This window comes from Papio anubis, chromosome 11, assembly GCF_008728515.1.
Source record: "Papio anubis isolate 15944 chromosome 11, Panubis1.0, whole genome shotgun sequence".
In the NCBI taxonomy this organism is placed as follows: domain Eukaryota; kingdom Metazoa; phylum Chordata; class Mammalia; order Primates; family Cercopithecidae; genus Papio; species Papio anubis.
This window is the reverse complement of record NC_044986.1, coordinates 11,642,830-11,931,187: the sequence shown is the minus strand read 5'-3', so window position 1 is coordinate 11,931,187 and position 288,358 is coordinate 11,642,830. Positions and strand designations below refer to the sequence as shown.

At 45.0% G+C, this 288,358-nt stretch overlaps 1 protein-coding gene and 1 long non-coding RNA gene across 13 annotated transcripts; both read right to left on the bottom strand.

Annotated features, from left to right (window-relative positions):
• Positions 1-132,645: 132,645 nt before the first annotated feature.
• Positions 132,646-253,136, bottom strand: FGFR2 (fibroblast growth factor receptor 2). 12 transcript variants are annotated; one of them, XM_009215494.2, is made up of 18 exons: positions 252,639-253,122; positions 248,392-248,668; positions 220,085-220,351; positions 219,139-219,216; positions 205,953-206,122; positions 193,555-193,678; positions 175,055-175,245; positions 172,412-172,556; positions 170,169-170,365; positions 158,491-158,642; positions 155,502-155,623; positions 153,187-153,297; positions 151,216-151,406; positions 142,716-142,838; positions 141,759-141,829; positions 139,803-139,940; positions 138,085-138,190; positions 132,646-134,338 (listed from the first exon to the last, which is right to left on the bottom strand). In XM_009215494.2, exons 2-18 carry the CDS (start codon positions 248,555-248,557, stop codon positions 134,174-134,176), a joined length of 2,517 nt encoding a protein of 838 aa, XP_009213758.1. In that variant the 5' UTR covers positions 248,558-248,668; positions 252,639-253,122; the 3' UTR covers positions 132,646-134,173. The 12 variants fall into 12 exon arrangements, with proteins under 12 accessions (XP_009213758.1, XP_009213755.1, XP_009213757.1 ...); XM_009215491.2 differs by lacking the exon at positions 172,412-172,556 and adding an exon at positions 173,778-173,925 and having other exon boundaries at positions 170,163-170,365; positions 252,639-252,764; XM_009215493.2 differs by lacking the exon at positions 172,412-172,556 and adding an exon at positions 173,778-173,925 and having other exon boundaries at positions 252,639-252,764.
• Positions 253,137-268,966: 15,830 nt separating this feature from the next.
• LOC103887777 lies at positions 268,967-270,129 on the bottom strand. The gene is made up of 3 exons (XR_652013.4): positions 269,840-270,129; positions 269,320-269,385; positions 268,967-269,216 (listed from the first exon to the last, which is right to left on the bottom strand). It is a non-coding gene; the product is annotated as an uncharacterized LOC103887777 (long non-coding RNA).
• Between the last annotated feature and the right edge of the window lie 18,229 nt (positions 270,130-288,358).

Sequence of the window (288,358 nt, the reverse complement as noted above, 5' to 3'; positions counted from 1 at the left end):
TATTCAACCAAAGAACCAGTTAGGTTTCCAAACTTGCCCCCAAAACACAACTACCCTTTTCAGAAAATGTAACTGAAATTATTAATCAAATTGTAATTAAGAGAACTAAAGAATCAGAACAGAAAGAAATCAAAAATAGATTTTAAAAAATCAGTGATCGGAGGGGACAAAATGTATTGTGTGGTTTATTTTCAACGTGATTTATCTTCTAAATCCCACTTGGTTTAGGCTATCAGAAAGAAATTTCTGTCTCAAGTCTCAGAGCATGTACTCACAGACACATGCCGCCCAGAAGCAGAAAATCCACGTCAACTGGGATTAAACAGTTTGCTATCAGTCACCGCAATCAGTATAATCACCATGGAGAGCTCTGAAATAAACTTGTATATTCATGAGAAGTAGCAAAACCCTCAAAGATAAGAACTTCATCATCCCCAAGCAAATTTTGGGCAGACCTGAATCAAAATATCCTTTTGAGGTTGGAAAATGTGGGCATTTCTCTAGCTTGGAAAAAACTGAAAAGTGAAAGTATATGTCCTCAAAAAGACAGCTCTAGATTTTTTGTTCAATTCAAACCCCACAGCTATGGAAAGACATCAGAAGCAAAGCTATAGGTTTCATCCCAATTTCCACTGCGGTTGGGTACTTTTATGCAGGCAGAAACATTTAAAGTCTCAGGGTCTACTCCAAATGAAGTTAGACTTCTGCAGCTCTTCCATCACTAACCATTATAATGCATGAATGGAATTCATCTGAAACTTCAGTTCTCTGTATTTCTTCAATCAGAAATTGATGTGAAGAGAGTAAAGCTAAACTCACTGAAAATCCAAACACTGATAACCAAGTAGGATCCCCCCCATCCCCCACACTCCCAAATACTTTGTCTGGCTGGGAGAAGTTTAAGTGTCAGCTCTTTAATAAGACTGATTTAGGGGCTATCCAGCACTCCTTAATTTTGCCAATATTGAATGATGACTGAAAGCATTTTTGATCTGCAGACTTAAGTCTGCTTCAAAGCAATGTCTTTCCTAGCCTGTTATGGAATCAGGAATAGGCAGTGATCTCAAAAGACTAAAAGAAAAATCAGAAACTCTTAGGATCATGACCACCACTTGCTGACAGAGCCATCACCCCATTTCTTGTGGCGTAACATGGATTACCCTACACGAAGACCCCCTCCCTTCATTGATTTTCTTCCATCTGGAAACAAGACTTCAAGCAGAAATGCAAAAACCCTGGCAAAGCTGCTTAGATTCTGGCATTCCCACAATTCCATTGTTTGCTCTAATTTGGGGAGGTCAGAGGAGGAGAGTTCCGAGGGGCACAGGATTCTGAGTTACAAAGCCCCCAGCCCCATTGTTCCCAGAGCCGGCTCACTCCCTCCCCTTCCTCTGAAGTGGCAAATCCCCCAGCCCCCCTCAGTGGCCTCTCAGTCTCTGAAAGGCTCAGGCATCCGCTTCACATAATGCTGGAGGAGGAATATTTAGGTTCACTGAGACAATGCTGTAAACAGCTCAACACCCTCTCTCCAGGACTGAGCATCAGACAAGAAAAGGGCCAGCCTGTTCCAAAGCCCCTGTCTCAGTGGTAGACTTTTAAATAAAGTCCTCTGGTGTCTTCATCCCATTGCACTTGTTTAATCAAACGGGTTAAACATTAGTGGTGTCTTTATTATCGCATTATGCTCTCCTGTGCAGCAGCTTGGAGGTGGGAGGAGGGGACACAAAACGCTACTGCACTTTACCTCCCCTCTTGCCCAGAGCTGCAAATCCTGACAGTGGAAAAAGACGAGTGGAGGAGGGGGCCGAAGTCCACTTTGTCTCCCATTGTCATTCAGCGGATGTATAAAGGTGGGGCGAGAAGCATTTGAATGGGGTGAGACCAGCCTATGGGAAAGGGAGACAAATCACTGCAAAGCCAGAAGACTGAGGGTACGAGTCATAAAATGATCCCTTTTAGAGGTCTTACTGGGAGAGGCTTTTTGAAGATTAATGTTAGGTTCAAGACAGATGCTGGTGGGGTTGATTTTTACAAATTTTAGGGTTGGAAATAGTCAATAGGGTCTGAAAGCATTCTAAATCCCATTGTTAACCAGGAATCAATGCATTACTGATTTTCTCAAGAGTTTCTCTGCTGGCAAAGATGTTTTTAAAAGAGAGGGAAAAAATAGATATACATCTATACATACATGAATGACATATAGACATATAGTACATATAGATACATGTATATACATACATGTGTGTATCTTGACAGGTTACAAAATTCCTGCTAATTCTAAAAGAAAACTAGTCAATTTGCTTTTTCTGGTTATCCAGAAAAATTGAGGGCCAAGGGGAGAGCTCATTGCGGGACTGATCTATTCTTCAAGTATTGCCAACTTTTTTCCTGTTATTTGGGACAGATCCCAAGACAGTGACTCTAGGTGGACTCTGGGGGCTTCCTCGGGTGATGACACAAAGCAAACTTGATGGTGAAGGGAAAGCCCCTACTGGATCTCAAACTCTGGGCTCTGCTGGCCACAACGTGGCGCAGCTGAAATTGAACAAGGAGGCCTGTAAATTGGTTACAGAAACACAGTTGAGAAGGAGAAAACCAATCAAAATGATAAACACAGAAGGGCTTAATACCAACGGACACCTCAGCAAAACAGCAGTAACACTTGAGCCACTGCCAGGAGCACAAAGATATGCGAGGAACTACACCGATACCCGAAGCTGGAATCTGAAGAGTGGGCCGTAGAGATGGGCTTGCTTTTTGTTTGGTTTTTGGTTTTTTATTTTTTGAGATGGAGTCTCACTCTGTCACCCAGACTGGAGTGCAGTGGCATAATTTCAGCTCACTACAACCTTCGTCTCCCAAGCAATTCTCCTGCCTCAGTCTCCCAAATAGCTGGGATTATAGGCACACGGCACCACGCCCAGATATTTTTTGTATTTTTAGTAGAGACGGGGTTTCACCATGTTGGTCAGGATGGTCTCAAAATCCTGACCTCGGGATCCACCCACCTTGGTCTCCCAAAGTGCTGGGATTACAGGCATGAGCCGTTGTGCCCGGCCTATTGTTTTCAATCTGCCAATGACAAATTTTTTAACCTCTAGATTGACTCATCTCTTTTAAACTTGGGGAAATCATCCCCAAAATATGATTTCTTGAAGTTTCTCCAGATTCTTAACATCAGCTCCACATTTTTAATAAATAACATTATGGTGTATCAGGTATTTCGATTATGGAAGATGAGCACATGAAACATTTAATTATCTTACTATTTGGTGTTCTCTAGAGGGGAAGAGGCAGGAAGGGGGAGTATCTGTTGCTGCCCAGAGCCCTCACCCCCAGTGACAGTTGGGTCTGACCCTGTTCTGAGCCTGGGCAGGCACTTCCTGGGAATGAGTCGCTCAACCATGTGAGATGAATTAAGTGTTTAAGGCAAAGAAACCTGATACTGTTAGTTTCTTCTCACACCAAAGTGGGGCTGTCAAATTGGAGTTAAGGGCAAGGCAATGACCCACATAATTTTGAGATGGAAGAGGGGGAGATTGTTTGGATATATATTTTATGGTTATATACCCAACAAAGACTACTGTCCAAGGCAGAATGGAACAACCAGAAATTAATGAGTTAAGAATGTTTTGTGCATTCTTCTTTTCTGAAAGATAATGATTTAAGGAAAATCTCATCTGTTGATTGCAGGCATCAACACTTGAGAATGTTGACTCAGCCTGCTAATTTTAAGATCATAATCCATTTCTGGGAAGACAAACAGGTCTTCCCCTTCCCCGTGATCACTACTGTCCTTAAAAAGAAGTCCAGTGGCAAAGTCAGTCATTTCTTGGAAGACACCACCATGGAAACAGAATGTTAGGTATGTAGGGAACAGGCATCTTGTTTTTCATGTTCAGGTACACTAGGCTGGTAGGGCCGCTCCTTCCTTAATGTCTACATATTTCACTGATTTATTTTTTTTTTTTTTTTAAGACAGTCTCCCTCTGTTGCCCAGGCTGGAGCGCAGTGGCACAATCTCGGCTCACTGCAAGCTCTGCCTCCTTGGTTCACACATTTCTCCTGCCTCAGCCTCCCAAGTAGCTGGGACTACAGGCGCCCGCCACCACACTTGGCTAATTTTTTGTATTTTTAGTAGAGAAGGGGTTTCACCGTGTTAGCCAGGATGGTCTCGATCTCCTGACCTCGTGATCCACCTGCCTCAGCCTCCCGATTGTCCTTTTTGAAATTGGTATTTCTCTTGTGTGCATCTCTGCTGGAATGAAGAGCCAGGGAGTCTCCTCCTCCATCTCCTCTGGGTGCCATCTTCCTTCTCTTTCAAGTCTCAGTGCAATTGTTACCTCCTATGAAAGAAGTTTTTCCTTGACTAGTTCTATATCCTTTTCTCCAGTATAATGAACCACACCATCTTCTGTATTATTACATTGCTTTTTGTTAACAATGGAGATATCACTTTATCTCTCTGAGCCTCAGTTTCTTCACCTATAGAATGGAGATCATGCCTTACAAGAGTGGTACAAGAAAAATACGACACATGGAAGACAACGAACACAGTATCTAGTGGATAGGGGTACTTAATAAATGTGATTTCTTCTTTCCTTCTATCTATATCGTTATCATTGAAAATATGTTACTGTTAGTTTCTTGAGTGCAAAAGACATCACATTCATTTGTGCATGCCCAGAATTTAACTTAAAGCCCAGAACATAGTGGTATATGTTTTGTGAATGACTTACAAAATGATAATGAGTTATTCATAGTAACTTATTTGAGGAATATTTATTTAGCATCTACTGTGTGCCAGGCTGTTTCCTAGGTATTGAGGATGCAGGGGTGAATACGACAGATAGGACCTGAACTCTCATGGAAGTTATCATCTAAGGCACACGTGGGAGAGTAAGGACAATAAATAAGCAAGCATACAATGACACTTCCATTTGGAGAGAGCATTTTATCTACAGTGTTCAGAGACAGAGGGGTAGAGAGATAGGTGGGTAGATGGATGAATGGATTAATGGGTGGCTGGCAAATGAGAATTTTTGAGTGTGGTTAAAACCAGACCTACCAGGAATCCCACCGTGGACCAAGGAAAAACTAAACTGCAAATCTAAATCTTCACTAGCCACTCACTGGCAATTACTGACACAATTGACACAATTTACACTGCCACCTTTGTAGACTCCTGGTTCATACAGAGGCCTTTCTGGAAACAAAGGAAAGTCCTCCAGTCTTGGTGGCACCTGCTTTGCTGCTCTTCTTGCTGCCACCTCTGGGGCCAGTTGTCCTCCCTGCCCAGGCTTGACTGGCCTTTGGCATATCTTCTGGGTGCTTCTCTCTGCCCCCCTTGCTCAAGCCTCCGTCTTCCTCTTATGCCAGGACCCTCTCTGAGACCCAGTGTGCATCTTCACCACCAGTCCAGTTGGAGTAATACGTATAACACGACCCGGCTCCAAAAAACAAAGGTGCTTGAGTTGAAATGTTCCCGGTGTCCGTGTAGCCCTCCCTTGTTTGGCTTTAAATCATCAGATGCTGGAGGGGAATTCACTGCCAGAGAATAGTTTACTTCTTTCAGCTCACCACAGAATCACAGCCCCAAATAACATGAGAAGTGCTTTGTTTTATTTTTAAATAAAAGTAGTGCCTTTTAAGTCCAAGACTTCCAAGTGCTCTTCGCACATGTCATTTATTCCTCCATGTAAGGGGATTTTTGTCAGAGGGGAAGGAGAAGCAAGTACAGCAAAGTGGCTTGACCAAGGGAATAGTGAGTGTCCTTAGCAGACCCCACGGGACGAAGCAACATCCAGAAGCCAATCTGATGAGCCCCTCCCAAAACAATGCCTGGAGCTTGATTTCTGCCTCATGACCCAGAGCCAACCCTGCTTTCCGTTTTGTGCCCCATTTTGCCCTTACCTATGTGGTTTCATATTCCACTCTGCCCTTTCAGGAGCTCCATGTCAGTCAGATGGCAATAGTCATCATGTCAAGCAGACCAGAATATCTGCCACTTATGTCATTACTTACATACATTGCTACTTTCCCCACATAAAATACTCTCTCATCTTTGCCTACTAAAGGACCAACTACCCTTCAAGGGACAACTCCATGGTCATTTTCTCTAAGAAGTTCTTCTCCCATTTCCCCAACCAGTAAGCACATTTGCCCTTTATGAAGGATTTCTTATGCTAATGATAGGGCGCATTCCTATCTGCTGTGTGTCACTACTACTAATCTATGTCCCTTGAATTCTCAGTAAGAACCATGATGTTAAAACTCTCTGTCTTTGGATCATTGGAACTTGGAATGATGTAAGGCAGATGAACGCTGCGCACAAAATGTGTATTGAATAAATGAAGGTGCAAAGGAATGACTCAGTCCTTGTTTGAGGAGGGCTCATCTTTCACACAGGTTCTCCTCCATCACAAGTCTAGTAACTATAAAGATGAGGGAGTTAATTTTTTTCATCTTTAGGGTTTAATTGTCAGTCTCTCGAGCTAGATTTTTCTATTAAAACACCTTTCAGAAGTCCCCTAGGTTTTGTTAATAAGACTAATGGAAATTTCATTTCCACCATCACTACCTTCTAATGGAATTTTTTAGAGGTATTTTTCTTTATTCACTTTTTCAGACAAAATACTATTATTTTATGTCAATAATTGTAAACATTCAGAAACACTAATTCCAATGCATAACCAAAGCCAAAACTGTCATAAAAAATGTTAGATCTCAGAGATAGTGAAAGAAAAAGATTTAATGCCATTTCCCTATAATTAGGAGATTTCCAATGAGCAAGCTCTTTGGCAACTCTTACAGAGATGTGCGAACATATTTTGCTTCTGAAAATTGAGGCCAGGTGAGCTAATTATTAATTTACATTCAGGTTTTAATTCCCAGAGACTCTCTCTAGCCAAGTTTATAGTCAATAACTCATTCCCTTATGAAAAAGGCCATTAAAGAACCAGGGAGAGGTTTTGTGAAGACGAACTTCTATGAGCAAGTCAGTAACACGGACTCTGGGGGCATCTTTACATCAACAGCACCCTACCACCATATTGAAATGTTGGTACTTCTGGCTGCCTTTAAAAATTATTTTGAGAAAATTAGATTTGTCCTATTAGAAAATCTCTTTGAAGACAAATTAAATGCTACGAGAAATGTACCAGCTTTAAATTTACCTGGAGAATTACTAGACAAATAATTACCCTCTACTGGAAGAAAAGTATCGATCCAGTTTCTTCTGTTTCCAAAAGGAATGTATTTTTCTTCTCCATGGCTCTGGACTGGACATGGTAGTAGCCAGATAAAGAGGGCCTTTGTGATCGATCCTTCGTATGTTCCCTGTTGTGGTTCCCTGAGCAATCACGCACACCAGATTTTTCATGGAGATAAAATTCACATCACATAAAATTTTTACCATCAGAACCATTTCGAAGCACAGAACTTGGTGGCATTTAGCACATTCCCAATGCTGTGCCATCATCACCCTTACCTAGCCCCTAAACATTTTCCTCACCAAAAGAAGAAACAATACTCATCAAGCAGTCTCTCACTCCTCGTTCCCTCTACCCAGGGGGCCCTCCCTGCAGCCCCTGGCAATCACTAATCTACTTTCTGTCTCTATAGATTTGCCTATTCTGGATATATTTTCTATAAACAGAATCATATATGATCTTCGTGTCCAGTTTCTTTCACTTAGCATAAAGTTTTCAAGTTTATCCACATAGTAGCACATCAGAACATCATCCCTTTTTATGGATGAATAATATTCTCTTGTGTGGTTGTACCACATTTTGTGTGTCCATCACACCAGGTAGATTTATTCTATGATCTGTTAAAAGTGCAAAGATAGCCACACTTTCAAGCATTGGAATTCATTCCTGGTTTGGGAAATTGGGAGAAGGGTGTAAAAACAGTATCCCTATGGTAGAAGTAAGCTTAGCAAATGAGGAAATTTTTACTCCCATCTAAGAACAGGTCAACAGTCGGGCCCTAACAATTTATTAGAGTGCACCAAAAGCCTGGAACATGTTTATACTGGTAGTAATTACACATCCAGAAATTCATTCTAAGGAAACAGGGAGGGATTATGTTCCAGGGCATTTATCTCATGATTATGCATATTAGCAAAAGTTTGAAGGAAACATATATACCTAACAAAATGAGAATGAATAAAGAAATTGTGGCACGTCCTTTTGATAGAACACTCTGCAGCTATTAAAATATTATCAGAGACCATTTCAGATTATGAAACAATTCTTATGATATGTAATTAAGCATAAAACACAACAAAGTTTTAGTACTATGAACTCACTTTTTCTTAAAAATGATGTACATGACTACGTGTCAATACACGCATGCACGTGTCAATAAGTATACTCAAATGCAGTGTCCACAGATGTCATCCCAGAACAGAAGGATTTTGAGCTATTCTTCCTCTTCATAATTTTCTGTATTTTCCCTATTCCCATATTGCATATGCATGACTTTTAGGATTAGGAAAAAGCCCGCTGATTAGCGTAAAAATCAACAAAGACACAACCCCTTAGGCACCCATCCTTCCTTCCCCATCCAGAGTCTGCAAGTTTCTCATCCACAACTGTCTGCTAATTGTATCTGTAGTAGTCAATCCCTCATTCTCAAAAAGTCATTTTCCAAATAAGATATGGGGTCAGATGACCCTCATGAAATAAGACCATGGTTTCCCCCACGCATGACCCCCCACCATGCTGTGTTCCTATCTCCACCATGGTCTTTTTCTTCTCCTCCCTCCTCCATGACTGCCCACGAACCCTCACTTGACATTCCTTCCGGCCGATCCTTCCTCCCCTCTTCCCCCTTGCCCCACCATTTCCCCTTGCCCCACCATTTCCCCTTGCCCACTGCATCTCTGCTGCTCATCTCTACATCTGAGCCCATATTTTATTTGGAAAATGACTTTCTGAGAGTGAGGGATTGACTACTACAGATACAATGAACAGACTGTTGTGGATGAGAAACTTGCAGACTGGATGGGGAAGGAGGGATAGGTGCCTTAGGGGTTGTATCTTTGTTGGTTTTACATTCACCTACAGGCTTTTTCCTAATCCTAAAAGTCATGCATATGCAATATGGGAATATGCAAACTCTGGTTCTTTTCTGTCTGAACTATCAATGTGATGCTTACCTAATCCAACTTTTGGGTGGAGGAACTTGAGTTTTATGTCTTCATTTGATTTTAAGCTCTGTAGACACAGAGTAGAATCTTTTATCGGGGGAGTGAAGGAGAGGTCCCTTAGAAAAGGACATTGTGGCACATCCTTTCAATAGAACACTCTGCATCTATTAAAATGATATTCTCAGTGACCATTTCAGGCTGTGGAAACAGTGTTTACAATATGCAATTATGCATAAAACATAAAAAAGTTTTGGCCGGGCACGGTGGCTCACGTCAGTAATCCTAGCACTTTAGGAGGTCAAGGCAGATGGATTGCCTGAGATCAGGAGTTTGAGACCACCCTGGGCAACATGGTGAAACCCTGTCTTTACTAAAAATAGAAAAAATTAGCCAGACATGGTGGCACATGCCTGTAATCCCAGCTATTAGGGAGGCTGAGGCAGGAGAATTACTTGAGCCCAGGAGGTGGAAGTTGCGGTGAGCCAAAATCACACCACCGCACTCCAGCCTGGGCAACAGAGCAAGATGCCGTCTTGGGAAAAAATAAATAAATAAAAGTTTTGTAGTACTATGAACTCATTTTTTCTTAAAAACTATGTATGTGGCACATGGCAAAGTTCACTACATACCTGTTGAATAGACAAATGGAAAGGAGTTCTTCACAGCAAATGTTGTGCCCTTTTAAAGAGCATTTTGGTAGGACATTTGGCAGAGTAAAATTTTCTTTTATCCCTTCACATAGTAGACAACTCAGAGAATCAAGGTCAGATTGCTGCTTTACTCATAATCTCCCAGTTATTTCTTCTTCCAAGGTGATCTGGCCAAGCTCCCAGAGGAGCTGACCACAATGGTGGAAGAGAGACGTGTGGAGCTGCATTTTATTCCTGTTTTCTTACTTGGAATGTCTTTGGTAATGGTCTCCAGGAAAGCCTGTGTCTGAAAAGTCTGAGAATGGCATTGGCCCGTAGGATATGAGCAAAAAAAATTTTTCTGAAATCTGCGTATTTCAAAATAACTGAAGGAATTTTTATATTTTATTGACATGAAAAAATCTAAACAAAACTGAATGAGGTCCGTTGCAAATTTTCCCCCAAGATCAACTCCCAACATGAGCCTTGTTTCTTCTTGGGCTATTCTAGTACAGTCAACAGCAGACATAGAAAAACTGCAACAATAAGTCAGAAGTCCCCACACACACACTGCAAAGTGATTTCTACCAGCAGTGGGTTGGGTATTCCTAGGCAGTTTCAGTAGAGAAAGATCTTTTTATTAAATTAAGGGCATTTGATTTTCCAAAACTGGGTGAGAAGCTTCACAGAAACTGAAAGGAGGTCCCATCCTCCTCCTTGCAGCAGGTGGGAAATGCCTCTGCTTGGGACAGACTCGTTGCTCACAGCCAATCTCCTGTGATCTTGGCCCAGCCCCTCACTCTCTGCATCTTTCACTCTGGGATCCAGCTAAGACCTTCAACAGGTCTAGTTTATCCCTACAACCATGGCCTGTGCACGTGGCCCTTCTCTTGGCCTAAAAAGGTCTTCCCTCTCTTCCTCAGCACTAACGCAGTCCAGTCTTAATTTAAATGCCGCTTTTGGAAGGATGGTTCTTAAATTCACCCCAATCCTGAGAATCTAAGTAAGGTTCCATCGTTTGCTCTTATGGAGCATCCTGTACTTAATTTTAATAGCAGTTATCACAGTTTAGAGTTATACATTTGCCTGATTATTTATTTAAAGTCTGTCACCCCTACTAGAATAAAATGTTGGCGAAATCTGGGAGTCTGCCGATTTTGTTCATCCCAGGAGTAGGCGCACAGGAATTTGATATGCTTTAGCTGTGTCCCCACCAAAATCTCATCTTGAATTCCCATGTGTTGTGGGAGGGACCCAGTGGGAGGTTACTGAATCACGGGGACAGGTTTTTCCTGTGCTGTTCTCATGACAGTAAAGAAGTCTCACGAGATCTGATGGCTTTAAAAATGGCAGTTTCCCTGCACAAGCTCTCTTTCTCTTGTCTGCTACCATGTGATACGTGCCTTTCACCTTCCACCATGATTGTGAGGCTTTGCTAACCACATGGAACTGTAAGCCCATTAAACCTCGTTTTCTTCCCAGTCTCAGGCATGTCTTTAGCAGCAGTGTAAAAATGGACCAATACAGAGGTACTCAGTGAACATCTGTAGAATGGAAGAATCAATGACAGCCTCCGAAAGCTGCACTCAGGCACTCAGACCCTGCTCTTTGCTCTAACCTTCTCCCACTTTATCAAACAGGTAGTTTCTGACCATTTCAATTTCCTACCCTGCACATTTAAAAGGAGGACAAACTTAGCCCACCTTCTGTAGGCACAGAACAGACTTGTGCTTGTTTACTGGGAAACTCTGAGACATGCGGAAGAACTAAGTTATTATTAATGTGCTTTCCAAAGTTCCAAAAGAAAAATATGGTCAGACAGATGTGGTGTCATACACATGTGTATGTTGGAGCAGAAATACTCTCCGTAGTGTCTGTTTACTTCCTGAATTTTATGGTTCTTTTGGAAACTCAAATGAATAGTGAATTGAATGTGGAAATGGCTGCTCCATTGGCATCTCCCAGAGGAAACGCATGCAACTGCGCCATGAAAGAGACAAATCAATGCCCTAATTGTAACTATAAATCCAAGATGGTGGCTGCAAGGAAGGCCAGACTGAAGCTATTAGAAGTTTAGAAGCTGGTTTTACGGATGATTGTATTTTTCGCTCCTCATAATTCACTGGGTCTCCAGTAAATAATTCCTTTACATCTGCTGCTGACAGTTCAATATTCCCTCTGATAATGTTCTCAGGTGTCAACAGATAGAGCATCGAAGCTTTGATCTCAATGCAGTGATTTGTCGTCAGTTGCCACACTTTGAAGACATTCCCCCTGGAAACCCATCCAACAAATTGGAACGTGTACCGGGTGAGTGTTTCAATTGTGGTCAGACTCTAAGGCCCCTGCCTAAAAATGGGCCTGAATGGCTTCCACTGAATAATGCCAGATTCCTGACAAAAAATAATAACCCGTACCCCCACCCCCACCTGTTTGCTTCTCTCCCTCCCTAATCTGTACCCCCACTCCTCCAGAAAAAAAAAAAAGAAAAAGTTTGCAGCACTGCCAAAGTCTTTTAAGAACCATTCCAAGGAGCCTCGAACAACCCTGGCTCTCTAAAAGGATACCATTGTAAAGGCAAGTACTCATATTTCAATGACATACGTATATGTCTCACAGAAACCAAGGTTTATGTGTCTCAGGATTTCTCCGTAGTTAACCACAATTGCAGGGAAATGGTACCACGTTCCTAGAGTTAAATGTGGTAGCAATTACTTTGCTGGCAAAGGAGAAGGAGGGTCTTGATGGCCTCAGTCCTACGAGTCAGGATTAAATAAACGTGTCTTTTAGAGTTATGCTGATAACTTGGAACACTCCCTCTGTGCTGACTTTGATGCCACAACTGCTGCGGAACCAGCATTTCTCATAGACAAGCCCATTCTGACCTGGCTAGAAGGCACGTGGGACAAGTTCAGGAAAAAAATCAGTTTAAAGAAAAAGTAATACATATGTGTGCGTATATGCATACACAAACATACACACACACACAGAGAGAAAACTACAAAATAATCTTGAACTTGTAGATTATTAAATACTTTTAGATATCAGGAAATAACTTGAAAATTGCTTTCCTGTATCATATTTACTAAAATGGTGCTATCAAATACTTTAGGAAAGGAAAGATATGGGTCAGGTAACCTGAGCATTGTTTAATGGTCACTGATTTTACTAATGGCCAGCCAGTCTTTTGGCTTTCATTAGAACACAAGAATGCGATAAGATTCCTGTGAGCATGATAAAACTCGAGGGGCCATTTTTAAGTGCAATATGGTTTATGTTTAAGATCCCAGTTCCAGTTGGAATGGAAAATAATTCCCTCTATCTTTTCCCTGGTGGCTAGAATACCACATACAAATAATTTAAACAAAGAGCTTCACAAGTCAAAAAAATATAAACAGAAATATAGATCCCATCACTTCCACCACTAAAATGTGTCAACTCCTGGACTAGAAGGAACACAGAGTCTATATATAACAGGACACAGTAAATGATCAAGTCAGGAAGGAAGCATTTTTCCAGCATACAAAATGGTGGAGAAGTCAGAATTTTTCTTCTAATTGGGAATGGCAGAGATACTGAGTTCGTAAATCCAATAATCCCACAGTTACCAATGTGCCTAATGGCTTTGGCTGGCCAGCCCAACACTAAAAGGTAATCCCTAAGAAGAATGCCCTGAAGGAAATAGATGAGGTGGCTATAAGGGAAATAAAAAATATGTATACAGCAGAGAAAATTTCTTAGAAGAAAAAATTGTCCTAAAAGAGAAAGGTATGTTTAAATAGATAGGTAGGTGGGTGAATAGATAGGTGGATGGAATGGACAGATAAACAACTAGCTATGTAGACAGATACAGACAGAGCTAAAGACAAAAATGCAAGCTTGATTCATTTCCATTTTCTCCCAGATTCTGAGAAGCAGAAATGTGTTTCTTACCTGGAAACTGACTAGATCCAGTTTCAAAGAACTATTTACTACAAATCCCTTTGACACCAAGTGGCTGTGACCAACAATAACATTGATAGGGCTCAGAACAAGAGTAAAATTGAGGTACAAATTCCAGAATTCTAAACACTTAAAAGTCATAAATGATGGTAACAAATTGTTAAATAAAATTCATTCTGTCTTCCCTTGACAACTATACCAAGATAATGAATTAGAAGGCCCAGTTTGAATTCAGAATTCTGAGTTTCAGCCAGGCACGGTGGCTCACACTTGTAACCCCAGCACTTTGGGAGGCCAAGGCGGGTGGATCAAGAGGTCAAGAGATCAAAGCCATCTTCGCCAACATAGTGAAACCCCATCTCTACTAAAAATACAAAAGTTAGCCAGGCATGGTGGTGTGAGCCTGTAGTCGCAGTTACTCGGGAGGCTGAGGCAGGAGAATTGCTTGAACCTGGGAGGCAGAGGTTGCAGTGAGCCAAGATCGCACCACTGCACTCCAGTCTGGCAACAGAACAAGACTCTGTCAAAGAAAGAAAGAAAGAAAGGGAGGGAGGGAGGGAGAAAAGAATTCAGAGTGCAGAAGAACCAGACCTGAAGCCTGCCCTCTTCTCTCCTCCCTGCATCACCAGTCCACACCATGGATGCCCTAGCTCACACATCCCAGATCTGCCCACATCCACAGGAACAGTCATCCGTTACCACCCACAGACCTGGGTTTGCCACCAGTAGCATAGTTCATCCTCAGAAGGTCAAGCCAAGAGATGACACCACTAGGTCCAGGAAGCAGGTTTGGCTGCCTTTGGGCAAAGAATCCAGGTACCTGGATGGCTAGCAGGTGGGGGTACATCAGGCAGAACAGGTTGCAGTCCTCTTTGCCCTGTAGATTCTCAGTCCCTGGAAAGAGGCATGGTAGCAGAAAGGTCAGAGTAGGGCTCACAAAAGCCTGGGCCCTGGGACCAGACTTCTCTCGCCCAAATTCAAGGCCAATACTTTAAGCAACCAAATACCTGATTAGCCACTACAGACTTTAGAAAGTAGGAACAAGAAAGTTAATGACAATAAGAGAAGGTAGACTTTATATTCATTATCTATTGCTATATTGCAAATTATCCCAAATTTTATCAAATTAAAACAATCAACATTTATTATATCAGATTTCTCTCAGTCAAGAATCTGGGAGCAGCTGAGCAAGGTGGTTCTGGTCAAGAGTTATCGTGAGATTTCAGTTAAGCTGATGGCTGGGGCTGTAGTCTCAACTAAAGGCCCAAAAAGGGAAGAGAAGAAGATTCCACCTCCAGGTTCACTCATGGGCTTATTGGCAGGCCTCAGCTCCTCACGAGATTTTGACAGGAAATCTTCATTTCTTGCATGTGGACCATTGCAGAGACTGCCTGAATGTTCTCTTGACATAGCAGCTGCCTCCCCTCCAGAGCCAGTGATTTGAGAGGAAAAGCACACCCAAGATGGAACTGCAGTCTTTTTAGAACCTAACATCAGAGTTGACATTCTATGATCTGTCATGTGGTATTGGTCCCACAGACCAGCCTTGGCACAGTGTGAGAGGAGACCACACATTGTGGTGAACACAGGAGGAGAGGCACTGGGGGCCAACTGCTCCACCCTGTGAGATGAGGATTTGGCCTACAGCTGTGGCCCACAGCAGCCCTCAATAAATACTTCTGTAAGAAAGGAGGGGAAGAGACCGGGTACAGTGACTCATGCCTGTAATCCCAGCACTTTGGGAGGCCGGGGCAGGCGGATCACTTGAGGTCAGGAGTTTGATACCAGACTGGCCAACATGATGAAACCCCATCTCTACTAAACATGCAAAATTAGCAGAATGTGGTGGCAGGCATCCGTAATCCCAGCTACTTGGAAGGCTGAGGCGGATGAATCGCTTAAACCCAGGAGATGGAGGTTGCAGTGAGCAGAGATTGCACCACTGCACTCCAGCCTGGGCAACAAGAGTGAAACTCATCTCAATAAAACAAAAATAAAGGAAGGAGGAGAAAGAGGGAATGATAAAGGAACAAGGATAATTGGGAAATCATGAAATTTCCTTCATCCGACTCCATTTCCCATGTCCAAAAGTTACCTGAAGGATCAAATGGCCCTTTCCCTCACTTCTTTACAAAGAAGCCCTTGGGGCTTAGACTTGAAGGTGGGATGCCTTTCACTAACTATCCCGGTCACTCTTCAAACCACTGCACAACCCTCATGTCCACCTCAAATGTTCCTCCCCCAATGAACAATTTCCTGGGTCACCAAATCCTGGTTGACCATGACCCTCCTGGTTATTATACTCCTGTGTGGCACTTTTCATATTCTGTTATAATCTTTTTTTTTTTTTAAATTTTTAGCCTCATTACTGAATATCTGGCCCCAAGGCTCAGCTCTTGAGTGGCTGTGGAGCACCTCCCCTTTGGATGGTAATATCGTCACAAATCCTGCTCTCCACATGGGAACCTCTGTCCACACACCATCCCCTGCACATCCATAAACTGTCTAGTCTGTTCCATGTAGGTCAACCCTGCAAGGCAGGGATCTCCAACTGGTCCTGGTTCATGGCCTGTTAGGAATGGGGCTGCATAGTAGGAGGTGAGTGGTGGGTGAGCAAGGGAAGCTTCATCTGTATTTACAGCCGCTCCCTACTGCTCACATTACCACCAGAGTTCTGCCTCCCAGCACATCAGCAGCAGCATGAAATTCTCATAAGAGCGCAAACCCTATTGTGATATGCATATGCAAGGGATCTAGGTTGCATGTTCCTTATGAGAATTAGGTCCAGGAAGCAGGTTCAGCTGCCTTTGGGCAAAGAATCCAGGTACCTGGATGGCTAGCAAGTGGGGTATGCCTGGTGATCTGTCACTGTCTCCCATCATCCCCAGATGGGACCATCTAGTTGTAGGAAAACAAGCTCAGGGCTCCCACTGATTCTACATGATGGTGAGTTGTAGAATTATTTCATTATATATTACAATGTCATAATAATAGAAATAAAGTATACCTTAAATGTAATGCGCTTGAATCATCCCAAAACCATCCCCCACTCCCCACTGCTGGTCTGTGAAAAAACTGTCTTCCATGAAACCGGTCCTTGGCACCAAAAAGGCTGGGGACCGCCGCTGCAGGGCACCTTCCCATCTGCTACCTCCGAGCCCAGGCTCCTTGAGCCACATTGAGACTCTGTAGAATCCCAAGTGCCACTTGACAGATTCCTGTAGAAATGGGCCCAGCGCAACACCAGTGCCACGGAGGAGATTGCAGCCTAAAGAGAAAATGTTAAATTTCTCTTTTCCTCAAATTCCCTTATATGTAGCCCCGCAACCCTCTTCCCTAAGTTACGCTGGAGCTTAACTTCAGACTTTCTGGGAGTCACACAGAAAACGGTACAATGCTTGTCTAGGCTAAAAACCTTTCTCTGGGTAACTCTGTACTGAAGCAACATCACAAAAATGTGAATATGTAGAAGTCATTTTAAGGCATATTTCTTTTCATTACAGCCTTTAGAAACATAGTCACTTGAAAGCTTTTTGTGCCTCTTAAAAGGATACTCTTTCCCCCTCCCATAAGTAAGGCACCTGACTGTAACAATATAAGTGATCCCTTACGTAGGAAAAATGGCTGAGACATTTATTGATTCTCTACTTAGTCTCTGTTTCATTATATTCATAAAATCTGTTGTAATTTTAAATAAAATCTCAGACAGCTTATGACTACAACGGACTACTTAGCAGTTAGTAAATCATTCCTTATTTCTCAGGGTTGCTCAATGTAGCAGTCTAATAGAAGCATAACCGTGGTAAGCTGCAGTTCAGATACAGTCTAACTTGCTGTCTCTCCCATCCCTGCTGACAGACAATGGAATGCAGACCTTCTGTTTCTAAGAGCCGTGTCACATCTGGTTCAGGTTGCTCGTGGTCCACAGTGGCCCACGTTCATTACCATCTAATAGCTGCTTGGCCTTTGTCAGACGCTGTCTCAAGTCAAGCCTGAGGCCTGACACCCACATCCGCTGCATTTCTCTGCATCTTTGAATCTCTCCCCTCGTGACCTTCTCACTGGTTGCCACAGAGTCAAATGCACAGTAAGACAAGCAGCCAGTCATTTGAATTAAGTGTCACAGACGTCAGTGCTGATTGGGACCTTGGAGATCACAGCGTAGAGCTGACTCCTGTGGCAAACGGGATGGATGAAGCCATTTGTCCCAGGACAGCCCAGGAAGGTCTGACCTGGGGGACCATCATGACATCTGGGGGGTGAAGTACAGACTCAGCCAGACAGGGTGAGGGTCAGCTCAGTCACAAACCAGAGCTCTGTTTCCTTTCTTACCTCAGTTTCCTCATTGGCAAAATGGAGATAACAGGACTATCTACCTCTTGGGATGTTTGTGAAGATTAAATGAGTTTATATGTGTGACACCCTTAGAGCCCAGCTACAGCTGTTTGTTAAATGAATGAATAAAAAGTAACTAGATTAATAAATATCCCTTTTAAATATAACAGTGATTTTGAATTTTTCAGTTAAAACTGAGGGATTCTTTCTTTAAATAAAATCTCACTCAGAAGCCATATATCTGTACTTTAAAAATGTGCGCATATATACATATACAATGAATATCTTTACAATGATTAAAATCAGAATTATTATAAATACACACACAGCATTTCGTCTGAGACTTCAGTCTCCTTTGCCACGTGAAGGCAAAGCTCCTCCAGTTCCGGCCACTGCTCAGGCAGCTCTGGACTGAGGCTCTCTGAGGAAACCCTGGACCACTGTCCACCAAGCCTGAGAGCTTTGAGGTCACAGCGCCAACGCCAGGGGTCAGGGTCGCAGTGCATGGGCGATGGTCTGGCCAGGTCAGGAATGTTTCGAGGGGAATGACCACGTTGCCTGATGCCTTTGACTGGCTCTGGATTTCCCACAGATGCCATGAGAAGGATGTGGCTTCTGTTCTGGAAGCTGATGGGCCAATATGGCTGCTTGAGAGGGTGAGAATTTTCCCCATTTCTAAAACCTCGCCATGGAGGTCACAACTGACCACAGTGGGCATCTGAGTAGAACCTAGGATCAGCCTGTCACCCACAGTGACGGGACAGTTTCAGGGTCAGGCAGTGGTCACATAGGTGTCTCAGGAATGTCCCGGCAGGCTTCGAAAAATGGGTCTGAGACATTGGGAGGAGGGGACTTTGATCTCAGAAGCAGACAGCACAGCACCTTCAGGAAGCCATATATTCCTTTTTTCTTATCATTTTATAAATGTCATGTAAACAGAAAAATATAAATAAAATTTTAAATTTATAAAAAGTTTTTAATTTTAAGTTCCAGGATACATGTGCAGAACGTGCAGGTTTGTTACATAAACGTGTGCCATGGTGGTTTGCTGCACCTATCGACCCATCACTTACGTATTAAGCCCTGCATGCATTAGCTATTTATCCTGATGCTCTCCCTCTCCCCGCACCCTCAACAGACCCTGGTAAATTAAAAGTTAAAATCCAAAAACAAAGAGGAACTTTTTTCCTCCTTTTAAAGGTCATTTTTTTCTTCCTCCTCCCTTGACTGTCAATTTTATCTGTTTTGCATATGGTAAAATGTCATTACTTCAAATCCTGCTTACTAAGAACCAGGATAATTCAAACAGAAATGGGACTGAAATTAACATGAGCCTCCTTCATTGAAAAGGGAACATGCAAAGCCAAGGCAGGAATCGCTTCTAGGTTCATAATTCACACCACTGCTGAGGCGTTCGTTGATTTCATTGGTGGGGCTTTATGGATTGTGGTGATCCGTGTTGCAGACCACCCAATATGAAAATAAACTCAACCACTAATTCTTTCAGCACACAGCCAAACTGAATGAAACCAAGAGTAACAGCGGGCAGACCACCCTCCATTGCAAGAGGCAGTGCGTGTGTTGGATATGTGTGTTGGATGTGTGTGTCAAGTCTCAGAACTGCTGGTCTGCTGCCTTGCCAGACCCAGCAGGGCTGTGGACCCAGGCACTCCCCAGAGGCAGCCGAAGCACCTGTCCCAGTGTGAGCCTTCGTCCTCTTACTTGTTAAGAGCATCCTTCATTGTAAGAGATGACCATCGATTTATTCAATGCCTGTTTGGAAGATCATTCAACATTCATTCAATAAACGTATCCTGAGTACCCAAGAAGTACAACATGAAAACCAAGAAGAAAAAAACAAAGAGGAGGAGGAATAGGAGGCGGAGGAGGAGGAGGAGGCAGCAGCAGCAGCAGAAGAGAAAAGACAAACTTCCTGCTCTAAAGGTCCCCAGCCCTAGGGAACAACAGAAACACCAAACTAACAAGAAGCCTGCAGGCACTAGAACCTGGGGTGCAAATGGTTCTCAAAGACACACACAATCAAGAAAGGGATGTGTGGCACTAGAACTCAGCCTTAAGAGACAGGAAGAACAGGCTAGGTGCGGTGGCTCACATCTAGAATCCCAGCACTTCAGGAGGCCTGAGGCAGATGGATTACTTGAGGTCAGGAATTCGAGACAAGCCTGGCCAACATGGTAAAACTCCATCTCTACTGAAAATACAAAAATTAGCTGGGCGTGGTGGTGCATGCCTGTAGTCCCAGCTACTCAGGAAGCTGAGGCAGGAGAATGGCTTGAACCCGGAGGTGGAGGTTGCAGTGAGATCTCACCACTGCATTCCAGCTTGGGCAACAGACTGAGACTTTGTCTCAGAAAAAAAAAAAAAAAAGATAAAAAGAAATTCATTTAATGCAGAAGTTGGAAGAAAACATTCTCAATAAAGAGAATAAGCAATCTTCCTAGTACACAGTAGGTGCTCAACACACTCGTGGCAAGTAAATATCAAAAGGCGCATTCTTCTCTTATCACCAGAGGAAGCCCCCAGTGTTCTAATCCTTGGAAATCCAGAACATTCATTGAAAAGGATAAATCAATATTTAAAAGAATTCATTTAAACTTTATCGAAAAAGCTTTTGAAAGTGGTATATACAGGGAGAAGAAACCTAATTTAGACTCCACTTTCTCATTGTTTCATTAAATACTTTTTTAAAGTTGAATATATCTGTGAAAGCACGTCTTCAGACTCCAGAAAACATTTCATAACTGTTATATCTGACAAACTTAGATAAGGCCCCCAGAATAAAACATGATTATCTTTAGATTTCCAACAAAAGTTTCCTTCAGATAAACTTGATTAGGAGAATTGGTAGATGGAATTTTGTTTTTAAAAAGGTATCAGGTCGGGCGTGGTGGCTCATGCCTCTAATCCCAGCACTTTGGGAGGCAGAGGCAGGCAGATCACTTGAGGGTAGGAGTTTGAGACCAGCCTGGCCAACATGGTGAAGCCCTGTCTCTAAAAATACAAAAATTAGCCAGGCATGGTGGTAGATGCCTATAATTCCAGCTACTCAGGAGGATGAGGCAAGATAATCACTTGAACCTGGGAAGCAGAGGTTGCAGTAAGCTGAGCTGAGGTGGGTGGATTACTTGAGGTCAGGAATTCGAGACTAGCCTGGCCAACATGGTAAAACCCCATCTCTACTGAAAACACAAAAATTAGCTGGGCGTGGTGGTGCATGCCTGTAATCCTAGCTACGTAGGAGGCTGAGGCAGGAGAATTGCTTGAACCCAGAGGCAGTTCAGGCACTCCAGACTGAGCGACAGTGTGAGACTCTGTCTCAAAAATGAAAAAATAAAAAGGTATCAGAGGATAGTTATCCTATCAGGAATAATGTTAGAACATTCCAGGGAGAAATCAAAGAACAAAGTCACTCTTTGCTTCACTCTAAAGGAAATAAAGCTTGTTTCGTCCAACTGATTTCATTTAAAAATATTAATAACTCACTGGACCTAAAGGTCAGCACCTGTCCCTAGTTCATGCTAGCCCAACTGGGCTCTCTATGAAGGGTAAGTATATCATATGAGTCAGTCACTTCCTAAGACCAAAATTACACCTGCATTCAGTGAACACAGGTCTCCTTGAAAACCCTCATTGGAAATCCTAAGAGGGTTGGGAAATACAGGAAACTAATTGGTACTCAGGATTTTATTTTGGGGGGTGCAGATAAAGACAGAGAAAGAAAACGATATTGAAATACCCATTGCATGAAAGAGTATACTTAACATGTGAAGGAGAGGATTGTGTAACTATAATGCCCCACAATTAATTCTCCCTCCATGCAGAAGCATAACCATTTATTTGACCAAAATTTGAAATGAACCCAAACAAAAAAATTTGAGATTCCGAAAGTATCACTTCACTCTTTCGATATTATTCTTGAGTTCTGCATGTCGCCCTGTTTCCCTGTTCCGGCCAACCCCTGCCAAAATACACAGGGAGGCCTGTTCTCACGCTGCTGCCCAGACCAGGAGCAGGAAGCTCCAGAAAGCCTTCTTGTGAAATCAAAGCTCCATTTGCATACCCAAGAGTTTAGATAAAAGCCATGTGACGTGCTCAAGTGTGAGGTGCTCCTGGGAGCCCAGTTTTGCAGAATGGAGATTTATCTGACATTGTCAGGGCCATCTCCAGAGGCCTTCTTCAAGCTCAGCCTTGACTTCTCTCCTCCCTTCTCTTCTAAGGGCATCAAGAGGGCTTTAATAAGGTCCTCACCACCATGTTGATTCCCTAGAACCCAACAACCCAAATTCTTGATTTACATAATTTCTTACCTGTACACTGCCTTCATTTAAAAGCGAGGATTGGCCAGGCGCAGTGGCTCATGGCTGTAATCCCAGCACTTTGGGAGGCCGAGGCAGGTGGATCACTTGAGGTCAGGAGTTCAAGACCATCCTGGCCAACATGGTGGAACCTCAACTCTACTAAAAATACAAAAATTAGCCAGGTGTGATGATGTGCACTTGTAATCCCAGCTACTCCAGAGGCTGAGTCAGGAGAATCGCTTGAACCTGGGAGGCGGAGGTTGCAGTGAACTGAGATTGTACCACTGCACTCCAGCCTGGTGATAGGGTGAGACTCCATCTCAAAAGAGTTTTAAAAAGGCAGGGGGAAACTGAGGATGACCAACGGCAGCAGGCCGATAATGAAATCATGAATGTTTGTGAGCACTGAACCTTCACCTAACACTGTACCAGGTGCCCAATTAAGTCCTCACATCACTCTGAGGCCGGTAGAATTATTAGTACCATTTTACAGATGAGGAAACTGAAGCTGAAAGAGCTTACACGTAATTTGCCAAAGAAATGTAGTTTGTAAGTCGAGGAGCCAGGATTCAGAACCATTTATCCAGAGATTGCCCACTTAGCTCCACGCTGGAGTGGTGGCAAGGTTTCATTCAAAAAAGCCATGCCCAGGTCTGTTCAGTTCATGTCCTGAGCACTGTTCACCGTCAAGGACAACAGAAACTGATGCCCAAGAGGTTCTAGGAGGAACACACTTTTTAAAGTTTCATCGTGTTCATTACACAGCACTGTACCATCAGGAAAGATTCGACAATCGTAGAACAGTTTTCCAACAAGAATTACAATTTTGAAGGCTTCCTGGCTGACCCCTAGAAGGCTAGATCACTGGGAGCCCCCTTACCCCAAGACCTTCACAGCAATCACTTCACAATGCATTGGGCATGTTCACGTGACTTCACACATCAGCCAGTGAGGTCTGGCCTCTGTCACCAAACAAGGACTTTTACTTTAACCATCAGCATGCCAGGAGAAGCATCTGAATGTGATTATCCAGAACACAAATACAAAGGATTTCTGTTTTTTTGAACCTGAGATGTGAGACCCAAGTGTCTCAGCTACCATGCTATGATCAAGGGTACAATGTCTTGCCATTTTGAGAACTGTGTTGCACAGCCAAAGAAACCTGGCTCTACATCCCAGCCAGGAGCATGAATTTCTTCCCAAGGGAACCCTAAAATGGGTACAGAGTATCAGGAGACACAAAACATATCGGGAGCTAATAGGATGTAGGGTGGGAAAAGATTTGGAAGAGGTACAACCTCTCTCTTCCCTTCCCAAACGGTTCCCACCATGGACCAGACAGCATAAGATGGAATGGGGCTGATATGGGGAGAGAAAGGACCATAAATCTAGAACAATTAAACAGAAAGGAGGTTTTTCTAGTTTATCTGAAATTTCCAGGCGTCTGACTTTTTCAGCATTTGTTTTTGTTGCTGTTTATGTTGTGGGCAGACTGACATGGTCTGGCTGTATCCCCACCCAAATCTCACCTTGAACTGTAGCTCCCATAATTCCTATGCGTTGTGAGAGCAACCCAATGGGAGATAGTTGAATCATGGGGGCAGTTTCGCTCATACTGTTCTCCTGGTAGTGAATAAGTCTCACAAGATCCAATGACTTTACAAGGGAAAATCCCTTTCGCTAATTCTCAACTCTGTCTTGCCCACTGCCATGTAAGATGTGTCTTTCACCTTCCGCCATGATCGTGAGGCCTCCCCAGCCACGTGGAACTGTGAGTCCATTAAACCTCTTTGTCTTTATAAATTACCCAGTCTTAGATATGTCTTTACCAGCAGTGTGAAAACAGACTAATACAGGGGCTTATTGAGGGCCCTTCGTTACAGAAGTTCCTAATACTTGTCAGCCTTTAAACATATGGAGAGTTCTAGAACTCCTAGCGGGGTAAGGGGGTATCTTCCTGTCCCTATAGCTTTCTTGAAGCACCCTCCGTGTTAAAAAAAAAAAAAAAAAAAAGTTTCTAACATCCTTAACAACAGATCTTTACCTGGTGCTTGAAGCACCACACACATTCCCAAAAGGTGACTTCCACCATCAGAGGCTGCTGCGGGGAGGCCTCTCATTCCTTACTAAGTTGAACACGGTCTCCCTGTAGCTTCCACCCACTTCTTCTGGTTTTGTCCGTTGGCACTGCAGCCAATAAAGAAGTCTAGCCCTTCTGCCAGAGTGATGGCTTTTGGTCCCTGTCTTTCATGATGAAGTCAGCCCAGCTGGATTTGGAAGACATCTGTGGTTCAAATCAAATGCAAGGGACAGTTTTACAAATAAACTATGGAGGAAGGAAAACCACTCACTTATCTACCACAAGTCATTCACTCTCTTCTCCTGTAGAAATAAAAATACCAAAACACTTGATAAAGTTTCTTGTCTTCTCTTATTTCTAACTTCTTCTATAGCCCATCCATGTATTCCTTCGAAGGTCAGAATGTGAGAGCTGAAAGGAGAGATCATAGGGCTTATTTTACAGGGAGAGGAGACTGAGACCCAGACACGAAACGTCCTGCTTATGTACGTAGGATGACTGATTTCCTGAACCAAAAGCAGGGACACACTGTCTGGCAAGCATGGATGAGCCTGGGGAGGCAGTGGAGAATATTTGACACCGGAACTCTTCCAAATAAATTGGGATGTGGGCTAATGCTGCAGGAATAAGACAATAAACTATGCCTTCCCTTACATACCTCAAAGGACTGAGATAAAAAGAACAAGAGATAATAAGTATAACTTAATGTGAGATAAAGTACAAAGCAAGAAACATTCCCTATACCTGACTCCCCAGTTGCTTTTCTCACTCTGTCCTTGCCCCTGGAACACCCTCCACCCCTCCATCCGTTTTCACACGTTCAGATCGTAGGATTTAGGTCAGATGACAGAGCAGGAGTTCTAGAGTCAATCTGACCTGGATTCAAATCTTATCTCTGAATTTTGTAGTTCTATGACCTAGAGCAAATTCCCTCTCTGAGATTTGGTTCCCTCATTTATAAAATGACAATAATTACTATTAAGAATTGAGGCCAGGCACAGTGGCTCACATCTGTAATCTCAGCACTTTGGGGGGCTGAAGCAGGCAGATCACGTGAGATCAGGAGTTCAAAACCAGCTTGGCCAACATGGTGAAATCCCATCTCTACTAAAAATACAAAAAAATTAGCTGAGCATGGAGGTGGGCACCTGTAATCCCATCTACTCGGGAGGCTGAGGCAGGAGAATTGCTTCAACCCGGGAAGCAGAGGTTGCAGTGAGCCAAGATCACGCCACTGCACTCCAGCCTGGGAGACAGAACAAGACTCCATCTCCAAAGAACAAAAAAGAAAGAAAGAAAAAAGAATTGAACCAGAAAATCCAAAATGGGTTTAGAATACATTGCAATTCCCTTCAATGGATTATGTTCTTAGTTAGCTAACCGTACATATACAAATCACCCTAGAATGTTGACGGTTGCTTTTATTTTCTCAGCTATTTATTTGTAATTTTGGCTCAGGCCCTGCTTTCAGACATTCTCCCTCCCAGACAGGTAGCATTAGCTGAGTCAGTATAGTAAGGATATCGGGAAGACAGGGGTGAAATAAAAGAAAAATGCATGAGTGAGGAAATGAATGAAGAAAATAACACCTCTGAACCCCCAGTACCCAGCACATAGTAGTAAAGTTTTATGTTAATTTTTTAAATGACAACTAAGTGTATAATGAAAAAGGGAAGCATAGGGCTGGGGGCGACAGATCCAGAGAAAAAGGGCAATTTGACCGAGTCCTGAAGGCTAAATGAGCCAACACCAGCAGGGTGGCTGAGAAAGGATGGGGCAGGGGTGGGTCCTGGAAGCTTCTTCCTAGAGGAGTAAGGGTGGAAAATGAACAAATACACAGGGCGGGTGTCATGAATGTGTGGTGTACGCAGTCACACAGAGTTCTGTGCTCAGAAGGTACCATGATTGGCTTCATTTTCTGCTGTCGCCATCTTGAAATGCTTAATATTTTTTGAACAAGAGGCCCTTCATTTGTATTTTATACTGGGCACTGCAAATCACGTAGATGGTTCTGAATATACGATGGTGCTTTTTCCCCTTATGCCTGAAAAGCATATTAATTCAAATGTTTGAGATACTTACACAGCCTCATCACCCCCTAGATTGGGTAAATTGAAGCAATGCTTAAAAACGAAAAAATAACTATGAAGTGGGGAGGGCCTAAAGATATAGAAAGAGAAAGCAATTTGAATCTGATTTTCCTGGAGATGCCCCTCTGTGCAGAAAAACTGTTTGTACCAGGCGACAACTGGGCTATTATAAGCCAGAGTTAAGCAAAAATCCCTGTCACGGAATATAAGCTTAGGGTTTGGTGACATTCCAAGAGACATTAAAAGGAAGGTCATTCAAGTGGCCAGGATCCAAGGGGTTAACTTTTTTCCATGTAGAACAGTAGGGTCTCCAAGAAGTTTTACATTGAACAAAATATATATATACAATATGACAGCAGGGGGCTGGCCTTCAAGTCTCTGTGTAAACATCACGACCGACTTTGGAGTTCTGGAACTCTTACCCCTGAAAACCTTATATTTTCAAATGGCATCCCAACCCCCCACCAAGAAGTTACATTTTTTCCCTTCTTTAAACAACCAGCAAGAGTAATGGCATGATGAACAAATTTCATTTCTTCTGTTCAGCTTTTTCCATCCCGAACACGGCCTCCCTGAGGCCAGATGGCACCAAAGCAATTGCTAGTAAGTCAATACATCTGGCGACATTCCTGAAATGACAAATCTGATGGAGCAACGTCCAGCTCCTACACAAAGCCTCTTTTCAGAGCATTTTCACTGGTACTTGTCTGCTATAAGCAGAACCTAATGTGTGAAAACAAAATAAAATCCAACTCTTTCACCTCCCCATGCTGCAGTTTCATTTTTGCTGCTTTCATTAACATGACTCTCTTTCCCACTTCTGCACCTCAACCTGAAACTGATGAGCATTCTGACAAGAGCCTGCACCACAGCCTCTAAATGCTGACTGTGTTGGAACTGCTAAGAGCTCAGCAGACAACAACAACTCTGCTGTTCTTTACATGACAAGCTCTAAGCTCATTTAGGGAATTACCTGCAGAAAAGAATCAGTGAGAACGGTAAGCTTAGGGGGAAGGAATTGGAACCTGCCCCCCACACGAATCTTTCACCAGTGGAGATTACGAGTTGGGCTTCATGATTGACCTCTTGCTCCAAGAAGGACTACAATATGTTAGAGATCTGCTGGTATGGTCACAAAAACTGATGAGCTATGGCGCCACACACAACACACATACACACACACACACGAGGTGTGTTGGAATTTTGGGCTTTGTAAAACTTCAAGTCACTACCTAAAAATCATCCAGGTGAGTCTGCCCCATTCAACCAGTAGTCTATTTTGAGCACCGTCCTTCAGTGAAGTCTCAACCTGGTGTAAGATGCAGTCACGTGGCCTACTTTAGCCAACTTTTTTTTCATAATTCCATTCAACTGAAATGTATTGAGTGCCAATAAGATGTAAGACTTCAGATATAGTAACAAGCAAAATAGACATGGTTTCTATTCTTAGAAGCTTACTCCCATATGGTAAATTACTTAAATTTAGTGTAAAGACAGAAAGTAAATAAGAAAATAAAGGAATACACTAGATTATTCTAGTAAGAATAAGCATGATAAAGGAAATAAATAAGAGGACCCAGAAAGAAAGAAAAGAAAAGGAGAGAGAGACTGTAGTAGTAAGGTAGGTGGCTTTAGATAGCAAGAGCAGGGAAGGTCTTTGGCATGAGCCTAAAGGATAAGGAGGAGACCATCAGCCATGCAAAGATCTGAGCAAAGGGCCTTCCAGACTGAGCTGTTTGCCTTGAGCAGAAACACTAAGAAGGGAATGAGCTTGGCTCAAAGAACAGAGGGATGTAATGAACCAGGAAAGACAGCTGGAAGAAAAGTCAAAGAGGAAGCTAAGGGCTTTGTTGGCCGTGAAAAGGACTACAGAAATTACTCTTAAGTCAGTGGTTCTCACTGGGGAGTAATTTTGCCCCCCAGGAGTCATTTGGCAATGTCTGGAGACATTTTCTATTATAATAACTGAGGGGTGTTGGTTCCACTGGCATCTAGTTGGGTAGAGACCAGGGATGCTGCTAAACACCCTACAATGTGCAGGACAGCCCCCTGCCCCGGCAAAGAATTCTCTGGCTGAAAACGTCAAATAGTGCTGACGCTTTACAAGTATTGGAAAAACAATGAAGAGATTCAACTGCAGAAATGGCATGATGTAGCAAAAATACTGGAAAGCAAAATATGATGTGAAACTCATCACTTATGACCCTGAAACATTAACTTGCCGGCAAGAACATTTGTTCTCCTTCTGGAATAAAGCCTGTAAACATCTTAGGGCCACAGTTCCACCCCCAAAACGTCCCTGAGTATAGGCACCACCAAAGCCCAAACTTCTGCGCCACAGACCACTTGGCTTCCCTTTATTTCTTGGCCCATTGGCCATCTTCCTCTGGCAAAGGTGGCTTTGCTTCCCAATTCTAAGTGACATTTGAGCTCCACATGGGTTGCCTAAGACTGCTGAAAACATAAGCAGCAGAATATGCTTTCAGGTTTGCACATGGTCTTGGTGATGGGCTCAGATGCCCCAGGAGTAACTCACTAGCAGGAAGTTTGGTCCCCAGGGTGGAAAGGGGAGTTAAAAGTTCTGGCTATAGGCCAGGCACAGTGGCTCACACCTGTAATCCCAGCACTTTGGGAGGCCGAGGCAGGCGAATCACGAGGTCAGAAGATCAAGACCATCCTGGCTAACACAGTGAAACCCCATCTCTACTAAAAATACAAAAACAAAGAAAAAAATTAGCTGGACATCATGGCGGATGCCTGTAGTCCCAGCTACTGGGGAGGCTGAGGCTGGAGAATCGCTTGAACCTGGGAGTCGGAGGTTGCAGTGAGCCGAGACCGCACCACTGCACTCCAGCCTGGGCAACAGAGCGAGGCTGTCTCAAAAAAAAAGTTCTGGTTATAGCCAGCGCATTGGTTCCACTAAGTGAAAGAAGGTAAGAGTCACCCTGAAATGTAGTCAACACCAGCAATGCTCTATTTCCTTCCTTCAAGAATGTACAGGTTTAGAATCATTCAACATCACCAGAACCTATTAATCAATGAAGGTGAAGATAATAAATGGCATTTCCTATTACACTATGTGAGTTTCCTTCTATGGCTATTAATTTCCCACAAGATCCTTTCAAGCTAACTCTACTCTGCTCTACCTTTCTTATTTCTTATTTCCTCTATCATAAAATATAGAAATCATGCCCCTCATGTACTTGTTAATACATTGCTATGAAGCTGTTGCCTAATCATTTTATGTCAAATAGTCTATTACCCACAAATAGATTATAAGTTCCTGAAGAGGAAAAACAATATCTGGCCATCTTTGAAATGTCTTCCACCTAGCTGGGCTCTGTATACAATTCCCGTTCCTCCAGTTTTGCTGTAAAAGATTAAACTCTTTGTAGTAGTCCAGATTCGTTTTATTAATATGAAGCACTTCTCTCTTTGAAGTCAAACACTGGAGGAATTTAATAAAGTATGTGGGGTATTTAGCATTTTAGCAAGAAATGAAAAACACATTCAAAAACTCATACTAATTTGGAGATTTCTATTATAGGCCCAGCAAAATTAAAGCTGTGGTATAAAACTATGGGCATACATTACATTTGGCAGTAAGTTCAGATGTTATTTGAAATTCAAAAATGTGAGATTTGTAATGTTTCTGTTCAAATTTTTGCTAAATGCTTGTTTCACCAACTCATTTCACAAAAATATTTAAAGTTGTTTTTGGTTTCTGACATAGGGTCTCGCTCTGTCACCCAGGCTGGAGTGCAGTAGTGTGATCATGGCTCACTGCAGCCTTTACCTCCCAGGCTCAGGCGATTCTCCTGCCTCAGCCTCCCAAGTAGCTGGAACTACAGGCATTATAGGCATGCACTACTTAAACCTGGCTAACTTTTTATTTTTTTTCTCTTTTATTATTTTTAGAGACAGGGTCTCACTATACTGCCCAGGTTGTAAGGTTGTTTTTGAATGCCACCATGCTCTTGGTCTAAAGGCGGAAACATGGCAAAACTACTTTAAAGGACAACTTGTCAATACCTAATAAAGTTGAAGATGTTCTCCCTTGCACATCCCACACTCCAAGTATCCTGCCTTTATAGACAGTTTCACACACATGCACCACCACGTGCAGTGTACGAAGCTGCTCATCACAGCTCTGAGCAAAGGAAAACAAAACCGAGCTGTGCCTCAAACACTGGAAGAATTTAACAAAGCATGTGGTGGTATTTAGCATCTTAGCAATAAATAAGAAAATATTCAAAAGTCATACCAATTGGATTTTGGATTATGGGGCTTAGGAGGTATATGGGTAAATATGCGCTATATTTTAGTCATATCATAGAATTCCATTCAGCAAGTAAAATGAACAAACTAAACTTATATATAGCAACATCATTCATGTAAAGTTTAAAAGCACATGAATACTTATTGCTTATGGATACATAGACACATACAGTTAGAAACATACAGAAGAATGATGTATATCAAGTCCAAGAGGTAGAACTATGGCCTGGAGACGAATAATAGTGATAGTATTAATAGTTAAAGAACTACCTGGTATCGACACAGCATGTTGACCGTGAAAGGGTAGATAAGGGATTGAACTTCAGCTATATCTGTAGCATGTTGTTTATTTCCTTTAATGGGATCAGAAACTATTTTCATGATGATTATTTTTTTTCCTTTTTTTTTTTTTTTCTTTTTTTGAGACGGAGTCTCACTCTGTCGCCCAGGCTGGAGTGCAGTGGTGCAATCTCAGCGCACCACAACCTCTGCCTCCCTGGTTCAAGCAATTCTCCTGCCTCAGCCTCCCAAGTAGCTGGGACTACAGGCGCCTGCCACCACACCCAGCTAATTTTTTGTATTTTTAGTAGAGATGGGGTTTCACTGTTAGCCAGGATGGTCTCGACCTCCTGACTTCATGATCTGCCCTCCTTGGCCTCCCAAAGTGCTGGGATTACCGGCGTGAGCCACCACGCCTGGCCTTTTTCTTCTTCTTTTTTGAGATAGAGTTTCACTCTTGTTTTCCAGGCTGCAGTGTGGTGACGCGACCTCAGCAATCTTGGCTCACTGCACCCTCCACCTCCTGGGCTCAAGTGATTCTCCTGCCTCAGCCCCCTAAGTAGCTGCGATTACAGGCACCCGCCACCATGCCCGGCTAATTTTTTTATTATTATTTTTAGTTAAGACAGGCTTTCCTCATGTTGGCCAGGCGGTCTGGAACTCCTAACCTCAGGTGATCCACCCGCCTCTGCCTCCCAAAGTTATCATGATTACTTTTGATGTTGGTATGTAAGTGACTGTTTTGTTGTTTTCTGTGCTGTTATTTCTGTTGAAAAGAATAATAAAGTTTGAGTGTTTTAAAGCCTAAACTAAAGCCCAGTTTTCAAAGTTAAATGCTGCTGTCTTACATTCTAAAGCAAAAGGAATAGCTCTACTGATTATAATTTCTACTTTCCTAGTCACCTCAGCCCCAAATTTCACAATTATCCTATTTACCCCAGCCTATCCCCTCTACCTCGAAACTAATCTAAAAAGCCCTATCATCAATTCTGAAGACGCTCAGCCCACAAAATAAGTGGCTCATGGGAAAGGCATTTGAGAAAACATAAAACCTCGATGTCCTTTTGGTTTCACTTTTAAAACCAAAGTAAAGAAATCCTCCCTCCAAAGATGCCAAGATCTCCATGGTCCCGACGCCTGGACAAATAATCATGGTAAGAGCAATATTAACACCATTCACTGGCAGATGGAGAGCCCTTGCTATGTGCCAGGCCTCAGCCTAGTGCTTTTTACCTTGATTAACCATGCAAGCCACATATCAGATGGGGAAGATCCTATAATTTTCCCTCTCTCAGGGATGGGAAAACTGAGGTACAGAGAAGTTAAATCATTTGTCCAGGTGGCACGGCTGGTAATGCTGGCAATATCTCATTGATCTTCTGAGGATGTTAACTACAAAATCACTCATCCCTTCCATCCACCCTGAGCTATAACTAAATAGGTTAAAGTGTTGACTAGAACTTTAGTATTTTACCCATGAGGATACTATAGAAAGTTGGCCAAAACTGAGGATTTGAGTTTTAGCATACTGACACTGACCTGTACCTTCCTGCCTGTACCTTAGAGTACATGTTCTTTGTGTGTGTGTGTGTGTGTGTGTGTGTGTGTGCACGTGTGACCATCTCCAGACTTGGGTCTAGACCAGCACAAGCCTCAGACACTGCTGTGGCTGAGGACAGAGCAGGGTCAAGGTCAACTCCACCTCTAAGACACCAGAAGGGACAGCAATAACAGAGAGGGAAGGAGTCTCCTCATTCCGGTGACATGAAGCAGTTCCATCTTATAACCTACTGGACACACCGAAATCGTAGCCATATCAAGTCAAAACACGGTACCTTCATGTGAGGACAGAGAAGACCAAACCCCGGCTGCCCCACACTGTATCTGGCCTTGAAAACAGTAAGACTAGCTACCGTTTATTGGGCGCTCTTATGTCCCAGGCAGTATACTAGGCGCATGCTTTACCTCATCTTCCTTAATCATACAAAAACCTATAGGTTCAGCCTCATATCTTCAAGTCACAGATGAAAACATGGTAGCTGGGAAGGGTAAATAATTCTCAGAGCCTCACAGTGGCAGAGCTAGGATTCAGATCGATTGCTGTAATTCCAAATCCATGCTCCTTGCCCCACACTTTACTGCTTCTTCTTTGTGGGGTGCTTAGAGTGGGTTCAATAGTGTCCCCCTCACCCTGCCAAAACAGGTTCAAGACCTAACCCCTAGTAACCCCTAGTAACCCCTGGTACCTACGAATATGACCTTATTTGGAAATCAGTCTTTGCAGCTCTAATTAAGGATCTCTAGATAAGATCATCCTGGATTTAGGTGAGTCCTAAATCCAGACACTAGTGTCCCTATAAGCAAAAGGAGAGGGAGATTGTCCCACACAGACACGGACACAGGGGAGAAGGCCATGTAAAGAATGACACGGTGGTGGACGCAGAGGTTGGAGTTAAGTTGCCACAAGCCAAAAAACACCAGGATCCACCAGAATCCAGGAGGGAGGCCAGGAATGGATTCTCCCTCAGATCCTCCAGAAAGAACCAACCCTGCCAACACCTTAATTTCAGACTTCTGGTCTTTTCCAAAACCGTAAGACATAAAATTCTGTTCTGTTAAGCCACCAAGTTTGTGGAAATTTGTTGCAGCCACTTCAGGAAGCAAATACTCAACTATCTCAGGGCACAGGAACTTTGTAAGTTTCATCACGAAATCCCGCAGACAACCACTGAAAGCAGCATCCAGCTCAACAATTTAGGTCCCAGCTGGTTCTTAACAAGAATGCCAGTAATTCTGCTCTTTAGACTCTCAAAGGCGAGGGAGAACACAATAGAAAGGGTGCGGTTCACAAAGAACTTGCAATTTCTGCACAAGACAGTTACAATTTGGTATCGTTTGGGGCTCTGTTTTCAAGAGCTAGACAACAGCCATAGGAAGAGTCTGATTTATGAGGCTGTCTGCTAAGACGCAGCACCAGCGCATACAGATCTTTCATGCCATCTCCTCTCCAGACCAAAAGGGGGTAAATACAATTATTTGTAAGCACCGTGACACATTTTCCTAACACTACATTCTGAAATCTTTAGTCATAGTCGCAATACTTTCAGATAGCCTTTGAATTCCAGCAAATTCACGTTTAAATATCACTACCTTGTGCTGAGCTTCAAGCCGTCAGAAATAAAAGTAAAATGAGTCTGATTTCATGTCCCAACCATGTGGCCCACTTGCAATTCTCTCCTAAGAAAACAGTTAAAGTCGCCCCAAGCTCTACTTTGCTTGGTGCCTAGGTTATCAAGGAAATGACCATCATCATTCTCACTTGGAATGAGGCCTCATAGGACCATCCTGTGTGGGAAAGTCAACAGAAAAGGGCTCCGGTGACCACTGTCGCCTGTCATAACAGCAGAGATTACAGTTTTATAGTCTAAACACTTTTAAAAGTAGTGTCTTCTTGACATATTCTCATATCCTTAATGAAGTGCCAGGTTATCAAGCGGGAGAAACTTTAACTACATTCAAGCTGTGGACAATGTTTTTTCACCAAAATAGACTGTGGGTGAGGTTTCTAAATGAGAACATTGTCATCGAAAGATATTTCAATTACATCTCAAAAATCCAGAGATGCAACGCTTCACCGATACTGTTTCTCCATAGCAAACGTTATGAGAAGCCTTATCATAAATGCATATGCCTTACAGCATACTTTATGTGCATGAGGGCATACCTACACATCTTCTTGTCCCACTGCCATGAGGGCCTATGCAGTTGCCATGAGTTGCCTCAACTCTAATTCCTTTCATTTGTTACCTAGAGCTTTCTCCCTCAGGTCCTCCCCTCATTCCCACACAGACTTCTGCTGAATCCATCTTGCCACGATTTGTAATGAGCCAGAAGAGTCTAAGTACTGTTCTTGATTTATCGGAGTAATGCCGTCAGCAGGGATGATTGACCACTCTGCTTTTCTGTCCCTGTTCCCAACCTCCAAAGTCTAGGAAAAGGCATGGGCTGGCTAAGGGATTCCAGGGGATCTTAACCTGAGTTCACAGAATTCAGAGGGTCCATGAACTTGGATGACAAAAATATTACATCTGTATCTTCCCTAATGCCTAATAGAAATTTGGCATCTCCTGCATTATGAAAATAAGCAGCAAACCACAATATTAGTAAGATTAGCTATCTAAATGATTTCATATCACATGATAGTTGTTGCAAATATCCACATTTCATTTGTACTCATCACTATTCCAAAATTACATGAATGAGTTGACCTGCCTCTAGCTCTTATTTAATGTCTTCATTAAAATGACATATCTTGTGCTATTGTGTTTTTTTGGTTTTTTTTGAGATGAAGTCTCGCTCTGCCGCCTAGGCTGGAATGCAGAGTGGCGCAATCTTAGCTCACTGCAACCTTGGCCTCCCGGGTTCAAGTGATTCTTCTGCCTTGGCATCCCGAGAAGCTGGAATTACAGGCACCCGCCACCACACCCGGCTAATTTTTTAATATATTTTTAGTAGAAACAAAGTTTCACCTTGTTGGCCAGGCTGGTCTTGAACTCCTGACCTCAGGCAACCTGCCCACCTCAGCCTCCCAAAGTGCTGGGATTACAGGCGTGAGCCACCGTGCCCGGCCCCATACATTTTGCTTTTAAGTTTTTTTGGTAATGCTGTTTGGATATAATCAGTTTCTCATGTCACCTTATGCACTTTATTTCACGCACTTAAGAACATTATTCGGAAGCCGTTAAGGGGGCCCATGACACAAATACAGGTTAAGAACTCTCCACCAAACAGACCTAGGGTGCAACCTCAGCTGCACAGGCATAAGCCATCTCTCTGCATTCTTCAGCCCCCCTGGAGTCTCTGGTACAGCCACACAGCATTTCTCTCTGGTCTTCCCTCTGATCTCAAACTTAGCCCCCTTCCCTCAGCAGAGCCCCTTCGCCCAGCCAGGAGGACATGCTCCTCCCCCTTTCCCTCTCCCAACCCCAAAAGGGCATAAGCATTTTACTTCCTATTGTTCGTATCATTAAAACAATCTATTGTGGGGGGAGGTTTCCAAATATCAAATGATAAAATATTGAAGACACTGCTTTAAACACTCATGGTATCCATTCTATTCTACTGTGCACCACAGCAGCCTCACAACTCATAGCCCACCTCATCTCTATCGCTCCATCAGAATCCCATCATTCTGTGTCCTCACTCTAATATGGCCTCTGGAATAAAGTGGAGACTGTCCAAGATGGCAGGAAGGCCTTTGGAAAGTCACACGGTGTCATCTTCTGCATGCACCCATACTTTCTGCGTCCACTCCCAGAGCCTAGGTTTAGTACCCTTAGTGCTCCCCTTCTTAAGCTGTTCCACCTGGGTCTCAAGTTCTCCACATACTACCTGTCCAAGCCACACTTGTCCTCCAAGGCCCAATCCCCATGCTCACTGTCTCAAAAAGACTTTCCCCAACCCCTTACTGGTGGGGCTGAATCTCTCCTCCTCCTTCCCTAAATTCTCCTAACCCTTTGGGTATACCTTTCTTTGTTTATCTGTAAAGCCTGTCTGGTTTTGCAGCAGAATCACAACAGAAGTCAGATAACTTACGGCTCCCTCTGGGCAACAAACAAAATGTACCTATACTCACTCAGGAGAAAAAGAACAATTTAATATTGCAGGAAATTCCTCCTGCCAATTCAATTGCTGCAAACAGGCCTCAGAGGGAGCATTAAGGGAGATGCACACATCTGCCACTCCCATACCCTTGTCCTGTGGGCACCTTCCCTCTCTGGGAATAATTCTAGAGTTCAAACACAGGTACCTTTAGAACAGCATAGCCCCAAACACAAGACAACTTCTCTAGCTGGAGTGTAAATAAATGGAAGACAGGCCATGTATTCTGGTGCCGGAGTCATGGACTGGGCAGGTCCTCCTGCAAAGACGTTGAGCTCTGTCGTGTTTTGATTTTATGCAGCTGCCTGTGATCTAACCTTAGAACCTCCCCCCAGTTCTGACACGTGGCTTCCTTTCCTAACTAGGTGGCTCCTGCCCTACACCTTGAGTCCCCAGAACCCACGGACCTCTCATTCACCCTTCTGTCCGCTCCCAGCACATTCAAGGTGCATAAGTAGTAACAGTGGGTACCTCAAAGCGAGCAAAGGGATCAAAGGTATGAACAGTATCCATTGAACAAACTATGACATTACTTACCTCATCTTGTCTGAACATAAATACAGACCTCCTAAAAATACTTTGGATTATATACATTCCTATCAACAAAATTATCATTCACCTGATTGGTTACATCAACTTTCTAAAGTTCTCAAATCTGACATTTCTTCTTTTTTCTCCTGTGTTTCCATATCAAGAATGACAACTTCTTGGTAAATATACTGGTTGAGCCTGATACTGATATCTTATCAAGAAGTTTTGAACTTATTTTCTAACTAAGTTCTCATCTATCTGCCACCTGCCTTTAAAATGACATGTCCTCATTTATTTCAGGCCTCTGGCCTAAGAGAAAAGCAAACCGAATAACAACAATGAAATACACCCTGCATTAATTGCAAAAGGAAATGAGTTTTAAACAAAGTGAACGCTGCAGGCGATGCGTTGCCAGGCTGTGTTCTGAGCATTTCAAAGGATAAAATAGAAAATTGGAAAAGATCGATATCAAGACAACAGTGATCTGCAACAGTAATAAAGAAAGATGTCTTTCAGGGCCCATTAACCACTAATCACCCCTTGGATCAAAACTAGCAGAACAGCTCCCAGGCTGTTTGAAGGGGCTGGCATTCGGTTATCCTGAAAAATCAAACAGGGCAGGCCCAGGTTTGTTTCATGCTGAAACCTCCATTGTTTTTGTTGCCGATGAGGGGGATGGAGGGCGTTGCAGAGGGTCTAAGCGTGTGCTCTGTTCTGTGGGCTGGATAACTTAAGGTACCTTTCAACCTGCAATTACATGGCTCATCATAGGGCACATTCTGCAGAGAGAGACAAACACAAGGGGAACGGGGTATCTATCATTCCTGAAAAGCGGGTGCTGAGGCACCAGTGTGGATTACACAGTTGAGCTACACCTTGCTATGGAGTTGGATTTCAAGGATTTGTGTCATAGCCCCAGACCTCATGGGCAAGGCCTTCCTCAGCTTTTGAAATACAAAATAAAATAAAACACAGGGAAAGGCTGGGCGTGGTGGCTCACGCCTGTAATCCAAGCACTTTGGGAGGCAGAGGTAGTGGCGGGTGGATCACGAGGTCAGGAGTTCAAGATCAGCCTAGCCAACATGGTGAAACCCCATCTCTATTAAAGACACACAAAAAATTAGCCAGGTGTGGTGGTGCACGCCTGTAATCCCAGCTACTGAGGAGGCTGAGGCAGGAGAATCGCTTGAACCCAGGAGGCAAAGTTTGCAGTGAGCCGAGATCACACCACTGCACTCCAGCCTGGGTGACAAGGCGAGACCCCGTCTTAAAACACACACACACACACCCACACACACGCGCGCACACACACATACAGTGAAAAAGGCATGGCTCCAGGAAACGAGCCCTCTCACCTCAGGTCAACCACTCTGTCAGTCCTAACAACTGAAGCCATTCAACAAACACATCCCGAACCTGCTTTGCAATATGGTCTAAGTCTAGCCTTGCTACTCAAAGTGCAGTACATGGACCAGCAGCACCCGCCTCCATTGAAAGCCTCTTAAGAAGAACCTCAGGCCTTCCCCGAGACTCACCAAGGTTTAATCTGCATGTTGGCAGGATCTCTGTGTGATCTCTAGACACGTTCGAATCTGGGAACGTGAGAATCACCTGGGAAGTTTTGGTGGCGGTTGTTTAATATTGATAGTGGGGCTCCATCCCTAGAGATTTTTACTGGATGTGAATGAGGTGCAGGCATCAGTTTAAAACAAAATTGTCTGCAAGATAGTGAGTCCTGATAAGCATGGCTGAATGAACTGCACAAATGACCTAATGCACTCAATATAATCACTGAAACTCTGCTTGGGTTTCCTAATTTGATGAAGGAGGAAGCAGAAAATGGTTAGAGGATTGAAACGGGCTTTAAAGAATCCTGGCTTTCAAGTGCCAAGATCAAACTCCTTTTTTTTTTTTTTTTTTTTTTTAAAGGAAAGCCCAACCTATATTCTTAGAGTTATAAACCCAGACTTAAAGACTAAAAGGTTTAAAAAAAAATCCTTGTATTCTCCCTGTTTCAAGTCAGCTAATCTTCCCTTTGCCTCAGTTTCTCATCTGCATGGAAGGGAACACATTTATCCACTCTCTAGGAACATGTCCTAACATCAAAATCCGAAGGTGCTTTTTAATTCAAGCAGTTGTGCTCCCGTGGGGCTTCATGCAATGTGTTGGAGCCTCTTGAGTGAGCATTTGTGGATCATAGGCAGTTGTGCACTGGGTATGCAAATAGGAGATTGTCATAAAATTTGGTTATGAACAACTGGGTGTGTGCTTCACCTGGCTGGCCAGACTACTGCATGAATCCCATGAAACAGTGAGAGCTACAATCCATTTCCTAATCAATGGCCTAATCCAGACTGTTGATGGCCTACCTGGAAATCTAAACCAAGGTTAAACAGGGCTAGTCTTGGTATGGGGAAAAGCTTTCTACCTATGATTCTAATCAAGAGGCAATAAAAGAAAAGCTTCACAGAGTTGGATACATAAAAATTTAAAAAATTGTTTAGGGTATATCTGTTATGTAAAGTCAACGGACAAACCAGGAGAAAATATTCGCAAAATATACCATGGACAAAGGACTAATATCCCTAATATATGAAGACCTCTTTGAATTTGTGGGCAAAGGTCTAGAATCCAACAGGAAAAAAAAAAAAAAAAAAAAGGGAACGAAAAACCGTGGACAATTCAGGCACACACAGTTCTAACATTGACCCTTGAACAAATTTTTAAAATGTTCAAACTCACCCGTAATTAGAAAAATTCAAGTTAAAACATTCTTAGGCACCATTTCTCACCTATCAGATTAACAAAAATTTCAAATGATGACAACATATCCTTTTGGTCAGGCTGTGGGGAAAGAGGCCTCCTCATACATTTCTGGTGGGAGTACAAATCCGTACAACCCATCTGGAGAGAAATTTGGCAATTCGTAATAAAACAACATAGACATTTACCTTTCTACCCAGCAATCCTACTTCTAGAAAGCTACCTTGAAGATACACTTTCAACAATCTGAAAGTACATATGCATGAGATCATTTATTGCAGCATGTTTCGTCATTGCAAAATATTGGGAACAACCTAAATGTTTATATACAAAAGAGCAGCTGGATAAACTATGGTACATCCATACAGTAGAGTACTATGCAGCTATTTTTTTAAGACCTCTATACAGAATGATTTCCAGGACACACTGTCAAGTAGAAAAAAGCAAAAAGCGAAAAAGTACCCATAACATGTTACCCATCATACCAAAAAAAAAGAGAGAGAGAGAAAGTGGGTATCATTTGTGCTATGACTACCATAAAATATCGCAAACTGGGTGGTTTAAACCAGCAGTCCACAACCTTTTTGACACCAGGGACCAATTCTGTGGAAGACCATTTTTCTACAGACCAGGGACAGGGAAGATGGTTTCAGGATGATTCAAGCACATTACATTTATTGTGTATTTTATTTCTATTATTATTGCATTCCAATATATAATGAATTAATTATACAATTCACCATAATGTAGAATCAGTGGGAGCCCTGAGATCATTTCCCTGCAACTACACAGTCCCATCTAGGGATGATGGGAGACAGTGACAGATCATCAGGCATTAGATTCTCATAAGGAACATACAACCTACATCCCTTGCATGCAAAATTCACAATAAGGTTTGCACTCCTATGAGAATCTAATGCTACTTTGAGAATTGTATTTGCAAACAAAAATCACAAATAAATAATCTAATGCCACCACTGATCTGACAGGGAGCAGAGCTCAAGCAGTAATGCGAGGGATGGGGAGTGGTTGTAAAATATAAATGAAGCTTTGCTGGCTCACTGTTTGGGAGGCCAGAAGTCAGAGATCAAGGTGTTGGTTCCTTCTGAGGGCTGTGAGGGAGAACCTGTTCCATGCCTTTCTCCTGACTTGTGGTGGCATACTGGCAATCTGTGGCACTCCTTGGCTTGCAGAGGTGTCACTCTGATCTTGTTACCCAAGTATCAGGGGTTCAACCTAGGTCCTGCACAGAAAGCCAGTGACCAAGACAGTGACTTTTGCCAAAGAAGAAGGCTTTTTCAGTTGTTGCAGCCAAAGAGATGGGAGATTTGTCTCAAATCCATTTCCCTGACAGGCTAAAATGTGGGGTTTATAGCAGGGAAGAAATGCAACAATGTGTGGGAAAACAGGAACTTGGGAGGGGTGAGAGACAAAAATGTCTCTCAGACAGTCTAGATGCAGTAAACTGGTGAGTTTCAGTTGTTTGATACTTTTTGAGAGACCTGAGGGTCCTTTCCTAAGGAAGGAACTCAAATAAAACAAGTATAAGTTTCGAGCTTTAAAAACAGAAGGGTCGATTTTTATGTTTAGCTCCAAGTACTGTCTATAAGACAATTGGGTCAGTTTCAAGCTCAAAACCAGGGTAACCAGGGATGAGAGAGGGGTAGGAAAAAAGAGGTCAAGGGGATCGTTTGCCAGGAGTGAGGAATGAGGAAGAAGTGAAATTTCTGGATTTTGCCTTCATCTTCACATGGTGTTCTTCCTGTGTGCGTGTCTCTGTGTCCAAATTTCCCCGCCCCCACCTTTTTTTTTTTTTTTTTTTTTGAGACAGAGTCTCATTCTTGTCGTCCAGGCTGAAATGCAAAGAAATGCAAAGGCATGATCTCAGCTCACTGCAACCTCTGCCTCCCAGGTTCAAGCGATTCTCCTGCCTTAGCCTCCAGAGTTACTGAGATTAAGACGTCTGCTACCACGCCCAGCTATGTTTTTGTATTTTTAGTAGAGACGGGGTTTCACCACGTTGGTCAGGCTGGTCTCAAACTCCTGACCTCAGGTGATCCGCCCACCTCGGCCTCCCAAAGTGCTGGGACTACAGTCATGAGCCACCACACCCGGCCCCAAATTTCCCCTTTTTTTAATGAGGACACCAGTCATATTAGATTAAGGCCTACGCTAGTGTCTTATCTTAACTAATTACATCTGCAATAACCCTACTTCCAAATAAGATCATATTCTGAGATACTAGGGACTAGGAGCTCAAAATATGAATGGAGAGGGAGACAATTCAACCCATAAATGAGACTTAGAAAATAGTTGCTCATGTATCTGCTCATTTGTTTAAAAAAAAAAAAAAAGTAATAGTAATCAAGAGGGGTTTAAACGAAAAGCCAAAGAGCCTGGTAACCAGCGATTAGAGAGGGGTAGGGAAAAAGAGGTCAAGGGCATGGTTTGCCAGGAATGAGGGAGAAGTAAAATTTCTGGATTTTTTGGTTTTGTTTTGATATAGCACTTAATCTGAGAACCACAGTAATATTTCAAATGCCCTTCTGCTGAAAAAATAAACAATTAAAACCAGCCAAGATGTACAAGGAATCCAAAACTGAATATAAACAGTAACAAATGAGCCTAGCTATATTACAAATACATGGTGTTACATAACCATGCTGATAGGCAAGAAAATAAGTACCCTGAATAACTTTGGAAAACAGTATCTTGATTAGAAACTATAAGGCTAGTCTGGGCGCGGTGGCTCATGCCTGTAATCCCAGTACCTTGGGAGGCCGAGGCGGGCGGATCAAGAGGTCAGGAGACTGAGACCACCCTGGCTAACACGGTGAAAACCCGTCTCTACTAAAAATGCAAAACATTAGTCAGGTGTGGTGGCGGGCACCTGTAGTCCCAGATACTCAGGAGGCTGAGGCAGGAGAATGGCATGAACCCGGGAGGCAGAGCTTGCAGTGAGCCGAGATCACACCACTGCACTCCAGCCTGGGTGACAGAGCGAGACTCCATTTAAAAAAAAAAAAAAAAAAAAAGGAACTATAAGGCTAAAGACAAAACTGTACAGAAATGCTACAATCTAGTTGGTGAATGTGTTTCTCAGAGAGGTATGGGTTAGCAATTTCAAATTGTTTTATGTGTATGTGAGAATTGAGCAAATAAATAAGCATATAGTCGATGAAAGGCAGGTTTATCATTGTTGGAGAAAAAATTACAAATAAGGAAAAAGCAAAAGTTAGAATAAACTCATGTTGTTAGATTGGTATCAGAGGTATTAGTAAACTGAGACAATTTTATGTATACAAAGACACAGATAAATACAGAAGAACAGATGCATGTGTATGCATAGGTTAGCACACATATACTTCCCAGCTCTGTTTAGAGGCCCAGAAGCAAAGACACTCTAGTAGCAATGAGCACACTTAGCACCCAGATATTGGTTTCTAAACGTCATTTTCCAGTGAAATAAACCAGGGCTCCTTAGAGAAGTAACTGATTCCAGGACTGAGGGAAGAGATGTATGAGATAAGCTTGGAATATCTTATGATATCAGAAAATAAGAATGTACTCAAAGAAAAAGACGATGGCTAGTCAAAAAAAAAAAAAAAAAAAAAACAGAGAGACAACCTGAATCTAGAGGGCCTAATGTTCAAAGCTGGAAAAATTTGAGCAAAATAAAAAATATAGTATTAGATTTTAACCCATAAGATAATACATGTGCCTATAGTGATAGTAGTAATCAAATAAATGAAGGAGAAGGGACAGCTCTTCCTTACAGAATAATTCTAATACATACAGAAGAAAAGAGGGAAACAGAAAATTGCCATTAGACAAACATCACAGCAAAAATTGTGACAGGTAAGATGCACTTATGAATGCTAAAATTAGTAAGTGAAAGTTTAAGGAGAAACTATATTTGCATCATCTCAAAGAATCGCTCCAAGACACTTACCAACTACAAAAAGGATGGTAACTTTAAAGTGGAACAACCTGACAGACACCACCTTCACCACGTGATCAAAGTCAGTATGACCAGTAACAACACATTGACACCAGGATGCGCTGACAGGATGTGCTTAGAAGAACACAGCAGCATCTTTGTGGTATTTGCTCCAAAAATGCATAGCTTGGTAACCATTAGAAAATATCAGACAAATCCATATTAAGGGACCTTGTACAAAATAACTGACCAGTACTCTTCAAAAGTATCAAAGTCATGGCAGAAAGGAAAGAGTGAGACACTGTCATGGATTGGAGGAGATTAAGAGAAATAACAACTGGATAAAACACAGGATCGTCCCTTGAGAATGAGAACAATATAAGGGTGCGTACTCTCACCACTCCTATTCAACATAGTACTGGAAATCCTAGCCACAGCAATCAGGCAAGAGGAAGAAGTAAAAGGCATTCAAATAGGAAGAGAGGAAGTCAAACTAATTCTTTTCATAGATTATATAATTCTGTGTAGAAAACCCCATAGTCTCTGCCCCAAAGCACCTTGATCTGATAAACAACTAGCAAAGTTTCAGGCTACAAAAATCAATCTACAAAAATAACACTTGTAGAACCAGTAATGTCCAAGATGAGAGCTAAATCAAAGATGCAATCCCTTTTGCAACAAAAAGAATAAAATCCCTAGGAATACAGCGAACTAGGGAGATTAAAGATCTCTACAATTAGAATTACAAAACACTGCTGAAAGAAATAAAAGATGACACAAACAAATGGAAAAACATTCCATGCTCACCGATAGGAAGAATCAGTGTTCTTAAAATAGCTGTACGGCCCAAAGAAATTTATAAATTCAATGCTATTCCTAAGTTTATTAATGTCATTTTTCACAGAATTGAAAAAAAAAAAAACCATTCTAAAATTCATATGGAACCAAAAAGCCTGAATAGCCAAAGCATTGCTAAGCAAAAAGAACAAAGCCGAAGGCATCACACTACTCAACTTAAAACTATACTACAAGGTTGTAGTAGCCAAAACACATGGTACTGGTACCAAAACAGACACATAGACAAATGGAACAGGTTAGAGAACTCAGAAATAAAGCTACAAGCCTACAACCATCTGATCTTCAACAAAGTCAACAATAACAAGCAATGGGAAAACTATTCTTTATTCAATAAATGGTGCTAGGATGACTGGCTAGCCATATGCAGATTGAAAGTAGAACCCTTCCTTTTACCATATGCAAATATCAACTCAAGATGGATTAAAGATTTAAACATAAACTCCAAAACTATAAACACCGTAGAAGAAAACCTAGGAAATACTATTATGGGCATGGCCTTTGGCAAAGATTTCATGATGAAGATTTCAAAAGCAATTGCAACAACAATAAAAACTGACAAGAGAGACCTAATTAAACTAAAGAGCTTCTGCACAGCAAAAGAAACTATCAACAGAGTAAACCTTCAGAATGGGAGAAAATATTTGCAAACTATGCATCTAATCAAAGTCTAATATCCAGAATCTATAAGGAACTAAAACAAATCAACAAGCAAAAAACAAACAACTCCATTTAAAAAATAAGCAAAGAACACAAATAGACATTTCTCAAAAGAAGACAAATACGTGGCCAACAAGCATATGAAAAAATGCTCAACATCACTAAACACTAGAGAAATGCATGTCAAAACCACAATAAGATACCATCTTATACCAGTCAGAATGGCTGTCATTAAAAAATAAAACAAATAGGCCAGGCGCGGTGGCTCAAGCCTGTAATCCCAGCACTTTGGGAGGCCGAGACGGACGGATCACGAGGTCAGGAGATCGAGACCATCCTGGCTAACACGGTGAAACCCCGTCTCTACTAAAAAATACAAAAAACTAGCCAGGCGAGGTGGTGGGCACCTGTAGTCCCAGCTACTCAGGAGGCTGAGGCAGGAGAATGGCGTAAACCCGGGAGGCGGAGCTTGCAGTGAGCTGAGATCCAGCCACTGCGCTCCAGCCTGGGCGACAGAGCTAGACTCCGTCTTAAAAAAAAATAAAAAATATAAAATATAAAATAAAATAAAACAAACAATAATAATAACAGATGTTGCCAAGGTTGCAGAGCAAAGGGAACATTTATATACTGCTGGTGGGAATGTAAATTAGTTCGGCCTCTGTGGAAAGCAACTTGGGAAATTTCTCAAAGAACTTAGAACTACTACCACCATTCAACCCAGCAATCCCATTACTGGGAATCAACCCAAAGAAATACAAATCATTCTACCATAAAGATATATGCACATGTATGTTCACTGCAGCACTTTTCACATTAGAAAAGACGTGGAATCGACCTAGATGCCCATCAGTGGTGGACTGGGGTGCACATAGTCCATGAAATACTATGCAACAATAAAAAATAATGAAACATGTCCTTTACAGCAACATGAATGCAGCTAGAGACCATTATCCTAAGTGAATTAATGCAGGAACAGAAAACCAAATACCACCTGTTCTCACTTTTAAGCAAGAACTAAACATTGAGTACACACCGACACAAAGAGGGAAACAATAGACACTGGGGCTTACTTGAAGGTGGGCAGAAAATGAGGATAGAAAAACTACCTATTGGGTACTATGCTCACTACCTGGATGACAGAATAATTTGTACACCAAAGTCCAGCAACACACAATTTACCCATATAACATACCTGCACATATACTCCCTAAACCTAAAACAAAAGTTGGAAGAAAAAAAAATAAGAACGTGGGATCCTGACTAGGATCCTGGCACAGAAAAAGATATTAGTGGAAAAATGTAAAATTCCGATAAGGGCTACAGTTCTGTTTATTGCATTGTTCCTATGTTAATTTCCTGGTTTCGTTCATTGCACTGTGGTTATATAAGATGTTAACAATAGCAAAAACTGAGTGAGAGGTATATGAGAACTCTCCGTACTATTTTTGCAACTTTGCTGAAAGCCTAAAATTAATTCAACAGCTTAAAATTTAACAACAACAACAACAAAAAAAAAAACCCTACATTAAGAATGAATAGGGCTTTTGGTATGGTGATTCCTCAAAAAACTAAAAATAGAATTACCATATAATCCAGCAATTCCACTTCTGAGTATATAACCAAAGCAGGGACTTGACCAGATATGTGTACAGCCATGTTCGTGGCAGCATATTCACAACAGCCAAAAAGTAGAAGCAACCCAAGTCTTCATCAGTGAATGAATGGATAAACGAAATGTGGTATATATAGAAAATGGAATATAATTCAGGCTCAAAGTGGAGGGAATTCCTGCCCCATGCTACATGGATGAATTTGAAGGCATTATGCTAAATAAAGTAAGCCAGCCACAAAAGGATAAATACAGTATTATTCCACCTATAAGATGCTATGATCTGAATGTTTGTGCCCCCCTCCACCCCTCACCAAATTCATACATTGGAACCTAACCCTTAAGCTGATATTAGAAGGTGGGGCCTTGGGGAAGTGATTAGGTCATGAGGTCTGTTCCCTCATGAAAGGGATTAGGGCCCTTATAAAAGAGACCCCAGAGAACTATGTGACCCCATTCCACAATATGAGCAGACAACATAAAGATGCCATCTGTGAGGAATGAGCCCTCGCCAGACACTGCCAACACCCTGATCTTGGACTTCCCAGCCTCCAGAACTATGAGAAATACATTTCTATTGTTTATAAGTTACCCAGTCTAAGGTATGTTGGTATTGCAGCTCAAGCAGTCCATGGTGGCATAGTTCCAGCTACTTGGGTGAATTGCTTGAGCCTAGGAGTTTGCACTTGCACCACTGCACTCCCTGCACTTTAATTTTTATAATTAGAAATTGTTCACATCAAAGGTTTTTAATAATACTGTGTGCTGGTCAAGATGCTTCCAACATGAGTTTTCTGTACAATGTTTTATTGCTTAAATTCATCCTCCTCATGGTCTCCCATAGAGTAGGAAAAGACACAAATTTCTAAATCAATATAGTCAATAAAAGAGCTATAACCTTTCACCCCAGGAAATTCAGCCCATCCATAGTCAAAGCCGGCTGTTCCTAAACTTGCTCCTCATTCTTCCTGTGTTGATCTAAAATATCTTTTCCTTCACCTGCTCTCTTTGGTTCTTTCAATTCCTGGAATATTTTCCCCATGAAAACCTCTCCCAGCAGCCTCTAGGCAGAGTTAGCCTTATCTTTTCCTGGTCTCCCACCACTTTCCAAATGTAGTTGGCAATGATGCTCTAGCACTTTTTACCATGTTGCATTCTGAATGTCTGTTTACACTGCTGGCTGCCCAAATAGACTACTAAGCTTCACGGAGAACAAGAGTCTCATCAAACCAAACCTGAGTTGTGACAAAAAGTACCTTTGTTTTCGAGTCAGTCATGCACAAGGACTTGCATTGGGGTCATGCTTCCCATTAGGCCAATCCAGGATATGGACTCCAGTTCTGATGCTTGGGCTTCCAATGTCTCTGTCCCCAACCTCTCCACAGCTTCTTCATTCTAATCACAGAGCCTTGACTTTGCTCCTTAGCCCAAGCTTCTCCACTTTTCTAAGCCATATTTTATTAATACAAGGAATCTGGCTTGCAATGCTCCATCCACTGCCCAGGGACTAGAATCCAGGCCTCGCACCTCAGGTGGAAGCTGCACCCTGTTTTGTAGGCAAGGATTTGAGACGTTGGGCACCCCCGCCTCTCTGGATTGGCTCCCTGCTGCGGAGCAGCTCTCACTTCTCCCCACTGCCTCCCACTCTAGCCATGCAACCCCCGACCTGGTAGATAAACACTCTCTAGGAATCAGGCTCTGTTATCAATGCTACCTGGTTCACTGTTTTCACAGAGTAGTAAAGAGCTCTTGGATTAATAAATTGTAATTATTAACACAATTATGTAATAATGTAAACCATAGCCATCTTTCAATATTAACTTATATGATTATAAGCAATCATTGTGATTCTTCCCCACTCCAATAAGGGAGTCCTGGACTTTCACAAGCAAATTATCTTATTAAAAAATCAGCTAGTGTCAACAACCTACAGCTTTTCTCTTCTTCCTCTGCCCTCCCTGATTTGTGAGCTACATACTGTGAAAACTATGTACTGTGAACAATATTGGCACCTGTGAAAACTTACAGCGTTTTGAAGTGCAAGAAGAGAGGGAGTCGGGGTGAGGGGGTGAACCAAGGAGGAGAATATAAATGTCACTGTCACTCCTGGATTTGCATAACTTAATTAAATCAGATTGCATTCCTCTAAGCCCTAGCTAATTGAGATTGTTTGCACTAAGGACATAGGAGTTTTAATATGAGACGATAAATGAGTGTAATAATTTTGGTTCAGAGATCATTGGATGAACTGAAGCAGGCTGGATATAATCCTACAGGCAGGGAATTAGGAGATTATGAAAGTAATGAGTGGAGCATTGAGCACAGAAATACCCAAAGAGGGTTCAAAAATGGCATGAGAACTTCAACAAAGACCAGCTGTGAGCTTCAAGAAAGCTCCTCTGCTTACGATCCATGGACATACTCTTCTCAAAATATAAAAATCAACAAACAGATTTTTACACGAGATAGATTCCTTAGCACTGAAAACATGAAAAGCCCAGGACATACAGTTGCCTTACCCAAAAGTCACAGAATCATGAGAATTCAGGCAGGAAGCAAAGCTAGATGATATCGTCCAGTGGTTCTCAACTCTAAGTAGAGGACCCATGTTAATGTCAGAAAACCTCACAAATGCCCTTTATGGTAGGTTTTTTTTTTTTTTTTTTTTTTTTTTTTTGAGATGGAGTCTTGCTGTTGCCCAGGCTGGAGTGCAATGGTGTGATCTCGGCTCACTGCAACCTCCGCCTCCTGGCTTCAAGTGAATCTCCCACCTCAGCCTCCCGAGTAGCTGGGATTACAGGCGCACATCACCATGCCCAGCTAATTTTTGTATTTTTAGTAAAGACAGGGTTTCACCATGTTGGTCAGGCTGGTCTTGAACTCCTGACCTCAAGTGATCTACCAGCATCGGTCTCCTGAAGTGCTGGGATCATAGGCGTGAGCCACCATGCCCAGCCTATAATAGCATTTTATCTCTTAATTGAAAAAAAAATTTATATATATATATATATATATATAATACTTACTAATGCAGAAACTGTGTTGATTCACGTTTTCAATCCTTAAAGCACCTACACATACTGAACAACTAGTGGTATTGTATATGCAGGGTTTTGGTGAGCGTATGAATTCAAAGATTCTTTTTACCCCAAGACTCTCCACCATTTCCAGGATGGTGCAGCAACTGCACATAGGTAGAGAATTCACCTGGTGAGTTTGGGAAAAGGGTGACATCCTCATACTAACACACCTGTAGCTCTGCTTATGATGCCTGCAGGTAACTTTCTTTGGAGAGAAAGATAAAGCATGCCAACATTCCCTTCTGTGGGCAAGGTGGCAGTCAAGGACAGTTTCGCTTTTGACTATAACACTGGAATGAAGTGCCTGATGCAATTCCAAAACAGTTTCTGATTTTTGGTCTAGAAACTGAGTTCTTGCTACCATGAGACTGTAACATATGCTCCATTCTTCCCGAAGAGATACTTCCATTTTTATTAACTATGCATCTTGCAATGTGACAGCCAGAAGTGCCCCCCTTCTTCTGCAAACAGTTCAATGATTCCTCTGAGAGCATCTGGTCCCTGGAATATGTGAGGTAGCATGCCCTGTTCACAAGGGGCCTTGATCTCCAAACCTTATCCAATGAAACATTTTGGAGAGCTTGCTCAGAATAAAGATGAGAAAAACTGGGGGCCTGGGATGGTGTGGTTTGAGGTCTGTGCACTGAATCAAAGCACCTCAGTCTCGATCTTACCTGAAATGGCTGTAAAAAGGCATTCAACTCTTTCGTAAGCTGGCTAGTGGGTACACAGTCTTTATTTCCCACACGAGCAACAAATGTTCTTTTGTTTGTGTTTACTATTTGATTTTTAAATTTTTCTTTAAAAGCACTGAAACAACAAAAATATCATAATCAAGAAAGGCAAAGTTACCCCTAAATGCTAAAGTAATCGCACAAGGACAGAGTTAGTAAAACCCAGCAAATTATTATAATGAATAAAAATAATTCTGAAAGCAGCTGCCTTCTTTGTTCAAATATCAGAGAGTGAGGGCTTTGCAGATGGGTGATATTTTGGACACTTCAGCAGGGCTTAAAAAAAACTGGCCCAAGGTAACTAAAGGCTAGCTTTGTTTTGGTTGTTTTCTGTATCCTCTGTCTCCGTTCTCTCTTCTGTGATGTGCTGATAAGAATAGCTTGACCAATGATTTGTTACAAAAATTAAATTACACAAACCATGTAAAATAGCTAGCACAGGGCATGCTGCATGGGAAATGTCTAATAAGTAATAACAATTATTATCATGCTGTACTCAGAGTTCTTAGTTGCTGTGGCAGAGGAGTCTGGCCAGCGCATAAGAATCACCAATGCTAGTTACTGTTATGATTTTTTGTTTTTTAAACTCAGAAACCTGGGTGTATTCACCACTCACCTCAGAGGTAATAGTGAATCAGAATCCGTGTGTGTGTGTGTGTGTGTGTGTATTAAAGTTCTATGGATTTTACAATCAAGCTAGAGTAACAGGAGTGGATTTACTCTCGCATCTGAAACAAACACCCAGGCAAAATATAGGAAACAACAGTTTTCATGACACCAGGCATGAGGCAATAGAAAACCATGATCCCCCGAGAGACAGGAAACAAGGAGAGCCCTGCAATTGCCTTGAGAGAATCCGCAGGATGTGGCACTAAGAAGGGAAACTGAGGCAGAGCTTCACAGACTCCCTGAGTTGAGGATACACTCAGCAGACTGTCAGAGGAGTGAGGGCACAGAGGAGCACTCTCATCTACCCTTTCTGCTGGGCTCTGAGTTCCTCACGGTCAATCCCAGCCTGATTTTTGCTGCTTTGTTTTTCTGCGTACCCCAGCTTCTCCACATGAATGCTATGGCAGGTCCTGGTTCTCCTCCCTCCATTTTCCTCTCAAAATTTGGCCATTCACCAGTAACTTTGATCTTCCTTCTGAGGCAAACTGACACGTAATATCCCTAGTCAGCCATCATGAAGTTGAAATCCTGAGCTGAGGATACAAGGCTGAGAGCCCAGGAAGACCAAGGCAGCTAGAGTTCACAGGACAGAGAGAAGTGAGTTGCACAGAAAGAAAAGCCCAGAGAGCTGTGGAGGGTCCTCAAGGATTCGGCAGAGGACTAATCAGCGCATGGGTGTAAGCAAACTACTCAAGGCAAGGGAAAGCACAATAAAAAGAATTAGAGAAAACAATGCCTGGTACTCATATAGGACTAAGGATAGTGCTAGTTCCTTCCAGTCAGACTGAAAAAAACTCGTAATTCCAGAGGCATTGTGCAGAGTACTCTGGAAAGCCTTGCCTCAGTAGTGAGGAATAATTAGCCCCGGAATGAGTCATGCTCTGGACCAACCTAACAAATCATAAACCTAAGACTCGGCCAGGCTCTTATTACAGGTGGTTCACGCCTGTAATCCCAGCACTTTGGGAGGCCGAGGAGGGCTGATCACAAGGTCAGGAGATCGAGACCACCCAGGCTAACACGTTGAAACCCCGTCTCTACTAAAAACATAAAAAAATTAGCCGGGCGTGGTGGCGGGCGCCTGTAGTCCCAGCTACTCGGGAGGCTGAGGCAGGAGAATGGCGTAAACCCAGGAGGCAAAGCTTAAAGTGAGCCAAGATCACACCACTGCATTCCAGCCTGGGCAACAGAGTGAGACTCCACCTCAAAAATAAATAAATAGATAAATTTTTTAAAAGACTCAAACAAGTGAAACGTGTTCCAAGTAAATTAACTGCATTCTAGAACAAAACTCAATAATATTTATAGTAACATAAAAATAGTACCCAACAAGGTAAAATTACAATGTCTAGCATCCAAAGATTACCAAAGATTACCACACATGCAGAGAGGCAGGAAAACATGATCCATAATGAAGAGAATAATCAATCAATTGAAACTGACCCAAAACTGACACTGATGTTAGAATTATCAGAGAAGCACATTAAATCAGTTATTACAACGTTTTAAGCATATGAAATAAAATGGGGACATACAAGATTTTTTAATGTCCCAAATTGAGCATTTAAAGGTGAAAATTACACTGGGTGGGATTAATGGTAGATTAGATACAGCAGAGGAAAAATTAATAAACTTGAAGGCATAACAACAGAAATCATCCAAAATGAAACACTGTTGTTAAAAAAAGAATTTTTTTTTTTTAAAAAAAGCACATCAGTATGCTCTGGGGCAATTTCATACCACATAAGTCCTTAAAGGAGATGATACAGAGTAACAGAAAAATATTTGAGGTAATAACTGAAACTTTTCAAACTTAATAAACATTATAAACCCACAATCCAAGAAGCTCAATAAATCTCAAACATGAAGAAAACTACCCTAAGATGCATCACAATCAAATTGATTAAAACCAAAAAGAGAAAAAGCTTAAAAACAACCAAAGACAAAGACATGTTACGTACAGAGGAACAAAAAATAAAATGGCATAAGACTTACCATTTGAAACAGTGCAAGCCAGAGGATGGTAGAGCAACATCTTTAAAGTACTAAAAGAAAATGTGAATACAGAATTCTATATTTGGCAAAAAGTCTTTCAAAATGAAGGTGGCAACAAAATAACATAGAACTGGGGTACAAATCAAAGCATAAAATAAATATCCAGCTGGGTATGGTGGTTCATGCCTGTAATCCCAGCACTTTGGGAGGTCGAGGTACGCGGATCACGAGGTCAGGAGATCGAGACCATCCTGGCTAACACGGCAAAACTCAGTCTCTACTAAAAATACAAAAAATTAAGGCAGGAGAATCGCTTGAACCCGGGAGGCAGAGGTTGCAGTGAGCTGAGATTGTGCCATTGCACTCCAGTCTGGGTAACAGAGTAAGACTCCATCTCAATCAATCAATCAATCCATGAATCTATACTGATATAAATAATTGAATAAATGAGGGATAATAGACAAATCTCCCAAACAGAAGAATTCCAAATAATTTGTGTAAAGACTGCTCCCTCGAGGAGATGAAACATAAATTTCCACCCCTTAGGTGTGAACTTCACGAACCAGTTTCCTTTCAAAGATACAGTATGGAAGGAAACGGTAGAGGGGAGCAACTTTACAATGGAGAAACCTGAAACTATCTCAGGCAGGTGATTGAGGTCAGTTATCAGTAGTAATAAGTCATGTGGATAGTATGCAACTGTTAGTCTGTTCTTGCACTGCTGTAAAGAAATGGCTGAGACTGGGTAATTTATCAAGAAAAGTGGTTTAATTGGATCAATGTTCCACAGGCTGTATAGGAGGCATGGGTGGGGAGGCCTCAGGAAGCTTGCAATCATCACGGAAGGCAAAGGAGAAGCAGCTATGACTTACATGGCAGGAGCAGGAGCAAGGGAAAGGTAGAAGTGCTACACACTTTTAAATGACCAGATCTCACAAGAATTTACTATCACAAAAACAGCGCCAAGGGGATGGTGCTAACCCACTCATGAGAAACCCACCCGTATGATCCAAATACCTCCCACCAGACCCTGCCTTCAACACTCGGGATTACAGTTCAACTTGAGATTTGGGTGGGGACACAGATTGAAACCATATCAGAAACTTTCATATAATGTGATAAAAGTGACACTTAACTGGTGTGATTTTCCTCTCTAAAACCCCATAACTCTTTGCACATTTCCTGAAAGACTAAAATTATTCTAAAATTAAAAATAAAATAATTGCAAAATAAAGACATGGTCAGATCTACAAAAGCTGAAAGAACTTATTACTGACAGCTCCACAAAATAAACTAAAAGATGTCTTAGGCAGAAGGAATTTGGGTGATCATAAATGGGTATTACATGTATAAATATGTAAGATTTTATTATTATTTAAATCTGTTGAAAAGACAACTGACTTTTGGTTCCACCAAGATAGAACATACCCATTCCTCCTAGATCCTCTTTCTTACAAGTAAAACATCCTTTTCAAAACTCCTACTAGAAAGAAAAAGAGCAAACCAAGCATGAAGCAATCATTAGGAAGAAAAGAACAAAGTACAGAAATCAATAAGATTGAAAATAAGAAAACCAAATAGAAAGCCAATGGAACAAAAAGCTAGTTCTTAAAAATATAGTCAATAAAAGGTGATTAACCTCTAGCAAGACTGACAAAGATTAAAAGCCAGAAAATACAAATGATCATATCTGAAACAAAACAGGTGATATCACTGCAGATTCATTAAAAGGAAAATAAGAAAAACTACAGACAAACTTTATGAATTTGACAACTTAGAAGAGATGGAGCAATTCCGTGAAAATCACAAACTACAAGTTAATCAAGATGAATGAAATAGACAACCTGAACAGTTTCACAATCTTTTTTTTTTTTTTTTTTTTTTTTTCTGAGATGGAGTGTCGCACTGTCACCCAGGCTGGAGTGCAATGGCATGATCTCGGCGGCTCACTGCAACCTCCGTCTCCCGGGGGTTCGTGCAATTCTCCTGCCTCAGCCTCCCGAGGAGCTGGGATTACAGGCGCACACCACCGCACCCAGCTAATTTTTTGTATTTTTAGTAGAGAGTATTTTAGTAGAGCTTTTCACTATGTTGGCCAGACTGCTCTCGAACTCTTGACCTTGGGATCCGGCCACCTCTGCCTCCCAAAGTGCTGGGATGACAGGCATGAGCCACCACGCCCAGTCCATACAACCCTTTTTAAAATTGAATTTGTAATTTACAAAGCTCCGAAAAAAAATCTACAAGCCCAGATGATTTCACGCGAGAGTAATTCTACCAAGCATTTTTCTAAAATTAATAACAATTTAACTCTTCCAAGAAAAAGAGGAAGGAATACACACCTCATTTTAGGAGACCTCATTATTTCCCTGATACCAAAACCAGACAGACAGTACAAAAAAAAGAAAATTATAGACTAATCTCTCTCATAAACTTAGATGCAAAAATCCTCAACAAAATGTTAACAAATCAAATGTAGCAACATATAAAAAGAATTATACACTAGGACTGAATGGGATTTATTTTAAGTATGCAAGACCAGTTAAGCATTCAAAAAAACAACAACAAAAATCAATATATTCCACCCTATCAGTGAGCTAAAAGAAAAACCATATATCTATTGATACAATTTAAAAATTTGATAAAATCCAACACCCATTTATGATAAAAAACTCTCAGCAAACTAGAAATAGAGGGAAACTTGCTCAACTTCATAAGATAATTTACAAAAATAACTTACAGCTAATATCATACTTAATGGTGAAAGGTGCTTTCTCTCTAAAATTGGAAACAACGCAAGGATGTAAGCTCTTACCACATTTACTCAACATGGTACTAGTCATAGCAGTAAGTCAAGAAAAGGAAATAAAAGGCATATGGGTTGGAAAGGAAGAAATAAAACTGTCCCTTTGTACATGTTATTATCTACAGAGACAATCCAAAAGAATCTACAAAAAAGACTACTAGAACTAATACATGAGTTCAGCAAGATTGTAGGATACAAATCAACGCATAAAAATCAACTGCATTTTTCTATGTAACAATGAACATGTAGACACCAAAATTTAAAACAATACCACTTACAATCACTCCAAAGAAAATGTAATACTAAGTATAAACTTAACAAAACATGTATAGGATCTGTGTGCAGGAAAGTCTAAAATGACTGACAAAAGAAATCAAATCAACACATGAAGAGATGTATCATGTGTTCATGGATTGGAAGACTCTACATAGTAAAGATGACAATTTTCTCCAAGTTGATTAATACGTTTAGTATAGTTCCTATTAAAATCCTAGCAAGTATTTTGTAGATATAAACTTTTTTCTATTAAGTTCTAGGGTACATGTGCACAACGTGCAGGGTTTTTTACATATGTATACATGTGCCATGTTGGTGTGCTGCACCCATTAACTCATCATTTACATTAGGTGTATCTCCTAATGCTATCCCTCCCCCAACCCCATGACAGGCCCCAGTGCGTGATGTTCCCCACCCTGTGTCCAAGTGTTCTCATTGTTCAGTTCCCACGTATGAGTGAGAATATGCAGTATTTGGTTTTCTGTCCTTTCAATAGTTTGCTCAGAATGATGGTTTCCAGCTTCATCCATGTCTCTACGAAGGACATGAACTCGTCCTTTTTTATGGCTGCATAGTATTCCATGGTGTATATGTGCCACATTTTCTTAATCCAGTCTATCATTGATGGACTTTTGGGTTGGTTCCAAGTCTTTGCTATTATGAATAGTGCTGCAATAAACATACGTGTGCATGTGTCTTTATAGTAGCATGTCTTATAATCCTTTGAGTATATATTCAGTAATGGGATGGCTGGATCAAATGGTATTTCTAGTTCTAGATCTATGAGGAATCGCCACACTGTCTTCCACAATGGTTGAACTAGTTTACAGTCTCACCAACAGTGTAAAAGTGTTCCTATTTCTCCAAATCCTCTCCAGCACCTGTTGTTTCCTGACTTTTTAAGGATTGCCATTCTAACTGGTATGAGACGGTATCTCATTGTAGTTTTGATTTGCATTTCTCTGATGGCCAGTGATGAGCATTTTTTCATGTGTCTGTCAGACAAACTTATTTTAAAATTTATATGAAGAGTAACAGATCCTAAATTTGCTAAAAATGGTCTTGAAAAAGAAAAGTGGAAAGAAGCACTTTATTATACTATACAGCTACAATAATCAAGACAGTGTAGGCGATAGACATGTAGATCAATGGAACAGAACAGAAAAATCCAAAAATAAACCATACAAATATGTTCGCCTGATTTTTGACCAAAGTCAAAAGTAATTCAGTGGAGGAAGAATAACCTTTACAACAAATGATGCTGGAGCAATTGGACATACATAGGCAAAAAAAATGAACCGTGAATAACCTAAACTTCACATCTCATCCAAAAATTAATACAAAACGGATCAGGAAGTTCAAGATAAAACAAAACTATAAAACTTTTAGAAAACAACATAGGGAAAAAACATCCTTAGGCTCTTTGACAAATTAAAATAGAATGAGATATCACTACACACCTACCAGAATGGCTAAAATACTGACAGCAGCAAATGCTGGCAAGGACATGGAGAGACTGGATCATACATACATTGCTGGCAGGAAAACAAAAGGGTAGAGCCACTGTGAAAAGCAGTTTTCAGTTTTTATAAAACTAAACATGCAACTGCCATGTGGCCTAGCAATTACACTCTTGGGCATTTATCCCAGGAAAACAAAAAGTCACATTCACACAAAAACCTACATCCAAATAAATGTTCATAGCAGCATTATTTATAACATTTTTTCACAAAAACTGGAATGACCCAGATATCCTTCAGCAGATGAACAGTGATCCATTCATCCCGTGGAATATCACTCAGCAAGAAAAAGGGACTAATTATTGATATACACTACAGAATGACTTAAATGAATTTCTAGGGAATTATGCTATGTAACAAAATTCCAGCTCCTGAAGGTTATATACAGCATAAGTCCATTTATGTAACATACTTGCAATGACAAAATTGTACCAATGAAGAACACATTCGTGGTAGGAGGCAGAGAGATGGAGATGGGTGTGGCTGTAAAAGGGAACAGGACAAATGCTGGTGGTGATGGAAGTGTCCTGTGTGCTGAATGAAGTTTATCCTAAAGCTGCCTCCTTACATATTTTAAGTCCAGCCTAAAGGTTTCTCTGTACATGGTAAACTATAACCTAAATGGAGTTGTAAACAGACTGTAGCCTACTCTTGTGCCAATTACCAAGTTTTGGCCAATCAAAGGTGGCCAACTGTTCAAACCATGTTCAAATAAGGCAAACACCAAACTGTAACCAGTCTAGCCCTTTCTGTACCTCACTTCCATTTTCTGTACCTTTCTTCTTTCTGACTATAAATCTTCTTGCACCACGTGGCTTCAGTGGAGTCTGAGTCTACTCTGGCTCTGGAGGCTGCCCAATTTGCAAATTTTCTTTGCTCAGTTAAACTGTTAAATTTAATTCACCTAAAGTTTTTCTTTTAACATGTGTTTTGATTGTATCAATGTCAATATCTTTGATGTGATACTTTTTTTTTTTTTTTTTTTTGGAGACAGAGTCTCGCTCTGTTGCCAGGCTGGAGTGCAGTGGCACAATCTCGGCTCACTGCAACCTCCCTCCTGAGTTCAAGCGATTCCTCTGCCTTGGCCTCCCAAGTAGCTGGGACTACAGGCATATGCCATCACACCCAGCTAATTTTTGTATTTTTAGTAGAGACAGGGTTTCACCATGTTGGCCAGGATGGTCTCGATCTCTTGACCTCATGATCCACCCGCCTCAACCTCCCAAAGTGCTGGGATTACAGGCATGAGCCACCACACCTGGCCAGTATTCTTAGTTCTGCAAGATGTTACCATTGAGGAAAATTGGGTAAATGGTGTAAGGAATCTCTCCGCATTATTTCTTACAATTTTATATGAACCTACAATTATCTCAAAATAAAAAGTTTAACTTAAAAACTTAAATAAAAATAGATCATAGGCCTAAATGTAAAACCTAAAACGATACAACTTCCAAAAGAAAAAAGAAAATCTTGTCATCTTGTCTCTTAGTCTACTCAGTATAACAAAATACCATAAAATGAGTGACTTATAAATAGCAGAAATTTATTTCTCACAGTTCTGGAGCCTGAAAAGTCCTAGATCAAGGTGCTGGCACAGTCAGTGTCTGATGAGGACCCTCTTCCTAAATAACCGTCTTCTCACTGTGACCTCACAAGTAGGAAGGGCTGAGGGATCTCTCTGGGGTTTCTTTTACGAGGGCATTAATCCCATTTATGAGGGCTCCACCCCATGGTCTAATCACCTCCCAAAGGCCCCGCCTCCTACCACCATCACTTTAACAGTTAGGATTTTCAACACGTGAATTCAGAATAAACAAACATTCAGTCCACTGCACCTCGAATTAGGAAAACATTTGTAAACTTGGACAGCAAAAAGCACAATCCAAAAAATAACAAAACGTATACATTGGACTTCATCAAAAATAAAACTTCAGCTTCAAGACACTATTAATAGAATGAAAGACAAGCCACAAACTGGGAGAAAAACTGTACAAAACATATGTGATCAAGGACTTGTATCCAGAAAACGTGTGTGTGTGTGTGTTTTATGTATATACATATATATACACACTTAAAAACCCCAAAACTCTCAAAACTCAGTAAGAAAACAAGCAGCCAAATTTTTTCAAACGAGCAAAAGACTTAGACACTTTAAAGATGATATACATGAAATCTACATAAAACATGCATAATATTATTAGAGAAGTGCAACTTATACTCACAATGAGAAACAACTACCTATTAGAATGGCTGGGACATACCACCACGGACCATCCCAAGTATTCGCAAGCACAGGCGAGAACTAGAACTCACACATTCTACTGATGGAAATGCAAAATGGTACAACTACTTTGGAAAACAGTTTGACAGTTTCCTAAAAAGTTAAACATATGTCTACTGTGTGATCAACTATTCCGCTCCTAGATTTTTACCAAAAAGAAAAGTTTATATCTGTACAAAGACTCGTAATGAATATTTACAGCAACTTTGTTTGTAAACCCCCAAATTGGGAACAGCCTAAGTGTTTGTCAGCACATAAATGAATACACAAATCCTGGTGTATCCATAGAAGGGAAGACTACTCAGCAGTAGAACCAAATGAATTACTGATATACACAAAAACACTAGTGAATCTTAAAATAATGAGAGAGAAAGAAAGCAAAATGTCACCATGCTACAAGGTTCCATTTATATAAAACCCTATAAAATACAAACTAATATATAGCAACAGAAAGTAGATCCATGGTTATTGGTGGGGGTATGGGAGCAGGGAGGCACTGAAGGAAGGGGTTCAAAGGGGTATTAGGAAACTTCTTGAAGCAGTGGATTTGTTGTGATGATTTTAAGGGTACACATATATACTAGACATCAAATTATATATATTTTTTTTTTTTTTTTTTGGAGACAGTCTCACTCTGTCACCCAGGCTGGAGTGCAGTGGTACAATCTTGGCTCACTGCAACCTCCACCTCCCTGGTTCAAGCAATTTTCCTGCCTCAGCCTCTGGAGTAGCTGGGACTACAGATGCATGCTGCCATGCCTGGCTAATTTTTTTGTATTTTAGTAGAGATGGGGTTTCACCATATTGCCCAAGCTGGTCTCGAACTCCTGAGCTCAGGCAACCTACCAGCCTTGGCCTCCCAAAGTGAAATTATATACTTTTAATGTGGACAATGTGTTATATCAATTATAACACAATAAAGCTACTTAGAAAGAAAAAAAGTGGTAAACATTTCCCAGTTCTTATTTCTAAAGTGATAAATCCTGATAAATACCCTCAAATGAAAGTGCTTAGGAGTCCTCAATTTTAAGAGTAAAAGGTCTTCAAACTAAAAAGTTTGAGAACTGCTGCCCTGGGGGATAGAGATCCTGACTTTTCATCTTCCTCGGCATCAGCAGCACCCAACCCAACACTGAGCGCACAGCAGGTCTGCAGTGGGCATCTGCAGAGTGACTGGATGGAAACACACAGCAGTTCGATCATTATGTCTGCTTCACTGGTTGGGGACGTGTTTTTGAAGAGGGGAGAACACTCTTCTCTTAAAGAAGGTACACTCTATGAAGCTATTTCCCCTGAGTTCCAGCCCTCCTGGAGGATAAAATGTGGGCCTGGTTTTGGGAAAGTTATCCTCACTGCTTCTTCAGGACAGATGGACTCTGCTACAGCAAAGCCAGATCCCCTGGGCAGGCCAACACAAGGGTGCCATATGCTGGTTGTGGAGGCTTTAAGGGATACCAAGACCCCAAAAGAAAAGATACCTGAGCAAACCATCCCATGATCTGGGAGCCTTGAGACATTCCAAATGTCCTCTCCGACCTCTTTGGGAGAGCAGCTCATCTTGGCATCCCCTCAAACAGGGCCCAACTCCTGAACAGAGGGTTCCAGGGCTGAGGCTTGCCTGGCCCAAGAAAAACAGGCAGGAGCAGTGGGCGTGTTGCCTCAGATTGTAAAGTGCTCCCAGATAAGCCGGCACCTAACAAAGAGGGCCTTATGCTCCACCAGGAGTACAGCCTTTGACATTCACTGCTTTTGTACAGGCTAAAAGTAGGTTGGACACTAGAAGCCTCTATGATTACTACAAGATCATGTCCTTTAAACTAACTGGCTTCTGGGCCACAGATTTGGATGGCAAATCGTCTGCCCTGAGTGAACTCATAACCCTGGGAGGAGAGAGACAGAGAGCCCTTCTCCATGTCCCCTTCTCTTTTCTAGATTATATCACCGTGTGTCTCTCTTAAAACCTGGAGAACATCCACAAGTGGTAGGCCCCTGTGCTCCTGATTTCCTGGACTATGCAGCCCAGAGCACTCCGACCTACCCCAGCTCCCCAGCAGTCAGCACCCCACAGCTGTCTAGGCTCAGTGAGTGCTTCCTGGCACATGTCCACATTGGACCTCTGAGCTGTGCTAACAGTACCTTCACTGGGGCCCAGGGGCTTAGGGCAGCCCCATCCAGACTTCTCCAGGAGAAAGGAGGGGTCCATAGGAAGGGGAGAGTTGGCTCCATGGAAACTCATCGTACCCATACCCAGGGTGATAGTCAGAAAAAGAAAACCAAAGCAAGTCAAGCTGTGAACACAGGTCTCTCTTCTCCTGCAGATCCAGCTACACGTCCCCTTGATTCAGATGCCAGCTGGCGGCAGAGAGGTTAGTAGACAAACCCTTGCCAAGGGGACTGAGAAGAAATGCCAGGGTCCCGGGTTCAGGAGGAAGGACTGAGGTGAAGGGAGAGGGTGGCGAGAGTAAAAGAATAGACAAAGAAAACAAGAGCTGCAAGTTACTAGGGGAAAGCCACTCTGCTGACGGGCCATGGATCCCAAAGTGTGCTCTTGGACAAGCAGCAGCAGCATGTGGACACTTGTTAGAAATGTACGTCTTCAGACCTCAATGCAGACCTGCTGAATCAGAGTCGGGCTGAGCCAGGACATGGGCAGTGGTCTGCCGCCCTTTACTCACTGGTTTTGCCTGCGGAGATTTAAAACCCAAACAGTAACACCTGAGTCTCGTCCCAGAGATTCTGATTTAATTGATTGATTGATTGGATTGATCTGGGGTACAGCCTGGGCATCAGAATTTCAAGCCTGCTAAAGTGTCAGGTACTTGGGAAGCTTCTGAAAAGGACCATTGCTGGGCCCTCCCCCGAGACTTGAGGAATCAGAAGCTTCAGGAGGCACTGAGCATTTCCAGTTCTAGAAAGTATCTTCCACCCATGTGATTCCAAGGTACTCACTGCTTTTGCAAACCTTCGGAATTTGTTTCCAAGATTGGTTCTTCCCAGCCTTGCCAAACAGGCCCAAGTTTCTAACATAGCCCTTGAACCCATTCAACCAACAAGACATTCACTCAGTGATCAACAAATGTCACCTTCCCTGCCTACTGTGTCCCGTGCAGACTTCTCTAAAAATACAAAAATAAGCCGTATAAATCTGTGAGTTGGCCACATTCTATAATGAAAGTGTGTGGGGATGCAGAAAATAAGAAAGAGAAGAAAGGGAGATGGATAAGGAAGAATTAGAGAGGTAAGTTCTTTTTCAATACATGGGGAAAATAAAATAAGGTGAGTCAGTCAGGAATCTCTTTGGAAATACCCAAGAAGGTCTGCCTACAAGAATAATAAGTGTGTTTCCCTTCCCACGCCATCCCTACCCCACTTATTCCTGGGGAGGTTAAACAAACAATTTGTTTTGTCTTTTGAAAAGGGGTGTAGAAATCTATCACCAGGGAAAAAAAAATTAAGTAGCAGTAAGCCAGCTGAGATGCTTCCAATAAAGATAGAGGCCAGAAACAGAGGAGACAAGAATCGAGATGAGGGTGATGATAGAGATTAACCTGTGAGTAACCTGCCAACTCTGGCTGCCGAGGCCAGCAGGGTGAGGCCCGAGAAGCAAGAGCCACTGCCAGGGCAGGACTGGCTCCTTGAACCACGCTGGAAGCACTGTTCTGGATGGAGTCCTGGGCGCACACCAGCCTAATAAATAGGGGTATTGTAATTAAACTTGTTTACGTGTCACTCTCCTCCATTAGACCAGGGTCTCCTGTGGAACTGGGACTACTGTCATCTAGCCCCTGGCTCCTAGCATCTGGCACAGATCACCTGGCAGGAACCACCTGGCAAGGGAGTCTCCAAGACATTTTCTGAGGCCCTGAGTAAATAGCCTATTCTTTAGAGGGGATCGAGACGATTACATAAAATCCTGGCTAAGTTAACATGCACCCGGATGGCAGAGGTGGCACAGGGAACTTCATTATCTGAAAGACCAGCATAGCACTATGACCTGTGTGGTCCATCCAGAAACTCAGAATGTGACCTTATTTGGAAGTAGGGTCTTTGCAGAGGTAATTAAGGATCAAGATGAGATCCTACTGGATTATGGTACTTCCTAAAGCCGATGAGCCTGCGCTTATAAGAGACAAAAGAGGACACCAGAGACTCAGAGAGAAGCCATGCAAAGTCAGAGTCACTGGAACTAGGGCTGCCACAAGCCAAGGAACACCTGGAGCCTGCGGAAGCTAGAAGAGGCAAGGAAACATTCTTCCCTAGAGCCTTCAGAGGAGCATGACTCTGCTGACACCTTGACTTTAGACTTCTAGCCTCTGGAATTGCGAGAGAATATATGTTTGTTGTTCAAAGCCAAGTTTGTAGCAATCTGTTCTGGAGGCCCCTGGAAATGAATGCAAGCTGGACATGCATTTGGAGTTCAGGCCCCACAACCACCCTGAGAGGTAGGTAGTAATACACATGACTTACAGATGACGACAGGCGGGCTGAGAATAGCCAAGAATGTCACTCAAGTTGACACCACCAGGAACAGAAACCAAAGAGTCATTGCTTTCTGGCCCTAGTAGAAAACAATTCCAAACAAAGGAAAAAGACACACTGCAATACAGCAGGGATGGATGGATGGGCCACAGCCTGAAGGTGAGAGCGCTGGAGGCACCTGCCCTGATGCCACAGCACTGACCACTCTAAGCCAGGCAGTGTCACAGACACACTTCTGGGGGAATGCCTTCCAAGCCATTTCTGCGGGACTCCAGTATTTATAAGCCTCACCTTTTCAACTGCTAAGACCTGGAGAGACAGGACACATAATCAAAAGGAGCACATAAAAGGGAGAGACACATGTGCTAACCATAATGTGTTATTTCTACTTAGAGAAAAAGAAAAAGAAAAAAGAGTCCACATTTTTCTAGAGTAAATGTCTCAGGATTCTCTTTCAAGATGATACTAAAAAGCTTCTTGGATCTGACACAAGCACGTTAAGATCTTAAGAAGGCAAGAACATAATAAAAGAGCCTTAAAAAAAAAAAACTATTCATTCTTGTTCTTGTTGGCACATCTTTGAAGGGTATTTAAAGTGGCTAGAGCACTGGAGAATACAATCTTCCGTATTTGGAATTCCTCTTTATCTCCCAAACCATAGAAAATATTTAAAAGTATAAGTGACATCCCCATTTGCCCCCAAAGTTGTCTTGAAAGATTTTAAAGCTCCTGAAACATAATGAATGAGAAAAGACAAAATAATCCCAGTTGTCAAAGAATCTACTTCTTTGCCTCCCCATTTGTGTGTGAAACTGGAGAATCCTCCACTTGGTGTTCGAGAGGCAATGGGTGGTGCAGCAATAGCACCGGTCATGTTAAATCCCATCTCATTGACATAGGCAACCATGAAAGACTTATTTTTTAATATCTATTAAAATTGCAACTCTGCGTATTCTGGACATTCCTTTCCCCCTCATCTCTCAGTTTGTGCCAGACTTCACCTCTTCTGTGAAGCCTTCCTGGGATGGAGAGCATCAGGACCATTGTGGGACAGAAGAAAAAGCAAAAGGCTTTAAAAGACGGGTTACCGGATTTAACAAACACACAGGATCCCCAGTTAAATTCGAATTTTATATATGCAACAAATAATATTCTTTTCTTTTCAGACATAGGGTCTCACTGTCACCCAGGCTGGAGTGCAGTGGTACAATCATAGCTCACTGCAGCCTTGAACTCCTGGTCTTAAGTGATCCTTCCAATCCAGCTTCCTAAGTAGCTAGGATTACAACAGATAATTTTCTAAAGTATAAGTATGTCTCAAACAATGCTTGGTATATACTTATGCTTAAAATACATATATTTGTTGTTTGACTGAAATTCACATTTAAGTGGGTATTCTGTATTTTTATTTGCTAAATCTGGCAATCCTGGTTGGGAGGCAGCCAGGCCTGGACTTGCATGCCAATCCTACTACTAATTAGCTACGCATACTTGGGCAGGTTAGCAAACCTCTCTGAGAGTCAGTCTCCCTTCCCATATAATGTGGACAACTCCCTACCACCTACAGAGCAATGCCCTAACCAACAAAACAGAGCTGCAAGGGTCTCCATAATCTGTCCTTCCAGCAGCATTAGTTGCCACCAAATTCCTTCTCAGACAGTAGTTACAAAATGCTTATCGATTCCTTCATGCACCATGCTTCCTTACATCTATGCTTCTATTCACATGGTTACACTTGCCTAGAATATTATCCCTACCCACAGCATATGCACACCAACACACACACACCCTGACACACAGAGTCACCTGCATTACTACTCTTTGCTGGGCTAACTTCTGTCAGTCCTTTAAGACCTGGTTCTGGCATCAACTCCTCCAGAAGTCCCCACTAACTTCACTCTTCTACCTCCTTCACTAGATGGTTGGACATCACCTCTGCACTACCCCGTAACTCCTGTGCTCGACACATTGCTTTGTTTCGTTTGGGGACCGAGTTTTGCTCTTGTTGCCCAGGTTGGAGCATAATGGCACGATCTCGGCTCACTGCAACCTCTGCTTCCTGGGTTCTCCTGCCTCAGCTTCCCCAGTAGCTGGGACTACAGGCATGCACCACCATGCCCGGCTAATTTTGTATTTTTGGTAGAGATAGGCTTTCTCCATGTTGGTCAGGCTGGTCTCAAACTCCTGACCTCAGGTGATCTGCCCGCCTTGGTCTCCCAAAGTGCTGGGATTACAGGTGTGAGCCACTGCACCCAGCCAAACACATTGCTTTATATTATACTCTTCTCTTTAGGAGTCTGCATTTACCACTGGGCCACGGACTTCTTGGTCCTACTCATCTATTTATCCTCAGCACAATGTTTGGTACATAGCGAGTTCCCTTTGCTTCACCCACAATTAGCCGTCCTGGGCAGGAAACCTCAATGATGAGTCCCCAAACCCATGAAACCACTCCAGGAGTCTCTGCCGTCATAGACAGGTGCTCCACTTTCAGGTGATAAAAACGCTTATCCTACTTTACACATTTCCTCACTTTTCTCATGGCCCCAGGCAGCTGCACAGGTCACAGGCCTGCGACGCCACCAGATTCCACACTTTCCATTCTGCCCAGTGTGCTGCTTGAAGTGCCATTCGCCTGACATCTGCATAATTTGATCTCCTGCTTCTACCCCAAGAGTTTTTACCGAAAAATCTCTGGACCTGCCTCTTTCAACATCCTCTGGGCTATTCTTGAGATCAAACATTTTGATCTACAGTTTCCAGTTCAAGAAAAGGCTCAAGGGATGTGAGGGTGATCTGGCTGCAACATCTGTCACCCCGTTGATCGCCAGGGTTGATTCAACCAATCTAACTGGACAGGAAGGTGTCGCCTTCCTCCCTCACTGCTCCATGTGCATCTCTCCTGAAGCTGTGTGCTCGAAGAGGACAACCATCCCCGATAGAGGAGGACCAATCTTCGGTCAAGGGTATACGAGTAGCTACGCTCCCCTGCTAGAACCTCCAAACAAGCTCTCAAGAAAAGGCTCAGGTATAAATGCAGTGGCTAAAGGCCAAGGGGCAGAGAGCTTTTGCCTGCCAGCTGCTGCTGCTCAATCAGAAGCCCCACTTCCAGAGGCAGCAAACAAGCAAAAACAAACCTCATGTTTAAGGACGAGGAGAGGAAAGCAATAGGAAAAAAACTTTAGGGTGTAAGATAAAGAGTACAATTAATTGGGCACAGTCAACAGGGAGTCAGAGTAAACCTCTGACCACAAACCAGCTCTGCCCTAACCATCCTGACCTGAGCGCTTAAGAGGCAACCCACAGCCCACACGCCAATGGGAAGCACTTGTTTCTGTTCTCACCCTGCTAATAAAGACATACCCGAGACTGGGTAATTTATAAAGGAAAGAGGTTTAATGGACTCACAGTTCCACATGGCTGGGGAGGCCTCACAATCACGTTGGAAGACGAAGGAAGAGCAAAGAGACTTCTTACATGGCAGCGGGCAAGAGAGCTTGTGCAGAGGAACTCCCCTTTAAGAAATCATCAGATCTCGTGAGACTTATTCCCTATCAGGAGAACAGCACAGGAAAAACTCGCCCCCGTGATTCAATTATCTCCACCTGGCCCTGCCCTTGACATGTGGGGATTATTACAATTCAAGGTGAGATGTGGTGGGGGACACAGCCAGACTACATCACTTGTCTTGCACACAGATTTGCACATATGTCACAACCAGCCACAGAACCACATGTACTCAAGCCACAAAGTCCCACGCACTGCAGACTCTCTGCTCTCAGGCATTCTACGTTCTACTAACCAGGACTCACCCTCATCTCCCACCAATGACCTCCTGCCTCCACCTTTAGCAAAAGAGACTATAAGATGCTGAAGAACTTTCTGAACCTAAGATGAAATGATAACTCGTAGCTGTATGAAGGGTGTTAGTTAAGTGTACAGCATGGATTCTACTGCTTAAAAGATCTAAAATATCCTAACCCCATTGGAGAAGAGGAAGCGAGGACTGACATTCAGCGAGTACATATAATGCAGCTGACAATACCTGGTCAGCTGGGTTCCCTGCCTCATCAAATCTTAAAAACCACCACCTTTGGGCAGGTAAAGAAGCAGAGGCTCAACAAGGTAACTAAGGTTACCAAGGTTACCAAGACATTAGCAAGTAACAGAACTGGAATTTGAATTCTGATCATTCTGGCATTAGTAACTTTTCTCCTTCCAGGCACCCCCACCGGCTATCTGGTGTGCCCAAACTTCAAGCTCCAAATGCCCCAGAGTGGCAAGTGCCCAGCTGGGCTTCCCTTTGGGGCCAAGTAAACAAGAGGGGTCTGTGCATCTCTCTCTTGCTTGGATTTAAAATGTCATCAAGAAATGAGCTGGGGACAGGTGTGGTGGCTCACGCCTGTAATCCCAGCACTTTGGGAGGCCGACGTGGGCAGATCACAAGGTCAGGAGATCGAGACCATCCTGGCTAACACGGTGAAACCCCGTCTCTACTAAAAATACAAAAAATTAGCCGGGTGTGGTGGTGGGCGCCTGTCGTCCCAGCTACTCAGGAGGCTGAGGCAGGAGCATGGCGTGAACCCAGGAGGCGGAGCTTGCAGTGAACTGAGATCGCACCACTGCACTCCAGTCTGGGCAACAGAGCAAGACTCCGTCTCAAAAAAAAAAAAAAGAAAAGAAAGAAAAGAAAAATGAACTGGAGCACTCTACTGACAAACACCAGGGAGGAGACAGCAGGGAGCCCGGGGTGAAGGGACATAATCAGAGGCCCGGTCCCCAGGCTCAGTAGGCCCCTGCCAGCCCAGGCAGGAACCACAGGAAGTAAGCTGTGTCCCTCCCTCCACTCACCCCCACTGTTCCCAGCCAAGATGACTGGGGGCCACCCTCCTCTACCACCTCTTCTCCCCTACCTTGGCCCAAAGCCAATGCCACCATTCTGGTCACAACCATATACCTTTCCAAAGAATTAACATTTTCAAATTTGAACTGGCATCAATATATGAGTTGTGTATTTTAAATTCTCCAAATGGACTTTGTCTCACTTTATCATGCACAAATTATGACTTGGAGAGGTAGAAAACTAGGAAAGTGATGAACTGCATTTTCCTTCAGGCCTCTCTCCTGACCTCTCTCCCCATCAAACTACCACCTCCTCTAAAAGCCAGCTGCGTGGCAGAGCCATGAGGACACTCACCGGGGCCCCTGCCCACCAGCATCTCTACCTGTACCCAGACCAGCCTCTTCTCATGCAGCTCTCATGCTTTGAGACAGACAACAGACATTTTTCTCAAGCAATGCTCTTCTTATGCATGTGCTACATAAAACTGCTTTGGGTATACATCAAGACTAGTCCCCATGGTCCTTTCACTGAGACCGCCACCCTGAGGCCCTCCTGCATTGACATACTGGAGGTGTCTGCCAGCTGAAACCCCAACCTTCCCACCATAACCTCAACAGAAAGTTACCTCCAGCACCCAGTTCTCCACATACACTATGGGCACACAGCCCATCCATAGCACACATCAACTGCTGCCCTGCATGTTAGCCATAGTAAGGTGCTTGGGGGACAGCACTGAGAGTTGACTCATCCTCTTTGTTTCAGACCCTGTGTGGAGGGCCCAGCACACAAACCTCACTTGGGCACTATCTTCCGATTGAATGTAAACTTCATAAATGTAGGAACTAGGTCTCTGTTATCACTACTGCATATCTAGTACTTAGCATGGTGTATGGCATATGCAACACTAAAGGGATATTTGATGAATGAACAAAAGGAAGAGGAGAGTATTAGGGTTCTCCAGAGAAACAGAATAGGATGTGTGCATGGTAAGTGTGTGTGTGTGTGCGCGCGCGCACGCGTATGGTGTGTGTGTGCATGGTGCATGTGTGTGCGTGTGTTGTGTGTGTGTAGGTAGATATAGATAAAGAAATTTATTGTAAGGAATTGACTCTTGTGATTCAGAGGCTGACAAGTCCAGACCCAGGAGAGCTGATGGTATAGTTCCAGTTCAAGTTCAAACACAGGAAAAGACTCAAGCTGATGCCTTAGCTTGAAGACAGGCGGGTAGACAGAGGGAATCCTTTCCTAGTCAACATTTTATTCTATTCGGGCTCTCAACAGATAGGATGAGGCCCATCTATACATTCAGGAGGGCAATCTGCTTACTCAGTCTACCAATTCTAATCTCATCCAGAGAGCTTCACAGACATACTCAGACATAATGTTTAACTAAATATCTGGGCAGCCCATGGTCCAGTCAAGTTGGCATATAAAATTAACTATCACAGGGAGAAATTAAATGCTGCAGTAGACAAAGTTCCAAGATGGCTCCAGATTCCTACCCCCCGGCATACATCCCCTGCATAGCCCTGTCCCTTGAGTGTGAGAAAAGTGAATGTAATGAGAGAGTTACTCTCTTGATTAGCTTACACTACATAGTAAGAAGGATGGGATAGTCACTCCTACTATTACGTTGGTCTATTTAAGATTCATCTTAGCAGACTGGAGGGAAACTCCTTTGCTGGCCTTGAAGAAATTAGCTGCCATGTTAGAAAGGGGACCTCTGCAGGGGCCACATGTCAAGCACTGTGGGTGGCCTTTGGGATCTGGGAATAGCCCCCAGCTGACAGCCAGCAAGAAAGCAGCGACCTCAGCCCTACAACCACAAGGAGCTGAATTCTGCCAATAACCACATGAGCACGGAAGAGGATGATGAGCTCAGGAAGAGGATGAGCCTGCTCAGCTGGTCAGCACCGGGACTGCAGCCTTGTGAGAGCCTGATCACAGGACTTGCAAAGCCAGGTCTAGTTCCTAACCCACAGAAAAATGGTGAGAGAACAAAAGTATATTGTTTCAAGCTACCAAAGTTGTAGTCATTTGTTATGCAATGGCAGAAAACTAATAGAAAGGCAAACAACGTTTTTAATGTGAAAGCATTTTGAAGAGTCATGTTTCCCAAACTTCTGCCTTTTGCAGCCTTTCTTTGTAACTTCCACTGTGTCTACCTTCTACCTGGGCACTGCACCATTGATTAATGAGGTCTGCATAAGACAGACACCAGAAAGCTATTTGCTTCAGCCTTGCCTTCAGCAACAACAGCACTAAAACCAGAGTGTGGGGTGCTAGCCATGTGGAGTTCCTATAAATCTAAACAAAGGAATACTTGAATAGCTCTTCAAGTGAAGAAGTGCTTATCTGTATTGTCCCTAATGCCATAAAGTATTTCTCCCCTGGTGTGAGTCCCACATTTTGGAAGACACTGCAGTATGTAATGACACTACTGCCTTTAGTACTTCGTGGGAGGGTCTTTAGTCGCCCCTACCAGAGGACAAATGTGTGTGGGGAGTGGCCCCTCCCAGACACACCCTATGCCTTGTTACAGCTCTCAAGGGAACAGGCATTCCTTGCTTTCTGCAATGAATGAGTGGCAAATGAAGTCACAAACGGGGTCAGGCCACCAGCTTTCTTCTCTGCTGAGGCCCTTTGTCACTCTTGATAAAATGTTCATCACTGTAGTTCTTTGCCAGGTCACCAACTTGTCCTTCCAGCCACTTGAGAGTAAAACCAGAAGCTGTATGCCCTGCACCAATTTGTAAGTTTGCAAGACATGAATTTAAATCATGTACACTATGAGTCTGGCAAGGGTCTCGGCAGACATCTCGGCATTAATAACTATGTGGCTTGTGTTCTCTGTGCATCTTATGTAAAAACTCCTAGAAAAATGATTCTGAAAAGGCAGCTGATTGCTAATGCTTGTGATGGAAGTTAAAAAACGTGGGTGTGTGCATGGATGTTGAATGTTGAATAAAGGCCAGGCACAGCGGCTCATGCTTGAAATCCCAGAGCTTTGGGAGGCCAAGACGGGAGGTTCTCTTGAGCCCAGGAGTTTGAGACCAGCATGGATAACACAGTAAGACCTTGTCTCTACTAAAAATCAAAAAATTAGCATGGTGTGGTGGTGTGTGCCTACAGTCTCAGCCACTGGAGGGGATGTGGGGAGTGGTAATGGCAGAGGCGGGAAGTCATCAGATTGGAGGCAGGAGGATCGCTTGAGCCCAGGAGTTTGAGGCTGTGATCAGCTATAATCACGCCACTGCAGCTATAATCATGCCACTGCAGCTATAATCATGCCACTGCAGCTATAATCACGCCACTGTGCTCCAGCCTGGGAAACAGAACAAGACCCTGTCTCTATCAAAAAGAAAAAAAACATTCATCCACTTTCCAATAACAGTCCCTGATTTCTTCTGGAAAAGAAGTTCTTTCCCTATCCTCAGTCTATGAACTTTCAGGTGAAGTTGACTCTACCATGTGCCAAGGCAAGGCAGGTGACTAAGGTCTGAATCAAAGCATCACATTCCCCTGGGGACATGGAGCCCAAGCACAGCTATGGAAATAATGAGTCTTGCTGGGACCTTTAGGGGAACTTGCTCTTTTACTGCTGGACTTGATAATAAAGGCTATGGCCCCAAAGCTGGTGGCAGCCTTTTGCTACCACTCAGAGCTGGAACATGAAGTCAACTCAAAGAAGATCAGAACTAAGTGATGCAGAGGGACCAAGACTTAATAACAAAATCTGAGTCCTGGATCAAGCTGTATCTGAAGCTTATGTTTCCACCTTTCACTTACTAGGCTAATACTTTCATTCCTTTTGTTAATTTTTCACTCACAACCAAAATATCCCTGATTAGGACAAAAAGTGTCTTCCCATTTTTTTTTTTAGTAACACTTTCTTGCATTTTATGGGCTTATCATTGATTTATGACTATGGGATTAATCAAGGTCTCAGGATACACGTTTCTTGAACATCAGAGTGGATTCTTTTTTCAGAGAGTTAGCCACTCTTCCCTTGTTTTGTTCTTTACTAATTAACACTTATTTGGTTAGGAATGCTTTCAGTTACAAGTAATGGAATGCCCAACTGAAGGTAGCTTATGCTGTTAGTCTCCCATAAGAGTGGAGCTGGAAGTTGGCCATCCAGAGGTTGGTTAGGCAGCTCAACAATGCCACCAAAGACCTCGGCTCTTTTTGTCCTTCTGCTCTGCCACCCTCACGTGTTGGTGAGTCTGCCTTCTTGGTCACAAGATGACTACTGCAGAACTGGAACTGGACATTGAGTCCTCTCATGACAGTGTCCCACCCGAGCAGAAAAGAAGAGGGTGGGAGCAAAATGGGGCTTCTCCTCGTAATGCCCTCTACCTTTTATCAGAAGGAAAGTCATGTCCGAAATTGCTCACTTACTCCCCATCATTGGCCAGGACTGGGCTATAGGGTCCCTCATAAACCACTCACCAGCACAGAAGGATGGACTTTCCATGATTGGCTTAGACCAAACTTAAGTGTTTGAAACCTTATCAAGGAAGAAGAGAGAATAGCTCTGGGAAGGCATCTCCCACAGAGGTCTCGTTAACCTACCTTCTTGGAAGCAGGACTTCTGTAAGAAGAAAAAGTACCAGGCAGGTGAATTCCAATTTTGCTCAAGCCAAGCTCAGCGTTCTTTGCCCTTAAAATAAGATCAGAATGAGCCAGAGGGAAAGGCACCGATGTTAAAAACTATATTTGGATCCCCTAGAGCTAGAAGAGACAAGCAAAAGCCAGAAGGCTGGGCCTGGCCTATGCACAACTTTATCTGCCCCTGGCAATGAATTCTAAAAATACAGACCTCTGACAGTCATCTATTTTAAATAGCAAACTTCACATATATAATCTCCACTTCTTCCTTGCTGCAAATTAATTTTTCATGATGAGGAAAGAATGACAGCTACATTTTGCTTTAGCAGAACAAGTAAAGGTGACATTTTGAATCTTGGAGCTAGCATTTCCTAGCTGTGTGGCCTTGGGTAGACCGTCTTCTTCCCTGTGCCTCAGTTTTCTCATCTGTAATATGAAGGTATTAATAATGTTCACCTCCTATGTGAGAGTTGGAGCCTGACACAAGTCAATTTGGTTATTTTCAATTAGTATGTCCTTTTGAGTAAATATTGGTAGTCTCCAACAATTAGTCGTACTTGGGGCTATCGTCTCTTCCCCACAACCTCCCTTCTAGATAGATTCCACCCCAGATATACACATTATTAACAAGCTAGCAGAAAAACACAACCTATTCAATAAACCTGACAAACTCTTAGCTGTCCTTTTAGATGCTTCAATTGCACTTGCATGAAAAGGTCACTCAAGGTCAATGTCAAAATATTCAAGCTTTGGACACAGGCAGCAAAAACCCTCCAAAACATTAGCTAGATTGAGTCAGTTCAGAATCAGGCCTGGGGCATCATTCCAAAGAGTAGAACTATTGGGCTCCCTGTAGATTCTTCTACCTGCTCATGCAGCAGGAAGATGTCTGTATGATATCACAGGCCAACCCACACACATTAAACATATAATTTATCAATAGAAAGAAATTTTTCTCATCTGTTACGCCATTAACAAAAATCTCCGGTTTTGGTTATAAAAACAGTTAATGCCTTGCAGTAGCTACCTCTCAAGAGTGCCCTTTGGAATAGTCTTTCAAACATGAGCTGATCACCCCTGGGTGAGTCATTGGAGCCTCATATGAGATAATACATAGGCAATGCTTAGGACAGTCACTGGCAAGCAGTAAGAGCTCAGTGCATGTTGACTATTACTCAAAAGTGAAATGTTAATTCCTATACATGTTCACGTGCAGGCATTGTCATTGCTGGCCTGTATTCCTGACCTCAGTTTCATGAATGTTAGAAGACACAAGACCCGTGGGTCAGAGATCAAAGATTTCATTGCTCTCAGCACAGCAGGCAGCATGAGCTTCCTTTTTATAGTGGGCTCCAAATAAACCTGTGTGACCTTTGAGATATTACATTTATTTTATGGGACAACAAGCAAACTTACTTTCTAGCCCAGGGAAAAACACTATCATAAAGGGTGTTCACTAGACAAACATCCTTGAAAAAGTAAGCTACAACAAAGTCTACCTGTGCCTCTGCTCACAAGATGTGCAGCAACACCATTGACCCATGGAGAATATATCAATTTCTTCCTGTCTCCTTTCAAGCCTAAGAGTTCAAATGGGCTCACCATCTGGCCCTTAAAACAGTTTCTCTTAATGTTTGTGTTTCTCTTCCTGAAACTAGTGACCTCTCACCCATCTCCTCTTCCCTTCCCACTATCTCTACCTGCATGGACCATGTTACATTCCTCACGATCTCTCTTCCCAACCCTCCTTTCCCACACTGCCTTCTAAAAACACAGCTCTGACTGGATCCCGCCCTGGTCACAAGCTGACCATGGCTTCCCACACCCTCCCGAATGAGGCTCTAACTCCCACAAGTCACTGCGTTCCTTATTAAATAACGAGCGTCTTCAGTAGAGGGAAACCAGGTCTCACTTATTTCTCCAGCACTTAGTAATAAATATTCATAGATCAAATTGTATAATGGGTTTCCTAGCTTTCCAGTCTTTAAATGTAAAATACGTAAGTATCTTGTAAGCATGGGATAAGCTCAATGGAAAAAAAAAGAAAAAAGAAAAAAAAAAAAAGCAAGCAGGAATAAGCCATTAAATAGCCGATTTTTTCTTGTACAGTTTTGTGTTTTGTTTTGGTGAGTAGGTATTTGCATTTTGGTTTTTTAACTACTTGTGTTTTTCATTAGCTACAGAAACCTTTCTTCAGCCAAAGTCTGACTCGGACATCCAAAATACAGGGCTGCTCTACAGAGGGGTCAAGGGACACTCCCTTGGCATCCTCTTCCCTGTGGCTTCTGGCAAGAGGAGAGGGACTGCTCTTCAATACTCCTAGGACCAAAGAATTGAAACCCTACATTCAAAGAAGAGGTGCCTCATTTGGGAGATGATCATCCTTACAGGAATAAGCATTGCTCACTTGGTCTGGCAAATATGATTGTACTTTGAGAGGTAATATTTTAATTCAGGTCTGGTCTTTTCAAAAATGCTAAACACATGGAGCATGGGTAAGGCGCTCCTAGGGAAGTAGCAGCCATTCCCTTGTAAGTAATCTTCACCAGCTACAAGAGGGATGACCCCATGACCCTTGTTGATCCGGTTACCCAAGGTCAGCTCACACATCATTAAAAAGAGTCAGTTTCAAATAATGGGCACTTTCCCCTAAAGACCCAATATTCTTTTGCCATTAGCATCATGTGTTATTCAGAATCCTCTGGGCTTACTGGAATTTCTCTGAAGCATTTCAGATTCCTCGGGAATAATTTTAAAACATTAGAATTTCAAATAACGGCTTCAGGAGAGAGTGGCCTGTATCTGGCTCTCCTCCCCCAGCCCCAGTCTTGTGCCACCTAAAACAGCGTGGCCTGCCATCCTGAAGCTGGCTGTCAAGTCTCATCTGAGGAAGGACAACCAGATCAGCTGCTCTCCCCTCCCCCTGTTCCCCACATCAAAGCCAAAGAAACAACTAGCTGGGTTGTTTAAGCAGGGCTGTGTGGACCTGGCTCGCACTAGCTCACAAGAATACACATTGTGCGGATTTCTTCCCAACTCTGTGTTCAGTGACACCTCTTTTATAGCTTGAAGTTAGCCACAGTGGGAGTATTTATACCATGGAAATCGGCAAGCACAACAGGTCAGGACTTCTCCCACCTTACCCCACCTCCACCCCTAGAGCCCGTTGTTAGCACTTACCAGCACACCAGTTTATTTGACAACTAGCTGCAGCTTCTTTTCACCTCTGCTTCATCAACAACGATAAATGGAAACTCAAACAGCCCATAATTTTTACCTTGTGGCAATTACAGTAAAACTTCCATGAACTCCTACAAATTAAAAAAGCATGACCTCTCCTGTTGAGAGCTTGGGCTGCCCACCTTTTATCAAGCTCCATCTTCTAGAACCATCTCTCATTTCATCCATTAAGGCACTTCCTAAGCTTTTCGCCTCAAAATGTGCAATAAAACAAACTGGTCTTTATTGCTGTCTCTCTCCAGGCCCCCTTGAAATTACATTTTCCAGTCTATAGCAATCTCCTTCACCCCGAGGAAGCCTGTGAGGGGAACACCAGGTTTGATCAAGTTTCACTCTGTTTTCATTTGCAGTCTTGCATGGATTCACATTCAAGAACTACTTTATTTTTATGTCTCTTAAAAACCTCCAAGCTTTTGTAAGGGCTTGCCTCATGCACGTCAGGAGGCTCCATTGTGTGATGAATTCCCGACCTCTGGGACTCCATTTTGGCATTAGGCAGACATGCTCCTTTGTGCAAATCAAGGACACTGAGCAAGCTTTTGTGTGTTCCTAAACTTGGCGTCTACACCTGGGGTAAGCCAGTGCAGAATGGCAGGTGTCCATTCTCACCACAAAGAAATAGAAGCACCAACTAATTAACAAGCAGAAGATCAGAGTTGAGTTAGCTGCTAACCTGATTGTCTTTAACACCTCATTTGCGCCTAATGTAATCAGAGGCCTCAGTCCTCTCTGCTAGTGAATCCTGAAACTCTCAGCCTGTTGGGCCATTTTGATGTGACCGGTGCTTATCTAAAAGCAGAATGTCTCCTTTTGCCTGCTGAAGTTCCGATGTTTAGTCTTCCCCACAGCTGTTAAGAAGCAAAGTGGTATTTGGCCCTCTGCCACCCTCTCCCAGAGGCCCTCCTCCCCTGCTTTCTGCCCCCTGTGACCTCTCTCCACAGGTTCCTCACTGGTGTTGTCTAATCTCTACTAGGTATTAGCCCATGAAGGCGTGAGCTCATGCCTCTTAATGAGAAACTCCTGATGACCAGAAGCCCAGGAATGGGTCTCAGCGGGTAGACTCTGGTCACTGGGCAGGCAGGTGAAATGGAGAAAAAGAGGGAAATTGAGGAGCTGGGGACTTCCCCATGCCTCAACTTATGCACCCTAAGTGAACACCTGCTCCAGCTCCATGTGTGGTCTGCCCAGCAGAAGATGTCACATGGTGAGAATTATTTAAATCCTAGAGGGGAAGAAACAGAGTGGGCACTTAGCTCAATAGAGCCACCATTCCTTCAGGCTCCAGGTCAGGAGGAAATCCATAGGACCGTCTTCTTCAACATTTTTCCAACTAGCAAGTTGTGATCAGGCTAGCTATGACCTCATGTCCAACCAGTAGGCAGAAGGGCAATAGCTGGGATGGAGAGACGGTTAGGGCAGCTGGGGTGTGTGTACGTGCATGCACATGTGTATACGTGAGTGAATGTGCCTGGGCACTTAGGCAGGGAGCATGTGGCAGGCATGATCCAACAGGTCTGAGCTGATGGGTAGATGAAAAGAGACAAGAAAAGGTCACTCACTCCCCCAGTGAATCACCAGAAGTTCCTCCAACTGCGTCACCAACTGAACAAGGTTAGAAACCTCTAATACAGTGAAAGCCACAGTGAAATGATTCTAAGCCTTGCTGGAAACCAGCTTTTTAGTAAAACCTCATATACTCATTTGTCTCTGAACAGTATCCAGGACCCATTTTTTCCATTCAAAGAATTTTCAAACCCATTTCCTTTTGCAAACATCATCTGAATGGATGCATCGTGCGCATATTATGTGGTTCAGGGCCTGGAGGCAGTGCTGTGTGTGTGTGTGTGTGTGTGTGTGAAATCACAATGCTTAGCCTTTTTCTATGTTTGTGGCAACCTTTTAGGGGCATAAGTATACAAGCCAAGTCCCAGTTTGGCAGCCCTGAGAAACAGCTTAGCACCATGATGTACCCACCCAGCTCAATTTTGCACCACTAGAAAAAAATAGCTCTGTAGCTTGGCACTGAGCTTTGGGATGAAAGCAGGAATTTTCTGACCCACAGAACAACCTCAGAACCACCATGCCAAGTACTCAGCAGAGAAAGAAGATATGGAAACGTAATTGATCATCCTCAGTTGTTAAAAAATATTAGAGTTCTGAAGGCCAAAAGAACTATCTGGGCCCTAAGTACTCCTTGCTGTTGTTAGATGATTTACAGAGCTTAGATAACATAGAGTTTCAGTTTTTTAACAGCTCTGGCCCAGGGCTCCAGGAATCTTCTGTCCATGGTGGTTATATCTAGAGTCACCCATGCTAGATGTGAAAGGGATTTCAAAAACTATGTAGACCACAGTGATTGTCCCCAGGAAAGAAAAGGAGGACAATCAGGAGGGCAATCAAAGGGCTCCTGGGTGTGGGCATCATTGTATTTCTCGACATGGGTGGTATTGATACCCAAAGACCCCAGTGTTTGCTTTGCAGAGAATCATATGATCTGTGCATATTCCTGTATCCATGTTATTTTTTAAAGTTTTTTTTAAAGAATTGTTTAGTCCCATCTCTTCTGCTATGGACTGAATTGTGTCTCCCCAAAATGCATCAGTTGAAGCCCTAACCCCCAGTGTGATTGTATTTAGAGATAAGGCTTTGTTTTAGTCCATTCAGGCTCCTATAACAAAATACCTTAGACTAGGTCACTTATAAACAACAGAAACTTATTTTCTCGTGGTTCTGGAGGCTGGGAAGTTCAAGGCCAAGGCCCCAGCAGTCAGCCTCTGGAGGGCTTACTCTCTGCATCATAGATGGCACCTGGCTGCATCCTCCCAGGGTGGAAGAGACAAACAGGCTCCCTTAGGCCTCTTTTATAAGGGCACTAATCTGATTCATGAGGGTTCTGCCCTCTCTAAAGGTCCCACTTCTGAATACTATTACATTGGGGACCTGGTTTTAACATTTGAATTTTGGTGGGACACAAACATTCAGAGCACAGCAGGCATTTAGGAGGCAATTAAGGTTAAATGAGAGCAGAGCCCTGATCCTGAAGACTTAGTGCCCTTATAAGAAGAAACGCCAGAGAGCTTTCTCTCTGGGTGTGTGCATGCTCAGAGGAAATGTTATGTGAGGGCAAAGCAGCTGTCCACAAGCCAAGAAGAGAGAGAGAGGGCCTTCACCAGAAACCAAGCCTTGCTGGACCTGATCTTGGACTTTTCAGCCTACAGAACTGTGAAAAAGATACATTTCTGGTGTCCAAGCCACCCAGTATGTGGTATTTTGTTATGGTAGCCCAAGCTAAGATACCTTCACATTGCAAAAGGGCAAACTGAGACCCACACAGCCAAGTTTAAAAAGCAGACAGAGGGTTGGAATTGGCATCCTTATTACCAGTTTAGTTCTCTGTCCACTGTTATTTAGCAGTTAATCCATGGACTGCTAGGTTTCATGGGTCCATTGCATATTTTCTAATGGATTGTAAACCATCACCAAGGACTATATCTCATGCTTCCTATTGCTCATAGGTTCCTGCACATACAAGCATACACATACACACACACAATGCTAAGATCATGGTGGATGTTGGCCTGTAAACCAAGCTGACCATCTATCACTCACTCTGGTTAACACACAAAAAAAATCCTATTGTAGGCAAGCCCCTAATTCATACATTCATGTTTGCTGTCTTATATTCTCATTGTCTAGTCTCCTGCCTTAAATATCTGGTGGTGGCTCCTTTGGTGTGGGGATCTACAGGTTCCTGCTTTGTCCCTCTCACTACTAGCTCCCCTGGGCGTCCTTGGTGCTATTAGAGAGAAGCTACTCACACTAACCCAGGCCCCCCAGTCTAGCCGAAAGTCCTTCATTTTCATGATTTGGTGTGGAAGGAGGGTAGAGGGAAGAGAGGAGGGGATTTGGTCATTGATGGATCAATATTTGGGAACTGATCAGACTCAGAAATGAAGCTAAGCTGGACAATGTCAAAGCAAATTGAGTAAAATGTCCAAGATGCTGGTCGCTGGGTAAATCTTGAAAGGATTCTGCCAGCTACAAAAGTAAGAAAACACAACATAGATTGCTTAAGAAAGCAAGAAAAAAAATGGAGGGTGAGATGGGAATTGGGAGAAGTTGACTGACTCTCAGAACCTCAATGTCTGTGGGACATGCTTTCAGCTGAAGACAGGAGAGGGAGTCGAATAGGACTGACAATCAGATGACAGTCGGGACCCCCGCCCCCTGACCTAGACCTTCTCACGCTGACTTCATTCCTCACCTGCTCCTGCAACTGGGGAGCTGAGCCGAATGAACTGAAAGCTATCTCTAGCCCTCAGGGCCTCTTAACCATCCTAAGAAAATAAAACCATGAATGCCACAGGCAACCATGCAAATGTACATTCCTAGAGAAAAGTTTTGCCTTGGTATGGAGGGCTTCATGCCTCATCAAGGACAAATTTCCAGAGAGGCAAAAGACATTTATTTATGCAAAACTCAGGACGAAACCAGCTGCTAAGATACTTGGGATTTTGCCAGGGAAATAGTCTTGTATTAGCCACCAATCAGGCTTTTCTGAATTTGGGCTTTCTTAAACAGGTGACCTCTGCCTAGGAAGGTCACCCAGGCTCCTAGAAGTTTTTAACAGAGTCTAAATGCTAGCTTTTACATGTTAGTTTTTGCACGCATATTCAGCATTTTAAAATGGCTCTAGTCCCTTAAAATGTCAGGCAAACAGAATCCAGGAATTCACGTCTGATCTCCACAGAGCCAAAAACTAAGGGCCCAACTTTGGCCTGTGCTCCAGCAGTAAAATTCAGCTTCAATATTGACATTCTAGATTGCTACTTTTACTGTTTTCTTAGCAATGAAATCCACAAACCTTCCATTTCTGAACCTTTGCCCAGTTCGGAGAGCTGAGCCATCAAACTGAATTTTATCTTGTGAGGGTTAACAAGTTTGAGTCCAAATATAGCAGTCCTATATACCTATCAAGATTTATTATCTATTTACGGCCACATTTGCACTGACGGAGTTTTAACAGCCTCTGTGTTACCAGAAACCACGCAGACCCAGATAGTGTGGTTTTGACATTGTTGATACTGAAAAGAAATACCTTATTCCTTCAATGTTCCTCTGGAATGAAGTTACCACATATGAATCTGTTTCTTATAAGTTTAGAGCTTGCTAAGTGTGATGAGGAGTCACATCCAGCCTGCCGGTTTACAAAGGAGGAAGCACGCTCAATGTCACACCTTGTTGGTGAACAAGGGCAACCAGAACCTCAGACCAGAGCACCTTGCACCACACATATTGCCCACTCCACCTGTCACGTGAAGTGCAGAGAAGGATGTTTTTAACAGAGTCTAAATGCTAGCGTTTACATGGGGTAAAAGCTAGGGGTGTGCGTTACACAGCAGCTATACTCACAGTTCCGAGCAAACAGAGGAGGATCATGGAGATTGGCTTCCTGCCATGTCCACGAGCACCCAATAGCCTCATCAGGAATATTAGCAGTTCTACCTAGAAGTACCATTCAGCATCCTGTAGATTGCCTGGCCTAGGGGACAACCCTAGCTTGATGGATTGGTGCCCAATATCCATTGGTACCCAACAACAATTCTGCCTTCCTTCTCTCTTACATGCCTATGTGAATTGCAGAGGCTAGAAAGCTAAAAACTACATTTCCCAGACTCCCCGGCATCTCAGTATGGCTGCAATTTCATCTCAGCCAATCAGATGCAAGTATGTGTGATGAGGAAGGTGGAAGTAAGGCTGAAGTAATGCTTCTGTTGACTCTCCCTACTGATAAGAATGGGCTTGGAGCATTTAGCTTCTCAGACGCAGGTGTTAGTGTCTAGCTTCGTGAGTGTCAGTGAGCATGGGGCACCCATTTTGCTGGTGTGGATCATAGCGATGTGGCCTTGTTCTGGAGCTGGTGGAAGCAGCAGTGGCCTCCTGCCCAGGGTGCCTTCTGGACTTCAGGAGCCAGTGGTTTCCTTGTCACAGAAGAGCCCACATCTTCCCAGGTGGTCAGTTCTGCACTCTAGATTTGGGATTTCTTCTTGAATGGTCAAACTGAGTCTCTTTCTTCAGCTTCAAAACAATTCTATAAGCCATTTGCCACTTTGGGGAAAAAAAATCAAAATAAAACCCTACTTGCTTAAACAATGTGAGCTGATTCTGTTCTCTGTAACTGAAACTTGAATGATACATCTAGAGAAGTCCTGAACTAGATCCACCCCCATATATTGAGAACTCACCATGAGCCAGGACCACAAATTGGCAATCTACGTGACTGTCGTTTAATCCTCACCGATGGGGAAAAAAAGGAGAAAGTCAAATTGGTGAAACACCTCCCAAAATCCCACAGCAGGCAGTAGCTAGTGCAGGAGAAAGCGAGGTGCATCTTGATTTCCAGCCTGGTTTTGGGAACATCATTAAAAGTTCTGAAGTGATGGAGTGCAGGGACCTGAGCTAGGGCTCACAACCCCAGCTCTGCCGCTTATTAGCAAATGACTGATCTTCTTTGGACCTTGGTTTTCTTGCCTATAAAGTAAGGCTATAATATTCCATACCCTGTAGGACTGCTGTGAATATTAAGTAAGCTCATATACATAAAACGCTGATCCATGGCAAATGTGAGAGAACCATTTGCTTTTGCTAAGAATTTCCCCCAGCAAAAGGAGGAAATAGGACTTGAAGAAGTGACCATAAGGTGGTCTACTGACCTTTTCTGACGGCTTTAGAATAAGATGCCAGACTGACCAGTACCTTGCCAGTATTAACAGATTCAGGTAGCAGCTGCAGAGGTAGCTGCAGTGTGACAATAAGACCGTAAACTTGGAGTCTCTGGACCTGGGTGTGACTCCCAGTTCTCTATCTTTGTAGCATGCTGGCCTTATCCTGTCCTTTAAAATATTTGATTCCTCATTTCTTTGTAAAGTTTCACACTGCTGTCCAGTTCCCAGGCTGTTATTAGATGAAATGAGAAGGAAGGTTCAGCACAGCTCCAGGAAGAGTGCTCCACTCACCAGGCTTCTTTTGGTTGAGGTAAGAAAGCTCCATTTAACATAAATCAGGCCACAAATGAAATGCACTAATTGGTGGACTTGGAAGAGTCATGTGTAGAGCACGGGAAGTGCAGAGAGGAAGCTAGAATCTCTCTCCTGGTCTCCAGTCTCTACCAAGTTTTCTACGTCAGCACATTTTCCCTCACTACAGACTAGCTCAGAGCTGCAATCACCAGAAAGAAACTGGCTTTACTGTTCTCTCCAGACAAGAGTAGTCAGTGACCTCCCTTTGCTAGGGATTGGCGGGTTTCCCAGGACATGAAATTTTTAATGCTAGAATTGGGACAGTCCTGGGCAAACTGGGAGAAGTTGGTCATCCTACTCTGTTCTCACGTTCAAAGGTAAGGACTGATGGGTCCAGCCTGGGTCAGAGGTCACCCAATACCAACTGACCAGCAGTGCAGGTTGCATAAGAACATGTTAGCTCATGCAGTAGCTATGTAGATGTGGGATGGGAGGTGTCCCCAGGATAATGAGGCAGGGGGACATCAGGAAGAAAATCCCATCAATGTCACCTTGGTCCCAGAGTAGAGACTCAATGAAGGTTCCTATATTCTCTCCTTCAACATACACCAGCCTCATAGTGTACCTCTATAAGACAATGGGAAGGAACTCAATGGAATCTCTGTGACTCCAGAAAAGTTGGAATGGATTTGCACACAATATTTGGGTTTCAAAGTCAGAGCATAAAATAAACATCATATTTAGTCCAAATACCTACCTGCCTCTAAGCCTTGTCATCTCACTCAGCACGGGATGCCCCATTAAGACAGCTGAGCAGAGATGGCAGCCAGGTGGGGACGAGCAGGTTCTCACCTTCCATTGCAAAGTCACTTTGGGACACAGATCCACTGGACAAAAGTGGTAGACATAGCCCTTTCTCCCTTGCCCAGAAGTTGCAGATAATATGGTGTTTTCAGATACTGGGAGGTTATGAAACATATTTAAAAGATTAAGGCTCTTTGACCTAAGAAGGAAAACAGAAGTGATAAATAGCACTAAACCTTCAGAAGCAAAGATCATTTAGGTGGATGCCATGGAGCATGTACCCTCCACAAAACAAAGAGCTTTTTTTTTTTATTGTTTTGTCTTTCATAAAGAATTTGCAATAGTGACTTTGTATTATCCGTCAGAGCAAGTCATCACGGCCAATGACTCTATACAAACAGCTGTGACAATGAAAAGCCCATTTTGCCTGGCTGAAGGCAATCCTGTCTAAACCTGCCTGTCCTCCAGGCAGCAGCACCCACTGCAGATATTCAGGACAACAAAGAGGAAGTTTCAATAGCAGAAGGCAGAACAGAACAGTAAAGCAACACCAAAGATTCTTTTCTGAACAGCAGCTGTAGAACCAGGCAACTCCCCCAGGCTCTGAAGTGTGGCTGACCTGACAATTTTAGAGAATTTTTGAAGGAATTTTTTTTTTTTTTTTGAAACAGAGTCTCGCTCTTTTCGCCCAGGCTGGAATGAAGTGGCACAATCTCGGCTCACTGCAACCTCTGCCTCCTGGGTTCAAGCGATTCTCCTGCCTCAGCCTCCCGAGTACCTGGGATTACAGGCGCCCACCACCACACCCAGCTAATTTTTTGTGTGTTTTTAGTAGAGACGGGGTTTTGCCGTGTTGGTCAGGCTGGTCTCAATCTCCTGACCTCAGGTGATCCACCCGCCTCGGCCTCCCAAAGTGCTGGAATTACAGGCATGAGCCACTGCGCCTGGCCAACCCAGGCTTCTTAAATGGGAACTCTTATTTCCCTAGCAGAAGAGAAAGAAGCCAGATACCTAAGACTACGTATTATATATGATGCCATTTACATGGAATTTCTAGAAAGGGTAACATTATAGAAACAGCAGATCAGTGGTTGCCTGGGGCCATAGGAGAGTGAAATTGACAGAGAATAGGCCCCGGGAAACTTTTGAGGGTTATGGGAATGTTATAAACCTGGATTGCGCTAATGACTGTACAACTTATAAACTTATGAATACTCATCAAACTGTATATTTACAATGGGTGAATTATGTGATATGTAAACGATATCTTAGTAACAGTATGTGTGTGTAATTGTTATTTTCCTTTTTTTTTTTTTTTTTTTGAGATGGAGCCTCACTCTGTTGCCGAGGCTGGAGTGCAGTGATGCAATCCCAGCCCACTGCAAGCTCCACCTCCCGGGTTCACGCCATTCTCCTGCCTCAGCTTCCCAAGTAGCTGGGACTACAGGTGCCCACCACCACGCCCAGCTAATTTTTTATATTTTTAGTAGAGATGGGGTTTCACCGTGTTAGGCAGGATGGTCTCGATCCGACCTCATGATCCCCCTGCCTGGGCCTCCCAAAGTGCTAGGATTACAGGCGTGAACCACTGCGCCCGGCCTTTTATGTTTTGTTTTGTTTTTTTCTGAGACGGAGTCTTGCTCTGTTGCCCAGGCAGGAATGCAATGGCACAATCTCAGCTCACTGCAACCTCCATCTCCAGGGTTCAAGTGATTCTCCTGCCTCAGCCTCCCAAGTACCTGGGGTTACAGGCACCTGCCACTATGCCTGGCTAATCTTCGTATTTTTTAGTAGAGATGGGGTTTCTTACCATGTTGATCAGGGCTGGTCTGGAACTCCTGACCTCAGGTGATCTGCCCGCCTCGGCCTCTGAAAGTGCTGGGATTACAGGCGTGAGCCACCATGTCCGGCGTGTGTAATAATTTTTTAGGTCAGAAAGCAGAAGGAAAGGGAACCTCAAAAGCTTAGACCTGAGAGGACCAGACTGAGGCATGAACAAGGAGTGTGAGTGCCCTCCATACTGGATAAAGATTCCCAGGTTGGGAAAAGGGAGTTAGAAGGCAAGTTAACTCAGACAATTGTGGGTCCCTAAGGAGGAATCCCAAACCACACTCCCATACACACATACTCTAAGAAATGAGTATAGAGGAAAGATGAGAAAAATCTAAGAATGATTATTGGAACCTTGGGTGGAAGAACCGATGCACTGTGTCCTGTGTGGAGCACCCAAGAATGTGGCCAAACCTCAAAAAGATGACTGCACTTTGTCTAGGTGAACAGAGCCCTGGCTCCTTAGATAGGTGTGAGAGCAGCAGATGTTTCCGCGGCACCATGACATGGCACAGACAACCCTCACCCCTGAGGGAGACTTACGAGGGGAACGAGGCCAGCTGAGCTGCAACCTTCGTGGACCAGAAAGGGCAACGGATGACTCAGCAGACCTCAGTGTGAACAGGTCGCTCTTAAGGGCCTGGCCCCGTGACCTCATAAGCTCCTGAATTTTCAGACCCAACCCCAGAAACAGAGGAACATTTCTGTCAATTGACAAAGAATTGATTTCTGCCATCCTGAAGTTCAAAATAGACATTAAATTGAGAATTTAGCTAAATAAAAGAATTCACCTTTTGGGACACTTGAACTGGTGAACCACTATACAAAGGACTGGGCGTTCCCTCCAGAGCAGGCAAAGAAAGGGCAAGGATATCAAAATGGGACTGAGATGGCCCAGTTCTCCCAAGTGAATCCAAACTAGGATCTTCATTTTCCTAGATTTAAAAAGAAAAACAAGCCATGCGTGGTGGCTCACGCCTGTAATCCCAGCACTTTGGGAGGCCAAGGCGGGCAGATAATGAGGTCAGGAGATCAAGACCATCCTAGCCAGCATGGTGAAACCTGTCTCTACTAAAATACAAAAAATTAGCTGGGCATGGTGGCGGGTGCCTGTAGTCCCAGTGACTCAGGAGGCTGAGATAGGGGAATCGCTTGAACCTGGGAGGCAGAGGTTGCAGTGAGCCGAGATCACACCACGGCACTCCAGTCTGATGACAGAGCAAGTCTCGGTCTCAAAAAACAAAACAAAACAAAGAAAAACTACCTAAATGCCTCTCAAAGCTACAGGGAGAGTCAGTGCTTAGCATTGATGGTTTTTCCCCTTCTTACCAAGTCAGTGCTTCATATTTATTAGGTGTCAGAGACCATGGTTGGACAAGGCAGAGGTGGAGAGCATGGAGGAAGATGGCCTCAGCCACAGTGGCAAGAGTCTTACTTCCCACCCAGGGCCTCCAACCAGGAGGGGCCCCAGCCTCTAACCCATAGCCAGTCTGAGAACGGCGTGTTGTGCAGAGGGTGAGAAAAGCCCTATCCACAAGTGCAAGAGGCTGACCCCACTATTGCCAGCTTCAAAGCCCCAAGCAGGCGACACCTCAGGGACACTCACTCCCTGTGCAGGAGGAAGAATGTGGGACCAACTAAGGCAGGAGGACTGGGATTCTGCACACATCATTCACGTGACTCTGGGCAAGTGACTTCGCCTCCCAGCCTTTTTCCTTCCTGGGTCGCTGCTGGCTAGAGAAGGAGGCGAGAGAGCAACAAGGATCAATGAAGATTATCCACGTAGCTCCTTAAAGCTGAGTTCTGACTGGATTTCTGACACCCAGGCCCCGGCGGCTGGCACTGCCCAGCTGAAGACGAGTTTGTTGTGTGGTCCCAGACACATCCCTCCTCCCACAACTAACAATAAGGCCAGTGCTCCGAGCTTCTTGTTACACAGAATGCCGTTCCCTTCTGCCACCCTTTCCAGCCACCCAGGAGTCGTGATCTCGTTTCTTTTTTTCCTACCCTTGGTTGTCAAACAGTTATGCTGGCAGGGCCAATACTACTAACCTTATCTTTTCTCGGCAATTGCATTGATTAAAAGGTCTATGTCTTTCTTTAAAGAAAGAGCTTATAGGAGTGAGACGCAACCCTTGGAAATGGACATTTAACCAAGATGATGCAAAGTCGAACTATGGGGTCCCAGTGGATGAAAACTATTCCCCCAGCAAAATGTTTCCTTTTTCTTCTGTAAGAAATCATCAAAGCAAGACAGATATGCTCCCAGGCTATGGCCATTCATTGGCACTGCCTGGGGAGCCTGCTGCTCTTGGTCTTCCTCCCCTGGGATCTGAAAAATCAGCAAGGAGTCACAACTTCAGCTCCAAGCCTTCCTGAGCAAGCGACGAAGTGGCGGTGAGCCATGTCACTGCGGGGCCAGGGCCTGAATGCAATCCTCATTCGGACACACTTCTGGGTACTTTCTTTTCTACCTTTCCCGAGTCTTTTTGTTTTTTAAAGCTAATATTTTTTTAAAAAAATCAAATAAACCTGTTTTATCCCACTTGGGAGTTTTTGTTCCAACTAAAGTTTGGAATATTTTTTCTAATTTTCCGGCAGCAACTGTAACAAAAATTCACACCAGCCCTGGGCTCCTCTTTTGGCAAGACGATGTAATAATTCCATTCCAATTGACTCAGTCTGTTGAAGTTGATGTTCCAAAATGGTCTAACACCCACTTTATTAACATTAGAGCTAATTTCTTTTGAAGGGAGTTTAAAGCAGCCAGGACTTAGATTCTGGGGTTAATTGGTCTGTTTGCCACTGTTTGTCAGGGCTGTCTTTAAAGAACATCTTCAAAGACTTGCTCTGATACTCGCTCCGGCATTGTCTGAAATGCCTCAAATGCCTTTATCAATGCCAAAAAATGCAGTGAGTGAAAGGGCTTTTTACTTAATTATTTCTGAAAACCAAAAAGGGGATTCCATATAGACAGATAATGAGAATTGACACAGTGAAATTAAAATGCATGTTCAAGCCACAAAAGCCGGAAGAGCCACACTTCTAACCAGGGCAGGCAAAGGGAAGAGTCCATCCTATCCCAGCCCTCCACCTCACACTCAGGGATGGGGCTTCATTTTCTTATCTCTTGAAATTGTTTCCATTTTCAAACCGGAGTTGATTCGGTTGCACAGGTTGCTTAGCAACCCACAGGACAACAGTATTTGGTTTTAAGATGCCAACATCTGCACATCATTCAAAGTATAATTTTTAATTCAAAAACTTATGTCTGGAGACAGGGAAGAAAATGCATCTTTGAAAAATAAAACAGAACTGGATTTCTTTATACAAGTCCTCCTGCCCCCCAGCCCCCACCCCCAAGCAATTCATGGATTATGTGGCTGCTTTTCGCAATTCCATGTCTACATTCATATTTTTTTCCAGTTTCTTTTCTGGGTAAATATGAGTAGGAAAGGAGAGCAAAATGGAGCATTTCTTCAAGTATCCAGAAGAAAAGTAGAAAAACCTGCATTTTATTTCAAATGTAATTAGGAATGCTTCAGAGCAGAAGACAAAAATATTTGGGCCTCCATTTTATTGAAAATTATGTTTATTGTGGATCCAACATTCTGCCTAAGTCAGATAAGAATCAGGGTATGTCTCTTGACGGCCATTCTATGATGGGGCAATTGGTCTACACTAAGATATTATTTGCTACATCTGGAGAATCCAAGGCTACTTCTTCTCCCAACCACAATAAGTAAATGGCAACCCCAAAATGAAATCAGAGAAACCAACTAGCAGAGGAACTCAGATATCCCACACCTAATCAGGAGTTAACTTCGTGATCTCTAAATATGGCTCACGTTTTGAGAAACTCAGTCTCCATTATGTCAAATCCAGACATGCCTGGGTGCTGTTTTGGGCCTGGCATTGCTTGGAAATTGCACCTTCCAGTTCTTGCCACTGTTTAAACTTCCAGGTATCAATATATTTGCATGTTGTTTGGGGGAAAATGCAACAGAAACCGCCGCAGGGGAATCAGATTTGGAAAGAATAAGGGCAACTCCAGAACAACACCTTTCTTTTTAAAAAACCCAAATGGCAGTGCAAACTGATGCTATCATTCCACTGGCCTCTGCTTGAGCGAATACGTTAGCCTCAGCTCCTTCTAATCTGGAGAGGTCAAATTACCTGCTGGAAAGCAGAGGAAACCCTAAATCACTTGATGCCAGAAAAAATAGCCAGGAGAACTTGAGTGAGCAGGGGAACCTCAGATCTCCATTTAGGGAAGGTTCTCCTTAACTGGTCAGCTTCAGAAGGGCTTTAACTAGGAGATCCTCCAGCAGGGAAAACAAAGGGCTTGGTGCTTTGCTAAAACAAAAACACACATACACAATTCCCTCACCTTTCAACGTAACACCCTAACCCATTGTTAGGTTCTGGCCACTGGGATTTTTTGCCCAGAGCAGAGATCTGATTACTGTTATCTCCGCTTGCATAACTACAAATGTTATCATTACTTCTCAACTGATATGGCTCTGTTTTACAAACACAATGGAAGGCTGTATGTACACTTGCCCTCTCACCAGAAGGGCTGGTTTAAAATAGAGGAAAAAAAGAGAGAAGAAAAAGAAAGAGGGGGCTGGGAACTGAAAGGCAGGCCTGCTGAATGAGCCTTTCAGAAAGAATTATGTGATAGGTTTTGTGTGTGTGCTTTTTAAAAACGCTGCTGCCAAAGCTAAGAATTGAAAAGTATGCAGTGGGCATTGTGTCAGGAACACAATGATTTATTTTGCTGGTTCATTTTCAAACAAGGGCTTTCTCCTTATTCCCTGAAATGTGTTTTGGGCCCGAATCTTCAAAATGTGAGGAACAGAAGTTATACAGAGAGCCGGGTCCAATTCAAGATAAACAAGCATTATATTATAAATATGACAGTGGCATATCCCTGGCCTCCAAAGAGCCTCGTCTGTTTGCCCAGACTGCAGGCGTTTTCTCCATCCAAAAAACAAAAAACAAAAACAAAAAAAAGCACAGGGGTAGAAGCACGGTCCCTCTGGTCAGGCTTCCCGGCTTCCTTGTCACCTGCAGGGCCTGAGAGAGGCCTGGTCATTGAGCCCCTCAAAGCCAGAGCTCGTATATGCAGGCTGGGTTAAAATCAGGAGTACAAGACATGTGGCTTTTTTGTTTTCCTGGTCCCATCCCACAAAGCTGAAGCCTCATCCCCATTAATTCCCACTCTGTTTCCTCTAGGATTGCATGGAAGTTCTGGAGGCTCACTTGGGCCTGGCTATGGGAGGTAGGCCAGAGAAGGGGAAGGATCTGATCCTCAAGGGGGCCATCTGTCCACCCAGCAGCTACTAGCAGGACTCTCCTGCCTCTGGCCCTCTGCCCACACCACACTCTCAGCCACACTGGGTTGCAGAGTTTGCATCGTGAAGTGGGTAAAGCTTTGCTGCAGGCCCTCTCGGTTTGGACCCCTTCTAGAACCCTTACCTGATTTTTTTTAACAATATATATTTTTAATTATAACTAATTCACATGCCATAAAACTCACCCTTTTAAAGTGGACAGTTCAGTGTTTTTTAGTATATTTGCAGAAGTGTCCAATGATCACACAAATTCCAGAACATGTCCTCACCCGCAATAGAGACACTGCCTGTATCTCATTTGGAATGTATCATTTCTAACTTTGTTTTCTAAGGAGGGTCTCAAATTGTTTAAACCTTAAGCCTCCTAACAATTAAATTCACCCCTGGATTCAGAGACCTCCTGTAAAGCAGCCTTAGGTCAGCCTCCCTAAGATCACTGGACAGATCATTCTACTCCAGAACCAGAGAGCCCGGCTGATGGGAGGCGCGGATACCCTGGATTGCAGATCCCCGCCACCTGCCCGGGGTTTCTGGCTTTACAACTATTTCCCCAGGTCACAGGCAGGATGCAGAGTCCCCTCTGGAGGACCCAGCTAAGCCCAACCTCTCTTGCTTCTCTGGGGCATCTGCCCAGTCCTGAGAACATAACCTAACTCTTCATCTAGTTCTCCTTTTAAGCCCAAACCACAAGAATTTGACTCTCTTGTTCTCTGAACTGTGTCATCCCTTACCTGAGGCTGGGAGGAGAAAGAAGTAGCTACCTCATCAAATGTCACAAAGTAACTGAGAGTAATGAATGGAAGTTGCTGAGAACAGCCATGGACACCAGGCTTAAGTGTTACAGGGTTCACTTGCAGCAGAAAGGAGAGAGCAAAGGCACAACACCCAGCCCCCCCACCAGCTTTTGGTCCCCTAAGGCCAGCGGATCTGCTCTGCAGCCGAGATAGGTGATGGCACTGCGTACATCCTACTTCATGCTACAGTCAAAGAAAAGGACCTACTCTTCCCCCATGGGGGGATCACAAAATAACTGAAAGTAATGGTTACCAAAACCCCTCCAGGGCCAATTTATCCAATTACTCTCCTGATACGTGTGGCATAATACAGCTCCAGACTTGCAGCAACCAAATCGTCACTGCCTGGAGGCTTCTCTGAGCAGAGCCAAGGGTGATGCCAAGTGGCCTTGTAGCAGGAACCCTCCCTGAGATTCATATCCCTTCCTCAAAAAAGGAGGTGGCTTTCTGAGCCATCTAAAAACAATTTAAAAAAATTTTTAAAAACGAGGACCCAGGGCTCCTTTCCCCTTGACACTGCAACCTGATGAAAGAGTGGGGCTGGAAGCTGTGGTTGCAAAGATGACGCTTTGCTCAGGGAATCAGGGCCCAGGGGGTCTTGGTCTACCATAAAATCATTAATTTGGGGTTATATATTCACTGTCACTCTCTGAACTTCCATTTACCACTTGCAACATGCCAAGCTATTTTGGTTGTAGTTCTCTAGGACTCCCTGGTGCCAAACCTTGGTTAGATCTCATCTCCCTTCAGGGATCACTTGATTTGTGTTTTTACTTGATTTCACTTAATTGAAAAGACTGAGAAATGGATGGAAAACAAAAAAGCCCAAAATTCCCCTAGGGTGGCCCATGGCAAACACCTGAGGTCATTTGCTGCCCTGGAAGAAGACTGTCCAAATGATGGAGCCAGGCCAGGCGGAGGAGCCCAAGGTCAGCTTTCTATCCTGGGAAGGAGGAAAGGAAGCCAGAACTTTCCAGTCACTTCTACATCAGTAATGGCAGGCTTGAGGTTGGAGCCATCACCAAGGGTCCAAATAGTGGTGGTGAGGATAATGGTGACAATGATAATGGCAGCAGCTCCCCTGTGTTCCCTCGCCAAGCACTTTGCAGTGCAGTTCACATTCAGGAATTTGTTTACTTCTCACCACCATTTTATGACGTAGATACTGATATTATCTCTGTTTTGCAGATGAGGAGAAAGCACATTAAAGAGGTGAGAACATTTGACCAGGGTCATACAACTAGATATTGAGAGAGTAGCACTTTCACTCCATCCACCTGCCTCTGGACTCTTGCTCTAAACCACTGCTGTATGCTTCCTCAAGTGGGAAAGGCCAAGAACAGGCCATCCTCTGGTTCCAGTGCAGAGATGCCCTTCCCAGCCTGGACCAAGCAATGAAGTGGGTTTGCGCTTCCCTCAGGTTAGGACTGAACTTTTACTGCTTTATTTTCTGTGGAAAACAGGATATCTGACCTCAAAAGTAACTATTAATACCTCAATTATCTAGAGGAGAAAATGCACCCCTACCTCACACCATATGACCAAATTCCAGCTGTATCAAAGATTAAATGATACATTGAAATCATAAAAATACAAGAAAAATAGTATTATAATATTGGAATGGAGAAGACTATTATAAGTAATCACTTAACTTAAAAGTCTTAGAAAAACTAGAGCACTTGGATACATTGTTTTTTGTTTCCTGGGAAGGAAAACAATGCTATTAATAAAGCTAATGGGTAAATGATAAACATATCACAAACAGTCCTCACTTGCTTTATAAGTATCTCCTACAAAACAAAGGGCAACATAAAATACAGGCAAAGGCTATGAAAAGCTCAAAGCAAAGAAATTATAACAGTCTTTTAAAATATATTAAAAGGTATACACCCTTGCTCATAATAAGAAAGTTCCAAATTAAAACTCCCCATCTGGTTGCCAAAAACCTACAAGGATCTACAAGAGTGTGGGGAAACACATTTTCAACCAGTGATGGAGGTCATGCACATCCACTCACCCTCCAGGGAGAGCAATTAGGCAATCAATATTTGATCATGCAATTCTACTTTTAGGAATTCAGACTACAAATATGTGCAGATATGTAGGGAGTGGTTATATACAAGAATATGTATTGTATCATTGGTTTTAATAGTAAAAGTTTAGTGGTAACCCAAGTCATAGAATAGAGTACAAAGCTGGTTAAGGCTGGGCACGGTGGCTCACACCTGTAATCCCAGCATGTTGAGAGGGCAAGGCAGGCAGATCACGGGGTCAGGAGATTGAGACCATCCTGGCTAATACGGTGAAACCCCGTCTCTACAAAAAATACAAAAAAAATTAGCCAGGCATGGTGGCACACGCCTGTATTCCCAGCTACTTGGGAGGCCAAAGCAGAATTGCTTGAACCCAGGAGGTAGAGGTTGCAGTGAGCCAAGATCGCGCCATTGCACTCCAGCCTGGGTGACAGAGTGAGACTCCATCTCAAAAAAATAAAAACAAAAAACTGGTTAAAGTATGGAACAGACTGCTACATGGATATAAAAAAAAGATGACCTGTGCAAAAGAATTAAATTGGACCCTTAGCTTACATTATATACAAAAATTATCTCAAAATGAATCAGAGGCCTAAATTTAAAAGCTAAAAATATAAATCTCTCAAAAGAAAACATAGGAGTAATTTTGCATTATATTCGATTTTGCAATGGATTCTTAGATATGACAGCAAAAGCATAAGCAACAAAATTTTTTAAAAAAGATCAACTGGACTTTATCAAAATTAAAAACTTTTGTGCATCAAAGAATACTGTCAAGAAAGTGAAAAGACACTCCACAGAAGAGAGGAAAATATGTGCAAATAATATATCTGATAATAGTCTAGGATCTATAATATGTAAATAACTCTTACAACTCAACAACAACAAAAACAAAACAAAAAACTCAATTTAAAAAAGGGCAAAGAATCTGAATAGACAATTCCTCCAAAGAAAAGATATAGCCAATAAACATATGAAAAGATGCTCAACATCATTAGTCATTGGGGAAATGCAAATTAAAACCACTGGCAAGTGACTGCTTAGTGGATACAGAGTTTCTTTTTGAGATGATGGAAATGTTCTGCAATTAGATAGTGGTAATGGCTGCACAACACTGTGAATGTACTGGAAGCCATGGAATTGTATACTTTAAAGTAGTTAAAATTGTGAATTTTATGTTATAGTAACTTCTACCTAAATTAAAAAAGGATCAGGAAGTTCTTTGTGTATAAATAGGAATAATCCCCAGGATATATTTTTAAGAAATAAATAAATAAAAGCAAGTACACCACTACAGAACAAAGGGTAGTGGTGTTCTCATCAATGGAGTTCTTAATGCATTAATTGACCATGTTTTAATAAAGTATATCCCCCTGGAGGAAAAGCAGAGAAACAGAACCATATCCAAGCCATCTCTAGACTCAGAGGATGAACACCCCCTTGTCCAAAGGCCATGTAGCTGTTCAGTAAGTGCTTGCCATCAGGCCTTGTTTATGCAGAGTGCAAAAGCGGTTAGGCTGCCCCCATTCACCCCAGCTCATACTGGGCTAAATGCAGGAAGCTTCTGGCTGGGGCTCACGTCCTCTGGCACAGCCACCTCCTTTGTGCCCTGTCATAACTAGCTGAGCAGGGGGCCCAGGGAAGCTGATCAGTATGGAGTCCTATTATGTTCATTTTCCCCACAACCAAAGCTGAGCTCACAGGCCCCCAGTCAGCCAGTCTAATCCATTGCAGTTGCTTCAGTTCAAGGGAGTTGCATATCCAGTTCTGTTATGGACGGCATGTTAGTATCCACCAAAGTTCACATAAGGAAACCCTAACCCCCAGTGATATTAGGAGGTGGGGCCTTTGGGAGGTAATTAGGTTTAGATGAGGTCATGAGGGTGGAGCCCCAATAATGGGATAAGGAGGAGACTAGAGTTTGCTCTCTTTTGTAGGACGCAATCAGAAGGCAGCTGTCTGCAAAAGAGAGCCCTCAACAGACACCAAATCTGCTGGCACCCTGATCGTGGACTTCTAGACTCTAGTGAAAAATGAATTTCTGTCGTTTAAGACACTCAATCTATGGTATCTTGTTATAGCAGCCCAAACTGACTAAGAAGAGAGAGAGAGAACAAAAAGATGTACAGCTCTACCTGCCCAGCACAGGCACGGAGTCAGCTTGAACTGGGTGCCCCTATGGTGTAAGCATCTCACCATGCCAATTGCCCATTTCAGTGTTAAAAAAATAAGCATTTTCAGGCCAGTTGCAGTGACTCACACCTGTAATCCCAGCACTTTGGGAGGCCAGGAGCTGAAGACCAGCCTGGCCAACGTGGCAAAACTCCTTCTCTACTAAAAATACAAAACTTAGCCAGACATGATGGCCTGTAATCCCAGCTACGCGGGAGGCTGGGCATGAGAATCACTTAAACCTAGGAGGCGGAAGTTGCAGTGAGTGGAGATTGCACCACTGTACTCCAGCCCAGGCAACAGAGTAAGGCTCTGTCTCAGAAAAATAATAGTAATAGGCTAGCCGTCGTGGCTCATGCCTGTAATCCCAGCACTTTGGGAGGCCGAGGCAGGTGGATTACGAGGTCTAGGAATTCGAGATCAGTCTAACCAATATGGTGACAGGCCTTCTCTACCAAAAATACAAAAATTAGCTGGACGTGGTGGCTCATACCTGTAATCCCAGCTACTCGGGAGACTGAGGCAGAAGAATCACTTGAACCCAGGAGGCGGAGGTTGCCGTGAGCCAAGATGGTGCCACTGCACTGCAGTGTGGGTGACACAGCAAGACTCTGTCTCAAAAAATAATAATAATAAGCATTTTCATATAGCATGACCCATAAATGTAAGCCAACTGCTTCACCTGGTGCTCAACTAAAAAAAATAAAATAAAAAATAAAAATAAAAATAAAGAAATAAAACTGTGATCAGTTCCAACGCCAGAGGAAAAACTGGCTGAAAAGAACTTTTCGAGAGACTACATAGTACTGTATTTTATGGGTGATTTGAAGGATTTTTAAGGATAATTTTGACCATATGTGACTCTCACTTCATGTGATGGCTTTACACTCCAACTTCTGAGTTAAATGTGACCCCACTGCCATAAAAACAGGGTACGGCTGACTTCCTTGTATAGGAAATGAGAACCAAGAAATGGGGACAGTTGGTGGGGCACAGTGGCTCACGCCTGTAATCCCAGCACTTTGGGAGGCTGAAGGGTGGATCACCCAAGGTCAGTAGTTTGAGACCAGCCTGGTCAACATGGTGAAACCCCATCTCTACTAAAAATACAAAAAATTAACCAGGCTTGGTTGTGGACACCTGTAATCCCAGGTACTCGGGAGGCTGAGACAGGAGAATCACTTGAACCCAGGAGGTGGAGGTTGCAGTGACCCAAGATCGAACAAGAGCAAAACTCCATCTCAAAAACAAACAAAAAGAAATGGGGATAGTTGTGTAGGTGCTGCCCGAAGTTCCCACAAGCATCCCTCACTTCCCCTCCCACAAGTACATGCTGATCACGTTCATCACACAGGTACACGAGACAAGTCTGCAAGTGTTCAAAACTTACCATGTCCCAGTGATCTACATGCAAATCTCATCCAAATTTATAATATGTACAAAAGGTAAGAAATCTTGTGTTCATTTTATAGGAAGTGGGGAAACTGAGGCTCAGAAAGGCTAAATATTAATAGTCAACCCCCAGTCAACTGGAAGATGCAGTGGTGGCCAAAAACTTGAGATCCAAAGCTCATGTTCTATCCACCTCATCACTCTGCCTTCCACCTCTAGCCAAATCACACTGATTATCTCAGCTCACCTGCTTTTTTCCTCTTGTGCTAATTTATTTCTTCAGTTTACATCCAATTGAGTCCCTTCTACTCAGGCAGCTTCTTTACCTGCAAATACCCGCTGGGGGAGATCTTAAGACTATACTCACCCAGAAATGTGTTTCTTTCATCTTGAGCATACATGCCCAAGCCGGCCCTCTGGGTCCCTAAAACTTGGCCTTGCAGTGTGAACCACTTTCTCCAGTAGCTTCTTAGCCATTCCACTAACATTTCTAGTCTGTTTCTAACCCCTTGGTATTCCAAATCCTGCTGGCTTCCAAGACTACCTGCAGCTCTTATTACTTTCCTGTCATTGACTTCGTGCTGAGGTTTCTAACTACCCAATACAGATCCCATGCTTTCATTTCTTTTTCTGTCCTTGGAATCTGAAACATCTCCCAATTTACTACCATCTGCTACCTTAATTAATAGGCTGTTTACCTCCCCTGTAAGACCTTGCAGAGATTCTCTTGGACTCCATCCCTAACTTTGTGCTCATTGCAGGCTCTCATTAGTCTTGGTTTATAATCCAGCTTTCAATCTATTTGACAGCTCTCATCTCCAAGCCAATTTGAATTACATTTTTCTCGTAAAATTTCATAAGACACAAATACGCTTTATTCGAGCCTGGAACAAATTACATCTACAACATTCCCTTTGTCCACTCCTTTTATAATTTCAAAGGAACAAAAAAAAAGAAGAAAAGAATATCAATCTGGCTTCTTTGATATAAACTCACCGATTCCTTCTCTGCATGGAAGTCTCAGGTTTGCACGATTATCTCCAAGGAGTTCTCTCTTCTACATAACATAACAAGGTGCCTTCCACCAGCCCCCCTTTACCCCACCATCCTCACTGGCAGATTTGCATTGCACACTGCAGTCATACCCCAATGCATAATCAAAACTGCAAATGAATAAAGTGACTGGTTTTATAACCTTAACTGCCAACATCATTCCCCGATGACTAGTGGCTCAGAGTGGAAAACAATCCATTATTAGAATTTTTGTTGCTGTGACCTGACGTGGTCATTGCTGCAAGTGTTCCTCAAAATGCAATTGTCCTCTGCTCTTTCTTCATATGTAAAGTATGAAGAAGGGCAAGAGAGAAGAACCAGTATTTATCAAGCTCCATCTGCGAGGCAGGTTCTGAGTGTGCACTTGGCTTCCTAAGATTCATTTCGCAATGAGTTTTAAACTGGCCTCATCCACATCTCTTGACGGTTTTAGTAAAGATGCAGATTTCCAGGCCTCACTCCTATATATTCTAAGTCAGCAGTTGTGGAGCGGGACTTAGGAATCTGTTTTTCTAAAGCCTCACAAACCTCTCTTGATTACTAAGTGAATTTGGGGAGCACCAATGTTTTTTTTTCTTTTTTCTTTTTCTTTTTTTTTTATTTGAGAGAGAGTCTTGCTGTGTTGTTCAGGCTGGAGTTCAGTGGAGCGATCTGGGCTCACTGCAACCTCTACCCCCTGGGTTCAAGCGATTCTCCTGCCTCAGCCTCCCAAGTCGCTGGGATTACAGGCACCCACCACCATGCCCGGCTAATTTTTGTATTTTTAGCAGAGATGGGGTTTCACCATATTGGCCAGGCTGGTCTTGAACCCTTGACCTCAAGTGATCCACCTGCCTTGGCCTCCCAATATGCTAGAATTACAGGCATGAGCCACTGTGCCCAGCCAGGAAGCACCAAATTTTCAAAGCAGCCCAGAAACGTCAACTTCAGCCTTTTTTGTTGGCCATTTGTTAGATGAGATAAGAAAATGAAAGCCCAGAGAGGTTAGATAATTTGCCCAATGTCACAAACTAGGAAATGATATGGCCAGCATTAATGAATGAACTGTAGAATTCTGGAGCCCATGCTTTCTCCATGATCCCATGAAGCCTCCATTTGATGGGAAACTTAATTTTTTTTGATATGGTCAGTGGGGATACCTTAGTATCATTTTTTAGGAAGATGAATATTTAGCACTGCCAAAAGACATTTGGTGCCTATCAATGTTCATAGCTGCATAATTTATAACAGCCAAAATGTGGAAATAACTCAAGTACATACCAACAGATAAATGGATAAATAAGATGTAGCATATCCACACAATGGAATATTATTCACCCAGAAAAAAAGAATGAAATTCTGATGCACGCTACAATGTAGATGAACCTGGAAAATATTATAGTACGTGAAATAAACCAGCCACAAAAGAACAAATATTGTATGATTCCACTTATAGGAGCTACCTAGAATAAGCAAATTCATACAGACAGAAAGAATAGTGGTTGCTAGGGGCTGGGGGAGGGGGAATGGGAAATTATTATTCAGTGGGTATAGAGTTTCTATTTAGGATGATGAAAAAGTTCTGGAAATGAATAGTGGTGACAGTTATACAACGTTGGGAATGTACCTAATGTCACTGAATCATACACTTTCAAATGGTCAAAATGGTGCATTTCACATTGTGTATATTTTATCAGAATTTTTAAAAGCATAAAAAAGATATTTGAAAACAGCAGGAGATTAAGCCATCTATATATGCCCCCTGAAACACACCGTAAGAGTAAGACTGTGGAATAAACCGGAGACTTTCTTCTATTTTCCTCCAAAGTTGAATGAAAAACAGATTTCTGGTTAATTGCGGGTCCCAGCTGCTCATGGCTTCACTGTTTGACTCTGAGCTCCTTTCTTCTAAGAGGAAGAATGACTGGGAGCATTTTGGCACGTAGAGGATGAAGTAACTCTGCATGATGAGGCAAATGCCCTCACCTGGGACATCAGGAGGTGTGAAGGTGACTCTGCCACTCCCCCGAGGGACCATCACTTAGATGCGTTTGGATGTCAGTTTCTCATCCAGAAGAAGGGAGTGCCCCAGCTGGTGTTTTGCAGCACACTCCCCAGTTTCTCTAGTAGCAGTTCTGTGCTGGGTTGAGCCCACAACCTAAATTGAGCAAACCAGCATCCTTCCCCCAGAAATTGCTTTTCTTTTTTTCTTTTCATTAGCTACAAAGCTGCAACCCTAAAGGTATCAGCAGCCCTGGCAATCCCAGGTGGATAAGCTTCCACGGTTGCCAAGAGGGGCCACAGACAGCTTGAGTCGGCAGAGCCTCTGCTCCAGCACAGGCTCCCACCATCCTGGAGCTGCTTGGCCCCAGGAGCCCACCCTTCAGTCCTGGTCCCCCCAGCCCCCATCCTCCATCCCCTCCATAGGCCCCTCTTGTTCTTGGGCAGAGTTGCTGGCACCTGCAACACCAGGAATCCCAACTACCATGGTGGAAATTTGATGAAATGATTGCTAGGATTTCTTCTGGGTTTTTTTGTTTGTTTGTTTGTTTGTTTGTTTAACAGAGTCTTACTCTGTCACCCAGGCTGAAGTGCAGTGGTGTGATCTCGGCTCACTGCAACATCTGCCTCCCAGGTTCAAGCTATTCTCCTGCCTCAGCCTTCCTAGCAGCTGGGACTACCGGTATGCACCACCTTGCCCGGCTAATTTTTGTATTTTGAGTAGAGACAGGGTTTCATTACGTTGACCAGGCTGGTCTTGAACTCCTGATCTCAAGGATCCGCCCACCTCAGCCTCCCAAAGTGCTGTGATTACAGGTATGAGCCACCACGCCTGGCCTCTTCTGGTTTAAAAAAAACAAAACAAAACCAAAAAATAGACTTAAATCCTCTAATCCTGAAAAAGTCACCCCATACCAATTTAACTATAAGAAAGTTTCCCTTTGTGAAGGAAGTGTCTCATCTGAGACTCAGAGTGGCCAGTCCAGATAATGCTAAGACCCTTTACGGCTCCAAATCCTCCCATTCAAAGACCAGATGAGAGTGGAAGATAGGAGAGGGAGAATTAAGGAATAATTCAAAACAATTCATGTGGATCTTAAATTTGTTTCGAGGAGTTATTTAAAGGTGTTTTCTCCTCCTCTATATTTTTCTAGATGATTCGTATCTTCAAGGAAAATGTGATTGCATCCTCCAGATCAAAGATACTGAAACAGGACGCCTATAAAAGATTTTAGGCACATAAAGGTTATGGCATCTGTGCTTCTACAATGAAAAATGGAATCTGTTCTGTCTGAGAAAGAAAGGGAGCAAGAATCTCCCGTGCAAGCCTGGCGTTCAATTCTAGCAGAGGGAGTCACCAGTTGGAGAAGAAATGCAACAATTGTCGGCCCCCACATATCCTATAGCTGTGTCTTTTTTTTATTACAGTGGACACTGCAGTGAGGGACACCGACCCTCATGGTAGAAAACGAGCCAGCTGATTTAATATCACCATGAAGGAAACTGCGACTAATCTAGGCATGGAAGTAAATCAACAGTGGATCCTGAAAGCCAGGAAAGGAGAGCTAAGGCTTAAAGCAAGAATGGTCAAGGCAGTGGAAACAGTGTATGTTTTAAGCTTCAGGTTTTGTTAGCAAGACTTTTGTCCTCTTTTAATAGTTAACCTGACCCCAGCTCAAGAATCCAAGATACTGAGTAGTCTATTGTGCACCTGCAGAAAACTTTCAAACCCTTAATGACTTACAATCTTGGTTTCAGCAATCATCTCCGTAATTCTGGTATGACTCTCCTCCCTCACAGCTCCCAGATGCTCCAGATCCACCTACAGCTCATCTCCAGCAGGAGATCCTAGGTTTTACGATTTTAAAACGTAGCTTGAAAAAGTTTCCATCTTATCTCGGAGCAGAAGTGGTGTCACTTGCCAGCCCAACTATTCTAGTAAGTTTCTCCCTCATTCGGCTGCCGCCACTCTTTCCCGCAGCCCAGCCAGGCTCCTGCAGAGATAAAAATACAACTCATTTAGGTCAATGATTAAATTGAAAGTTATAATATTACCAATTAAGTTTGAGCAAAGAAGGGGAAAAAGAAACAAATCCTTTAGGAGAGTCATTGCAATGCCTGTCTTCACAAATAGCACTGCCGCCACTCCCCACCTGAATGTGGAGTCTCATGAAAGCTCCTAGGGAAAGCTCCCCCACACCTTGTCACTAGGGTCTCCACTTTCAGTCTCAGAACAACTACTTATTGTCTCCTAAGCTCATTTTTATCTAACAGTCCGTGTGCTCACTGGGCTGTAGAGAAACCTTCCAGAGTCAAGCACGTTTCTTGAGCCTGCCAGTCCCAAATGGCTTGAGGAAGAGGATGTGTACTGGGTAAAGAAACGCAGGAGCCACGCTGGGAATTATTCAGAGTGTGTATAAGCCAGGTGTGGTGAAGACAGGTGACAAAATAGCTATGAAGGTAAGGTATATTAGACAACAGGACCCTGGCTAGGGTGTGCTTGGGGTGAGGAGACTGGGGCATCTCGACTGCAAACTGCTACCATTCTCAGGTGCAAATTCTGCACTTGCCTGGGCCTGAGTCTAAGTACCTGAGATGGATGGTCTAGGTGCCTCTCTTGCTGCACCTAGCCCCAGCGTTGTGGTTTACAGTTCCCCAAGCACGGCAATAACAGGTTCCATTCCTCCAGCTTGGCTGCATTTGAAACACAACTGGTCGGTGGGGGAGGGGTTACAGCACAAGCCGAAGCTTGTCTGCGCAAGTTGGCCATGAACTAATAGTCCACATACGGCAGCCTGCCACATCTTCCCACCCAACCCACCGTCACCAAACACTGTCCTCTTCAGTTCCCAGCCAAAGGAAGTCTCTAGTAGCCCAGACGGAAGGGCTAGCCCCCCTCCCAGATCTCACTCCAGCAGATTCCCCAGCTGCAGAAAGTGACACGCATTGTTCCGGCTCCATTGTGCGTTAGAGGGTTCATTAGCCCTGTGATGATGGGCCGATAGTTCTCCACTCATTAAACAACGCTGGCAGTCTTTTAAACAATCCTCTAATTACTAGTCTCCCCTCAGAATTACACCCTCCAAATCCTAGTCTGTGCTGCTGTAGACTTTTGGGAGCTAAAGTCGATGGAAGAAAAATCCCAAGAAAACATCTTGTCTGGGGTAATGACTGTGCATGGGTGTATGGTCTCCCAGTAGAGCTGTTCAGGTAGGATAAAAGGTCAGAGGTTTCCACTGGACCAGCCCAAACCACAAGAGGTCTCTGGCTAAGGCTCAGATTGGCAAGGGGAACTTTTTTTTTTTTTTTTTTTTTTTTTTGGACTCAGTGATTTCTGGGGGTTTCTAAGAGCTGTTTTTGGTTTGGAGAAAAATGATTGGAAAATACAGAGAATTCCCATACACTCCCTTGCACACCCTCATTTCCCCCTATTATTAAACCTTTCATTAGTGTGGTACATTTGTTACAACTGATATGCCAATATTGGTTCATTGCTATTAACTAAATATTAATAGAATGTGGCACATTCCATGAGTTTCAACAAATGTCTAATGATGTGTATCCGCCATTGCAGAATCACACTGAATAGTTTCACTGCCCTAAAAATCCCTCGTGCTCCACCTACTCATCCCTCCCTCTCCCCATACCGGAAGGGGTATTTATCTCCTGTTTGCTAGAGAAATTTATACAGTTTTCTCTTTTTTCCCCTGAAAATAAATGGTGTCGATTTATTAGGACCATTGGTTCATCACAAAGCTGAGTTCACAAAGTCTCATGAGGCCAGGTTAGGAACATCCAGTACAGCCATGTCCCTTGTATAGTATAGAAAACATAGGATATTCACTGCAACATCAGGCAGCCTGCCTCCAGGATCCTGTGGCACAGCCATAGGATCCTCATCTATTAGCCAATGAACAGGCACACATGAAGTCCAGGCTGCACCCAAGAGAACAGACAAGAATATTGGGAAACAGGCACTGTGGCTCACGCCTGGAATCCCAGCACTTTAAGAGGCCAAGACAGGCAGATCACTTGAGATCAGGAGTTCAAGACCAGCCTGACCAACACGGTGAAACTCAATCTCTACTAAAAATAAAAAAATAAAAAAAAATTAGCCAGGCTGGTGGTGCCTGCCTGTAATCCCAGCTACTCAGGAGGCTGAGGCATGAGAATCACTTGAACCCAGGAGGCAGAGGTTGCAGTGAGCCACAATCATGCCACTGCACTCCAGCCTGGGGTGACAGAGCGAGGCTCTGTCTCAAAAAATAAAAATTAAAATTAAAAAAAAGAATACTGGGAAACAACAGGAAAATGCAAAGAGAAGACAGAGCTTAGGAACATAGAACAGTGTTTCCCAAAGTGTTGCCTGGGCACAGCTGGAGGACCCTGAAACCTTTTCAGGAGTTTATGGGTACAAAATCATTTTTATAACAACACTAAGTTCTTTGCATTTTTCACTCTCATTTTCTCAAAAGTATACAGTAGAGTTTTCCAGAGTCTACAGGATATGTAGTACCACAAGAGATCAAATGCATGAGCAGATATAAGAATCCAGCTGTTTTCTATTAAGGTAGACAATAAAGAGTATTGCAATATGTAAAAAAAATTAAAAATGCCACTTTTCTCTTTTCTTTGGGAAAATATACTTAATTTTTACTCTAAAAGTTATATATGTTAATATGTGATGGGTTTGTTATTACTATTTTTTATAACACTTTAAGTTCCGGGGTACATGTGCAGAACATGCAGTTTTTTTACACAGGTATACACATGCCATGGTGGTTTGCTGCACCCATCAACCCGTCACCTACATTAGGTATTTCTCTTAATGCTATCCCTCCTCTGACCCCCACCCACCGACAGGCCCCAGAGTGTGATGTTCCCCTCCCTGTGTCCATGTGTTCTCATTATTGCTATTTTATGTGAAATAATACTTTTAAGTTTTCCTCAGTTTTAATTTCCAATATAATAAATATTAACAGATGTAACCCATACTCCAAAAGCTTTTAGGAATCTCCAATAATTTTCAAGAGTGTAAAGGAGTCCTGACACCAAAGTTTGAAAACCACCGACTTACAGCAAAGGATTTGGAGTTAAACAGACCTACCTTGAAAACCCAGGGCTGCCACGGGGACTAGTTGTTTAACCCTCCCTCCCCTGAGCCTTGTTTATCTGTAAAATGCTGATAATACTGTTTATCTCATGGGGTGGTTGCAAAGATTAATGAAGTGACAAATAAAAAAGCACCCTGCAAGATCCCTGGTGTAGATGAAGCCATTGATAAACAGTAAAAGAGAAGAAAGAGGAAGCTTAAAACGTAGTCCCAGCTCTCAAAATGTGTATCTAGAGAGAAAGGTTGTAGTGTTGTGCATGAACCAACAGAAAATAAACAAAGGGTCTTTATCCACCTCTGGGTGCTACAGGCAATGGTTTAGGGGTGAAATTGTGAGCCCTGAGAGATGGGGAGAGTTACAAGGGCAGAAGGGGAGGGTATTACTCTTCTGTTTGAGAGATCAGTATGAATGAAGGCTCAGAAGAAGCAGGGAGCAGAATCTTTCTGTAGGACAGACCAGTCAGCCTGCTCAGGTGCACACTTGTACACCGCCATGCACAGTCATGCACACATGTCCATACTGAGTATGTATGCATGGAAGTGACCACATCCAAAATCAAGCTTTTCACGTGGTCATAGTATAATTAACAGGACCTTGGTACCTCACAGCCTCATGAACACATGGTTACCAACCATCTTTTCTGCTGCTTCTCGACCCTCTCTGCTCACTCAACCCTACACCCCACCCAGAGATCTGGATACAGATCAGAGCCTGGGCATCTCTATGCAACGTAAACAGCTCCAGATGTGCAACCAGCGGAGAACGCACCAGTCCACTCTGGGCACCCAGGAAAGAACAGAGAGTTCCTGCTTTTAGGAGCTTACCTATAACACAACTGGAAAGATGAGGCATGAAAAAGTGACCAAGCTACTCTGCTATGAGCAGAGGAGGCTAATGGCCCAGGGAAGCAAGACTACGTTGTCACTGGGCCCAAGCAGAAAGAAGATGTCACACTGAAGATAGAATAGCCCAAGCTGATTGTGGGCAGCGTGAGGCAGGACAGTACAGGAACACGGGGCTAACAGCAGCAGAGGCTTTGCCACCCTCAGGCCTGATGGAGTAAAGGAGGGCGCAGTTACTGCTCTGAGGGGAGCCTCGTGTGGTAGGGCCAACTGGAGAGGAACAGGGACCCTTGGTCAAGAGGTAATGATAAGGCCAGGTGTGGTGGCTCACACCTGTAATTCCAGCACTTTGGAAAGCCAAGGTGGGAGGATCACTTGAGGTCAGGAGTTTGAAACCAGCCTGGCCAACATGGAGAAATCCCGTCTCTACTAAAAATACAAAAATTAGCGGGGCATGGTGGTACACACCTGTAATCCCAGCTATTTGGGAAGCTGAGGCATGAGAATTGCTTAAACCCAGGAGTGAAAGTTGCAGTGAGGTGAGATCACACCACTGCACCCTAGCCTGGGTGGCAAATTGAGATGCTGTTAAAAAAAAAGAACAAAAACAAACAAACAAACAAAAAACCATAATGAATGCTGAGTTATAAAATAGCCAGACAGGATTCAAATCCAGGTCTATTGTACAAAAGCCTGGGCTCTGGCCATTTTATCATGCTGCCTCTTCCCAGAAAAAAAAAAAAAAAAAAGATATGTGAATCTGGCATAAAAAGAATTATCCCTGGGTGCCTGAATTAGCCAGGAGAAGTTAGGCTATGATGCAGTAACAAACAAACCAAACATTTTAGAGCTTAACCTCCAAAGAAGTTTATTTCTTGCTCCCATTGCATCTCCAGTGCAAGAAAGCAGGGGAGTCTGCTCATAGTCACTCAGGGACCCAGGTGCCATCTCAAACTGTGCCTTCACAGGTACCTCTGAAGGGGAAGGGTACACAGCCAAGCCAAGGCTTCCTACCTACAAAGGTCCACATATGACTGCTACATACATTTTATTGGTGAGAGCAAGTCATAAGGCCCTACCGAACTTCACTGGGGTGGGTAGGTGCAATTGTCTCAGGTACCAGGTCTTAACGGCCTCCATGCTAACCTTTGCTTGCTCTTAGCCAAAAGTCCAAGACACAACCTCCTTGCTTTCTTTGAGTTCTTACTCTACAGGGGACATTGCGCTAAGCAGTTTGCACGTATCACCTAATTTGAACCCCACAGCAACCTGTGAGTTAGAGTGTGTTTATATCCTCACTTTACAAATGAAAGCTACAAGACACAGAGAAGTTTAATTAATTTAATAATTTTCCCAAGGTCACACAAGTAGCAGGAGGTAGGGCCATGATTTGAATCCAAGCTCTCTGTCCACAGATCTTACACCCATAACTACTGGACTCCAATCATTTATTGATCTTTCAACTAATAATTGTTTGTGCAAGACCTGTATGGGAGGAACTCAGAGTACATGGAGATACTAAGATCCAAAGTCCCACAGGGCAGTGGAGCATAAGGTGCTATTAGGATTTTAACCCTAAAGCTCAAATCTTGAAGACACTGAAAAATCCAAGTCTAAATGCCCCTCTACCCCACACCTTCTTCTCATTTAATGGAGAAATTCTCTCTGCAGCTTTCATCCTCCCTTCTCCTTCCTGGTGGCCTTGTGGCCTCTGGGTCAGTACTTCCTTTCTCCCTGAGGACAGCTGTGCCTACCACAACCTCATCACATCAGGTCTAGTGTTGCTCCATCCTTGGGCCAGAGAGAAGTGGCCTGTTCCTTTCTTTGTGACATTCACCTTTCACATTCTTGAAAAGCATTATCATATTTTCTGTAGAAAAATCAGGCTAGGGCTAATTTTTTTTAACGCCCCATCCTGCTCTTGAAATGTGCAAGTTTCTTTAAAGGCAGGCAAAGTTTCTGGCACATCCTGGCCAGCCTCCATGTGTCTGCCTGAGCCGTTTCTGCCTCTGCTGATCTGGCTATGGATGGTGTCTCCACTTCTCTCCCTAACAGCAGGCACACCCTGAAGATAACATCAGCCCAGCAACCACTCACATCAGCTATGACATAAAAAGGCTTTTCTCTGGGTGGGGGAACAGTCACTTAGAAAGGTCAACACTTGCTTTGTTTGGGACCTGCGATAAGGAATGCCTACCTACCCTCCTCGAAAGGGACTGCAGATCCCCTAGGAGAATTACCTAATCAGTTCCAGTTCCCCAGGCCTTTCGTCTTGAATTGGAACTAGATTTCTTTTCCTTTCCTTTTTTTTTTTTTTTTTTTTTGAGATGGAGTTTCGCTCTTATTGCCCAGGCTGGAGTGCCATGGCGCAATCTTGGCTCACTGCAACCTCCGCCTCCCAGGTTCAAGCAATTCTCCTGCCTCAGCCTCCTGAGTCACTGGGATTACAGGCGCCCACCACCCCACCTGGCTACTTTTTTGTAGAGATTTTTAGTAGAGATAGGGTTTCGCCATGTTGGCCAGGCTGGTCTCGAACTTCTGACCTCAGGTGATTCACCCTCCTCAGCCTCCCAAAGTGCTGGGATTATAGGCGTGAGCCACCGCGCCTGGCCTTTTTCTCTTTTTATCATAAAGATTAGGCCCAGGCACTAAGATCTGAATTGTTCTATCTTTTTGCAAATAGATCATATCAAAGAGCCATGTAATCATAATAGCTAGTAATTTGTCCACTACTTTGAGGCTCAGCCAGTGCTTTTACAGATACACTCTTTTATTAGATTCTCATGCCCTTCTGGAGAGATAGGCATCAGTGTTCCATCCAGTGAAAGAGAAGTCCAATGGCTAGTCCAATGTCCCACAGCCTTTAAATGGGAGAGTTAGGCACTGAACTTCAAGTTCAAACCTACCATGTTGCTATTGCTGCTACGTCCTTGCCAAATTCCACTTGTCTGAAGCATAATTCCCATTTTTGATGATTTTATGACTCTAGGATAGAGCCAAGATGCTTGTTCAGTAAGTGTATAAAGCATTTCTGGACAGTTGCCTTTTTGGTGCTTTGGTTTGAATGTGTCCCCCAAATTTTACATGTTGAAAACTTAATCCCCAAATTAATATGTTGATTGGAGGTAGGACCTCTGGGAGGTACTTAGGATTAGGTAAGGTCATCAAGGTAGAGGCCCTGTGATGAGACTACGACTTTATGAGAAGAGGAAGAGGGACCTGAGCTGATACACACACTCCTGCTCTCTTACTATGTGATACCTTCTGCCATGTAATGACGTGGCAAGAAGGCTCTCACCCAGTGTGGCCCCTAAACCTTAGACTTCCCAGCCTCTAGAAAATTTCTAAGTTTCTTTACAAATTACCCAGTCTCCGGCATTCAGTTATAGCAACAGAAAATGGGCTAAGACAGGAGGTATTCTAGAAAGAGAATGCAAGTTGGCAAACACCACAGGTCCTGTGGAGAGAGGGAGGGGATTCATCCTTTATCAAGATCTTGTTGGGTCCTCACTGTGTACAAAGCCAAATACCTGAGCTGTCTAGGTTAGCCTTTTTTGTGTTGCTATAAAGGAATATTTGAGGCTGGATAATTGATAAGAAAAGAGGTTTTTGTGTTGGCTAATGGTTATACAGGCTGTACAAGAAGCACAGTGCTGGCATCTGCTTCTTGTAAGGCCTCAGGAAGCTTTCAATCATAGCAGAAGGCAAAGGGTGAGCAGGCACACCACATGGCAAGAGAGAGAGTGAGAGAGAATCAGGAAGTGCCAGACTTTTTTTAACAAGCAGATCTCAAGGTAACTGATAACCACAGGGAGGGCACCAAGCCATTCATGAGGGATCTGCTCCCATGACCCAAACACCTCCCATTAGGCCCCACCTGCAATGCTGGAATCACATTTCAATACCAGGTTTGGAGCCGACACACATCCAAACTCTATCACCGGCCCCGACGCTTTCCATCTGCAGAGAAAGGACTGCTGGGACAGGGCAAGTCTTCCCCAGGAGAGGTGTGGGCAAGCTCTTTGAGCTTGACTTGGAGAATTAGGACGAGGGTTAGGACAGGCATAAAGAAAGGTAATGGAGCCGCTGGCCAGGAGAAGCAGCCAAGGCCCAGGTGGGAATGTTGTTGCTAGGGAATTTTTACGTTCTTCATTCTTAAAAACTTTGGCCAAGATGAGAAGATGAGAACACATGTGATCCCAGGAAGCACTGAAAACACGCCCACCCTCACTCCACCCTGCAGACACATCACCAGTAACCCAGCTCCCAGCAACCCCTGAAAGGGGAAGCAAAAAGAAAGAGGGTCTGACCTGAGACCTCAGCATACCTGCACACACATACGCAGATGCAAGAGCTTGGGTCCATCCAAAACCAGAGAGGGAAAGCGGCACCTGCCCGAGTCCCTGCAGCAAGCTCTTCACCTGCAGCCTCTTTCTGCAGCTGTTTCCTTGTTTCTTCCCAATTAGCTGTAAACCCCCTGAGAGTAGGCGGTGGGCTTCATGAGTCCCGGTATGCCCATAGAGCTGTGCACATAGTAGGTGTTTAATAAATGGCAGTTGGTAGCTGTGCACACAGTAGGTACTTAATAAATGGCAGTCGGTGCATAATAAATGGTAGTTGTAAGGGAAGCTGCCCAGAGCAGTGGCTGGAGAAAACCCTGAGTTGGTGGGTGTCACGCACTTGGGCAGGCCAGAAAGTCTGGAGACCCCGGGTCCCCTCCCCATTCGATCATCAATTGATCATGGAACCTCAGGTACTGCCTGCCCCTCTTCAGCCTCAGTTTCCCTCTCTAAAGTAAAACAGTTGACTTGGGTCATCTCTAAGACCTAGCTCAGCTCAGACTCATGAGATTTCTTGGGCTTTCTTTATTCCACTTCATCCCAGGGGCATCTCTTGGCGGGCCAAGGGAGAGTAGCTAGTTCAGCTCCCATTCATTATCTGCCAGCCTTTTCTGCCCCAGAGCTTCAAAATTTGGGGAGCCAGTAAGGGAGTTGTCATAATTGGTGAGAATGGCTCCCAGTGACTGGCCCTGCAGATCCCACAGGCTGCAGGTTAGCAAAGCTGAAAACCGCAGAGGCCAGGATCCCAAGCCTGGAGTGGGTGGCAAGGGACTGTGTTCTGAAGGAGGGGCCCCAGCTCTGTGTGGTTTTCATTTATCAGCCTCGTTATCACAACTGGCCCGTCACTCAAAGTCACCTTTCAGAATGACCAGTCAGCCTACAACAGAGCAACGTCTTCAGGTCTGCTGCACTTACAAATGCATCTCTAGTCCTCAGATGTAAGAGAGAGGAAAGTCTCATCCCAGAGACAGAGGATGGGAGAACTAGCTTTTCCACCCAACACCCGGTATCGTGCACGTTTCAGGCTTTCTGGCCACTCAACACAACACGCATTCTCCTCCCCCTTATCTTGTAGTAACAACATCCTGATTTCTTCCTGGGGAATGACCTCTTTTCCACTTTGATAGAGTCTAATGGGATCGTCATTCAAGACACCTGTCCTCCCCAAGCCAGGAGATGGGCGCCAGACCCCAGCAGAGCCCACTGCACCTGCTCTGCCTGGATTCGGGATCATAAGCAGAGAGACAGGGTGGGACATGGCTGGGGCCCCTGTTCCATGACCAGCACAGTGGGAGACCTGCCATCAGCTCTGCCAAGAAACCCTTGGGGCTCCTGGGCTCTTGTCCTTTGTGCCCCTCCCTCTCCTGCTTTCTCTCTGATTCTCAAGCTGCCCCTCATTTTCAACTTCCTATCCTGTTAACCACAACAAAAAGCCCTAAGTGATTCATCTTCCAAATCCCAGGGTGTGGTGGTGCAAAGAATACACACCTCCAGTCACCTTGGGGTAGCAGAGCACACCCCCTGCCTCTTCCCAAGAACCAGGCCCACCACGGGGCACAGCCACGGGCAGGACCCGAGCTCCCATCTCACCCACGTCTCAGCTGCTCAGCCTTAGGCTTGGGATGTCTCTGAATCTCAATTTCCTTACCTTTAAAATGGGGAAAAATTTGCCTACCTGGTGGGACTGGTCACAACTGGTGTGGGTGAATGAACTGCACAGAGTACCTCGCTCAGCGCCGGCAACCTGCAGGGTGCTCAAGAATGGCAGGTGTGGGTGGTTGTTGCCCTTCTGATTAGAAATCCTCCTTGCTTCTCATCCATTAACCCCAGGATATATTGAGAAAATACAATCGGCTTCTTTCTGACTCAGGGCACTGAAATCACCACGCTGCTTTTGGGTTGCCCTAAACACTATGTCGCCAAGAAAAGCCTTTCAAAGCCCCTTTCGGGAAGGGATTCTTTTTCGAACTTGAAACAAGAAGGAGTCATTTGCCAAACTGAAATAGCACATAAACCTTAGAACCCACAGATTTGAGTGAATTCTAATCTTGGCCAAAACTGGCAGGAGTGAGGGGGTGTGGGGGAGGGGGGTGAGTCAGAGATTCCGCCCTTCAGAGGGGGCAGCCTAATATGGCATTGGGGAGCCACGGGAGACGACTTAGGTATGCCTGGACTTTCAGACTGGAGCCACAACTCTGGCCAGGAACCAGCTGCGTCCCCGCCCCCCCAAAAGAAACCTACCCTGCCATACACATGGAGCAGAGCCTCGGGGTGGCAACCCAAACTGAGTGTTCAGATCCATCGGCAGGAACCAGCTGGGAGACCAGCAGCTTGCCTCCAGGAATGATGGCAACCAGCCTTCTCCCGGCATGCCCTGGTTCTTGGGCCAAACATGGACCTGTCCCTGCAGACACTGTGTGGTCCTCGCTGACTCCAAATTCTCCTAAATGCAGCCTCTGTGGAGCCTGTGATACGGCACATAAGCATGGGAGTAAGAGGGAGGCTTTGCCCCGTGTAACCTCAGAGCACGTGTCGTTTATTTTTAGGCCTGGAGTAAAGGGCCTGGGTAAGGGAGGAACTTCAAAAGGTGAGATTTCTGTCCTTGGAATAGTTTTGCAATGTAATGAAAACAAAGAGATGGCTCTTAGAGGGCGTGGGTGGAAGCAAAGCCAAGTTCTAGCGCTGGAGTGGCTCCCCCCAGCTGTGTGACTTTGGGCGAGTCTTTGCACCTGTATTTTTTTTTTTAAATCTGTAAACTGAATAGACAACTGGTTCTCAAACTTGAGTGCTCATCAGAATCATCTGGAAGGTTTGTTTCCTGGGCCCTGGCACAGAAATTCTGATTCAGAGGATCTGGGGCAAGAACTAAGAATGTGCATTTCTAACAAGCCTTCAGGGCTATAGGATTCAGGGGTACCTTCCACGGAGAACAGTCTCACTCATTGTCCCGTATCCCCAGCAAAAAATCCTCTGATTGGACTGGCTTAGGTGACATGCCCATTTCCAACCAGGCCAGAGCCTGCTCATTGGCCTGGCCCAGGTACTGGCTCCATCCCTGGAGACAGGAGATGAATCAGCTTTCCCCTAACCAGTTCAATCATCAAAACGGGGAGTCCGGATTAGGACAGACTAAGGGAGGAATTATGCTGGAGAGACAAGCAGCAAGTGCCTGTTTCAGTGGCAGAGCAGCACCTGAGCCAGGTGAGGCTCGCTCCTCCAGGCCCCATCTCTAGCAAGCCTGGCCGGTTTCCACATAGACCCTCTGTTTGAGGGGACAACTCTGGATGTTGTTTGCTGAACTCACGCTCCTGTGAAAGAAATTTGGGAATAGACCTAGTTCAGGTCCCCGCCTCAGAGAAGGTAGTACCTAAACCATTCCAGGCAGATGACTTCCAACCAAATCCTTTTGGAAGGAAGTAATTACCTGGCTTCCCCTGAGTAGTGTTCCTGAGGGAACTTCAGCAACACAGTCTAGTTACACCGTGTCATTCATCTGTATCCCTGTGCTCTGTAGCAAATGTACAGACAACTATAACTCATGCTTGCGTGAAGTCTATTTCTGACCTCAAAGCAACTCCCAGGTAATGAAAGTGATGAGATGATGATGATGACGACAATGATGATGATGAAGGGGTTAATGTGTCCCTTCCTTTTTCCCTGAGGCCTTGACCTTCCCTATTAGGGGTTTGTTCAGATCAGGATTTCAGGTTATAGATGATTTGCTCAGAAAGGCAGACCAGCAATTTATCAACCTTCCTACCTGAGCCCCCTGTGGGTCACCCAGACCTACGAGCCGAGGAGATGAAGACCACAGAGATCTAGTTTTCAGTCCATAGTCTGAGATGCAAAACTCAGGGCCAGGAATGGATCTTGGGTTTAAGGCCATGCTATGACTTTTGCCTCAAATCTACCCATAAATTATCTGGGCACTTGGGACTCAGTTACTGGGAAACAGAATAATATCAGGATTCAGCCAGCCGGCAGGCTCTGTGCTCAAATGGCCTGAATTCAGTCCAGGCTATGTGACCTTGGATAACTCACATTACCTTTCTGCGCCTCTGTTTTCTCGGGAGCAAATCAAATTCTAAGCGTGCTTATGCTACAAACGTGGTTGTAAAAATTAAAATATGTAAAGCACTTGAAATATTGCCTGGTGCATGACAAGCCCTTTATAAATATTAGGTATGATTATTCAGGCATTATTCAATTCATCAGACATTAAGGAAGCATCCTCTGGGGGTGAGTCACCATATTAGGGGACAGAAATTCATAGCAATAAGGATCTGAAAATTTGCCTTCACAGTGTTCATAGTCTAGGAGAAGATAAGACCCAAAGAAAGATAAACCACAATACATCATGATATATGCTATCACTGAGCTTTGAATAAAGTGCTGACTCTGCCTGGAAGTGACCAGGAAGGCCTTCCGTGGAACATGATGTTAGACCCGGGCCTTGAATGAATTTGCCAATGAAAACTGTCTGAGGGAAGCCACTCTAGCTATAGAGAACAGCATGCTTGTGTCATGAAAGGGCCTGGAAGTCCACGGAGCGATGGTTTCAGAGCAACAGGAGCACACATTTCCTAAGGAGGGAGTGGCGTGGATCAGGCCCAGGTGAGGTGGTTAGAACATGATGCTGCAGACTTTGGACTTTATCTGCAAGCCGCAGGAGCCAACAGAAGTTTTAAAGCAAAAGAATGGGATGGGATGAAATATGACTTTTTTAGGACTATAATGGGTTGGTATCAGGGTAAAGGGTGGCCTGGATGGGAGAGAATAGTACAGCTGGGCCGGTGAGGAAGCTGAACCCAGGCAAGAGATGAAGGCTTTGGAGATGAGAAGGAGGATGGATTCTGGATACTCTTGTCAGGAAAATGGACAGAAAGTGGTGGCTCACCAGATATTAGAGAGGAGAGAGAGGGAGGAGTCCAGGCCAAGTCTAGAGTCTCTGGCTTGGGAGGCTACGTGGACGGTCTTGACTAAGTTAGGGAACATGGGAAGAGGCACAGACTTGGGCAGGTGGGCATGGATGGAGCAAATGGGTGCATATTTGGTAAGTTAAGTTTGCATTACAGAAGTAGGCCACCCTTCACACTTAAAATGCCCAGCCATTCTTGGAAAAAAGTGAATAGATTATACACAGTAGATTTTCAAAATTTTTCCTGAGAGTAATCATATCAGACCAAAAGCTCTGTTTTCCAATAATTAAATCCAGATAACTTTAAAAACCTGTGACTACCAGGCAAGGATCAAAACAAGAGTAACAAGCAAAACACGGCTGTAAATGCAAACCTCTCTTAATTGCATTACATAATTGAATCATGCCCACTTAATTTTGTACACTAACATAAATTAACACACTTAAGAGACATCCACATGAGGATTCTGCCAAGGCCCCATGTCAGTCGGTACCCCAGCCGGGAATGACGGACAAAGTTCCCTTTTATGCAGCACTCTCCTCAGAAAAAGAGAGAGAGAGAAAAAAAAAATACCTATTTTAACCATGGAAATAAATATAGGAGATGATGGCTTTAAAATTAAAGGTTGGGAAAATGTCATGCAGCAAAATCCCAAACCCCAAACGTGGTCTAGTAAGCCACAAACCACATATATTTGCACTTCAAGAGTGAAAGATCTTTTGAAAGAGTCCTTGAAATAAAGATTCCCAGGTTCTACTGGGGAAGGACCAATTTTCATCCAAAACACATCTTTATGGCTGGGTTTGAAAGCCCAGGAAAGTGTTTCTAATGGAAACGCTGACCAGCCTCTCCACATACCACACCAGCAAGATCTCAGCCCTTTAAGAAAATAAGACTTTCCTTTGCAACTAGGTCAACTGGGAAAGAAAGACAGTTTTTTTCTGGAAGGTTTGCATTTTCAAATGGACGTTAGGAAAATAACTCCATTATGGAATGGGATGTCTTATTGCCTTCAATTTTACCCGAAGCCCAGTGAACTGGTTTCAAGAATCAGAAAGTAGCAAAACAGGAATCACCTGTGGTCCAGATGTGTCGTCTGTGAGCTGGGGAGAATTAATGATGCCGGGTAACCAGCTCTACTCAGGAGTCACGGGCATGAGTGTCCACACAGACCAGGCAGACACATCACGGAGTGAAGCTGGCCAGGTGGGAGCTGACCCGGTGGCGCTCACGTGCCCTGTCTAAAAGGAACAAATGCTAATTCCCTCTAGGGACTATGGCCATGCGGCAGAGTGAGCCAATGTCGCCAACATCTGCATTTCTATGAAGAGCACTTGAAATATGCATGCTTCTGTGAAGTCTTCTGAATTTTAACATGGAGAACCAATTCCAAAATATTTTAACCATAACACAGGCCAAACAAAGCACAGCTCACTGGCACCATTTGAGATCTGAGCTCTGCTGCCTCTAAACATCATCAAGGCAGAATTTCAACAGGTCAAGGGAAGGAGAAAAAAGAAAGGACCCTTTCTTCAGGCAGCATCAGGATACTGCCGTCGGGAGACGTGGGTCCCTGTCCCAGCTCCTTGACCAACTCCTCTGCGTGTCATCGGCGCGGCTGCCCGGCCCCTTCTCTGGGCCTCCATCCTTTCATCTGCGAAAAGGAGCAGGTCAAGGGGAACCCTAAGAGATCACCCACCACAACCCAGGATTCTACACACTCAGCCAATAGAACAACAAACGAGGAAAGGGCATTCTTTGGAAAGCAGAGGCAACCTGGAGCTACTGGTGAATTCAGGGGGGTAAAGCCTTCTCTACCACTCCACAGGAGTCAGGAGATTTTCTGTGAGGACTCTCTCCAGCCTCTGGAAGGAGAGGGAACTGGTAACATGCTGAAGCCATCCCTGTGTTTGTATAGGCATGGAAACTCCAGCTCTGTCCACACTTCCTATCCTCCCCAGAAGCCTGGCAGGCAGGGACACTTGTCAATGCCTCTGTCTGCATTTTGGAAATTAGGAAATAGAGGCTCGGAAGGGGCAAGCATCTTACCCCAAGGTCACCCAGCCATAAGGAAGCCAAGAGGAGGCTAGGGAAACCAAGGCTGCTCTCTGTGAGGAAAAACCACCCATTTCTAGGCAACAAAAACCAAAATTCTCCAAGAAGAGCAAGCCTCTCTGATATAAATGGGCCATTCTCAGCATTTTCTCCTGCTCTGCCCCTTTGGTGACCCTTTCAGGGGCACATGAAGACAGCCGTGCGTCGCTCTGCCTTCGACCTGACTTAACGGTGGCCACCTCATCCTGGACCACGTTTCTGTTTTTAAAGGACTTTCTTCTACCAAGTAGTCCACCCTCCTTCTACTTAACTCAGTTGAAAACAAATTGGACTCGTCTTCTAGAAAGGACATGGGGTTTTCTCCTTTCTCTTCAACGGCATTCTCTTTCAGAACTCCTGATGTGGAAAAGTCAGAAGACTGTGGGTGCCTGTTTGGCATCTGTGGGGAGCAGGCCACCTTCATCTCTAGGACCTCCTGACATCAGTGGGGACAACAAACAGGCCTCCTTCTCCAAAGGGATGCAGTTTCCCCGTCCCCTGAGAGAACAGCAGCTCCCTGACCGTGGGACATGTGCTTGGAGCACCAGCACCCAGGGGAGAGCCTCTCCTGCCCATGGCGTGTGCACTGGGTCCCAGGACTCATGCCCTTGTGCTGAAGCCTAGATATGAATGGATGTGGACAGAGCCATCTTCCTCGTGGCCCAGGGATGACGACTTCTTATTTACACATACTTGTGGTTTCTCTTCAGAACTCCACCATGTTTTGCCTCTTTCTAGCCCTTTCCCAATGTTACCTGACAACAGCTGTGTCAGGGAGGTAGGGCCAGGGGGTTTAATACCACCCTAGCTTATAGAAGAGAAACTGAGGCTCAGAGAGATTAAGCGATTTGTCCAGGGCCATCTGGAGGGTGAGGGCTGAGCTGGGTTTAAGTCCAGCTTCTGGCCTTCCCTGGGCTGTGCTGCCTGGCCACCCGCCGCCCCTTCTCACCCTCACTTGAAGGCTGAGGGGATTCCCTGTGGTCTGTACGGTGAGACCAGGAAGAGATGCTGGTGCTGGTTTTGAAGCCAGTGGCTACTCAGAAGCCACCCCACTGGTTGGGGAAGAAAAGGGTTAATGCCCACAGTCTTGTAGCTCCCGTGGATGCTGTCTGGGGGCTGGACATGAGACCAGGGGAAAAGAGGAGAGAGAGGGAGGGAGGGAGGGAGGGGAGAGAGGGCAATTATGGACTGAATTGTGCCCCCCACCCTGAAATTCACATGTTGAAGTCCTAACCCCCTAATGTGACTAAGAGACAGAGTTAGGAGATAATGAAGATTACACAAGATTTTAAGAATGGGATCCTGATCTAAAAGGATCAGTGGCCTGATAAGAAGAGGATGAGAGAGGCAGATATCACTGAATCTCTCCATGCTCTTACACCGAAAAAATGCCATGTGGGTACAGAGTGAGAGGGTGGTCATCTGCAAGCCAGGAAGAGGCCTTCACTAAGAACCCAACCATCCTGGTACCTGATCTCAGACTTCCAGCCTCCAGAACTGAAAGGGAATAAATGTGTTGTTTAAGGCACCCAGTCTGTACCATTTTGTTGTGGCAGCCAGAGCTAAGTCAAGGTCAAACTCAGAGGGAGAAACAACAGAACTACCTCACAGCGGCCAGCTACCAACCAGGGGCATCATGTCACTCCACCTCCCAGCTTCTCTGTCTAACATCCTCCCCCAAAATCTTTTTCCTCCTCAGGAGGCCGCAAGGGATACTATTTCCATTCCATGGAGACCTGGGCTGAGGTCTGCCCCAGTGAGCTCAGACAACCATTTTTTCTTTAAAGAGTTCCCTTCACATGGGCAGATGTGAAGGGAAGTCTTTACAGAGTCTTTTTTTTTTTTGAAACAGAATCTTGCTCTGTAGCCCAGGCTAGAGTGCAGTGGCATGATCTCAGCTCACTACAACCCCCCCTGCCTCCCGGGTTCAAGTGATCCTCCCACCTCAGCATCCTGAGTAGCTGGGATTACAGGTGTGCACCACCACACCTGGCTGTTTGTTTTGTAATTTTAATAGAGACGGGGTTTCACCATGTTGGCCAGGCTGGTCTCGAACTCCCAATCTTAGGTGATCTGCCTGCCTCGGCCTCCCAAAGTGCTGGGATTACCAGCATGAGCCACTGCACCCAGCCTAAAGCGCCTTTTTTAAGAGTCTTCTTTTATTGTTCCCCTCCTGTGCAGGCCTTATTCCTATAGCTGTTGTCCACCCAAGAATGACCCTCAAGCCTTCCTCTAGCCTAGGTAAGCTCACTCACCTTCTGTCTCCTGTTCTAGCCTCCGGGAAGGTCAAGTGTGGGTCCCTACCTCCCTTGAAGCTCCCCCATCAGGGAGGGCCTGCTGGGCAGCTGTCAAGGTTGTCAGTATTAAGATCCCCAGATCCAGAATCGGCCCACACAAATTTGCATCCCAGCTCTCCCATGTGGCAACCACGTGATTGTGTAGGTGTTAACTGACCTCTCAGTGCCTATCTCACGCCACTGTTATGAGGATGAAATGAGAAAATATGCTGGAAAGACCCACCCCAAGCGAGTTTCCTTCTCAGCAGGGTGAGGCAGGGATGGGCTTGGCCTCTCTAGGCAGTCTCTGGCACCGCAGCAGGCCCTTGGATAAAATATAAGTTACCCAGCAAATTATTTCACGAGTACCAGCCTTGTTCTCCACTAACCTAATTGTAAAATTTTTGGAGAGAGCCACCAAGCCTCAAATCTCCTACCCTCCACTTCTGCAATGGGTTGAATAGTGGCCTCCAAAAGATATGCGCATGTCCTAACCACTGGAACTTTTAAACGTGGCCTTTTTTGAAAACAGGGTCTTTGCAGATATAAAGAAGTTAAGGATTTCAAGATGAGATCATCCCGTGTTATGTGGGTGGCCCCTAAATCCAATGACAAGCATCCTAAGACACACAGAGGACACACACCAAGAGGAGAAGGTCATGTGAAGACAGAAACGGACTGGGATGATGCAGTCACAAACCAAGGAACACTTGGCTCCACCAGAAGCCAGAGGAGGTAAAGAATTCTCCCCAAGAGACTTCAGAGGGAGCACGGCCCTGCTGACACCTTGATCTCACGCTTCTGGCCTCCAGCACTGTGACAGAATAAATTTATGTTGTTTTAAGCCATCGAGTCTGTGGTAGTTTCTTACAGCAGCCTTAGAAAACTAATAGAACACCCTTAGGACTATGTCAAAGATGATTAATAACTAATATGACTTCCCATCCCCAGTGCAGCGCTGGGCCCACAGTACCTCTGACTTGCTGGCTTGCTGGGGAGGGCAGAATGAGCCCAGAAATTGTTCCAGAGGTCTCCCCAGACAGCAACTTCACAAACTTGCTTTGGGCCATCCTTAAAGAGCCAGCTGTGAAGGTGCCAGCCTCCTTTCTCCCCTCCTGATGCCAGCTCTACCCAAACAGCCTATTCTCCCCTGGAAACAGGGTATGGTTACACATTTCTAGAATGTACCATGCCCCTTGGGTCAAAGCACCTGCCTCATGGGAGCTAAGTTAACCACTGCACCCTTCACACAAACTCTGATGGCGTTTCAGTTTTGGAGTTGCATCCATCAGCCAGGAACACCAAGCAGCCAACAGGCAAGGCATGACTGTTTAAAGGAGTGTGGAGGAGCAGGAAAATGCTCATGTTCCTTCTTACCTGCAAGGATGGGGAGCCGTCACCCCTGGGGTGGCTAGAACTTTGGTCTGGCAGATTGAGAGAAGGGCTTAGAAATGAAACTATTAAGGCTAACTAGACCTTTTGGAAGTGGCAGGCCAGGGTGGGGTAGCTCGGGGAGATTTTCAAACTCTACATTAGTCCGTTGTCACACTGCTATAAAGATATAGCCGTGACTGGGTAATTTACAAATGAAAGAAGCTTTATTGACTCACAGTTCCACATGGCGGGGGAGGCCTCAGGAAACTTACAGTCGCGGCCAAAGGTGAAGAAGGCACATCTTACACCATGGCAGGTGCGAGAGAGAACGTGTGTAGGAAGAACTGTCAAACACTTATAAAACCATCAGATGTCAGGAGAACTCACTCACCATCATGAGAACAGCGTGCGGGAAACCACCCCCATGATCCAATCGCCTCTTCTCCTCCTCACGTGGGGATTACAGGTCCCTCCCTCAACATGTGGGGATCACAAATTGAGATGAGATTTGGCTGGGGATACAGAGCCAAACCATATTATACTCCCTGTCCAGTCTCCAGCCTCCTACATTAAATGAACAAAACTACTTGATTTACATTAAAGCAGTGTGTTTGCTATGCAAAAGCAGCTCCCAGTCAATTCCCCAGTTCCCCAAACCCCCTTTCATGCCAACTTCAGAGCCTCGACTAATCCTCTAAAGAAATTCTGGAACCATCCATGTTCCCCCACACCCCACTCCCCCACTACCCTTCTTTCTTACTAGCTGCTGTGCTCTTCTGTAGCTGTAGGGATGATCTGGGATCCCCTCCTAAGATGCTCTTGGGACATGTTGGAGATCTTAAATAACCAGAAGGCCCTACATCGTGGGGCCAATAGAAGAATTCTGAATATCTTTATTGTTCTTAAAAGCTGTGAAACCCTGGTCTACAACAGTGCATGTGCATGCACAAACACACACAACCACAAATACCTGCCCGGCCCCTGGTCCAGGAGCCCCTTCTCAGGTTCTCCCTGGGTCTACAGGTGCCACGTAAGTCAGAGCAGCCCAACAACGTGGGCTCCAGCCTCGCCTGCTCCCTCCCTCCCACCCAGTCTTTAAAAAGAGTCTAGGCTTTCACCGTGGGGATCTGCCTGAGGTTTTGCTTCCCCAAAGAGGCTATGAACACCCAGGTTTCCATTATTAGGGGTCCCCTCTTCATCTCATATCTCCTGTTCTTGACCACATTCACCTGCTTTCAGATCAGAAAAATAAGGGCTTAGTGATTGATTTGCTTTCAGCCTCATTTAGAAGACAAGGGAAAAACCGAAACCAGATCCAAGCATTTTTATTACCAGTCTCCATTACCTGTACACATTTATTGCGTATGTAGATTTTTTTCTGGATCTGTTTACATGGGGGTTGTTGTGTGCTGATTTATGGGGCAAGTGGCTGTCATTTTCAAGGCTTCAGCCATCACAGCTATAGAGACGCTTTTTAAACTCCAGCTAATGGGAAGCAAAAAGAAGTCACAGTTACGTTGTGTCCAGGCAAACTAAGGTGGTTCCAACACTAGTCTGTCTTGGGATTGCCTTTGCGTTCAGAGTTTGACTAGGCTGTGTGCCTGTCATTGCATCCATGGAAAGCCTAATGTGTGCAAGGACACTGGGGTGATGGAAAAGAAAACCCGGCCAACAAGGTTGTGTAGAGGGCCACCCTGCCCCCTGAACCTGGTGTTCCAGCCTGAGCAAGGAGTACAGTGTTACAGCACAAAGGTTCTCCCTCACTGGAAGAGACCAGGTTTGCTTCCTACCAAACAAACAAGCAGCGTTCAAATCCGAATGTCAGCCTCCCACTTTCCCTCCTTCCGGAAGAACTGCATTGTTTATTTAGCCTTTGGTTTGTGGATCTCTGTGGCAAGCCTATTAGGAAGAGCAGTGGGCATGTTGCTAGGGGGGCAAAACGGTGCCCAGAAGGCTGGTTTAGACACAGTGCGTTGGCCACTTACTGTCTCCAGACGATCTTAGAACATCCCACTTGGCCAAAGGGCAGTTTTTATGGCTTTCATCCCCACCCTTAGTGGGGATCTCTCAAGTGGACCCCAATTCTGTTTTTTGTTTTTGTTTTTCCTTTTTTAGACGGAGTCTTGCTCTGTCACCAGGCTGGAGTGCCGTGGTGCCGTCTTGGCTCACTGCAACTTCTGCCTCCCGAGTTCAAGCGATTCCCCTGCCTCAGCCTCCTGAGTAGCTGGGACTACAGGCACATTCCACCACGCCCAGCTAAATTTTTGTATTTTAGTAGACATGGAATTTCACCATGTTGGCCAGGCTGGTCTTGATCTCCTGACCCCATGATCCACCCACCTCAGCCTCCCAAAGTGCTGGGATTACAAGCGTGAGCCACCATGCCTGGCTCTTTTTTTTTAGACAGAGTCTCACTCTGTCACCAGGCTGGAGTGCAGTGGTGCGATCTCAGCTCATTGCAACCTCTGCCTCCTGGGTTCAAGCGATTCTCCTGCCTCAGCCTCCCGAGTAACTGAGACTACAGGTGCGTGCCAATTTTTGCTAATTGGCAAATTAGCCACACGCCTGGCTAATTTTTGCATTTTTGCATTTTTAGTAGAGACGAGATTTCATCATGTTGGGCAGGATGGTCTCAATCTCTTGACCTCGTGATCCACCCACCTCAGCTTCCCAAAGTGCTAGAATTACAGGTGTGAGCCGCTGTGCCTTGCCTCTTTTTTTTTTTTTTTTTTTTTTTTTGAGATGAGGTTTCACTATGTTGCCCAGGGTGACCTTGAATTCCTGGGCTCAAGCAATCCTCCTTTGTCAGCCTTTTCAGTAGCTGGGACTACAGGCATGCACCACCACACCCAGTTTGGACCCCTATTCTTGAAAGCAACACCCAGTTTCAGGCCCTTGTTATCTGCTATTATCTTTCCCCACAAGGCATGGGAAGGATTCCACCTGCCTGGGTCTGGCAACCAACTGGCACATTGTATATCTAAGCGAGGGGTCATCAGACTTTTTCATAAAGAGCAATGGGTAGTAAATATCTTCAGCTTTGCAGGTCATCTCTGTCACTACCATTCCACTTTGCTGCTGTTGTGGAAAAGCAGCCATAGACATTATGTACATGAATCAGTGTGACTGTGTCCCAGTAAATATTTATGGACACTGAAATTGGAGCTTTATATAATTTGCACACTGTTTTATATATATATATATTTTTTTGAGACGAACTCTCACTCTGTCACCCAGGCTGGAGTGCAGTGGCACGATCTTGGCTCACTGCAAGCTCCGCCTCCTGGGTTCACACCATTCTCCTGCCTCAGCCTCCCCAGTAGCTATGACTACAGGTGCCCGCCACCACACCTGACTAATTTTTGTATTTTTAGTAGAGATGGGGTTTCACTGTGTTAGTCAGGATGGTCTCGATCTCCTGACCTCGTGATCCACGCGCCTCGGCCTCCCAAAGTGCTGGGATTACAGGCGTGAACCAAAATACATATTTAAAAAATATTTTCAACCATTAAAAATGTTTCTTAGCTCATAAGCAGTACAAAGGCGGGCAGTGAGCAGGGTTTGGTCTGTGGGCCTCCATTTGTCAGGCGCTGAAACAAGCAACGGCAGAACAAGCCCCTCCCACTCCCTACATGCCTCAGCCCAGGTTTGAAGTTTTGACTTTGCCTTTTTCATTCACAGCTCTGGCTGCTACTGGGTGAGAGCCAGCCATCAACAAGGAATTTCTGCATTTTGGTGAAACCTAAATCCAGCAAGAGGCAACGCAAGGGCCAGCCTCATGCGGAGTCAAGACCAGGCCAGGAAGAAGAGGAGGCTTCCAATTTCCTCTCCTGCTGTGATCACGTGTACAAAGATATATACACAGCCTCTTTCCAGAAGAGGCAGCAAGTCAAGTCACAGAACAATCTGAAAGGGCAGCCCTGAGCCTGTGTTCACGTTCCAGGCATCTTCTCCCACTTAAACCTCTGCAGTACACGCCTGCAGAAATGATTGAGAACACCTAATGGACTTCCCCACACAACGGAAAGTTTGTTTCAGCCTCTCCCACTCTGTCAGGTGAACGATGCTAATTTTACAATTCCCAGAAATTCTGTGGGGCGGCCCCTGAACCATACACGATCCTAAACTTCGAGAGCCTCAGGCTTCCTCTGTTTTTCTCGTGTGATAGTTCCCTTTGTCACACCACCCATTTCAATCTGCTTGTAACACCACCAAACCTGGAGCCGGAGAGAGCTGGCCGTGCAGAAACCATCCGGAGCTGCTCCTGTTCCAGTCTGCCTTCGAGACCGTGGTACTTCACATTCACAGCTTTGTCTGTGCACTTCTTAATTTAATTCTTTCCACCTCCCAGGTTCAAGCGATTCCCCTGCCTCAGCCTCCCAAGTAGCTGGGATTACAGGTGCACGCCACCATGCCAGGCTAAATGTTGTGTTTTTAGTAGAGATGCGGTTTCACTACATTGGCCAGGCTGGTCTCAAACTCCTGACCTCAGGTGATCCACCCGCTTTGGCCTCCCAAAGTGCTGGGATTAGAGGTGTGTGCCACCGTGCCTGGCCTGGTCTGTGCACTTCTAAAACTGTTTAATTGTCCCTTAAAAATCATATTAGGCATTCATTGCCTGTTTAGTATTTGTAAAGTGAATGCTTGTTTTAAAAGGGAACCATAACAGGTTGAATGTTGTCAATACAACTTCATACGTTTTTGAAAAATTTGATCATTATTTTCATTGATTTAAAACTTATTAGCCTGGGTACGGTGGCTCATGCCTGTAATTACAGCACTTTGGGAGGCCCAGGCAGGTGGATTGCTTGAGCCCAGGAGTTCAAGACCAGCCTGGGCAACATGGCATAATCCCAGCTCTACAAGAAACATACAGAAATTAGCTAGGCATGGTGGTGCAAGCCTGTGGTCCCAGCTACTCGGGAAGCTGAGGTGGGAGGATGGCTTGAGCTCAGAAGGTCAAGTCTACAGTGGGTCACGATTGTGCCACTGCTCTCCAGCCTGGGCAACAGAGCAAGTCCCTGTCTCAAAAAAAAAAAAAAAAAAAAGAAAAAGCCAAAAATTTATTAAATGTTTTTTGCTAAAAATTGTGTGTAGGGTGGACACTTGTATTCATAATAGATTAGCGATTTCACAAATAAATTTCTCCAGCAATGACAATTTTATATATATACACACATACTTATATTTTATCTTCATATTTGTCTCAGTAACTACGTCTATGTCAACATATATAGCTATAGACAGACAGATGGAAATAGCAGCTAATACCTGAGTGTTGATAGTGGCTAATATGCAGCAGGCACTGTTTCATGCTTCCCAGGTACAATCTCATTTAACTCAAAAATCCTTTGAGATAGAATCATTCGTCATCCCACTTACAGACCAAGAAAACTTTTCCTGATTCTTTCTTTTTTTTTTTTTTTTTTGAGATGGAGTTTAGCTCTTGTCACCCAGGCTGGAGTGCAACAGCGCGATTTTGACTTACTGCAACCTCCACTTCCGGGGTTCAAGCAATTCTACTGCCTCAGCCTCCTGAGTAGCTGGGATTACACGCGTTAGCCACCATGCCCAACTAATTTTTGTATTTTTAGTAGAGGCGGGGTTTCACCATATTATTCAGGCTGTTCTCAAACTCCTGACCTCAGGTGATCTGCCTGCCTTGGCCTCCCAAAGTGCTGGGATTATAGGCATGAGCCACCGCACCCAGCTGCTTGATTCTTAGTTTATAAATCTGTAAGTGTCTTCTGTCCCTTTCAAAGAACCTCATGCTATGGATTTTAACTAGTAAGAGACACCAGCAAGCATCAGTTAAGTGTCCTCAAAAGAGAGTTAGAAGCTGGGAGCAGTGGAATTGCTTGAACCCGGGAGGCGGAGGTTGCAGTGAGCCTAGATCATGCCATTGCACTCCAGCCTGAAAAAAGAATTAGAAGAGGAAAAGAAACCTAAAAGGAGTGCAGCCCAAAAGGAGGCAGTGTTCTGAGCTGCAGAAGGAAAAATCCCCTACCCATATGTGCACGGTAAGCTAAATTCAGTCACTGAACGGCTTCGCGTGCTGGGGTATCCCTTTGTAAATTGGCAGGAACCCACTGCCTTGTATTTCAAAGGTCTGGAGCGGAAGTTCCCCAGTGACGGACATTGAATGCCCTCCCATCCACTGACTTCTACAGCACCTCATGTGACCCTCTGAAACAGGACTTCAAGGCCATTTGGAGGAGCCCATTCAAAAACCCCAGAAACCCGGCAGAAAAAAAGGGCACAAGAAGGGCCCTATTCCAGAATGTCACTTAAGATGTGGACGGCTTCTGCTGTCCCTGCCCAGGGTCGACAGCCAAGTCATTTCAAAGCTCCTGGGGATGAAATGTGAGAGAAGATAAACTTTGCTTTCATCTTTAAAACCATGAAAAAATAAATAACATCAAAATGCAGGCTGGGTAAGGAGGAACCCAGTGGACCCACATACATAAGTAATGGTGCATTCATCAGTCCCCATGGATTGCTCAAGCTTGTGTGACTTGACTTGGTATAAAACTGGGGATGTGAGGTAGAGATACACTCAAACATTCAAGCCAGAAAGATCCTGCATCCTTGCACCACATAGCAGTGCTTCCTTCCTCTCTCAGGCAAGAGGGAAGACATGGAATTCATTGGTTTCTCAGCTTCTCCATTTCATGAAGATCCACTGAGGCGTCTTAGCTACCTTGACCATTTCATCAGTGTGGAAACCAAGCTGATTAATTGAAGTATCTTTTTCTGGAAAAACCAGGAAAGCATTATGTATCTTTATTCAATGATCTGCATCCTATCTCCTCAGCTATGAAATTCTTAGGAAGGTACTTCATATCCACTAGGATGGCTATAATAAAAAATATGGATAATAACAAGTGTTAGCAAGGATGTGGATAAACCGGAATGCTCATGCACTGCTAGTGGGAATGTAAAATAGTGCAGCCACCTTGGAAAACAGTCTAGCAGTTATTATATGATCCAGCAATTCCACTCCTACATATATGCCCAAGAGAAATGAAAACCTGACCACACAAAAACTAACCCAGTACATGAATGTTCATAACAGCACGGTTCATAACTGAAAAGTACAATCTAAACATCCATCAATGGATGAATGGATAAACAAAATGTAGTAAATTCATATCATAGAATAGGATTTGGCAATAAAAATGAAGTACTGTTACAGGCTACCATATGAACGAATCTTGAAAACATTAAGTGAAAGAAGTTAGACACAATAGGCCACATAGTGTATGATTCCATTTATATGAAATGTCCAGAGCAGGCAAATCCACAGACAGAGAGCAGATTGGGGGTTACCAAGAGCTGGAGAAGGGGGAAATGGGAAGTGGCTGATAATGGGAATATGTTGGCTTTCTGGAGTGATGAAAACGTTTTGGAATTAGATAGCGGTGACGGATGCACAATGTGGATGTACTAAAATCACTGAAATGTAGAAAAAAATAATCAGGAAGTAGAAACGAACATTTATTGAGTCCTGTCTGCCACAGCTAAGCCCTACAGCAAATCCTCATATGTAAGTCGAGAGGCTGGTGAGGACCAGGTTCACCTGGAGACGAACATCCAGACGGAAGCTGGGATTTGCCCACCATCGCCCAGCTGTAAGAAACAAACCCAATCAATTCTGTCCAAGCCCACAGTTCACTGTCTTTCTCCTGCACTGAGCAAGACTGCAGTCTTGTCCCTTAGACCACATCCCAGCCATGTGACCCTCAGGGATCTCAAGCTAAGCCTCAGCTTCCTCCTCTGTCCTAGCTGAGCCCTCTGGACCTGGCCCTGCAAGCAAGCTTCAATGATGCAGTACAAGGTAGCAGCCCCATTTCTTGTTTTCAAAACTGGAGGTGGAGTCCTCAGTTCATAGCAGCTCACGTTGGTCAGATATTTTACTATAAATGCACATTTTAATTTCCTACATTCCTATGTGTGGGGTTAAGGAACTTTCCACAAGATTAGATGCAGAGAAGCTCCCTGAGGAGGGATGGAGAGGCTGTGGTGGATGTGGGGTACCCTGTCCCCTGGGAATGCACAGAACCCCCATGAAGGTGCTACTCTTCCACCTGCTTTCTCTGGCTCCCCATCCTGCCAGAGGCCACCATCAGCTAGACGTTTTGAGGCAGCCTCTTGGATATGCCTTTCCCAGTTAGGAACAGCAGGCCAAGCACTACGCATCCAAGATGGCTGCAATCTTTTGGTTCTTCACAAATGAACTCATCTCATGGTGACAATCACATGTGGTTTCAACTAATTCCCAATGCTCTCCTTAGGTCTTGGGGGAGGAGAGCCATAAGCTCCAGGATTCTTATCGAATCCAGCCTGTGTATGCTCATTTGGGACAGGTTTCAAAAAAAAAAAAAGGGGGTACTGTATTACCCGTAATTCTCATGGACCACACTGCCTTCTTGACCTTCATGACAAGTGTCTCTTAAAATCAAAATGGCCAAAAGACCATTTAGGATTCTTGCCCACCCATCTCCATGAAATGGACAAGAAATACAGCAGTTCTTAATGCCATTATAATCTACCCCGTCAAGTCTATAAACTGCCCTTCAGTGTCTAAAGTACAGCATCTGCACCAGAGAGCTGCACAGAAGAACCAGGGCAGACCCCAGCAAGTCCATCCTCACCCTCGCCAAGGACATCTCACTGTGGAAATGTCCCCAGGGGTGCAGAACATCACCCTGTACACTTGTGTCTAACAGGTGACACTTTTCTTAGGTGGCTTTCATGCACCTTAGTTTTAAAATCACATTCCCAATAGAACCCTGTTATCCTGCAAGAAACAGGACAGAGGTTTGGAAAATGCAGAACCAGGACCCCAGGCCATTCCCCTGATGGCTGGTTCCACCACCATGAATGGCATCCAACACAGAGAAGACCCCAAAGACAGCACTCTACTAATGGCCCTGTAAGGTTCCAAGAGCCTGGCTGAAGTGCAGGAGAAGTTGGCCTGCGTTCAACTCCCTTTCCCGCTGCTGCTGAGGCTGGCAAGCTGATATAACAGACCCTTAAGAGTCATAGGTTTGCATTTGTTAACTGACAAGCAAAACTCCATTTCCCTCTTCAGATCGTTGGTGGTATGAACATAAATAATTATTCAAAAATGTGTCCAAGTTTTCTTTTGGAAAATTTGAAGCAAATCCTTCTCTCCATACATCATGAAGAAAACAGCCTAAAAGGTTTCGAAGTCCCCAGGATTCAGATGTTCTAAACGTCTTCCCTACTCAATACCTGTCATCCTTAGGTCACCTCCCAGTTTGCAAAGCTCTCTACCATGTGGCTCTTCATTTGCTCCTCTGGGGAACTGGTAGGGCTCAGAAAGGAACGATGATTCCATTGAGGTGCCAGTAAGCAACCCAGCCAGGGCTCCAACCAACCGATTCAGATTTTCCACTGGATCAACCTCAACCTGTCACAGGTACTGCTGGTCTCAGTCAACCCCTCTGGCAAGTCACCCCCGTGTGCAGCACGTAAGACCCTTGGCAGCCCTGCCCTTCCTGCATACACAACAGCACTCAGTCAGCACCTCCAGGCACAGGAAACCATTTGGTAAGACACGAGTATTAAAAAAATAAGTTGCGTGACATTTATTTTGTCTTGTTAACATTAATATCTGTAGAAACATTTTTATTGTCAGTATAAAAATTAACAGGTTTTATTAAATACTTTCTCCAATTTTGTAACACATAAGATCAGTATAATCTGCATTCATCTTGCATGGCTATTGCAAAGTGAGTTGGTGTTTCAAAAGCAAAACACAATACTTTACTACAGAAGGAACCACCGCGATTATTTTGTCTGATGTAGGTATGAGGCTGGATCTTTTGGTGAGGTCCTGCCAGAATTAGATGAAAGCAATCCGTTAAAAAGATGGACGTATCCCCAAAACTCTCAGCAGAACAACTCTGTGTTTCAATTTTCTATGATGGGACTTGAAGATCCTAACAGGCGTCTCTAACGCCAAAGAGTCTGGAAGCCATTATCAAAATTCACTGAAGAGAACACAGGCTAATCTGATTAATGTGCAACTCAGAAGCAGAAGGCCAGCTGCCAGAGAGAAGCACATTCTGCTATCATCTCAACTGAGGTCTGTCCTCAAGGAATGGATTAAGGCATCTTTTAAGAGGACGCTGGTACCACTTGTCTTGGGAAGTCCAGTTAGACATTGCGTTGACGTAATGACAGGGTTGCACACCAAAATGAAACACCTTCCTATGAATGGGTTCTTTTAATATGGGGCATTTAGGAGGTCTAAGAACAATCGTCTGACAGCAGCATTTAAACACAAATAAATCAAAACTTCATTTTCCCCAAATTAGTCATATATTGTAAATATTTCTCTTTTCAAAGGATCTGATAGCTAGTTAAGTCCAAGCAATAGATTAACTAGTCTGCTGTGCTGCCTGCATAGAAATGCCACTTAAATTACACAAAAAAACTATAAATGATTAATTGTTTTGTATATTACCAATTCATTAATAAATTAATGTTATACCATTTTCCCTGAAAGCAAAAGTATTTTTCCACCTCTGCTCGGTGAAAATTAAGAAATTCTGTGTAAGAACAGCATTTAGCAAATAGCTATTAAAAAAAGAGAGACCAATTTTCTAGGTGCATTGGGACATCCATTTAAAATCAATACAAAAAATAATTCCTTGTAAATATATAATATATATTTATACATAATTTGAATATATTTACATACATCCAGCACCTATATACTGCGTTTGTGCTCTGTAAGTGTGTGCTGACATAAATCTTCTCCAATTATTACAAAATTAACAAGGAAGGCAGAACATATGTCCACCTTGAGTCCGACTGGTCCACAGCCAGTACGCGCGGCAGGTGAGAGGGGTTACGCGGTGGCTTGTGGCAGTCCACTGCTCCAGACACCTTCTTCTCCTCCTGGTGAAGATTACAAGTTTTCAACTGTATAAATCTTTACACATATGCTGATTACTTTTCCAATTATTTACTCCTCTGATCCATATATACAAGCGGAGACAACAAGCTCTGGGAGGCATGGTCTCCCTGCTCAGTGTAGCTAGGTTCCCGGTGCTGTCCTGTTTGGGGACAGGCAGACACAGTCATTCATGTTTTAACACTGCCATTTATGTGTGGATACTGAGGAAGGCATGGTTCGTAAGGCATGGGGTCTGGAGAAAAAACAGAATCATCTCCTGAAGAACAAGAACTTCTTGTGTCAGGGTAACTAGGTGAATACTGTTCGAGAGGTTGGCTGAGGTCCAAGTATTCCTGAAAGAAGGGAAGAGAGACGTTTTATTTCATCTTGTGTCAGGATAACAAGGTGAATATGGTTCGAGAGGCTGACTGAGGTCCAAGTATTCCTGAAAGAACGGAAGAGAAGAGTTTTATTTTAAACACAAGCTCTTGAGATGTGGGTACCGGATGCGGGACAAGACAGAAGACCCCCAGAAGGTGAACAGAGACTCAGCCCACCTGAATTCCACAAAGACCTCCCCGTGAGACCCACGTCTGATGTACTCCAGGCTGCCCTTAGCTTTTCTCTTGAAACCCATCATAAATCAATGATTGGCAGGTAGAGAACAATAAAACCTAGTTGAGCTATAGGTGCCGGGCAGGCAACTCGACTTCACACGGACCTAAATGACCTGCTGAATCGACACCACCTCCTCGCTAAAGCCCTTGCTTCACATGCGAGCCCCAACAAAATGAAAACCAGGAACATGCTGTGGGTCCCCAGGCCCCCTTTAAGTAGTTGAGACCATGAATATTTATTTTCTGAATTACATTTTACTATTGTAGTTTCTGGGATAATTGAAGGGGAATACTTCTTCATTCAGTGGGTAATTTAACACATGTAAGTCATTACTCTCAGAAGCTCTCCGAGCCGAAAATGTAAACAGGTTCAAAAAAGGCTTGGATATACTCATGTATGTTAAATCCATAATGCGCTGTTAAAGGAAACTTTAGGAAAATACAGGTTAAGTTTCAAAGTTTTGAAGGTTTGAGATTCAGAAAGTGTCCTCTGCTCCCCAAGGCATCCGGTGCTGGCTGCAAAAAACCCTCTGGGTCACCCCAGGATGACACTTCCCCTGACTTGGGTGCCCACGGACTGCTTTGTATGGCCTGAGGGCTAAAGATGGTCTTTAACATTGGTAAGTGGTCAAAAAAAAATCAAAAGAATAATAATATCCTGTAGCATTAAAATGAATAAAATTTATATACAATTAGAGAAAATTCCAATTTCAGGATCCATCAAATTGTACCAGAAGACAGACTAGAACGCATCTATCAGATGTGTTAGATCTTGAACTCATCTACTAGAACACATCTATTTACATATTGTCTGTGGCTACTCTGGGGCTACAGTGGCAAAGTTGAGACAGAGACCATAGGGCCCGTGAAGCTGAAAATATTTACTCCTTGGCCCTTCACAGAAAGCAGTTGCCGACCCCTTTTCTGAAGCTATGAAAAGCTGTCTAAACTGGGAGCTTGTGGGTCTCTCTGCCTCCACTGGGCTGGCACAGTGGGGCCGTTCTGCTCACACATCCAGAAGCCAATGACTATTCTATGACATGTGGTTTTGCTGAGAGGGGGCAAAAAGTGCAGACCACAGCACAAACAGCCTCAGTGTTATCAGAAAAGAGCCCATGGAATGTTGGCAACTAGACATTTTTAAAGACACACACACACACACACACCCCCCCCCACACACACACCCCCTATAATTCATCACCAGGGTTGGCAAGAGAAAGAGTCCCCATCCCAGAAGGGGAATGTGTCAGTTCCAACAACATCAGCATTAACCACACAACTGGAAACAAACACGCCCACCACATCAAAAGAGAACTTTTTGCTTACAATGATAAAAACGAAATTTTGTCCTAAATGGAACCATTTTTTCTTGAGCATATGGTAATGATTTTCAGAAGGAAAGAAACTTCGATTTTTATATCCGTCAGACAATATGGCATTCTGCTTTTTTATTTTAGGATACTAGATACAAATTTCAGTATGAACGGACCCACTCTACATGTCAATATATAAATAAATCACTTTGAGCATAGATATGAGATTAAAATAGAACTTTAGTGCTTTTCCCAGTTTTTTTTTTTTGTTGTTGTTGTTGTTTTGTTTTGGTTTGGTTTTTTTGAGATGGAGTCTCGCTCTCACTCTGTCGCCCAGGCTGGAGTGCAATGGCATGATCTCGGCTCACTGCAACCTCCACCTCTCCGGTTCAAGTGACTCTCCTGCCTCAGCCTCCCGAGTAGCTGGGATTACAGGCGCACACTAACACGCCCGGCTAATTTTTTGTATCTTTAGTAGAGACAGGGTTTCACCATGTTGGCCAGACTGGTCTGGAACTCCTGACCTCACGATCCGCCCACCTCGGCCTCCCAAAGTGCTGGGATTACAGGCGTGAGACACTGCGCCTGGCCAACTTTTCCCAGTTTCTAAATGAAGCCATAAACTTTTCAGATCTGATAGGAAAAAAATAGGGATATCAGTAGATTCCAAGTCTACAGTTAAAGGAACTTATACTAGAAACAACAATTTTGGCAGAAGAAGAAAGGTGGTTTCTTTCCCCCCTTGAACCGTTCCTTTCCTTTCAACTTCTGAAGGTCAGCTGTATTCATTTAAATGCAATCTCTTCCTTTATCCAGCACAGGCCACAGTCAGACGCATAAGATAAAGCTGCTGAGTTAAGACTTCATATCACTACACTTGATTATTATTTTTTAAGAAATAACTCTAAAACTATTTTCTAAATCAGAAATTAAGTGTATTATTTTCCTAAAATATTTGGGGGACCTTAACGCTTTTCTTGTTGAGACAATTGCATGGTTTGGAGTTAGTTTCCTGTATAAAAGAACACTATTGTGCATCCTCATTAAATATCTCCAAACACATTCATTAACAATTTCTCTATCTTAAGATTTGACTGGACTTGATGGGTTTAACATCTTTCCTGCTCAGAGCATATGCTTTCCATAATTATAAAAGGCACTCTATCTGCATATTGAAACAGCCACTAACATGGCTAAATTTGGACAATGAGTGACAGACGAGTGTTTCTTTCGTTGGCAAAGATCATAAATTATTACTATTTTTTTTTAGATGAAGTCTTGCTCTGTCTCCCAGACTGTGGTGCAGTGGTGCAATCTCAGTCACTGCAACCTTCGCCTCCTGGGTTCAAGTGATTTCCCTACTTCAACCTCCTGAGTAGCTGGGATTACAGGCACACACCACCACATACAACTAATTTTTGTATTTTTCGTAGAGATGAGGTTTTGCCATGTTGGCCAGGCTCGTCTCAAACTCCTGACCTCAAGTGATCTGCCCACCTTGGCTTCCCAAAGTGCTGGGATTACAGGTGAGAGCCACTGCACCCGGCAGAGATCATAAATATTTTAGGGAAAATAAATATTTTAACAAAAGGTACATGTTTTTATGTAAAAATCATGTAAGTTGCTCATAGAAAACAGGGTATGTTTACATACACCTAGAAAGAGGCTGCAAGGCACATACCATTACCAACAGGATCACATAGGATAGTACTGTGGTAACAGAAGCTGGCGTTACAAAACTTCGTTGTATTCCATCAAGCAAATGATGAGAACGTTATCAGTTCACCCACTAATGACCAAAGCACAGAATCAAACTTGCACAGGAATCCAAGCTCTCTGCCATGCACACCAAAGTCCTGCAAGTGAATACTGCTTCCCCTTTCCCACTCTCCCACACACGCCCCGGACTGCTCCACCAGCAGCTACACTGAGGGCGGCCTCGGGGATGTCCCTCTGTCTTTGGTTTCGTGAGTCAGAACTCATAAAATGAAGTTCTGAGAAAAATCATGATTTCAGAGGAACCCATAGCTGAACTATCTGACCCCTATGGAAAAAGAATAAACAAGACCACAGACTCCAACCAACAGCCAACAGGCGAGTGTGCGTGTAAAATGCTATGTGTCTCACAAGCCAACCAAGGACAAGGGGCTTCTGGAAGGAGGTTCTTACCTCATTGGTTGTGAGAGTGAGAATTCGATCCAAGTCTTCTACCAACTGCTTGAACGTTGGTCTCTGGGAGGGCACCGCATGCCAACAGTCCCTCATCATCATGTACCTGGGAAAATTTCATTTCCTCGAATTAATTTCATACGCACTAGGTACGTGGCTATAGTCAGTTTTAATAGGCAATATGGGGACGTGTTGTAAATTAGGAAAATGTATCAGAACTTTCCAGGCAACTAGATTAGGAGGTCATGAATCACTTTCCCAAAAGCTTCCCTGCCAGTTCCTCCAAAAGGCACTTTGACTTACACAAACAGCACGTAACCCAAAACATGTTAGAAAGGCATCTAAGCCATCAAGAAAGACACGTCTATGTTTTTCCCTGGTATCCCTGGGCCACAGTGACATCTCACAACGGCATCACACCCTAAAGATGCTTTGGAGGCTGAAGGAAAACGCGTATTTCCATGGGCTGGTCTCCAGTCTTCCCTCCCCGACACCCTTCCCTGCACCAAAGCAGCTCTCCTATTTATCTGCCCAACGCTTTGGGTCTTAATGACTGTAGTTGACAAAGCTTCCTGAGTTTAAAAAAAGTAAAATAAAATTTGAAAACTACAACTTCAATTTTTTTATGAATTAATCTGCCACCACTGGGCAGCACACTAACTTCCTGATTAACTCTTAGATAGGCCTAGCTTCCTAGGTCTTATCTTGATTACGGGTTTCGACAGATCCTCTATGTTAAAAGAAAAAAAAAAAAAAACAATAGGAATGACAAAGAGCACAATAAATGCCTTTATATAATATGCTATAAAATGTGGCCATTCATCAGACATCCACAGTACACCGAAAAGCACTCACGGGATTACTGATATAAAATCCCCATGAAATGATACACAATAGACCGCAGTCTCTGGGACAAGCACTCTTCTTAGTTAATCCTGGAGGGGTAGAGGCAGGAGGCAGAGAGACTCCTTTCAAAGCACGGATTCTATTGCACCAGGCACACGTCACCAACACGACATAACTCTACTTAAAAGTGTGAGGCAGGTTTTGCTAGAAACCAGCTCATGGTTTTATAGGCAGATCTGGTGCTCTAAGGAGGGTGCCTAGACACATTTTCAATTCTCTGCACTAAAACACAAGTGAGACCTAGGTAACCAAACACGAGTTCCTTCGCTCTGAGGAAATGTGGTTGGCGTCAATCTGTAATGGCAATTTTCAGTGGTTCAAGAAGTTCCGGAAATACCGATTCACCACTGGCCACGATGGGGCCAGGCGGGGGCCAGGCACAACCACTGGGGAAAGGCTGTGTTGGTTCCTTAATCCTACACCCTGCAGGGCGGCCCCACGGCTTTCTAGCTTGTTTCCTGACCCGTGGGTCTTCCTGTCCCTCCACAGGAGACTGCAGAAGGCACAGCACAGTGGCCCAGGAAGACCATTCTCGCTGGCTCTGCAAAGTCAGGAGCCCTCAGCCAGTAAGCCAGACACCCTCTGATCCAAAGCCCTCTCCATACTCAGAATAATGTTCTTTCTCTCAGACAAGTAATGGTTGTCGGTGTCGCTATGTATCCCAGTTCTGGATTGAGCCCAGAGAGCTTCAGCCATTCTTCTTAGAGCATGTTTAGGAAACTAGGGGCCTTTAAAAATGAGGTACATCAGGAGAAGTATTAACGGTGTGGCAAGTCCACTGTGGCACCGGCAGGAAAGACAACAGCCCTTACAGTTCGTTGGTGCAGTTGGCTGGTTTATCCATTCTGTGTCCTTCCTTCAGCAGCTTAAAAAGTTCCTCCACGGGAATCCCTGGGTAGGGCGAGCCCCCTAAAGTGAAGATCTCCCACATTAACACCCCGAAGGACCAGCTGCAACAAAAGGAGAAAGCACAGCATTACTAACCCATCCACACTGCCGAAACCTAAACATGCCCAGCTGAGACATAAACACCTCCTCACTTCTGAAGTTCAAAGACAAATGGGCCCTCCTGCAGTTCATCCCATGTGCTCTTTCCTGCCCCGCAAGAGCATCCCCAAATGATGATGACACGGGGATGTGCTGATGGAATTTTCCATCAATAGACAAAAAGGCAAACTGCCATCACTCTGGAATAGAGCTGCTTGTCTTAACTGTGGTGTTAGCAATGCAAGGATCTCAGTTTCTCAGTTTCAAAGCCTTTACACTCCTTTCCGACTCCCCATGTGCCTGACCCAAGGGTTGTGATCTACCAGGATGGGCAGTTGACAGAATAAGGCCAGCAAGCCAACTCTGCAGGATCACAGCTGCCCTCTGTGGCCGCTGGAACATCTGCTGCACAGAGGCTCTGGAACTTACTAAGATTGCAAAGGCAGTCAGCACAGGGCTGGGGTTAGGATGAGGAATCACATGCCCCAGATGAGTTGCACACAACAAAACTGAACACACCTCACAGGCCACAATTTATTTACACTTGACTCTTCAGAGACTTGGGACTTCCTGTGCCAAGTTCAGGAGACTCAATCTCTGGGATGAGCAAGCTGAGAAAGCCAGGCTTAGCGATGCCATGGGCACTCTGGAAACTCACCCTTCTGTACTCGATGGCGGTGGGTTTCACTCCACAGTTTTCTGTGGAGCAAAAGCAGCAGCACGGGACAGGCAGAACAGCCTCTGTGCCTCAGATGCTCACAGCAAAAAGGGGATCGTAATGTCTTCTTTTTTAGGATTGTTGAGAGGACCAACTATGGTAGCACAGAATTAATGCCTACCCAGAACTCTTCCTACTCATACACATAAAAAATAGTTTGATTTTCTTTTTTTTCCCCCAGAGTCTTGCTCTGTCGCCAGGCTGGAGTGCAGTGATGCAATCTCAGCTCACTGCAACCTCTGACTCCCGGGTTCAAGTGATTCTCCTGCCTCAGCCTTCCAAGTAGCTGAGATTACAGGCACGCACCACCACACCCAGCTAATTTTTGTAGTTTTAGTACAGACGGGGTTTCACCATGTTGGCCAGGATGGTCTCGATCTCCTGACCTCATGATCCACCCGCCTTGGCCTCCTAAAGTGCTGGGATTACAGGTGTGAGTTACCATGCCCAGCCTTCAACTGAATTTTCAAATCTAAAATGTCAGTTGGAGCCTGACCCAAATGGTTTTATAAGTGTATCATAACAGAAATATTCTACTGTGTTTCTAGAATGCTATCAAGTATGCCAAAGCAAGACCAGACCTTTCTGTTGAGGGATAAACACAGACAGTAGACCCTGCGGAGGTCCCCAGCCTAGACCACATCTCACCCAGCTCCACTCTTTAAGGACAAATCTGGGTTAGAGGGAAATATGACAAACTATTCTTAAGTGGGAAAAGCTCCAGGATTATTCCTTTAATGGGGTGAAGAATATGCCAAGAGCTTGGCGAATTAGATATTGGCTTTGTAGTTGCACATCCATGAATATGTTCAAGGGAAGGACTTCCGCTCTGGCAGGAGGAGGTCAGCGGTTCCACCTCCTGTGCTCTTTGAAGCCAGGCAGATTAGTAACAGAGCATTGGTTATCAGCCTACCATAAAATCCGTCCTTTCTAAGGCCGGCTCCTGCACCTTCTACGAATGTGTGAAATGCAGCAGCCACCAAAGAAGGAAGAAAGGCAAAATACGTACAGTATTTTTGCAGCTCAAGCCCAGGAAGAAGTCAGAGAAAAGACAGTTACTCACACATCACTCTGATGAGTGTATACTCTATCAAACAGGGCTTCTGGAGCCATCCACTTGACTGGAAGTCGACCCTGAAAATGTAGAAGAAAATGTAAAAACTAAATATATTAAAAAGAATTTATCTTAGCAGGCTCAATAGGGCTGTGCCCTGTTTAAGAGCTGATATTCTCATGGCTTTTACTGGTCAGTCAATAGAGCAGAAATCAATCCCAATGAGGACCATATATAATGTGTGAGATGCACAGATTTGGGCCATTAATAAAATGCCATCTCCTTGGATTCTTTTATCTCCCTAGCATGCAGATCCTCCTTGACCAGTTATTAGGCAAAAATTAACCCAGTAACTTCCAAGCTCTAGTTTTTGCTATGAAAGTTCTTGATGAGAACCATAAGAAAATCCTAGTGGGCCGGGTGCGGTGGCTCAAGCCTGTAATCCCAGCACTTTGGGAGGCCGAGACGGGCGGATCACGAGGTCAGGAGATCGAGACTATCCTAGCTAACACAGTGAAACCCCATCTCTACTAAAAAATACAAAAAAAAAACTAGCTGGGCGAGGTGGCAGGCGCCTGTAGTCCCAGCTACTCGGGAGGCTGAGACAGGAGAATGGCGTGAACCCGGGAGGCGGAGATTGCAGTGAGCTGAGATCCGGCCACTGCACTCCAGCCTGGGCGACAGAGCAAGACTCCGTCTCAGGAAAAAAAAAAAAAAAAAAAGAAAATCCTAGTGGCTGTTGATTATTTTGTATATAAGTGTTTCACATTTACTAAAATTGACATAAATAGAGGCTAAATTTGCATACTGAGAGTTTGTGAATAGGAAGGCAAAAGAACAGGAATCAGGGGCAGGGGAATGGGTCCCCATAGATCCTACCCAGCTCTCAACATTGACAGCCTTTCTCTTGGAACATTCTGAGCCCCACGCCCGCCCCCGCCCACTGTGTTACTGCCATCAACTTACATTGGTGGTCTTTTTGTAATAGTCTATATTGTTGATATCTCTGGCGAGTCCAAAGTCTGCTATTTTCATCACATTGTTTTCTGTTACCAAAACATTTCTGGCTGCTAAATCTCGATGAATACACTGAAATCAAGAAAGAACCAAGGGAAATAACAATTTCAAAACACCACAAGAACAAAAAGGAAATATGTTCATTTCTTAAAATGCAGCTAGAAAAGATAGCTGATGTTAAAAACCAGTTGCAGTATACTATAAGAAACAGAGTGTGGCTGGGTGCAGTGGCTCATGCCTGTAATACCAACACTTTGGGAGGTCAAGGTGGACAGATCACTTGAGGTCAGGAATTCAAGATCAGCCTAGCCAACACGGTAAAACCCCATCTCGGCTAAAACTACAAAAATTAGCTGAGCGTGGTGCTGCGCACCTGTAGTCCCAGCTACTCAGGAGGCTGAGGCATGAGAATCACTTGAACCCCGGAGGCAGAGGTTGCAGTTAAGCTGAGATCACGCCATTGCACTCCAGTCTGGGTGACAGAGTGAGACTCTCAAAAAAAACAGAAAGAAAAGAAAAGAAATACAGTGTGGCTCTAAGATCAAGAGACAGGTCAACTGGGATCATCTGAGAGCCTGGAACACGACATGTATTTGTTTTGGAATTATAAATAAATAGAATGATCATTTTGAAAAGTGAAGGTAGACTAAATAACCATATTCCCTTTTACCTGCAATTGTCCAGCCACACCGGTGTCTTCCTTTCAGCTGCTTACAGATCTGTATCTGAGCATCCTAAAATACTTTCTCTCAACACTTGCTCTCCTGCCCTTTACACCTGAATTTTCAGAAGCGTTGGTTAAAATCCAACATCGCATCTTCTTCATTCCTGGTCACTTCTCAAACAGTCTAACCGGTGTTCTGCTCTCGCCTCACCTGAAGCCCATGAAGAACCTCTGAATTGTTAGATGCAAATGATGTCCTCCAACTCCTCAGTTGTTCCTCCTCTGTGGCTTCAGATGCTACTGATTTCTTGCTTTTTAAAACGGTCCCTCTGTTTAAGTTTTTTTTATTTTTATTTTTTTTAGATAAGAGTCTTGCACTTGTCGCCCAGGCTAGAGTGCAATGGTGTGATCTCAGCTCACTGTAACCTCCGCCTCCTGGCTTCAAGGGATTCTCCTGCCCCAGCCTCCCAAAGTGTAGCTGAGATTACAGGTGCCCATCACCACACCCAGCTAATGTTTTGTATTTTTAGTAGAGACAGGGTTTCACCATGTCAGTCAGGCTGGTCTCGAACTCCTGACCTCAGGTAAGCCACCTGCCTCAGCCTCCCAAAGTGCTAGGATTACGGGCGTGAGCCACTGTACCCGGCCCCTCTATTTAGTTTTATCCCATCCCCTTCTCTCAGCTGGCTCTCTCTCTCTCTCTCTCCATATCCTCTCAGAATCTCTGGCTGGCTCTTCTCTTTTTCTGTCCCTTCCAATAGAGGAATTGTTCCATTAAGTTTATGTATTTCCATATATCCTCACGGCATTAATTCTAAACACATACAAAATATACGCAAGTTCGCATCTCCATCCTGACCTCCCTCCTGAGACCCACGTTCTCATATTCAACTGTCTATGGGACACTTCCACACTGACGTTCCCTTGACGTCTCAAATTCAAGGTTTCAACTCCTATCCAATGCTTATCCTCTTTGTCTCTCTTAATCGGAGAGCTATACACCGGTATTCTTTACACATTCCTCCCAAGTCCTGTTGATTTCAACTCCAAAATGCCTTCCCATGTGTCCATACCATGCCTTTCCTACTGCTAGTCCCTTAGTCCAGGACATCTTCACTGTCTGCCCCTTCCCCCTGAGACTTCCACGCTGCCCATCTAGCGGGTCTCTACACTTCCAAACTTAGCCCTGTTGTACCTCCTCCATGTCCCATATCTAAGGTTCTTGAAATCACCAGTCATGTCCTTTTCTTGGCCTCTACCATGGCCAATGCCCGTCTATCCACATTCTCTGTCCAGTTTCTCTTAACACCTGGCCTCAGCCTGAATGTGTCACATACACTGAATCTAAACACTGAAATATTAAATATTGCTACACAACAGCTAATTTATTGTCCTGACACTAACTCTTGGGTCTCAGAAAGGTCTAGCTATTACGACTTTTCCTTCCTTCCTTCCTTTTTTTTTTTTGAGACGGAGTTTCACTCTTGTTTCCCAGGCTGGAGTGCAATGGCACAACCTTGGCTCAGTGCAACCTCTGCCTCCTGGGTTCAAGTGATTCTCCTGCCTCAGCCTCCCAAGTAGCTGGGATTGCAGGTGCCCACCACCATACCTGGCTAATTTTGTATTTTTGGTAGAGATGGGGTTTCACTATGTTGGTTAGGCTGGTCTCGAACTCCTGACCTCAAGTGATCCACCTGCCTCGGCCTCCCAAAGTACTGGGCTTACAGGCGTGAGCCACACACCTAGCCTATGACTTTTCCTTTCTACAAATGCTATGCTATTGTGAGCTGTTGCATTTTTGTTACACTTTAATGTAGCAAGATTTCCACAAGATACAAGGTAATTAGGGTCCCCAATCATCACCTTCTATTTTGGGAAGAGATAAGACATAAAGAAGAAATATCACCACTGAAGGCTTTTACACTGGTTACTGGCAAAGGTTAACTATCATACGAAGCATAAAGTCTTATCAATCCATTCAACAATGCTGAAACGGAGCTGATCTTCTGCACTCCATGAAATGGACAATTAAAAAAGGGGCAAGCTAAGTGATCCCTGAAATATACATAAGGAACTGTTTGATTCCACCCTGACTGCCAGCTATTCCTTGTGTTCACACACTTCTGGGCCCCCCGGGTAGCCTAAGCCCAGAAGCGGGAAAGCAAGAAAGCCACGCAAGCTTGCAATCCCTGGCCAGGCTGGAAGCAGGAAACGTGAGAGCTCCCAGAAGCTGCCTGGAGATTCGTCTGCAGCCCGGTTCCCAGTTTTGGAGGCCTCTTCAAATTGAACTTCCAAGCCCCGGGCCAAACTCTCCCGGTGGCGTGCTCCTACCGACACGCGCTCTGTATGTCTGGCGAGCTGTGTGGTCAGAAGAATGTGCTTCCCACGCACTGGGCTCCGACCATGCATTGGGGCTCAGCTTGCACAGAGACAACGCTGATGGCTCCCTCCACCATCTTCTCAGCAAAACCCAGAGTCTACTGTGGCCATTCCTCATGCCAGGTGCTAGGAAACATCAAACCCCAGCCTCTGGGTTGAATAAGAGGAGACTTGGAACCTACACCCGAGAAAAAGAAAGTAATCAAAGGCAAGCCAAATCCCCGTCATCCACAGGAATGTGAGCTGCTCTCCAGCACAGAAAGCTGACCATTTTACACAATTAGGGCCCTGGGACAGTTTTGGTGTTCCACAGGTGAAGGTCAGTGGGTCACTCAGGGAAGGAAGAGCAATACCCCTATGACGTAGACAGTATGCCCTGTGCCCAGTACGGCTGATGACATCGAATTCCTGCGGCAACCTATGACACGGATAGTATTATACCCATTTTACAGGTGGGGAAGCTGGGGCTTCACTAAAAAAACTGCTCAGGCCGGGTGTGGTGGCTCACACCTGTAATTCCAGCACTTTGGGAGGCCGAGGCAGGAGGATCACGAGGTCAGGAGATCGAGACCATCCTGGTTAACACAGTGAAACTCCATCTCTACTAAAAATACAAAAAATTAGCCGGGTGGGGTGGCAAGCACCTGTAGTCCCAGCTACTCGGGGGGCTGAGGCAGGAGAATCGCTAGAACCCGGGAGGTGGAGGTTGCAGTGAGCCAGGATAGTACCACTGAACTCCAGCCTCAGCGAAAAAGCTAGACTGTCTCCAAAAAACACAAAAAAATCTGCTCAGGGCCAGGCTCGGTGGCTCATGCCTGTAACCCCACCACTTTGGGAGGCTGAGGTGGGCGGATCACTTGAGGTCAGGAGTTCAAGACCAGCCTGGCCAACAAGGTGAAACCCCATCTCTACCAAAAAATAGCCAGGTGTGGTGGTACATGCCTGTAGTCCCAGCAACTCAGGAGGCTGAGGTGGGAGAATCACTTAAACCCAGGGGGCCAAGGCTGCAGTGAGCCAAGATCATGCCACTGCACTCCAGTCAGATGACAGAGTGAGACCCTATCTCAAAAACAAAAACAAACTGCTCGGGTTTAACACTTTGAGGGTTAACTGGGTTTGGGATTCGGTTAAAAAAGTAAAATTAGTGTGATCTGAGCTAAAAATAGCAAGGATTTTATAAATTGTGTAAGGCTTAAATACCCTATTACCTAATTGCATTGCTGTATACACCATGGAGTTTTTTCACTTCTCTGTCTCCAGTCCCCAACCCGCCCCCAACATTCACACACTCACACATGCACATGTACACGCACAACTGAAAGCTGCTGAAGGCCAGGCACTGTGTGCTCATCTCAGTCGGCCCAGCGCTGAGCACAGATGAACCCAGTACATCAGTAACGATGTAATCAACAGTTCTCTTTTGCCCCTTCCTTCAGGCAAGCATGTCTCTCTCAAGCCCACGACTCCCCCATTTTGAGGGGATGGGTGTGGGAAAGCCAGGGCTGGACCCTTTCCCTGGTTCTTCATTCTCCACCTTCACGAATAAGCGCTCCATTTTTGGAAGCAGAGCCCTCACAAGGGGACCATTCTTAACATCTTCATCTACCACCATTTTCAAACCTATTCTGGGTCCTTAACTGCGGGTAGCCTCCAGTAAGTGGCTTTGGAACCACGTAATGTCCTAAAGGCCCATGCAATATCCCTTTTACCTTGGGCTGTTGCTCAATGTAGAGGCAATGAGGCCACACTGGGGCACTAAACAACCCCCCCCAACCCCCCCCACCACACACACACACGCGGAATCTCATTGGTCCTGCCTCAGTTTAGAGAGAGTTAGGGGCCTCCTGAGAGCAGGAGACAGCTGAGTGGGGGACCAGGAGACCTAGGTCTGGGACCTGCCACTCCACCAAGTCCCCTTCTCAGAAGTGAGGACATCTGAGTCCTCCTGACACATCTGGGCTCAAAGTATTCACGCCACTTCCTCACCGTCCTCCCTGATATAATGGGGATCCAAATCCCACCTATTTCCGGGTTGTTCTGGGGGCTACATGAGATGCTTTATGTCAAATGCTCTGCCACAGTGCCTGGAAGATGGTTAGCTTCTCCCAGAGTGGTCAGTGATTAATAATAACGATAGTTACTATGATCACAGCCCTTTAATATGGGTACTTCCGTTCTTCCATGATGAAACAGATTCATTTGCCCTGGTTAGCAAAGTTCGTCTCTTAGTTTTCTCTCCACCAGCTCCAAAACAGGAAGGAGCTCTGAGTCCTCAGGGCTAGGGTGGGCAGGGGTACCACCACTGCCTCTAGGACCAGGACCCAACACCCGTGCTTCTCACCAGTCTGAGCGCCAAGGCTCTACTGCCTGTCCCCTCCTTCCTGAAGCTCCTGTGTGGGGCCTCTGCACTCCGTGTCCTGATTTTCCTACCACCCAGGCTGTGCCTCCTTGGCCTCCACTGCTATTTCTGGTGCTCTCAGTCAATCTCTAGATTTGAGAATTTTCTCAGGACCTGACTTCAGGCTTCTGTTCTCCTCTTCCAAGCTTCTCCGCAGATGAGTTTGTCCACGCCCATGGATTGAACTCACAGCTCCCTTTGCTGCCTCCCAGCTGTTAGCCCACCCTCAGAGCTGAGCTGCTGCCTGCAGCTTCTTCAGTATCTCCCCTCGGATGACTCAGATACGTTCAAGACGAGCTCTGGATTTTCCACCCAAATCTATGCCCCCTGCCCCAACCCTGATTCCCAACTCCTCCCAGAGTTAGAAGCTGCACCACCATCCGGCTTTTCAAGCTGGAAATCCAGAAGTCATCCTTGATCTCTCTTTCTCTCCCTCCTATCTAATCAATCCGTTCACTATCCCAAGAGCAAAATACGTCCAACATCAGCCCACCAGCTTCTCTCAGTGTCTTCGGACCCCACAGACCCTAGCCCAGACCATCATCACGTTTGACAGGCACTCAGCCTTCCCATTCACCCTACAAGCAGCAGTGAGAGTCACCTTTGAAGCACAAATGGATCTTCTCCCTCCCCCTCAGCAGCTTCCATGGCAGTGACAGCAAAGTGCAACGTCCTGGCATGAGTAAGTCCTTATCCCACTGTTTCCTTCACGGCACCTTTTTCAATATTTTTTTTAATATTTTTTATATTTTATATTTTTTTCGATTTTTTTTTATAGCCTGATGTTCATTCCCACATTTACTGTCAATTTCTCTTACTATCACCCATGGTTCCTGCCCCAAGAGGTCAAGGACTATGTCTATTGTGGCCACTTCGCTGGAGAGCCTGACCAAGGCCATGAGACATCGGGCGTGCTCTAGGAGTAGATGTTGAAGGATTTCATAAAATGACCAGGCCAGCCCTCCTACTACATTTCTCCTAGTAGCACCGCCCTGCTGGGTGCAAAACTGCTTCCCCTATCTCCCGCACAGGTAGGGCAGGGAGTGATCAAGACCAGAAGATCAAAATAGGCAGCCTACAGATGGGCTACAATCCCCAGGCTTATTTAGGAAGAGTTCACAGCTGCAGAAAAGGAGGGATGGCACAGTGAGTATCTACGGCTGCTGGGTTTGCTTGTTACACCTACTCAATCGCTTGCTGTCTCCACGTCCTGCCCCACTTGCCCCCACACACATACACACACAATACATGCATGTTATGGCCAGACCGCTTAAAACTGAGTTGCAGGCATCACTGATACTTCACAAATCTCAATTCTTCAGCATATTTCTCCTGCAACAGATACCACTGTCACCACCCCCCAAATTCAACACTGACACAGAAATATAATCAGTAATATTATACAGTCCATATTCAAATTTCCATATTCAAAAGACATTCACAAATGTCCTTTCTAAGAGCTGGCCACCCTCCCCGCCCCACAGGATCCAGTCCAGGATCCCACTTTTACACTTAGAAATCGTCTCATTGGCCCCTTTAATCTGGAACTGCCTCCCCAGCAGTTTTTGTCTTTCGAGTCACTGACATTTTGAAGTGATACCTTGTCAAATGTCCCATGTTCTGGATCTGTCTGGTTGTCTCTGGATGCCAAATATTTGTTGATTGGCAAACTCCCCTGCATACATGCATGCACACGCACTTGCACACAGACACAATCACAGAAGTCAGAACTGTGTTTAATTAGTTTCCTAAAACCTATATATTGGGAGATTTTTATATAAAAAAATCTGAAAAAGTCTTAAACTCCAAACTCTCTTGAAATTTTTTTGAAAGTTTTTCTTAAATTAAAAAAAAAGGCAAAACCCCGTCTCTACAAAACAAAAAACAAAAAACTTAGCCAGGTGTGGTGGCACATCCCTGTAGTCCCAGCTACTCAGGAGGCTGAGGTGGGAGGCTCACCTGAACCCGGGAGGTCAAGGCTGCAGTGAGCTGTGATTATGCCACTGCACCACTTTATTTGAAAGAAGGAAAGAAAAAAGCATCCAGAACCCTGGGCCATGTTCCTATGTGGCCAGAGAGTAGAACTGAGGTGTAGCCGTTCCTCGAATCTCTGCACTCTGAGTGATTCGGAGGCCTTGGTCGTGTGACTGGCATGGCCCCGTGGAGACCTGAGTGTGTGACCCTTCAGCCAACCCAGACCCCCAGTGACAGAGGGTCCACGCCCACCAGAGGATCTCACCTCTTTGGGGACCCAAGGAATTCCTGGCGCTGCAATGAAGTGCACCGCAGGTAGGAGCAGTGCCCAGGAAGCAGCTCTGCCCCTCCGCTTCCCTATGTGTGGGGTTGACAAGGGAGTTTTGGGTCATCCAACATGCCTCTGAGGACATCTGGGCACCTGTCGAACTACTTTCAGAATAACTGAAATGTTTCAAGTTCCACGGTAAGTGGCATGCCCGGAATGCAGGCAGTCCACCTCAGGGGACCCGGCCAACTTCTAACCACAGAGGGTCACCCGCCAAACGAGACAAAATAAACGCAGAGCCCCAGGATGCAAGGTTACTAAAATACCCCTTTGTTTGACATTCACTCTTAGAATATTTAGTGCCAACCCAAAACACGAAATACCTAAAGTCTATGTTCAAAAACTCAGTAACCACAAAATAAATGAAGCTTAAAAAAAAGGAAAATCATCCGAATTAAAGGGGGCCTTTAAAACTATCCACTTCCCACCCGGAGAGCTGAATTCCCAGGGAAATCAGACATGGTCCTGTCTCAAAGAAGAGATATCTTTTCTGCTCATCTCTGCAGCGACGCTATAGGTTTATGAGGCTGCTTTGGTTTTAAAGAGTTCATTAAACTCAAATATGAATAACACAATAAATATTTTCCAGGTTGTACAAGACATGCGAGGGCTTGATCTAGCAAATGAGCACGTCTAAATTGCCTGTTTTCTTTAAAGACATTTTTAATTGGATTCCACCCAATCAAGTAGAATGTGAAGGACTCACTTTTTGGGAAGCCAAGTACTCCATGCCTCTGGCCAGCTGGTAGGTGCACGACACCAAGTCCTTGAAGGTCATCTGCTCCTCAGGAACACGGTTAATGTCATAGGAGTACTCCATTCCAGGTGGCCTCCGGGCTCGGAGGTATTCTCGGAGGTTGCCTTTAGAGGCATACTCAACTATGACATAGAGAGGCCCTGTCGAGGAAGAGGAGAAGCTCCCTAAAGAGAGAATCCAAGGTCTGCCCTTGGGCAATTCAGCAAAACATTTTTAGTTATTACAACCCAATGCTTTTTTTTTTTTTTTAAGTTTAATATACAGGGGCCGGGCGTGGTGGCTCATATCTGTAATCCCAGCACTTAGGGAGGCCGAGGCAGGTGGATCACCTGAGGCCAGGAGTTCGAGACCAGCCTGGCCAGCATGGCGAAACCCCCATCTCTACTAAAAATACAAAAATTAGCTGGGCGCGGTGGCACACACCTATAGTCCCAGCTACTATAGGCCAAGGCAGGAGAATCACTTGAACCCAGGAGGTGGAGGCTGTAGTGAGCCAAGATCATGCCACAGCACTCCAGCCTGGGCTACAGAGAGAGACTTTGTCCCCGCCAAAAAAAAAAAAAAGAAAAAGAAAAAATTTTAACATACAGAAAAGCACACATAAAAACAGAATGCCTGCATTATAATCTCTGCAAAATGATAAATCAGCCCTTCATCATGATAGCCGCAAAAGGCTGTAGGAAATAAAACAGAGACATAGTTGACGCGATCTTCCCTGTCACTCTCATGCTGTCACCTGCATCCTCTTGGAAAGCATGGATCCCTCCATTCTATCCTTTTGGTTCGTTTTAACTAGTCAATAAGTAATATATTATTTTTAATCATATAAATGAATAATAAAGCTCTTAGCACTTTGCAACATTTTCCCCCATACATTATCCTTTTGGAACCTGTTGGGCTTATAAAAATAAATCTAGATCATTCCTTTTCACAGCTGCATATGCTGTATCACATAAACACACCACGCTTTATTTATCCATTCCCTTATATGCATGGGCATTTGCTTCCAGGTTTCAGCCATAACAAACAGTAGGCAATGAACATCTCCGTACATGTTCCTTTACACACGTGTGCAATAATTTCTCCATGGTATAGACTCGGGGTTGGCAGACTACAGCCTGCAAGCCAAATCCTGCCTACTGCCTGTTTGGGTAATTAAATTTTATTGGCATGCAGCCAGGTCCATTCATTTCTGTACTTCTAGCGCTGCTTTCTCACTACCATGGCAGACACGAGAAGTTGCGACAAAGACCATAAGGCCTACAAAAGTCTAAAATATCTACAACCTCCCTTTACAGAAAAAGTTCGCCAATTCCTGTAGAGACCTACAAGAGAAATTGCTAAGTCAAAGATCCGCGTTTTCGAGTTTACTAATTACTTAGCAAATTGATTCCAAAGTGCCAGCAAACATTCAATGGAAGAAGCCAGGGTCTCTCCCCCAGGGAAAATAACGTATTCCTTCATACCGCTTTCTCCTATTTTAAGCTACTCTTGGGAGCTCAGCCATCTGTGACCCACAGCAAGACGTGGATTCCTCAATCCTTGTTTTAAGGGAAGAACTTCTCAACCAAAACATAGGATCTTATTCTGAGAAATCTCTCTTAGCACTTACAAAGCGAAAACATCAGGAGGCTGCCTTTTCCAAAGCCCCCTCCAGGTTATGACCCAGAAACGGCAGGGCCCTCCAGGCTCTCAAATCCAAAGTCACCCTGCACCCTCCTTTCCGCCGGCCCCCAGGTACGGGCACAGACCCTTCTTTGTGTTCATGGCTAGGAACATCTTCCAATGGGGATTTTAAAAAGAACTTTAAACATGCACACGGGGTGCTCTGGGAGCAGGATCTAGAAGCCCAACCGTTTCTAAAATGATTCTATCAAACTGCAGAGTATTTGGACGAATGCAGTTTTTCCTCCTACTCACCATCCTGTGTGCAGGCTCCAAGAAGATTTATGATATTTTTGTGTTTCCCAATCATCTTCATCATCTCCATCTCTGACACCAGATCAGAAAGGTCTTTCTCTGTGGCATCATCTATGAACAGCAGGTATATTCACAAATCAGTTCATTTCCTCTAACTCATGGGCAGCTACTGTCAGTTGCCAAGAACTCAGTTGAAACGCATGAAATTGAATTTCAGAATCAGAAAAGATTTTCCAAACCATCTCCCTCATTTGATGGAGGGAGAGACAAAGGCCTACACAGGGAACTGCCTCGCTCTGTGTCAAAGAGCTCACTGGGGGGCCAATGGTGCCAAGAGTCAGGACGAGAGCAGGGGCTTCTGACACTCATGCCAATTCTTTCCTAGACCATGAAATAATCTCATCCTCTGCCATATCTAAGGTGTCTCAGAAAACCACACCAAACTTCATGGTGCCTGAAACCAGCCAGGAGACCAAGGATAGGGCGATTTTAAATCACTACAGACTTGTTCCCGACAAAGCATTCCTAACCCAGCCCCTCGAGGCCCTTGGAGCACTCCGAGATGGGTTCAGAGAGCTCCCCATAAACAGGGCCATAAACGTGCGTATATGTGCATTCTGAGCAGGTAAGGGCTGTGACTTCTAGTGGCTTCTCAGAGGCACTGCAATTCCCATCCTAAGAAAAGTTATATAAACTTCCGCTCTGTAATTTCAAGCAAGAATGGCATAGGCTCCACATACACGGGCTCGCAGTTAGCTTCTCCTAAGTGGCAAGACTTTCCCATGTGCTCTCCACCTCAAGTTAATTCAGTATGGAAAAATCTGGGTTTCCTTTAAAAAAATGAAATACGGGCACGGATAAGAACCATGTTGCAAACAGTTTTTTAGCTTCACAAAAGGAAGATCAATACAAGTGACTGTGCATGCAAAATTTACACTGATGTATGTGAAGGAGGGAGCCACAGGCCATGAGGGAGGGAGGGAGACACAGCTGTGGGCTGTAAGAAAGGACATGCCACAATGGCTTGCGGACTAACATCCTTCTGTGTCCTTAAAGGGAAGGCTGCCAGCCTGGGCATCACAAGAGAAAGAGAAGTCCCAGACCTCCCTTTTTGCAATATCCCATGTAACTCTGAGCCCATTAGCAAAACCAGAAGTTCCGCCAAAAGAGATGAGAAGCCTGGGTCCTCCCCACACCTGCCCCTGGTACGCAGCCAGGGGCTGCCTCCGTCAGTGGTGCCACCACACCTGGGGCAAGAAAACACAGTGTTCCTCCCCAGCATCAGGCTCCAAGGTGGGGAACATCTCAAAGCACTCAAGTTTTCCTTGGGAGTCATTCAGATAAACAGCCTTTTAAAAAACCCAAAAAACAAAACGCACCTCTTTTTGACAAAGTCCAGGCTGCTACTTCCCCTTAGGAGGGATGTGATGACTATCCCATGAGAACCCACAAAAGACAGATAAAGTCTAACTCCAGAGCGCCTGTGACATGCCCGGCACCATATGCCAAGGATGGGCCTCTCTGCCTGGAAACGTGGGAAGCACTCGGCGTGGGATCTTCTTTCCGAGATCCCTACAAGAGGATTTATAATGTGACCGTTCCCTATAACTCTTCTCATAAAAGAATACTGCAGGACGAATAAGTTAATGGTTAAAAGTTCTTTAAGTTCTTTGGACATGGGCACGAAGCAGGGTTGGAAGTTAATGTAGAAGTGTTCACAGTCCCACAAATACAACACGACATTTACATCTCAGGGTAATTGTTTACGTGTCCCAGGAGGCTCTGCACCAGCCCTGATCCTGTTCGCTCCTTCTCAGCTTCTACGTGACTCTCCCAGACCAGCGTCATTTCTGCTTTGTTCCTCACGCAAAAGAGAAGGCTTTCTGCTCCCTTACGTCTCTTCGTTCCCTCCAAAAACACAAATTTCCTTGTACTTGTAAAGTTAAGGTTTAAGTCCCAAATCCAACACACCAACTCCTAGCTAATAAATCCAATTATATGTGAGTTGATAATTTCTAAGCACATAAAAATACAGAGAGAATGAAGACTCGTGGTCACGAAGAAGGAGTCAAAGAGTAACTCTATGTAAGAGGCTACCACTTTCTAACAGAACTGGCTTTTCTTTATAAGTACACACAGCTCAAGATAAATAGTCTGTCCGAGATGCTGATTTATACTGAAAACTTCTCAACCCCTAGGTCAACTATGTGCTCTCTGACCCCGTGCCATGATAGAGTTCACATGCCACAAAAGGAACTTTCTTGATAAAGACTCTCCAACCAGCCCCTCCCCGAGCCTCCCGCCTCCCCGCTCACCTTTCAACATCTTCACGGCCACGGTGACTGCCTCCTTGGGCTTGTCTTTGTCGATTCCCACTGCTTCCGCCATGACCACTTGCCCAAAGCAACCTTCTCCCAGGGGCTTGCCCAGTGTCAGCCTAAATGTGTAAATAGGGGATTAGCACACAGCATCTGGTGATGGGGTGTAGCGAGGGAAATTCCAGAACTAAATATAAAAATCTTTCAGCGGCTTGCTAAAGCATGGAGTGCTTATCATATGGAACTAATGAGACTTAGGGTACACACGCGCCTGAGTATTTTCCTAGTGACGTTTTAGAGAATGGCAATTACTGGTGGAACAGCTATTGAATTTCACATCGGTATTCTTGGTTTATTTTCTTTAGCGAAGGTATCCTTGCTAGTGCGGTGGTCAGCTTTCCTAAGTGCCAGAGAGGAGCTTTTGATCTTGAGCCAATTAAATATTTGTAATTTAGAATGGCTCAAAGAAAAAACGTTAAGACTGTTCTTATTTTTTTTTTTGTCCCTGTAAAATGGTGGCTTTAAAATTATTATTATTCAAATACCAACGGATTTTATGGTCACATTCCTTGCCAAGTTACAGGATATGCCTCTTAAAAGCATTTCAAGGAATCTCTAATTTTTTACTAAAAAGAAAATTCTAAAAAATTGGGGACTTTTTTTTGACATAAGTTTAAAAGTCCTTATGACTACATAAAATTAACAATGAAGAAAATCCAAAGTGAACACCACAAATTAAACGTCTAAGACTACAAGGTCTATGCACGTCAGATGAATAGCCATATATTGTCCTTACGCATTCCAGAAACCAACAGAATGCAAAAGTCTTTGGAATACTTCCGAATATGGCTTATTCTAACTTAAGCATAGCACAGCAAAGCATGGAGCTGCCATCAGTAAACAGTATTTACAATAAATACACAATGGTTTGCAAAAGTTCAGCATAAAAACTGAGGGCAGCGTACGCTATGCTGAGGTCATTTTGTTTCTATCCAGAACTAAAATTAAATTTGACATCTTGGCAGAAAATAAATATTTGCATTGGAAAAATGGCTAATTTATGTCCCACTGCCTTGCTACTACAAGCATAACAATCCGTTCTTTGTATAACTTCTGCCTCCAATCTAATAAACTGCTTCTAAATAGCCTTCATTCATTGGAAATCTGTTCCACCTACGTTTGCACTAAACACTGTTTTGAAATGTTTAGCACTCAGATTTTCCACACTCAGGGTACCCCGGGTGGGAGGTAACAGTTGGGCACATACAGACTTCCACTGTTGACTGCGGTATCACAGGTGGCAAAAACTATGGACTAAACCCGAAAGCTGCGATTTCTTAAAATATGATCACAACCCCCCAGTTCGGTCATATATATAGGAATGTGCGCATGAACCTACCTACGTATATAATCACACACAAACTAGGGCTGGCGGAGTTCACAAGAAACATCCATTTCTCCACATCCTACAGGTAAAGAAACTATTCTTTGTGTTTTTCTCTGGTGCCCCACCAGTAAATGTCCAATTAACATGCCTTGAGTGAATGAATAAGTGAATGAGTGAGTGTTCTTTTCACTACAGTATACAAATCAACTGGAAATTACTTCCATTAACACTCTAACCAAATAATATCTATATAATTATTCAGTCCTAGCTAATGGTACACATCTCTAAACTGGCAGTTGGGAAACAAAACTGATGTGACGTCACGTGAATCAAAATCAGAAGTGCCAGCCACGTAAGCTACATCTCCCTTCCAAATAGAGCTCAACAGATCAGTCTCTGGAAAAGCTTATCTTCGCATTTCCAAATGTGTATATGCATACACGAGAAGTCTATATTAAACACTTCCCTACCATAATCTCAGGAGCTACTGAGAATGTCAAGGCAAACAGGGTAGCTGCTCATAAGCAAGTCAAGAGCTTATTCCAGTGTATGTGATGCAGAAGCAGTCAGCATTTCCACCTTCCCATACTCTCAAGCTGTTACTACAAAAAGTACCCCAGAAGTGAGTGGACAGTCCTACAAAGACCACTGCACTTCCTTCCAGAAGGAGGATCTCGGAGTCAGTCCCCTTCTAGAGGACGAGGGCTAGTAGTTCAAGTTCTGCCCACTGACTCCATGCCCCACACAATGATCCTGCTGAGGTTTGCAGTTCAGAGCTCCCAGGTTACCACCACGTGAAGGGAAATGAAAGGAAAACTCACATAAGCTAAGAACTCTGCTCAGTCCTGGGAGGTCTGAACCACCACCCTCATTTGATGAGAATGAATTTCAGAGAATCAGGTGCCTCACCCGAGGTTGCCCAGCCACTGTCTGGCAAAGCCACGATTCAAATGCACCCCAACGGAGCCCCGGTACATGGAGTTCAAACGAGACCAAGAGATACACAGCCCCAACAATACCCAGGTGGTCACATTTTTGCCTAAACATCTGATTGGCACACCTCTGTATCATCCAACAAGGAAAATATTATGGACCACAGAAATTAGATGTCAGGTACCGTATTTGAAGCTTTTCAGCCCAATATGATATTAATAACCAATGAGAACAGTAACATTGGGTAGAGGTCCTTAAGGCCATTTATATTCTGCCTCTAATTTCTCCACAGAAGTGAACACAGAGCAGTCTTGTTCTAGTAACCAAAAACTGGAATGTCAGATCTGTTTTATAAATTGGATAATTCTACTTTTATTCCATTTGACGGAGTCTGAATTGCCCAGACACTTAAAAAATGATAACCAGATGCCATCTTCTTTGGGGACCAGCCAGGAGCAAGCAGCTCTGCTTTCAAGGAGCTATTTTTTTTTTAAATCCATTCTTTTCTTTTCCAGGAGTTGGTTATTTAGAAACACAATCTTACTCCTGCTGACATCATCACAGCAAGACCTTTGTGGCTAAAGGTCATAAAAAGAAAATGTTAATCCAATCTCCCCATTTATAGCTGAGTCTCCATCCTGGGATGCGGCCAAGAGAAGTACTCACTTATCTCTTGGAAATTCCCATTTTGGGTCCTCTGGAAGTTCATACTCAGAGACCCCTGCCAGCATAGGGGTGTCTGCCGTTGAAGAGAGGCGTGTTGTTATCCTCACCAGCGGGGTGTTGGAGTTCATGGAGGAGCTGGACTCAGCCGAAACCTGGATACAAAATGCAAAGACACAGATGTAATCCTGGCTCCACCCGAGAAGGCTGGAAGTCAGCCAGAGCCCAGCCAGAGTATCGGATCTTAGAAAGGAATGGGTTGGGGGCTGGCAGACGTCACAAACCAAATTAGAAAACCACTGGAATCCAACTCCTCTGCCCTCCAGTCCATGCAGTACTAGATTTCATCCAAATTATATGTTCCTATGTTCAGGTTTTTCTATGAAATTTTTCTATGGCATCTGATCACAATGTAAGTTTTCTTTCTGTCCTAATTCCTCCGGAGAGTCACTTGAAGACATGCAGACAGTCCTCCCTGGCTTCATTAGTACCTTTATGCTTGTACCTGCACCTGTACTGGAGCCCTGGACAATGGATCTCCTCTCAGACCACCCACCCAGATCATGGATCAGTGCTGTGCGTATGAAATTCTATGAAAACTTTTTGGAAACCAGCTCCTCCATAGTTCCTCTGTCTTTGGAAATGTAAAGTGGAGTATCTCAAGGAAAGAGTTCTAGGACTTGAATGTGGAAGACATTCCGCAGCTCTGAGTCCCTTTAACTCAAAATAACCCAAGACCCCAGTATTGGGTGCCATTCTTTGTTTCTCCCCAGTCCTTCTGGAAATTATTGATGGCCAGGCCGTTCAGTGAAAATGGGCTGCCTCTTGTCTTCAGTTTCAGAAACCAGTGCACTAAACACGTGGGATGAAGCATCAAGGGAAAGAAAATACGCCTTTTCCCATAACCACACAAGAGAACTCCTCTCCCACCTGGCAGTACACAGGGCTCCACCGAGTTACTTCCTTGTTTACCCTGATCCATTTCAGTCTGTGTCTGATAAAATGATTATTTCTTAAATATATCATTGTCCTTTGGCTGGTTTCTATGGAAAAAAAAAAAAGACTCACGCAGAGCACACTGGAAGGCCACTTCTGAGGATGACTACGCAGTCTTAGTCTGACCACAGGCTGCTTGAACAGTGTCTTATTCTAAACCACGAACAAGACTTTGGCCCAAAAGAACAAGAATGTGAAGTTAACCCATGATCCATCTCTAAGCAGCCAGTGAGCCCACCCTGGGCTCTGTCTCCTGCATGCCTGCCCAGGTGGATAGTATTCCTGGATGTGCTTACGAACTCCTTCAATCACACTGGCAAAGACCAAGTCCAGATGAACAAATTTAGGTGGGATGAACTTTCACAGGGTGGGTCCTGGGCTCTTCTCACAGGGAACCAGGGGACCTGTCCTGTTCAAAAAGCTTTGAATCGCACCTTTGTAAACCCTCAAAGTAGGCCGGAAACTCAAGAAGATGCCCAAGAATGGATTAGGAGAAAAAAATCATTTTAGGATTAGGAAGTTGTTTTCAATATTAAAATAAAAAAGTGGGCCATTTTTCACGCAGAATTCCTATTGTCTTTTAAAACATACATGAGCACTTTCTGAGCCTTCCGTTCCATCTTTTGGCAGGGGGCAGTTATTCCTAAACTTCATTATGCAGATAGTATGAGCAACATTTATTCACTGTATGGTAAAAATGTTTTAAAAGAGGGGAGTAAAGAATCATTAATTGTGGAACTGAGACCCTCACACCCAAGCGTCTGGGTTGCACAAGCAAATGGCAGAAGCAAGCGGGAAAAGACGAGAAGGTAAATGTGGGTGCTCCTATGGAATCCGTCCTGCCCCCCACTGAGGTCACAGACTAGGCATGAACCCCACCCTGGGTGAAACAGACAACTTTAAAGTCCCCGCCATGTGGTATCCAACCTCACTGTAGCGAGCTGGCCTCATCTGCAGGACACAACAGAAGCCAGGAACTTTCAGAGAACATCAAGACTTCCAGTTTGCACTGGTCCGCAGGAACATCTCAAGCTCCATCTACAGAGCTCAGAAAGGTTCAGGAGCGGGTGTAACGGCCAATGATGCTTCCCCAAATCTTTCTGTCCTCTTAATTCATTCTGCATCAGGGCCATGAGATGTGGATGCTTAAGTACGCAGGTGTTTTGAAGAATAAGAAGGTCTTCTGAAAGTTCTTCCCCATGAACAGGAAAAAATCACCACTCACTGCAGGGGGAACTTATGCTCGACGACATTATGGGCAAGAAGCTCCAGCCAAACTAGTAAGAACCGGCCAGCCAGGCGCAGTGGCTCACACCCGTAATCTCAGCACTTTGGGAGGCTGAAGCAGGCGGATCACTTGAGGTCCGGAGTTTGAGACCAGTCTGGCCAACATGCTGAAACCCTATCTCTAGTAAAAATTAAAAAATGAGTTGGGTGTGGTGGCAGGCACCTGTAATTCCAGCTACTCCGGAGGCTGAGGCAGGAGAATCGCTTGAACCCGGGAGGCAGAGGTTGCAGTGAGCCGAGATTGTGCCCCAGCACTCCAGCCTGGGCAACAGAGCAAGACTCCGTCTCAGAAGAAAAAAAAGAAAAAAGCAGCCTAGCAATGTGACAATTTCCACAAATGGCCAGGGTCTGGCGGGTTGTGCAGCCAGAACACTCTGCATGGCCTGCAGCGTAGCCCCTCATCACCGGATACGTTTCCAGGATCCCACTACCGGGTACATAGTGGAAGCTGCAATCAATAGAGGAGTGGGAACCCATTAAGCAATTGCTGAGGACTGCAGTCCTGGATGACGTTAACACCCAGCAGGCAGAGGCGTGGCTAGGCTTCTGTGACGACTCCTTGAAAATCACCGCTCTCATCAGCGAGGCTTACAGAATAGGATGTGGGGAAGGCAGCTGTCCCACAGCGAGGTGTGAGAACAAGGGTACTTAAAAGTTTCTGGAAGGATATATAAGAGACTTAGCAGTGATCACCTTTGGGGAGAGAGATTAGGAGTTGAGAGAGGGAGTAGAAAATACATTTTATTTCAGAACTTTCTAGACCATTTGGATTTTATTACCATGTATATGTAATTCTTTTATGTTCTAGAAGAAGTACTTTATTTAACAAAAATATTTTTTAGAATAATAAGGATCTGAGCTGAGGCATGAACAAGGGAAAAGAAAACGAAGGGCATATGCTTGAAATACACTGACTTCTAAAATGAGTGAAGTTACAAGATCGCTGCTTTCGGCCCCTCCTTCTGCTACCAGGCTAGGTTTTGTGGCATCTCTGCATCCTTCCATGTGGGCAGCAGCCAATCCCATTGCTGCCTTTCATGTGCTCATCATTCACAACATGAGACCCCGCATCAGGCAGGCTGCATCCTGACCACCTGCAACAGCATGGGACTGTGCGGTCAGATTGCCAGGGTCCCAGTCCCGTTTCAGCGCTCACTCACTGCGTGAGCTTTGGGAAATCACTTAACCTTTCTAGGCCTGGGTTTCCTCAACTGTTAAAAGCGAGACAGGGGCTGGGCGGCTGGGCACAGTGTCTCACACCTGTAATCCCGGCACTTTGGGAAGCCAAAGCAGGAAGATCTTCTGAGGTCAGGAGTTCGAGACCAGCCTGAACAACATGGTGAAACCCCGTCTCTACAAAAAATAGAAAAGTTAGCAGGGCGTGGTCGTGTGTGCCTGTAATCCCAGCTACTGGGGAGGCTGAAGCAGGAGAACTGCTTGAACCTGGGAGGCATAGGTTGTGATGAGCCAAGATAGTGTCACTGCACTGCTGCCTAGGCAACAGAGCAAGACCCCATCTCAAAAAAAAAAAAGGAGACAAGAGCAGGTCCAACAGCACAGCATTAATGTGACAATAAAATGAGGCGGGAGAAAAACGGATGAAGTGCTTAGTGCTAGGCCCAGCACTAAGAGCTCAGTTAATGTCTGCTACCAACACTGCAATATTTTCTCTTAGTCCCTTTAGAATCATCTGCTGCCCAGATCTAAGAGAACAGACGATGGCACTTCTCTCTGGGTAACTTGGAGCGTTTGGAGCCTAGCGTGGTTCTGAGTGTAAGCTACAGTTAGTCCTCCGTATCTGTGGGTTCTGCGTTCATGGCTTCAACCAATCACAGATCAAAAATATTTGAAAGAGAATAAAAAATAACAATACAACAATTTTAAAATATAAATAAAAAACAATATAGTATAACAACTATTTACATAGCATTTACAGCGTATTAGTTGTTACAGGTATGACTAGAAATGACTAAGTATACGAGAGGATATACACAGTTTATATGCAAATACTATACCATTTTATATAAAGATCTTGGGCATCCACAGATTTGGGTGTATTTGGGGTTGCTAGAACCAATCCCCAACACATACCAGGGACAACTGTAATGTCAAACTGTGTGCGACCAGGAAGATAATGCAGTGATACTAAGGGCTGACTGCAGAAGATACGCCTTAGTGGGCACGCTTGATTTGCTAAATGAGGCCCTCTGCTCACTGCTAGGATGGGCTGGGGTGCTAGCAAGCAGGAGATGAAGAATCCAGGAGTCAGAGCATCATCTCAGGGCAGGAGAAAAACTGGACAGTAAGAGGGTCCTAATGACAAACACGGCTTAGGGGTTACCTTAGAAGAGAAAAATTTAACATTCAATCTGAAGTTCACCACTCTATGGTTCACCCACGACCCCAAAGGAATCTGCATCCACAAACCCCTGGCAAAAGTTCACATGTATCTACACCATCCCCCAAACAGACGGTCTCAACAAGATTTTCATGTGACAGCTTTTCAAATGGAAAGCCTAAAAATAAATAAATAAATAAGAAAACCCTTACCAACTTTATTGTGATCATTATTAGAATTTTAAAAAATGAGGTTTACAGGAAGGATGATTTATGGGAATTTTGTTCAGATGAAGTATGGAGATTCAGATTAAATGCACAAACCTGGAAAATACTTTTATAAAAACATGAAGGCGGCGGGGGAAAGGTAAGAAAATGGGCAAAGTCTAAGAAACTATAGAATTTGATTGCTCTGTCTACTATATCTTAATTTTACCTCCATGCATTTTTACTATGCTTTTAAAATCCCCTCTGGGGCTATAAAATACGGCTGGCTTTCTCTTCATTCCCTTCGACTCCAAGAATGAGTCTGTGTTGGGGGCTTGGCCTGATCCGGGGCAAGCCATTCCCTTGTGGGACTCCATGTTTTACTGGGTTTCCTTCCTCTGAATCAGGACCCTCAGATAACTCCCGCTGCTCATCTTTGAAATCCTGCTATTTCTTTAGTACTATTAAATTATCTTTCTTTTCTTTTGCACTAAATCATAATCTTCCTTATTCTTCAGTTCCTACCTAGAAACTTCAGTTCTGGAGATTCCTTCCTAATCAATTTTAATATATTCCCTTGTTAGTGATAAAGTGAGTTACTTACAAACAATCAACATGAACACTCTAGTAAACTGTTTTCCCACTCCCGAATCTTGGCAGGCATTTTTTTTTTTTTAAGCATGTATTTTCACAGACTCCAATTCCATTTCCTCACTTTCCGGAATCTCTCTAGCATGTGCCATAAGTCAAGCTTTTAAGTAAATGTGCTTTTCGTACATTTCCATAGTACATATGGGAGATTAAGTGAGGAAGTGGGTTTTTTTCTTTCTTTTTAAAGGGCCACCAAGAAACAGTGTTATCTTTTTTCTTTTTTTTTTTTTTTTTTTTTTTTTTTTTAGATAGAGCTTCTCTCTCATTACCCAGGCTGAAGTGCAATGGCATGATCTTGGCTTACTGCAACCTCCACCTCCCAGGTTCAAGCGATTCTCCTGCCTCAGCGTCCCAAGTAGCTGGGATTACAGGCATGTACCACCACGCCCGGCTAATTTTGTATTTTTAGTAGAGAAATGGTTTCGCCACACTGATCAGGCTGGTCTTGAACTCCTGACCTCAGGTGATCCACCTACGTCAGCCTCCCAAAGTGCTGGGATTACAGGTGTGGGCCACTAGGCCCGGTCTAACAGTGTTATCTTTTTATAGTGAATTAAATGTACCATCTAGAGGGGACCTCTTAGAGAACAGAGCAAGCAGAAGTGAAGATGTTCCAGGGGAGAAGAGATGAATTAATCCTTGTGTGTTTATTCCCCTGGACTGACAAACACACTTGGACCACAGCCTGCCAAACAGGCCCTTTGACTCTCAGGCTGTAAACCACCTTTCCCCACCAGCACACAAGGTCGGTATTAACATACTTCTGCTCTAATACAAGCCTTGCCCACCACTCCCCTATGGACAAACAAAATGCTTTCACCCCTGCAAGCTGGGTGCCTGAGATAAAGCTTCAAAGGCTTCTGAGGTTGCATTTTTAATTCCTCCATAACAAAATTTAGGTAATTAGGCAAGGCAGTTCATCAGACACTCACTTTTCTCCCGTAGCGAATCTCTGCCTCCCATAGGCCCTTCCCTGGCACTCTGTGAGCAAACCTATCGGAACCATGACGCACCAGCCCCAGATGCGCTGGCTCTGCTCAAGAGATCGCATCAGCCAAGATCCAGGTCAGATCTTGGGCAAACTGTTGTGTCCTTTGGAGGCTGAGAGAGGAGAAAAGGGAACAGTGAAATAGGGGCAGGGAAGGCGAGGTGCCTACATGAAAGGGCAGATTCCAGTTAAGTCATCCGTGACCACTCTAATTACCCAAATGTTTTCTGGAGCCAGTGAGGTTTAGACCACCTGATTGACCAAAATACAAAGAATATTCCCAGATCATGATGTTCAGCTGCCAGGCAGTAAATGAGCTTCCAGGAGTAGAACATCCATCCCTCTTCTCGGAATTTGGCATGTTTGAGGATCACTAACACTGGACCTGAGAACTGGCTACTGAGTCACACACTCCTCCCCCGAGGCACCCGCTCCACTCCTCCCCCTTCATCTTGGTCCTATTCCTAACGTCCCCAGGAACATGCCATTTGCCTTAAAAGTATTGTTACAAAAGTTGGCCTTCACTGCCCTTGATTTATTTTATTTTATTTTACTTTATTTTATTTTATTTTTTTATTGTGTGTGTGAGACAGAGTATCACTCTGTCTGTCGCCAAGGCTGGAGGGCAGTGGTGCAATCTCAGCTCACTGCAACCTCTACCTCCTGGGTTCTAGCTATTCTCCTGCCTCAGTTTCCCAAGTAGCTGAGATTACAGGCATGCATCACCACGCCCAGCTAATTTTTGTATTTTTTAGTGGAGACAGGGTTTCACTATATGTTGGCCAGGCTGGTCTAGAACTCCTGACCGCAGGTGATCTGCCTGTCTTGGTCTCCCAAAGTGCTGAGATTACAGGCATGAGCCACGGCGCCTGGCCTGCTCTTGATTTTTCTCTGGTTTTCAGCCTACCTATATCAGCAGCTGAGAAGGTGAAACTGTCTGAAAAAAAAAAAAAAAAATACCCTGCAGCCTCTTGTACCATGCCGACGGCAGTGAGAAAGGGTATAAGCTGCACAGGAGATGAATTTATTTGGACGGAGCCAACCACAAACAGTTAAATCTCCATCCTACCCTATGGAAGCTTCAAGCCGCAGAGAAAGAAACTGATGTGCTCAATGTAAAACTGATTCAGCAAACTCAGCAACACTGCACGTCTCCTAAACAGGCATCCTCAGTTTCCCCTGAACTCCGTCCTCCACCCACCCCTACACCCTCCCCCACCATCCAATTGATTTGTGGAAAACACAGAAAGTGATGCTGCCCACTTTAACTCCCAAAGGCTGCTTCACACTGGCCACTGGCTGTCCAGCAGACCTGTACAAGAACCAACACGCTCACAAAGATGCCCCCTTCTGGGCTGGCTGTTGTTGGTCTCATTTAACTCGCTGGGCACCAAAGGAGTGGGAGTAGGTGAGCAGCGTCTGGCGTGGTGCCCAAGCCTTGACACTGTGACATGAGCCTCCATCAAAGGACAGAGAGATGCCACCTGCCATCTGCCTCCCACCACCCAAAAGCTGCTTCTCCTTCTTCAAGCCATGTGCATACAAAGTCTCAAAAAATTCACGCTTACTAGGAAATGATTGCAAGGGATTTCTTCTTTGGTACCAGAAAAAAAAAAATTTTTTGCTCAAAAAAATAACATAAACTGAAACGTCTGTGTTACACCAGTAAGTCTAGTGCAAATTAATACATACCAAGAAGGAAGAACTCACAGGAGGAACAAAAACCCAACTTTTCTTGTTCTCAAAAGAGAACAAGGATGGACTGAGGGCCGTGAGTGAGATGCTGTGTGTATGGGTGTTGGAAAGGGAAAGAGTCAGGGCCATGCAGACACTTAGTGATCCCCATGTCCTAGAAGAGGCTGGCCAACACAGAATAAAAAGTGGCCTCATAAATGCCTAGAAACAACCCATCCTTGACACATCTGATTAGAGGCTCACCTGTCGCCAGGTAAAGGCATGCTCGGCATCCCTGTGGTATTTGCTCTGTCATCAACATATCTGCAGGCCTTTCTGGGGCTTTTCATTCCAGCTCCAGTCCAATAACCCTCTTTGATCCAGATACTCGATAAGCATCTCTTTCTCTACCAAAGAGGCCATGCTTACTGATGAAACATTCCTTGTGAAGATCCAATAATGTACCCCACCTGGACATGTGGAAGGAGCTGAGGTGTGTCAACATTCCCCCAAATAAATTAATCTCACGCAGATGTATTTTTCCAGGGAACCGGCATTTGCCCCATTTTCTCTGCTTCTGTTATACTCCTTGGCCCTACTATTACATTTTCTTTTCTTTTGTTTCCACTTTGGGTTTTGTTTGTTTGTTTGTTTTGGTTTTTGGAGTTGGGGTCTCACTGTGTTGCTCAGACTGGTCTTGAACTCCTGGATTCAAAGGATCCTCCCACCTCAGCCTCCTGTGGAGCTAGGATTACAGGCATTTACCACCAAATAACCTGGGAACCACCGGTGAATGTGACAGGCTGTGTCTTACATGTAACCTGGTTTATACCCAGCACTTAGTAAATTATGATGAATCAATAAAAGGAAGGAGGGAAGAAAAAGAGGAAGGTACTCTGATGTTCCCTCTGGTAACACAGGGAGGATACGAAAAAGGACCAACTTTGGCTGAATCCTCTCTCTCTCTTTTTTTTTTTTTTTTTAAGACAGAGTTTCACTCTTGTTGCCCAGGCTGGAGTGCAATGGCGTAATCTTGGCTCACTGCAACCTCCACCTCCTGGGTTCAAGCGATTCTCCCGCCTCAGCCTCCCAAGTAGCTGGGACTACAGGCATGCACAACCACACCCAGCTAATTTGTGAATTTTTAGTAGAGACGAGGTTTCACCATGCTAGTCAGGCTGGATGATCTCGAACTCATGACCTTGGGTGATCCACCCGCCTCGGCCTCCCAAAGTGCTGGGATTACAGGCATGAGCCATCACGCCCGGCCAGGCTGAATTCTCTTAAAGAAAAAATATAAATGGCATTGCATGTGAGTATACATATAATTACTTAATTTAGAACATTCTTATGTCAACTTCCAATGTCTGCCCTCTTCTTAGTCCTCAAGGATCCATCTACAAGTAGTGCATTTCCAAATATTATTTTCCTCAAACCGTATTCTTAGATGGACAATGATGAAAAGCCACCTGGCACTGGGGAAAGAAAACACAATGACTGTGGCTGAGTCAGGGGGATTTTAAGGGCATCTTACCCTTTTATATTAAGTAAAAAGAAAAGCATTGTAACAGTTACAGAAAAAAAGATGATGAGATAATTACGGGTCAGTGGCCTAGCTATGCCAAATTACAAGTTGCCTCCAGAAGTTAGCATTTTTCCCTATTAGAAAAAAAATAATAGAAACCATGTAAGAGTTATCTCAGGACTGGACTCCCCTAGAAACTGGCTGGCCAGCTGGCCCCATCTTTGCTCTCCTGGCCCCAAGAAAGATAATCATGTCACTCAAAATGACAACAGCGTTCTTGGTGGCAGAAGTGACCCAATAGGCCCCTTTTTTCCATGCTCTTAACACAATTTGGTCATTCGCCTACACTTGACACACACGTTAAATTCTATCCTCCGCCTCCACAAAGACAGATCTGCTTGCAACATGGCTTCAGAGAAGTTAACAAGGACCCATTCAGCCGGGAGTCTGGAGCTGGGTTGTGAACAGCCAGACCCATGCCAAAACCACTGCTGACCAACTGGTTCCTAATCCTTCCTAATGCCTTGTCCAGAAAATGTCATTCCTACCTAAAGTCCCTGGAGAGCCATGCCTGGGATTAACCTGGAGTTTCTCAAAGTGCATTCTAAAATCACCAGAGGGCTTGTAATAAAATGCAGATTCCTGGCCCTATCCAAGATGACTAAACAAGAATCTCTGGGGCTGAGACAAAGGAATCTGAAATTTTAACAAGTACCCTGTAAATTTTACTAAAATACACACTGAAATACAGCCAATGAGTTTGCTGTTTTACTTGCTATTTCAAAATAACCTTTATCAGAACCAAGTTTCAAATGCTTTTGTAAACATTCTACATCTACATCTGCCTTCCGCTTCCATCTCTGTGAACAAACAGAAAAGAGCAGAAGCATTTCCTGTCCCACCTACCTATGCAGGGCTTTGGTTTACAGCAGAGGCTCCATCTTGCCCCATCTCCCCCAGAGCAAAACTAAACCAATCAGGAGGCACACAAGCAAAAAGCAACCACCAAAGACCAAGTTGGGGGTTAAAAACAATCTGTTGCTGGTTCCTTACAAATATTCTACCAATAAATCACCGCCACACCTGTGAACTACTAACAATGAGACATAATAGATGCATACAATTATATTGTAAGTTGCAAAGAGGTTAAGCCAAAATTCAGTGTAGAAAGTTATTGTGCACCAGTTTAAATCAAACAGTCCAGACGCACCCCCAGGGCATAAGATTCTGATCTTGACTTTAAAAAATAAGTCAGAGAACTTAGAGTCTCTTTCCTACTAGTGGCATAAGTCCCAAGCGAATGTTCATGCTTATCTTAAAAAAGGTATTAGATCACAGGAGACCAATGTGGCTAAGGCTTCGGAGAGACCGCTGTACTTGAGTCTGATCAAACACACACAGGGGTATTTGCCTCCAGTTATTTCCAGTCCTGCTGATTACTTTTCTGATTTTTTTTTTTTTTTTTTTTTTTTTTTTTTTTTGAGACGGAGTCTCGCTCTGTCACCCAGGCTGGAGTGCAGTGGCCAGATCTCAGCTCACTGCAAGCTCTGCCACCTGGGTTTACGCCATTCTCCTGCCTCAGCCTCCCGAGTAGCTGGGTCTACAGGCGCCCACCACCTCGCCTGGCTAGTTTTTTGTATTTTTTAGTAGAGACGGGGTTTCACCGTGTTAGCCAGGATGGTCTCGATCTCCTGACCTCGTGGTCCGCCCGTCTCGGCCTCCCAAAGTGCTGGGATTACAGGCTTGAGCCACCGCGCCCGGCTAGTTTTCTGATTCTGACACTATTGTCCTTTCTTGCCCTTGGAACTGGACCCCATTGATCCAAGCGACGCACTATGACTAGACTCTCCAAGCTCCAAACACTAACTGGGTGACCGCCAAGCATCACACCAGAATCACTCGCACATGGAAGCTCACAGAAGTCGATGGCATCAAACCAGAGCAAAAGATCCACAAGCTGGCTGGGTCATGGGGGAGGAGTAAATTTCTTTAAACTCTTTATCTACTTTCTGTTACCTGTCTCCGCAGGGGGATGCGCTTGGTCAGCTTGTGCACAGCCGGCTGGCTGCTAAAGTCTGGCTTCTTGGTCGTGTTCTTCATTCGGCACAGGATGACTGTTACCACCATACAGGCGATTAAGAAGACCCCTATGCAGTAAATGGCTATCTCCAGGTAGTCTGGGGAAGCTGTAATCTCCTTTTCTCTTCCAGGAGCTAAATTGCAGATCACAGGAGGAGGAACAGATAAGCAGGCCACAGAGTTAGCACACGAGACTGATGCATCATAGCACAACCAAAGGAACCAAAAGGTGATGACCATTCTCAAGGCAAGGTGGGTTTCCCAAAAACTCAATCCTGCAGAATGGCATGGGCCATAGGTCTGCCAAGTGCCCCTCCCAAATGAAAATGAATAACCAGGGGGTTCATCATTTGACCACCAGGACCCGGGTAGTCACTGTCTCTAGCCTCAGTGGGCATCCGCAGTCCAGTGAGTGGCTGACACCCAGTTGCACAGGGCAGGCTATGAGGCCACATTCTGTTAGACATTTGAGCGGAGGACGACCAACTGTACCCGCAGTGAAAGGATTATCTTTCATCATGGTCTGTGAATGCAAACCAAATACAAAGTTCTGAAATATCAATGACGCCCACTTTTGCTTCTAAGGAGACAGTGACAATGCTTCAGTCTTACATGGGTAGGCTCTTCCAAAGGAAGACTCCACAGGATAATTTAACCCAGATGAACACAATTCCATATGAAACTGATGTTCATCTAGTAGGCTGGTCCGAAAAAGTTTTGGTGAATTCCTTAATACCATCTAGTCCATAAACAAACCAATGCATTAAATACACAGACTGAATTGCTTATAATATAGTACCATTAGATCCATAACACATAAAGCTTATAATATTCCTTAATAACCTTTTAAGTTTTATACATATCTGGTTATACTGTTATGTCACTACAGTTTTTCTCTTAAAGAAAAAACATAAAGGTATTATGTGTGAGTATACATATAATTACTTAATTTAGCACATTTCTATATCAACTTCCAATGTCTGCCTTCTTCCTAGTCCTCGATGATCCATCTACAAGCAGTGTATTTCCAAACAGTGTTTCTCTCAAACTGCATTCTTAGTTAAGTGCTAGCACTGTCAGGCAAACTGGTTAAGAAGTGCCAGTTAGGCACCACAGAATGCAGTACTGCAAATAAAAGCAAGTTTCAACATAAGAGATGTCTCTTTGTTTCAAAGCAAATATTCACAGAGCAGATTCGCAACAAAAGGAAAAACGGATGCAATGGTATTATCGAAAGCTTATATATTTTAATCAGAAAAATACTTGCAAGATAGTCAAAATTCTCAGCAGCAACAGCACAAAAATGAAACAATCTATTTTATTTTTACTAGATGTAAAATAAGCATGCAGGTAGGCACTGTACTCTAAAAACAAGGAATTAATAACTGGAGTGGAACATCATAAGCTAGCAAACCGCAGTCTCTGCAGTTTCACAAAGGAAAGGACAAAGAGGCAGATGCATCAGAGAGGACAGTGTTTAATATCAAGAAAGTTTCACTAGAATAGAGATGTTGGTTAAAGATTCAGACAGCAGCAATGTTTAGGCAACAGGGCTGCAGTGATGTTTATTTCTCTGTGAGGCAGAAATAACATCAAGCCCAAGATGGCAGGAGCATGCTTTGCAATGAGAGCAAACTGAAAGTCCATTCTATCGCAACATGCAGCAAGCCACCGATCCCCAAGGTAGGTAACGCACTGCTTCTGTGCACCTGACATTCAGAGGTGCCGCTCCCCACGCTGCTCCATACACACCCCTCTATTTACATCTCGTTAAAAATACAAAGTGGGATGAAAGCAATAAAAACACACACAGGATTTTAGCAAAATGGAATTTGAAGTGAGAATAAATTACTTTGAATTTTACAAAGTAATTTCAACTTCTTCCTTAAGAGAAAGGGGGATGGGCTAATTTATACATTGGCTCAATGACTCACTAAAAATATGAGATCCCTTCAGGTTTTAAGGGTGAAATTTCCCTTGATCATAAATGTGAGTGTGGGATCTCACTGTGTGTGAATTTCCAAGGCAGTTTTCTTATCCCTGAGGGATAATTTTTAACATTTTTTATATCTTTATGCAAGGATAAAAGGGGCCATTTCTGATAACAGAAGCTGTGTTAATTTTATAGCAATCAACCAAGAAAAGGGAAAAAAAACCCAGAGAGAAAGAGCAGTATATACCTGGCAGAACTGTCAACCATGCAGAGTGAAAGGATATCCCAATAGAATTACCCGCCAAGCACGTATATTCCCCAGCGTCCTCAAAAGTTACATTCCGAATATAGAGAACCTCAATCTCTTTGTCCGTGGTGTTAACACCGGCGGCCTAGAAAACAAGGGAAGCAAGAGAAAAGGCTAGACGACACAGGAATGATTGTGGAGGGGGCTGTGGAACCACAAGGCATCGCACCGGGGGCTTCAGGGGGTGCTGGCCACTGGGAGATTCCGACTGCAGCCCATCCACAAAGCCCACAACCGAGAGACACGGAGCAACACTGACCAGCTCACCTCCACAGGCCCGTCACCACACCGGCTTCACCTCCTAGACATGCACGCAATCAAATGCATGGAAAAAATCAACCCACAGAGGTCCGTTCTCTTGGCCTGTGCTTTGGTTTGCATTTAGGGGTGGTTTTCCAAAAGTATGGTGCCCAAAAGGCCAAGCTGGTTCTGGTCCTGTTGGCTGCAGACTCCCACCAAGAGGAAAGGGTAGTTCTATCTAAACTGCTGTGTTTTAAGACAGTACACTGCACATAAGCTCAGATGGACACCTTACCCATCCTCCTGGCCCTGTGGGAACCAATCGGGGTGGAAGGTTGTCTTGGTTACCAGGCTCTGGTTATTTTTACTTCAGCAAAACCATCTTGCCTTACATAGCATTGACAAAAAGAAATGGAAGCAAGCATCATCTTGGTAACCAAAAAAACTGGGCTTTTTTTCTTTTTATTAATAAATATTTGAATGTGAGTCATGACAAACTTAAAAAGTCAACCTTTTGCCTTTAGTAGCGGCCAGTAGGACGTTCATTCAGTAAGATGAACTCCCCCCAAATTTGGTGCAACAAGGTCAAGAACAGCATCTCATCAGGATCAGGTACGCAACCAAAGAAATGATGCTTTGTTGAACAAATTGCATCATGCCAATATTTCCCTAAAACTTACAGTAGAAGGAGACAAACTCTGCTGATACTCAAATGCCCCGTATTAAACAGGCATGGAGGTGTGTGTTTTAAATGGTGTTAATGTGCAGTAATGATGGGAAATGTGCAGCCTAAACAAGACCAACCAGAAGGAGCAACTTAAAAACTGGGTGGGGGTGGAGGCTAATCTCTAGAAGAAATTGGAGCAAGCACTTTGAACGTTGTGGGCATTTTTCCATGGCTACTGGCACCATACCAGCTGCATCACCGAAGAAAGATTATTATAAATATACCAAGGCCGCAAGAGTTATCCTATAAGCTGCCTGCAGTCTCCCAAAGCACCAAGTCTTTTCAGCTTCTATATCCAGCTTTCTTTTTAAAAAAAGACAAAAATGAAAGCATTGTTACCTTGCTGTTTTGGCAGGACAGTGAGCCAGGCAGACTGGTTGGCCTGCCCTATATAATTGGAGACCTTACATATATATTCCCCAGCATCCGCCTCGGTCACATTGAACAGAGCCAGCACTTCTGCATTGGAACTATTTATCCCCGAGTGCTAGAACAGACACAGGAGAACAATATAACGGCCAACCAGGAAGGTCTTAGCACTGTCTATGGTCCCACCACCAACACACCGCAAGAAAACAAAATCCATTACATCTAAACAGCGGCATTAAAGGGCTGTGGGTTTTGAAAGAACAAAATCAGTCCAGTGGTGGACAATGGAGAGACCTGGTGGAGAGAAGGGCAGGAGGGTGTGACCGATAGTTAACTGGATAGGTTGGGTGGGTCCCCAGGTTGGTCATCTTTTTCCATTGCCTTTGATCCTCGGAATTGTTAGCTGGTGAGAACACCTCATTGGCTGAAAGTTCTTACTTGGGTCACCTATGGTTCTACTGGAAGAATGTTCTTAAGGACATTCATTCTCTATGAGCAACTAGACATGGGAGGCGTGGTAGGCAAGGAGCTAAGAGCCAGCTGTACAGGTTTAGCTACCCCTGTCCTTAGCCTCCTGAAGAGCAAATTCTAGATCTAAAAAAGAGGCAGATGCTATGAAAATGGGGGCTTGCAAACAAGACATAAGGAGGGAAAGATATTTTCCTTGTTCAACATTTCACTGGTGCAGAAACATGACCTAGGGTTTATTGTCTAAATCACCTGTGAATGGATTTTAAAGGTCAGGGGTTTGTTTGTTTGTTTGTTTGTTTGTTTAAAAAATCCAAATTGTTTCTAAAAGGTGGCTACTAAAATTGGATCCTAACGTCCTATTAATAGAAAACAACATCAGAGTAACAATCAACATTGGCACAATGGCTTGAGCCTACAAAGCTCTTTCCATCCACTCCATCCCATTTATTCTGCACAACCGCCCTATTGGGGAGACAGTATCATGATCTCTACTTTTAGAGATGTGCAGCTAAGCCTAAATGTCTGTGATCTCAGGGCTGATAAATAGCTGAACTATTCTCTCTCCAAGTTTAGTAGTTCTTCCCCTACTCTATAGTTCCCTTCTGAAATTTTACTAGCAAGCATAATGATCTGTTAATTCCTTAGCACACTCTCTGCTGGCTAGTCAAAACAGAGAATCATCCTCTCTCAACTCCAACAGGAAATCAAAGAACCTGTGGCCAGACCCATGAAGGAGACCCCAGTTGTGGGTACCTTTAGATTCAGAAAGTCCTCACCTTGAGAACCTTGAGGTAGGGCAGCCCGTCGGGCCCGTATTTACTGCCGTTCTTTTCCACGTGCTTGATCCACTGGATGTGGGGCTGGGCATCACTGTAAACCTTGCAGACAAACTCTACGTCTCCTCCAACCACTGTGGAGGCATTTGCCGGCAGTCCGGCTTGGAGGATGGGCCGGTGAGGCGATCGCTCTGGTGGAGAGAGGGAAGAAAGGAGGAGTGGGGATGGGAGAAGGAGAGACCAATAAATAAGCTATGTTGTCCAGAGGCCTGTCAGTGAACTCATGCCAGAAAAGCCTCAAGCCTGCTGGCTGACGCCTTTGAAATAACACCATGGCCCCATGAATAACAGAAGCAACTTCAAAGGAGACTGCTGGAGCACGACCCTTGTACAAAGAACACTTATTTAGAAAATCTCGAAAAGAACTTATTACATCCCAGGTTATTGGCTGTCCATGGCCACCTGATGAATAAGGGAAGAGATTCTACTTTGACAATCCAAGTGACAAATGGTAGGGGAGGGGATGCTTCTTCACTTATCCTATTTGAGATCATCTCAAAGACTCACCTCAACCACAAGCTTAACATCACAGGCAAATGACAAGACTAACTTTAAGGACACTCTGAATACCAAAAATGGTTTCGATAGGCACGTGTCTCCCAATACATCTTTTTTTACTTTTCTGAGACGGAGTCTCACTTCATTGCCCAGGCTAGAGCGCAGTGGCATAATCACAGCTCACTGCAACCTCGGCCTCCCAGGCTCAGGTGATTCTCCAATCTCAGCCTCCTGAGTAGCTGGGACTACAGGCACCCACCACCACGCCCAGCTGATTTTCAAATTTTTTGTAGAGATAAGATTTCATCATGTTGTCCAGGCTGGTCTCAAACTCCTACGCTCAAGCGATCCACCCGCCTCAGCCTCCCGAACTGCCGGGATTACAGACTGTGAGCCACCACGCTCAGCTTGAATACATTTCTAAGATGCTCTGAGAAGACTTCCAACCTTTGTTTTAAAAATTAAACTAAAACCTAAAGCCCAAAGTTATGAACAGATTTGATTAATAATGGGATTCATCTCTTTATTGTGGAATTCACTCCATTCATTCATTCTTTATTCACCCATCTAGCTCTTTGATGAATATCAGGTGTTACTCTATGCCAGGTACTAAATGCACAAGTAGATGTTTCCTAGCTTATTCCAATATGACACTGAATGAAACATAAGGAGATGCTGGTTTCCAATTTCTGGCTATGTTTTAGTCTGCCCTATAAAAGAGCAGAGACAGTATCCCAAAATTAATTCCTAGCTTCACCTGTCTTGCCTCTCTGTACCTCGAGAACACGTTCTCAACAAAGAATACGCCCTCTCATTTTATGTCTGGAAAGCCTTCTCTCCAGCTAAGAGGTGGTCTCTGCAGAACTTTTGCAGAGACAATCAAGCCAAGGTGTGCTAGCAACCACACACGAGGCTCCTCAAGTGTTAAGTAACACCCATGGAAAAATGGCCTAAGGACTTAACTATGCATTTCTCCAAGACACAAATGGCCACTAGGTGGATGAAAAGTTTCTCAATGTCACTAATCATTAGAGAAATGCAAATCAAAACCACAAGGAGCTATCACATGACGCCTGTCAGGATGGGAGGAAAGAAAAAAAAAAGACAAGAGTCGGCAAGGATGTGGAGACACTGGAACCCCCGCACACTGTTGATGGGAATATAAAATGATGCCGCCACCATGGAAAACAATATGGAGGTTCCTCAAAAAATTAAAAACAGAACTACCCTAAGATCTTGCAATCCCACTTCTCTATCTAAAAAAACTGAAATCAGGATCTGCACTCCTATATTCATTGCAGCACCATTAACAATAGCCAAGAAATGGAATCAATCTAAGTGTCTGCCAAAGGATTAATTTTTACAACGTGGCTATATACACAACGGAATACTATTCAGTCATGAAGAAGGAAATGGTGCAATATGTGACATCATGGAAGCCATGATGCTAACTGAAACAGGACAGTCACAGAAAGACAGATACTGCATGACTCTACTGATATGAGGTATCTAAATTCATCACATTCATAAAATAAAAGAGTGGAACAGTGGTTGCCAGGGGCTGGGATAGGGAAGGAAATGGTGAGTTGCAATCAAGGGACATAAAGTTTCAGTCAAACAAGATGAACAAGCTCTAGAGATCTGCTGCACAGCATCGTGCCTATAGTCAACAGCGTACTGTACACTTAAAACTTAGTTGAAGACCAGGTGCAGTGGCTCATGCCTTTGAGCACAATCCCAGCACTTTGGAGGCCGAGGCAGAAGGATTGCTTAAGGTGAGGAGTGTGAGACCAGCCTGGGCAACATAGCAAGACCCCTATCTCTACAAATAATAAAAAACTTAGCCAGGCATGGTGGTGCATGCCTGTAGTCCCAGGTGTTTGGGACTGAGGTGAGAGAGTGGCTTGAGCCCGGGAAGTTGAGGCTGCAGTGAGCCACGATCATGCCATTGCACTCCAGCCTGGACAATAAAGTGAGACCCTGTCTTTAAAAAGAAAAGAAAAAAAAAACTTAGTTGAGATGGTAGTTCTCATGCTTAGCATTCTTGCAACAATAAAATAAAATAAAAAGAGTTAAATAACCACCAGACCACCACACTACTACCTGATCTTGTCATACAAACTTACTGGAACCTTCCTACACAGATCTGTCAAAAGCCACACAAAACACAATCACGTGTCCATTCAAGAACACAACTCCATCCCGACAGGCCTGCACTTACCAGCCTCCTCCCTCTCTTCCTCCCCTACGTGTGGGTACCACTACCCTAACCTCCACTGTTAAAAACAACTGAGGGAAATGAGGAGAACCCAGCCAGCTCAGCACACCAAGGATGTCTCTGTACTGTACCTGAGAATCCCCGTGCACTGGGCTGGAAACAGCAAATTAGAACGATAGATATCTACATCTTCCTGTATTGGGCCTTTCAGATTAAACTATCATCTAGTGGAATTTGTTGGACAAGAGCCAGACCATGTGCAAATTGATTTTACTGCATAAGCCTGTTGCTGGTCTTTAAAAAGAAAGAAAAAGTGCTAGTGGTTACCCTTAGCACATTTCATTCCAGAATCTCCCATCACTTTACAGACATCTATGTTTTCACATTATAAAGATAAGGATACTGGAGCCGCAAAGAAATCATTCATTTGCTCCTATATTGCCCATGTAGGCTTAGCAAAGAACCAGAAGTTAAGACTTGTGGTGTTTGTGGGCAGAGAATTTCAAAGCTGGGTCCCTTCAAACGTCACGTGAAACCCTTGCTCTCTGGCTCGTACGCTGACCCAGGGATGGGCCCCAGCAAGCCTCCTGGTCACGCCTGGCAGCTGGCTGGACATCCCAGGGACCTGTCCGCGGCGGGCAGCGACCAAGGTCTGGTTTAATCCCAGCTGGCCTCATCCATGTGGGAAGGACAGAGTTAAGTCCACGCACGAACAGACACACACTCTTCTCTCCTCACCAAGCCTCCTACCAAGAGACTTCACAGCATTAGGGGAAGCCGTCCTCTGGGCTAGATCCTGCCAGCCAAGGTCACAAACTATGCTCCTATGCACCTAGCAAATTCTCCTTCACACAGAAATGTGAACTTTGGGTATCAATTCATGCCCTGGCTCCGTTTTCCAGTTCTGTACTTGCACATGCATGTGTGTGTAGTGTGGGTGCGTTTTAACATAAATATTTACAGTGGGCCTACATATCTATTCTTAGAAACAAAGGTAATAAAATCTTAAATGTCATAAGCCAGATCAACTGAGTTTCAAACCAAGTCCTCTTTCTTAAACATACTTGTTTCTAATAAATCGTTTCACAAGCAAACATTGTGTATGCAGTACCAAATAATGATGCCTTGTGAACAATGAGTGCTTTCATACCGCCTGACATCTCTGGCCTGCGCCAGGCTTCGACAGAGAATTTAGTCACTGGGGCAACACTGGCAGGGCCCACTACAGAGCTGCAGTCTTGTTTTCCTTGTGGCCAAAGTGCTGCTGAGCTCCAGTTATTAAGTTATTCCAATGCTATCCCGACTATGTACACACACACACACACACACACACACACACACCCCAAGTTTGCAATGGCTCAATGTTATAGCATTTGCAAATGACAGCATACCAAATGTTACACGCTTGCAGTCTTGAATTCATCTTTTCAAATTTTCTCACCTTATACAAAATAACCTCTTAACCACCTCCACTCCCCCTCCGCCCTTTCTCACTTCTGGTAGAAAAACTGCAAGCAGGATTGCTCTGTAATAGAAACCTTACACTGTCTTCCAAACTTATTACAGCTGCCTTCGGTATAAAATGAAACCTTAGAGAATGTTATTTAAAATGTTTTTAAAAAGTCAGTAGGTCTCATGTTTCATTTCTCCACATCAGGCTTTGATTTCCTTTGCAACCTTATTCTCTGCCCTTAAACAAGTCGGAGAAGGAGGCCTGGACGTCTTGGAAAAGGGCCCAGGATGCCAACATCTGCCGAACCCTGCGCTCCTCCTCTCGAACCCTTCAGCCATCCACCACCCCTCGGAATCCATAAGAACCTCAGGAACAGTGAGCAGTAAGTAGATGACAGCGCCTGGACTCCTGTCCTAACTTCTGAAAAACCGAGGTGACGGCAGGGTGCAGACAGTGGACAAGGATGCAGGCTGGGCAGAGTGGGGGCCCCCTTTGTGGCCTGGCCCAGTGGGTACTAGGGCAGAGACAAAGGGGATCATGACCCCAAGAGCTCATGTGTTCTCCCCACCAGGAACCTCCCCAGTCCCTGGGCAAACCAAACCCCTCAAGTTTGCAACTTTTTTTGCAACACGCTGATATAAAAAGAATTCACTGATGAATTATCTCTGGGTGACAGACTAAAGCCCGGTGCTAGTTCATCTCTTCTACTATGTGATAGCAAAAATCACATCTCCACCAGGAAGGACAGGAAGGATTTACAGTTTTAGGCAAGGTTCTCTTCTAGCATGTTTAACTCTCAGATATTATATAAAACAAATTTTCCTTTTTATAAAGGGAGTGAGATAAACACATGGAAAATAGGCTGATGGGTAGCTCCTCTGTTTCTTTACTGCAATTTTAATTATATATATATATACACATATAAGAATAGACGTTCTGAGTTCAGCAGGTTGCAAACGCACCGTGCGTGGACCTGGAACAAGACGAGAACCTTCAAAAACGTGATTGGAAGGTGCCTGTGTGAATTCCACATTAAGACGGAATGGAAAGCAGTCCAAAGGGTGCGGCCACTGCTGCCGGGACAGTTGGCTGCACTGCTGGAATGAGGTTCCACCAAATAAACGCGTAGTAAACACAGGCTGAAGTGCTTTAAAAAAAATACATTCTCTCCCAGCGTTCTCTCTCTCACTCTTGGTCTCTCCCCCTTTTTTCAAGTGTCCACTCCGCTAAAGCAGAAAGCCCAGCTGCTAAGAATCTAAATATCAGGATGGGCTCTGTCAAGCCCTGCTCTGTAGCTGGGAGCCATAACCCAACTAAAGACTGCAGCAGGAAAGCACAGCCTGCTTCCTTCCAACAGGGAATTATTGAGGGAGAGAGAGAGGTAAAACCTACCTGAGTGACAAAGAATAAATCTTTGTTAATTGACCATTGAATTTTTATAACATGCCAGTCCTCCTCTGGACATAGTAATATGTTTGCTCATAAGAGATCTACAGCTTTTGCTCTGACATAGCAAAGGCCATAAAGAATGTCCACTGAGCCGAGAGGCCTCATGTCTACAGGCTCAGTAAACATGCATCCCGGGGATCAGAAGGAGAACCAGGCTCTTAAATTACACCTATAAATTCATCAAGCACAGAGTGGCTGGCTTCCCGGCTCACACTGGTCTCCCGAGCATTCCTCCCCAAAAGCTAGGCAGTACTTGCCACAAAGAGCCATTTCAAAGCCACCTCTGTCGGGCAGTCAAACACCGAGAGACTCCAATCATACGGAGTTCCCAGTATTGATCTGGAAACAGCCAGTCTTCTGCTCTCAAGCCCCCATTCACTTAAGGAGCGTGGATAACCTTGCCTGCTCTGTCTTTAAATTAAAATCAAAATTTAATTACCCTTCCTCCAAAATGGCAGTCTCTTAGCAACTCCAAAGAGCTGAAAAGGGAAAGAACATTCTGCGATCTGGAGGACAAGTGAAAACAACTGAGAATTCTTTTTTCTAAAGCCTGCCTAGCTTTTTTCTAAAGAGTAGGCGGTGGTTGCTTTTGTTGCATAAAAAACGCACTAAACCAGTTAGCATGAGGCATGGTTATTAGGAGGAGGAGGCCGATCAAAGCCCTCTGAAGTCTGAGGAGCCCAGAACTTGCTAAAGGCCTCGCGCTAATTACAATTAGTAGAATGAGTTCATTGCCTTGTCAAGACTCCACCTAATGCACTCAAGCCTGACAGGCTAAATCTCGTTGGGTTCTGAGTTTTGTTTTCGCAGAAACACGAAGCTTTCTCCAGCTTCTTAAGATCAGCACAAAGGAAGGTCAGAACTAAAAATGATCAGCAGAAAAAGGGAAGGCTACGATGGCCAGGAAAATGACACCTTCAGAAAGAGCCCAGGTGCCCACAGCTGGTATTTTGGCTTGTCACCTTCCAGAACAGATGAGTGGTCTGGGATGCTGGGCAGCCAGAGTCACCTGTTTTTGTTTTTTGTTTGTTTGTTTGTTTTTAACACATTTTTGTAGAAGGTCACTGGTTTGTTGCTGTTTCTCCCTCGCAGGCTTGGCGCATGCTCCTTTTATTCTTTCCTCTTTGCTGTCTGGTCACCCAGGTATCCGCATCTTCTGTCTGGATATCTGACTCTCGGAAGTCTTGCAGAATCGGCTGGGGCTCCCACTTCCTCTAAAACACACACCTCTCTCTGCAGAGACAGTGAAGTCTGCGGAACAAACTTGTTTGGGTAAAAATGAAGTGTCCTCCCTCCAGCACTAAAGTCACAAAGTGACTGATGGAGGCTGCACCCTGTGAAATGCTAGAAGCAAAACACCACTAATGCCATTGTGCCTGCTCAATGAAGTGAAGGAGAGAGTAAAGTGCTGGCTGGGCTCAGGGCCTGGGAAGACCGAAGCAGGTGGAGGCAAAGTACCTTCCCTAATTAATGTTCCAGGCTGTATTATTTGGCTTCGGGTTGAGTGGCTTCTACCAGCTGGGTATCAATTTGGGTCTTCTTGGGCAAATTACAGGAGCAGGACTCTGTGTTATTTACACCCCAAGTGTTTAAGATACTCTGAGGTCTCTGTCTTCAAAAAGTTTCACCAGAACTAAAGATTCTTTGGTAACCAGAGAGTGATGATGCCAAATTTAGGTTCAAAATTGGTCTCCTTTTGCTAAAAGGAGTCACGGTTTTGGGATGATGAAAAAGTCCTGGAGATGAACAATGGGTGATGTCAGTTGCACAACCAATGGAATGTACTTAATGTCACTGAATTACACATTCAAAAATGGTTACAGCGGTATATTTATGTTATGTATATTTTACCACAGTTTTTTTTAAAAAGGAGACATAGCAAAGGTGACAATATCTCAGAGTGAACAAGATCAATTTCTCGGGTCATGGAAAACCTACCTTCTCAATCAGCGAGGTATACTGACCTTGTCCAGTTTACTCAGTGAGAGCTTTTCTATCTCCTGACCCTCACACACTAGGCAGGAGGCCCCTCCCTAGGTTGTGCTTGGGTTTTGACACTGATATAAAACTCAGACGTCAGTCTCCCAGGCTCCCTCCTGAGGAGCTGAGGTAAACACAGCTGAGAGCATTCACGCCTGGGAGTCACATCAGAGCCTCAGCAGCCGCCACTCACCATAGGGGGTGCAACATCTTTCAGGAATGCAAGATTATCAGCTGGTGTCTGCATAGCTGGGTTTCCTTCAGGGGAAGAGAATGTTTCCTTCAAGCTGGAGATGTTTGGTTTTTTTTAATGTCCAGGAATGAAGTATACCCTCTTATTACAATGGGTGAACTCCTAATTAGAGTATCTTCTCTCCAATGATTTGCAAATAAGCTAAAAACCAAAGCACAGGGGAGCCCTCCGTCAAAGACAGCAAGCACTCCAAGTAAGTAAGGCCCCTGAGCTTTACAACGTTTGACTGAAATCTACCGAAAACGATCCAGTTAACCAACCTTTACAAATCTGTCCTAGAAAAATATTCACACAGATGCCTAATAAATAAGCGTGTACAAAGCTTGTCACTGTAGTGTTTTCCTACTGGAAAACAAAAGATCTGCACAACAATCATATTGTTTAATATGATTAAACAAATTGTACTATATCCATGAAAGAAGGGCATATTGGCCACTAGTAAGAATGAAGGAGATTGAGATGTGCAGACATGGAGGATGTCCATTGTAAAAATGCCGGCAGGCTTCATCGACTTTCACCATCTAAAAAGCCTTTCTTCTAGAGAAGTCTAGAAAATCTATCATGCTCATCTCTCACATGCCTTGTTTTGCTCCTAGGGTGGTTCGAGCAGAAGTAAAAGCTTTTAGCCCATCTGAGCAAACAAGAAATGCCTCCCTTTGATAGGAATAACATGAGAGGCTGAACAACAAATCCCATTTGTTTTCTTGGAGATGAAACTCAGAAACTGAAAATAATCATGGTTCTAGATACTTCTAAGTACAGCATGACCTAAAGAGAAACTTCAAAATCGTCACCCAGATCACAAAAGCCTTCAATCCAAATGCCACTGCTTTTCTCACTGTCCAAGCCAGATGGGAAGCCTCAAGTCAGGCCCCAGCTCCAGTCCCTCCCTATGAACACTCAGTGGGAGTCTCACATACAGAATGGCTTTGTTTCTTTAGTACAAAATGTAAAATTTATTTTATTTATTTTGAGATGGAGTCTCGCTCTGTTGCCTAGGCTGGAGTGCAATGGCACAATCTCAGCTCACTGCAACCTCTGCCTCCCGGGTACAAGCAATTCTCCTGCCTCAGCCTCCAGAATAGCTGGGACTACAGGCATGCACCATGATGACTGGCTAGTTTTTAATATTTTAATTTTTGTTAGTTTGCTTTTGAGAAGTCTCACTCTGTCACCCAGGCTGGAATGCAGTGGAACAATCTCGGCTCACTGCAACCTCCGCCTCCCAGGTTCAAATGATTCTCCTGCCTCGGCCTCCTGAGTAGCTAGGATTACAGGCACACACCACCACGCCTGGTTAATTTTTGTATTTTTTAGTAGAGATGGGGTTTTAGCATGTTGGCCAGGCTGGTCTCGAACTCCTGACCTCAAATGATCCACCTGCCTCAGCCTCTCAAAGTGCCGGGATTTCAGGCATGAGCCAGCATGCCCGGTCAAAATGTAAAATTTAAAGGGTTAAGTTCTTTACTTTTCAGTTTCAGTACAGAGTGTACACTGAACCAGTAAAATGAGAACTTCCTTTTTCTAATAGAGCATAATTTCCAAAAGATCCTACTAGAATAATATCCAATGCCTGTCTCTCAAAAGACCACAATCTCCCTGATCCGGTGGGGAATATGTCTGGGGCACCGTTTGACCTGTAGATTTGCATACTTATTTGGGATGGACAGAATTCCTGCCAGCCTTATTTGAGAGAATCCTGTAATCCAGCGGCTTTGAGAGAAAGAAAGAAAAAGTTGGAGTTCCATCAAGATCTAGAAATTTCCATCCCAATTTATGGTCTTTGACCTCAAAATGTGACCTGAGGAACTCCATGAGGGCAAAGCCTTATGCCTCATTCGGACAACCATCACCCTCTCGACCACATACAGGCTAAATGAGCATAACACGTGCTTCACAGAGAATTAACCACTGCAACTCAGCAAATACACAAAATCCTAGCTAGAGAGCTCTGCTCTATTTTCTCCCATCAAGCGAAAGCAATGAGGTTCCCATTGCCTCATCTGTCTCTTCTCAGAACAGGAAACAGAACAACCTCCCTACAGCAACACCAACACCCTCGGCCATCTCTTCCCCACAGACACCCACATTTGACCAGCTACAGTGAAAGGTGCACAGCGGCTCTCTGACGCCACCCTTCCAACTCAAACCCGCTCTCTAAGTAGGGAGCACATCCTACCTGTAGGTAGAACCCTACAGCATCCTACCTTCTCTGACGGTGAAAACAAACCAAGCACGAAGACCGTGAATGCAAGAGCCGGGTCTCCTAAGGGAGAGCGAATCCGTGAAAACAAACCAACAGACACATCTTTTAAAAGGGGAAGAACACAAAGCATTCCACACACACATCTTAACAAGAGTTGGCAGGCCAGGCACAGTGGCTCATGCCTGTAATCCCAGCACTTCAGGAGGCCTGGGCAGGCAGATCACCTCAGGTCAGGAGTTCAAGACTAGCCTGGGCAACATGGTGAAACTCCATCTCTACTAAAAATACACAAATTAGCCAGGTGTGATGGTGTCCGCCTGTAATCCCAGCTACCGGGAGGCTGAGGCAGGAGAATTACTTGAACCCAGGAGAAGGAGGTTGCAGTGGGCCAAGATCACGCCACTGCACTCCAGCCTGAGCAAGAGAACAAGACTCCATCTCATAAAACTTCCCAACTGAGGTCTTTCGATTTATAAAGGCAGCCGTTGATACAGCCATATGACTAAGTGAGTTTAGAGAGAAACTAATTTCTTTCTTCAGAATTTGCAATGTTAAGAACCATAAAACTCCAAATATAAGCAACTTATTAAACTGTTTTTTGATTATTTCAATTTAGCACACGCTGATAGAAACCTTGCTAAGTTTCAGCACATTACTGCACACTCTTACTGCCATCAATAAATTGACATTTCATGGCAAGTTTATTTGTCCAAGCTCTGACAGAAGCAGCTTTCTCTCTGCCCCATCCTCACCTGAATCTCCAGATAACCTCTTCTTACATAAAACTGTAAGATATTAACTTGATTTTAACACGTCTACATCCTCTTTGCCCACACCATAAATGAAATGCCAAGATTAAATGCCAGACCAAATATTAGCCCTCTCTCCAGCCACCTCACCCAGGCCCCCCCTGCAGGAACCAAAAGCAGTCAATAAGGCTTCCTTCCTCAATGGTGGGGCAAAGGACAACGGGTAGCCTGTAGAGAATGTGACAAAAAAGCTGACACTGCAGAGTTCCACCATGCCCCATCCAGGCTGGCGTGTGCCTGCTCCCACCCCAGGGAGCTGGCACCCACAGAATACCACCTGCTCCCAAAGGCTTCTTGCTGGGGTCAGTTCTGCGGGAGAGTCTGTATTTGCCAGTCAATACGTTCGGAGTGATCTAGCTGCCACTAACCAGCCTTTGCCCCCCGGGATCGCTGTTGTGAAACAGGAATGAAAAGCTGCTTTGTAGCAATCAAAAGCTCATTAAACAGTAGCTACCAAAGGAAGTTTTGAAATCTCTATCCTGGAGGAAAGGACAGGACTGACCCCTCCTTTCATCAGGATGGGCTCAGGGTATGTGACTCTGTCTGGAGATGCAAGAGGAAGTGTGGGACCGACGCACAATACTGACTAACAGTTGCATGGTACTGTTATTTAAAAGCGCTGCCTCTCCTACCACCTCCTCCTCCCCATAGTGCTACAAGGAAAAAGTGGGTCATTGCCCCCATTTTACACGCAAGGAAACTGAGACTCAGAGGTTCCATGTCTTTTCCAAGGCCATAGAGTTAGCAAGGATGGAAACAGAACTTGACACCCATCTCCATGTAGTTTCCACCTGAACCTCCACAGAGGGCATCTGGCACACAGTAGAGACCCTTAGGGGTTGTCTGCAACAGTGATGGTTTATAAGAACGGGATGAGATGGCTGCTGGGGACACAAAAGCAACAAAAGGAAAGTGTTTCCTCCTCAAGCCCGCTCCAGTTCCGTGATCTCCTGTCAACTAAACAAGCCCACTTAGAAAGGCCGTCGCTGTGACCCATTACCTGGCACGCCACCCCAATCCCTTCTCAATAGAGGGGCTTTCTGCCTCCCTCCGGCGAGATTTTGCAACTCTAGAGCTGGCATGCAGAGCCCGTGTCAGGGTAGGACACCAAGTCTTACACTCAGAGCGAGAAATGGAAAAGAATTCACTGGCAGTGAAACCAGGAGTATGGAAAATCAAATGAGGCCTGGCCAGGAAGCCTCTAAGTCAAGAGGCTTCAAGTTCAGAACCCCACAGGGCTCTATGGAGCCAAGACCTTGTGCCAGGAACAGGTACAAGCGTGACAACCTAAACGGTAATGGTCAGGCTTTCAATGTCCTAACGTCTCTGGACATGCAGAATCACGTCATTTAAATGATGCCACCATAGCCACTCCTCATCACACACAGAAACAAAAGTTCCATCCAGAAGCCACAGTGTGATGGAAACTGAGACCGAGACGCAGCCTTCCATCGGGAGCAAGTGGGCAGGAATGATCGAATCTTGACAGCTTCAGTAATGAATTGACCGGTTAATTAATTAACTAGGCCACCGCTTCTTCATTTACTTAACCACTACTTTGTTCCAAACCCAGGAGAGAGTCCAAACTTCACACTCCAGCTGTGGTTTGAGGGACTCCGCCGTGCCTTGGTCCCCTGGCCCCGGCTCAGCTATCACACTGGAGCTTTTGTCTTCCTGGGACAGAGGCTGCCCCAAGCAGTCAACAACTTCAGCCATTCCTTCTTCTCCCACTGGGGACGGGCTGCCAAAAGCTCCCAAAAGCTCCATTCCAGGTGTCAACTCCACATTCGAGCTTATCAGTCAGTGCTTGGAATAAAAGACGCTTCATTCTCGAACACACGCCTGAGGGGGGACTTCGCTCTGGTACGGATTCCTGTGAGCTTTCGGGCTGTGTCCCATCATGTCTAGAGCTGAGTTACAACAGATTTATGTCAAGGGCTAGTTGACAGTGCCATGCTGATCTGCCGCCAGCAAGTTGGGACTGGCAGTGACGCCTGACCCATCCAGAAGTGACATGCGGCCTCTGATGGGCCCCCAAACAGCAACTGCCTGCTGCTTACAGCTTTCATTCAAGGGAATGGGGACAGGCAGGGGGAACAAATTGCTGGAAAGTTAAACTGATAAAGGCCGGGCACGGTGGCTTGTACCTGTAATCTTAGCACTTTGGGAGGCCAAGGCAGGCAGATCACTCCAGGCTAGGAGTTTGAGACCAGCCTGGCCAACATGGTGAAACCCCATCTCTACTAAAAACTACAAAAACTAGCTGGGCATGGTGGCACACAGCTATAATCCTAACTATTCAGGAGACTGAGGCAGGAGAATCACTTGAACCTGGGAGGCGGAGGTTTCAATGAGCCAAGATCATGCCACTGCACTCCAGCCTGGGCAACAGAGCAAGACTCTGTCTCTTTTAAAAAAAAAAAAACAAGGAATGGGGAGAAGACATATCTGGCCTTGGCAAAAATCAGAGGCTCCACTGTACTTTGTCCCCCAAAATATCAAATACCAGGCAAAAAGCTTGACGTACCTGAGGGTCTCTGGAAATGCAGACCTGGAATGCCCAAAAGAAGCAAGAATTCGTGATTCAAAGCCAAATCGTCTACATGAGTGAGGAAGAGCAACTAGTCTTTTAAGTTCTTATTTTTCTCCTGTACATTCTGTCTTCTGCAGCAAAGAGCTGAAAGCAGGGTGGGGTGACAGCAGCAGTCCCTACTGAAACACGCCACAGTGAACATCAAATGAAAAAGTCGGCTTGGAGAGCAAGGAGCATTCATATAAGTAGGTGTGGAGAACACCCAGATGCAGGCCCCAGCTCCAGAATGCCTGATCCAAGCCCTAACTTAGCAAATTTACTTATCCCAGCTGAACCTGAACTTCCTCCACTGTAAAGTGAGGGAGGGGGAGGGGTGGGCGTAAAGAGGCCAACTCCATGAACTTCAAGTCTTCAAACTCCACACCCCTCTCCTGCAAGTCCAACAGCCAAATCAGTCTCAGGACGGCTTCGATGACAGCATGAGTCAAAGGTGGAAACCTCAGCAGGAAATGTCAATGTCAGCCTCTGGCCACTTCTCTAGGTCCCAAAATGACTTTTTTTTTTTTTTTTTGAGATGGAGTCTCGCTCTGTCACCCAGGCTGGTGTGCAGTGGCGCAATCTCAGCTCACTGCAACCTTCGCCTCCAGGGTTCAAGCGATTCTCCTGCCTCAGCCTCCTGAGTAGCTGGGATTACAGGTGTGCGCCACCACACCCGGGTAATTTTTGTATTTTTAGCAGAGACAGGGTTTCACCATGTTGGTCAGGCTGATCTTGAACTCCTGACCTCATGATCTGCCTGCCTTGGCCTCCCAAATTGCTGGGATTACAGGCGTGAACCACTGCACCTGGCTTTCTTTTTTCGTTTTCTTTTTGAGATGGAGTTTCACTCTTGCTGCCCATGCTGGAGTGCAATGGCACAATCTTGGCTCACTGCAACCTCCAACTCCTGGGTTAAAGCAATTCTCCTGCCTCAGCTTCCTGAGTAGCTGGGATTACAGGTGCCCACCTAATGCCCGGCTAATTTTTGTAGTTTTAGTAGAAACGAGGTTTCACCATGTTGGCCAGGCTGGTCTCTTAACTCCTGACTTTAGGTGATCTGCCCACCTCGGTCTCCCAAAGTGCTGGGTTACAGGTGTGAGCCACTGCGCCCAGCCTCAAAATGGCATTGTTTATTTAATAAGACTTCTGATTGAGACTAATAAAAGCTATTAAAGATCTGTTCTAACCCTCAAAAGAATCCTGGTTTGGAAGGGAGGAAACCAGTATTTGTTGCTGGCCACCTACATGCCAATCTGATGTTTTCATCTGCTAAGCCAACTGATGCCTCATAACCAACGTAGTGAGTTGAAGGGTGACCTTTGAGAAGGTAAGTTCACGTCCTAAGCCTTGGAAACTAGGAATGTGACCTTATTTGAAGGAAAAGGTCTTTGCAAAGGTAATTAAGTTAAAAAGATCGAGGTTAGCTCATCCTGGATTTATGGTGGGCCCTAAATCCAGTGACAGGTGTCCTCACAAGAAGAAGACAGAAGGAGATTTTGAGACACACAGTGAGAACATGATTGCATGAAGACGGAGGCAGAGATTGGAGTGGTGCCTCTACAAGCCAAAGACAGCTACCAGAAGCTGGGAGAGGGCATGGAACCTGCCAACACCTTAATTTTGGACTTTTAGGCTCCAGAACTGTAAGAGAATAGATTTCTTTTGTTTTAAGCCAATTAGTTTATAGTAATTTGTTAGGGGTGCCCTAGGAAACCTAATACAACCATCATAGGAATGAGGTCAGTATCATCATTCCGATTTTACTGGTGATAAAACAGAGCCTCGGAAAAGCTAAATAATTTGTCCCAATTCACTAGGGGCCCCAGGTATGGCCACTGACAAACCTGCTATTGGTTCCATGGCACAAGCCACTTTTTTGTTCTAACATTCATGAGTTCCGGTTCCTTCCTTTTTGGACACAAGGAAAGTGAAATGAGTCATCCCAACGTTGCAGCTTCACAGTGACAGGACCCCAGTCGGAATCCAGGGCTCCGGTACCACTCAATGATGAATGATGGTGAAGATGTGCCATCTCCCGGAGCCGGCTATTTTAGGGGAGCCCATTTTATTATTGCCACAATTACCGAAATGTGGAGCGTCACACTAATTTTCCCTTGCAGTAAATAGCTGAAAAGTCATGGTGTCAATTTTAATGAGGATCAAGCCAGGCTCCTAAAAGGGCTCCCATAAATGAGAGCATTTCCCTTACACACAACAATGGCTTGCTGTTTAATTCCAGAACACAAGAATGTCACTTAAATTACACGGCTTTTACATTAAAGTGCTTATGGGAACGCCTTTCCAAGGAAGAATTTCAATAAAAAGATCTCACCCATCTTGATGCTTCGTAATATCTGAACCACAATCTATGTATCATAGCAACAAAAATAAAACCCCAAAGAATGTGGGCAAGAAAGGGACTTCGCTTGCACTGGGATAGGGTTTCTGATTTTCTGTGAAACAGAGAGGTGGCTGAAAAGCTGTTATCACACAGCAGTGTATCACATTTGGGCCTGTGGGCTACCAGAAATTCACTGCTTAAGCCTGAATCCTTTTTGTTTCCACTTGCTGAGACGTTCAGAATGACTGCCAACCCTGTACATCTACATGAGCCTCTTTAGCTGACTCAATTCTTATTTTATTAGTGCTTCGCAAGGCAATTACTAAGGTTTTGAGCAGAGATGAGAGTATTTCACACTTCCATCTTTACTGAAAATGTCTTATACTCCACTGACTTTTGGCTTCTATTTATAAAGAAGGTTCAAGGCTTGGAAAATTATTGGAGTTGAGCTTTAATGGATATTCCCAACCAGCATTGTGTCATTATTGGCCCGTGTTTAGCTGGGCGATCTCCCAAATTTGTGACATAATCAGGCCTCTCTCTGCATTACTCCATACACTCCACGCTCTCTCTACATTACACCACTGAATCATACGCTCTTTTCAACAAGACTGATTGCCAGGGGATTAACATTAGACAGCACAATTCCATTATTCAGCAGCCCAATCCAAATCCCAACCCTAAACTCTAAGAGAGACTTCAGGGCTTCACAGGGATGAGCTGCCAGAAGGCTCAAAGGGGAGGTGGGGTGAGGGGCTTTTGAATGTTTTACATAACAACTCAACCTAAAACTTGCTGTAAGCAAGAGCCCAGACCGGAGTGGCCGCGATCTGACTCCACGATGCCTGGAATGGCCCCAGCCCAGCCTAATGAATGATTTGTAGACCTATGCAAAGCTATAATCCCAAAAGACTGCTACAGCACGATTATTTTTTCCCACAATAAATTACTTAATTTCAAAATTAGGTATTTAGAACGTTTAGCCCAAAATCTAACTCTCTTTCCCTAAATAGAAATATTTTTATGTCACATTCAGTATACACAAGAACCCAGGTAAATGCTAAGTCATAGGCTCTTTGATCAATGGATTCATAGTGTATCAATGCCAAAATAAATGTTAACCATTTTCTTCTCATATTTGAGTGTTACTTCTCTTTTTGTTTGTTTTGTGAAATATCTGAACATAGTAATTTCCACTAAGAAACATGCCACAAATATCTCCATGGGGAAAGAGTTCTAAAACTCACTCTTCTATGAACATCTATAGTATCAACATTATTCAAGGACCTATCAAATTTTGCCTGAAGGCTTCTGAAGAACAAAACTCAAATCTTCAAATAAGCACTATTTTCCCTGAATGCTTATATGCAAATGAAAGTAATGGCTATACCATGCTTTCTAAGGCAGAGTGTCTTACAGATCCAATTCCATTTAACTTGACAGAAAATCAAAATAGTTCTGTTTACTTTTCAGTTAACCTAAAATTTTAATTAACCAAATCTTTGCAATGTGGTTAATCAAGCTTTTGGATTATTTGTTAGTGGCTTTTTGGGCAATTTCAATATCTATGGGGTCTCTCTCTTCAAAGATATTTTGTTGAAGGAGACCCACATGTGAGATGATACTAGGGACACACGCACAGGCAATGATGCAGGAGACACTTTGTTTACAGAGGCACAGTGGGTGGTGTGGGCTTGTGGAATTACCAACAGTCACATTACGGCGAAACGTGAGTGTGAACTGAGTTGAGTCTGTAGCAGAAGTCAGCAATGTGCATTTAGGGAGGGCAAACCAAAAGAAAGGGCTCATGGTGGCAGGTTGAAAGTCATGGCACATGACAGGAAAGAGAAAAGATGGCCCCTACATGGAAAGGATCTTAACCTGCCATCCTGCAACAGTGAAATATGTCTTAGGTAGAGTTCCATATGTTAGCAATCCTCCAAGACACAGAAACATCCTTTCTCCATTAGTTACAACAAAGCCCCATCATCACAGGCAAAACTTGGGAAAAAATTTGAGTTTCCAAGACAACAGGCTTGGTGGTCTCCAATGTTTAATTAAAATGGCCTACTTATCTGTGCACTCTGACAAAAATGTATTTATAAGCTCATATATATGGTTCCCTTTGCACAGAGGAAATAGTTGCCAGGAACAGACACGGAACTGGTACTGTCTAATGACTTTGTGATGGAAGTGACGGGCCCTCAACATTCACCTTTTTCCAGCCAACCACAGGCTCAGTCCTCAGACCTTTTCCTTTACTCTTCAGCTGGCGTTCTACAGTTGCCCTGTTGGGGAAATGATGCTTCTCTTTTAAAACCAAAGGTGTCCTACAGCACATCTGCACCCTTTTCACCTGCCCAGTTAACATTTTCAGAGCAATCTCAGCTTCCAAAATGTCAGACATTTCATACCACGTCCACTTTACACAGATGACGCTTGGGAACCATGAGGATCATGCAAAGCTCATAAACCCTGGCTGCCTGGAAAACAGACCATTGTCAGATGACAGAAGCAGCCTTCTAAAATGATAGTAGAAATAAGAATGAACCAATTCTCCTGAAACTTTTGGGAGAAACAGGACTTAACGTTCACGCTTTCAAACGAGTCAAGCAAGAACGGGCTGGTGTGCAGCCGCCACCCGAGGAGAGGCAAACTCACCCACAACATCCAGGTGGTACGTGTGATTGATGGACCCGTATTCATTCTCCACCACACAGGTATAATTTCCCTTGTCAGATGGGACCACGCTTTCCATAATGAGGCTCCAGTGCTGGTTTCGTACCTGAAAAGATCAAAGCAAAGGCAGTTACTTAACAATCCTAGCACAGAATACCAAGTACTATGCTTTCTTGATTTAAAAAGAAGCTGAAGGAGGCAAGGAAGGGATAGAAGAATCACTTAAATTCTAAATGGGTAACTGTCACTAAGAATCATGAGAAATGAAAACCATCATCATCATCATGGTGAACACCTGTGAAGCAAATATTGACACATTCAGATGTGCAGGGGTATTCAGCAGTGTACAGCGCGGGCCTGTTACCAATGTGGATGTGAGGGTTCCTCCAGGAGAGGCCAAGTGGCCAGGAAGCCTGAACACCAGCCAGCCTGGTACCAATGGCCGCAGGCAGGCGAGCTACCAGTTTGCGCATCCATTTCAGCCTCTATGGCATCACAGAACCATCTAGAACTAACACTAGTGAGCACTTACTGTGTATGCCAGGCACTGCTCCAAGACCTCTGTCCTGCCTTAACTAACTCATTTCTCCTAAGGAGCTCATAGTTCTCAGATGTTGTCTGGATGTCTCAGGAAGTTTCAGCTGAGAACATAGGTCTGCCCTTCCCATCTCTGGTGGTAGCTGAATAGATATACATGTTCCTCAGAGAAATACCCAGAATTCCAAATATGGGAGCAATGAATCCTTACAAAACTCAAGTTGTGTATCAATCTGTTCACAAACTTCTTCAGACTTTTCAAAGATAAGCAGCACATGTGAAAATCAGCTACTGTGACTCCTACCCAAGGTTCTGTCAATACACGAAGAGATGCCATTCTAATGTTCTCCCCCTGCTTTTCAAATATTTCCATGGACTCAAATTTTCAAACATGCGTGAGTTTTCCTTACTACAAAATGTAACATCTCGTATCTTCAGGGTTCAAGGCTTTAGTATTTCTATCTGAATCCAAGTCACTCTCTATAGGTGTTTTGGACAAGGCACTCCAGTGAAATGAAGTGAAAAAATAAACAGTCAAGGCCTACTAACCTCAGCTATCATTTCAGGAATTTCAACTGACCTTCTGAGCCATGCCCTGGGCACTGCAAGTATTTTGGGTTAATCACGTAAAAAATGAATACAGGCAGAGCATTTGCAAGCACACGAGTGATACACGAAACTAGAGAATAAAGAAAATCATCTCGTAACCACTCCATTATAAAAACAGGAGGGCAGAGCAGCTGTCCACTTTGCAAAGCAGCGCCAGTGATTAGCCTGCCAACAGAGTTAAGAGATGCGAGGAGCACGCTGGAGAGCCACGATTTTCATGTCAGCCATTGAGTTCTATGCAAGCCGTGACTGCAGGGTGGAGTTACTGCTGCTGAGTTCTAAAACCAGGTCGCTGCTCATCACCGACAGTCTTAGAAAGGATCACTGGGTGAAGGTTGGCCTCCTTCCTCCTTAACAGAGTACAAGCAGTGAGTTAAGACAGTTCTGGGCAGTCACTTTGCTCGGCTGCTGCAGTCACCGACAACTATGAAGGCTGTTTCAGAGTCTAACAGCCTGGAGCTGGTGATGGGAAATTGATCCTCACTGTCGCAGGCAAAATGTCTGGCAGTAAAATGAATCTACGGGCATCTGATCGACAGTGGAGAGTCTGTACTGTACTCTACATCAAAGACTCGCTTTCTGCTCTTGGTTGAGCCATAGACTTGTAACAGGACCCAAACAAGATGCTACTGCATCTCCCCTTAGAAGAGATAAGCACCTTGCATTCAGAATGTGTCTTCTGGAGGAGGAGGAGATATGGATGCTAAATCTTCCAGCGCAATGAGAATTCCCTACGTAAATCCTGGATCCCTGGGTGCTACGATGGTGTTGTTATGCTAAGAGCATGGGACACATAGGTATAAGCTCCTTGATTTTACTTGAAGGTCACAGACCCAAAAAGAGACCCTCCCTTCACCTCAAGCTCTCAGGGGTAACAGAAATGATTCTCTCTTTGCCTATCGGGAACCAGTCATGTGGCAGGTAACTTAGGGATGTAGCCATGGGTCCCCACGTTGCCAAGCCATGTAATCCAGCATTTATCCCTGCTGTAAATATTCAGTTCTTTGAGCCCCCGCTCAAATGTCATGCCCATAAGCCCTTAATCACAGCTAGTGCCTGTCTCTGGACCCCATTCAAACTGTCAATGTCTTTCTTGTGCCTGGATCCAGATTTGGCACACAGAGTATTCCAAATGGAGCTGAACCTGAACTGCACAGGGAGGGACATCGCCTGACTCGGCTGAGACATTAAATCTTGGCATATGTAGCTTGGCTCACTGCTCCCTCTTTTTAACCCCAGGGGATATGGTCAGCTCGAGTCTCTCACTGGGGCCATGGCATTCCATACAAGATCCCTCTTCAAAAGCACGTGCTCCCTGAATATTTACTTCCTGGAGATGCACTACAAATATTAATAAGTTAACGTTTGTAAAATGTTTTTACAATGAGAAGCACAATTACCAAACAGGGTGTTTCTGTCCGTCCAGAAATCTTGGTACTAGATCAATATTGCCCCATGCAGTGCTGTTAATATTTATTTTCTTACACCATTGCTCCAGTATTTGATTTATTGACTCAAATTTTATGAGCTGTAGCATTTTCCAAATGGATGCCCTTCAACGCTACCAACAGTGGGACTGCTGGACACTTCTGTAGGGGATATCCTACCATTGATTAGTGGTTGCTTAATAGCAAGCTAAGAAACTACAATAATAACTTGATAAAGATGGCAAACAAAAGCACAAAGTTTGGGGGTTTTTTCATTACTCTATTTCCATATGGAAATTCAATATAAACCTAAAGAAACGACTCTTCCGATGACATAAGATATACAATGCATGTTTCTAAATTCCTCAGATTTTCAGTGCTACAATTCTTTTGCCAGTTAGGCCAAATGCACATACACCATCTTTGCTTTCAGAAAAGAGGGAATGTAAATACCCAATAAACATATGAAAAGATGCTTAACCTCATTAACGATCAGGGAAATGCAAATTAAAACAATAATGAGACACTGTTATTCACCAGCTGATTAACAAAAATTAGAAGGATCAGTGTTATTCAGTACTTGGTGAATGTGTAGGGAAATAAAAGATTCCAGTTGAGAATGGGAACATAAATTGAGAAAAACCTTTGTGTAAAATAACTTGCTGATACCTATTAAAATTAGCAGCACACATTTTTTTGACCCAGTTAATTCTACTTCTAGAAAGCTAGCCCACAGAAAATAGCACAATTACTTCAAGGCACATGAACAAAACTGCTGCTTCAAGCACTGCTTGTAAGAGCAAAGAAACGTCAAGGAGAGAGACATTAAGAATGTATAGTCCATCCTGTATGAACTAATGGATTGTTCATTCAAACAGCGTAGTCTATAGTCATAAAAAAGAATGAAGCATTATCTCCAGACCTGGTAAGGTGTCATTAAACAGTTATTGATAAATGAAAAACAATTAATTCATGATTCCAATTTATTAAAAAAAAAAAAAAAACCAGACACATTTACCACCCTAAAGATGCATATAGAACTGAAGGTATAAGCCTGACTATAAACATAGCTAAAATCAGAAAGAAAATATACCAAATTGTTAACAATGTATGTTATATAATTAAGCACTGGGATTACGGGTATTGTTTACTTTTTTCTCATTTCTACCTTTCAAACAAACAGAAATCTCAACACACACAACAAAAAAATATAATAAAACAGCTCCTTAGATAATCATTCAATAATAGCTACCTCCTGCAGAACCAATGGATCTGGCAAAACAAACAGAAAAGCCAGAGACGGAAGAAATTCTGCACCAACCAACACAAGACTCTTTCTTTCCTGCTCATGGCCAAATCTTTGTGGAATTCATCATTATTTTTCATCTGCCAGTAACAGAATAGGAGAGCATGGGCTTCAAAACCATGTTCACTAAAGACTTTTTAAAAATAACATTTCAATATTGAAACAAAGCAGATTGAAGCAAAATGTTCTAAACTCCCAAGTGTAATACAAAAAGCGGATTCCATGAACATTCCACACCCTATCCACACAAAGACACAAGGTGGCCCAGACAGGTTTTTCAGAATTCTTCTGTTACCTTCATTCCCCCAAAATGCCTATTAAATCCCAGGCTACCCTCAGGTGACAACTGGGAATGTAGATTTAGTTTGTTGACACCAAAACACCAAAGTGAAAGGTGAAGGGTGAAAGGTTAAAGACCCAGGCTGTCACCTGGATATTTACCTTCCACATTGCAAAAAAATCCAGACATTTCCAAATACCCAGGTGTTCGATAACAAGCAGAATAAACATCCAGAAGGTGATAGAAAATTTTACTCTGTGCCAGGTAGAACACTGTGTCCATGTGATATCAGAAAGATATTCCCAAGCCTTTCTCCCACCAGTACCAGCACCCAATTTACCCAGGAAGACAGCAATCTCTTGTAATCCCAGCCTTCACACAGGCACCCACCCCATGAACAGATCAGTTCTTTCAACAGATGAGTTGCCATTAAAATCCAAAAAATATGCCAGGTACAGTGGCTCATGCCTGTAATCCCAGCACTTTGGGAGGCCAAGGCGGGCAGATCATTTGAGGCCAGGAGTTCGAGGCCAGCCTGGCCATCATGGTGAAACTCTGTCTCTACTAAAAAGATAAAAATTACTCAGGCATGGTAGCAGGTGCCTGTAATCCTAGCTACTCAGGAGGCTGAGGCAAGAGAATCACTTGAACCTGGGAGACAGAGGCCGCAGTGAGCTGAGATCGTGCCACTGTACTCCAGCCTGGGTGACAGAGTGACACTCTGTCTCAAAACAAAAGAAAAAACCAAAAATGCATAAAATCTTACTCTCCCATCCCAGCCCCCCACTTTCAGCAGGTGCCTGGGGGACTTGAAACCATCTTTTCTGAAAGCATTTGTGACAACTAAGCTTGCATGTCAAGGACAGAGGTACTTGCTGTTGCTCACCACCACGCAGATGTGGAGGCAAACACCTGTTAATGCTTAAACTCCAACATTGATACATGAAGTTTGCTTTTCAGGAGGTGTCCAGAGAACAGGGCCGGGCAATCTGATCCTCGGGGACCAGTGGCAGAAACTCTTCCCTCTGCTCAGTAAACAACCACTGGATCTCTCCGGAGGAGGTGGGAAGTGAATTACAACATGCCATGTTTTCTTAGATGCCCGTTGCTTGTAGGTGCTCGCAAAGGTGGCTGCGGCAGGACATCCACCGCCTGTTGAACTTAGCGCTTTAAAAATGTCACAATCTTCCCCATTTTTGCTTTTGCAAAACAGACAAATGCCATATGGTCCTGCAATTCCACTCCTAGGTATATACCAGAGAAACTTATAGTAAGGACTGGGACAGATACTTGTAGACCAATTGCTTCATTATTCACAATAGCCAACAGGTAGAGGCAACCCAAGTGATCATCAGCAGATGAATGAACAAAATGTGGTATATCCATACAATGGAATATAATTCAGCCATAAAAAGGAATGAAGTTTTGATTCATGCTACAATACGGACGGACCTTCGTTAAGTGAAATAAGCCAGACACAAAAGGAAAAATATCCTGATTTCACTTATATAAGATACACAGAATAGGCAAATTCAGAGAGACAAAAAGTAGGTTAGAGGTTACCAGGTGCAGTAGGGGAGGGGGAAATGAGTACTTACTGCGTAACGGGTACAAAGTTTCTGTTTGGAGAGATGAAAACGTTTTGAAAATAGTGGTGATGGTTACACAATTCTGTGAATGTAATTAATGCCTACTAAACTTGATAATGACTTAAATGGCAGATTTTATGTTATGCATCTATCACCACAATAAATGTAAAAACCTCATAACCAGCTGGGCACAGTGTCTCAAGCCTGTAATTCCAACACTTTGGGAGGCTGAGGCGGGAGGATCGCTTGAGCTTATGCGTTCGAGGCCAGCCTAGGCAACAAAGTGAGACCCCCCGTCTCTGCAAAAAATTTAACACTTAGCCAAACGTGGTGCCATGCACCTGTGGTCCCAGCTACACAGGAGGCTGAGGCAGGAGGATCACTTGAACCCAGGAGGTCAAGACTGCACTGAGCCATGTTCGTACCACTGCACCCCAGCCTGGGCAATATGAGAGGGACTCTGTCTCAAAAATAAACAAATAAATAACCCACAGAGGTCTTGGCAGTTGGAAGAACAGCATCATATCCCCAACTTTGCTCTCAAGAGTATACCTTGGGCTAGATCTTTGCATGCTTTTGGGGAGCCATTACTTTCATTATGTTTCTCATTCAACAACGACAGTGTTTTTACAAAACATGGAACTACATTTGAAGAAAGCAGTTTAGCAAGAGCATAAATTCTGGTGCAAAACCACCTGGGTCCAAATGGCTGCTGTGCCACCTATGAGGTAGGTGTAGGGCAAGCCCTCAAATGAAAAAGGGCAAAATAACAGTGTCTGCCTCTTTGGGCTGTGGAAGGACTGAGCAACTTGCTCCATGGGAGGCACCTGGAAAGTCACGATGCAGGGGAGCAGTCCATAAACGTTGGCTAATACAAACATATGCCTGTGTCCTCATCAAAGAACGCTTGATCTGGGATTAAAGCTGAAATGTCTTCGCTGAAAAAAATCTCCGTAAAGTATAAACATGCTGATAAGTACATTAGTCATGATTTCTCCCCCTAAACATACTTGTGGATTAAGCATAACATTTGTATCAGAAAGTCTTTAAAATGACATCTAAGTAACTAACCTAGAAAATGTAAATCTAATTAACCTATGCTTCAAAACAACCAGTTTAGTAGTGATTATAGTAAAAGTTTTTAAAATTATCTTTTCTGAGATCTGAAATATACTTGGTTCATGCTCAATAATGCTTTACTCTCTGCTGAGGGGTTCCAGGGGGACCTGAACCCCTGTAATACCTGGTGCTGAGGGCTTCTGTGCCAATTTCACAGTCACGTTGAATAAGCCCTCTCTCCTGCAGTCTCTCTTGGTCTAGGTTCTTAGGCACTTCGAAGTGGCATAAAAGATGGTTTTTAAGAATCCCCTATGCCTAAATCATTACCTAAGAAGGAGGTGAGAACTGAGGTGGTCTATTAATTATCTCAGCCAGCTTCTTGCTTCTCAGCATTAAATTGCAATAACTGTCCTGAGCCCTGTGAAATATCTAGCCATAAAGGTAACCTCTTTATTAAAAAAAAAAAAAAAAAAAAAATCTGTGCTGTAGTTTAAGAAGAGAAATGGCTGATGCTACATGATGGTGATGCTATTACATTACAGTTCTCAGAGCCTGAAGGGATCAGGATTATTTACCCAATCTTCTAATTTTAAGGCAGGGGATTCTGAGGCACAGAGAGCTGAAAAAATGTGCCCGTGGTCAAGACTGATGTAAAAGCTCAGGAATAAGTATGATTAGAGAGATAGAGTTATGATTCAAGTCCAGCTTTACTATTATACCAATCACACATTAATAACATCCAGCGAGACTTTGCTCACATACTTTAAAAATAATAATTTGATTCTTAATCACCTAAGGATGGCTCAGCATGGGTTCTCTGATAAACAAGACCGAACTGCAGAATACCAAATAGTTCTACTGGTCATTCGAATGAAAATGAGCTTTCTGTCCCATTTCATAATTCTCTTTGACTTTGTTTTGTTTTTTTTTTGTCTTCCCTCCTCCCTGTATTGACCACACATGCATGCCATTTCAAAACAAGCTGTAATGCAGGGGACGGGGCCAAGGTGCCCGATCCAAGGTGCCTGATCCATAAACAGGTAGAAAGCATGAGATGGACAGGCCACCAAAGCGCAATCATAGTTTATGGAATGAGTAGATTTATAAAGGAAAAAGAAAAATTGCAGAAATAATACACATTTGTTTGAAGAAGCTTTTCAGGTCTTTGCTTTCTGGAAAAAATGTATCTTGGAAAACTTGGCATTTTGCTTCTTCATTAAATAAAATGGCAAATAGTCCGAGTGTGGTAGCTCACGCCTGTAATCCCAAGCACTTTGGGAGGCCAAGGAGGGTGGACCACTTGAGGTCAGGAGTTCTAGACCAGCATGACCAACATGGTGAAACCCCGTCTCTACAAAAAATACAAAATTAGCTGGGTGTGGTGGTGGGTGCCTGTAATCCCAGCTACTTGGGAGGCTGAGGCAGGAAAATCGCTTGAACCCAGGAGGCAGAGGTTGCAGTGAGCTGAGATCGTGCCACTGCACTCTAGCCTGGGCAACAAGGGCAAAACTCAATCTCAAAAAATAAAAATAAAATAAAGCAAAGTGGCAAATGGACAGGAGTCAGGAATGGATCAGTTAGATGTCAGGCCCTCTGAGTTTCAATTAGGTCTCTTTGCTTTTGGAGAAGTGGTGAGGAATGAAAATGACAATAGAGTTCCCTCAAGTCAAATGTTCAAAGGTACCTCTTTTTTTTCTTTTCTTTTTTCATTTTCTTTCTTTCTTTTTTTTTTTTTGACAGAGTCTTGCTCTATCATCCAGGCTGGACTGCAGAGACACAGTCAAGGCTCACTGCAGCCCCAAACTCCTGGGCTCAAGCAATCCTCCCACCTCAGCTGCTTGAGTAGCTGGAACTACAGGTGAGTACTACGACGCCCAGGTAATGGTTTAAACTTTTTGCAGAAAAGGGGGTCTCACTATGTTGCCTAAGTTGGTCTTGTGCTCCTGGCCTCAAATGATCCTCCTGCCTCAGCCTCCCAAAGCACTGGGATTACACTGCCACTGCGCCCAACCCAGAGGCACATGTCTTTAAGATTACATAGGTAACGAAAAAAATACCAGAGGGAAAACCCAACACCAGGGACCATTCCCCCCAAAGTCTGCCCTGGTCAGGCCCCAATAAGGACTCTCTGAGGCAAGAGCAGGCCACAGCCAGCCAGGGAGTTCACCATCAGGGAGGCCCACAGGTGGGAATGAGCCTCTGTGAGCTCCAGTGACTCCGGGACCTGGGGTTGGCTTAACACATTAGCAAAGATGATGCCTTAGGTAACTAAAGGAACCTTCCCAGGAGATGAGAAATGTGTCTTTCCTTTTGAAGCCCCAGAAGCCCTTGAGACTCAGTGGAATTTCTAAGAGTTTCTGGCATCTCTAAAATGAACGTTCAATGCCACTGCTGTTGTGAAAAGCCCTTGATCAACCTAGGCTGACCACCTCTGTAACTAGTGGGCCAACCTTCCAGGCCACCCCACCCCACAGCCACAGCCTTTCTCCACCAGAGAACCATAAGGGCGAGGACCACACCAGCACACTGTATCCAAAGGCGTGGTCTTCTTCTGCTTTTGGCCTTTTTTTTTTTTTTTTTTTTGGTAAAGCAAAATATATTTTAGGTTTTTGTCCCGCACACTGAAATTCCATTTCTTTTTCCCTCCAAAAACGGCACAACGTGACACAACAAAATCACTTTGGTCATCTGCACTCCACAGGGGCAGGCTAAAGGCTTTCTGCTGAGAGTCCTCATTTTGCTTTTAGAACATAGGTGCTCTCCGTCTAGCAGAATGTTGGCATCAGTAATTAACACTGAACTGCACCTGTTAAAAATCAAGCAGCATTTTCTCATTAGGCCCTGTTAGTCTCTTAGCATATTTGTAATCACTAATTCAGATTTGCAAAAAGCTCCTTCCCCATAGTAATGATGTCGGTTCCATTTATTTTGAGCCCAGGGGTCTCTGGAGCCTCATCAGCTCCTCTTTGTACTTATTTACAAGGCTGTCTTAATTGACGAAATTAGTTAACCACCAGGATTTTGACCACCATTCTCATACTCAGATTGTATTTAAATAAATCATTGGAACTGCATCAATTATGTGAGTTTCAGAAAGCATTTGGTGGTTAAAAACAATCCCAGGGGCTGTTTAACTCTTCCTTTCTAACCAGCATCCCCCCATGAAATCCTTCACTTTTTTTTTTTCCTTTTTCAAAAAGATTTCTTTTAAAAGGGCCAACCTTTCAATCTCATCGTATCTGGTCTAAGGACTGAACTAAGAACAGAAGGACAAATCACCCCCCTGCCACTTGCTTCCACCACCAAGTAGGAGTTGTGAAAACCAACCAAAGTATTTCTACTTCCAAGCTTCAACAGTACCCACCTGCTAGCAGATCTGCCTCGTAACTGTTTCACATGTTCACTGCCCGCCATGCGTTACTAGAAACTTACTCATACGCAGTCCCCATTTTCCCCTGAATTTTAGCCTCTAGATGTTAATTTCCAAGTGTTAAAAAGGCAAAAACTTTTGCAGGAGCAAATAATCCTTTCAAGATGAATAACTGTCTATGGGATTTCAGAAAAGGGCTCCAGGGCATTTTTAGGTGGAAAGGAGGCTCATTTACCCACAGTAATGATGGAGTTAAGTGATGCTGGTGTGTTAAAGACACGTGAGACACAGTCCCGGATGTCCCACTGCTGCTACTGAGGAATCCTCCCCACCTGGCTCTAAAGGACCTGAGGTCTGAGCTAAAGAGCGTCTTCTATTCCTCCCACCGTCAGTTTTCCCAGATGGGTTCCAGTGATCCCCATGTCTCCTGGCATTCAGGTCCTTGGGCAAACTCCTCCCTAGGGTCTCGCTTAATAATGGAAAAAAGCAAAAGTGGTGGCCGTCCCTTCCAACACTGGGCTACAAAAGGCTGTGACTTCTGTGATCCTGCTCTCATCCTCCCTCTCTCTCTCTCTCTGGCTCCTCCTTTGCTCTGATGACAGCAGCTGCCCTATGAAGAGGCCCGCGTGGCATGGAACAGTGGGCAGCCCCCAGTCAACAGTCAGTGAGGAACTGAGGCCCTCTGCAAGGAAGTGAATCCTAACAGCAACCACATGAGCAGTTCCTTCCCCAATTAATCCTTCCGATGAGACCTCAGCCTCAACCCTTCCTTGTTTACAGTCCTGTGAGACAGCTGGAGATGGAAGATCCAGCTAAACCACACCTTCATTCCTGACCCAGGAAACGGTGAGGTAGTAAATGTTGCTTAAAGCTACCATACCTTGGGGCAATTTATTATGCAGCAACAGGTAACTAATATGCCCACTTATGTTCAAATGCACCAGAGAATTTCATCATTCCTTCAGTCCTCTTCATATGCTCAATTATTACAGTTCTCCCCTTCCATACTAAATAATTTGGCAATTCCATCTCTCTTTCTGAGACACCTCTCCTTCCAACTCAGACCTGAATCCTTTCCTGACCTCCTTTCTCCTTATTCTTCCAAACAGCCAATATCACCTTTCCATGCACATCCATGGGATGCAACATGTTCCTGCAACTTCAACCAAACCTGTGTCCCTCCTGTTGCCAGAGTTCTCCTCTGCCTCCCCTCCAGGACTGGACTAGGAGCCCCTCAGAACTGGAGCCATCCCTCACCCTCTCATCTCCCCAGAGCCCAGGAGGGTGCCTGGCACACAGGGTGCTCAATCAATGTCTGCTAAGTGGATGAACAAAGGCTAGAAGGAGCATGCACAGGCATCTGCAGGGAGACAGCTGCCAATTTCAAACTCCCTAGGGAGTGATGAGACTAAATTTCATGGCATTGTGTGATGGGCTCTTCAGAATCTTTCAAGGAGGACAGCAGATTGCTGCTGTCATCTCCATGCACTCTCCCTTAATGCTTCATATTTCATACCCCAGTCTCTAATCCAAGTCCCCTCACTATTCATGCAATCCTGCTCGGACAGGGAAACTATACTGAGGCTTCTCAAATTCCACACCCGTTTTAGTTTTATACACTATAAAGCATATAGAAAACAGACTCTCAACTTTCGACCCTTCTGTTATTAAACTCTCCTCATATGAAGAACACCACAAATGGGAATAGTACTTTAAAATTACATGTAAGTCCGGGGTAATATTTTTTGTTAATATCAAACCCTGACATGGGCAATTGTGACAATTATTGATTGTTGTTAAAGTATTCCTTCTAATTTCTGCTAACTTTTGAGCACTTTAAAAAGATAAACAAAAATGTAGGGCTGGGCATGGTGGCTCACACCTGTAATCCCAGCACTTTGGGAGGCTGAGGCAGGCGGATCACAAGGTCAGGAGATCAAGACCATCCTAGACAACACGGTGAAACCCTGTCTCTGCTAAAGGTACAAAAAATTAGCCAGGCGTGGTGGTGGGCGTCTGTAGTCCCAGCTACTCGGGAGGCTGAGGCAGGAGAATCGCTTGAACCTGGGAGGTGGAGGTTGCAGTGAACCAAGATCACGCCACTGCACTCCAGCCGGGTGACAGAGAGAAACTCCATCTCAAAAATAAATAAATAAATAAACAAAAATGCAAGAAATGTGATGTTCTGAAAGCAGAATTCTACCTTGTAGCCTCCAATGCGATGCTCCTGCTTAAACTCCTTCCCGTTTTTCAGCCAGCGCATGGTTGGTGTTGGGTTGCCCCCCGCTGGGCAGCGAAACTTGACAGTGTTGGCCGCAGGCACAGCATGGAGCCGCTTTTCCATCTTTTCTGTGTTGGTCCAGTAAGGTGCTCCTGTTTTGGAAAACAATATTAGAATGTATACCGATGGACAGCTTCCCCTCCATGAGTAAACTCCAAACAGGTTAGATCATTTCGCTCTGCATGTAAATGATAAGCTATTTTTAAAATCTTTGGGTAATATTTACATTTGGAAAATATTTTCAGAAGTCTAATCCAGCTGGCTGAGCAGAAGGTCCCAGAGAGGGACGCTTCATGTCTACTAACGGGGGGGAAAAAAAAGTGTTTGAGGCCCCTTCTCTCTCTTGTTCTTGATGCCAGAAAATCATTTCATGTCAAATCATGTTTTAAAATGCTACTTTATATACATATGAACAACGTATACAACTGCAACAGCTAAGTCCTCCAAAAATATATCATTTTGGATTGCCACACCTATTAAATGGTCACATATACACACTAGTTAAAAACAAGTTGTTCTCAAAAGCCCTATCAACTTATCCACTGGCGCCTTACTTTAAATGGCAATCAATAGTATACATTATCATTCTAATATAATAAAATAGCCCAGAGAGGCATTCATACATTTCTCAGAACTTATATACAAACAGACAAATAAAAACTGTATCACTAAATACACACTAACTTTTTTATTTAAAAAAATTATTTCCAAGGGTGGTTATGAATGCTATAACCCTACCACCCCACTAATGGTAACTTAAGAGGAAGCTACCAATTAAATATGTTACAGTTATGCCCTCCAAATATCCCTGAAAGTCATAAATACAAGTGATTTTTTAAACTCAAGAAAAAAGTTTTAAATCACCAAGCAAAGTGCATTTTATCTAAATAAAAGCCACAACCTCAAGCCAGAATACCACTGTAAATTCTTCATGCCCGCTAATAGTGGCTAATGACTACTATTGACTGAAAGCCTCTGCTTTGCCAAGCACTGCTCAAAGAGTTTTTACATGTCAACACATTAATCTGCACACCAATTCAATGAGAAAAGCACTATCATAATCTTGGCTTCCAAGTGGGGAAACTGAGGCACAGAGAAGTTACGTAACCTGCCAAAAGCCACGAAGCTTGGAAGAAGTGCAGCCAGGATTTGAACTACATCAGCCTGATGCCAGAGCCCACTGTCTTCAACCCTACTCTCCACTGCTAGGAAGACGCAGCTTCTCCATGAGGTTGGAATCCGTACCTTCCACCATTCTGATGTTTAAGGCTAAAGTTCGGGAAAGCCATCCTGGGTCAAGGCACATGTCCTCCTTTTTTCCTGTCTAGAACCTCTACCGTACAGCAATTTAACTTTTCACATATATGTTTTTGTCTTAGCAAAGTGGTAACCAAAATCCCTGTATTCCTCTGAAACGGCCACCAACAGGACCTTGAACATTCTAGAAGGCTAATTCATAACTGCGCTTATTTCTTTTTTTTTTTTTTTTTTTGAGACGGAGTCTCGCTCTGTCGCCCAGGCTGGAGTGCAGTGGCCGGATCTCAGCTCACTGCAAGCTCCGCCTCCCGGGTTCACGCCATTCTCCTGCCTCAGCCTCCTGAGTAGCTGGGACTACAGGCGCCCGCCACCTCGCCCGGCTAGTTTTTTGTATTTTTTAGTAGAGACGGGGTTTCACCGTGTTAGCCAGGATGGTCTCGATCTCCTGACCTCGTGATCCGCCCGTCTCGGCCTCCCAAAGTGCTGGGATTACAGGCTTGAGCCACCGCGCCCGGCCAACTGCGCTTATTTCTGATGAAGGCTAGACCGAACAACAGCACACACACTTCACAAACCCAAGGCAAAATGGCCCTAGGCAGGGACTTTGTCTCTGATGCATATTTAGAAGTGTCCTCTATTCTATGGGTGTAGAGCACAGTCCCTGGGGGATAAGGATCCCCTTCACTTAGCAGCCAGACTCTCAGGATACAATTAGGAATTGAAATGATTGCATCCAAACACCTACCCCAATTACCTTCACGCTTGCTCTTGAAACCTGCTGTCAAAGGTAGGGCTGAGATTTCTTTACAAGGGCATGCTGTATCTTTATCCCTGTGCTTATCTAAGTGTCAAAGTGATAGGATTTAGGTGCATCCATACGATGCTAAAACAGCGGGAAGAGGGGCAAAACTATAGAAGCTGGGAGGGAAGAAGAGGAAGGAGAAGAAAAAAGGAACAGGGACTGAATTCTTTCGTTTGAATCCAGTTGCATTTGCAACCTGGGTAGCCATTTGGCTTTGGGTGTTGAATGCCTATAAACGCACCTATTCTTTTGAAGGTTCACCAGGGAGTACTTGATTCCTATTCATCACAAGACTCTCAGGGCCTGGCATATACTGAAACAATTTCAATAATCTTTCATTTTAAAAGCTTCTACTTAGAAAAATCCATCCACAGCCACAGTCACTAAAAGGAAACCATTGAGAGCACAAAACAAATAATGAGCTTTGTCACTACACAAAGACGTTTACAAATCTGACCTAAATGGAAAGCATACCTCATGCTGTCAGGTGTCTGCACTCATGTCATTTGTTTAAGTAAACACAATAGCCTATTCATAAGAATTAGCTAAATATTAATGCAGTAACTCTTTCAGATCGCATCAATTACTACTGAGCTGATCCTGTGGAATGTCTTTTCTGTTTTACATAGAAGAAATCAACAGATACGTGCTTACATACCATGAGGCATGATTTTTATGTTCCCTAAAAAAAAGTGGGATTTAGCTGAAGGAACTAGGAATGTTGTTCTTTTCTGCCCTCACTGGGCCAAGCCATGGGTGAGACTGTAACAGCACAGGGACCGCCCCAGACCACGCGTACCTATGCAGGCCTGACCTGCGGCAACGGCAACAGCACACGGGCAACCCGCACCTTTGTCTTGGTGCCTCAGGAGTGATTTAAGGACTAAGGTGAAATAATTTTGCTGGAATTTCTGGCAGGTGGCCACTTCCCTGGGGTGATATTTCAATCACCAAAGCTACACCTATAAAATCTGCTTCTGTAAAACAGAGACACTGCCATACAGCAGGATACGGGCACAGGGCTGCTCATCTAAGTCGCAGAGATCCAAGATCGGGGGGCACCATAAAAAATCCAGGCACAACCCTCCGCCCAGGCTCCCGTGTGACCAGCCCCACCCTGGTGACTGCTAACATCACACCAGCACACAGCCTCTCTTTAAATGTCAAGCTCACAAATAGGTTTCATGAACTTGATACGGGAGGGGAGGAAGTCTTTTTTTTCTTTGAGACAGTGTCTCGCTCTGTTGCCTAGGTTGGAGTGCAGTGGCACGATCTCGGCTCACTGCAAGCTCCGTCTCCCAGGTTTATGTCATTCTCCTGCCTCAGCCTCCCGAGTAGTTGGGACTACAGGCACCCGCCACCATGCCCAGCTAATTTTTTTTTTTTTTTTTTTTTTTTGTAGTAGAGACCGTGTTAGCCAGGATGGTCTCAATCTCCTGACCTCATGATCCGCCTGCCTCGGTCTCCCAAAGTGCTGGGATTATAGGTGTGAGCCACCGTGCCCGGCCAGAACTCCTTTATAATTTTACAATAACTCTTCCTGAAATACACTAGCTTTATGTGAACCTTGAAGAATCTGTAAGATCTAGAAAAATAATAATACTATAAGATAGCCTTACGGTGTTTCCTTCATCAGCAGCCTGGTGTCCTCTGTATGTTTTCGCGGTTGGAAAGGCCACACATGGAAATGCCAGGGCTTCCCAAGAACTGCAAAGCAGCTGGAGACAAACACCATCCAGGCACCTAGGACAGGCTCCTCTACCTAAGGAAGCCCCTTTTATACCAAGGCTCAGGAACAGCTTTAACAACTCTCATCTGGAGAAGGAACTCATGTACCAAATTAAAGATCTACCAAAGCCGAGATCAGCCTTGTCCGTAGTAGATGCTCAACAGGGATGTTTACTCAACAGTCCTATCTAAAATGAATCTGCAGTCCAGGTGCAGTGGCTCACGCCTGCAATCCCAGCACTTTGGGGGCCGAGGCAGGCAGATCACCCGAGGTCAGGAGTTCAAGACCAGCCTGACCAACATGGTGAAACCCTGTCTCTACTAAAAATACAAAAATTAGCTGGACGTGGTGACGCATGGCTATAGTCCCAGCTACTCAGGAGGCTGAGGCAGGAGAATAGCTTGAACCCAGGAGGCGGAGGTTGCAGTGAACCGAGATCATGCCATTGCACTCCAGCCTGGGCGACAACAGCAAAACTCTGTCTCAATCAATCAATCAATCAAATGAATCTGCAAGCCAAGGACACATGAGTTTCCCTGAACTTTATATACCTTAGAGGTGTATGAAGAGTGGGCTTAAAGTCAACTAATAGAGATGTGTGGTATAAACTTCCAATGGCATTCAAAATGAATGACACTAAACCACCTGTAAAGGAAACAAATTAATCTCGATGATAGGTATGGTACCTTTGGCTCTGACATTCTTAGAGCTTCTGATGTGATAGGTACCACGAGAATGATGTTCTCCTAATCATTAAATACCAAGAATGAGCTGATTAAAGGAACAGTCAAACCTAGCCACAGTCAATCAATCCCATTCCATCACCAGCGCATAGCATACCTACTCATTATCATTTTCTACACTGTAACGGTTATTGCATATAAGTAATATTAAGTAAGTAGAATTTTACTTTAAGACAACAGAAGTCTTTTAAGATGCAATGGGTTAAAGAGAGATTTATAAATGCACAGAAACTTCCCTTAAAGGACTCCAACACAGCCTTTAACACTCCCACCCTAGAGCCAAGTTATCATTCTTTCTCGGGGCCCCTTCTTTGTGATAGATGTGTGCTTCTAACGTCAGTTTCTCTGTACTGAAAAATATTCCTTCTGATGCTGACCAACAAGAGTAGGGCACCTGGAGGGTACAGCTGGAGTTGTCTTCAGCCTATGGGGCAGGCACTCAAGCGTTTATTGGATGGATGGATGGATGGATGGATGGATGGATGGATGGATGGATGGACGGACGGATGGATGACTATTAAAAGCTTTAGCTATAAAGTGAAGTAGTTGCACTGATTAAGGTCCCTTCCAGTTCGAACATACTTTCCAGGTATCCATGTGCTAGGCAGGTATTGATTCTATCAACAAATGGTAGGATTATATGATTTCTTTTGACCCTGCAATTTAAACTTAATCAGAAACCATAGTCTGCTGGGCCTGCCCCCACCAAAACCCTTACACATCCCAATGCTGACATCTAAGGTTTATAATCTTCTCTCTCTCTCTCTCTCTCTCTGGAACCAAAAAAAGAGAGAACACGGCCCAATGATTTAAAGGAGAAACATGGAATCATATTACCAGGCTGCACCAAAAGAGACCTCAGTGACCATCTGGCCCAACGACTGATGTGATCAATGTCATCCAGAAAGGTTAAGTGATTTGATCAAGGTCACACAGCCAGAGGCCGGGCTGAGGCCAGGCCCATCTCCAGCTCCCTGAGCAGTGTTCCTTCAACCACTCCAGCCTGCCCTTTGAACTCTCCCATGGTAATTAAGTCAAAAGTTCAAGATTTATGTGAGCAGCGGCCACTGATGACTGCCAACTGTATTTTTATGGATGCAAAAAATTTTAAAAACACAGCCTGTTTCAGCTCCTAGATTAAGTCTCACAAACTCTCTAAAGCCCCACTAAAGCCTCTGTCTCGAGTCTATAATTAGGGCTTTTAAAAATATCACTAATCAGGACATTTGAATGCCTTGACTCCTGACAGGGGAAAAATGTCTGAGCTCCCCACTATCCTGCAGTTCTGTTTTCGGTTTGGTATAAACTAAGAGAAAACAAATCTAACAAAATATGGAGATGTGAGTGAGGATACGATTATGAGGGGGTGTGTCTGTGGCTTTATTTGAGAACTCTCATTAAAAACTTGCTAACCAGCCAGGCATTCAATCAGAAATATATGTTTTAAAAACCAAGCAAGTTAACCACAAGTGAAAGAACTGAGCCCATGAGCAGACCAGTTAGCCCATGGGAATTGCCAAGATCTGCCTTCAAAGGAAACTTCTCCAATCATTGGCTGCGCTGTTTAACCAAGGAGGAGACTGAGAAAGATATTCAGTCCAACCATTGGATGGAACCTCATCACCAGTCTTTGTGATAAAATACCAAAACCAGCCTTTTCTTTTAAGAGACAGGGTCTTGCTGTGCTGCCCAGGTTGCACTGCAGTGGTATGACCACGGCTCACTGCAGCCTTGATCTCCTGGGTTCAGGTGATCCTTCCACCTCAGCCTCCCGAGTAACCGTGACTACAGGCATGAGCCACCACACCTGGCTAATTTTTTATTTTTTGTAGAGATGGGGTCTTGCTATGTTGCCCAGGCTAGTCTCAAACTCCTGGGTACACACGATCCTCCTGCTTCGGCCTCCCAACTAGCTAGGATTACAGACGCGAGCTGCTGTGCTGGCCCAAACCAACTTATTGATGATGTTTTCATTACAAAGGGAATTTCCAAAAATTTGCGAAGCCTGTGTGGGTTTTTTGTTGCTGTTGTTGTTGCTATTGTTCTTTTCAATTCCTAGAAACTTCAGCATAACTAAGAAGCCTGCGGTTACCAACTTAGGATCTCTACCAAGTAAAAATCCCAATTAGAACAAAGGTGACTTTGAACTGTTATCGGCAGGTTAATCAATGAAATGAGTTTGGGATCTCAGGCTAACTACCTTCATTTTCCCTAGTTACTTCCAAAAAAAATAGTCTTTCTCCCTGACATGGAGTGTGGGCATCTGCAGGTCTCAACAGGAATGAAACCGAAATAGAAAATCACTTTGTCTCGCATCACTCGAGAGAAAGAACCACTTTAACAGCAAGAGTCTCGATACAGCTGTTTCTCCATCACTTCCTTCGAGTTAAGCAACGGACCTGAACTTTTCGCCAATCATGATCTTCTCAAAACTAAGTCTCAAGCTCTTCAGAAACATTAATCACCGAAACACAAGCTGGAGACAATAAAAATCCCTCGAACAAATGGGTATATGTATCTACCTAATGGCTGCCAGATAACCCATCAACATACCTAGTTTTAGGGAAGGCAAGAACTAGTTAACTTATGCTTTTCCATGCAAAAGGATAAATTCTCAACCTTTCAAAACCCTCAACCTGGATGCATTTCAAAAATTAGCATTTGAAATTGCAACTTTCTTTCTGGAGAAAATGTGTTGCACCGAGGGGCATACGTAACAGCATTATTTCCTGGCAGCCAGGCTTGTAATGGCATCACAGGACTGTTCCACTTGGAAACATCTAGTGCTGGTACCGTGTGAGGTCATCAGCTAGTCAGCTGCTAAAATATGACCAGAGAATGCCCTGCACATCTGTGATGAAGAAATCAACTTAAAATAGATATAGATAGATAGATAGATAGATAGATAGATAGATAGATAGAGATAGATAGATAGATAGATAGATAGATAGATAGATAGATAGATAGAGATTTTTTTTTTTTTTTTTTTTTTTTTGAGACAGAGTCTTGCTTTGTCGCCCAGGCTGGAGTGTGGTGGCACGATTTCAGCTCACTGCAACCTCCGCCTCCTGGGTCCAAGCGATTCTCCTGCCGTAGTCTCCCGAGTAGCTGGGACTACAGGCGCCCGCCACCAAGCTCGGCTAATTTTTATATTTTTGGTAGAGATGGAGTTTCACCATATTGGCCAGGCTGGTCTCGAACTCCTGACCTTGTGATCCGCCCACCTCGGCCTTCCAAAGTGCTGGGATTACATCCGTGAGCCACTGTGCCCGATCTTTAATTCTTGATTGTTATTTTTGCCATTGTATTTGGTGCCCAAGCTTTTTGTACTTTGTACAGAATCTAAAAAGAACTCTAGCAGGCAGCTGAGCTTGCCTTCTTATATTAACCACCAAAATTAGATCAATAATCTAGTATATCAGCAGAGGGAATGACCTGCAATATATTTTTCCAACTGGAAGATACAGAACTAAATTTTCAATGTCTCAATCCAAAAGGAGAAAAAAAAAAAAAAAAAACTGAAAAAAGCCCAAAAATGTCACCATCAACACCGGGTCACCGGAGCATCATTTGTCAAAGTTCCTAAAGAAGAACATTCAAACACATCCCAGTGGCATTTCCAGACAATGAGAAGGCACCAAAGAAATCAATCTGGACACATGAGTGTTTTCCAGGTGGCTGAAAATGCAAAGAATTTGGTGCTTCTGCAATTTTCCCTATTAATCGGGTCAGGCATTTGACACTTGAGGTGGCAAAAAATTGTTTTAATGGCAACGTCCCCTTTCCTGCCTTGCCAATTACCCCGGCCATGGCATTCCTCTGTCCACACAGGCCACAGCTGCTTAATCTCAGCCGCCCCAGGCTGCACCTGTGAATCAGACCAGCCTAATCACACTAACAGATGGCAGAGGCCAAGTAGCCAGCTAAGAACTGCTATCACTTTAAATAGCATCTAATGTTTCACAGACACCAAACAGAGGCACCTCCTCACAGCAGTATCTCCCTGGTACAGCTAACACTAGCCCTTAATCACTGCAGAGCACCCATTTCGGGGGCAGAGTTGGTGTCATTTGAGAGCTAATTACAAAAGAACCCTGCTTGCAAGGTGAAGGCATGGCAAGTACACTGTTGGTTGGCATTCATCACATGGGCGCTCTACCCCCTGGCCCTTCTGCATGGGCGCTGGGCAGTTAGGAACAGTGTTCATAATGCAAAGCATAAGGGCCACAGCACATAATCCTTCTGAACCACTCAGCCTGCCTGTCACGTAATCCATACCTTGCTGTTGCATTTTATTGCTTCACATGGTTTCACGGTAACCTGCTATTAGGCAGGTACCTGACCACCAGGACAACACAGTTCCCCAGGCATCCAAAAACCACCCTGACAGAATCCAATGTGTCAATCCACAGTGAGGACACCCACATACAGTAAAACTTGAGAGCTGTAAACACCTGTACAAGCATTCTCACTCCACCCACATTGTGACCCTAGGATGCTCTCATGCAACACGCCTACGACTGAAACGCAGCTCTGCTTTTGCTTGTTGAGCCACAACTTTCCAATCAATAAAGCAAGAATAAATAATCTCTCCACCTGATCGGGTTATTCGTGGCATGGATGGAACCAGCAACCAGCTCAGAGCCTCTCTAGGGTGGGCCCTCAGCATCTTTGCCTCCAGCTTCATGCCAGAGCCACTGGCCAAAAGAAGTGAATGACGTGCTCCACTGTATCAGTGCTTTTTGTAAAATAATAATGATAACCTTTTTAGAAGGCTGGTATAAATCACAGAAGATACTTCCACTCACCTTATTATCCACTGTTTTACGAACAAGACCGCTAACGGTAAGCTCCCATTCAGGGCAGACCTCCATGTGCAAATTCTAAGCCAGCGGTTCTCACATTTCAGTGTGAAGCAGAATCACCCCCAGAGTTTCTAAGGCAGTGGGACTGAGGAGGAACCTGAGAATCTGCATTTTGAGGGAATTCCCAGGTGATGCTGATGCTGCTGGACCAGGAATTTCACTTTGAGAACAACTGCCCTAAGCTTCCTCTTGACAAAAAGTAAGAACTGCATCAACCAAAATACTTCCCTTTTGCCCAAGCTGCTAGGAGATTCAGGGACAAATCTAAATCTTCACTTAAGTAACTCATTTATCCGAGGTACCTACCAATATCTGTTTTATCTTTTTCCTTTAAAAAGCTAAAAGACAGGCCGGGCGCAGGGGCTCACACCTGTAATCCCAGCACTTTGGGAGGCCGAGGCGGGCAGATCACCTGAGGCTGGGAGTTCCAGACCAGCCTGACCAACATTGAGAAACCCCATCTCTACTAAAAATACAAAATTAGCGGGGTGTGGTAGCATGTACCCATAATCCCAGCTACTCAGGAGGCTGAAGCAGGAGAATTGCTTGAACCCAGGAGGCAGGGACTGTGGTGAGCTGAGATTGCACCATTGCACTCCAGCCTGGGCAACAAGAGTGAAACTCCCATCTCAAAAAAAAAAAAAAAAACACAGAAAAAAAAAGCATTTTCAACAAATAGTGCCAGAACCACCACAGACAGGCTAAAAAGTGAATCCATACACACACCTAACATCCTTCACAAAAATTAACTTAAAATAGATTACACACATAAATACAAAATACAAAACTATAATAATCCTAGGAGGTAACATAGGAGAAAATCTAGATGACTTTGGGTTGGATGATGACATTTCAGATATAACACCAAAGGCACCATCCATAAAAGAAAAAACTGGACTACATGAAACTTAAAAATTTCTGCTCTGCAAGAGACACTGTCAAGAGAATGAAAAGGCAAGCCACAGGTTGGGGGAGAAACTATTTGCAAAAGAGATATAATAAAGGACTGTTATCCAAAATATACGAAGAACTCTTGTAACTCGACAGTAAGAAAACAAACAACCTAATTAAAAAATGGGCCAATGGCCTTAACAGACTTCTCACCAAAGAAGATATATGGACGGCAATTAATCATATTAAAAGACGCTTCGCATCATCTGTCATCAGAGAAATTTAAATTAAAACAACAAAATACCATTACACACCTATCCGAATGGCCAAAATCCAGAACAGCGGGCACATCGAATGATGTGGAGCAACAGGAACTCTCATTCCTTGCTGGTGGGAATGCACAATGGTGCAGCCACTTTGGAAGGCAGCTTGGTGGTTTCCTACAAATCTAAACACACTCTTCCCACATAATCCAGCAACCACACTCCTTAACATTTACCCAAAGTAACCGAAAACTATGTCCACACAAAAACCTGCGCAAAGATGTCTGTAGCAGCTTCATTTGCAACTGTCAAAACTTGGAAGACACAGAGAATTTTTTTTTTTTTTTTTTTTTTTGAGATGGAGTCTCACTCTGTCACCCAGGCGGGAGTGCAGTGGCGTGATCTCAACTCACTGCAACCTCCACCTCCTGGGTTCAAGTGATTCTCATGCCTTAGCCTCCTGAGTAGCTGGGATTACAGGCGTGCGCCACTATACCTGGCTAACTTATGTATTTTTAGCAGAGACAGGGATTTCGCCATGTTGGCCAGGCTGGTCTCGAACTCCTGTTCTCAGGTGATCCACCTGCTCAGCCTCACAAAGTGCTGGGATTATAGGCATGAGCAACAGTGCCTGGCTGAGATATCCTTTAGTAGGTAAATAGATAAACTTTGATACATACAAACAATGGAATACTCAGTGCTACAAACAAATGACCCATCAAGCCATAAAAAAAAACATGAGGGAAACTTAAATGCATCTTACTAAGTCAAAGAAGTCAATCTGTAAAGGCTACAGACTGTATGATTACACACCCTAAAGTCAACCACAGACTTTGGGTGATAATGATGGCAGTGCAGGTTCATCACCCGGAACAGATGTACCATTCTGGCGGGGATGTTGATAACAGGACAGGCTATGCATGTGTTGGGGAAGATTATATGGGAAATCTTTGTTCCTTCCTCGTTATTTTGCTGTGAACCTAAAAGTGCTCTAAAAAATAAAGTGTTGCCAGGTGCAGTGGCTCACACCTGTAATCCCAGCACTTCAGGAGACCAAGGCGGGTGGATCACTTGAGGTCAGGAGTTCAAGACCAGCCTGGCCAACATGGTAGAACCCTGTCTCTACTAAAAATACATAAATTAGGCCAGGCACGGTGGCTCATGCCTGTAATCCCAGCACTTTTGGAGGCTGAGGCAGGTGAATCACGAGGTCAAGAGTTCAAGACCAGCCTGACCAACAAGGTGAAACTCCATCTCTACTAAAAACACAAAAATTAGCCAGGTGTGGTGGCAGGCCCCTGTAGTCCTAGTTATTCAGGAGGCTAAGGCAGGAGAATTGCTTGAACCCAGGAGATGGAGGTTGCAGTGAGCCGAGATCACGCCACTGCACTCCAGCCTGGGTGACAGAGCAAGATGGCGTCTCGGGGAAAAAAAAAATACATAAACTAGCCGGGTGTGGTATATTACTTAGGCCTTGTTTAAATGTACTAAATTGACTAAAATCCTTTTAAGAAAAATGTAGAATATACCATATAAGCAGACAGCCCCAATACCCCATGTACAAACACTTTAGGAACATTCCAGCCAAGTCATTGGAAAATGCAAGTAATGCTATATTCTATTGTCTTTATTGAATAAACATTTACAAGCACTCACTCTTCTGAGCACTATACAACTAGGAACTCATGTAATCCTCATAACAACCCCAGAAGGTATTATTATTATTATTATTATTACTCTCCACTTTATAGTTAAAGAAACTAAGGCACAGAAGTGAAATGAGCAACTCAGAAGTTGTGGAGAAAGATTCAAACCCAGGCTGCCCAGCTCCAGGAGGCTATGCCATGTTCTTCCTCGCAAGTCAATGGCCTCTCTCGTGTTAGCACTCAGTGTTCACGGCCCTCATTAAGCAAACCACCTTTGGGTCCCTTTTCAATCGTGGTCTGCAAAGTAAGGCACACGTCCTTCATTTCCACTCAGCATGAGGTGTGTGTTGTAGGAGGCCGGGGTTTCTCATCCTAGGGACAACTGACATCTTGGACCAGATAATTCTTTGTTATGGGGCTGTGCTCTGCATCCCTGGCCCTTCCCCAACTAAAGGCCACCAGCACCCCCACCCTCTGTTGTGACAACCAAATATTGCCCATTGTGCCGGGAGAGCCAAAATAGGCCATTGCCCCAGTCACGCACCACTGGATTAAACCAAGCACGATCAATGATTACAGGGAAAACCAAGATGTTACGTGGTTCTACTATTTTTATGTCTCTGAATAGGGAGAAGCCAAAGGGAAAAGGAAAAATCAAGGAAAGAAAAGTAGTAACTGCTTTGAAAAACGAATGACCAGTGACACGAGAAGAAAGGACAAATGATAGAGAAGGCTGTGCAGCAACAGTGGTTTATTCTCAGGTTTGAAAGTCAGGAAAGTAGACACAGCGGGGAAAGGCAAGGGCCGCGGGACACAGCATGGCGCGGAAGAGTCGACAAGAAGACAGGTGACAGGCAGGACTTCCCTCCACGCTCCTCTCTCGCGGACCATCGGAGCCGGGCGGTTACTTACTCTTGTTGTTACCATTCTCACTGACAAAATCTTCCGCACCATCGGTGTCATCCTCATCATCCCCGGATGAGATGGCATCTGTATGCAAAAGAACATATTCCATGGATGTGTTTTTTTGCAAAGCAAAAAGGCTGCAATTATCTACAACTGAGACCTTCTCCATAGCAAAGTCAACAACCCAGGAACCCTCGCAAAGAGCCTGGGATTGTGTTTAGTTAAGATAGTTTCAATGGCTTAAATATTCCTTCCATGATGACAGTTGGTCTATGTTATGATTCTCAATGTTTTCTGTTTTCATGCTATTTAAACAGGCTATAAAATTGGATATACGAGAATTGGATTTCAAGCTTCAAACAGTATTCAAGCCCCTGACAAATTTACCAATTGTGTAGTGCCCAAAGACTCTTTTTCCAATACTAACCTTTCAGTATGCGGGTCCCCTTCAAGAAAGAAATTGATCCCTGACAAAACTTAGTCCCTGTGTGGCCCTTGTCATCGTCAACTAACATTCTGAAAGCAGAACTTTAAACTCAGCCACAAAGGGCGCCTGTTCTGTCCTGCTCACTGCACAGAATGAAATCAAGGAGAGAAACTCAAACTTTAATAAACCAATCAGAAATCTTGAGTATCCACATTTCAGTCCTATATTCTAAATGCCAAAGATGTCAGTGGTACCAAAAAAAAAAAGAGAAAGAAAAAACCATGTATTTCCTTAAATAAAAGCATACTATCTTAAGAAAAATGTTACTTTGTGCACAAGAGCTCTGTCATTCTTAATGATTGGCCTTTCTGGTGCACCAGGTCCCAAAGAAGAATTTCAAAAACTATGAAGCTGTGTGCCTGGCATCCAATTAGAGATCTCGCTACCCTTGCACTTGGCCAAAAAAATGTAAATCACATAATGGCTACAGAGAAGAGAGAGCGTAGGGCTCACGGGCCAACTCACCTGTGACATTCACCATGAAGTACCAAGTTTCACTGTCTACAGTCCTAGTGGCAGTACAAGCATAGAGGCCGGAGTCTCTAGGCGTGGCGCCCTTTATCTGCAAGTACTCCCCAATAAGCACTGTCCTATTGTTGGGCCCCAAGTGCACCCCATCCTTAGTCCAACTGATCACGGCGGCATCTTTCAACAGGCAGCGCACCTCTAGCGACTCCCCTGGTGCAGCCACGTACACTTCTGGTTGAGAGATTTGGTATTTGGTTGGTGGCTCTGCAGAAAGGTGGGAGAGAGAAGATGGAGACAGATGGGAAGGAGGGAGAGGAGAGAACGTCCAACAAAGGTCAGTGGAGGCTGCTTATTCCCAGGAGAAGCTGTTCTTGCTTTGCAAATGGCCCCAGCAGGCATCCACCTCTCCCCAAGCCCCAGGAAGTCAGGAAGTATCTGGAACAGCAACCAGAGGTATGATACCCCCAGCAAATCTGTCCTGACTTAGTTTCCACATCCTACAGGGCTTTAGAAACAAACCAAACCATAGCATGGAAGGATATTCCACAAGAAAATGTTTAAATTGATTGCCAAAGTGTGCTTGCACCGTAATACCTGCAAAAATCTGTCATTGTGGTATGTTTTACTTGTAAGAATGCCAAGTTTTTCACATTTGTACGTTAAACGTGACTGTGCATCACACACACATACACTCTTAATTACTTGTGCTAGACTTGGTATGTTGTCCCAAGGCCAAGCTTCTTAAAATGAAATGTCTCAAACCCAAGGAAAACTAAGGGATCCCCTACAAGATTTTTTGCCACCCAGAGTTTTCATGAGCTCTCAGGTTCAGATCAGTACTTTGCGGGTTTAGAGACCTAACTAATTCTGTGCTGGGTGAGCTGAGACCTGCCGTTTTCCTCAAAATGATAAAAGCCTGGAGGCCTTAACACCAAAAACAAAAAGAGCAAAATGCCCAGACAGCTGCAAGGCGGTCTCCACTGCACTTACAGGGGTCCTGAAATGAAGCCGCTGGGTGCTGTGTGCCCCCAACTCCACACGACAAAGTTTTGTCCCACCCTGCTCACCAACTCCCGCCACACACGTCCCAGGCTTCTCCTGTAGGGACAGTCCTTCCTCCCTCTCTTCCCTGCCATCCACCCTCCAAGGCCCAAATCAAGTAGGGCCCTCTGTGATGGGGGTCACCTTGCATCAGTCACCCTGGGCGGAAGTGCAGTGGCTCCCTCCCCCTCCACCGTACACCTGCCCACTTCGCCAGCGCATGGGATGCGTCACATTCTCATGAACGCATCCTACCTCCCCGAGGAGACACCAAGACCCTAGAGAAAAGGCGTGGGTCTCACGGTTCCCCGTGCTTCCCGCCACCAACCCCATCCTGCTTGGCATACACATGGCCATGTCGAACCAGGTCACAGTCCCCAGATATGCAGCACAGGATGGAACCCACAAGGATCCAACCCACACAACCTCTCCACTGGAGCTGAGGGGAAACCATTGGCGTTTATTAGTAACAGCAGCTGGAGCTGCCAGCTGGAGCGGCCACGAGGGCCCAAGAAGCAGGCTTTCGTCCGTCCAGTGAGAAGTGTGAATGGGACCCAGAGTTCCAGGCCTGGAAAATGCAAAGCTTCCCAGCACTGAGACAGCACCAAATCAGGGCAGGATCAAAGGCAACTGTTTTGCCTGGACACCCCTCCGAAGGACAAATCTCCCATAGGAGACCGAAATCAAGTCAATCTGTATTTCAGTCCCACTGTGAAAGGGCCACATGCATCAAGGACAAGAAATCCCCTCACCACCACCAACAACAGCACACGGGAGGCCTGGGGCTTCCCAAAGGGGCATCACCAAAGGCATGCAGGCCAAGCCCCAGATGCCAACTAGCACGTGAACACAAAGAGAGAATCACAACAAAAGGAGGAAAACAGAAGCTAAATGTAACATGGACAAACGCACCCCAAAGCAAGCAAGGAAAGCCCAGCTGACAGGCAGGTTATGTTTCTAACATTTGTTTTCTCACTCGACAATTATTTACTGCACACCTACTATACACCAAGCCTATTCTGGAAGCTCCACAGCAAGATGACCCTGCACTTGTGGATCGTCCATTATGGTGGGAATGACAGACAACAGATACAAAATCTATAAAAAATACAGTGTTCTTGCTTAAGTGTTAGGAAGAAGGACACAGCAAGATACGGGCACGTGCACACAGCAGTGGCAGGGGAGGGCTGGTCCTTTGGCAGGAGGTGGCAGGTGATGGCCCGCGGGCCAAGCCAGCCACAGCTTGTTTTTGTAAACAAAGCTTTATTGGAACACGGCCATGCCCATACCTTATTGTCTGGTGCTGCTTTTGTGTGTTACAAGGGCAGAGTTCAGTCGTTGCAACAGAGACCCTGTGGTCTGCAAGCCCTACAATATTTGCCATCTTGCCCCTACAAAATGTGTTTCAGTCCCTGTTGTATAAGACGATCAGAGAGACTTCTCTCAAGAACAGGCATTTGAGCTGAGAAGTGAAGGACAAAGCGAAGTTTAAAAGATGCTGGAAACTTAGTTTGAAGGCTCTTAGAGCAGGCCTCTCAAGGCTGCTTAAGTCAAAATGCAGCTGAACTGAGTGACTAATAGAAATACTTTAAACTATGGAGACCAAACAGAAAAAAGAAAGGAAGAGAAATATGAGAAGGAGAAGAGGGCAGGGATTCAGTCTGGCCCCAAATCTCAGCCCATCTTCCACTCCCAACATCCTAGAGTCACAGATTCACTCAACATGAGAACTGAAGGGGCCCCAAACACTGTTGGTCCAACCCCTTTGACAGCTGGCTAAGGCAAGGACCAGATGTCCTCCGAGTCCCAGGTCTCCAACAACTCATTGCTGAAACAGCACCCACCATGTTAGAATGAATTTACATTGGATTTGTCTGGGTCATAAAATGATCAATGTCTATTATGACAACGTCACATGATCAGTAAGTCACCAGGAATGTTATGGAATGTACTTTCCTCTCAGCCAGAACTGGTCACCAGGGCAGCTGCTGAGCAGAAGCAACAAAGCTTCCCTCCCTTACAGGGGAGGCACCTGGGACCCACACACCAATCTGCTCCATCCTGACCCTCAGATAAGCTGCAACCATGTCCCTGTGTCACGCAGTGGAATGCTCTAAGACTGCATGGGGGTTGGAGGGAGATAAGCAAGGTATTTGCAATGGTGATGCAGAAAAAATCTCTCTCCGGGCAAAGCAGGAGTTATGATGTATGATTTCCTGTTTTTAAAGGAAAGTGTTTTCACTGAGAACCCTTTCCTTCACCTAAAATCAGTAAACCCCAAAATCTTGCTGAAACTGGGGTATCTGAGCTACTGGACTACCACCTGCCATTCTAGGAGGAAGAACAGGGGACAGCAAGGACCTATGTCTTATTCGGACCTGGACACAGGAGATGCCTGGTGCAGGGTGCTGCCCTGGACGAGAAGAGGATGAAGCCCTGAGTTCCCACGCCTCTCCGTTCCTACTTAACCTCTTGGCCTGGCGTTCCCCATCTATTGCAGGGTAAGAGTACCCAAATACTGGTTTATTATTGGTAAGATTCCAATGAGCCAATGAAGATGAACCTGGTTATCAACTACAACGTGTTGGGCTAAGGACTGCCACTATCACTGTTATTCTTCAAGGCAGAACACGCTTGTCATAATTTTTTAAGCACCACGGTTTTCAGAGGATAATCACAGAACATTTGGGTCTCTCTCTCTCTTTCTTTGACGGAGTCTTGCTCTGTCGCCCACACTGGAATCCAGTGGTACGATCTCAGCTCGCCACAACCTCCACTCCCAAGTTCAAGTGATTCTACTGCCTCAGCCTCCCAAGTAGCTGGGATTACAGGCATGCACCACCACACCCAGCTACTTTTTGTATTTTTATTAGAGACAGGGTTTACCATATTGGCCATGCTGGTCTCGAACTCCTGACCTTGTGATCTGCCCGCCTTGGCCTCCCAAAGTGCTGGGATTACAGGCATGAGCCACTGCGCCCAGCCGGAACACTTGGATTGCTATCTCCAGGTACAAAGTGATTTTACAGGAGTCCCATCTCAATGGACAGTTAAGATGACTAGACGTACTAAAACTGCTTTTTATCCCAGTAAAACCAGATCAAAATTGTCATCTAGATATCCAAGTTCAAGGATAAAAAAATATCACCCCCTAAAATACACCAATGAGATAATGGTGTTTATCCATAAAACTCAAGCCATCCTGTCTTCAAAGTCTCAAACCAGTAACTGCTGTCTTCATAAACTGAGAAAGCAAGGACTCCTCCCTCCACCCCTTCAGTGGTCATTTCACAAAGGGCCCATCTGGGGATCAGCAGTGCCTTTAGTAAACACGCCAGTGATATCCCTGGCTTGCAGAAGACTCTGCAAGCACATGTTAGGGAGAATGAATGAATAAACACAAAAGAGAGAAAGTGGTTGGGGAGAACCAATAAAAAGAGGATGTAAGTAAGAAGAGAGGCAGGGATGGGGTGGGGCCATACACTGGGGAGGGGCCAAATGCTACACTGGTAGCCTCCCAGGCCACCCAGCGGCCCCCCAAGCCCAGCCTGCAGGGCTCAGCATACACGGCACATATCAAAGACAACCCCAGCCAGGGGGCCGAGAACACAAGCCCCTAACAGCTGGCTCAGCGGAAGGAGCTCTGTCCCTGACTGTGTCCTTGGGTCCAACTGCCGTCCTCAGGACTTGGCTTCTCTTCTGGGTCTGAATGCTGCAGGTGACCTGAGCCGCTGCCCACTCCCTGCAAACATGCACTCCCCGAGCCCTCCACGTCCCTCCCCACGGTTGTACTGACCTGGCCCCAGGCTGTGCGGAGCCAGGACAATCTGCGAATCCCCTCTGTGCCTGCAGGCCCAAAGGGGCCTCCCTAACTCTGGTCACCCCCCATGGACGGACCACCTCTCCCTGACTCCACCCGGCTGCACAGCCTGCTCTGTGAAAGAGCAAAGAATCCCCCCAGGAAACGTACATAGCTCCTTTTATAGTCATGTGAACACTTCCTGGATTTACTTTTTCCCATTGCTGTGGCATACTTTTCACCTTTCCTGTGAGAATCCACCAGGGGTGCACAGCCCAACATCCCCCTCATCTCCTGCCAAAACGCAATGCGGAGAAGGTTCCAGAAGCTGCTTTGCTACGCACAAATGCTCTTTCAGAGGCTTCCACAGACAGAAAATATGTTTCCATGTATTTTTCACAATATGAATTAAAATTCGAAAAGAAGCAAGCCAGCTTCACAGTAGTATTGGACATTGTCACTGTTTCCTAAAATTGATAAACAAACAAGGCACCAACTCTCCTTCCTGGGACACAGCTCAACACTCATTTCTACTACCACGGCCACGCTACCGCAGCCCTGCTGCATAAGGCTCAGTTGCATCCATGTGAATTTTCTCCCAGAAGTTTCAAATACTTGGGAAGTACCAGCAGCATGTTAGCAAGCAGCTTGTTTTTTGAGATGGAGTCTCACTCTCTCACCCAGGCTGGAGTGCAATGGTGTGATCTCGGCTCACTGCAACCTCCGCCGCTTGGGTTCAAGCGATTCTCCTGCCTCAGCCTCTGGAGTAGCTGGGATTAAAAGTGCATACCACCACGCCTGGCTAATTTTTTTTTTTTTTTTTTATTTTTTTTATTTTAGTAGAGACGGGGTTTTACTGTGTTGGCCAGGCTGGTCTCAAACTTCTGAGCTCAGGCAATCCATCTACCTCGGCCTCCCACAGTGCTAGGATTACAGGTGTGAGCCACTGCACCCAGCTACAAGCAGCTTCTTTTAAAAAAAAATTAACCAGCTGGGCATGCTGGCTCACTCTTGTAATCCCAGCACTTTGGGAGGCCGAGGTGGGCAGATCACCTGAGGTCAGGAGTTCAAGACCAGCCTGGCCAACATGGAGAAACCCCGTTTCTACTAAAAATGCAAAATTAGCCAGGCATGGTGGTGCATGCCTGTAATCCCAGTTACTTGGGAGGCTAAGGCAGAAGAATCGCTTGAACCTGGGAGGCGGAGGTTGCGATGAGGTGAGATCGCGCCATCGCACTCCAGTCTGGGCAACAAGAGCAAAACTCCATCTCAAAAAAAAAAAAACAAAAAAAGTTTTGATACTTTAAAAAAGAGAGAGACAGGTACTTATACAGCTAATCAAAAAACAAATGGGCCAGGCACAGTAGGTCATGCCTACAATCCCAGCACTTTGGGAGGTCGAGGTGGGAGAATCACTTGAGGTCAGGAGTTCAAGACCAGCCTAGGGAACATAGTAAGATCCTTTCTCTACAAAAAATGAAAAAAAAAAAAAAAAAAAAAAAGCCAGGAATGGTGATAAACATCCGTAGTCCCAGCTACTCAGGAGGCTGAGGTAGGAGGCTCGTTTGAGCCCCAGAGGCTGCACTGAGCTATGATTTCACCACTACATTCCTGCCTGGGTGAGACAACGAGATGAGAACCTGTCTCTAAAAATAAATAAATAGGCCAGGCATGGTGGCTCATGCCTGTAAATTCAGCACTTTGGGAGGCCAAAGTGGGTGGACTTTGGGAGGCCAAAGTGGGTGGATCACCTGAGGTCAGGAGTTCGAGACCAGCTTGACCAACAAGGTGAAACCCATCTCTATTAAACATAAAAAATTAGCTGGGCGTGGTGGCGTGTGCCTCTAATCCCAGCTATTTGGGAGGCTGAGGCAGGAAAATTGCTTGAACCCGGGAGTTGGAGGTTGCAGTGAGCCGAGACTGTGCCATTGCACTCCAGCCTGGGCAACATGAGTGAAACTCTGTCTCAAACAAACAAACAAATAAATAAATAGTATGAATAACAACAGGCATCGGCACATAGCCTGTGAGTAATTCCTGCCTTGAACTGGCCTCCTTCCTTCCCTAAGAAAACCATCCTGTTATTCCTTGGGAACTCATAGGACCTCTGACTGGGGCAAGAAAGAAACTGAGGCAGGGGCTGCCTGACTCTCCGAGCCCCTCAGCAGATCATGGTAGAGGTCATGACCTCTCCATGTGACATCACACGGATTGCCACTAGCAACAAGCTGCATGAATTTCCCGCTCTATAAGTAAACAGAGAGAAAAAAATCCTCGCTGTATGTGAGGATAGCCCCAGGAGGGGGAAGTCTTGTAAAAGTCAAAAAAGGCTGTGACTTATGTGACTTCACTGCACACATCCAGCTGGACTTCTCACCCATCTCAGCGGGAGGGTTGTCTTGAGACAGTTGAAACAGCGAAAGGGTTTGGAAACGGTAAGCTATTTCAGGTAACACTTGACGTTGCCAAACCAGCGATAGCAGCACTTCAGACTGTCACTTTTTATAATGTTTGCCTATAAACTTTTCCCGTGTGGTTTTTGAAATGGCGCCCAAATGCAAACAGAGAACAGATGGGAAACCTGAGTCTTGCCCCGTCCAATCACTTCATGGAGAACGGATGACAGATTTAAACTGTTAAGGAAGAAAAAAGCAGTTTCTACCAACGGCATAGCTCACACTCCATTACTTTTCACAAATTAAGCCTTTTCCGGGGTTTTCCACGGATGGTGTCTTTTCCGACGTCTAGATCATCCTAGTTCCAAGGATGTGGTGGGGTCGCCCTGGAACACATCCCGCTGAGGTTTCTCCCTCCTCCAAAGTCAGAGGTGTGCAATCCCTAAACACATTCCTCCAGGAAGAAGAAAGGGAGACAGAGAGAAATCCCTGAACAGACTCCTCTGGAAGAGAGAGAAGGAAGAAAGAGAAAGAGAGGGAGGAAAAGGAGAAGAGAGATGGAGAGAAGGAAAAGGAAGGGAGAGAAACGGAGGGCGGGAGAGGAAAGAAGAGGAAGGGAAGAAGAAGAAAGAGAGGGGAAGGGGAGAGGAGAAAGAGGGAGGGAGCAGAGAGAAGAGGCAGGTTAGGAGCACACCGCCAGGAGGCATGTCCTGTCAGGGTTGTGGGCTGCAGGAAGAAACCCGTTCTTACCTAGAAGCACAGCTGGGACTCCCACAAGCACTGTAACAGGAGTGCTGGGGGAAGGGTAGTAAAACGGCCTTGGGTTCCTGGTGCCCTCCCACACCTCCTGCCACCTTGTACTGGATAAATGTCATGGCTGTAGAGCTGCCAGAGTCTCTACAGAGGAAACAGAGTCTGGCTACAAATGTTGCTATATAGTCACTGCACACAAAGCACATGACAAGTAAGTGGCCGCCACCGTCCTTCCTGTTCCAGTAGCCCCCACTGGCCCTCTTAGTCTGGAAGATGTCCTATAGTGGCCACGCCCTGTCCCAGTAAGAAGTCTTAACTGGTGAATACCCAATTCTCTGTCCATAGGAACAGAGGAGAGATTTCTGCAAGATAGGAATTCTGGAAGAGCCCAGCCCCCTCTTTCCTATGGCACAATCTGGGTCTTGCTGGCATCAGAACTCATCAGCAGAAAGAAATAAAGGAAATGGAGGCCAGGCACGGTGGCTCATGTCTGTAATCCCAGCACTTTGGGAGGCCCAAGCAGGCAGATCACTTGAGGTCAGGAGTTCAAGACCGGCCAGGCCAACATGATGAAACCCCGTCTCCACTCAAAACACAAAAATTGGCCGGGCATGGTGGTGCCTGCCTGTAGTCCCAGCTACTCAGGAAGCTGAGGCAGGAGAATAGCTTGAACCCAGGAGGCGGGGGTTGCAGTGAGCCCAGATCACAGCACTGCACTCCAGCCTGGGTGAGAGAACTAGACTCCATCTCAAAAAAAAAAAAAAAAATTAAAATTAAAATTAAAATAAAAAAATAAAGGCAATGGAGTCCCACCAATGAAATCAGAACCAACCACCTATGCATGTCCTGCCATGAGGGCCGTGCACACAGCAACAAACACAGCCTGCTGCAGCCCAGACATCCTCAAAGCCTCCCCTCTACATGAACCGACTTGCAAGAAGACCAAATTCCTCACATCAAACAGAGACCTTATAAGGCATAGGTACTACGTGTTCTTTAAGGGGGCAAGGAAGGGACAAATACTCCGCACAATATAAAGATGAAAGTTCTCTACCTCGAGAAATATTGCCAACATAAAAATGGAGAACAAAAAGAAGTCAAAGCAACAAATAACAGATAAGTAGGCAGGCTGAAAGGGTGCAGTCCTCTCTTTCTAACCAGTTGTCAGGTGTCTGGTAGACATGAGTCGGGATTCTCCCTGGTCGCTAACAACAGCTACCAGCCGCCTCTGCAGCAGTAGCTGGACTTCTTCAGAAAGTCCAGACTGGCTCACATTCCTGGTGATCAGATGGGATCATGGCTGATGTTTCCAATATGGTAACCATTAAAAATTATATATTCAGGCACACCCCTCACATCATTTACGTCTGCCTTTGAGAAACATGCTGGATGGCTCTTCATGTTTGAAAGAAACTATGTTGCTGCCCATGAGAAAATAAAAATGCACACAGAGTGAAGAGTCTGAGAATGTACTCCCTGAAGAGTGAGTCACCCGTGTCTCCCAATGTCCCCACCCAAAGCGGAAGTCCGCATTCCCTGTTTTGTCAGTATCCCTCTTGCTTTTGATCTGATGTTTTCAGCTGTTCATCATGACAGTGTTCTCCAAAAAGAGATGCACAGAGGGAAGGTTTTCTCCCTGGTCCCAATACGTGTATTAAACTCATATTTCACGAGCGAAAAATTTCCAACGGACCACTAAGACGCAGGCATTGAATCAGTACTGTGTGCATAAACTCCCAGATATAGGCGGCTTTGCTTGTGCAAGAACTTCAAAATTGAGTCCTGGCCGAGAGTGGTGGCTCACACCTATAATCCCAGCACTTTGGCAGGCCCCGGCAGGTGGATCACCTGAGGTCAGGAGTTCAAGACCAGACTGGCCAACATGGTGAAACCCCATCTCTACTAAAAATACAAAAATTAGCTGGGTGTGGTGGCATGTGCCTGTAATCCCAGCTACTCAGGAGGCTGAGGCAGGAGAATCACTTGAACCCGGCAGGTGGAGGTTGCAGTGAGCTGAGATTGTGCCACTGCACTCCAACCTGGGTGACAGAGCGAGACTTTGTCTCAAAAAAAATAAAAATAAAAATAATTTAAAAAAATAAAAGGTCGGGTGCAGTGGCTCAAACCTGTAATCCCAGCACTTTGGGAGGCCAAGGAGGGTGGATTACCTGAGGTCAGAAGTTCGAGACCAGCCTGACCAACATAGAGAAACCTCGTCTCTACTAAAAATACAAAATTAGCCAGGTGTGGTGGCGGGTGCCTGTAATCCCAGCTACTAGGGAGGGGGAGGCAGGAGAATTGCTTGAACCTGGGAGGCAGAGGTTGCGGTGAGCCGAGATCACGCCATTGCACTCCAGCCTGGGCAACAAGAGCAAAACGCCGTCTCAATAAATAAATAAATAAATAATAGAGTCTTTTGTTCAGAAAGCATTTTCCAAAGCAACCAGCCATTAGATCATATAGCACCCAGGAAACAGATACTTGTGCTACAAGTTATGTTGAAGCCCTGCGTGCCCCAGCTTGGATGTACAATGAGGAGTCTGTGTGCCTGGCTGCCTGACCAGCCCAGCCTGAGCCTCCTACCTTCTGAAAATACACTTGCTGGACACAGCAGAGAAAGCTGGGACATCTTCAGCCCTTCAGGGCTTCCTGGAGTGCACTGTTCTAGGGAAAACCCTTTCATCAAAAGGCATGTGGGGGGCTCGCAAGGAGGTGAAGCACTGAATAGGATGTGCCTGGCCTTTGATGACACAATCTTAGGGTGAAGAGTGGCCCTACAGAGATGTCACTCTGTAAAATGAATGCATTGTGATCTCCAGTCCTGAAACTGAACCCTCCGGTCCTAAAACGCTTCCATCCCCTGAGTCCTAATGACAGTGCTCAGCCAGAGGCAGCTCTCTTCATCTTACAAAGTAGTAAAGCACCTGTCTTAACAGACAGCTATACCCCAAGCCTCTCATGGTCCCTTAGCATTAAGGCTATGGCCTCATTTTTGTCCCTTCTCTGGTGACTCTTCAGAAAAGGCTGGGGGTGTTAAAGGTACAGACCAAGGCCGGGCATGGTGGCTCATGCCTGTAATCCCAGAACTTAGGGAAGCCGAGGCAGGTGGATCATTTGAGGTCAGGAGTTCGAGACCAGCCTGGCCTACATGGTTCTGAAACCCCATCTCTACTAAAAAACACAAAAATTATCTGGGCACGGTGGCAGGCGCCTATAGTCCCAGCTACTCGGGAGGCTGAGGCTGGAGAACATCACTTAAACCCAGGAGGCAGAAGTTGCAGTGAGCCGAGATCGCGCCACTGCACTCCAGCCTGGATGACAGGGCAAGACTTCATCTCAAAAAGAAAAAAAAAAAATATATATATATAGAGAGAGAGAGAGAGAGAGAGACCAAACAGACCTGTCACTGACACCGAGACTCTGCCATTTACAAATCGTGTGACCTTGAGGCACGTCCTCGGAGCAGGAACAATAATAAATGAGATAGGACACAAAAGGCACCCGGCACAATGCCTGGCACTTACACATCCGCCATCAGAAAGACCTTCCGGCTGAAATCCTCACTCCTCCGCTAAGCAGGAAGAAAAGCAAAGCTGCCTAGCCAGGTCTTCTCAGTGTGGAAGGTCAGAAAGTGAGAGAGGAGGGGGCAGGGTTCCTGTTCTATTTCTCAATCCGTAACACAGAGTTGGGGGTTAATTACCTTCAGTTAGCATTCTGCTTCCTGCTGGTGCGTGCACGTGTGTATGTGTTCCTACGGACAGGAACATGTCAAGGAGCTCTTCTCGCCTTTCTAAGAAACTTCTCCTTCCCTACCACCTCTCCTGTATCCATGGATATGCCCAAAATTCCACCTCTGGTTCTTCTGGTCCTTTCCCTGCATTCCAGTCTCCTGGGCACCTGTGGCTTTTCCCACCTCCTCCCCGCAGATGCCACTCAAGTCCCTGCTTGTAGGTTCATATTTCCACCTGCCCAGGGGGAGGAAACACATAACCTGGATGTCTGCAGAGGTCGTATCCAAAACAAGCAAGTGACCTTCAACCTCCTCCTCCTCCACCAGCCTCTTCTCTTACACGATGAAGGGAGTCATACCACTGAACTGCCACCCAAGCTCCAAGACAGCCCTGAAGCCCCTCTTTTCCTCTGGCCCCTCCTCTGATCAGTCCCGACAACCCTTCACCTATTAAGCCTATCCCTGATAGAAAGCTTAGCTCTGAAAGAAAGTACGAGCAAAAAAACTGCATCCCACAGGCCTCCTCCAGCCCTCCACAAGACCTCTGCAATGCGCCTAACTCATCACCCATGGTGCGTCCCTTGTAGCCACTACAGACCCCCAGAGAAATCTTCTGAAAAGCACATGATCTCTACTTTTTAAAAAAGGCACAGACCACTCCAAAGTCAGAGAGAATAAAACCCAAAGAACATCACACGCATTGAGGCTTGATTGCTCCAAGCCCCATATCCCCCTCTCTCTGACACTCTGGCTTGCCTGTCCACATGGTGGGTACTCTTCCCTCTACCTACGAGCCCAGCCTGCTATGCTGCCTGGCAGGCTCCTATTCAGCTCAGTTCCTATAGCCCCTCTGTGAAAATCCCGATTCCCATTAAGACACTGCACTGCTCCCATCTCATCCTGTTCATCCTCTAGCACATGCACAGCCAAAGACAATCTGCGTCCCCCACCCACTCCACCCAAAAGATGTACGGAGAGGGACTGGAGCAGGGATCAACGCAATGTTTCTCAGACTTTACTGTGCATAAAACCATGTGGCCAATTTAAGACAGCTTCCTCACTCCCACTTCCAAAGATTCTGGGTCGGCCAGGCGCTGTGGCTCACACCTGTAATCCCAGCACTTTGGGAGGCCGAGACGAGTGGGTCACTTGAGGCCAGGAGTTAGAGACCAGCCTGGCCAACGTGGTGAAACTCTGTCTCCACTAAAAATGCAAAAATTAGCCAGGCCTGGTGGCGGGAGCCTATAATCCCAGCTACTCGGGAAGCTGAGGCAAGAGAATCACTCGAACTTCAGAGGCAGAGGTTGCAGTGAGCCGAGATTGTGCCATTGCACTCCAGCCTGGGAAACAAGAACAAAACTCCGTCTCAAAAGGAACAAAACAAAACAAAACAAAACAAAACAAAATATTCTGGGTCAGTAGGCTTGGGGGTGGGGACTGACATTCTTTATTTCCCACAGGTGAGGCCTGATCCTGCTGGTCCAAGACCCACACTACAAGAAGTTCAGCTCCAGTGTCCAGGGATGAGAGTTTGAGACCTGCCTCTGCCGGTAGTGAACGTGTAGGCTTGGACAGCCTCACATCGCTGAGCCTCAGAGTCACGCTTTAGAGAAGAGAAAAACATCTCCAGGGGTGCCTGCTGCAGGGCAAGGTCACCACAAGGACACAGTCAAAGGCTGCCCAGGAAGGCCTCTGTATACTTAAAGAGAGGGGCACGTCTGACAGCGAGCGCTCCTCATCCTGGCGGGTGTGGGGTCGGCGGGGGGCGGTCCCCATCGTGCAACTCAGCCCTGGCCAGGAGGGCACTCCTGGGTTCCTGTTTACCGGGCATAGCTGATACTAACTGGCCGGCAGATTGCTTTTTGCAACCATGTGAGTACCTCCATTCGCATTCCTCTGACTTCAAAACAGCTTTTCTTTCAAGTAAACAAGTAGGTCTCATCATATATAGGTTACCTAAGTGAGGATTTCTGGAATGTTCCTAAATGAGACTAAACATCTGAAGATTTTGTGAGATTCATCATTATAAACACCCATGTATGATGCCTGTTTAATTTACAAAGAGGCCTGTGGCTTCTTAAAATACCTTCTACTATTCATCTATCCAACACATCTGAGAGTAGCTGATATTTGTATGTGGGGCACAGTAACACACCACAGAATTCCCTTGAGATGAGAACCCCAGCAGGGCTCGGGAGCCAGATACCTTACCCCAGCCCCACAGCATGCCGGGAATAACCCTGCCAACATCAAACCATGGGCAAGAGTCCCCACAGCTGTGCCTCAGGCAGTCCACAGAGCGAAGGGCCTGCATTACTGCGCGCTGGGACGGCTGGCCTGCATTCCAGAGAGCATACCCTAAAGCCTGACTGCATTCCAGGAGCAGCTTTGCAGGGACAGTCACCTTGCCACACTTACTGTTACCTGTGGCTCCTAGAAGCTGCTGCTGGGACAAGCTCACCTCCCTGAAATTGATGTAAACATTCAATAAATGGTGCATACTCCAGCAGATACATTTGCCCCGTATGGGCCCTGAAAGGTCAGATCGATGTCCAAATCCCGTTTGACATTTTCCCCAAGCAGGCCCTCCCACACTAAGCACTTTCTGAATAAAGAAATACTTTTAAAGTGGCCAAGGCTACAAAATAAAAGGGAAGGTTAAGAGTTATTCAAGAGGGCAAGGCTGCCTCCTGCTTTCTCAACTCAGGGCCTTCTGGGGGTACTGTTCGGCAAGTTGATTTAAAGGGCTGGGCCTTTCTTCGCTCAGCAGGACCTGGTTCCAACACTCCTTCAGAGGCTGCAGATGTGTCCCCAGCCTGATCCCCTCAGCAGCATCCCAGCCATTTGCAAATGAAGCAGCAGCAGCTGGAGACTGGGAAACAGATGGTCTTCCTCATTTGAATGGGTTTGATCGGGCTGCTTGAGGCTCAGCAAGTTCAGGCCTGGCCAGCATCAAAATCCGTGCGGAGGCCTGAAGGCACAGAGTTGTGGCCCGGGGAACCGGCAGCAAGCAGCTGAATGGGAATGACCTGGTGGAGAGGTTCCCCATGCTGCCTTCGGGTGGATGGGACACGATCCCAGCTGGTCTTGCACCGCAGGACCCAAGGAAGGCAGGTTGGAGCCACAGGGATCACTTTTCTCCTGTGTTTTGCAGAGGAAAGAAAAACTCTCCCTCGGGGAATCCTGAGCCAGAGGACCGAAACCCACATTAACTCAGGACATTCCACGTTAAGCGCGGGCGCCACCACAGTTCACCTTTCTTCCCTGCTCCAAACCGCATACTTGCATAGAGGTAAAAGCTTCAAGAAAACAAACAAACAAACTTTGAAGAGTCACTACTTCTCACAACCCTCCAAAGCAGCATTCGGAGGGAAGCTTTAGATCTCAGAAGGGCTGTGCGCGGCTCCCACGAACATAGGCTTCCTGGGACAGGGCATCCCCCGGGCAAGGCACCTGGGAGGAGGCAGATTCGCCATCCTGCCCACACCTGACCTGACTCCCCTGACCACCCTCCGGCCATCTCTCTGCCTCCACATTGGCCTGGCAAGAAACTCTGCCAATTAGAGGTAGTAACAGAAAAGAGATAGGAAGCAGGCTGAAATGACCCACTCGAGTGGAGGCTGCCGGGATGCCCTTGACCCGCCTCCTCACTCGCCACACCTTCAAGGGCAAGCACCTCGTAAGAGGGGAGAAGGGGGGCCTCTGAGCCCAGCTGCACACATGCACTCAGCAGCCTCTGCTCCGCCTCCATTAACATCAACAGGTGAAGCCAGCAAGGGACAGCAGAGAGGCTAGGCCCCGGACAGTCACCTCACTGGACAAGGGGTCAACCTAGCAATGCACCTAGCAGGCCAGGTGGCTGGTACTGATAAGGGTCAACCTTGCAATGCAGGTGGGTTTGCTGGGGAATCCAGGTGGGTGCCACCTCCTTAAGGGGAAGCCCAGCCTCAGGTGTGGTGGCTAACACGTGTGATCCCAGTGCTCTGGGACGTCAAGGTGGGAGGATTGCTTGAGCCCAGGAGTTTGAGACCAGGCTGGGCAACAAGTGAGAACCCCTCTCTACCAAAAAAAAGAAAAGAAAAGAAAGAAAAATCAGCCTGTGCCTGTAGTCCCAGCTACTCAGAAGGCTGAGGTGGGAAGATCGCTTGAGCCTAGGAGGTCCAGGATGCAATGAGCCGTGATTGCGCCACTGCACTCCAGCCTGGGTGACAAAGCGAGACCCAGTATTAAAAAAAAAAGAAAGAAAGAAAGAAAAAAGAAAAAAAGCAGCAGCAGCAGCAGCTTTCTAGTCCCCGTCCCTGGAAACTCCTAAACATGGGGCACATGCCTCCGGCCCATGATTTTCCTACACAGGATCTTCGCCTTTGATTGGACCTAGCCCTTCATTTTTTATTTTTGTTTATTTATTTTTATTTTATTTTTTATTTTTTATTTTTTATTTTTTTTAATTTTTTTTTTTTTTTTGACACGGAGACTCACGCTGTTGCCCAGGCTGGAGTGCAGTGGCCGGATCTCAGCTCACTGCAACCTCTGCCTCCTGGATTCAAACGATTCTCCTGCCTCAGCCCTCCCAAGTACCTGGGACTATAGGCGCCTGCCACCATGCCCGGCTAGTTTTTGTATTTTTAGTAAAGACCAGGTTTCACCATGTTGGCCAGGCTAGTCTCGAACTCCTGACCTCATGATCCACCCACCTCGGCCCCCTAAAGTGCTGGGATTACAGGCTTGAGTCACCGGCGCCTGGCCCTAGCCCTTCATTTTTGCAATTATTTGACAAGAGCCTGTCTCCCCCACTCAACTGTTTATTGCTTGCTATTCTATCCCCGCAGAACCTGGCACATAGTAGGTCTCAAAAATTATTTGGGGAACAAATGGACGAAAAAACTCAAAGAAACCACAGCAATTACCCTGCAATCTAAAAATCATGTTTATACCATCTTGCCTCTGCCAAGCTCTGAAAGTTGTCATCGCATGGGGAGTTGCAAATTTAAGAGGGAAATTTGTAGCATCTCCTAGTCAAGAACTCTACAGCCAGGCGTGGTGGTTCACACCTGTAATCCCAGCACTTTGGGAGGCTGAGGTAGGTGGATCACCTGAAGTCAAGAGTTCAAGACCAGCCTGACCAACATGGTGAAACCCCGTCTCTACTAAAAATACAATTAGCTGGGTGTGGTGGTGCACATCTGTAATCCCAGCTACTCTAGACGCTGGGGCAGGAGAATCACTTGACCCCACGAAGCAGAGGTTGCAGTGAACCAAGATCGCGCCACTGCACTCCAGCCTGGGTGACAGAGCAAGAGACTCTGTCTCACAAAAGAAAAAAGAAAAAAGGAATTCTACAACTTTCCTCCAAAACTCAACTCCCACTTTGAAACGCCTGGGACCCCGAGTGCTCTGCAATCGCTGTACAAGTAGCCAAGAACAAAGTTCAGCTGGCTAAACCAGCCTCGATTCACCTCCACATTAGCTGGTACTGGGGTTCACTTTTTATTTTTAATACCAAACTGATCTTTGCTTGCTTTAAAAATGGGCTCCATTTCCTGGCCTCTTTTTCTCCCCTAAGGACATCCTTCCTGGCCAAGACTGGAGAAAGAGTAGGTATTTCTGCTTTTGGCCTTTTCATTCTCGGAATTTTTTCTTTTTTGGCTTTCTTAGTCTCTGCTCCTAATCTCTGCAGAAAAGTGACATTAGAAGGGTGGGGGAGGCCTTGGTGCTTGTTTCCATGACCACAGATTGTGGGAGTCCTGGGTACAGGGGTCTGTCTATGCAGGTAGGCCTTGACTTCCTACCCAATCGTAAATCAGAAATTCTGGGAAGAAAAGCTTGACATAATATCAAAGTGGCAACAGCTGAGGGTTAGCAGGCACTGGGACAAACCAGCAGAGACATCCAGGACAAGGAATAACTGGGGACGGCCCGCTCTGCTGAGATGGGTCACGCGTCAATGGGCAACAGAGGCCAGCCCTTCTTGTTCTGGACTCCTACGGTGTGGCGCAGCCTGGACCACCAACTGGGACCCAGTCTCCCATTGGTCTCCTTGGCAGCAGTCAGGGTTCACCTCTTTCCAATAAGCCACATGCCACCAGAAGCCATTCTAGAAGAATCACAAAGTATAATTATTAAACATTTTTATTGCCTGGAATTTTTCTTCAAATGACTTTAGGAGAATTCGGTATGGATGTGTGAGAAGGAAACAGAATCAACCAGCGGTGTCCCTAACAGGTTTAACAGTCAAATGACAGATTTAGGAAAGAATGAGGGGTCACCACATTCTCCAGCAAAAAAAAAAAAAAAAACCCTCCTGCTCAGGAAGGAGAAGGGAAATTTTTCTTCCACCAACACATTCACCCAAAGACCTGGGCCCACACTCACTAACGATGAGGTCCTGGAGGAGTCACTTGATCCCCAAGAATTTCAGTTACCTTGTCCATAAAATGAGAACAGGAATACCCAAGATGTTCTGGGTTATTAAGATGGGAGATAATATATGTTAAAGTACCTAGCACAGAGTCCAACCATGACAGACACTCAATAAATGGTAGCCAGTTATCATCACCACCATCATCATCATCTCAAGGGATGGGCTAAAGAAACACGACCTCATCCATACTGCCCCCATTTCATAGTCTGTCCTACCAAGTAACCTCCATAGGAGTATCACGTGCAAATGCTTGTTCAGCTCCCGTCCACTTCAGTACTTTGGGTCCCATCACAATTTCGCCAAAGCTCCTACACTTCACGCTGACGAAAATCTCTCACCTAAGGTGTTCAGGAGATTGCTACAATTAAACATGGCGGGATAGCCATAACGTATTTGTGGCCTCCCTCTCAGCCTGGCCAAAAGCCAGAACACCACACGCGCCCCACCCCAGCCCAGTCCATAGCCCTCTCATCCCGCCACTTGCCCCACTAACCAATCCCATAACCTCCACCGCACCCCACTGGCGTCCCTGCCCTCTCCATCCCGTACCCGACCCCAACCGATCCACCAACCCCACTCTCCATCCACTTTCCCCAACCAATCCCACAACCCCTCTCCATCCCGTACCCCACCCAACCGATCCCATAACCCCTCTCAGTCCCATACCCACCCCAACCAATCCCACAACCCCTCTCCATCCTATATCCCCCCCAACCAATCCCATAACCCCTCTCCATCCTACATCCCACCAACCAATCCCATAACCCCTCTCCACCCTGCACCCCACATCCCACACCCCACCCTAACCGATCCTATAACCCCTCTCCCACGCTTTTACCCCAGCAGGTCCATGGCCTTCCCGCACGCGCCCCGCCAGCCAGTCCATTCCAGTCCATGCCCCCTCCATTCCATTCCCTCCATCCATGTCCAGTCCTTCCCCCTCGGCCAGTCCAGTCCATTTATCCACTAATGAATCCTTCCAGTCCATCCCCTCCATCCACTCCAGTCCATTCCATCCTTCCAGTCCATTCCCCTCCATCCATTCCGTCCATCCCTCCATTCCTTCCATTCCACCAACCCCCTCCACTTCCGTCCATCCATTCTGATCCATTCCTTCCGATCCACACCACACCCCACCCCAACCGATCCCATAACCCCTCTCCATCCCATACCCCACCCCAACCAATCCCATAACCCCTCTCCATCCTGCACCCCACCCCAACTGATTCCATAACCCCTCTCCAATGTTCTTCATAGGGCCTAATGGCAATGTGACAGTGTATTTTGTATTTTGAAGCCTCAGACAGAACTCTTTTGCCAAAATACATTGTTCTTCATGAAGTATGTGTCTGCTGTTATTATTACAGAGCTGCAACTGACTTTTTTCAACAGAGGGGGAAAAAATGTCAACCTTGAACCATTTGGACTGCAAGCAGCAGGATGTTCCCATTGCTAAAATCCATGGGCCTTGCAAAAGCCCAAGATAATAAAAAGGGTTGGACAAATCCAGGGCCTAGAGCCAGTTTTACATTTTAATTAATGCAAACGCCTCTCATCAGACAATTATCACTATACACTGTAAACATCTTATTGGTCCAGGAAATATTAGTTTTAGATTTACTTTGACAGGAAGTGGGACAGGGAAGAAATCGGCATTTAATGAATACCTACTCTGGGCCAGGAAATTCAGTAGGGGCTTTACATTTCATATGCATTTAATCTGCATATGCACCCTTCAAGATAGATACTATCTTTGAGGCTCAAAGAGGTTATCTAATGTTTCTGAAATCACAGCATCAGTAGATAGTGGAGAGATTCAAACCTACCTCCCAAGGTCAAGTTCCCTCTGTTAGTTTCTGTCTCCAGAAAGCATACCACACGCCATCCAAAACGATTTTAATCAATTCTATTTTTAAGAATGGCAGATACAGAATTTAGATTAAATGCAGAGAAGATTCGTATTCTTTTAAAAATTCGACTGGCTTTAAATTTGAAACATTTATAAATGTCCACGACATATATTCAATTGTGCGTCTATTGCAGCCAGGTAGAAATGCAACATGCATTGGTGGAAATCCAGGAGGCTTAGCAGGACAAGAAGGCTCCTTAAGGCAGCCACACATCTTTGGGGACAATCCCACTGTCAACTGACAATCTGAACTTTAAGGGTGTTCAGAGTTTAAACCCTAAACTTAACCATTGCAATGATCTTGACATTCATTTTATAGTACATCCCCCCGAGCACATACACACACCATAGATACACACAGTTGGCCTTTTCAATGTCTGGATACTTTTAAAATATTACAACTGGTCAGTATGGAAAATTTAACAGTAAACTGTCAGGTATAAAAATGGGTCACATATAGTAATATAGGAGCTCAAGGGTTCAAAAATAATCACGACAATTTATATAGAGTTTATTAACGTTAGAGCTCAGAATTGAGTTGTCTCCAAGAAAGGTGCTACATAAATCATACAAATAAATGCGTCCCTTGTTCTCATTCCTGAATCTATCAGCATTTTCCTTATAAGCTATTTTTAGCCCCCTCATAAAACACATTCAGCATAACCTGAAATTCTCTATGTGTGCATTCTATTCTGAAATGAATTGGAATTTACCATTCTTTACTTAGACAAGGGGTTAAAGGAAAGAATATACCACAGCTTAGCTCTCTGACTTGGTACTGTCAAAAAGAATCAGAAGTTTTTGGCCAGGCGCAGTGGCTCACGCCGGCGGATCATGAGGTCAGGAGATCAAGACCATCCTGACTAACACTGTGAAACCCCGTCTCCACTAAAAATACAAAAAGTTAGCCGGGCGTGGTGGCGGGCACCTGTAGTCCCAGCTACTTGAGGCAGGAGAATGGCGTGAACCCTGGAGATGGAGCTTGTGGTGAGCGGACATCACGCCACTGCACTCCAGCCTGGGTGACAGAGCAAGACTCCGTCTCGAAAAAAAAAAAGAATCAGAAGTTTTTAAGAGTGGCATGATGTGGCCAAAGTCCACAATGGCGCAGAATTACTTACGGTATTCCAAAGTGGAGTAAATGACACATTCAGCATCTGAAAGCTCTGGCACGGTACACGTTTCCCAAACCAAAATTACTGAAAATCTAAAGCATGCCTATTTTACTTGACACACACTCTTCAAGGATGACCGTGGCTTGTCCCAACAATTCATACTTTTGTATGAATATTTAAATGGTAAGAGCTTGAAGTTATATAAATAGAAATCAGCCACCACATACAAATCATGGCAAGGAAAAAGAAACTTGTAAAAAGTGTGACTTTTGTCTATTACAGAAGGAGACATCTTCTTCAAGACATGAAGGACCACCACAATAACCTGTCCAGCATCTTGTTCAATCAGACCTCTTTTTAAATGAACTTAGCCTCTGAATAGCCAAGGCAATCCTAAACAAAAATAACAAAGCTGGGGGCATCACATTACCCGACTTCAAACTATACTGTAGGGCTACAGTAACCAAAACAGCATGGTACTGGTATAAAAACAGGCACATAGACCAATGGAACAGAATAGAGAGCTCAGAAATAAGGCTGCACACCTACGACCATCTGATCTTCAACAAAACTGATGAAAACAAGCAATGGGGAAAAGACTCCCTATTCAATAAATGGTGCTGAGTTAACTGGCTAGCCATATGCAGAAGATTGAAGCTGACCCCTTTCTTATACCATATACAAAAAATCACCTCAAGATGGAAGAAAGACTTAAATGTAAAACCCAAAACTATAAAACCCTGGAAGGCAACCTAGGCAGTATACCATCCTGGACATAGGAATGGGCAAAGATTTCATGACAAAGACATCAAAAGCAATCACAACAAAAGCAAAAATTGACAAATGGGATCTAATTAAACTTAAAAGCTTCTGCACAGCAAAAGAAACTATCAACAGAGTAAATAGACAACCTATGTAATGGGATAAGATATTTGTAAACTATGCATCTAACAAAGATCTAATGTCCAGCATCTATAAGGAACTTAAATTTACAAAAGAAAAACAACCACATAAAAAAGTGGGCAAAGGACATGAACAGACACTTTTCAAAAGAAGACATATATGCATCCCACAAGCATATGAAAAAAAAACAAAAGCTCAACATCACTAGAGAAATACAAATCAAAACCGCAATGAGATACCATCTCACACAAGTCAGAATGGCTATTAATAAAACGTCAAAAAATAATAGATGCTGGTAAAGTTGTGGAGAAAAGAAAACACTTATATACTATTAGTGGCAGTGTAAATTAGCCCAATAATTGTGGAAAGCCGTGTGGTGATTACTCAAAGAGCTAAAAGCAGAACTATCATTCGACCCAGCAATCCCATTACTGGGTATATACCCAAAGGAATATAAATCATTCTACCATGAAGACACATGCACACAGATGTTCATTGCAGCACTATTCACAATAGCAAAGACATGGAATCTACCTAAATGCTCATCAATAACAGATTGGATAAATAAAATGTAGTATATATACACCATAGAATACTATGCAGCCATAAAAAAGGACAAGATCATGTCTTTTGCAAGAACATGGATGGAGCTGGAGGCCACTATCCTTAGCAAACTAACGCAGGAACAGAAAACCAAATGCTGCATATTCTCATTCATAAGTGGGAGCTAAATGAGGAAAACTCATGAACACAAAGAAAAGAACAACAGACACTGAGGTCTACTTGAGGGTGGAGGGTGGGTGGGAGGAGAGAGAGGAGCAGAAAAAACAGCTGTTGGGCACTAGGCTTAATACCTGGGTGATGAAACAATCTGTACAACAAACCCCCATGACACAAGTTTACCTATATAACAAACCATTACATGTACCCCCAAACCTAAAATAAAATTTAAAAAATTTAAAAAAAACAAAACTTGGCCTCAAGTTCTTGACCAAACTACACTAAGAAGGCAAGTCAGGGAGGAAGACGGTGTGGTAAAGATGGGGTATGGTTAGCAACACCAAGCATTTCAATGCTAAGAAAGCTAAAAAAGTAGAGCCATCTCTAAATCTCATATGGGATACAGCAAAAAACATGATAAAAAATGCAAAACTTAAGGCTAGAACAGGCGTGGCGGCTCACACTTGTAATCACAGCACTTTGGGAGGCCAAGGCTGGAGGATCGCTTGATGTCAGGAGTTGGAGACCAGCCTGAGCAATATGGTGAGACTCCGTATCTACAAACTATTCTTAAAAATTAGCCAGGCCTGTAGTCCCAGCTACTCAGGAGGTTGGAGGACCCCTTGAGCCCAGGAGTTCAAGGGTACAGTAAGCCAAGTTTGAGGATACAGTAAGGGTACAATTGCACCACTGCACTCCAGCCTGGGTGGCAGATCAAGACTCTGCCTCAAAAAACAAAAACAAACAAAAAACCAAAGGCTAAAATCATCTCTCAAGGAAAAGAAAAATAGAGACCATAAGCATTTTGCACAGTTGCATAAAACCCACTGGATCAGAATTATCTGTGGAATAGCCCAAAAAACTTCCAAAAAATAATTTCTGAACTGCCTACAGAGATGTCCCCCTGCTCCTCTGCTAAGAATCAGACCAGTACAGTGGAGAGTAGCACACCAGCTATATTTCCTACCCAGCTTAATAGGCAGGTACCCAAAAATCAATTTCCCATGTTTTCCTTTAATGACTAAAATTAGCTTCAATGGAAATGTAAGAGTAAACTAGATGAGAGGGAGTTTTTAACAATTACCCTGGCTAAAAAAACACCTAAACAACAGTCTGCAAACTGGAAGACTAGTGGATACATTTTATTGAAACTACGAACATGAAACAAAACACTTCCAGTTTAAACACGACCCCAGTTATTTCACAGCCATGTAATTATTTGTTAAGTCTGATATTAAAAACACCTCATATTGGATTGCTGTGGTTTTGTGAATTCTCACCCTCAACTGGGTCAAAAAGACTTGAAAGGAATAAAGTCTTTACTTATGGCTCGATGCGGGGCCACTGGCATAGTATAAACGCTCTTTTAACTGGTTGAAATAAACAGACAAAACAGAAACACACACATATACCCCAAAGTTGAATCACAGCGAGCCAGTATAGAGATGATACAAGTACCAGTTCTCTGGGCTGGCCAGATTTTTGCTCTATAAGTAATATTAAACATGGCTCTTGGTCTATGAATTGTGAAACACTTTATATACTAATAAAGAATGTATACTTCATTGTGTATTTAACTGCATAAGCCTGCATTTGGTTTAATTGACCAAGAATAAGTCCTTGTTCCAAAACTAACTATCAAGTTACAGTCAACTCTTAAATATTAACACTCATATTGAAAAACAAAGATGCAGATAATACAAAACAGAAGATTATTTTAAATCATTCACTCTTGGTATGCGGATATATTCTTTCTTCCTTTCTTTTAACTTGCAATTAAATGCGTATGGCTAATATTATGGCATTTACAATACTTCTAACAAAGGACTTAAACCATACTGGAAAAATCTGACTTAGGGAGGTCTCTGTGCAGATCCTGTCCTCAATGTTTCTGCTACTGAACTCTGGACCAACTCACGCTGGTCCAGGAAGGCATCCATCACCTCTCAGAAGATTGACAAAAAATTGCTACACAAACTACATTTTTTTCAGGTTGTTACTTTTCAGAGTCACACTCTGTGGAGGGCGGGAAAGTAATTAAGGGTTTAGGGTTGAAAAGCCCTTTCATTTTAGCTCCTACTGGGTTGGTGTAAACAAAGATGCCATTAATGTCAACAATGACTTAATTAACCAGAGTAGGTGACAATGTCAGGAAGAACTTGAAAGTAAGAGTTGCCCCCTCTCAGGGTAATCAAGCTTGACTATACTTCAAATATTTATAATGTTAATCAACAGAATAGTACTTGGCATTGAGGACTGCCCCCCTTCGAGTCAACCATGTTTTCACTCCTCTGCTGGTCCCCTATAACAATGAATGGCCAAAAGGAAATTAACAATGAATGACCAATTGGAAAACTCATATTTAATCTGAAATATTAAAAACTAAAATCTTCTAGAGATTATTTTCTTAAGTCAACTAAGCGGACCCAACTCCACTGCTACTACTTCAGAAAGGGTCCAAAAGACAAATGATATATATGTGATATATATGACATATAATATGATATGACATGACATGACATTGTACAAAGCCAAGATGACTAACCATATCCTTTCCCTGAGGGGCCAAAAGAAAAGGACCCTCTAGTGTTAGGGCCCAGGCTTCTTCTTCCTGGAACTTCTCAGTCACATTTTTCTCCTATTCAATAGACATTATCTAAACTGAGCTTCCAAATAAATTAGCAAACCAAGAAGTCTTACAAGATAAGACCTTGGTGCGCTGAAGGTCAAGGTGGAACTTACTGCTAACCAAGCTATAGTTGTTCTAACCATGGAGAACTGATGGACAGGGGCACAGGCACACACGCACGCGCGCACGCACACACACTCTCTCTCTCTCTCTCTCTCTCTCTCTCTCTCTCTCCAATTCGCCAGCACAGAGCCTAAACCTGAGCCCATTCTCCGTTGTTAAAAACTCCGTTCTCATCTATAATTCAATGACCTTCCTAATCACCTCTGACACCAAAGCAGTACTCCTGCAACAGAAGAACTGGTCTCAGGGCTCAAATCAGTGGCCAGTATTAGACTAACAGATGAGGGGAAGTGGGAACCCTACAGAAAGCAAACACAGCTTCCTGGAAACACCAAGGCCCCCTCCATCCAAAAACAACTTTCTTCTCAACTGTCTCCAAAAGCCTAGATGCTTTTTGACCTTGTGGCACCTGGCACAGCCAGCCCACGGGACTGGGAAGACCCATGTTCCCAGCTCACTGGCGACAATGGTGACAAGGCCATGCACCTGATACTTACTGGATGCCAGCCCCTGTGCTAATTGCTCTTTAAGTTCAGGTCAAATGGAAATCTCCTAACAACCTTTTGGTGGAAGAGTCAGAAGACTTCTGAGGACATTAATATTCAATGACTATTAATGAAGAGACCCTAAAAATCATCTTTTCAAGCCCTCAGATGACAGAATGGGAAACTGAGGCCCGGGACTTGTATGCTTGTCCAAAGCCGCCTCTTTGTCAGGTTTTGCACCTTCCTCTAAAACATCTTTTCTTTTCCATCTCATAATTCTCGATGCAAATGAACTCATAGCTCATGGAAACTATGAACCCATAAAAATGCACAAAAGGACATTAACAAAATATTACCTAAAACTTCCAGAACTTCATGGACCTCCTTCCTGATCCATAAGTGCATCGACAGATCCCAGGTTGAGCAGGCCTGCTTCCAACAATACCCACATTGTTGGATTTAAATTCTTACACAAAGACTCTTTTGGGGAACTTCGTCCCTTTCCACTATTTCTTCCCTCTGCCTCACCTGTCCCTCCCTGCATGTATACACAATTTTAAACTTCCTTCAAGAATTAAATATAGTAAAACAAATCCTCCGGGACCATTTTACACTTTATGTTGAAATAAACTCACAATAACGCTGCTCTGAAAAGCCAAATGAAAAATGACAGTTTTTCCCTAACCTGGGTTGCTCCTAAAGCCCACACTGTAGGAAATCCCAGCTCAAGCTTCCTCAGTTTTTGCTGAGCCACGCACTTAAGGGAAAACTAGCAATTACGGAAACATCCATTTTAATTATTAGCAAAAATAAAGAAGTACAGGCATGACTTTCAGAAACCAGGAACTTTTTCCCTCTTACATGAAAGCCCTATAAAAATGCATCACCACTGCAAATTACATTCATCCTGGTGTCCCAGCATAAGTTACCAAGAGGCAGTTCCATAACTGGCCAGTAGCTGTAGCTATACAAGCCTCAGACACAAACTCCTACCAGACTGGGAGATGTCACCACACCCATTAATTATAGAGCTGCCATCCCTCTGTGTAACAGAAAGTTCCCCAGTCTCACACGATTGCTTCAGGTGATAAGTGCTTCGGTCCTCATCCTTTAATGACACATGCCCGGGGTCTTCCTGGGGAGCCCATGTCTCTCAGAACTCTCATCTCAGATGGACACAACCCTCCTTCCTAAATTGTCCTGATCCGGCTAAGGAGGCTGGGCTCTCTGTCCTCTCCCAGCCTACCCCACTGGGTAAGTGTGCTGTATATTCACCCCATGCACGGGATGTGTTCCCAGAGCAGCTCAGCTTATCCCAGACACCATTCGGACTGCTGCGGGTTCCTAAAGCCAGGCAGGCACCAGGTGGGCTCTCTGCAAACAGGTTCATTAAGTGGCGATGAGTGCTGGGATCTGCCGTTTTATTCTCGGATTACCACTCAAAAAATAACTCAGCTACCAATATTCCCTCCTGATGACAGATTTCAATGCAGCACCAAGTAGAGGCTTGGCTCACGTTGTCTCCAAAGGGCTGGGAGAGAGGTTTCAAATCTGCTAAGCTGAACAATTCAGCCTCATGTAGTCCTCACAACTGGAGTTACACCTTGAAAATTAAGTTTCCAAAGCTGTGACACCAATGCATGCCCTGTGATACTTGGAGCTTCTCAGCTGGAGGAGATCCCCTGGCACATTCACTTTCAAGTTTACCTAAAATAGAATCTGCCACTTTGTGATGATGCATTACTTAAGTATTAGGAATTACAATGGCTAAAAAAAAAATTCTGAGATGTCAAGCCTGTCTCTCTGCGCTAAACTTCAGAACCTTCTTTTCTCCTTAAACAATGAAAATAAGACATCAGCATTTCAGATGTTGGCAATTTCTTTTAGTGGTTCCTTTTGTCAGAAAATAGCAATTCTTTACATTGTAAGGAGTAGGAATGCTGCTAGGGGAGACTAGAGATGACATTCATCCTCCCAAGGTTCGTCCCTTTCACCGCTCTCGCGGGCGCTGGATAAAGGTGAGCTCCAGCTGCCTCCCTCACCCAGCACAGAGAAACACACACAGCAAGAAACCACCAAACTATACCATTCTGCCTGCAGTGTTGCAGCAAAGGACCTTCCCTCATCAGCTCTGCCTTGCGGGGAACCAAGAGACCACCGTCAGGTGCTCTTAGAAGCCTCATTTACAATGCAAGGGTAGCTGCTTCTAAAACAGGCCTTAACAATCTGTCCCCAGACAAATCCCAAAACAAACTTGAAAAGTGAAATTAAATGACTTACCTTCTGGCTCTAATGTGGTATCCTCAACTAAACTGAAGGAGGGCCGGGCCAGGGACAAGGTTGCCATGGTGACCACGACCAGGCAGATGAAACGACCCCAGCTGACCATGGTTACGGTACCAATCCCCGGTCCTCTTCCATATCTCCATGTGGACGTTAATCCCATCTGCACACTTCCTCTACGGGCATGGACTGCGCGCAATGCCTTCAGCCTGTGGTGGGCTCAGGGACCGAGGCGCTGCCACCGCTGCCTCCGCTGCTGCTGCTGCTGCAGTCACTAAAGGAAAGAGATTGGCGAGTCAGGGAATCTTCCCCAATGCCAAATCACTCCAGCCCAAGTGGGATCAAACCATTTTTCAGCCTCTCAAATGTGTGCAGAGTTCTTTTTCATTATCTGCTAAATCCTTCCATCCTCACCTCAGAGTCCCAGGTGATTCCACCAGACCGGTCCACAGAAATGTGTTAGGCTAATCTTTTTAAAAGCATACTTTTAAGAAACAGAGATAAAACAGTAGCTACAGGACTCAGATACGTGCAGCCACTTCAGTGAGGCAACGTGTGCTCTCTTCTACTATCCACTATCGCCTCCACCGCCCTCAATGAGCAGAAGCAACATGACCTTAGTTTCAAGGGCAACTACAAAAGCAAGTTAAAAGTGCTCGGGTTGGCATAACCAACCTCATTCCCTCCTCTTAGTCCAACTGAGCTTTAGAAAGCTAAACTGTTGGAGGCGTCTGCTCACAGCTCCGCATTTCTGCTGGGCTGGAGCTGAGCAGTCTGTCCCACCCTCACTGTAGCTCTTGGGAAGAAAGGAGACCAGCAAAATCAAAAGAATCCCAGGAAGGCTACAGAAAATTCCCACCAGTTTACACTTGTCAGGATTCATTTTCAAATGGAGAAGTGTATTTCCGTCTTCCGCCAAGCAGCCACTTACGAAGAGTGAACACAACTGCAGCGCATTCAATGCAGCTGATCCAAAAAGGATTTCGAAGCCTGAATTCCCTTCCCCTGTGACTAAATGGCAGTCCAGGGCTGCTAAATGTCTTCAACCTCTGTAGAAGGGTTAGGAAACTGAGCAGATGCAAATTCTGATGAATTATGCAGGAATTTATTAATAATGATGATGTAAATTATGTAAATTTTAGTCATGGTATGTGATTGGACCAATAACTTTCAATATGCAAACCTATTGGCTAAATTTTCACAGTATAAGTTAGAAGAAGACACTCAGCTTACTATTCTATTCACCCATTTGATCCAAGGGAAAGAGAATTTTCCAAGAAAGCTTAATACATTCCAAGCAACTTTAAATTCACTCAGTACCCTCCGTGACTAAGGGTAGAGTCAAAATGCACAAACTTTAGAGAATGATTAAAACAATCACAAGAAAGGGCACATCAATCTCAGGCTTCGGATTCTGTGAACCGCAGGAATGAACCACATTTTCTAACATTGGGGGTGGAGGGAGGCCTTTAATACAAAAATTTCTAAACTCTACATTTTTTATGTACCCACTCGATGTTTCAAGTTATGACATAGGATTTCAACACTACTGGAGCCTCCCCAAATCTTATCATAAAAACTGCTCCTTTTAGCTTTGACTGAGGATAAAAATGGATGAGGGAAAAGAATATACCACATCATTTCCAAAGGAGGAATAAAGAAAACCTCAGCTTCAAAGATAGCACAGGTGAAACGGCATGATTCGCAGCAAAAACAAGAAATGTGTGCAGTTGTGTGTGTCCACGGTGTGTGTGCGTGCATGGTGTGTGTGTGTGCATGTGTTTTCAGATAGCTTGAAAGATTTTTCCTCCTAACTTTTCTTTCCTCTTAATCAAGAGCCTCAAAAGATAATTTCGGATCTATTTCTACACATATGTGGGAGGAAAGTACACAAACATTCTCATTGATTTACTAAGCATTTCCAGAACGCAGGGGAATTTTCTACCTCTAACACGCCTTCAGAACAATCCTAAGTCCTCGCAGAGGTTTCGCCCCAGGCTCCTTCCCCAGCCTGCTCCCCTACCTGTCCCTAACCAGAGGAGCCTCCTTGGCTCCAGGCAGAGAAAGGTGGACAGGGCTCTCCGCTGCATCTCAAGCCATTCCATCATCCTGCTAGCTTGCACTAGAAATTTGCATTTCAGCCATTTCCAGGTCCAAGCCCCACAGCAGCCCCCTCCCCAAAACTCTGGAAGGCGGGGACCTAAGGCGACAGGTCTGCACAGTTCCTCACCCAAGTGGACAAAAGTATGGTGCGACCTCCTAGGCAGGATAATTAGGTCCCCAGGCTCGGTGTTGGGAACACAGGCCCAGCATGCCGCTGGCGGCCACAATCCCGGCTTCCTGCCTTCAATACCATAATCCTTCCTGGAGTCTGAGCCCCAGTGAAAGCCCCAGCGTGTTTATTTTTCCCCTTGAAAGGGAACTCTCTTCTCAGCCTGCACGCGGGAGGAGTTGTCACCCTCCCTCTGATGGATGGCTCTTCACGGCCGCCCGCCCCCCCTGTCCATTTTCACCTCGGCACAAGCCTGCCCCCAAAGACAGGCAGAGTGACAAGCAGGAAGGGCTTGGCTGCGGAGTGGTCCCCATGCCAGGCCTGTGCTGGGCTCTTCAATTTACCATGACATTCCCAAAACCCCGGCCCTCCAAGAAGGCAGATCAATACAATGCCCTCCGCTTTGGGCTTCCACCTAAGGGGTGATCTGTCGACACACCGCTGGCTCGGCCACCGGGAGCACCTGGCGTTTTCTTCCTAGGTAGATTTCACATCAGGAAAGTCAACAGTGCCCGGCTCCTCCAAAGTGCAGACCCATCTCTTCGCTTAAGGCCTCCCTACTTCTCCCCAGCACTGAGTAGGAGCGGGAGCTGTCAAGGGGTCAAGTCTAGGGGGGAAATTCCTCAACAAATTGAAATCTCAAAACACACACACTGACTCAGGACCACAATGCCCTCCCAGTTTAATGCTTGCGTCCAATCAGAACTTGCGAGCAGCTTGGGGGTGCTCCTCACCACCACCCCCTTTCAGGGCAGCACTTCTTTCATTTGTTTGCCTGAAATATCCTGTTTTTCTCCCCCTTTTCGGGGCGCTAAAGAGCTCAGAGAAATCTGCATTTTAATTGACATTCCAGGGAAAGGGAGAGGGGCGCCTGATTGCTTTTCTATTCAAACTAAACAGGCTTTTCAGATGAAAATGAGTCGAGCCCGGTGGAAGATTTACAGGGATTTGGGACCAGGGGGACAATGGAGTTTTAAATGTTGATAGCGTTTCACACCAAACACATAATGGGTGCCCTGAGTTTGAAAGCAGGTTTGCCTTTAAGGGTAGGTTTTATTGTATTGGGCGAAAAGAAGGAGGGTCTGGAGAACGATCTGCAAGGGAGTGGGGTGCGAGGAGAGCGACAGAGGCTGGTGCCCCCGGGCCGGCCTCCTGCGCCAGGTTCGCGGTCCGCGAGGGTCGGAGCCAGCGCCACGCAGGGCCCTCGGCTGATTTCCCCAGCGCGGCCCCGTCGCCGAAAGAATGAGCAAGAATGAGCGCGCAAGTTAGAACTCGCCTGCGCTTTCGACATCTCCCAGCCGCTGCGGCAGAGCAGGCAGACGAACTAGAAAAAGTCGGTCCAGTTCGCCCCCTAGCCCCAGGCGCGCTGCGCTCCCTCCAGCGCCGACGGCGGCTGTGGGCGAGGGGCGCCCCGGCACCGACAAGCGGGCACTGGAGCCGTCGCCTCCCCAACAGTGCCACCCTTGATCATCGCCACCCCTACGGGATGTCACCGGCCCCACCCCAGCGGCCCCCTCCCGAAAAACGAGTCTCCGTGGGGCCTGGATGGGACGGAAGTTCCCAGGACCCACGGATGGAGCACCTCAGAGATGCCCCCTGGGACCCGGCCTGCGGGGCTGTGCCACGGGCAGGCGAACCTTCCGCCAGTCTGCTCTGGGGTCGGAGAAACGCGCCCAGTCAGCGGGAATGCGCCCGCCAGGGTTTGACAGGGAGGGGGGCGTCAACGCCAAAGGCAGATGTCAGCATCTGGATGGGGGTGGCAGAGGCAGAACTTCCCCAACACCGGCCGTCAGCACGCACCCACCTCCCCCATCACCTATGCAGCCACAGAGAGAGGACACGGAGCGCCCTCCACAATGCCAGTCCTTCCGCGCCCCCCGCCCAGAGGACTGTGCACCCGGCGTCCCGGGCTCCCCTGGCGTCCACGTCCCCAACTGGGGAAGCTCCCCGAGGCGTCTTGCGCGGCGATTACCTTGAATGGCAACGCTCCTCCGCGATCTGTGTTATCCCCGCGCCCCGCGTGGGTCGGGATGGAGAAAGCAACGAGCCCGGGGTTGGGGGGAGCAACTCCAAAACGCAGAAGAGTGGTCCTTGGGTCTTCGCCGGCGCCAAGGCTCCCGGGCTTCAAGAGCACCCCAGGCTGCGGAGGAGCGCGGGCATGACGCCCGCGGGCTGCCCTCGGATTTGGGGAAGGAGAGGAAGAAAGGACTCAGGCTTGGCGTCGCCTCCACCAAACTTTGCTCTCGAGTTGCGAAGGCTCAGAGCGCGCAGGCAAGCTGCGGCCTCGGGGCCCCCGGGGCTCGCGGCCGGCCCCCGCCAGCCCGGAGAGCAGTCGCCGCGCCGGGCCAGGTACGCCGCATGCAGCCCCGCGGCGCCCGAGCTTTGTGGCGGCCGCGCGCGCTCGCTCGCCCGCTCCGCACCCGCCGCCCGCCCGCTCGGCTCTCCACCGCGCTCTCCTGCAGCCGCCGCCCGCGCCGCCGCCGCCGCCTCCGCCTCCTCGCGGCGGGTCACGCCCCCGCTGAAACCCGAGCCGTTTCCTGGACGGCGGCGCCCTCTCTGCCAATCAGCGCCGCGCGCCCGGGCCGCCCCGAGCCCCGCGCGGCTCCCGACGCCTCCGAGCTGCCGGAGACACCGGCCGGGGAGGCGAGGGCCCGGCCGCGATCCGGCCGTAGGGATGCAGCGACAGCCTCCGAATAAGGCCTGGTCCCGCGCCCCGCGCCACCTCCTCCCTCCTCCCCGGGCGAGCGAGGCTGGCCAACGGCTCGCTGAGCGGCTGCGTTACGTTGTTTTATGTCAAGTTAGAAAACAAGTGACCAAAGGCTCTAACCCTGCCCTCCCCGTAGAGAGACTTTGAAATGCGCCTTCTTGGTACTGCGGGGAGGGTTGTCAGGCAACTGAGGCTTTTGGAGGAGAAAAAGCAACTTGGAAATGTTCGCAGGACATTGCATTTTTCTGTCCTTCTAAACAATAGAACTGAGAGGAAAAAACTGAATATTAATGGAGGACCTACTATGTGAGGGTCACACTACATAGGTGATTCTATTTCGTCTCCCCAACCACCCTGCAGAGTACTATTCCCAGTTTCTGATAAGGAAACTAAGGATCAGAGAGGTTAAGTAATTTGCCTAGGATCACACAGCTGGCTACTAGGACAGCCTGACCTTGAATGTGGCTCTCTCAGAAAAAGTCAAAAATTGCATCCAAAAAAAAAAGTGTTTAGTATATATGTTTGGATTAATAAAACGAAATTCAAAGGAGTCTAAAGACTCTACCATAAATAGCTGGACCTTGAACAAAGTAATTCCTCCCTCTCAATCTTAGATTCAAAATCATAAATGCAAAATCTGATTCTTCAACTGCACGCCAAGCTGTAACTGGTTAAAGTTCCTATTTCCATTCACCTTTTCACTAAGCCATGTCTTCAGAATAATTTATTTTAAATATGCTTTTTCTCCCTCCTTATTCATCCAGCTCCTGAGCAGTTGTGCTTAAGTTCAAGACATATAGATTAAAACCTTAATTATTTTTCTTTAGAAAAGGTCACTAAACCCAGAAATGCTTTAGAATCCTTTTGAGGCCTAAAGATAGATGAAGCATTGAGAACAAACCTGACTTGGAAAACAGACTTTTCCTGCATTTAGAAACGTATTTGCACCTGTGTCACTAACATTGCACACTTCATAACATTTACAAAAATATTTTTCAAGGTGCCACATGATTAGAAAATCATTTTTATTCACAATATAGCACAGAAAACGTTTATACAAGTTACTTAAAAGCCATACAAGTAAGAAATCCATTTAACTGTCTCAGGCAAAAGGCTATAACATTATATTTTGGAAGTCTGATAGCAACAAAATAAAAACTGGTTCTTAAGCAAAATTATCCCTCTATATGCTTGGTAGGAGGGTATGTTTTTGGTCAAGTCCTCTAACCTGGATTAGCCCAGAGCCTGTACATTAACAGCCCAGGTGATGCTTAGCCATTCACTCCCACCTGGGTTCTTCTGATAGCAGTATGTTTCAAGTTCTCAGAAAAGGGATGCAGCTGAACGCGTCTGCGTGCTCGCAGGCTGCCACTTACATCTTTATATTCCCCACCAATGGGAAACTCGAGTGTCTCAGGACAGATTCCATCCTGCACCGCATCCATCAGCCATTGAAAATGCTGTTAACACATTCTCACATAAATTAATGGTGCAGGAAGCCTCTGTCCCTATCCTCCATTCATCAATAGCTTTATGCATGTTGAGTGGAAAGGAAGCTTTCCACTGAAAATGACAAATAAGAACACCTATTTTAATGTCCAGGCACAGTTTGCAGAATGTGTTTTTTATAGAGATGAAAAGACACCAATCTGTCAAAAGCTCCTTATTCCCTAAAGAGTGCTCATTTCTAAGGGACTGAAACCCACAAGTCCACAATAGCAAACTCTTCGGTTTTGAGGGGGGGGAAAAAAAAAAAAAAAAAAAAAAAGCATGTTTAGAATTATTTTCAAAAAATAATTCTGTCCCCATATTTAGTCTTCAAGTGACCTCAGACCGTCCGGGAAAACCTTCACACCAGTGAGGCTTCTGAATGAGAAAATAATCTCTTTACAGTTTTTTTTCTTTTCTCTTCCCTCTTCAAGTGGCTGGAACCCCTTTCGTCAATGGCCTCCCATGAATGGTGTTGCTAATAAAGCCTATTAATGAGCTTCCACGGCGGAGTGTGAATAGGTAAATAAGCCCCAATCTGTTGAGGTTCTGGGGCAAGGGCAGAAAAGCCAGTAAGAACTAAAGGTGACAGTTTGAACTGAACTGCGAACGCCAGCACCAGGTTTCAGCTGAAAGACCCGCCAGACAAGGACACATTCACAGTCCCTCCACCCCCTACTGAGGTCTCTTTTCTTCGCAATTTTCCCCCCTTTACAAAATGTCTTGAGTAGTCACCCTTTTTTTTTTCAAAAGCCCTCGAGACGCCCTTCTTTTTTCACTCTAGTAATGATACATCAATGGGAAGGAAGAAAAATGAGGACACCAGAACTCCGATGCCCCCAAAAGTTTCAAGAAACAAATTGTGCTGCTAGCCCGTTGGTGATGGGAAGAGAAAGGAGAAGGGGGTGGGAACACTCACTGCCACGGGCCTCTCTCCTTTGAAGATTTGGAATTCTTCTTTTAATAATTTGTTTTGTAATGGGTGGCTGTTCCTTCACTCTAAGGAAACGTTAGATGAAAATAAAGGCTGCTGACATGAAGTGCTCGTGAACCTTCCCGGGTGGATCTGAGCTCCCTGCAACACCAGGAATTTCATTCTGTAAGCTACGTCTCAATAATGCCTGCAGCATGAAAGAAGCACTCAAATGGAAGGATATAGAATAGTCAGAGGACTATGATAAGAGTATTTACGTCTGGGTAAGGGGAGAGGCTGGATCCCCTGACAGCTCCAGCCCATCTTCAGGGAGCTTGTGGCGTTTAAGTGAAGCAAAAGCATTGATCCCACTACTGAAAAGCATCAATTATTTTAAACTTAGAACTGGGCCTGAATTCCAAAGCCGAGGCTTCCCCGGAGACAAAGTCCTTCTGGAAGTATAGCCTGTCTTTGAGGCAAAGGGGAATGGCTTTCTTAAGGTGAGAGGCTGGATGCAGCTTTCTGCACTCAATAGCTGTGTGACCTGTGGCCGGGCGCGGTGGCTCACGCCTGTAATCCCAGCACTTTGGGAGGCCGAGGATCACTGGAAGCCAGGAAGCCGAGACCAGGCTGACCAACATGGCAAAATGCCGTCTCTACAAAAAACACAAAAATTGGCCGCTTGTGGTGGTGCATGCCTGTAATCCCACATACTCTGGAAGCTAAGGCATGAGAATCCCTTGAACCCGGGAGGCAGAGGTTGCAGTGAGCTGAGATCGCCCCCATGCACTCCAGCCTGGGTGACAGAGCAAGGCTCCGTCTCAAAAAACAAAACAAAACAAAAGGCCGGGCATGGAGGCTCACGCCTGTAATCCCAGCACTTTGGGAGGCCAAGGCAAGTGGATCACCTGAGGTCAGGAGTTCAAGACCAGCCAGACCAACACGGAGAAACCCCTTCCCTACTAAAAATATAAAATTAGCTGGGCATGGTGGCGCATGCCTGTAATCCCAGCTACTCAAGAGGCTGAGGCGGGAGAATCGCTCAAACCCGGGAGGCAGAGGTTGCTGCGAGCCGAGATCACCCATTGTACTCCAGCCTGGGTAACAAGAGAGAAACTCCGTCTCAAAAAAAAACGCTGTGTAACCTCAGATCAGTTGCTTGAGTTCTGTGAGTTTTCCATTTTCTCAGCTATAAAATGGGGAAAATAATGGTTCTTATCTCCTAGATCTTTAATAGGATCACTAAGAGGATTAAATGAGTTAGGACGTGACAAGCACTTAGTTTCTTGCTTTTTGTTTTTTGTTTTTAATTATACTTTAAGTTCTAGGGTACATGTGCACAACGTGCAGGTTTGTTACATGTGTATACATGACAAGCACTTCATTTAGTTTTTTGTTTTTTTGTTTGTTCGTTTTTTTGGTTTTGTTTTTTGTTTTTTTGAGATGGAGTCTTGCTCTGTCATCCAGAGTGCAGTGGCACAATCTTGGCTCACTACAACCTCATAGTCCTCCTGGGTTCAAGTGATTCTCCTGCCTCAGCCTCCCGAATAGCTGGGACTACAAGCGCCTGCCACCACGCCCATCTAATTTTTTTATATTTTTAGTAGAGATGGCGTTTCACCAAGTGATCCACCCACCTCCCATAGTGCTGGGATTATAGGCGTGAGCTACCGCGCCTGGTACTTAATTGTTTTTGTTTTGGTTTGGTTTGGTTTTTTGAGATAGGATCTTTGTCACCCAGACTGGAGGGCAGTGGTGCAATCACAGCTCACTGCAGCCTCAACCTCCTGGGCTCACGCAGTCCTCCCACTTCAGCCTCCTGAGTAGCTGGGGCTACAGGCATGCACCACCATGCCCAGCTAATTTTTATATTTTTTGTAGAGACAGGGGTCTCATTATGTTGCCCAGGATGGTCTCAAACTCCTGGCCTCAAGTGATCCTCCCTCCTTAGCCTCCCAAAGCACTGAGATTACAGGCGTGAGCCACCAGACCTGGCCTCACTTAGACATTTTATTCAGATGATCCTGATGGTTTTGAGAAACTTTGACACGTGAGCAAGGCTCTTGAGGATTACTAGCCATACACAGTTGTCCACCCTGATATGCAGTTTCCTTTGCCGTGGTTTCAGTTACTCTCAGTTACCTGAGGTCAGCCTCAGCCGCGGTCTGAAAATAGGTGAGCATAGTACGATAAGGTATTTTAATTGAGAGACCACATTCATGTAACTTTTATTATAATTGTCCTATTTTTTATTAGCTTATTATTATTAATACTTTTTTTTTGAGACAGAGTCTCGCCCTGTCACCCAGGCTGAAGTGCAGTGGCGCCATCTCAGCTCATTGCAACCTCCGCCTCCTGGGTTCAAGAGATTCTCCTGTCTCAGCCCCCCAAGTTCCTGGGATTACAGGTACCCGCCACCATGCCTGGCTAATTTTTGTATTTTTAGTAGAGACAGGGTTTTGCCATGATGGCCAGGCTGGTCTCAAACTCCTGACCTCAAGTGATCCACCCGCCTCAGCCTCCCAAAGTGCTGGGGTTACAGGTGTGAGCCACCGCGCCTGGCCTATTGTTAATACTTTACTGTGCCTAATTTATAAATTACACTTGCTCATAGTGTGTAAGCATAGGAAAAAAACATCCAAACAGGAGGCGTCACAATGCCCATCAGTGTCCACTGCTCCCCAGCAGCGGTCCAGGGGGAGGCAAGGACAGTGCCAGGCAGGAGACACTTTTCCTACTAGGAGAACTACATACAAGGGTGAACTACTGTATATGGCTAAGAATAATCATAGAAAACACATAACCTTCACATGTGCCGAAGAGTTTCCCAATACCATGAGGACCATCCAAATAAAAATGCCTAAGTGCTTGTCACATCCCAATTCATTGAATCCTCTTTGACCCTATTAAATAGCTAAAGAGAGCAAGGACGCCTCTGTCCCCAAGGAAAGAGCTTCTTGAAAACCACAAGGGACATCTGAATAAAGGCTGCCCTGCTCTATCCATTTCCTGAATTTCTGAGTGGCTTGAATGGCACAGGTTGTTCTTCCGAAGGAGACCAGGCCCAAAGGTGAGGAAGTGCATGTCAAACCTAAGACAGTGCATCAACTGTGACCCCTGGATTTTACAGGGGAAGAAAGCAGGGCACACAGACAGGAGGTGATGGGCTCAAAGCCACCCCTCCGGTTAATGGCAGCAAAACCCAGGAAAGTCTGTGTTCCTGACCCAGCTAGGGTTACAATGGCCACTAGTGCAAGTCCACCATGGCAAGTGAGTCTCACCCATCCAATGCCAGGCAATTAGGCTCTTTCTGGGTGATTCCACACCTTGTAGAACTGAGATATTTCTTTCTTTCTTTCCTATTTTTTTTTGAGACAGAGTCTCATTCTGTTGCCCAGGTGTTGCCCAGGCTGGAGTGCAGTGGCGCAATCTCAGCTCACTGCAACCTCCACCTTCCGAGTTCAAGCGATTCTCCTGCCTCAGCCTCCCAAGCAGCTACGACTACAGGTTCCCACCACCACACCTGGCTAATTTTTGTATTTTTAGTAGAGACGGGTTTTTACCACGTTGGCCAGGCTGGTCTCGAACTCCTGGCCTCAGGTGATCCAACGGCCCTGGCCTCCCAAAGTGCTGGGATTACAGACGTGAGGCACCGCACCCAGCTAAAACTGAGATATTTCAAGTAACATTCATTGTCTCTGAAACTGTTACTATTTCCAGAAAACAATCACCCACTCACCATGAGTTCAGCTCACTTCTCCTCCTTCAAGTGCTCCAAGAAGGATTTCTGTAAGGGCTATTATTGTTGTTAATATTTCAAAGAGCCTTCAAGTTTAGGTGCATACGCTTGTTAGACACCTCTTTCACACACCTATAGTTTCATCTGCTGAATCTGTATAGTCTTCAAAATAGGGGAGGAATAAAGGAGCAATTTGTGGTTCACAGAATGATTATTGTCAATAACAAATGGAAATCAAAAATTTTTAAGCATTACTAAGACTTGCATTTCAGAAATTAAGGCTTAAAATTCTGCGACACATTTGCAATTTACAAATGGGTAATCGGGTTTGTTGCTCAAAATGCAACAGAAGGGCAATTTGGGAACCTCGAATGCTTTCTGTGTTTTTTAAAAAAATTAAACAAAAGCAGAAATCACTATAAAAGTGGGTGGAGGATAATTGGGAAAATTTTAATATGGTCCAGATAGGAGATCATATTAACATTAGAGACTGAATATTAGAGATTGTTGTTAATTCACTTACATAAGATTATGACAGCTTGGCTTTGTAGGAAATTTTCTGTATTCTTGTAAGATCCATGCCAAAGTTTAAAGGATTAAATGTCTTGATGCTTACAACTGACTTTCAAGTGGCTCAGGAAAAAAAAGCACAAACACACACAGATAAAGCAAATATGCCAAATGTTCACTCTTGACACTATACAGTTGACAGTGTACATGGCTTATTGCACTATTCACTCAACTTTCTGAATGTTTGAACAATTTCACAGTTAAAACCTGGGGGAACGCCAGTGGAGGGCATTATGGACTCTGACCCCAGTACTGTCCCTTGTGTCACCCCTGTGGCCACAAACACATTCCTACCTTTGGCTTCTCCCAATCTGAATCTGTGAAAAACTGATAGGTGAATTCACTGGTTGGCCAAGCCAGCTGCATGAAACATCTACAATGCCCAAGGTCTCAAGGTATTTTTGACAAGTAATGTGGTGCCATAGAAACAGCACTGAGTCAGGGCCCCCAAGACCTGGGTTTTTATCCCAACGTGGTCAAGGGCTAACTATGCAAGTCTAGGAGAGTTACTGAACAAGCCCCATCCCGCCCCCTAACCTTGGCCTCGTCTTCTTTTGCATAACTGAAGTGTCCGCCTTCTATCTTGAAAATAAATTTATCTATGATTTCCAGCCTATCTCTGAACATTCCCCGCCTCCACCTGGAGCTGAAAACTTGTCCACCCATCACTGAAGGCCGCCCTGGTGTTCTAGGAAGTGAACATCCTCTTCAAAGTATTCTGAAACCATAGTCTAGGAACCCTGCTGTTGACCCCTGTCTAGTGGTAACAAGTATCTACCGGAAAAGTCCTCTAATCCCTGGCCCATTGCTGTTTAAGGGCAATTTATGGCATGTCATTTCTTGACTGTGACCGTGCCTTTCAATCACCCCCACCCTCCACACATCACGACCACCTCCACCACAACAAGGTTTCCCAGCTCACTGGACAGAAACTACACAAGTGATTTTAGCCAGGGTGGGGTAAATGAGGATGAGATTAGCAGCAATATCCCTTCTGCTCCCACCCCACCCACACCCTTATCGCTGCCTGGAGCTGTGCTGTCTAATCATGTTAACCACCAGCCAACGCGATTATTTAAAGTTAAATCCATTAAAATTAAATAAGACTTCAGCTTCAGCTCCTCAGTAGCACTAGCCACAATTCAAGTGCTCACCAGTCACATGGGGCCAGGCCATTACATTGGAGAGTGCAGTATTATAGGGTATTTTCACTATGGCAGACGATGTATTGGGCTGTGCTGGAGAGCACACCCTGCTTTCCGCTTCCTCCTCCAAGAAGACCTCCTTAGTCAGAGGAGTCCCCGGGAACTGCTCCTGCCCTGCTTCTCCAGGTCCCCGTGCTCACCATCCCTGGACTGCTCCCCATGCCCTAAATGGGCATCTTGCCTTACCAGGGTGGAGGTGGGGACAAGAATTCTACTCCTTAGATGGAGAACAGTGCAGGAGATACACAGGACAGGTCTTACTGTTGACAATGAAAACGATTCTAGCCAGGCATGGTGGCACACACCTGTAATCTCAGCACTTTGGGAGGCCGAGGAGGGCGGATCACTTGAGGTCAGGAGTCTGAGACCAGCCTGGCCAAGACGGTGAAACTCCGTCTCTACTAAAAAATACAAAACTTATCTGGGCATGGTTGCACGTGCCTGTAATCCCAGCTACTCGGGAGGCTGAGGCAGGAGAATCGCTTGAACTGAGGAGGTAGGGGCTGTAGTGAGCCGAGACAGCGTCACTGCCCTCCAGCCTGGGACACAGAGCAAGACTCCGTCTCACAAAATAAATAAATACATATAAATAAAAATAAAAGATTTTAGTCTGCACCATCACCTTCTGATCCTGGGGCCCCCTGGAAGCAGCCCCTGTCTCAGAGGGAGTTTCTGTGAGCCCTAAATTCCTCCCTTTGAGGATTCCTGCTCCCTCAAATCCTCAGAAATTCACAGCTGTGTGCTTTGAGCCTCAAGCCCAGAGGAAAGAAAGGCTTTGCTGAACCAAGATAGCCATGTCCATACGGAAAGCCCAGCAGAAACTTACCTCGGACAATTTTGCTGGAAAGCGGTTATTTGGGGACCACCAAATGCTAACACTCAGAAAGGCCCGGGTTGCATCTCCCGTCTCTAGATTCCCAGGATCTGGCACTACCTGGCTAGTGGGAGCAGTTTATGGGGCTGTGTTTATACTTTACAGGCTCTTAATAGATGCTTGTTGATTGATGACTGCAACTCAGCCTCCTCCAGGATTTCCTAAAGCATCTGCATAAGTGCAAAGAGGCACATGTACATAGGTTTGTGCACACAGTCAGCGTTGTCTCTTTGGAAGGTGGGGAATAAAAGCCCGTTTAGGACAAGGCTGATTGAGCTGCGTGGGGAAATTACCTTTCCCTGCAATGACCTCATTTCCACCGTGCGTTTTCTTTCTCTTTGCTCTTGATTTCTGCCTTTGGTTTGCTACACTCTTTCCCGAGGGTGTGTGTCTACTTCTTCCAAATGTGAAAAGCAGTTCACTTTCGCCAGGCGCAGTGGCTCACGCCTGTAATCCCAGCACTTTGAGAAGCCAAGGCGGGCGGATTACCTGAGGTCAGGAGTTCGAGACCAGCTTGGCCAACATGGCGACACCCCAGCTCTACTAAAAATACAAGAATTAGCCAGGCGTGGTGGCACACGACTGTAATCCCAGCTACTCGGGAGGCTGAGGCAGGGGAATTGCTTGAACCCAGGACATGGAGGTTGCAGTGTGCCGAGATCGCGCCACTGCACTCCAGGCTGGCCTACAGAGCAAGACTCTGTCTCAAAAAAAAAAAAAGTTCACTTTCATAAACCAAAGGGGAGAAAAATGATGCTGCCAGGATCCTGGTAAACTCGGGGGGGGGGGGGTGGGTAGGGGAGTGGAGAATACGAAGCCCCACACATCGTAAAACCACAAACCTAGTAACCCTTTTAGAGTCCCAGAGCTCTCGTATTTTGTCCTCAAGCTGGGGAGAAAGGCCATCAAGGGGGGAGCGATTTCTTTAACAGATTTCTAAGAACAGGGCTGAACAAAAATTAACTCCTTCGCGGAGGCCGGATGCTGGCCTGGCGCTGGGGGCAGCGCCAGGGAAGCAGGTGGCTCCAGGTGAGGGAGGCCGAGGTCTCGGGGTGCCCTTTGTTCTCCGGGTTCTGCGCAGGGAGGAGCGCGGCGGGCGCCAGCGCCCCCGTGTGGCCGCGAGCACCGAGTGCGTAAAGGGCGGGCAAGCGCCGCCCGGGGCGTGGGTGACGGGGCTGTCATCAAGGTAGGGGGAGGCCGGGAGGAGGGGCGGCCCCGCCAGCGCCGGACCCAGCCCTACAGTCGTTCCGGCTGTGCAGATGATGAGCGACCCAGGTCGAGGCGGATCGGCAGCAGGAGCCCAGGTGCTTGCCCAAGCACAGCTGGACGAAATGTCTGTTCCCCCGACGGCTGGGGCGCGGGACCTTGCAGGGACGTGGTGCTGTAGCGGCCTGCGCCTGGGCCTGGCATGCGGCTACCTCGGGCTACTTCTCCATCTGCTGCGTGGCTTCGCCCCCAGGAGACGGCCCCACATTTCCAGCCTGTGGATCAACAAGATGGAGAACCACCTCTGCACCCTCGCCCGGAAACCAGCTCGCACCTCCGGCCCCCTGTTGGGCCTTCTGACCCTGGTGTTCTCTGGGGCTCCCCTCTCACGAAGGACCGGCAGTCCCAGCTGTGGGCTGTCCTCTTTCTTTTTTTTTTTTAACCTCTACCTCCCGAGTTCAAGCGATTCTCCTGCCTCAGTCTCCAGAGTAGCTGGGATTATAGGCATGTGCACCATGCGTGGCTAATTTTTGTATTTTTAGTAGAGACGGGGTTTCACCATGTTGGCCTGGCTGGTCTCGAACTCCTGACCTCGTGATCCATCCGCCTCAGGTTCCTACAGTGCTGGAATTACAGGCCTGCACTACTGCACCAGGTCCAGCTGTTCTCTCTTGAAAGCCACCACACCTCCATCCTTCCTAGTCTCACCACAGCTGCCCTGGAGAGGTACCTGCTGGGTTTTGGGTGGCCTCTGCCTCTGGTCTCTCTCCTGCCAGTCGCCCTGCCAGAGGTGGGGACCCCATCCTGCCCTTTCATCAGGTCACTTGAAGCTTTGAAGTCTCCACATTTGCAGGAACCGTGGCAACAGCCCTCTTAGCACAGAGTGGGTGCTTGGAGGCGGACATTTATTGGGTACATACCATGTTCCATACAACAGGGATTATGGCCTTTAATGGGTGATCACATTTCAATCACAAGGACCCTGTGAGGTAGCACTGCTGTGACCCCCATTTTATAAATCGTGCTATGGAAACACTGAGAGCTCATCCAAGGTTACACAGTCGGGAGGGAGGGCTGACCCTGGAGCCTGTGCTTTCACTTATGCTGCCAGCATCCCCGCGAGGATGATGGGGTAGTGACTTCAGCTGATGAACGGGAACAGAGGCTAAAGGGGCTGATTCTTCTGATCTTCCCAGAGAAGTTGGCCATCCCATCCAGATGACAATTGTCCCAGTTTTCAGATGTTGACTCCTTTTCTAATGGGCCTGTGGACAGCAGGCTGCACTCTCTGCTGTCCTATAGTGGCTGACATCATGGGACCTGGAGTCCAGCTGCCTGCTCTGGGCCTTACATCTGCCCCTCCTTACCACGTTCTCTTCTGTAAAATGAAATCATGCTAATACCCGCGTCACACAATCTGCATAGAGTGAATGGAATACTTCAGGTGAAGTGCTGGGTGCATGGCGAATGATCAATACTTGTCAGCTGGTACTATTATTTCCAGACCAGAGGCATCCAGACCTCCCTCTGTAGCTCTGTCTAACCCTATCTTACCCCTGACCTTATTACTTGCTACTTCTCTTTGCTGTGTGACCTTGGGTAAGTTACTCGGCTTTTATGAGCTTCTGTGGCCTTATTTGTAGGCTGTGAATATTAGCGGTAATCATCTTCAAAATTCACCCATAATAGTATTGATTTCAGTAACAGCTAAGGTTGTCCTGGGCAGGGGATTTGCTCACATTCTTCTAAAGTTCTTCTTAGCATCACGTAGAAATTCATTCCAGTGTTGACTCATCATGACGGTCAGCAAATTCTTCACCTTATCCAAATGAGTTATCTTTTGCTTTAAATTTCTATTTAAAGAAATCCTCTGTATACAAGGAAAGGATCCATTCGTTTTCTTTGTAAAACTCCTCTGTGTGCTTCAAGCAAGAATTAAGATAATTGTTACCCTCATCTCCTCCAAATCAGATAAGACACGACTTCAGAGCACTGCCGAATTGAGCCGATAAAAATACAGGACACCCAGTTAAATTTGAATTTCAGATGAACAACAAATAACTTTTCTTTTTGGTGTAAATAAGTCCCCACTGTTGCATGAACAAATATTGCATGGGACTTACATCTATGAAGATAGTCATTGTGTATTTGAAATCCAGATGTAACCAGGTATTTTGTATTGCATATGGCAATGCTGTGCTGGGTAGAAGCCACACCCACAGGTTGACTAGTCTGGGCAAGTCCAAGGGAAGCAATCATTCTTCCCGGAAATCATTGAGAACTAACACCCTTCTCCTTCCCGCCTCTGTCTATGCCCAAAAACCCCTTTTAGTATTGCGAGGCGCGCCTGACCAGAAATTCTGTAATGTTTTCCTTGGGATTGGTTTCCAGAGCCACTGTTTAGCAGCTTGGGCCTGTTTCGTAGTGATCAATTTCTGTATTGACAGAGCTATTGAATATTTGGTGATAACTATAATCATCTGTTCTAAGTCTGCATTTCCTCCTGAATGAAGTAATAACCCTGGTGTTTACTCTGCACTATTGGGAATGACGTATAACACTGCTGGGATGTCAAGTGTATATGACATGTGCAGCTGTGGTCACTTCCCTGGGCAGAGTCTTGCTACATGTGGAGTGTCCTCTATGCCACCAAACAGGGGTGCCTGGAGCTAGACAGAGCCACCATCCACTTTCCAGAGCCCAGAAACCGTGTCACCAAGGAATGATGTGACATCGGCCTTCCAGCCCAGGGCTGGGTGAGGATCTAGGAGACACAGCCAGCAAAGCCTGACACGGCCACTGTGTTTCTTCCCCTGCTCTGCCATCCGGTGGGAGCTGGTGGGTGAAATAGAGCCCCTTATCTAAAATGGAGCCGCCTAACCTCCTGCTACAGAAGTGCCCACACCATTCACTTTCCTGGCTGTTTCCAGCGCCTGCCCTGCTTCTCTACTGGCTGATTCTCAGAGCCTGTTTGCCTGTTTTCCTTCTTTCTTTCTCTTTCTGTCTTTGTCTTTCTCTCTCTTTCCTTTCTTTCTCTTCTTTCTTTCTCTCTTTCCTTTCTTTCTTTTTCTTTTTCTTCTTTCTTTCTCTTCCTTCCTCTTTCTTCTCTTTCTTTTTCTCTCTTTCCCTTCCTTCCTTCCTTTCTTTTTCTTTCTTTTCTTTTTTTCTTGATAGAGTCTCACTCTGTCACCCAGGTTGGTTTGCAGTGGTGCCATCTTGGCTAACTGCAGCCTCCGCCTCCAGGGTTCCAGCGATTCTCCTGCCTCAACCTCCCAAATTGCTGGGATTACAGCACCTGCCACCACGCCCGGCTAATTTTTGTATTTTTAGTAGAGATGGGGTTTTGCCATGTTGGCCAGGCTGGTCTTGAACTCCTGACCTCAAGTGATCCACCCGCCTTGGCCGCTCAAAATGCTAGGATTACAGGCTTGAGCCACCGTGCCCATCAGAGCCTGCTACCTCCTCAAGCCTGGTGGGTTTCCCATGGTTTCTCATAATCAGCAATTCCTCAGTATCAACTGTCTGCCATGGGCACCACCCCTGTGCCAACTGAGAGATCACGGATCTCCCTGGCATCCCTCCTTTCCCCTCTGCCAGCTCCCTGTCATGTCACTCTCCTATTTGGACTCAGTTTACCCATCATCCACATTTGCCACAAATTCCTTTGGCTTCAGACAAGTAAGCCACATGGATGTTGGTTTCCCTCAAACCTGGATTCCCACAGCAGCTTCTCCCCTGCCCAGTTCTCAGAACATGGGCAAGGTTGCCAAACCTCGGTGCCCGGGTCTCAGTTGCTGCATCTGTTTTATAGGTGGCATATTTGTTCCCTATCACTGCTATAAGAAATTACCACACATTTAAGGGCTTAAAGAACAACACAAATTTATCATCTCGCAGCTCTGTAGGTCAGAGGTCTGGATGGACTAGGCTGAAATCAGGGTGTCAGCAGAGCATCGTTCCTCACTGGAGGCTGTGGGGAACACTCCGCCTCCAAAGTCATTGACCATGTTGCCAGGATTAAGGTCCTGTGCAGTGAGCTCTGCTCTTGTTTCCTTCCTCGCTGTCAGCGGCGGGCTTGGGGGCTCACTCAGCTCCCCCTCACCATTTTCAGAGCCAGTAAGGACACATCACATCCCTCTCACTCTCCCAATCTCTCTCCTCCCTCTACCCCATCTCTTCTTCCTCTAGTCAGAGAATGTTCTCTGCTTTTAAGGGCTTATGTGATTAGACTGGGCCCACCTTGAGCATCTCCCTATTTTAAAATAATTTCAATTCCATCTGCTAAGTCCCTTTTACCCAATTCTGGGGTAGAAGGCATGGATGTCTTTGGAGGGGGCATTATTCTACCTCCTGCAGCTGGGGGAACGATGCTATAGGGTAAAACAAGGCGTGTCCATTTCCCAAAAGGACACAAACCTGGTGGCTTAAAACCACAGGGATTTATTGTCTCACCGTTCTGGAGGCTAGAAGCCTCGAATCGAGTTGTCTGTAGGGCTGTGCTCCCTCTGAAGCCTTAGCAAAGAATCCTTTCTCTCCTCCTGCAGCTCCTGGTGGCTGCGGCCCTCCCTGGAGTTCCCTGGCCAGACAGGGTTTCACCATGTTGGTCAGGCTGATCTCGAACTCCTGACCTTGTGATCCACCCACCTGGGCCTCCCAAAGTGCTGGGATTACAGGCATGAGCCACCGCGCCCGGCCCAGAGACCTTATTTCTAAATAAGGTTACATCCATAGATATGGGGAGTTAGAACGATCACATGTATATTTTTTTGGCAGGGGAGGACGACGGTCACAACTGAACCCAAAACACAGGTAATGCTGGAGAAGCACTTAGCGCAAGGCCTGACCTCTGGTGTCCTTAATCTACAGTAGCAGCTGGCAATGTGCAGGTCAAGTCTCAGATGCTGTCTGGGTCCCTGTGGGTATGGACTGGGACAGCAAGTGAATGTGTGATGAGAGCTTGAGAAAGCAGGCCCCCCCACCCCCGGCCTCCTTCCTGACTGCCCCTCCTATCTCATGCTCAGCTTCCCTCCACACCGCTACTCAGCCTGGCCCCCAGCCTGCGGTGCCCGCTCCCTTTTCCCCACCAATCCAAATCCGCATCCTGGCCATCCTTCAAGTCCCACCTGCTCTGGGAGAGGCCGCCCTCACGTGTTGCACCCATCAGCAAGGTAGGTGATTAAAGATGGGAATGGACTGTACTGCTCAGCTGGTTGGAAACAGAGCTTGTCTATGAGGAAATGCAGACAGAAGACTCAACTCTGTCAGAGAGAAAGGAAGATAAAGCAAGGCGCTGACTCAGTGGCTGAAAGGTTCAGAAGAAGAGTGATTTTCAGGCAAGAAATTGCACCCCCTGCCTATCTTGGTCCAATAACAATCCTTCTTGTAAACATGAACTGCTTTTCCTAGAAAGAACAACAATAATATCCAAGCACTCTTGCCAAGTTAGCCTTCCAGGGGCCATAATTCTTTGGGGTCTGCATGACATACAAGCCCCTAGGTATTGGCAGCTTACCACCCTTGCGCATTTACTATGTGGGGGCCTGCCTTACAATGAGGAGGAGGAGAGGACTGATAGATTCCATCAGCAGTCCAGGAATCTCACTGTTTTTTTGTTGTTTTTATTTTTTTTTGCACCTCCACATTTAATAAATGCAAACACGTGCAGACACAGAGCAGTCCCTAGCCACAAGCAGAGTTCGGTGGAGAGCGAGGGCCTCAGCCATCGTTCCGTCGGATGCCTTCCAAACACTTCAGCATCCTGACCTCTCCTCATTTCCGGAAAAATCCTTAAGCTCACTTCCCCAGGCACAGATGGGAACAGAGCTGGGAGGATGAGGGACAGCTGTTGCTGCAGGGGGAACGGAAGAGACAGGCAGGATCGTTTTCGGTTGAAAGATGTCCCCAAGGGAAGTCATCCTCCCCCGCAGGACACCGCCCCCCCAGACTCTCACCCTAGTGGGGAGGGTCTCCAGAGGCTGGTCTGATTATCGTGGCATCACCACAGTGTAACCCGGGGCCTGGAAAAGACCAATAACCATTTATTACACGAATACATAAATGAAAACCTGGACGTGAGTTGAGGCCACCAGAGAAGATTCCGGAAGCCACCACCACTTGCAATCGAGGCTTGGTCTCAACCTTACTCTGGTCCCAGAAGGAGGCTGTTCACCTCCCACAGGCTCAGCCCAGGCCCCACTAAGGGAAGAGTATGTAATTAAATGGGGCCACCTTTGGGCTCAGAGCGCGGCCCCGCAGGTCAGAGCTGAGAGCCACCGCCACATGGGGCAGGAAGGCGGTTGCAGCTGTTTATGTAATGTGTATCTGGAGGATAAATAAACTTCATTTTCCAGGGCTGCCAATCTCTAAACATGCCGAAATATACATTCGCTCAGAAACTTTAAAAAAATAAACAAATTTGGTAGTGTTTGACCGACTCTTCCTAGCGTCACAGCCCTGGTCCTGACGACTCACCATTCAGCTGGTTAATACACCTCATTTATGGATCCCCTCCTATGAGCCTGTGTGTAAAAGTTCTGCTCCGAGGAATGTTCTGTTAGGATGTGGGGGAGGGACAGTCCAAGCAGCAGATCCTTCTAGTACAGTTGCCAGCAGAACCCAGGAGGCCCATGGCGCAAGCCAGGTACACGATCATCTTCAACTGATCCCGGAGGCAGTCACCAGCGCCTGCCAGCTGCAGCCCAGCCGAGAGCAGGTGAGGTTAGGTGAGCCAGGTGAGAGGCGACCCGAGACATTTAAGAAGGGATTACCTCTTAACTGTGACTCTGAGGCACCTTATACGGGCAAACATCTGCTACATCCCATGCCTATGTCCCCCGATGGGGCATGCAGACAGAGCAAGAGAAAATTCGGCTCTGGACTTCACTCCTTCTCAAGCTGAGGCTGGCAGAAGGTACCAGGGGCTTCATCTCCTCCATTCATCTGTGCCATCATAAAGGGCATTATTCATGCGCTTTCAGTCCACAAAGTGCTTTCCCACAGGGGCCCCATGAAGCCCTCTAAGGCTTCATCAATTCGTTAATTCATTAATTAATTCATGTATTCATTAACTGGTAGTGCATTTGGAACTGGGTCCTGCTCTGGCTGCTCATTGGCCACACAACGGCGAGTGAGACAGTGGCTGCCTTCAAGCGTCTTACAGTCCAGGGGACACAGAGGCCAGGTTTTGGGAAACAGACACCCAGAGATGTCTTGGGGATTTGGCCAAGGCCTCTTCTAGCAGGTAACAGAAAGGGACCCAGAGCCTGGGTCTGATTCATTGCTGGAAGGTCTTTCTACCATTCAGTGGGTTGCATTAACCTCGAGTTCAGGGTTTTGTGCTTGGAAAAGGAAAAAGAGAAAAGGAGGGAGGAAGAGAGAAAGAGGAGAGGGGAGAGGAAGAGAGAGGAGGAGGGAGAGCAGGGGAGGGCGTCTGAATGGCCATCCTAGGTCATGGACTTGTCCAGCAGCAGTGACAGGACTCCGAAGTCAGGAATCCCTGTCCCCTTTGTCAGGCATCTGAGTGTCTGCCATGGTGTCAGCACCTCCCAGCACCAAGGTGACAGCATGGCTCCCACAGACAAACCAACCGCTGCGTGGGTGCTCAGAAAACTAGAGTGCAGCTCCAGCCCCACAGGAAAAACTGGCGGTGCAGGGCTTATGGGAAACAGCACACAGTCTCCAAGCATCCCTCCAGAGAGTTCCAAGGGGAATTCTGACTAAACAAGATTTTCACCTTCAGTACTAACCTTAGACCCCAACCCCTACTCCCAACACCTCAGGCAGAAGGGGCCACCATGCCCCCAACACCCTGAAAGAGGGCTGGGCCTGTCACAGCTCTCATGTGAACACAGCCAGAACACTCAGAGGAAACGAACAAATTGCTTTGGCGGATGCTGCAGAGGCGCCCAGATCCTCTCTCGGGGCTAAGCTGCTGCTGTGAGAGTTGGCAGTGACTCTCTGCCCAGTCCCTTGTGGGGAATTGCCCTGTATGGAAGAGATGCCCCTCCCTCCCCAACTGGTTGTAGGGTGACCAACACATCCCAGTTTGCAGGGACTGTCTCAGGTTTGACACTGAAAGGCCCACATCCCAGGAGCCCCCTTAGTCCTGGAATGGGTGGTCACCCTAGTTGTTGAAGTAAGGGATGGCTGGTCACCTAGTTGTTGGGGTGAGGTGGGGCAGGAACACAGAAAGGCCTTCCCCCTCAACCAATGGGAGACAACTTTACAAGACCACAGTAGCCCCAGGTGCCTTTGCCTTGACTGAGGCAGGTTCACTGGCACCAAGTTCCACCTCCTTCACTCCTCCATGGCTGGGGATCCCAAGGCCGGCGCCTCAGGAAGCTTCCTGTGTACAAATCTTGACCCCAGAGTCTAGCTCGTGGGGAATCTGACCTCAGGCAGGACCACAAGTTGAATCATGGTTTGGCAGTGTCTGGCATCTTGAGGCTGTCAACAGACACCACAGCAAGGTGCATCCAGGGACTGCAGGAGGGTGAGCGTCCCATGCCCACCTGGTCCCCTCTCAAGAGGCTTTCATTCTGCCCTCAGTGACTCTCACTTGCCCCACTCATGGAAGATTGTTTGAAATAAAAGTGGATTCACATCTATTTAGTTCTGAAGCCTCTCTGGCATCCCTGGAATTGGCAAAGATGCCTGGGGTGCTGCTAAAATGGGCTCCCCAAGGTGAGGCTTGGAGCAGCCACAGGGAATCCAGCAGTGGGAGGCACTCTGAAGTCCTGGGTACTCCAAGCCTTCCTTGACTTTCACTCATGTGAAAGATTAGTAAAGACAGTCTTTGGCATTTTGTCCAGAGGGACCAAGATTTTACTTTAAAAAGCATCCAAATGTTGCTGGCAGGTTGGAGGTAGAGGCAGGAAAGATAAGTAAAAACATGCGATCCACATGACACAAATAGTTTGAGGAGATCATCCAGGGAAGGAGAGGCTTCTTGATGCCAGAATTAGGACAGGGTTTTCCAGCTGACAAGGAAGGTCACCCACCTATGTGTAAAAAGTGAGTGGGTAAGGTCCTTTGCAAGGGCCCCTTTGGTTCTAATATTGAAAAAATCATCACCCAGGTCCAGTTTTCACTGGAAATTTACACCCTAGCCGAACACTGCACTTTGTAAGAAATTAGCAAAAGACATTTTCTGCCTTCAGAAATCTTAACAAACCCCACTATACGTTTCATTTGTGCATTGTTGCATAACAAATGATACTAAAATATAGTAGCTTAAAACAACAATCATTTATCATTACTTGCAATTCTGTGGGTTGACTGGGCTCAGCTGGGTGGTTCTTCTGATCTATGGTGATGTCATCAGGGGTCACTGTCATCCAGAAGCTCAACTGGGCTGGAGTCAGCCCTCTCTCATTCACTCACCTACCTGGAAGTTCCTGCTGGCTGTCAGTCAGGGGCTCAGGTGAGCCGTTGATAGAAGCACCTCAATTTCCTTCCATATGGATTCTCTACTAGGCTGGAGCTTAACACAGCATAGCGCTAAATTCCAAGCAGGAGTTTTTCAAGCAAGGGAAAGCAAAAGTTGCAAATCTCTTAAGCCCTGACTTTGGAAGTTACACAACATCACTGTTGTCACATTCTAATGAGCAAACCAAGTCATATGCCAGCCAAGATGCAAGAGGAGTGGAAAGAATCTTCACCCCTTGATGGGAGAGGTGGCAGAAACTTTGCAGCCACCTTTTAACCCACTGCAGGTGGTCACCGTTAGGGAAATAGAGAATGAAATCCAACTTTGGTGACATTATTATGGTGCTAAAGACCCCAGTTCATGGGCTGAGGAGTCACAACAAATCGAGTGGAGGAGCAGTCACATCACAACTGGCAGGGAGACCAACAACCTGAGGGCACAAAGCTATGGATACAGGAGAAACCTCTCCTCTTTCACTCCCTGTGTGAGCAATGATGACAGGAGTGGAGGCCTGGTGTTTTGAAGTCCATTGACCTGGTCTAGCCACCTTTTTCTTTCCTTCTTTTGAGTCTGGATAGGATGTTCCTCATGCAAACAGGAAGTCTTCTTTAACTGCAACTCCTACTTCAAGTCTCCTGGTGAGATGAGACTAGGAAACCTACTTCCTCTCCGCACCTTTCAATTCCAAGCTCCAAACACATCGTTCAACACTTGTTTTCCACAAGAAGTGACAATGCTGTGAACTAAACGAAGTAGAACTTCATCCTAGGGCTTAATTCATGTGTGGTAAGTTAAGACTACATAGATAGGCCGGGCACGGTGGCTCACGCCTGTAATCCCAGCACTTTGGGAGGTGGAGGCAGGCAGATCAATTGAGGTCAGGAGTTTAAGACCAGCCTGGCCAACATGATGAAACCATCTTTACTAAAAATACAAAAATTAGCCAGGTGTGGTGGCACATACCTGTAGTCCCAGCTACTCGGGAGACTGAGGCACAAGAATTGCTTGAACCTGGGAGGCAGAGGCTGCAATGAGCCAAGATTGTGCCACTGCGCTCCAGCCTGGGTAACAGAGTGAAACTTCATTTCAAAAAATAAAAAGTAAAAAAAAACTATATAGATAGAAAGTGCACATGGAAGAGAGGGGAACATACTTGCTGTTTTTTTAACTCCTCTTTTAAAAACTTTTTTTTTAAAAAAACTTTGTTTTTCACCCATCCCTCTCCGATTTCACATCGGAGCAAGCTGGGAGGATGGGTGTGGACATCAGAAATAGCTTTAAATGCCTCCCCAATGAGGAAGGTGAAAACCACACCAGATTTCCAGAAAGTGATTTCTCACCCACAAGGCAATTTCAGAAGACATGAGGGCAAAGCTTAGCAGCCCTGGAGGGCCACAGCCCCCGCGCGTATCCACTAGTGCAGCAGTCTGCTTTCTGCATATTGTTCTACTTTCTTGTGCAATATGTTCCCAAAACCAGTTTACAACCAAGCTGGAATGAAACAAAAAAGAGTTGGTCTCCACATCAAGGCACATCTGGGAGGTAATTGGAGCATTTGATAAGAAGACATTGTGTGGACAAACCCTGCAATAAATAACCAAGAAACTCCAGACGAGTTCCACAGAATTGTAGATTTGTTTATTCATTCATTCAGCCAACATTTATCAAGTACCTGGTGTGCCAGACCCAGGGACAGCAGCAAATGTGAGTCTTGGAGGTGGGGACACAGGTGTTGAACTAGCAATGACAAGTGTTGCCCTTCAAGAATGGGTCACTTCCTGCAAACGTGAACCGTCTGTGGCCAGGTGCAGTGGCTCATGCCTGTAATCCCAGCACTTTGGGAGGCTGAGGCGGGTGGATCACCTGAGGTCAGGAGTATGAGACCAGCCTGGCCAACATGGTGAAACCCTGTCTCTACTAATAATACAAAACTAGCCGGGTGTGGTGGTGGGTGCCTGTAATCCTAGCTACTCAGGAGGCTGAGGCAGGAGAATCGCCTGAACCTGGGAGGCAGAGGTTGCAGTGAGCCGAGATTGTGGCATTGCACTCCAGCCTAGGTGACAAGAGCAAAACTCTGTCTAAAAAAAAAAAAAAGTGAACCATGTGATCCATTGTATCAGTAAAAACTCACAATTTTGATTCTCCAACTACTGAAAAAGTAATCTTTTATGAACAAATGATTCAAGGGCCAAAGCTGCCTCCTGCTGTGTTTTGATTGCATGCCACCCTACACTTGTGATGGTGACCCAGCCACCAAATATCATACAAAGATCAGTCTGAATTTTGCACTACTGAAGAGTTGTCAGTAAAAGGACACTTGACCACAGAGAAAAACAAGTCATCCTTCCATAACTTGGCCCCTAGGGACCATCAGTTTAGTAACTCACCATTGCTTGGCTTTTTTTTTTTTTTTTTTTTTTTTTTTTTTTGCCAAAAGAGAGGGCCAGGCTGGAGAAGGGGTTAGGGGAAGAGCTATGGATCTCCCAGGGGATGCATTGTCACCCCAGCTCAGCCACTGGGGGGCCAAAGGCAGGTCTCTGCTCTTCTCTGGCTTCAGTTTTTCCATCTGTGAAATTGGGTAGGAGGGATTTATTGACCAAGGTCTGTCATTGAGTAATTCTTTAGGAGCAACAAGGAGGCAGCTGGAGAGGGGTTGGCCTTAGGGAGGAGGCTCTGGTCCCCAAGCCACACTGTTGCTCTAGGGATCCTTCTGCTGTTATCTGTTTAGCAGGATAAAAAGTCTTGTGTGGGCTGGGGAAGGTTGCTGGGCTCCGGGGAGGACTCAGGGTGCTGTGCCCAGTACTATCAGGCTGGCCCTGTTGCAGGAACATGACTGGCTTTGGCATTACTCTGATGAACCATCAAGCCCCATCACGAAAGGGGAGACAGAGAAGAGCTTTCATGCATGCAATCTAAAAAAGGTGAGTACAGAACAAGAAGGATGGAGGGAAAGGGATGCCAGAGCAAGTGCCCAGAGTGGCCCAGGAGGAAGACCCTATCCCCTTGAGGGCACCTGTGGTTGGGAGACCTGAGCTGGGCATGTCAGTGTCCCCCGATCTGGAACCCGAGAGCATGAACACCCCGGATACATACATCATCTAGATCGGGTTTCTGCATCAGATTTCATTTACAAAGGAGTTTCCCTGCTGAAATAAATGTGACAACTACATTCTTTAATCACAGTGCTGGCGACTGGAGATTTCTTGCAACAACTCTGTATCCCACCCAGTCACATTGCTACTGATGGCAGCCTTGCACCTGGGCTAAAACATTCACAGGGGAGTGAGAATGACAAGAGTTGTCTCTAAGGACCTGAACAAGAGGGCAGCCAACTTGTCAGCCAAAGCGCCTACCTATTTCCCTCCTTCTTCCCCTTTCTCTATCTTCATTCCTTCATTCACACATTTATCCAACCCACCAGCCAACCTACTAATATTTTTTGAATGCCTACCTTGTGCAGAGCTATGGGCAAGACACTATGAATTCAGCACTGACTGAGAAAGTATTTTTGCCCCCCCATGATTTACATTCTGGGGGAGATAGACAATAAACAAACAAATAAGACAGTTATTAATTGCAGCAAAAGCAGAAACAAATGTAAAGTAATGGAAGTAGAGAGTAGATGAGGGGCCTCATCCTTCTTGGTCTTGGACCCTAATCTTCTGCAGATGGGCAGCCACATCCCAAAGCAGGACTCCATTCATACTTCAGTGTGTGCACAGAGCACTTGGGGACCTTGTGGAAATGCAGAAGTTGACTCAGTAGTTCTGGTGTGGGACCTGAGATTCTGTATGTCTACCAGTTCCCAGGTGATGCAGGGCCATGCTTTTCACAGTGTGGGTCCACAGAACATGGACTACTCCTTGCCAAGCCCAGACGATGATGATAGCCCCTTCCCCAAGGATAGCACCCGAGGGAAGCTGGGGAGGGAGCCTGCAAAGACCTGCAGAACTTCCGAGGTTGGAGAAGCCTGCCTAGACCCATGAGCAGCTGCAGAGCTGTACCCTGCAAACCCAAGCAAGTGGCTTTAGCAGGAGCTGCAATAGAGCTCAGAGGTGTCCTAATCAGCTGCCAGGAATGCCAGGAAACTTAAGCAAAGGCATCTGCCTTTGCCATCAAAAAAAAAAAAAAAAAAAAAAAAGCAGTATCTCTTAGCTGGGTATGTGTGGTGGCAGAGATAAGACAGCTCTATGATGAAGCTGGTTTTGAGATGGACTGGACCAGAAGCCATGAGATGGATCTCTGCACCTAGCCCCTTTGCCCACCTTGCTCCCACTTCTTTCTTCCTAAGTTCCAAAGAGCTGCACTCAGCCCTCAGGTCTCAGCATGCTGTGGAAAGCACACGTGTTTGGAACTGATGGCACTTGAACTTCAGCTAAACCCTAATAAGCATCACCCTCCCAGCCCTGGTGGTCCCATCTGTGCACCAAGCCAACATTGCCTGCCTGCTTTCCTTGTGGTATCATGGTGCTGATCAGAGGAAACAGACGCCGTTAATATAATAAGCACGTCCAATCTAGCAGCCTGGAGTTTACCCAGCCTTGAAATAGACAGAGGGAACCCCTAGCTGAGGGAAGCTGATTAGGAGTCAGCCATGGGCCGGGCACAGTGGCTCATGTCTGTAAAACCAGCACTTTGGGAGGCCAAGGTAGTGGATCACCTGAGGTCAGGAGTTCGAGCCCAGCCTGGCCAACATGGTGAAACCCCGCTTCTACTAAAAATACAAAAATTAGCCACACATGGTGGCACATGCCTATAATCCCAGCTACTCTGGAGGCTGAGGCAGGAGAATCACTTGAACCCAGGAGACAGAGGTTGCTGTGAGCTGAGACTGCACCATTGCACCCCAACCTGGGCAACAAGAGTGAAATTCCATCTAAAAAAAAAGAGTTGGCCAGGCATGGTGGCTCATGCCTGTAATCCCAGCACTTCGGGAGGCGGAGGCGGGCGGATCACAAGGTCAGAAGATTGATACCATCCTGGCCAACATGGTAAAACCCCTTCTCTACTAAAAATACAAAAATTAGCTGGGTTTGGTAGCGCGTGCCTGTAATCTCAACTACTCAGGAGGCTGAGGCAGGAGAATCGCTTGAACCCGGGAGGTGGAGGTTGCAGTGAGCCGAGATCACTGCACTCCAGCCTGGTGATAGAGTGAGACTCCATCTCAAAAAACAAACAAACAAACAAACAAAACTGTCAGCCATGGCCTGTAGCGGTAGGGATTCCAGGAGGCCTCTATGAAGCTGAAATAGTTAGAATAAAGCACAATGATCAGGAGTCATGAGAAAATAGGCTTGTATAAATATCACTCAAAATCAGTATCTAGAACAGCACCCAGCACACAGGAGACTCTGCTTAAATGACCGCAGGTGAACACAACCTACCTCTCCCACCATTCACTCACACCCTCCTACTGGATCTTTGTTTGGTTTCTTTAGCTCAGAGTCCCTGCATGGAGCAAACTAGTTGTACCTGGAAAAGCTGTGCTGTCTCTTTAAGTCCCTCGCGAGTCTCCCGACTTTCTTTGGCATCAGTATTGGGCATCTCTGGGAATCTGACCCACATCTGTGCAGAATAAAGCACAATTATCAAGCTGAAACATGCCCTGCACCCAACACACCTACTTAATTGGTGCTTTACTTAAGCTAATGTTTCAGATTATTTGGGCCTCCCCAATGCATCGAGTTGAAAAGGCAAAGCTCATTTGCTGCGAGTGTCCCTTGATGCCTCGTGTGCCTCGTATGCTCCACACATGCATGAAAGCCTTCCAGGGTGTGCGTGGGCATGAACCTAATTAATAATGCTTTTTGCTTCTTAGCAATAGCCAGCTTCATAGGCAGAGCTTTTTGAACTTGTTTCTGGAAACCTCTTCTGAACCACAGGACTAGAATAGAATAGCAGACACTCTATAAATATTTGTAGAGTGACCGAACAACACAGAGGGGGCAAAGCATAGTGGCTAAGAGGTATTAAGACGTTGGCTTCAGACAGATCTAGGATCTGGGTGTGAGTATCAGCTCTGTCTGTGGGGCCTGAAGCTGTCTAAACACATGTCTTCATAAGCTGAAGTGATTAACTAAAATCATATTGATAAAGCACTGTAACTGGGAAGGAGGAAGTACTTTAAACATGTTAGTTGTTGAAGGTGACTATATACATGATTGCTGACCAGGGACACTTTTGATAGTGAATAGGGGACTACAATAATGATGCCAGGGCCAGGCACAGTGACTCACGTCTGTAATCCCAGCACTTTGGGAGGCCGAGGCAGGTGGATCACCTGCGGTCAGGAGTTTGAGACCAGCCTGGCCAACATGATGAAACCCCGTCTCCACTAAAAATATAAAAAATTAGCCAGACATGGTAGTGTGTGCCTGTAACCCCAGCTACTTGGGAGGTTGAGGCAGGAGAATTGCTTGAACCCGGGAGGCAGAGGTTGCAGTGAGCCAAGATCATGCCACTGCACTCCAGCCTGGGCAACAAAGCAAGACTGTCTCAAAAAAAAAAAAAAAAACCGTAACAGAATAGCAGGTGTAAACCAGATCTGGCCCAACAACCAAGGGTTGTGGGTACCCTGGATATTATTAGTTAATAGAGGAGATGCTTAGAGATCATCAAATCCAACATATTTATTTGACATATGAAGCTGGTGAACCTGAACAGGCTGAGTGACCCAAAGTCACACTGCCTATTAGCAGAACATTGCTTCAGGGTCACACTGGTTTTGGTCCCAGGCTCTGGGTCCCACTTGGGGAGCTAAGCTCCCAGCTGTTGTCTCCATGACACTGCAGAAAAGAGCTCTGAGGAGGTGGCCTCTAAGCCCCACCAAGGTTCTGAAAGATCCTAATTTACAAAGGATGGCAGCGAACTTCAGAGAGCTTAAAAAACCTCTCTGAGATGGCCCCATGCCACACAACAGCGTGTGATGGCTAACAATGTGTCTCCTTCAGGCCTGGATTCTCTTGCACTGCAGAAGAAGTTGTCGTCTTGTGTCATCTTTTTTTTAATCCCAGCATTTTTTTTTTTTTGAGATGGAGTCTCACTCTGTCGCCCAGACTGGAGTGCAATGCTGCAATCTCGATCTTAGCTCACTGCAACCTCTGCCTCCTGGGTTCAAGCGATTCTCCCGCCTCAGCCTCCCAAGTAGCTGGAATTACAGGCACCCACCATCGTCCCTGGCTAATTTTTGTATTTTTGTAGAGACAGGGTTTCACCATGTTGGCCAGGCTGCTCTTGAACTCCTAACCTCAGGTGATCCGCCCGCCTCAGCCTCCCAAAGTGCTGGGATTACAGGCGTGGGCCACTGCGCCGGGCCACGATGTAGATTCTTATACCAGGAATGGTAGTTAGCGTCCTAGTTTCGGTGATACCAACAACCTACTTTCAGCTCCCCCATCTTCTTTCGACGTGTTGGTTTCAGAGATCACTGGTTCATCCTGACTATTGGTACATCCGGGTCAGAATAAACTTCTCCCATTCATGTCTCTATCATAGTATAATTACTTTTTTGTTTATTTATTTAGAGACAGAGTCTCACTCTGTTGCCTAGGCTGGAGTGCAGAGTGCAATGGGGTGATCTCAGCTCACTGCAACCTCCTCTTCCCAGGTGCAAGTGATTCTCCAGCCTCAGTCTCCCAAGTAGCTGGGATTACAGGTGCACGCCACCATGCCTGGCTAATTTTTGTATTTTTAGTGGAGATAGGGTTTCACCGTGTTGGCCAGGCTGGTCTCAAACTCCTGACCTCAAGTGATGTTCCCACCTTGGCCTCCCAAAGTGCTGGGATTACAGGCGTGAGCCACCGCACACAGCCTAATTACTTGTTTATATGTCTGTTCCTAGAGACTCCGTTATTTAGAGACAGATGCCGTTCCTGGCACAGTGGGTGGGATGCCATGGCTCTCAGGTAAACATTTGCTGAATGTCATTGTTCTCAATGTCTGTCACGTTGCTTACCATTGGGAGGAGCTGACAATGACCTAACTTTCCCCGTCAAGACGCAAGAACTCTGAAAAAGACCCCCAAACATCCCTGCTGAATGAAATGTCTTACCTCCAGTCACACCTCCAGTGAAAAATGATGGGTGGCACCCCACCCCCCTGCTAAATAACTCAGCCTAATTTACACCTGATACGTTTCCCCATTCAGGCCCTTTTTCCAAAGCATTTTCGTTTCTCCCTTAAATCCTGGAAGATCACTATTTATCTCATCTCTGAGCTGGAGCCGGCTCTCCTGGTTCACAGGAGCCTACTGTGTACACCTCTTGCCAAGGCCATGTTTAGGGAGGACACATGGATAGCTTGAAATGAGCCATTCTGGGAGTATTTACACCATGGAAATCGGCAAACATACAAATCAGGGCTCTTTGAAACATTTCTTAGAAAACCAGTTGTTAAACATTTGTCAGCACACCACTGCCTGTGTGACACCAAGCCCTCCTTCCCCTCACTCTGCCTGCTTCTACCTGTCTTAATGCTCTTGAGCCACCAGTCAGTCTCTCCAGTTTCGACCACATTATCCATTTTCTCCCAAGACCCGTCCGAGTGCCTCTCAACCCTTCTGCTTGTCCCTGCCAATTGTGGGTAGCCAGGATGCCGCGGTAGAAGAGGTATTATCTATAACAGAATCTCTTACAGCCAAGTCCCCCCACCCCAAATGAGTCAGTTCAGCATGCTGCTTGTAAAAATGTGTTTACAGAATGTCTTTCAGATCCGTGCTTTGCACATGCCTTCACTTGCTAAAGAATTATCCAGTTCCCCTCCACTTTCCTGCTCTCATGTCCCAAACAAAGTGTGATCATCACATTTTTAAATCTCCAGCACACCCTGGGTCTTGTCAGGCAACCACATACGGACTGAATTTCTTTTACATAGGCTAAAATTTCTCATCTCTCAGCTTAGTCTTTATGGCTTTGACTAGGGGAAAAGGCACTCACCACTTCCAAGCCAGGCTGCCAAGAAAAGGCTCAGCAGAGCCCCCCAAGTCTCTTTTTGAGGAACGCTCTGATTTACAGAATTAAGTTACGGCCCGACTCTTCAAACGGATAATCACAGACTATAGCAAAACTCTGAGACTGAAATGTGAGCTGCCGCTTTGCAGCGTGCACTGTGATTTTTAGCAAAGCCTGCTTAAATTGTGATCCTCTCCTCACAGCCCTGCCTTTCATTTCTGTCAGTTTCCAGGCACTGGGGCGCTTTTCTTTGGAGAATGATACATCCAGGCTGGGACTTCAACTGGCTTTCCCCATCAACATTTCTTTACAACGTTTTTAAAAATCAGAGATAAAGTTTTACTTGAAGTCTTACATAACTCTATTGCCCGCCCTGCTAGTCCTGACTCTGCTACAAAGGACTGGGTTGAGGGCTGCGTGCTTCCCTGAGAAGACGTAAGCCTTTTAAAGCAATGAAATGATCACTTCTTATTAATTTAGCTGTAACTCAATTATTTTGGAAACAAAACAAAGAGACTGTGGAAAATCTTGCTAAAAATAGCAAATCAATGAAGTGGAACGGTTGGTTTTAAGACAATTAATTATGCAACAGTAATGTTCTTAATCATCTCTAAAGGAAACTATTTGCTCCTAGTATTAGAAGAGATCAAGCAAGGACCTTGCCAGTCACCCCCTAGTCCCAGCTCATCATTTAGTGTCCTCTGGGGCTGGTTGTTTCTAACTGGTTTTCACTGTGGGAGTGGGACTGTGGGAGCTAGAAGCCCTATTTTAGCCACCTGGGTATCATCAAGGAAGAAGAATTCAAGCATATTCCTTTCATCAATGGCTCCTTTCAGTGCGGACGAAAACCCTAGTGCCCACCCAATTTCCCCTCCTCATCATTACACAAAATCCCTGTGCTAGAATACACAGGCAGACAGACTCTGCTTTCAGCAATTGATGCGCGTGTCACAAAGTAGGGACTGACAGCGCACACACCCAGTGGAATCCAAGTACACACAACCTCACACAGCATGAGCATCACTTAGCTCAGCACCACCATCTGGTTCCCAGTCTTCATTACGGAGAAGACTTGCATTTATTGAATGCTTGCTGCATGCCAGATGCAGTTCTAGGCACTGTACACACATCCAGTCTTTTTAAATTCGGTGGTCAAAGGAATATAACATAAAGTGTACCATATTGGTCTTTTTTTTTTTTTTTTTTTTTTTTGAGACAGAATCTGGCTCCATTGCCCAGGCTGGAGTGCAGTGGCATCATCTCAGCTCACTGCAACCTCCACCTCCCAGGTTCATGCAATTCTCCTGCCTTAGCCTCCCAAGTAGCTGGGATTACAGGTGCCCAGCACCACGCCCGGCTAATTTTTGTATTTTTAGTAGAGTCAGGGTTTCACCATGTTTGCCAGGCTGGTCTCGAACTCTTTACCTCAAGGGATCTACCTGCTTCAGCCTCCTAAAGTGCTGGAATTACAGGTGTGAGCCAGCGCACCTGGCCCATATTGGTCATTTTTAAGTGTACCGTTTGTTCATTAAGATCATTCACATTATTGTGCAATCATTGCCACCATCCATCTCCAGCACTTTTTCATGATCCCAAACTGCACAGATCCACTCTTTAATCCTATGAGGTAGGGTATTAGTCCTATTTACAGATGGGGAAACTGAGGCACATGGCCATGCAGTACCTAGTATCTCTTTAAAGAGATGGCGATAGGCCGGGTGCAGTGGTAATCCCAGCATTTTGGGAGGCCAAGGTGGGTGGATCACCTGAGGTGAGGAGTTTGAGACCAGCCTGGCCAACATGGTGAAACCCCGTCTCTACCTAAAATACAAAAATCAGCCAGGTGTGGTGGTGCATGACTGTAATCCCAGCTACTCAGGAGGCTGAGGCAGGAGAATCGCTTGAACCTGGGAGGTGGAGGTTGCAGTGAGCCAAGATCGTGCCACTGCACTCCAGCTTGGGTGACAGAGTGAGACAAGGAAGGAAGGGAGGGAGGGGAGGGGAGGGGAGGGAAGACAGTGACATTGGGAGTCTAACTCTGCCCCAAACCGTTTGGGAAACCGTTTCTGAATTAGTGCTCTGGGTAATGTTGTCCCCTCACATAATGTAGTGTATCTTATGACTATAAACCCAGGTCTTGGCAAGTGTTTTCTTGCAAAAGGTCATTAAAAATTCTTTGGGCTTCGCAGGCCATACAGTCTCTGTTGCAAATATTCTCCTCTACCCTTGTAGCAAAAGCAGCCCTAGATCATATGTGTGTATGTCATGGGCATGGCTCTATCCCAATGAAACTTGATTTTTGGACTCTGAAATTTGATTTCATATCATATTTTTACTGTGGTAAAATGGAAAGAACGTACAATGTTATCATTTTAACCATCTTCAAGCTACCATTCGATGGTGGTAAGTACATTCACATTGTTTTGCAACCATCACCCATCACCCATCTCCACAAATGTTTCATCTTCTCAAACTGAAACTCCATACACATTAAATACTAACTCCCCCTTCCTCCACCCCGTCTACTGAAACCACCACCCTACTCTGCCTCTATGAATCTGATCACCCTAGGTACTTCATATAAGTGGAATCATACACTATTTATCCTTTTGTGTCTGCCTTATTTCCCTTAGCATAAAGTGAATTTCCTATGTTAGCCATCTTCGGATTTGTTTTCAATGATGTGTAAAGGTGCAAAGCTTTCTTCCCTCACACAGCCTGTACCAAAGCAGGTGGTGGGATGGATTTGGCCTGTGGGCCATAGTTTGCCTGCCCCTGATCTCAAGGTTTTCACGAATGTCAATCTGACCATCTGCTTTGTACGGCACAGAGAGGCCAAGCAGCTTGTCTACAGTAACACAGCTGCAACCTGGCCACACTCAAACCAGAAGCCAGGCATCTATATTCCCAGTTTGGTTCGGGAACAAAGGAGCAAAGTTTGAATCCTCCAGTTTTTTCATTGAAAGTGGTTCCATGCTGGGTGCCTTGTTTAAAAGTTACTGTTGTTACTGTTGAAGGCACAGAGGTTTCTCCCGGCTTCCCATCCTGGAGAAGGGATTGGCAACGCATAAGACACTCTGCTTTAGAAGAAATATCAAGTATGCACTCGTCCTGTGACTGTTGTTCAAGTCAAACAAACCGGGTCAGACAGTGAACAGCCAGCTTTATTCACTCAAGCCCTCCTTCACTGGAGCGCGGGTTACTTTTCTATGCAATGACTTGCCAAATATGCTTAAAAGGCACATTTTAAAGAATAACAAATGTTACTCTGTTTCTTTCTCGTGGCCAGGGCATCTTGTGTTTACAGTGTGGGGCTTGGGGGGCTTAGAAACACCTAGCCATATTCTGGCTTCCTTCTCCCAAGTCAGAGCTTGCACACATGGAATTTTTTACATGCTGGCACTGGCGACAGGACCGTGGGCAGGGGACCCAGAGGGGGCCCACTGAAGGGTGAGCGCCAGCCTCCCTCAGCCTGGGCACTGATTGTTTGAACTGGGTTTTGAATACAGCCTGACATCTGCACTTATAGATCCGTGCCAGGGTACAGGACAAGCAGAGCTCATGTGCAGGAAGAGAAACAGTCCAGGTTTATTTTCAACAGCTGTCTTTCAAGAGCTGCAAACAGAGAGCAAAGATGAACTACTGGGAAAATGCTATTTCCCTATTTCTTCAATGAACCTGGTAAATTGCAATTTCCAAATCAGAGGAACTACCAGATCAATGCAACTAACTTTGAGGGAATGTGTGAATGAAGAAGAAGAAGGCCGGGTGGGGTGGCTCATGCCTGTAATCTCAGCACTTTGGGAGGCTGAGGCGGGCGGATCAGCTGAGGTCAGGAATTCGAGACCAGCATGGTCAACTTGGCAAAAGCCCATCTCTACTAAAAATGCAAAAATTAGCGGGGTGTGGTGGCATGTGCCTGTAGTCCCAGGTACTTGGGAGGCTGAGGCAGGAGAATCACTTGAACCTGAGAAGTGGAGGCTACAGTGAACTGAGATTGTGCCACTGCACTCCAGCCTGGGAGACAGAGTAAGACTCCACCTGAAAAGGAAAGAAAGAAAGAAAGAAAGAAAGAGAGAGAAAGGAGGGAGGGAGGGAGGGAGGGAAGGAAGGAAGGAAGGAAGGGAAAGAGAGAGAGAGAGAGAGAGAAAGAAAGAAAGAAAGAAAGAAAGAAAGAAAGAAAGAAAGAAAGAAAGAAAGAAAGAAAGAAAGAGAGAGAGAGAGAGAGAAAGAAAGAAGAGAAAGAAAGGAAAGAAAGAAAGAGAGAGAGAGAAAGAAAGAAAGAAAGAGAAAGAAAGAAAGAAAGAAAGAAAGAAAGAAAGAAAGAAAGAAAGAAAGAAAGAAAGAAAGAAAGAGAAAGAAAGAGAGAAAGAAAGAGAGAAAGAAGGAAAGAAGGAAGGAAAGAAGGAAAGAAGGAAGGAAAGAAAGAAAGAAAGAAAGAAAGAAAGAAAGAAAGAAAGAAAGAAAGAAAGAAAGAAAGAGACAGAAAGAAAGAAAGAAAGGCTGGGCACAGTGGCTCACGCCTGTAATCCCAACACTTTGGGAGACAGAGGCGGGCAGATCACGAGGTCAGGAGTTCCAGAACAGCCTGACCAACATGGTGAAACCCTGTTTCTACTAAAAATGCACAGATTAGCTGGGCGTGGTGGTGCGTGAGCCTGTAGTCCCAGCTACTCAAGAGGCTGAGACAGGAGAATGGCTTGAACTCAGAGGCAGAGGTTGCAGTGAGCAGAGATCACGCCGCTGCACTCCTACCTGGGCAACAGAGCAAGACTCTGTCTCAAAAAGAAAAAAAAAGAAGAAAAAAAAAAAAAAAAACAATACAAATATGAATGAAGAGGGGGAGAAAGAGGAGGAGCAAGAGCAACTATTGCTGCGAATCCAGTAACCATCCCATCAGTGTGGTCGCACGTGTCCTGCAAGACCGTCATTCTGCAGGCGCTGCGTTGGGTACTCGAGGGATTCAAAGATGAGACTGGCCCTCAGTGGGTTTGCAGGCCAGAAGAGAGATGACACCTGTTTATCAATAACTGTAACACATGGCAATGCACACCAAAGAGCAGCAGGTAAAATGCTGGGGGTCCCAGGTGGAAGGAGATTGCCTCAAGCCCGGGATGGTTGAAGAAGAATGGGGAAGCCTGCAGGGACAGGCGGCTCTTGTGTTTAGCCTCCAGCATCCATCCTGGCAGCCGCTGGACTCTGGCCAGTCACTGGTTTCTGGACTCAGGATGTTGCCGTTTCTCATGATCAAGCTTCTTTAACCTTCACTGTCAAAGGCCGGGCCCCAGCACAGGCCTCGGGCCCAGGGCTCTCAGCTGACACCCCAGTCCTGAGAACCAGAGCATTGCCTCATGCCTCGCGCTTCCCAGCACCAGAGCCCAGACCCAGGTCGCATGCCCCGACTGCTGAAACATCAGCAGTCACCCACCTCCAGAAAGGGCTGCCCATCCTGGAGGACTCGTGTTGGTGCCTGGGGACCGCTCCACCAGCCTGGCTTAAAACCCTGGCACCCTGAAGACCCTGTGTGATCTCTAAACACAGGGCCTGCTGAGTCATAGGTGCCCCAGACAAGAGGAATGGATCATGGCAACTCATGAGTACCCTGGTGCTGGAAAGATGAAAGTAAACTGGAATGGAACCAGAGTGATCCAAAACCTCAACAGAAAGAGCAGTGCCTGAGAGTCAAATGGAGGCCTTTGTGGAAACGAAGTCAAGGGCTTGAACGTTTTTCTGTTTTCACTGTGATTAAATAGAAACTTTCGTATGTTGTGGTGTATACTTCCTTAATGTTGTTTAGGAAAATTTGAACAAACACGGCTGCAGAAAAAATAAATAAATAAAACTTCTGCACAAAGGAGATCACAATTCAAATAAAATGTCAAACCAGGAAAATCACTATCTTTACTACATAACTATTCCAAGCAAGAAGAAATAGATGCTCAGTCTTTTTAAATTGCAAAATGCAAGAAGAAGCAGTTCTTTGAGTAGAAATAGAAATGACCAATAAGTATTCGTTTTAAATCAACCTCCCTAGTAATCAAAGAATTTCACATTAAAGCAACTTTTAGACATAATTTTTCACCTACAGGAAGGCTTAAGAGACGGAAAAGATGCAGGTTGCAAGGACAGACACTTTCATGTACCTCTGATGGAAGTGAAATTTGCTCAGCCATTCTACACGGCGGTTTACAACATATGTCAAGCATCATTTTGAAATGTGTTTTACTTTTGCCCCAGCAACTTTACATCTAGGATTTGTCCTATGGAAAGGAGTATGGGTGTGCAAAACAACTTATTTATAAAGCACATTTACTGCATTATACATTATAACAGTGAAAGACAGGAAACCATCTAAATGACCAACAGTGAATTAACTAAAAATAAAGAGCCAAACAATAAAACAGTACACACCACTAAAATTTCAAAAAAAGTGTAATGACATGGAAAGATGTTCACAGCAAACTAAGTGAAGAAAAGCATATTGCAAAAGAGTGTGGTATGGTGACATTTTTGTTAAAAAAAAAAAAAAAATCCCAAATGGTAATTATATAGAAAAGCATCTGGAAATATAAACTCCAAGATGTTAATGGAAGTTGTTTCTGAATAGGTGGAATT

Bases quoted from the DNA above. Each gene is read 5' to 3' on its own strand.
- FGFR2 (XM_009215491.2), bottom strand. From the start codon at position 248,557: ATGGGATTAACGTCCACATGGAGATATGGAAGAGGACCGGGGATTGGT. The intron at 170,366-173,777 runs GTAACAATGCTT...TCTGCAATTTAG, and splicing joins TGTCCTGCCAAAACAGCAAG to CTCCTGGAAGAGAAAAGGAG. The intron at 153,298-155,501 runs GTGAGCGGGGAG...TGCTGTTCATAG, and splicing joins GGCCGTGAAGATGTTGAAAG to ATGATGCCACAGAGAAAGAC.